General features: G+C 40.3%; 1 protein-coding gene and 1 pseudogene across 5 annotated transcripts; one reads left to right on the top strand and one right to left on the bottom strand.

The window, feature by feature from the left end:
• Positions 1-42724: 42724 nt before the first annotated feature.
• On the top strand, positions 42725-44783 carry LOC115042171 (piggyBac transposable element-derived protein 4-like; annotated as a pseudogene).
• A 4892-nt stretch (positions 44784-49675) lies between these two features.
• Positions 49676-213557, bottom strand: nos1apa (nitric oxide synthase 1 (neuronal) adaptor protein a). 5 transcript variants are annotated; one of them, XM_029499236.1, is made up of 13 exons: positions 213121-213557; positions 212738-212809; positions 151806-151898; positions 144951-145009; positions 121457-121565; positions 111932-112067; positions 105803-106020; positions 90696-90857; positions 75910-76075; positions 72761-72937; positions 50362-50558; positions 50046-50164; positions 49676-49694 (listed from the first exon to the last, which is right to left on the bottom strand). In XM_029499236.1, exons 1-13 carry the CDS (start codon positions 213223-213225, stop codon positions 49691-49693), a joined length of 1617 nt encoding a protein of 538 aa, XP_029355096.1. In that variant the 5' UTR covers positions 213226-213557; the 3' UTR covers positions 49676-49690. The 5 variants fall into 5 exon arrangements, with proteins under 5 accessions (XP_029355096.1, XP_029355100.1, XP_029355098.1 ...); XM_029499240.1 differs by lacking the exons at positions 49676-49694; positions 50046-50164; positions 50362-50558 and adding exons at positions 70338-72596; positions 147406-147418 and having other exon boundaries at positions 72687-72937; positions 90696-90848; positions 105791-105975; positions 111926-112067; positions 144951-145011; XM_029499238.1 differs by lacking the exons at positions 49676-49694; positions 50046-50164; positions 50362-50558 and adding an exon at positions 70338-72596 and having other exon boundaries at positions 72687-72937; positions 90696-90848; positions 105791-105975; positions 111926-112067.
• Positions 213558-236588: the final 23031 nt, after the last annotated feature.

The raw sequence follows: 236588 nt of genomic DNA, 5'->3' as shown, positions 1-236588 counted from the left end.
TCTTCCCAAAAAAAGTAACTCAGGACAACTTTTAAAAAACTCTGCTGTACGTGTTCTGACGAAGACCGGAATGTGGGCCCATATTATACTGGTTTTAAAATCACTGCATTGCATCCCCGTGTGTTTCAGGATTGATTTTAAGGTTCTTTTAATGGTTTTTAAATTTCTTAATGGTCTTGGGCCTTCTTATCTTACAGAATTGCTGGTACGCTATGAACCCTCACAGACCCTGAAGTCCTCCGACAATGGCCTCTTAATTATTCCAATTACTCCTTTGTGCTCAAGGGGAGGCATCTTTCCAAAATTATGGCCCCTGTCCTTGGAATGGCCTGCCAGAGGACCTGAGGGCTACAGAGAATATCAAGATTTTTAAAAGCAGACTCAAGACCTGCCTATTTAATCAGTCCTTTAACTAATATTTTGTGTTATGTTTTACTCAACACTTTTACCTAACATTATTATATATCTTTTATTGAAGTTTAAGTGTAATTTTTTAAATCCTTTTCACTCTTTTTTTTAACTCTTATTTTAATGCAGGTGTTTCCTCATTGGGGCCCCTCTGTGATTGGCCGTGCGCTGGCGCTGCCTCATTGGCTGCTTCAGCTGGGTTGTGGGACAGATCTGCACTCTGCCTTCTTGGCAGTGGTGTAGGCCCCTCTATCTGCCCATGTTGGGGTGGACTAAAGTTTGGTGTCCTGGTGGCCATGGGCTGTGATCAGTTGCCGGTGCAGACGGCTCCCTGAGATAATGTTCCACACATGGTCGCTCTGTGCTCTGTCACATGTTTTCATGTCTATATCATGATGGTGTATGTAGGTGGGTCGGTGGTTGGGTGAGCGTGTGTATGTCGGGGTGTGGGTGGGAGGGGCATCCCTTTTAACCTTGTAAAGCACTTTGTACTACACTTTATGCATGAAAAGTGCTCTATTAATAAATATTGATTGATTGATTATTATCCTCTTCATCTTGGTCCATATGTCTTGACAGTATTGCAAGAAAGGTGCCCAGATGTTTGTGAAATGTTGTTTGGTTTTCCTGAGTGGATGTTAATTTTCTCTAGTTTCAGAAGTACATAGTGTCCCTTATCCACCTTGTAAAGCTGGATGGAGATAGCTTCTTCCAGCAGAGTGGAATGATCTTTCTTGCAATCAGAGTTCTAAAAGCTATGACCTCCAGGCCTTACTAGTAATACTGTTGTAGCGGAAAAAGGTGGAAAAGAGGAATTCAGGTTGTTTTGACACAGGTGTCAGATGGGGAATCTCTTTAGTCACATCAGCCCTACTAACAAAGTAGTCAGAGACAGAACCAACCAGAAAAACATGTGACATGCTTCTTATACCTATGACAGATTACACGTGTGTTGTGTGGATAGCCTTCACCCTTATCTTGAACTTCAACCATAGTGATTGTGCAGCACTATGTGTGTGTGTGTGGTGTAGTTCTCTGTCCTGGCACCCAGATGTCTTCTACTTATTGTTTTGATTTGTAAGGCACCAGAGCAGGTCCTGATGACCTGACTCTCATATTGATGCATGAACAGAGACAAGGCGTCTGGACCCTGTCTTTCCCCTACAATACTGCAATTTTGTGGCAATGTACAGAATATGGCACAGATGGGTGGAGATTGGGGAAGAATATTGTTCCATAAATCTTTGAATAGGCTTCAAAAATTGGAGTCGTAGGCAAGACAAGAACATGAATATGGTTTGCAGGGTTAGGGTTAGGGTTTAAAATTGAGGACAAGGGCTCTGCGATGGAATATATGTTTGCCAATCTTTCACAAACCATGATGTGTGCATGGGGAGGATTTATGAATTAGTCTAAGAGATGTATTGTCACTTAATTCATCACCCAAGTCAATTTCCCTTTGACTCCTGATTTCGTTACACGAGGGTGGAAAGATGTTTGCAAATAACTTTCTATAAGTTTTATATTAAACTTTTGCTGAATATATTTAGGAGGAATATTGGTTGATATGAGTGCACCGGGCTTGCATGGGTTTCCTCTGGGTAATCCAGTTTCCTCCCAATGTCCAAAGACATGCATGTCTTGGTTGATTGGTGATTGGTGATTGAGGTCTGAGTGTGAGTATGAGTGGTTGTTTGTCTCTGTCGGTCTCTGTGGGTTGGCCCTGTGATGGACTGGCAACCTGTCCAGGTTGTACCCCACCCTCGCCCAGTGTGAGCTGGGATTGGCTCCAGCGCACAGCACCAAGCCATTGAAAAGAATGGTTGATGTCATACGATGTGCTATTACATTCATATTTGTAGAGTTTGATGTAGAGTTCTTTAAGTGTCATTAATTCCATTGTGGTCTGTCAACAGTTGGCCCAACTGTGCGTCCAAAAAAATAAAAAAAGTTACCACCTGGATTTAACCAAGCAAATAGGTAAGACCCTCCCATTAGATAACTACTGCATGGATGACTATGTTTCAGCTGGCAACAAGTTATTTAACCTTAACTGATGCAGTGAGTACTGTAGCTTCTCATTTCCATGTTGGAAGACACATTCTGGGGTCGTGGAAAAGATCTGTTTCAGAAGGGTCAAATTATTTGCATGCATCAAGCAAAGAAAACATTTCAGGAGATTGCTGAAACTAATAAAATTGGGTTCAGAACTGTTCAACGCAGTATTAAAAACTGTAAGGACAGTGGGGAACTATCATTTTTGAGGAAGAAAATGTGGTCAGAAAAAATCTTGAATAATTGTAATTGGGAGTCATTTACAGATTTGGTGAAATCAAGTCATAAAAAACAACAGTAGAACAGCTATGGTTAATAGTAAAGTTAAAAACATTTCCACACGCACAATGCGATGGGAACTCAACAGATGGGGACTAAACAGCTGTGTAGCCTTAAGAAAATCACTTTTCAGTGTGGGTAATTGGAAAAAAGTCATCAGTTTGCTAGGAAGCATAAAGATTGGACTCTGGAGCAAAAGAAGAAAGCAAAAGAAGAAAGTCATGTGGTCTGCTGAAAGTATCCACTGTGAAAAAATCTGAAAAATAAGGTTTTATTGATCTGATTCATCGGCTTTCTTTCTGCCTGTAGGCTAATGGTTGTTTACTCTCCTTAGCACTATTGAAAGTAATGAGCTAAATAGACACATTAACACCTCCATTTAACAGGTGTGCTTTGGCATATGTATTTAGATACTTCACTTAAGTACAGTAGCCTTCTGTATATTGTCAGACAAAAGCCCTGCCCCCTTATTTCACAACAGTTCAGCTTGGAGTCTGTTCTTTGTCTGTGGGAACAGGAAAAACTGGTTATCATTACCTTTCAGTTCACAGAATTGTTTTATAAAGTTGTAAAAACTGATGTTTAGAAATTTTTTCACTGAGCAAAAATCCTCTCTGAATTACGGAACTGATTAGAATAATTTCTTCTTTCTTCTTCAACAAATATGCCTGTATGGACTCACAACCTCAAGACGTCTTTATATATTAGGCTATAGGCTAATTATTAATACATCCATCTTCCACCGGTTTTTCCATTTCTACGTCATGGGGCTGCTGGAGCCAATCTCAGCTCACATTGGGTGAGGGGCAGGGCACACCCTGGACAGGTCGCCAACACACAAAGATGAACAACCACTCACACTCGCATTCACACCTATGGTCAATTTAGAGATGCCAGTTAACCTAGAAATGCATGTCTTTGGACGGTCGGAGGAAACCAGAATACCCGTAGGAAACCACGCAGACACAGGGAGAACATGCATACTCCACACAGAAAGGACCCAGGCTGGGAACCGAACCCATGACTTTCTGCCTAATTCTTCATTTCAGATGTTATTATATTCTTATATTTAAGCATCATTTTGTGATCACAGGGGTGGACTGGGACAATAATTCAAGCCGGCAATATTTATTTTACCAGTTAACAAAGCTATAAAAAACAACAACAACAACAAAAAAAAAAACCACGTGATTAGTCAAGGTCCTCTTGATATATTGTCAGACAAAAGGTGAGCCCTGCCCTCTTCTTTCAGAGCAGTTCAGCTTGGAGTCAGTTCTTTGTCTGTGCAAACAAGAGTGCCTGGAATATAAACTGTGCCACTCTTCATTGCAGCTGCATTGTGATCAAATGAAGAATTGTCCCAAAATCTTTTGAGCTGCATTTCTGTACTATGCTTCCACTTAGTGGCTACAGTTGTGACTTACATTTCACGCAATGCGTGAATCTCACCCCCTGTAAGTGCAGTGTCAATTTTAACTTGTACCCACAGTGCAATAATTTACTTCTTCCGTTTTCTAATTTTCCAACAAACATTTCTGATGGCTTACTAAAATAAGATTGAACCATGTCTTCTGCTAGTAAAGTCAGAAATAAGTTGTCGACATATGACTGACGTTAAAGACATGCGTAGTTAAGTTAGTTCGTTAATTTCTGCCCAAATTTCAGATTAAGTGTTTGCATGCACGCCAACCAGATCAACAATTAGCATAGCCCACTCATCTTGATCGGAAGGAAATTTTGATCCGAGTGAGTGTGATCAGGTCCAGGCCCTAAAACGGGCATCACACTCACTATAAACTGAAAATTTGTCAAAAGCATGATACTATGATCAGATATGATATTTGAAAATTCGCTGCCCTAAAGTATAAAAAATATTAAATAGATGAAAACTAATGAATAGACAAGACTTTTGTCAACATTTAAAATTTTGAATGAGGTCTGTAGCTAAAGGTTTAGGGAAGTAGTAGAGATTTGAAAAAGGGCGAAAATTTGCAAATCCAATTCCACACAAATACACAAACCTAATAGACACCCTGCCATGGTTTTGAGTTCTGTCTGGTCTCTGGTTTACTCTGTGTTGTCACGTCCTGTTTTATTTTGAAAGTCTTGTTCTGGTTCTGTTTTCCCTCCTGTGATTGCCTTCCCTGCCCTAATGTGGTTCACCAGTGTCTTGTTTCATTCACTGTGTATTTAAGCCCTGTTTTCTGTTTAGTCCTTGTCAGAACCTTGTCTGGCTGTCGCCTGCTCTGAGTCACCAGCCTTGTTGTTTGCTGTCTCTCATCCTGTTACTTTTCCAGTGTAACAGGATTTTGTCAGGCCAGGACCCAGAAAGGACTCAGATGCAGAGGTAGCGAGGCTCAGATATTTATTTGTGTGAGCAATGATCTTAGAACTGAGTGAAGAAACAAACAGTGCTATCAAACTTTAATATTTACAGGGAAGTCACCTTCAACCTCGAGGATGATTCCTGGGTACGGTTTGCCATCATAGGTCACAACGCACCACTGCCCAACATTTTCCTTTGTGATGGCCTTAGGTCACAATGTTTTTAAATCCTTCTGTAACCAATGCCATCAGAAAGTTCTTTGCTTTGACCCATCATCAGATGTTTTTTTTTTTTTTTTTGTGTGACACCTTTTTATAGGTCATCAGTTTGGACTGAACTAACTGATATTAATTTGCACTGAGAAGGGGCAGGATTGCTTTCTGATTACTGATAGATTTCAGCTGGTGTTTTGGCTTTTGGTGCCTTTTTGCGCTTCAATTTCTTCATGTGTTCAATACTTTTTTCCTGTGTCATTCCATTTTGTCGCACATAACTTAATTTATGGACATCGAAGGTTTCATTTCTTTGCATGGGTGGTAAATAACATCTGGTGAAAATTTCATGTTAGTAGCACTTTTAAAAATATATTTACTCAGAAAAATGGTGATGTGTTAAATACTTTACTAATACTAATTTTAGCCACTGTATGTGATTGTACAATGTTGTTTTAGAATGATACCAAGCAATTCAATAAGATTCAATTTGATTATTTATTAATCAAATCAGATTAAACTGACCTTTTTCATAAGTTCACACAGATTTTAATACAAACAAAAAACAATGTTCTTGGTTAGCACGTTTCAGCAATTTTTAGATGGGAAATATAAAACATTACTCATCCTCTTACAAGAAGGTCTTCCATAACTGTAATGGCAACAGGGATGTACTGATAACTCTCCTGCATTGTTTGTGAGGGCATTCCACAGAGCTCAGCTGTCAACTGCTTCTGGAAGACCTGGTGTGTCATTGGCTGCTGCTCCAGTCTCCCACACAGCTCTTGCGGAATAAATAGCTGTTTGTTACGGTGATGTCCACAAAATGATGCAGCACTGTAACGTACCACTTGCTGCTCTTTCTCCATGATAAGTAGGAGGCAATCAGCTGGCCCGATAGGTCAACTCCCCCCATAAAGCAGTTGTAGCTCTTCACAGCTGGAGGTACTGGCACCGTGACTGCTGTGTGTTTTTCCCCCAACCTTGCACAATCTTTTGACAGTGTCCCCTGAGAAGGCAGTATGCAGAATGTAGCTCACACTCAACCTCCTCGTGTCCATCCACTTGATGAAAATGAGTGGTCCTTCTCTGAGCCATCTAATTGTCTCTCGTGGAGACTTTTTTGTCATTGCATTAATTTTGGTTTTTAGAGTGCCAATTCTTGTGTCCCGATATTTCCCACAGGTCCAACCCTAGGTCATGCAGGTGGCTGAACAGTGCAGTACAAAGAAAATGACGGCAACAAAGGTCGAACCAAAATCCTCATCAAAAACAGAAAGGAGAGAGGGATCCTAGCATCACATGTTGAGAAGTACAACAAAATGGTTCCAAGCATGGAAAGTCTGTGCTTGGAAACCATTCTGCCAGAAGACACTGCATGGCCATGGCAGCTGCCACATAGTGGTAGGTACACTATTCTGTTGAATGCCTTCTGCAAATTTGACACATCTTCAGTGCTGCAAAAAAGTGTGCTAATCAACAAGACTTAAAACGCCCATCAAGGAGTTTTCTTTTGAGCTTCCCCACATGAATTGTTCTTTTGTCACAAACGTTTTCCAGCATCCAAGAAGGGCATTCGACCTTATCATGTATATAAGGAGGTAAAACTCTATATAAATTATGTTCAATTAAATTATATAAATTACAAATCCTTAGAGCCCCACCGTTCAGTGGCAAAATAGGGTTGTAAAAAGATATAGCTCATAAATATATAAAAAATATTGTAAAGCCAAAATAGTATTTATATTGCATATGTATGATCTATGTGAAGAAGAGGAACGAATATTTTTGTTGCTGTCTATTTTTGCGTTTTCTTTGAAGAGAGTTACGGGTTGCTGATTCTTCCGGCTTTCAGAATAAAATAAATATTAAAACAACTTTCTGGCTGGGTCAACCACAACCAGCCACGACCAACCACTAAAGATAGAAAGCCTCTGTAAAAACCGAAAAAGTGCACAATCGTTGAGCATAGACTATTCTTTCAAAATGTTGCAGTCCACTTTGCAATCAAAAAATACTTTGACTGTGGCTCTTATACTGAAGGGTCGGAGAAGGCCTACTTCCGTCATCACGTCACATAATTGGTGCAACACCTGCCGTTTTCCAGTCATGCCATCCATGCAATCTGTAAGGTAGGTAATTAGCTGTACCTGTGATGGGTTAGAAAGGTCAGTAGAAAGGTCAAAGTCAGTTTTTTTTTTATGTAAACAGACACCCCCTAAATTTTTGTTAATAGTTTGAACCAGTCTAACTTGTTTATACAATTTTGACATTAGGTCAATAGATGGCGCTCTAATGCCACATTGGATACAATGTGTAATAATATATATTATATAACAATATATAGGAGCATCAGCTCACTAGAGCAAGACGCTAGCTTTGGCTTGCTCCCTTATTAATCCACGGGTATGTAAATACATGCTTTTCTATGAGTAGCTTTGTTTATTAGCTAATGTAAATGCATTGTAAGTTGTTCTGTGGAGTTGTGACATTGTTAAGAGAAGTACTTGGAAAGTATTTTTGTAGCTGTGAGATTTCGTGGGCACCACCATTGAGAATACTTATGTCCGTGAATTTTGGTTTCCTACTATTTTGTTAGTGAAAGATACAGACCATAGCATGTGGTAACATATAAAAATGTGTTTAAAAGATTGTTTTAGTGTATAAGCTAGTCAGTCGTGAGTTAAGGGTAAACAGAGATGCTATATTCAAACCAGTTTTGCTTTGGTCGCTCGTTAACAGGGCTGTGTCACACCATTTTGTTTAGTGCAAGTGCAAGTGAGTGTTATGCTAATGCTGCTGAAAGGTTCTGTGTAGGTCATATCAGTGTAGGATGAGTGTAACTATGGTGTATGTGTTAAAATATGAGTGATTGTAGTAATGTCAGTAAAGTAAGTGTGTTTTGGGTAATATAATTTTTATATTTTTGTAATTGTATAGACACACACACACACACATATATATATATATATATATATATATATATATATATATATATATATATATATATATATATTTTTTTTTTTTTTTTTTTTTTTTTTTATACATATATTACCTTATAGCTATGTCTAATCTTATTTATTTAGAAATGTTAGTCATATCTTGAATTCATGTGTTATTTCTCTTTAGACAAAATGTTTTATATTTATTGTGAATTTGGTTTCATATTTCATTTCTGTCATGTTTTGGTGTGAATGTGAAATATGAACTTTGAAGCAGCAGGTTTCAGAAAACTGATGTAACTGAGAAATATGTACAGTTTTTATATTGTTCTGTTAAATATTAAATGAGCATCGGCTAGAGCAAGACTCTCTCCCTTATTTCTCCACAGTAATCCACAGGCCATGTTTTTTTTGGCTACACAGTGCACCCTTGCCTGTGTAACATTTGCTGCTGGTCCAGATTTCCCCTAGGTCTGGCACCGGTAACATACCATTAAAATATGAATGTACCTGGTTAATTTCAGACAGAAAGTAATTACGTAGCATACTATTGAGTGGTTGTTGAAATTGAAGATTTTATGAGGTTATATGAATTTATTTTTTTTCCCCCCCATCCTGCCTACTGAATAAGAAATTGGTGTCTTATCAAATTCAACTGTTGCTTATTCTGACATAGGTAATCACACAGGTACAATCATCGGGAAAAGTATGATTTGCAGTTATGATGTATTTCCAGTTACCTGTGTTACATTATCCCTCAACAACTGACAGCTATAGCCCCTGACTCTTGCTACAAATAGGCAACTTTATTTTGAAAAATTAATAATGGTGTAAAAATATCACGTGTCAGGTTCTGAACAGTGTATTTTCTTTTAGGCACTTTTTAGAGCCACGCCCCTTCCTGTACTCTTGTTTCTGCCCGTTTGTCCTTTGTTTTTGTTTTGTTTTGTTTGCATTTGTGTTCAAAGGATGACACCCCCAAAATTCCAACCATGTCCATCATGTCAAGCTGAAAATCGGGCCAGCAGAAAAATCTGCAGTGCCTGTTTTGAGTCTCTGTCAAAGAGCCAGAAGAAAAAAGAAAAAGAGACATCGCTGGACAAGGAGTCCTGAAGAATAGAAATCATGGCTGGGTACTTCATTCTGCCCATATCGCAGTAAGTGCTCATATTGCACTCTATGTTTAGCAGTAACAAATCATCCTGTATAGCATACACTTGGCACATCATGATCTGGCCTCTACAAACATAGTTTTGTCTACTGTCACTGTCACTGATCTTTTATCTTGATTTGACTTGATCAATGTTCCCAACATTTATTATTTTGTAATTAGGGGCTGGGCATCCTTAACTTTTCCTCCTGCAAATGAGCTCAGTGAAAGATGATTGTGCTTTTGTTGAGGATTGTTGTGATTCCAAGCTTCAACTTATGTCAAATTAACATTATGACTGCCACCTTTTTTCATATTCCTATGTACACTCACACGTACATACATGCCCCGACCTTAGCTGGCAGCCGTTATTGTAAATATTGGTTTATTCATCATTACATGAAAGTAACCACATAGAGGTATAAATAGCGCAAAAAAGAAACAATGTTTTGTATTTTGTTTTTTTTGTCAAAGAATAATAATAATAATAATAATAATACGTTTTTTGACATTTATTTAATAATGCAGTGGGGTATTTGTCTTATTTAACACGAAGCTGAGTTGAAGGACTGGTTTTGTGGGAGGTAAGGGGAATAATACTATGTTTGTGATTACAAATGATTAGGGCTAACTACAGTGTGTGTTCAAATAATGATCCTATGTCAAATATTTTTAATAACAAGGTAAAACAAAAAAAAAAATAACGATAATGCAGCTGGGTTAAATAATGTGTTCCAACTGCTTTTTTATTTTTGTTTCAGGTGAGGAAAATTGAGGCAATAGGCTGTAAGCCTATTCTATTTTCTGGTGGGCAAAATAAAACAATAATAATAAATAAATAATTAAATAACAATAAAAAAAAAAGAAAGAAAGAAAAAAAAAAGATGTGAGTGTCACAACGCTTTCGACCACCCCCGGCTTTCCCAGGGGGTCCTATCTGTTATTTATATTGCTCTGTTCGTTCTGCTGTTTGTCAACAATGGATTTGCTGCTCGCGTGTATGATCGGCAGACTCTCCTGTTCATCAGGGCATGGTGGATCATGGTGTTTCCACTCCTTGGAGTAGTTACCTGCAATCCTTGGTGCCTCCGTTCGTGTCAGTGGCCGCTAGCGTTCCCCGCCGTGGTTTGCAGCATCAAGACACTCACGAGTACCGAAGAAGGAGAGGGAGAAGGGCTGGAGTTCCGGTGAGGCTAAGATGGCTCTGGAGGCAAGGTTTCGCTGGAAAATGGCACCATTCTCTTCTGGTGAGCCTTGGCTTGATGTTTCCTGTTACTCCGTGGAATGATCTCCCTTTAATGAAGGCTTCGACTGTCAGAGTCTCCTTCCTCTGACCTGTGTTTCCTGACCCAGATGGGGATCTGATCTCAGCCTCTCCGGTGTGTGGAATACATCTGCACGGTGGAGGGAGTCTGTGTCATCTGCGCTCCCTGCCTCGGGTTTCCCCCACTGACTGCCAGGAGTCTTCACCTCTCAGATTTATCCATTTATTATTGCTGGTGATTTTAATATACATGTTGATGATGTTTCAGACAATTTTGCCTCTGTCTTTATTAACATCACTGCATGTATTAGGTCCTACACAGAGTAGAGGGCACACTCTGGATCTTGTTTTTACTTTGGGTTTAGATATTAATTCTTTATTCATTGAGGACCTTTTTGTGACTGATCACAATTGTATTTTATTTGATTTGTCTTTTCATCTAAATTCTTTACCTTGCCGACATATTATAAATTCTTGTATCCTTAACCACCTTTCTGCTGGAAAGTTCTCTGCTGCCTTCCAGTTAGACTTTGCCTTACTGTACTGGATGGAGTGGCCCCTATTAAAACTAGGCCCTCCCCCTGTATAAATGACAATATTCAGTCTCTGAAGAGAGACTGTCGAAGGATCGGGCGCCTATGGAAATGCACTAAATAAATGCCCACTATCTTTATTCGAAATAACTTCTAGCATCTTTTAATAATGTGTTGAAGGATACCAGAGCTGCTTATTTCTCCGAGTTTGTGTCTTAACAGTCGGTGTAATCCCAAAATGTTATTTGAGACTATTGGTAATAATTGTTACCCCTGCATCACCTGCTGTACCAATTTTCTCTGATGAGGAATGTAACAATTTTATCTCTTTCTTTGTGGGCAAGATTAATGACATTAGATCAAATATTCTCCCCTCTCCAGCCCCCTCTATCTCTTGCTACACTCTGTCTATACAGGAAAGATTTTCTCCTTTAACCCCGCAAAACCTCACTGACTTGGTTAACCGTATGAAACCTTCCTGTTGCTCTCTCAATATCCTACCAACATCTTTGTTTAAAGATGTCATTGGTTCTATTGGTTCTGCAGTGCTCTCTGTAATTAATAAATCTCTATTATCTGGTTGTGTCCCTGCTCAGTTCAAACATGCTGTTATTCAACCACTTCTCAAGAAATCAAGACTCTTCTCTACCTCAAAATTAGAGGCCCATCTCCAGGTTGACTTTTGTTGGTAAAATCTTCGAGAAAGTGGTTGAAAACCAACTCACAACTCCATAAGATGAGCACTGTATCTTTGATAAGTTTCAGTCTGGGTTTTGAAGGCTGCACTATCCAGAATCGGCCTTTCTTAGTCTCCAACGATATCCTGATGCACAGTGACGCAGAAGAATGTTCAGTGGTGGTACTGTTGGATCTCAGTGCAGCATTTGATACAGTGTACCACAGTATACTGCTTGAGACATTTGGGCAGTGGGTGGGTGTGACTGGCTCAGCCCTGCAGTGGTTTTCCCCCTACCTCTCTGACAGGAGCTTTGCTGTATCTGTTGGTGATTTTGTCTCCTCATCAGAAATGGTGTGCCCTAAGGTTCAGTCCTGGGTCCACTTCAGCCCTGTACATGCTTCCCCATGGGCAAATAATAAAACAGTTTAAAGGTATCATCTGCTATGCAGATGATATTCAGCTTTATGCCTCCTTTAAACCCCATAACTTTTCTATACTGTAAGCTCTAAATGACTGTGTGACAGCTATAAAACACTGGATAGCCAATAACTTTTTGCAGCTTGACTCTGACAAAACAGAAATCCTTATTTCTGCCCCTCCAAGTCTTGCCCCTAAGATCAAGGATGGCCTAGGGTTTTTTTTTTATCTTAATAGTTAAATCATCTGTAAAAATTCTTGGTGTCATTGTGGACCAAGCTTTTGCTCTGGACTAATATTGATTCGATCTTACTTTTTCCAGCTCAGGAACAGAGCCAAACTCAGGCCCATTGTGTCTCAAGCTGAGATGGAAATATTGATCCATGCGTTTGTTTTGTCATGTCTGGATTATTGCAACTCTCTTTTTACCTGCCTCAGCAAATCGTCTCTGGATCACTAACAAGTGGTCCAAAACGCTGCTGCCAGACTGTTGTCCCCAAAAAGGTCTCATGTGACTCAATTTTTAATTGCTCTCCACTGGCGCCCCATCAAATTTAGGATTCACTTTAAAGTTCTTGTGGTCACGTATAGACCTCTGCACGGTCAAGCACCGGCCCACATCAGAGATCTACTGCAGTAAATGTTTATTATTACTATTATTACTATCAATGTGAAGAAATTACTATTGAATCAATGTTATTGAAAGGAAAAATAACAGTCAACAGTATGGAACTTTTCCAACAGTTTATTCTTTGTTAATATTCTTTGGGAAGTGAATTATCAAATACATCTCTCCCCTCTTGTCTAATAACAAAACAGCAAAAGGTTGCTTAACATTGAACATTAGCACATGTGGGACAGTATGTGCAAACGTCAGCATGGGCTTTGCAGACGTATTTCTCACATGTGCAGCACACAACTTTCGTCTTGCAGTCCTTCTTCCAGCGGCTGAAATTGCATCTTTTTCTCTTTCTTGACCCAGCTGCAGCCTCAGGTGGCTCAGGACAAGATTAGGGTCCCTGAGCAGCTCTCACAATTGCTGCAGAGGCTTCTATGCAGGGGAAGCGCTCCCTTCTTGTGATGCCTGGGGTGACAAGAGCCTTTCCCACCTGCTCCAGGAAAATCCTCCTCCTGTTCTTCCTCTCAGCCATCCAGGTTGGGTGGATCATCTGCCATATCACAAGGCATTGTATGATGAGACATTAACGATGTTGTGGAAGATGACCAGGGGCCAGCGTGCAGTCATCCTTCTGCAGCTGTGCATTCCAATAAGGTAAGAAACAAGAGTGCTGGTGGGGGTTAAGGCAAACTTTGTTGAGAAGACCATTCTCCCTCTTGTTGGCTGCTGGCCGACTTCATAGGAGGTGAAAAAGTTTTCACATGTGACGTTGTGCCCTCTCAGTCCAACCGTCAAATCAAGTACAACACGAATCCCCTGCTTCTTCTCTGGTGCTCCACTGGGCAGCTTCCCAGTGTAGACATGCATATTCCATGCATAGCTGGATTTTGCGTCACAGGCCACCCATATTTTGATGCCATATTTTGCTGGCTTGCTTGGCATATACTGCTGGAAAGGACAGCGACCTGATTAAAAAAAAAAAAAAAAGACAAAGATTACAATCAGTAGTGAGTGTGAATGTCACAGAAAAAAAAATCACCTGCATCAACAAAGTAAAAATATAAATTTCAGGTAAGTAACATTACGAAAATAAAAATTACCTTTGAATGGAACCAACTACTCATCTACTGTGACTTCAGGTCCAGGGTTGTCTTTGCATCCCATAGGCTAGATGTAGCCTCACCACGAGACCTGCTAAGATCAAAAGCCCTATGTAGCCACGCAGGTCAGTCTGATCCTTATTTTTCCAGTTGTCGCCATATTTACGGGAACCCTCCAAATTTGTCATTTCCAGTATGATCTTTTCAGTGGCTGGTGTGATGAACAGGAGGAAAGTGGAGGAGATGTCCTTGGCATGGGCAGCTGAATATCTTGTTGGCTCTGTGGTCATCCTAATGATATTTTGTGCTGAAGCTCTTCCTGCGGTGCCATCCGTGTTTGATGAGGACCATGTTATTTTACTGTTCTGGGATAAAAATGTCTCTCTGTCAGCTTGGGTCATTTCTTTCTCTTCATCTGAAGAGGCTTCATGGTCTGTGTTGTATTCCTCCTCATCTTCTTCTTCAGATGCCTCTTCTTCCACATCATAGTGTTCTTGCTCAAGGTTGTCCACGCCCCCCTCTAGGTCCAGGACCTGCTGGACAGTGAAATTTCCACTCATGGCTTCAGCAAGGAACCAACTGGGGGTTCTTTGGTCAGGGGTATCTTTTTATCCTCTCCACTGAATTTGTTTTATATTACATTTTTTGTTTTGTCTGGGATCTTGTGTCATGTGAGGGGTTAGCTACAGGTCAGAGGTGCAGGTACAAATTCAAGTTCAATTCGTACATCAAAAGGAATCCAGTTGTGTGTGTGTGTGTGTGTGTGTGTGTGTGTTAGAGAGAGTTTGCGTATGTGGCCTTTGAACTTTTTTCTGTCATGTAAATGCTTTTATAACACACAGGTCAAAAATGACCCATAAGACAATTCTTGTGGTGTACAGCCCATATGGAAATGTAAACAAAACCAGAGTTGTACTTTTTTTAATGAAAAGTCATTAAATTTAAATTTGCAAAAAAGTGTTATATGGGTTTTTTTTGCAGCTAAACATGGTGGTGGTTAATTTTTGACCCGCAGGACAACACAAGGGTTAAAGTTTGAGAAGAAGTATTTAAATGAACAACATGTTTTGTAACATTGTAACATACCTTGTCTGCTCATAGTGAAGATGAGGAATTTCTTCAGCGATGTTCTTCTTGAGTTTCTCCCCCAGGATGGCTTTGTATTTCTTCTTCCGTCTGTGTTTATGGTAAATAGGATATATATGCCGCAGTGGCACCCCTCAGGGCCTATCAACCGGGGAGTTTGAAAAGGAACTAAAGAGTCTCAGCCCAAGATCATATTTTTTTCTTGTGTGAGCAATTGAATGTTTGGCTTGAGTGGGTGTGAAAACAGTCAAACTCTTATGTCACACGGCGAAAGCATGAGAGGTGGCAGCTCTGTATTTAAAACAAATCAATTAAGCACTTACAATGTTTTATTATGGGACCTTCCATGACACTTCCCATCAAATCAAATCAAATCAAATCAGATTTATTTGTATAGCGCCAAATCATAACAAAGTTACATCAAGGCACTTTACATACAGAGCAGGTCTAGACCAAACTCTTTATAAATTTATTTAAAGAGACCCAACAGATCCCCCGATGAGCAAGCACTTGGCGACAGTGGCAAGGAAAAACTTCTTTTAAGAGGCAGAAACCTCGAGCAGAACCAGGCTCAGGGGGGGCGGCCATCTGCCTCGACCGGTTGGGTTGAGAGAGAGAGAGAGAGAGAGAGAGAGAGAGAGAGAGACAGGCAGGCAGGCATTGGAGGGGGGGGGTGTAGGCAGGAACATGTTGTTGCATGAAGTTCATGGAGTTGAGCTGTAATACAGAATTCATGCTATATGGGACCAGCAGGTGTCCATCCAACTATGATTTTCATACATCGCAACATTTTGTAGCATTATATCTCTACTTATACATACTGTAAAAATTACAAAGAAAATATACATATTCAACCCCTTTTTATATCAGATTTTATCAGTACAAAACAACAAAGTCTTCAACTTTCTTTCCCCATTAAGAGACTTTGAGTCTGGCATAGGGAACTTGCATGGACAATTTAGTCAAATGTGATGGGTATTGTGTGTCCTGTCTATTTAGAAGGGGGATCTGTTGGTTCTCTTTAATAAATTTTACAGTTTGGTCTAGACCTGCTCTATATGTAAAGTGCCTTAAGGTACTTTGTTATGATTTGGCCCTATACAAATAAATGTGATTTGATAGAAGACTTCCTGAAACTATGTTAAACACTGCACTGCTGTTTAACATAGTTTTGAACCTCATAGTTTGAACCTCTCTTTAGTGTTTTTGTATTTTTTTATATTTTACGTCACTTTATAATCAGCAGTTCCCCTTTATATTTCTTGTACTTCTATTCCTTACATGTGGTTGCTGCAATAACGACCACGTTTCCGATAGGTGGATAAATATTATCTTAAATCTTAAATCTTATCTTAAAGCCAACACTGGCTTGGAATAAAAGCCGTGACTGGTCTCACTACAAGGACCCACAGGCTTACATACATCACCAGAAAAAGGCAATAGCATATTTTAAGAAAACAAAGTGTGTTTTTGGTCTTTTTTGTATCTGTTTTTATGTATTCCTTTTTCACTTGTTCCACTGCTTAGATTCAGAGGACATTAATGGAGTCCCATGTGGTTTTAATTCCTCTCCTCCTACACCCCTCCCTTCTTTCTGTCCACCTCCCTCTCTCGGCGCCAACAATAATTGCTCCCATCTCTCAAGGCCCAAATGTCCTGGTTGTGCCTGACTTTGACTTTTGTTTTTTTGTTCACGTGGCAGGTTGGGGGAAAAAAAAAACATAAAAAAAGAATAGCCATGCCCATCTTCTCAGTCTTCAGCTCATCTCTCCATCCATCTGTCATCCAAGGGACTATTGCAGCATCTCAAAACCCAGACAGGGCCTCTTTAATGAGTGGCTGTCAAAGATTGCCCTCCAACAGCAGATGGGAGTGCCGGGATGAGCAGACAGACAGACACACAAGAAGTTAACTGTGGCAACACCAGCTGTGTCTGTGCAGTGAAACAGGCCACTGGGGCTTGACAGAAAAATTGTTATTTTTACAAGCCAATAAATTGTCAGTTGAGCCTTTAAATTGTATTTTTATTCAGGAAAGAAAAGGAAACTTGTCAGTGTGATAAAATTGTTACATTTGTTTTCAATACAAATCAGCATTTTTTTTTTGGAGTGAAGCTCCCACATTTTTTGCCAGTTGTTTAAAGAAAAAATAAAGAAAGCTGAAAATGCCCAATTAGGATAAATACATTTTTACTTCAATCATGAGAGAACAAATTAAGTGGAAATGGTGAAAAAAATTAAGTGCTTCATAGATAAACAAATAGATACATTCATATTTTTCTGGAACAGCTTTCTGGGCTTTTTTTTTTCTGCACTTGGACAACTACAGGTCACACAAAATGCATTTGTAAAACTCCCCATGAATTGAAATGGGGAACAAAGAGATTGCAAGAATCACTTTTTTTACATGGTGCTGCTCCTTACTCAACACAGAAGTGGGATGAGGAGAAAACACAGTGCATATCCCCTTCAGAACTGTGCCAGACCAGTGCAATCGCTCACGAACCTGCTAGGAAAAACTAACTGAACACAGTAATGGATCACTGTTATCATTTTAGACAAACATAGTAGACCCAAAATAACTGTATGTGTAGCAGAATAAAAAATAAATAACCCAAGATTGCCCTTTTTACCAATATAAAATAAAATGGACACAACAATTAGATGCAATAGTAGCTTTTACAATATGCTATTTACCGTAAAAATATTTTTTATTTTCAATTTAAGCAATCAAATTTTCAACCCATTATATTAGCACATTGCGACAACTTGACTGCGTCTAGACATGATCATCAACACCTGATAATGCCGGAACTGAACATGCCTGGGAAGAGCACATTGAGGAAGCCAATGAAAGGATATGTGCCAAGTACCAGGAACAAGTGGAGGATTGCAGGGGCAGAAGCTGGAAAACATTCTACGAGCCCAAAGAAGTTGACTGTAGATGATTTACAGCAAGTTCTCTCTGCAAAGTCCTGACTTGGTTGTGTCACAGGAGTAGCCAAGAAGAGGGCATTCAATCTGCCAGTGAGGCCACAGAAAAAGCCACTAGGTGGCTTTGGTTGAAGAGGGCTGATCTGTGTAGCTGCTGAGACACAATTCAGGCTCTGATCATCCCTGGCTGGGTCACCTGGGCCAAGGTGTGGTGTGACCCCAGGCCGCAATATTGATGTGTTCCAGTGGTTCTTGTGTTTTGCAGCTCAACAGATAGATAGACTCCTTCTTTTTTGCTGGATGGACACTGCTTGACCTCCCTCATTCCTCTTATTGGGCCACGGATGAAATTTCTGCACCATTTAGCCACCTTGAGTTACAGTGTCAGAATGATAGGTTTCTGGTATTTGGATGTGAGTGACTTCCTCATTCAAGTCGCCATGAAGTCTGTTTAGTAAGTTTTCAAGATTCAAGTTATTGGATCAGCTAATTCATGAACAAATTTGAAATGGATCCAGACCGGATGAGCTGCTTTGTGAACAGATCTGGCTTAGCTCCACGATCCTTGTCCGTTCCGGATCCGTTTTGCCGTGTAAGTGAACTCTGATCCGGACCTGTTTTGCGGACCTGTTCTTGAGCCTATAGCAGATCCGGGACGGATCTGAGGTGGAGTCAGTTTGCTATCTCTGTGGGAACTTGACAGGACGAGGGAAGAGACAAGGACTTCAAAATGAAGGAGAATCGTCCTTCTTAGCACAGGATTAAAATCCCAAGGCAAGGCAGGTAACCAATTTCTCCCCACCTCCCAGAAAGAAAAAATATCATCCAAATTTTAAAGGTAACTTTAGATAACTAGTTAACTTTAAGTTTGGCAATTTTTTTGTCATTTTTTTGCCATTAATGCTAACGTGTTGTACCGTTAGCTAGCCTGACTTGCCGTAATTGCAAATTTCAGAAATAAAAACAGCAAAAACAAAAAAATTGGCCTTATCTTTGGTCTGTATTATTTTAACAGTAAGAAAAAATACATATTACATATATTTTTGAGTGTATACTACTACTACTTACAGTGTTTCGCTTCCTCTGTAGTGTCTTGACCCCACGTCAATGGGGGAGAAAAGGCGCGTACATAATGCAGATCCGCCCAGGCTCCGTAATGAGTCCACCTTCTGACGGTGTTTGTTTCCCTGCAGAGACAACCCGCAGCGACTCTTCTGTGTTCTGACAGTCGTCTGTAATAGTAACGGTGTAAATTTTGAAATGTAGAATTAGGTGCATCTGCTTTACTGGTGTCCGTACTGAGTCCACAGTTCGACAGCGCACTGCCCGCATCCGGCGCGCATCCCCGAAACGGATCAGACTGTAAGGTGGATCTACTGATGTGAGGGTGGATTTGTATATGGATAACGTATACATCTGCTTTTTGTATAATTTGGAAGGTCTTTTCCCACCAGTCTCTCCATAATGTCATCACCAGAAACTCTTGGAAACACTTGTTTGTTAGCATTGTGTACTGTGGCTGTTGTTGTTAGCTGCATCTTCAATGATTATAGTTTGCCTATGTACATGAAGCTGTTTCAACGCTCTGTGGTGACTGACTGGATCAGCAGACTCCTCTCAGGTTGTCTGTCACATACACACAAACGCATGAGGCTGTGATCTTTCCCCATGCTGATCAATAAACCTGATATGAACTCAGTCCTTCCAGCTGGCAGTGAGCGATGCCCTGGCAGTTGTGCTGCTTCTCCTGAGAGCAGACAATGCTGTTGAACTGAAAGAGGAAATGACAATCTGACAAAAAAGCAAGGGGTGCCAGTACCAGGCAAAAATAAAGACAACTGAAGACAAATATGATCCCAAGTCAGATATACTCTGTTTTATGTAAAATATCTCCTGCCCTTGATATCTTTTTCATTCTGGTGCTGTTATCACTGAAATTCAAACTAGACATACGGTGATTTGTTTGAAATTGATGTAGCATTTCTGAGGATCTCATGCTTTTTTTTGGCTTTCTTCATAAGTAATTGAAATCTCAGACAGCAGCAACAGAAGTGTTGAGACCCATCAGTTATCAAATATTCATATAACTTCCATCAGGATGTTTGGATGAAGATTTAATACGGTCGACTAGCTCAAAAAGCAGCCTTATCACAATATAAGCCTTTTGACATGGCGTCAGGTAGATCTATATCACCTATTGTATTTGGAATCAGTTCTAGTTTGATGAGCTATGTATGGCATTTTTGGACAGGAACAATTACCCTCTTTGAGTGGAACAAACCTACTATAATGTTTAAATCATAAACCCAGACACATTGGTTCCAATTTCAAGATGTAGGCATTATATTTGTAATTTGATAAGTTGATCATATTACATCTACAAACTAAATCAATGATGTTGGTCTAGTTAGCCACATCTCTAGCTAACACTGGCTAATGCCCTCCATTGGTACAGTGCTTTATTTCAGCACGGTTAGCTATATTAGCCAAGCCCCTGTTAACCCCTCCAGAGCTACAGCATGATCTTGAAAACTGTCTCAGCTTAGATATTTAGATCAAGAATGAAAGTTGCACTTACCTTTACCTTTGTCACTGCTTTGGAAAGGTTTTTGTAAGTTACTTTTTTAATAGAAAGAATATAATAATAATTGCAAAAGCAGATAAATTAAATCAAATTGAATATTTTTTTACAGCTGAGGCTCACATTTACAATCTTAATGTTGTTGAAATCTAAACTTAAAGTCTTCAGTGATAAAGATTGCATAAAAATCTCATCTGTATTTAGATGCAGATTTCGGTCTGGACTATCACATGTTCATGTTACAGTGACGTGACAGGAGAGACTCATTAGCAGCTTTCATTTTTTCTTCATGATTTAATGGTAGCTCACCTTCCAGCCACATATCTGTTTTTTTGAAGTTTGAATGAAGTGGAGTTTTAAACAAACAGACAGAATCAAAACAAACCAAATCTATTTATATAGCCCCAAATCATAACAACGTTACATCAAGGAACTTTACACATAGTGCAGGTCTAGACCAAACTATTTATGGTCTGTTAAAGAGACCCAGAATATCTCTCTTAGAGCGAGCACTTGGTGACGGTGGCAAAGACAAACTTCCTTTAAAAGCAAAAACCTTGGGCAGAACCAGGCAGGGCAGGCTGTTTTCATTGTAATCCCAGTAATTTTTTGTTTGAACTGGAAAAAATGATCAGCTCCTGATGATTTCAGGCTTTTAAATCACAGTCAATAGATTCAAGGCCACTGCTATAGACTGTCTTCGATAAAATTGCAATCTACATCTCCTGGTATACTTTGGGGGCCACTCAAGTCTGGTTGACCATTTTGGAACATCATTCAATTGGAGGACAATGGTTGTCCATCACGCATGTCCTCCTGGTATGATTGGCAAGTAGACAAAACCCGCTTGCGCATGCATGAAGGCCACAACTCCAAAACATTAACCAAAGTTTTTCAAGTCACATTTTATGATAAACCCATGGCATTTGTGTACAACGGGCTTACTAGCAGTGTTAGCCAAAGTTAGCTAAAAGAGTGCATGCTTTTGAGCTTGTGCTAACACTCGTTAGCATGCCCCTTTGTTTTCCAACTGTAAGTGCCTGGAGTCGTACAATCATATTCCCTTCAGCTCACCTGAAAACATACAGTGAATTCAAAAATATTTTACGGGCAAATTTTTGATAATTCATCCATCCACAATGAATTTCCCGCTGGCTACGCTGTAAACAAATGCATATGACTGAGAGAAGGATTAGCAAAGAGGAAAAGAAATCTTATACGATCGACAGTTTTATACGCCAATTGACACAATTTATAAATAAATATAAAGATAAAATTTTAAAAATATATAAAAGTGGTTTTTTCATCAACATTATGTCTCCAGTTACTCATTTCATATTTTTCAGGCCAGTGCTAATTAACTAGCACAAACCAAATTCTAAAGCTAGTAATGCCAGCACTAACTTAGTGTCACTGGGATGTTGTTAGCTTGCAAGCTAATGTAAGTCTGTAACTCCATGAACTGTATATTATTTGAAATAGCACAATTTTATGAAATAAATATTGGAAATACATGTTACTGACTTTAACTGTGATGCTTCACTTGAGCTGGCAGCTCCACATGGTCCACTGCTGTCAGCCAGCTTTGGCTTTGGCGCATGCGTGTTTGGAGGAGTTACTCTGCAAATAGTTTCTGTTACGTATGTGACGTCATTTCAAAACTCTTCTACTCATACCGACAAACTTGAATTTGTGTTCACAGCGAAGACTTTGTAGTTGTAGAAATTAGAGTGGTAGACTTTGCACAGCTTTTAGATTCATACTATTTATAAAAACAGTCCTAACCCAAACAAACATCATGGAACACACATAAAAAGGCTTGAAGCGCATCCTCAGTATTGCGCTTTGCATGCGCTGTGGGGCTAGCTGCCTCCGGCCGAGAAGAGAGGGCAGACTGGACACAGTTGGCTCAGGGGTATGTACTGGCGCTGGTATCCCTATAACAACAACAACAATAATAATAATAATAAGAAGAACAAGAATCGGCTAATTATAATAATAATAGTAATTGTGAAAGGGTCGTGGAGAAAAAGGCAGCACAGGACATAACAGCGGAGCAGCAGGAGAAAAACACAGGACAGCGGTACTCACCTGGCCCACGTCAGCCGTGAAGAGAACATCTGGATCCACAGTATCCAATGAAAGTCGACTCCTTTTCTTCAGTATAGACCTATTTTCATGTAGGTCGCTGTCCAAGTTTTGAAGCTTTTCTTTTGTGTTATTTATATAAAAAACATTTTAAATTAAAATACAGACACTTTTAGGGAAAGTCAAGTACCAGCAGGATTGTATCTTATTATTCAACAAAGAACATAGAAATTTCAAAATGGTCAAAATGGCCATCTTGGCCGTTCCAGTGTTAATCACAGTGACTATGGCCATAGAGAACGATTCAGGGAGAGATTGGGTTCTAGATGCCAAATTATTCACATCCATAATGAGTGGGATGAGTAAATCTTTGAATTCTTTGTAGAATTCAGATGGACAACCATGCTCCCCTGGTGATATACTGGATTGCAATGAGTTTAGAGCAGAGGTGTCCAAATCCGGTCCTGGAGGGCCACTGTCTTGCATGTTTTAGATCTCACCCTGCTCAAACACACCTGATTCAAATGATCAGCTGTCATCAAGTCTAATAAGGAGCCACTCGTTTGAATAAGGTGTGTTGGAGCAAGAAACATCTAAAACATGCAGGACAGAGGCCCTCCAGGACCGGATTTGGGCACCTCTCCCTAAGTCTTTTCAGTCTCCTTTGGAGTGAAAGGTAGATCGAGGTTCTTTTGGTCCTCTTGCCCAAGTTTGGGCAGTTCAATAGTGTACAGAAATTCATCAATCTAGGTTAGATCCTCTGGTGATTTTGATGTATCCAAGTCTGTATAGAATCGTTTAAATGTATTATTAATTATTAATTGTGTGAAACTGAACCAGTATTTGAATTGCATTAATAGTTTCCTCTCCCCTCAGCTGCCAAGACAAGACTTTGTGTGCCCTCTCACCCAATTCATAGTATCTTTGTTTCGTTTTCAAAATAGTTCTTTCAATATTGTATGTATCTAATGTATTATATTTGAGCTTTGTATTCACCAGTGAGTTGTATAGTTCCTTGGACCCAGACTGTTGGAACTCCTTCTCTTATATCAGAATATCCTTCTCCAATTTTTCTTGTTTTTTCTTGATACCCTTTGTATAAAAGATTATATGACCCCCTCAAACATATTTTAATGTGTCCCATAATATAAAACTATTGGGAGAGGAAGCACAGGTTGTCCCGCAGAATAGCTTTATCTGATCCCTAACAAACTTACAGAAATCTGGCCTCTGGAGGAGGTTAGGGTTCAAACACCATCTGTATGGAACGTTTGGTTTTTCTGGCATCAGTAAAGATAGCGTCAACCGTGAGTGATCCGATAAGGTTCAAGATAAGTATTCTGATACCAATGTTTGATAAATTAGCTGAGAAAAAGGTCAATCCTAGTATGAGAGTTGTGAGGGCAGGAATAGAAAGAGTAATCCCTGGTTTGGGGGTGTGTTTGTCTCCATATGTCTGTTAAATTTAAGTCTTTCATAAAAGCCAAGGTTGCTTTGGCTGCTTTGGTTTTAGTTATTGTTGAGGTTGACTTATCCAAGAAAGGATCTAAGCTCTAAGCTCTCTCTACTGTCTCTATCTTGTCTGTCTCTGTTTCAATTCTGACGAGCCATATCTTAACTCGGCTGTGAATCCTACAAACTCCAAACTTCAACATGGAATTGATCAACTGGTTTCTCAGCTATTGATACCATGATTTCAACAAGAAAATCGGGATCGGGGGAGCCTGCTTGCCCGGACGGAACCCATCCAGTGAGCTATGTCATTAGTTTCTGGGGAAGTTGGCATGTAACTTGCTTGGCGCCACTCTCCATGCTTTCCTTTCTACGGCCACCATGTTATGATCACTTCAACCAATATGCACTGAAAAAGTTGTGAGACGTTGAGACAAGCAGCATTTGCGAAAACATGGTTGATACAAGTTGAGCTCTTGGTGCCATTACTTCTAAGATATGTCCTAATAATTATATTTATGAGCTGGTGAAGACGACAGGCAGTAATATTAGTTAATATTTAGTTTTTTGGTGAACAGTTGTGAGCGAACCAATAAATATTAAAATCTGTTAAATATAACAGATGACCCATAACACTAATATAGTCTACCATCTGACATATTTTATCTAAGTACATAGTATTGGCACTTGGTGGTCTTTAGCAGCTGCCCACTAATAACGGTTTTAAATGAGGCAGATATATTTGTAGCCAATTTAATTTAAAGTCCATCAAGTCTAATTTTTGTAGGTATGCATTCTTGAATGAAGAATGCAACCCCACCACCAAATGCATTTCTATATGTCCTATATATGCTGTATCCCTTGATGTTGAAAGCGCTGTCTTCAAATTTGGCATCTCAGTGTTTTTCAGATATTGCTAGTATTTGTATATTATCATTTTAGAGAATTTCAGTTATTTCATGCAGTTTATTCCTGATGTTTTTTATATTACATGTGCAATTTTTAATCCTTTATTTGGTGATTTTTTTTTTTTTTTTTAAGAAATTTCAGTTATTCTGGGGTTGCCCCAAGCTAAATACTTATTGGAGTGGCAGCCACCAGACATTAAGTCCAATGTTCTAGACTCTAATACCACACTAAACTCTGAAAATCTTTACCTGGGTCAGGTCATGTCATGTCTGGTCCTGGCCTGTCCTGAAAATTTTTAAACTGGAAAAGTTTACCTATTCTTTGAGAATTCAAAAGGATAAATTTGACCAAATTTGGAATAAGTGGACCGAATTTATAATCCCATTCTGAGTAGACTTTGTATGACCGCAATGAATTTTCAGGTCTCCTTCCTTTTCATATTGGAAATGTTGAAAAAAACCTGAACAGGCTTGTAAAGTGCACGCATAAGGGCAGGAGAGGGATTTTAACTGCATTTATGTGTGAATGGGTTAGTGTACAAGAACAAATTCCCAGGACAATGTCTACAGATGTAAGGTTTTGAGGTCTGTTGTCTGGTTTTGAGTTTTGTCATTACTGTCATGGTTTGACTTTGCTCTGTTTGTTTGTGTCCACTTCCTGTTTTATTTTGAAGTTTTGGTTCTGTTGTGTTGCTATTTGATTTTCCTGAATTTCCTGATTGTTCCCTCCTGTTGATTGTGTTCCCTGCCCTAATGTACTTTACCTGTATCTTGTTAAGCTTGAATCAAATCAAATCAAATCAAATCAAATCAAATCAGATTTATTTGTATAGCGCCAAATCATAACAAAGTTACATCAAGGCACTTTACATATAGAGCAGGTCTAGACCAAACTCTTTATAAATTTATTTAAAGAGACCCAACAGATCCCCCGCTGAGCAAGCACTTGGCAACAGTGGCAAGGAAAAACTTCCTTTAAGAGGCAGAAACCTCGAGCACAACCAGGCTCAGGGGGGGCGGCCATCTGCCTCGACCGGTTGGGTTGAGAGAGAGAGAGAGAGAGAGAGAGAGAGAGAGCGAGAGAGAGTGAGACAGGCATTGGAGGGGGGGGGGGTGTAGGCAGGAACATGTTGCTGTATGAAGTTCATGGAGTTGAGCTGTAATGCAGAATTCATGCTATATGGGACCAGCAGGTGTTGCAGGAACATGGGATGGAGATGAGTCACCACCTGCAGGATGAGGACAGGGAGAGAGAGGAGAGGAACTGGGAGAGACAGAGACTTTGGCAGAACATGGTTAGTAAATGCAGTATAAATGCTTAGAACTGGGTGAAACTGTTTTGTTTTTTTTTTTGTTTTTTTTAAGAGGGATGGTTTTTATCAGCGCATGCAAGGAGGGAGTTAGAGAGAAAGAGGGAGAGAGGGTGACAGGGAGAGACAGAGAGCGAGAGAGAGAGAGAGAGAGAGAGAGAGAGAGAGAGAAGCTCAGTCCTTCCCCCAGTAGCCTAGGCCTATAGCAGCATACCTAAAGAGTAGAGGACTTTTTAACTGTACGCTCTGTCATACAGGAAAGTTTTAAGCCTGGTCTTGAAAGTTACTAAAGAGTCCGCCCCCCGGACCGATGCTGGGAGTTGGTTCCATAGAAGAGGAGCCTGATAACTGAACGATCTGCCTCCAGATTTACTCTTGGAGACTCTAGGAACCACAAGTAAACCTCCATCTAGAGAGCGGAGTGGCCTGCTAGGACAGTAAGGAACTATGAGCTCTCTGAGATACGATGGAGCTTGGCCATTAAGAGCTTTATACGTTAAAAGAAGGATTTTGAATTCTACTCTATATTTTACTGGCAGCCAATGAAGAGCAGCTAACACGGGAGAGATGTGATCTCTTTTCCTAGTTCCTGTTAATATTCGTGCAGCAGCGTTCTGAATTAACTGAAGGACTTTTAGAGATTTGTTTGGACATCCAGATAGTAATGAGTTACAGTAGTCCAGCCTAGAAGTTACAAATGCATGGACTAGTTTTTCTGCATCATCCTGAGAAAGGATGTTTCTGATTTTCCTAATGTTTCTCAGGTGGAAGAAAGCTGCCCGACTAACTTGTTTTATGTGAGGGACAAAGGACATGTCCTGGTCAAAAATTACTCCAAGGTTTCTTACAGTGGAGCTGGAGGCCAAAGTAATGCCGTCCAAACTGATGAGATGATTAGATAGTATTTTTCTGAGGTGCTTAGGACCGAGTACAATAACTTCTGTTTTGTCAGAGTTGAGAAGTAAAAAATTTCCAGTCATCCAGACTTTTATGTCTTCAAGACATGCCTGCAGTCTGACTATCTGACTGACTTCATTTGGCTTCATTGATAGGTACAGCTGAGTATCGTCTGCGTAGCAGTGGAAATTGATGCTGTGTTTCCTGATAATGTTGCCTAGAGGAAGCAGATAAAGCGTAAAGAGGATTGGTCCAAGTACCGAACCCTGTGGGACTCCATGACTGACTACAGTACATGAGGAGGAGCTGTTGTTTACATGAACAAACTGATGTCTATCTGATAAGTAGGATTTGAACCACTTTAGTGCAGTTCCTTTAATTCCAATTTCATGTTGCTTTCTACATCAACATGTATATTGAAATCTCCCAGAATAATGATTTTATCTGTACTAAGTACTAACTCTGATATAAACTCAGAAAACTCTGATAGGAATTCTGAGTACGGACCAGGTGGACGGTATACTGTAACTAACAGAACTGGTTTTTCACCTTTCCAGTCCGAGTGGGAGAGACTAAGAGTGAGGCTTTCAAAAGACCTGCAGCCAGATTTTGGTCTGGGGTTGATTAATAGGCTTGACTGAAATATTGGAGCCACCCCACCTCCTCGACCTGTGGTACGAGGGATATGAAAGTTAACATGAGTTGGGGGTGTAGCTTCATTAATGCTAACATACTCATCCTGCTGCAGCCACGTTTCAGTTATACAAAATAAATCAATATGGTGATCAGCTATGAGATCGTTAACTAGTAGAGATTTTGATGATAATGATCGAATGTTCAACAGTCCACATTTGATCGCAGTGTTATTTGAGACTAAATTTGTGGCTGTTTTAATTACAGTTAGGTTTTTGTTTTTAGCTCCTGTTCTGTTTAATTTGGGTTTTTTAACTTTTCTAAATTTAGGTGGTCGGGGGACAGACACAGTTTCTATAGACCTAAACGACTGTGTATTTAAGTCCTGGTTTCTGTTTTGTCGTTGTCAGATCCTTGTCGTCTGCTCTGTATCTCCAGCCTTGTTGTTTGTCATCTTCGCGTTGTTCTCAGCCTCAGTCGTTTTTGTAGTTTTTGGCTTGATCATTAAAAATTCATTTCCGCACCTCATACTCAGTCTGCAGCCCCTGCATTTGGGTCTTCATACCCACACTCCCGCATCCCAAACGTGACAACAGAAGGTTGTGAAGCTCCTGAAGGACTGAGATACGGCACACAGTCTCTGTGACTTTTACATACTTCTGTGTCCTGTGAGCATTTACACTCACAAAATATAAATAAATAATCTGGAAAATGGCTCCATGAAAGATGTACATTTTATTTTTCTTTTCTCTTGGATGTTGTTACATCTGTTGATTGCCTTCTCCAAACAAAATAAAAAAAAAGAAACATAAAAAAATTTATTTCAGTCATAGGGTATGAAAGAGATCTGAGCCAGAAACACTGATTAGTCATATTATGTGTACATTACACAATACTACAGAAACTTACCTCCACATATTCACACTGCAGAACTTCCACACTGCCTGAATTTATTTCAAATCGCACTCTATGCATTTGTTTCATCAGAACTGGGTTTGAATTTCTTTAAGTCTGATTGCATTATTGTCCAAAATCCTCTTGCTCCTGGGTGAGTATGGGGCTCCTCCCTCCTTGGTGTTTCATTCACATTCACATTCACATTCAATCCAAACAAAACAAACAAAATACATGTACAGTATCTTACCGTAAAATGATACAGGAATGAATACCAAAACTGTTCATATAGTATACGCAGTAAGCAATGGATTTTCTGTTGACAGAAGATAAGTTTCTCACCTGTGCTCTTGATGAAGCGGCCCAACAATTGATGCCACTGTGTATCTGCTTAGGTTAGACTGTACTCTCTTATTTCACAGTCCACAAGTACAGGGGAAACCAGGGATGGTTGCCACACTTTTTACTCATGTATGAATTGCTCATCTTAAAAAAATAACAAAAAAACTTTTAACAGTAATTCTTATATTAAATGAAAGCTTAAGGTCTTGTCTTGAAATTGGTGTCCTTTTTATTTTTAGAACTTATTCCAACAAGAAGTACACAAGTGCACTATGAAAGACACACTGTCACAGAGTATGCGGTTGGTTGTCTCTGTGGTGGTTCAATAGGGTTTCAGTGATAAATTTGGATCTTAAAAGAAGATGTGTAACTTTTTTGTTGAAGACACACCAAACAAATGTTGAAATGAATACCACTTGTATAATAGCTGTCATCAATGCCCCTTCTGTTTAAACAATAAGACTGATGCAGGTGAACAGTCTTCCAACTGACCTCTTAACAAACATGTTAAGACAGCTCCCACATAGCTTTAGCTTGCTAGCTAAAAGATTACTTATCTAAGCTACGTATCTTTGACTTTTTAAAAAGTGTTTTCTTTTCATAGACCAATAACGTACAAGCAGTTAATACAAAAACATCACAACACTTAAATTTTTTGTGTGTACTCCAAAAAATGGCTAGTGCAAAATTAACAGGTTGTCAGGGCTACAAGTTGATATCAACATCGTGTCACAGCGCCCTCTAATGTGGCTGTAGTAAGCACTGTGACATCCAACCCTGGTCTTCCCTAACATAAATTTAATTCGACAGATTTGGATGTCTTCTTCTTTGTGCACGTCCTACTCCTCCTCCAGGTTCTCCGCTCCCTCTATCTTGGCCTCTACCTCGGCCTTGTTGTCTCCAGATTCCCCCTCTCATCCACACTATTCCTCTTCCTCTGACATTGTCCAGTTTTGTTGTCAAAACCTTTTGCTTTGAAATTGCTGCAGGCTGTGCTGCAGGCTCATCCTGACGTGTGTTGCGTGTGCATATGTGGAGCGTCGGGCAGCAGCTGTAACCGGATAGTGTTGCACCAGTTGGCGGCGGGCTCAACACTGCAAAGTCAAATATCAGCAGGAACCTGTTTCTGATGGACATAAGAGACACTGTAGGGGCTGACGTGGTTGATGATGAATATCATGGACAGAGAGAAAATCCCCAAACTACGGCCAGGTCAGTTTGATGGAACTGGTGCATGGAAGGACTTTTTCTATCAGTTTAAAAATTGCGCTAGAGCTAATCACTGATCATAGAAGACTATGGCCGTGCAGTTAACGTTCAGTCAGGGGGTAGCTATCACAAAAATGACAATCACGATCACCTCCCATTTCACCCCGCCGTCCACAGGGTGAGCGAATCACCACAGGCTGAGCTGTTCAGTGGGTGGACCCATGAACAGGTAGGAGCTGCACAAACAGCTAATCTGGACCCGGCACATGTGTGGAAGCGTATTGAGGAAGGGTGAAGCCAAGCAACATGGACTGAAATAACACACTGCAGCCCTGCCACCAAGGCTTATTGGGCACAGTGGAAACAGCTCTATAAAAACTGGGACTTTAATGAGGAAGTTGTACTGCGGTGGATGGAATGTGTTCTATCAACAGAACCTGCTGTCACAGACTTATAGCACTGCTGTGATGAAGCAGATGCATGATAGTCCTATAGGTGGCCATTTTGGGGCAGAGAGGACCCTCACTTGCTTCAGGACCAGGTATTTCTGGTACAACATGAAAGCGGATGTCACACTGATGCCGTACCTGCACTAGCTGTGCTGCCAAAACTCACCCCAAGAAAATTCCTCAGGCAGCCATAAGGCACAGTTAAAGTGGGGGCCCCCATGGAGAGGATTGCAGTCGGCCTGATGGGCCCACTAAATTGGAGACATAATCGCTACGTACTAGTGGTAAGCGATTATTTCAGTAAGTGAGTGGAAACCTATGCAGTCCCCAACCAGGAAGCAACCACAGTGGCTGACAAAATTGCTTCTGAGTAGGTGTGTAGGTACGGGGCTCCACACTCGCTGCAGAGTGACCAGGGCCCAAATTTCGAGTCGGCTGTGTTCCAGGAGAGCTGCTGGGGTTCAAAACGACACACACCACCTCATTCCACCCTCAGTCCAACAGCTGGGTGGAGTGCTTTATGCTACTGGGATGTGATTACCCCAAATGCAGTCATGGCCTATCAAGCAACCAGACACAGCTCCCCAGGACTGTCCCCCAACATGATGCTTTTTAGATGGAAAGTCACTGAGCCCATTGACCTATTTGCTGGTTTGCCCCCAAACAGCATTGATGTCACCCCCGTTCATGCAGCTCCGGGAATGCTTATAGCTCTCTCACTAGCTGGCTCGAAAGACTCATCTGTCAAGTCCAATACAAGGTTGGAAATGCAGTATGGCACCTGATTAGAGGTGCCAAGGCAATGCAGAATAAAGTGAGAAAGCACATGCCTATGAGGGCCCCTACTTCACTGTGGGCCTGCTGGATGACTTGGTCTACCATTTCCAGAAAAAACAGAGATCAAAGGTCAAGGTTTTCCAGAACAACACTGGACAACAGCTCATCCAGAGTGCCGATGCATGGTCGCCAGTGGAGGTGCCACCGCCCGAAGCTGATGAGGGCTCTGCTGATCCAGACATCATTCCCCTCAATCTGTGGGACACCCTGTCAGAGACACAGGATGCAACTGTGGGGGCTATCAGGGTCCCTCCTTACCGGCACCAGCTTTGTCGTGCAGCAGCCAAGTGTGTTTTTTGTTTTGCAAATCACTGTGTGTAGTGCTTTGCAAAAAGTGTGAATCTAATAATGTGCTTTCAGTTGTGCACATCTGGGCAGGCGTTTTGATCCTTGAGTGTAAGGTTTTGCTAATTGTGGGTAAGTTTTAATTCTAGTGTGTAAGCAATTGTGAAAAAAATTTAAGATATGATGTTGGAAAGTTGAACTAAGTGACTTTGATTGTGCATTAATATGCTTTTCATTTATGTTCTAAATCAAATCATATTTATTTGTATAGCGCCAAATCATAACAAAGTTACATCAAGGCACTTTACATATAGAGCAGGTCTAGACCAAACTCTTTATAAAATTATTTAAAGAGACCCAACAACTGGCTTTGTTTTAAGGCATCATGTATCCTAACTCTGTACTTTTCCACTGAACCTAAGTTTCTGTCTTGCACCTGTCCACTGAGCTCATGTTACACAGTGTATGACTTTCAAGGTCCAGAATTATAAGATAACATGACTGGTTAGCTGCATACTAGGAGGAAGATGAAACTTTTCTATCTGTTCAACTACAGTAGGTCTGTTGCACGCCCACAACAACACTCACACACATTCTAAGAACAAGGCATGGACAGTGGTTGGCCTGTCCATGACCCTGGTAACTGGCCAATTATATTTGGTTGTGTGAAAGTCCAACCTCTGTACGGTGCAGTCCCAGCCCAAGAAGATAAATGTGAAACCTGTGGGAACTCTTTCGAGCTCAGCGCTGCATTTGAGCTCGTTCTTGGGCTTCCAATAAAAGTATCTGGCCAACATTTACTTTTGAATGTAGATCAAATCAAATCAAATCAAATCAGATTTATTTGTATAGTGCCAAATCATAACAAAGTTACATCAAGGCACTTTACATATAGAGCAGGTCTAGACCAAACTCTTTATAAATTTATTTAAAGAGACCCAACAGATCCCCCGATGAGCAAGCACTTGGCAACAGTGGCAAGGAAAAACTTCCTTTAAGAGGCAGAAACCTCGAGCAGAACCAGGCTCAGGGGGGGCGGCCATCTGCCTCGACCGGTTGGGTTGAGAGAGAGAGAGAGAGAGAGAGAGAGAGAGAGAGAGACAGGCAGGCAGGCATTGGAGGGGGGGGGGGGTGTAGGCAGGAACATGTTGTTGCATGTTGTTAGATATCAACTTGACTGTGATAATTGTTGGCTAAATACAAAATATAAATATTGCTAATTTACAAAAACATTTTCTGTTAACTACAAGCTCTGGATGCGGTGTCCAAAATAATTTTAAGTAGTGTCTAATGAATGCTCTGAGGTGAGGATATTTTTACTTGCTGTTTGTATGATCTGAACACATTGTTTGGTTTTGATAAATGCTTTTGAGGTGATATTTTGCTTAAAATTAAAGTTTGGGGTTTTGTGAATGTAGTTTGAATTTTTGGATTTGTGTTTAAAGTTTTGAGAAAATGGGTGGAGGTTTCAAGAAATCTGTTTTCATAATTGGGAAAGAAATATTCATCTTCCACTGCTTTTCTGTTTCCAGGTCACAGTGGGTGCTGGAGGCAATCCCAGCTCACACTGGGCGAGGGCAGGGTACACCCTGGACAGGTTGCCGGTCCATTGCAGGGCCAACATACAGAGACAGATGGAGAAGAACAACGACTCACACTCAACTCTACAGATTTTAAATTTCAAATTATGAAGTAACCTAGACATGCATATCTTTGGACAGTGGGGGGAAACCCGCACAGGCACAGGGAGAACGTGCAAACAACGCACAGAAAGGCCCCAGCCTTCAAAGTCTCATTGTTTCATTCCCCCCACTTTTGCCTGACTGTCTGATTGAAGTTTTGTTTTTTTTTTGTTGTTCTGGGCTCATCTCTTTCATCCAGCTCTGCATCAAACTTAACTTATTGGCCAATTTAGACTGATTGAACAGCCATCGAGCCAATCACAGCTATTTGGCCAACCCACCAGTTGAAGGATCCCAAGCCACTGGTTCAAGAAAGGGAAAGTATTCTTGCTCACTGGTGTGTGCTCCCCCCACCCTCAGCCAAAAAAATTAAATAAAACTTGAGGTCACCCCCCTCACTTTCTGAAGGACTGTGACGCCCCTGCTGTTACCGCTGAGGAAAGTCTCTCTGAAAATTTTTTCTTCCAGGTTTCTCTGTTTGAGACAAACAGTTGGACGTAAATAACAAAACACTGGAAATTAGTTTCACAAAGTATCAGAGTTTACTCTGCGTCTCTGTGCCTTCCATTTTTGGGTTACTTTACACCTTTACTATGAGATAGGAAGAGAGAGGCAGGAAATATGACATGACAAAAATGTGAGTCTGGCCACTCACCTCCTCTGGATTGGAAACGCAGTCCTTTAAACCATCAGCCCTGTGCTTTACAGTGCAAACTCAGTTGAAAGGAAGTGGAAGTAGGATTACTGGACTAAAAAGTGAAAGTAACACTGTTTTAGTTTTGTCATCCTGATGGAAAGTGCAAAGTAAAAAATATGAAAACCTTAGAGACTAAGTCCTTATGATATACCTCACTATTTCGTCAGCACAAATCATTTTTAATCTCTTTTTGCTAACCCAGGACTTTCAATGCTTCATTGAATGCTTCAAACTATGAAAGCAAAGAGAGCTTTAAATCCTCTGAAGTCTGTGATGTATGAGGGGCTGATTATCTTGTTTAAAGACACACTCCACTGATTTGTCACATCAAGCTCAGCCTGTGGAACCTGTTGAACCATTGCTTTCACCAACCTTTGACAAAAGTTGACAAAATAATGAACTAGCAACTAGCAAAATGAGCAAAAATTAAACCAACATTGAGACCTGAGCATTTACTGGTCAATAAGACATAAACAAAGATGTCACTTAGATTCATTATGAGTTAAGTAGGATTTATAGGAGCATCTCAGCCTCTGCTCCTTTATTTTTGACCTCTTTATTTAATTTGTCTCTTTCAAGCTTTTCAAATGAGTGGAGTTTTGTTGGGTTTGGGAAACTTTGGTAATTTGTCCTGAAACACTGATGTGTGTATACTGAGCAAAGGTTGAAAATTCCCATTGAATGTGTCTCACCATAAAACAAGAAACTAATATTATGACATGCAATAAAGAAATGTATTTAATCAGGCTGTGTAACTGTCCGGCACAGTATAGTTCATTATGCACGGAGGCCTCGATTCTTTTGTGGAACATTTATAAATGCATTAAGTTTCAATTATTGAATAGTGACAAAACCTATGTGTCTAAGCTGATTGGCTGTTTATACCATACACATACAACTTGGCTAAATAAGCTATCTTGCCAGGCAGTTTCTCTGTCCCTGTATTTTTCTTTTGTTGTATTCCTGTCGGGCTTCAACACAAAGCAAACAATCGTGGAGGTACAGTGACATGTGGAAATGGCGAGAGGAGGACCAGGACTTTCCCAGAAATGGGACAAACACAGTTGATTAAACATAAGAGCGAATTTGGCTGCTAAATTCCCACCACTGCCATCTCACCATGTTTGACATTCTATCAAACACAGGCAGGACAAACAGGGACCAGACTATGTTGAAGACTGAAACAGATTCAAAAGGAAAAAACTAAAGCTGCTAAGCTAAAAAGGAAGTAGGAGGCAGGCAAGAGGTGACGGAAACATATAAAAGGCCGGATGTGCCCAGAATAAATGAAAAGGCTTTTTTCTTTCAAAGACACACAAAGATAAAACAAAAATGTTATGATCAGATCTATTTCCAGTTTTTTTAAAGATTACAAAAGTTATTACATATCCACTTAAAAAAAGATACAATAGGAAAATAAAATGTAGTGATTATTTTGGTTTTTGTAGCATATTTTCACTACAAAAAAAAAAAAAAAATCAATTGAGAATTCAATTAATTTGCAATATTGTGAAGATATAAAGCATATAAAGTCCCAGGTTTGGTTTCCACCAGCCTTCATGTGCTGCATTTAGCCTTCTTCATTCATCACCATCACTCAAATTATATCAACTAGCTTTACAAATACAACATTCCATATAATAAAAATAGACAGCAAGATTGTTTCTTTAATCAGATTTGGTAGCAGCTACAGAACAAACTGTCCTAACTAGATTCTATGCCTGAATATTCAAATAAATCAATTCCCTTAATTAATTAGAGCAATATCCAATTTGAATATTCACAGATATTGTAAAGAAAAAAAAAAAAGAATATTTTAACAAAATATACACCATTGTTCCTTCATCAGATAAATCAAAAGAAATCTACATTAGTGGTTTTTGTAAAGTGAAATTCTAACTTCATAAACATGTTTTTTTTTTTTTTATAACAGTTTTTTCACAATTGCTAAAACAGTAAACCCCATTCTCTGAACCAAATTCTCAGTGGCCTAAACTCATTTTTTTAATCAAACACTCTTATGGCCAAACCTGAAACCCTATTCAGGTACTTAAGAGTCAATTTGTAAAACTTATTTGCTCTTTTTTGCTAAACCTTATACACACTCTCACATTTCACACAGTGAAACACATGATAACACAACTCTAACACAGATGTCATCTGGAGCAGACGACATCTGTCTGTCACCAATTTACTGCACTGGGCAGGATAAAAGTCAGTTCAGAGTGTGCAGATGGCACATGTGTAGCCATACACAAGGGACAGAAACATACAGAGAGGAAGAGGAAGAGGAGTTTGTGTGAGAGTTGGTGGAGAAGGAAGGGGCTCAGGAAGACCAGGAACAATCATTACTGATGAAATTCGGGCAACTACCATATACCATGTCCTTGTTCATGGACTGACAATGACAGAAGCAGGACAAAGAGTCCAACCCAATTTGAGCAGATTCTCTGGGGCCAGCATCATCAGGACATTCAGAGAAGAGAACAGCTAATTGTTTCTTGTTTTACATTTGACATACAGAACACCAAACTGTAAGTATTGTAAGTTTCATAAAATACTGTTTTAATTGGCTGTGTATGTTTGTAAGTGCATTTTCGACTTTGTAGAATAGAAAGAAGACCGAATGAGGGAGGAAGAACTGCTCCTTTCTCCCAACAACAAGAAGCACTCATTGTTTCAAAATAATGCCATCCGCCTCTGTGACATCCAGCAGAGTGGTTGAAGACAATGTCAAGTTTGATGGAAACAGTGTGTCTCCATCAACTATTGACCGTGTCCTCCAAAGCAACAGATTTAGCATGAAACAAGTGTACAGAGTGCCCTTTGAGCACAACTCTGAAAGAGTCAAAGATCTAAGTGTATATAAGTGTTTTAGCAATTGGGAAAAACTGTATTATTCAGCTCCATTAATTAAATTTTGTCAAGACAGTACAAAGCGATATCTTTTATTTCTCTTTCACTTTCTGGCTAAGTAGAAGTAGCTTCTCTTAGTCTGATAATCTAAAAGAAAAGTTACAATGCACTTCTAACTCTTATCTTTATGAACTTAATGTAAGTGAACACAGTATCTGGGAAAGATCAGACACTTGTGGTTGTGTCAGATTTGTTTCTCTGAGCTTCTCTTGCTGGTTTACAGTTTGTTTTGCTAATGTTGCTCAGGAGCTGTCTATCAAATATGATAAAACCATATTAACTAACCCCCAAAGAAACTTTAGGTTTGATTGTTGTACATTTGGAAAAAAAATGAACAGGTTTTTAAGAGAAATTGTGTGATTGAAACAGCATCAGAAGTTGATGCAGGGGAAACAATGACAATGAACCTGAAAAAGTGATTGACTATTGGTTTTCTGTCCAAAGAGATAGCGAAGTGAAATGAGACAAATTCTAAATAAAAGACAGTTATTTAGTTATAAAAGACTGTTATCTAGCCATAAGTAGTGCTTTTGGAAAAAAAATGCCTTAAAAAAAAAAAAAAAAAAAAGAAACCTCACACATATATGAAGAGGAATACATTGACATTAAAATTACATTTGGAAAAAAACACAATCCATAAATCAGTCTCTCTGAAGTGTTAGATAAATAAACAGGGTGAATTAATTAAATTTAACGTGGCTAAACTAACTGATTTAATGGTTTGGCATGTGAGCAACTCAGACATTAGTAATAGTTTTAAAAAAAATGGAAATCTTTATGTCAGAGAGATGGGAGACAGAGATAATGCATCCTTTCTCTCTTTCTCTCCAGCTCCACATTCCTCTCTTTCTGCCAGGCATGAGCTGACCACTCTGTGTCCACTCCACTTTCCCCTGGGAATATTTTTTGAATTTTTTTTTTGCCAAGGTTGCGAAAGAAGAGACAGTGGTGATTTTTGGAGGTAATTTTTCAGGTCTGGGATCAGGATCCTGATCCAGTCACAAATATATCAACAAATAATTTTCTGAATACTGAAAAATTTTGATTTTCACTTGTGCTGAAACATGAGCATCACAGCGGCTCATCACAAATGTAGATGATACTGGAGGAGCTGACTCTGTCTTTTATTTTATTATATTTTTTTAAGTAACGTGAATTTAAAAAGTTTCAAATGCTTGGACTTTGGTTTTCATTCTTTATTTAGAGTGGAAAAAAGGAAAAATTAAGTCTCTGTTAAAACTATATAATAAACACTACCTGTCAGACCGACCCACTAATTTGTGTCTTTGGTTTTTCACTTGATGATCTGAAAAAAAAAAAACAAACAAAAAAACAAAACACCTCACTGATCTTTTTCCAATGATAATTCATTATATTCCCTCTCTTTTTACCCACTAACAACTGACCACCAGTCTATACTAGTCTGACCTGACCTCTGCATACCAACTCTCCATGTGTTGACCCTGGTGCTCTGGAATTGTTGGGGATGGTGATAAAAATTGATCTTCACTTCAGCCAGTTAAATGATTTTCAAGAGCAGCCAACAACTGGAACGCTTAAGAACGCAATCAGCGATAAAATTGCAACACTTAGTTTCTGCTGTGTAATTGTTAATCAATTTACTTTGAAACTTACTATCGAGAGTTATTATTAAATCGTGACATAGAATATTTTGAATAAGAAGATATTGGCTATATTGACATATTAGGAAAAGTTGCCTAAAATCTTCTGTTGTTTCCAAAATATATTTTTTTCCCAGATTTATTCATTCATTCTTATACCACTTATCCATTTCAAGGTCGTGGGAACCAATTAACCCAAACATGATGTCTTTTGACGATGGAAGGAAACCTACACGAGCACGGGTAAAACATGCTAACTACGCACAGAACCTACACGACCCACGACCTTCTTGTTTTGAGGCAACAGTGGTAACCAATGTGCTGCCTTTTTGCCCCATGTTTTTCATTTAATTTTAACTGTGGAGGAAATGTAGACATCAAAAAAAGAAAAAGGATCTCATTTATTGTTGTTGATCTGTATTCTCAGAATTAACAACAAAAAGGTCAGTCTTAGGTCAGAGTAGGAGGAGACAGACTATGTTTATGGTGCAGCAGCTTCATACTGGGCAAAGCGGGATAAGAGATGATTAAGTATGAATGAGGTCAGAGGTCAAAAGGCTTCCAGTCTTGATCTAACTCAGAAAGGGCTGTTTAACACATTCTGCTCTGACCTAAATTAAAGTGAACTTCCCCCGGCTTCGACCTCTTCATTACATCCGCGCTCTTTGGCCTCTCACTCATTTCTTTTCTTCCTTTATCTGAGTCTGTTGTCAGCTTTTCTTACACACTGACATTTTTGGTAACTCCGAAGCAGCTTTTGTATAATGGGAATTTATGACTGACGTGCAACAAAATGTAAATTTGTGGACATTGGATTGGATTAAAAGTCCCATATTAAACAATGTGAGATCTTATTGTGGTCTTTGATTATAAAGCAGCGGGCAGCACATCCAGATCTTTGTGATGTCACAACAAAACAGTAACTGATCTGGCTCCAAGCCCACCAGTACTCGACAATCAGAAGAGACGCTCATATCATCTCTTCTGATTGGCTGATTGAGCTGATGTTTTCAGAACTTCAGAGGAAGGAGATATTACGCAAACACTTGAAAGGAAAAAACTGGAAAATTGTAAAATATGGGACTTCTCAAATGTGATGGTCTAATATTAATGCTTATAATTATGCCAATTTAAAGGATAATTTTAGAACAATCATTACATTTACTGTTACATTATCTGCAAATGCTTAATCAGAGATGAAATGCTACTAATGTGGTAAGAATATCTTAACTTTTGTTGTGCTAAATTTAATCCTCAACTTCAAACCATTTACTGCTGTCCTATGTATCTAAAATCCATTGTTGGTCAGTGTAGATTTTATTCATTAAGGAAACGTGTCGCGCCTGACTGACCATATATCAGCCAGGCTTGAGGGGCTGATTTTATTAACATGACTTTAACTTGTCCACACTTTACAAAAAGCTTAAAAAAAATTAAATAGCAACAGATTTGGGCCTCGCTCTGACCTCTGGAGTTAAATTCTCCCTTTTCTCACAGCAATGCCTGAAGTAGACTGAGGTTTAGATTTAAAAAGTGACAGTCACTATTTGATCTGCACTACTACTACATTTGAATCACTGCTGAAATTTAGAGAAAACGTTTCCAACTTTTTGAATTATACTGAAATTGTATCTGGATCGGGGCTGGTCACTCAAAGGACAGCAGGTCTGGGTGGGGCTCTGCGTCTTCGGCGCTTACTGCAGTGTCTTTACCGCTCAGGGAGCTGCTCCCCAGCAGAACTTCCTCGCCCAGGCTGAGGCAGCAGGGAGTCTTCCCTGAGCAAGGGGTGGAGGTGAGCTGGGAGTCAAGCCCAGAAGGCTTCTGCCAGATGTCGCATGGTTTGGCTTTTGACTCCAGCAGAGGGGGGTCCTTGTTGATGAGGTCTGGCACAGACAGCTGGAGTTGGATCTGATGCTCTTCCAGGTTTCCTTCAGTGCCCCCGTCTACTGTGTCATCCTTTTCTCCACTGATAACTCCATCCAACTTGCTGTTCCTCTCAGCATTATCAAGATCAGCAGCGTCTTTCTTCTCCATGTCGCTAAGTGCCAACGTGACTTCTGGCTTGTCGTTTGGCTGCTGCTCCTGGCCGTGTCTTGGTCCCTCCCTGGCAATAAATGGCGCCTTTTTGGGAGGGGAGAGTACTGAGGAGGGGTCTGCAGTATCCGGAGAGGAGACGACTGGGTTTGAGGAAATCATCATATCTTGGGTGGTCTTCAGTGCCCGAGGGAAGCGTTTCTTCCCGGATGGAGGCGGTGGGTCCAGCCGAGGGAAGGAGTCGAAGGAGGAGATGTGGCTGGATCAGAGGAGAAGACAGGAAGTCAATGATGTGGATGATGACAAGGAGAAAGAAAAATTAAAAGAAAGGGGGATGGAGTAATCGAAGAAGAAAAAGCTGTCAGGTGAAATTAATGTTCTATTTATGACTCTGCTTTCCATTGCTGTCTTCAGTATCTGGAGGGTAGATATACACATCAGTAGCAGTGTTTTTTTTTTCTCCTTAAGTTATTTTTCCCTCTATTATAGTCAAATTAGAGTCAAGAAGAAAGGAAGAGCGAGAGAGAGACGTGCAGTAAGGGGTCTCGGTCTGGAGTCAAACCAAAGCCTCTGGGGTGAGAAATAAACCTCGGAAGACCTATTATGAGGCATCATGAAGTAGACTGATAAAAGAAAGGATTTATGAAAGGGAGAAAAATAATGTAAAATATTTTAACTACATAAGCTCCATTCAGAAAATGTATTAGAATCTAAAGGAAAAAATGAAAGCTGATGAGATATATTGAATTTTTATTTGCGGGTGGACCAGTAAGGAAAATGATCAAACATTTACGCACAGTCTAGTGAATAGTGGCGAGAGGAAGCAGAGCAGCTGAAAATTTACCTTTTGCCTGACTGACAGTGGATCGATGCCTTTGTAGCAAAAACACACACACTCAGACACACACACACACACACACACACACACAACTTGAAAAGTTCAAGTGTGTGCGTGTATGCAAGCTTGTAATGAATGCAAAATTAAATAGGCTTTTTCAATTTTTTGAAAAGAATATAAGAAGTAAAAAAAAAAAAAAAAAAAAAAAAAAGACTAGTCATTTGCCGACCTCCCACAGCAGAATGATGTCTCATCATGAATTTAATAGCATATTTCACAGGGAAATCTTAAATTATTCAGCTTGAGAAACACTTAGTTCAGGGAAGGTAGTTTAATAATTTTGCCTATAATGAGACAATGTTTTTCAGGGGTTTTTATCATAAAAATCAATGCGCAGCTCATATTTTCATCCAAAACAGGACAAAATCACAAAAAAACATTAGATATAAATAGAAATATAGATTATGTTTGGATGAGCCCTTGTGTGGTGTTCGGGTTTGTGGGACCCGTTTTCATTTTTTATTAAAAGAAAAATGATACAATGAATTAATTTTTCAAACTGAGACTCACTGACTTTGGCTCATTTTCTGTGAAGAACATATATCAGAATACATATTTAATGACCACACACCATAAAGCCCCCCTACACATTTCTATTACATATAAGATGTCCGGGTCCACTGGACCCGGGGCTAATAGAAGTGTGGAAATTGATGTTCTGTGTACCACACACGCACACGCACACGCACGCACACACACACACACACACACACACAGCAGGCCTAGACAGGAGGAGGACAGAGTGTAGGTACACAGAACATCAGAGGGTCAAATGTGCTAGAAAATGAGAGCAGACAGTGTTGACAAACAATGTTGCAACCTTGTGTGGGAACCGCAGGTGCAGAAACAGTTCCCACACATTGTTTGTCAACACTGTCTGCTCAAATTTTCTCGCACATTTGATCCTCTGTCTATCTGCTACAAATTGGAGGCGGGACCCTATAATTATAGCTTTGCCAGTGTGGTTTCTTATCACAACCGATCAAGATGGCCAAAAGGTACTCTGCGCAGAAGGCCCTGGAATTGATTTTGGAAGAGAGACAAGTTTTTGATGATGCTGTAGAGGGAGAGGATTCAGAAGAAGAGGTTTCAGAATTTGAGGATCACATTTCTGAAAATTCAGAGTCTGACAGTGACTCTGAAGAAGATGATGAGATTGAGCATCAGCCAGTTCCAAAACAAAGACGAGCCACAGGACCAGGCCGTCAGCAGCCAGCCCCAGGACCAAGCAGTCAGCAGCCAGCCCCAGGCCCAGAACAAGCCAGTCAGCATGGAGCAAGTGAGGAAATATGGATGTCAAAAAATTCTGAAATTGAATGGTCTTCTCTCCCAAGAAAAGAGCCACCCCGCAAGGCTGCCAATGTGATAAGGATGCAACCAGGGCCAACACGGATGGCAGTTACTCACACACAGGACATCAAGTCTTCTTTTGAGCTTTTCATCCCAGATTCCATCCAGGAAATTATTCTTGACTGCACTAATTTAGAAGGAAGACGTGTTTTTGGAGAGAGGTGGAAGGAAATGGACCAAACCCAATTACATGCTTACTTCGGAGTTCTCATCCTTGCTGGAGTTTTCAGGTCCAAAGGGGAATCCGCAGAATCCCTGTGGGATGCAGAAACTGGCAGAGAAATTTTCCGTGCAACAATGTCTCTGGAAAACTTTCACATCATTTCCAGGATTATCTGCTTTGACAACCGAGATGACAGACCAGCTCGATGGCAGAGAGACAAACTAGCTGCCATCAGGACAGTGTGGGACAAGTGGGTGCGCCACCCTCCCCCTGCTGTACAACCCTGGGCCAAACGTCACCATTGATGAACAGCTGATGCCATTTAGGGGCCGCTGCCCCTTTCGGCAGTATATACCATCTAAACCTGCAAAGTATGGTATAAAGATCTGGGCTGCTTGTGATGCCACTTCCTCGTATGCTTGGAACTTACAAGTCTACACAGGGAAACCTGATGGAGGAGCCCCTGAGAAAAACCGAGGAATGAGAGTTGTCCTCGACATGTCTCAGGGACTCAGTGGACACAACATCACATGCGACAATTTTTTTACCTCGCACAAACTGGGACAAGAGCTCCTAAAGAGGAAGCTGACCATGGTGGGAACAATAAGGAAAAACAGGTCAGAGCTCCCACCTCAACTGCTGACTTCAAAGAACAGGCCTGTCAAATCTTCCAAGTTTCCATACACGGCTGACACATCCCTGGTATCCTGTGTGCCAAAGAAAGGCAAGAATGTGGTACTCATGAGTACACTGCACGGGGATGGAAGAATCTGTGACCAGGAACATCACAAACCAGAGATCATCATGGATTATAATGCCACAAAAGGAGGGGTAGACAACATGGACAAGCTGGTGACGGCCTACAGCTGCAAACGGAGGACTCTACGCTGGCCACTGGTGATATTCTTTGACATGTTGGACATCTCAGCGTACAATGCCTTTGTCATTTGGATGGCTCTGAACCCAGAGTGGAAACGAGTGAAGCTCCAGAAAAGACGGCTCTTTCTTGAGGATCTGGGAAAGGCATTGGTGAGACCACAAATTGAGAGAAGAAAACATATCCCCAGAACCCCAGCCTCTGCAGCCATGGTGAGGAGGATTCAGGAGGAGAATGCTAGTGCCCTGTCCACCCAACCGACAGAACCACAATCTGCAGAGCCTGAAGTGTGTGATGCTGTTGCAGTACTCACGTCTTGTGAGAGAGAGAGAGAGAGAGAGAGAGAGAGAGAGAGAGAGAGAGAGAGAGAGAGAGAGGTGTTCGTAAAATTCCTGATCTTTTCATTATTCTAGGTTGTGAACACCAGCAACAAGAAGAAGCGGTGCCAAGTGTGCAGACCCAAGATGGACAGGAAAACACGATATACATGCATCAAGTGCAAAAAGTATATCTGCAACACACACACAGTAAAGCTCTGCCCCTCATGTGTTGTATAGCCTAGTGGCTAAAGGCCATGTGTTCAATGGGGCTGATGTGTTGTCTTGACTGATATGTTTACTCTGTGTTCATGTGTTCAGCTTGTGTTGTGCACCTGAATGGGTTAAATTTCAAGTTCAAAGAAATAAAAGTCAGTAGTTTTGAAAAACCTTGCTTCACTTGTAAATTTGTTTCCACTCACATCTTGATTTTAATTGATTTTCTTTCTTATGTTTTAAATATTAAGTTATAAATGTGACCTAACAAAGGTAAATGGCAAATATTAACCATATATATTGTTTATACTGCTTGTAATTGGGATAAGGTAAACATCTGTTCAGTATTTTAACATAACAGATACTGGAACGGATAAGACTATGAGTTGGATATGTGACTCAGTGATGGATAGGGGCACGGACCTATTCTCTAGGACTAGAAGTGGGCAGAATAGTTTGAAGGGCATAGCAAGTGTGGCTGGAGGGAATAAAGGCAGTAGATTAGAGGAAAAGATGCTCCAGGTTTGTCCTTGTGGTTGGCAGAAAATAACATCAGTCAGAGGCCTTAGAGTGCATCAAGGAAGAATGAGATGTGTGGGAAAGGAAGGGCAGTGTGGCCGCATCGATCAGAACTTTGTAAGAAGTCAATTGAGTAAGTCAGATGAAATCTAGCGACAGGTAGAAAATCACAGTTCGAAGGATATCAACAACACAGCCACAGAGGTGGAAGAGGAGGTTATAAGAAGGGATGCAGCTGACATTGAGGTGAATAGGCCAGTTAGAGAGAGAAATATGGAGCAGAAAGCTAGATTTAGATGGCCACGGGCAAATAGTAGCAAGGGATGGGAGACAGTCAACAGGGACTTGTCAATAATTCTGAGTAGATTAGGAGACGCAAGTGATAGATTAGAAAAAATGGGAGACATAATTTACTCTTATGGTGTCGAAAGATTTGGGGTGCAAGATAGAAAGAGGGTTGAAAGAGTACAGGTAGCTAAGTCTAGACGGCAAAGAGAAATTGAGAAATTAGTTAAAGAAAGAAGACAATTAAGAAAGCAGTGGAAAATAGCTACAGAGGAAGAGAGAGAGGGAATTAATGTGTTGCAAAAGGGGTTGAGAAGTAGGCTAGCTGTGCTTAGAAGGGCTGAAAATCTTAGGAAAAAGAGAAAAAAGAAAGAATATGTAAGAACAGCATTTTACAGGGACCCGTTCAAGTTTGTTAAAGGATTGTTTAACCAGGAAAAGGGAGGGCAGCTTAAAGCAACAAAGATAGAAGTAGAAGAGTACCTGAGAAATACATATTCAGATTCTGAGCAGAATAGAGTAGTAGGACTTCCACCTGACATGCCACCATTAGGGGAGATAGATCAAGAAATGGATGTTAGACCACCTAGGCGGAAGGAGGTAGAGGAGGTAGTCAGGCGTGCGAAGGCTTCTTCGGCCCCAGGGCCAAATGGAGTCCCCTACCAGGTCTATAAAAGCGCACCTGATATCCTAAAGTTTTTGTGGAGGCAGTTAAGAATAGTTTGGAAGAAACAGTCTATTCCCAGAGCATGGCATAGGGCAGGAGGTGTTCTTATTACTAAGGAGAAAGAGTCCTCAGAGTTGAGTCAGTTTCGTATGATCTCTCTCCTGAATGTAGAGGGGAGGATTTTCTTTAATGTAGTTGCACAGAGACAGAGAATAATAGATACTTCAGTAATAATAGCTTAATAGATACTTCAGTACAGAAGGCAGGAATACCAAGTTTCGCAGGGTGTTTAGAGCACACTAGCATGATTTGGCATCAGATTCAGGCAGCCAAGAGTGAGAAAAGAGATTTGCATGTGATATTCTTGGACTTAGCAAATGCATTTGGGTCAGTGCCACATAGTCTTATTTGGGAGGCGTTTGATTATTTTAGAGTGCCTGGAGTAGTTGTCAATTTAGTAAAAAGCTATTTCCAAGATATCAGACTATGTTTAAGTACGGCAGGCTTTACAACAGGTTGGCAGAAGTTAGAAATAGGTATTATGGCAGGGTGTACGATTTCTCCATTAGCATTCACAATGGCAATGGAGGTAATTATTAGAGTCTCTAGGTGGGTTGTAGGTGGAGAGAGGCGGCAGGATGGGATGCGCCTTACACCAAGTAGGGCATATATGGACGACATGACGTTGATAACTACAACGGTGCCATGTATGAAAAGAATACTTGAGAGACTTAATAAAAACTTAAAGTGGGCTAGTATGAGAATCAAGCCTAGTAAGTCTAGATGTATTTCAATAAGTAGAGGAAGATTAAGTGATTGAAAGTTTGTAATAGATGAAGAAGCAATTCCAATAATTAGGGAAAAACCAGTAAAGAGTTTAGGTAGGTGGTACAAGGCAGATTTGAATGACAGAGAACAGGTAGTGCAGTTTAGGAAGGATGTTGCTGAGGGACTGGATAGAATAGATAAATCAGGACTTCCAGGAAAGTTGAAGTTGTGGTGTTTGCAGTTTGGATTGTTTCCTAGATTGATGTGGCCACTGTCAGTATATGAGATTCCAATATCTGTTGCAGAGAAAATGGAAAGACTTGTAAGCTTTTACATTAGGAAGTGGCTCTGGGTTCCGAGATGTTTAAGCACTGTGGCATTGTATGGGAAAGGCATACTTCAGCTTCCAGTATCTAGTCCAGTAGAGGAGTTTAAATGTACTAAGGTTAGGACAGAGCTCCTGTTATCTGGGAGTAAAGACGTGGTTGTTAGTAAAGTGGTTCCAAACCCAACCAAGGGGAGAAAATGGAATCCAAGAATGGCAGTGCAGGAAGCAGAAGCAGCTCTTAGGCATACCGAGATTGTGGGTAATGTACAGATAGGCCGGGGAGGCTTGGGGCTTGGCTCAGGCAAACCGGTGTGGAGTAGAGCAGGTCCCAAAGAGAAGAGGAAGCTAGTTGTGGAGCAGGTTCGTAGACAGGAGGAAATATTAAGAGGTGTGAGGGCAGTGGCTCAGGCTAAGCAGGGACAGTGGTTGAACTGGGAAGGTGTAGAGAAGAAAAAGCTTAGTTGGAAAGAGCTGTGGAGTATGGAGGAAAGTAGGACTAGATTTTTGATCGGGGCAACATATGATGTTTTGCCAACTCCCCAGAACCTAAAACTCTGGGTAAATGGAGACCCGGTATGTTCGTTGTGTTCAGGTACTGCAACTTTAAAGCACATCTTGTCCGGTTGTAAGGTTAGTCTCTCACAAGGCCAATATACGTGGCGACATAACCAGGTTTTAAAAAGCTTAGCTGCAGGCATTGAAGATATACGGAGGCAGGCAGTTTTAGGAGGGTCTAAGACAAAGAGAGTTGCAATACAGTTTGTGCAGGAAGGAAGGAAAGTTAATAAGATAATAAGGAAGCAAGGCAGTTTAGAGGATGCTAGTGACTGGGAGATGCAGGTAGCTTTAGGAGGAAAGCTTGTTGTTCCCCAGGAAATAGCCTGCACACATCTAAGGCCTGATATAGTTTTGTGGTCTAGGAGTAGAAAGAAAGTATATTTCATAGAGCTGACTGTGCCTTGGGAGGATTTAGTTGAAGAAGCATATGAAAGGAAAAAGCTCAGGTATGCAGATTTAGGTAAGGATGCTGAGCAGCGAGGATGGAAGGTTAGGATTTGTCCACTGGAAGTAGGATGTAGAGAGTTTGTAGCAAGATCTGCTGTTGCTTTGTTGAGGGAGTTAGGAGGAAGCGGACAGAGGTGAGGAAAATAGTGAAGGAAATGTCAGATGAGGCAGTAAGATCCAGTCAGTGGATTTGGGTTAGAAGAGGTAATAGTAGCTGGGGGCCCAGCAGGGGGAGCTCTTAAGATAGACAGACTCTAGGGAGAAGCAGAGGAAGAAATCCAGGAAGGGGAAGTGTATTTAAGTGGGGGTGTGGCCTGTTTGAGCCTCTTTGCCACAATGTGGTTAGTCCAGGTGAGTTGGCCTATGTTGGTGTGTTGATTTTACTTGAATATAGGATTGTTTAGATGAGGTTAGTCGCTGAACCTGCTAGTGTAGCTTGTACTTCCCCTCACCTCCTGCACCCTCTATACTCTCATGCCCCCTACCCGAACCAGGGTCTGTATCCCATCCCTACTTTTATCTCCACCTCTTCTATTTCTCCCCCCTCCCCGAACCAGGGTCTGTATCCCCACCCCGCTTTCACTGGTGCAATTGGTGAGAGGTTAGAGTAGTTGACAGTGGTGTTGCTTGAAATAGTTCTTTGTGTTTGTGCCTTTTCGACACCATGCGGTTAGCCTAGGAGAATTGGCCTTTGTTGGAGTGTTGGCTTTGGCTGTTCAGGTGAATTTAGTTGCTGAATCTGCTAGTGTGCTAGTGTAGCTTGTATTGCCTCCACTTCCTGCACGCTCTATACTTTCATGCCCCCTACCCAAACCAGGGTCTGTATCCCATCCCTACTTTTCTCTCTCCTCTATTTCTCCCCCCTACCCGAACCAGGGTCTGTATCCCCACCCCGCTTTCACTGGTGCAATAGGTGAGAGGTTAGAGTAGTTGACAGTGGTGCTTGAGATAGTTCCTTTTGTGTTTGTGCCTCTTTGACACCATGCAGTTAGTATAGGTGAGCTGGCCTGGGTTGGAGTGTTTGAGTATAGGACCATTCAGGTGAATTTAGTTGCTGAATCTGCTAGTGTGCTAGTGTAGCTTGTATTGCCTCCACCTCCTGCACCCTCTATACTTTCATGCTCCTACCCGAACCAGGGTCTGTATCCAATCCCTACTTTTATCTCCACCTCTTCTATTTCTCCCCCCTACCCGAGCCAGGGTCTGTAGCCCCACCCCGCTTTCACTGGTGCAGTTGGTGAGAGGTCAGAGTAGTTTACAGTAGTGCTGTTTGAGATGTCTTTGTGTGAGGAGTGGTGATGGCTGGCATTAGGGGGTGACTCTGGGACGCCAGTGTTCATGGTCTAGCCTTCTGGAGGTGTTGTGGGCCTAACTAGACGAAACACCGGTGAAAGGAGGTTCCCACCTGATGACACCAAAGACATGATAGCTATCACCGCTCACTGGCCTAGTTGGATATTATCTGTAGAGAACATAGAGCAGTGTGAAAGTTTGTTGCTAGGAAGGTGATCACTGAGTCTGGTCCATTTTTTGTCGCACAAGTTTCTTGTGTTTCTCTAAATAAAAGTGTTTGTGAGGCATTAAAGGCCACAAAATGCAACGGGTCCATCAGACCCATAAACGCTGGCTGAGTAAGAACAATATGAACATTACACAAGGGTTAAACTGGTTTTCCAACTTTGTGAGATGCTGCCCCTTAGCTCAGGCAGTGGTGAAAGTGTTAATGTGACCAGAACAAGTTTTTAATTGCGGCAGCTATAAGTTCGTTTACACACACATAGGCAGAGTGATGTTTAAACCACTGTCTTCCTACCTGTTAGTCTGGTTGAGTTGGTCCATGCAATTCCACACAACACTAACATTTTTATTGACCTCGGTGACCCCAATATCCCCGAGGTGGCTGGGCTCCTTTCGCCTTAACAAATCATTGACCTAGGAAGGAAGGAAGGAAGGAAGGAAGGACAGCTTATTCAGTCAGATATTTATCTAAATTGATGTGACAGTAGCATAAAAAACACTTCACCCTGGTTCTATATATCTGACTCAACTTATATCTCAGAGTTTAAAGGACAAATTTACATGAGGGCCTTCGAGCCTCAGTGGTCCATTTCTGTATGTGCCATACTGACCTTTGCCCCAACAGCCTTGCCCAGGTTAATGGCATTTTTCAGCCTCTGTTGGCCTCCAGAGGAGGGGGAGTCAACAGCACTGGACCCCAGGTTGTGATAAGCTGGTGCTGGGGAGCATCGGGCCGACAGATGGCCTGTCCTGGAGACCTGGGGGCTCTGCTCCTGGGCGACGGAGTTCTCAAACATACTTTGATCAACTGGGAAATAAAGAGGAGGTGGGTGAGAGAGAGACAGAGGGGTAAATACACACCACGATTTGGCAGTAGACGTGGATGTAGCCATGGTTGCAAAGTTGTAAGGTCTTCATGAATAAGATTTTATGGGACGTTTGCTGTAAGAATGAGATGTAAAAATTCAGTTCTTCAAGGGAAATGGAACCAAAATATTCCTAATGATCATGGTAGTCTCCCATTTTTCAGTATTTCAAATACACAGCTTCTGCCTAATCAAATTTTCTGCTCAGCTGAAGCTGCGTCTAACAATTTAAGGGAAAGCACACTAAACATACATCATAGCATGTAACATTTCACTGAAAGGTTTCTTTGAAGTTTTTGTGCCAAAATGTAAGAATTACTGGCTGTGCAGGGCACCTTTTGACCCTATACCCCACAGCTCAGGGTTAGGATGACTCAACATCAATATTAAGTCAAAATGGTTCAGTTTGGTTAAGGATCAGCAGGCAGAGGCAGGCAAGGGACAAAAGTCAAACGGTAAGCAAAATGAGGCACTATGCAGTAGTTGGTGACAAGCGGAGAGATCAGGGAGCAGGTTAAAGAGAAAATCAGGAAAATATTCTGCATGGACGGCACAACAGAAAATGTGTGTGGGGTGGGGAGGGGGGTTATCGGAATGAGTTGAGCTGGGCCAAGAGCATTATTAAGGGCTGATTAGGAAACTAAGAACAGGTGAGTATACGTAAGTGAGGAAGGAGGCTCAGAGGACGTGAGTATAAAATGATGAGAAAGTCAAATGGAAAAAGCAGAGAGAACTATTAAATTAACAAACAGCTTTTTACCACACAACCTGTTGGAGCATAGTCAGAGGAAGATTCAAAGGAATTTCATGACAATGCATTAAAAATGTGGTTAACATTGTGGAAAGGTCACACTGAAAAACACAAAAGTCGCAATACATGCACACAAATACTAATTAACAGTAAAACACAAATGGAAACATAGCAGAAATGAAGTAAAATGCAGGACAAATCCACTTAAGACAGACAGTCTTACCTCTCGGAGAGAAATGTTTCTCAGAAAGCATTTAATGAAACATAGAAGAATCAGATTTCAGTTCATTTTCAGATCAGATTCCTGACCTAAATTGCTTTGTCACGCAAACGTCATAATGAGTCAGCATTTATCTAACAGCCTATTACTCCATAAGTATGTCTAAAAGGTACACAGTCCTGGCCAGAAAAATCAACTGGAAAACATCACCATTCAAAATCTGATAGTCAAGGCAATCTTGACTTCACTTTTGTGCACACAGTATCTCACTTACTGTCACAATCATGAGACAAAGACACAAAAGCACATTAGCAGAGAGCCAGAGAAAACATGATCCAATATTATGAATCAACGTGGTACAAGAGTGCAGAGTAAATTCAAGACACCAGAGATATCAGGAGAACAGGGGGGACGAGGCACTTACATTTACTTTACAGCAAGCTGGCACTTATTCAGAGAAGTCATCAAAGCAATTACTACAGCAGAGCGCTGGATAGTGAAACCACGCAAAGACTCCCCAAAAATGCAATTATGAATGAAATACAGATTAACTTTGTGTGGATGTGTACAGCTGAGCAGTTACTGTATCTTCATTCAGGGCTGATATGTATCATGTTTGAGTCCGAATAAGACTATAATGGATAATAGGGATGAGTGAGCACACCACTAACCGTATCTATTAAACCATTTACATTACATTGAGTTTGGATCGCAATGTGGTTCAATGATGATCTTACCAAGAGACTCAATCAAGTAGTTGTAAATATCGATGTAGGTCACCACCATTCAGTGGGATCACTTCTCCATGAAAATGAAGGCAAACAGAAGGGACAATGAGAAAGACCCACAGATGGGAGTTTTTCATTGTACCATTTTTTTCTCCAGTACAGATACCGTGTTAAAATAATCATCTGACATGTTGAAATAATGTTTTAAGATTGGACTTTTAAATTGTGCCACCGATTGGTTTCCCCTCCAATGGGTGTGGACAGTACACCCTGCGCAGGATTTCCCTTCAGTCCAGCACGGATATTGACTTGTGTTACTTGTATGGTACTCGTACTCGTCAAAATTGCTATATCTGTACCGGATACTCATTTCAGCTGAGTATCTGGCTCAGCCCTAATGGTTAATAATAATTGAAATTTTAATACCACACATGTTCTTCTGGTTATGCTGAGGAGTCACTGACTATTCAGGTTAAACCAGGCCTGTGATAAAAATTAATGTGGTTGTCAATTATATACTTGCCAATAAACTAATCCAGAGGTCTTGCTACAATAAAAGGCCTTTAAAGGGCTTTCCTTTACACAACAGTCGAAACTGATTAAAATATCATGACACATTTAAATGCCAGGTAGCACTTGAGTCAATTTGAAGAGCTGTCATGATTTAGTGCATATGTTTTTGCAAAAATGTGCAATGAATTTTGCTGAAATGCCAGCTTTTTTTTTTTTTTTCACGATAAAGTTTTTGTTTGCTTAATGAGAATGAAGTCTTGCTCTTATTATCTTGTCTTGTTATTATCTTGGGTTGCTACACAGGAGTTTTACAGTCGTCAAAACTCAAGCTGTGGACAGGCAGAACTCATTGAGGACAGTATGAATCAATATACCCTTCCTAGCAGTGATAAAAAATGAAAGCTCATTTACATGCATTAAGCCCTTGCTCAGTATTTTGCCTCTCTGTCAAGGTCATTAATTTGAACTGACTATACATCAAGGTCATCAGGTGAGCTCATGATCAATAGTGTCACACTGCACTAGCTATAAAAACATCCTTATTGATCCCACCAGACAACGAACCCACACATTCCTCCCACTTTAACTCCTAATGGAGAGGTAATGGATGGTTTTTTAATGCAGTAGACCCTGAAGAGGGCTTTGTGAAAGGTGCTAAAAAGGGAAGCTGTTTGTGTGACTTTCAATGTGCTCAGGAAAATTTATGTAAAATTCAAACATTTTATGTTTTACAGACTCTCTCTTGCAATGTGTTTAGAAAGCCAAGCAGCTGAAAAGGTGAAACATTCTGCTTGGAAATGAGCCCAAGTGTCTCAGTATGGTTCATTAACACACAGATGTGACTTATCTTAATGATGAAGACCATTTATCGGCTGGACTGTCCCAGAGCCAACTCTGAACCTCTTTGCTCTCAGCTCTCCTGTATACTCTAAATGAGGGCCTAAGGTGGAGTGCAAATGCTACTACCAAAACAAATATTCCCAACATAAATAAATTGACAGAAACAGAAATGTAGCATTGGCCGAGATGTCAGTCACTATACAGTATACTAATCATGGATTGATTGTTGTGTCTCCTCAAGTTTCATTCATGTCTAATATCGTTGTGCACTTCCTGTTTTATGTTGTACTCATCACTTCCCTCTCCTTCCGGAGCCTGACTTCCTGCCTGTGTGTGATTTTCCCACCCAAGTGATTGTCAACCCTACCCCTGATTGGTTTCACCTGTGTTCCATACCTCATGTATAAATATCCTTGTTTCTCTTTGTCTTGGTCAGTCTTGTCAAACCTCCCAACCAGGGCTTGTGATTATTAGGTTTCTGTGTTACTATTTTTGATCCTCATTGGGTTTATCCTGTGTTGGACTTTGTATCCTCCTCATGAGCATATTTATTTTGTACTTTGTACGTGTGAGCTCGACACCTAGTGAGTGTCCGCATCAGCTCACATGCCATCCAGATGTTAAGCGGACCATGTATGTCATCAAGCAGCGATTTTGGTGGCTAGCCATGGAAAAGGCAAGCTGTGTTCTGTGAAATGAAGGAAATAAATCACAAGTCTGTCAGCTGTGAAGAGGGGCTAGTCTGGGCAACCCCCAAAAAAATCCTCTGCTTAGCCTTCTTAGTCTATGACAGGCATGCCTTCATAGCCTCTGTCAACTGAAAAGATGTTACTCTGCCTTCAGACAAAGCTGACTATCTGAACAAGCTCACATTTTCCCTCTGACAAGATGCTCATTAACTGCGGTTTAAGAAATGCTTCATTGAATTTGTTACCTCCTGTGCTCAGATTTTCCACAATATTCTGAATCTTGCAAAGAAAATCGCATTTAACCAAACAAGTAAATTTGTCTTCTAATTAAGAAATGGGACAATCTCTTGTGCTGCAGCCCACTGGGCTTTTATTATACAAATCTTGCCCACTGAAGAGCTACAGTTTGAAAAGTATGTTTCTGAACATCAATATTAAGCCAAATGTTTCAGTTTCTGAGGATATTCTGCTGCCATGTTTCAGAAAAAAACTCTTTGAAGAAGTTCCCCCAAGGCAGTCTGGTGCCATCACAAGCAAGAGGCTAAAATATATTTTGTGAGGTTAATCTTTCCAACTTTCAACCACCAAAATAAACTCATGTTCATGTTGGTGTCCAAATCAGCCTTCCCTCCAGGTGTTAATGAGTCATCGTATTTGTACAGAGAAGCTGCAATTAAATTTTGGTGGTCAAAGGGTAAGGTTATGGTGACCTTACATCCATGTGATTACAAATGGGACAGGCGTCACAATGGCCTTGAGCTTTTGACTGGTTTATTTTTATGTGTTTTGTGAGGTTACTACGACCTTAATCTTTCTCCTTTCGACCACCAAAATCCAATTTGTTCATGTTGGTGTCCAAGTGAACTTTCTTTCCTGGTGTTACTGAGTCATCGTGTTTGGACAAAAAAGCTTTAAACATAATGCCTATGGGCCACCGCTGTCAACAGCTCATATAAAAAAATAAAATAAAAAAAAAAGAAGCTTCAGTGATAGGGTACATAAAAGCTGCAGACTGTTTGTTTAGTTCAGCAGGACTGTGGAAGACTGGCAGATTAGAGCATGTTACCTTGTTTAATTACAAACAAGCCTGGAGAATTCCATCTGCAATACTTATTGTACGTTAATAGAGAATTGAGGATATTTTCTCTTTGTTTCTTCAGGAAAGGCAGCATGGCGGTGTAGCGGTTAGCGCTGTCGCCCCACAATAAAGTCGCGGGTTCAGTTCCCAGCCTGGGTCCTTTCTGTGCGGCGTGTGCATGTTTGCATGTTCTCCCCGTGTCTGCATGGGTTTCCTCCGGGTACTCCGGTTTCCTCCCACCGTCCAAAGACATGCATGTATAGGTTAACTAGAGACTCTAAATTGACCGTAGGTGTGAGTGGTTGTTTGTCTCTGTTTGTCTTTGTGTGTTGGCCCTGTGAGTGACTGGCGACCTGGCCAGGGTGTACCCCGCCCCTCGCCCGATGTGAGCTGGAATTGGCTCCAGCAGCCCTGCAACCCAGATATGGATAAAGTGGATGAAGATGACTGCGTGAGTGAGTGTTTCTTCAGGAGATGCTGTGGATTAATAGTATTAGTTAAATACCAGGCAATTTAGAAACAGAAACGGACACACAAGGCTGTTATGAAAGTGTTGTTGGGATTACTATTTTCAGGCAATAAATCAATTTGTAATGCCCACCATCACACATATTTATTGTTAAATTTAAATTTCACCACATGTAATTAGTCGTTTTCGAACCTTGTGGAATAAGATGAAAACAGAAGACAGTGAGAAAATGGACACAAAACAAAAGGAAAAAGCTCTACACTCACTCCCACTAACATCAGGCTGGCAGTGATTGTGCTATCAGTTTAAATGATAATGCAATCTTCTGTAACAAAATTGTAAAAGCTACCAAAGGATTCCCCAAAGAGAAAAGACTGTAGTTATAATTTAGCTGGTATATTTGAAACAAGTGACATTCCAGCCATTCCAGTGACAGGGAAATGTAAGATAGAAGTATTTTGGATCGGGGGGGTGACTCATAGAGATAAAGGAAAAATAACTTCATAACTTAAACTGGTAGGTCTGGAAACTACCCCGTTGTGTCAGTTGTGTCAAAGATGCTTTCAGACCTTAAAACAACTCTGTGAAATCAATGTTTGGTGTAATAAAATTCAATGATTTTCAGTGATTGTTTGATTAAAAAAATAAATCAGTAGTCAAAATAATATAAAACATTTTCTGGTTCCTGCTTCTTAAAAGTGAAAACGCTATTTCTTTCCTTCATTTAATATAAAAGTTGACTAATTTTGTTTACTTTTTGGCAGTTAAGGCAACTCAAAAATTATTAGATTACTAGATTATTGGATAGATGAATCTGTTATCTGTCAACTCCCTGGGTGATATTAATGCTTGGAATTCCCTCATGAAATCTAAACAGCAGGCTATGGGACCTCATGTACGGAAACAACCAATGAGAGTTACTTCATTAGTATTTAATGTTAGCATTAGTGAGTAATGTGAGTATTTCTTGCTCATTAATTCTGCGTGTATTGTATGCCATGCAGTGTGTGCCATGCAGACACTATGGCTTTGGAAGGACAATGAGCTTCAAATGCCTGTATTTATCATCTAATGTCTCCTGAAATTTCTAAACCTTCAAAAGGGACATTTCTTCATAAGTTTTAAAACTAAAATTTTTTTGTAGACAGTACAATTACATTAAAGATACTCACATATATCTCAAATCTATGTTTAATTAGAGTGGAATTACTTCCCTCACACTGTAGGTCGCCACTCCTCACACATTGCTACGTAAGTCTTTTTTTCTTTATCACCACAGGCTCACGTTTCACCAACATGAAAAAGAACAATTATGAATTATGCTTAAAATTTCCACATGGAGCCGGTAATTGGCCAAATCAGCTCGCACCTGCTCTCAGGCAGTGTCTATGTAGCTCAGCGTCAAAAAAGCAGCATGAACTTGTAATTAGCTTTGTTCACTTTAGCATCATCCATCAAAGTGTCAAAGTCTTAGCTTTGTGTTCGGCCCCAGTAGCCCACTTCTGTCACTGAAATACACACATACAAACATTTTTGCTTTTCTATGTAACTTTGGAGCACATAGCTAAGTCTCCCGCTCTTTTACATGAAAGACTAACTTAATCTTGCTTCACATGGATTTGAGTTCTGACAGGAAAAAAATATATCTCAAAACTCCAGTAAACACACATTTGACATTTTGTGAAAACAATAGGAAATGGTCAGAAAGTCGAGAAGATTAGGCAGAGATGTTTCTGCAAACACTATGATGTCACAGCGAAGCTGACCTTTGATTTCTGAAAATTTCAGCATTTTATCATTTTTAACATATGTGCTAAATTATGTCACAATCAGTGTAGGAATTCAGGAGTCATGGCCAATTAAGTGTTCTGTCCGTTCAAATCGACCTTGGATGTCTTTGACCACCAAAGTCTCATTAATTCATCACTGAGTCAAAGTGATCTGAAATCTCATTTTGCATGAAAACATGACGCCATGGCTCAGAAGTGGCTGTTGCGATATTGCGAAAAACCTAAAGGAGCGTGTGTTGATGTTATGGTGCAACAGCTCAGAGCTAAGCTGCATCAAACTGAGCTGCTGTGACAGCACTGAAAGTGTGAGAGATGACCGTCGAACAGAAAGGATAAGTGACCTGCAACACACTCCCTTGAACACGCCAACACACTAATCCTCAGGCCAGACAGGGTCATTATCACTCATGTATTAAATTAGACTGCCTCACTCAGTTGCGTGCATATGCGTGTGTCACTAGCGTACACACACATAAACATACACACATACAGCAGTAGAGCCATAAGTCACAAAAACTTTAATGATTTACAATTAAAGTTGGGGATGACGAGGGGCAAAGCTGGAGCAGGAGTTATCTGACTAAATTCTGACTGTCATTCTGTCATGACTGTTAATTATAATATAAATAATATTATCTCAGGAAAGATAACTGTAACTATGTTTTGTAGAGAATTCATGTACACATTTACTGTTTCTATAACAATACATTTTTATAAAAACATTTTAAGATCTTAACCCTAACCTGAACACAGTTTTTGATCCTGCCAATGTCTACCATATTATTCTGCTACAGACAGTAATTAATGGACATTGATATAAAATCTTTAACTCATTAACCTTGACTCAACGGTGAAGTCTGTGATTCATGCGATGGATTCAACCAGTTAAATTATTAATACAGTGATTTATGAAAAACTTTTTCATTTAGTGTTTTTACAGACCCCAATAATAGAGAAAGGTTCCACTCCAAACTGACTAACATAGAGAAAAATGACTGAAGAAAAATTAAAGAGCACAGAACCAATTCCTAGCAGGCTTTCAGCAACAAAGCAACAATGTTTTGGACTGGAGCCACACCCACTGGACTCTTCTGAAAATGTTTCCTGACATTTTACAAATAAGTAAATTAACTGAGCAAATATTTGACCATTAATAAGATGACATTATTCTGAAATATCTGCGCAGTACTCTGTAGAGTTAATTCAAAGTAAACTCCTGCATTATTCCCTGTCGACGTCATAAATTAAAACAAAGATGAGATTAGACTTACTTAAGCTGACAAAACATGTTTTGATTGTCTTATTTGTCATTTGATTATTGATTTTACGCAGTTGTAATTTGTTGGATCATGTTATCTATTCTGAAGTCAACGTTACTTGCTTTAATCTAATCAGCTACATTGCTCTAGGTGAAGCATCAGAAGGAAATGAAAGCGAGGCAGTAAACTTTGAAATCATCAGATGACTGAGGCCCCACATACAAAGCAGACCTTTCAATTTTTTATGTCGCAGCTGACGTAACTTATTTTAAACAGAGCAGAGCAGCAACCTTTAAATCCATCCCCAGAAAACATCAGTCCACATCTGTTTGGCTGTAACAGACTGAGCACCCTGGTCAGACACATAATAGGAAAACAGAAGCCCCATTAACAAAAACGGCTGGTCCTCTCCCGCTCCTTGTCTTCATCTTCAGCCTTTTCTTCTTCTACTTGAGGTAACCTCTCTGCATTACATGCTTCAGTGTATAATTTTATTGCCAGGAATCTCACTTAGTTTAAATAGCGCAAGTTGCCTGATGATAACTTAAAAGGGTTAGTGTTAGGGTAGAAAATAAAAAATAAAAAAATGCCAAGATGCTATACTAATGTGGAATTTATACCATTCAGTGAAAAAACCCAAATAGCCTCCACTCGATCCAACACTTACCACATCTTCATAATCAGCTGGCCCTATTTTGATCTATAAAGTAGACTGAAAAATCTGCAACAACAACAAACTAAATTTGTTCTTAATTCAGCTGGTTCAGGTTGAATAGTTTATCCTTCTGTTCTGAAAGCAAGATAGGGACTCACTCTCATGACCTCACAGACCCTTGTTAGATACTTGACTCATTCATTCATTCATTTATTCATCTACTACCATTTATTTTTTTCTGGGTCATGGGGGGCAGGGGATGCTGGAGCCAATCCCAGCTCACACTGGGTGAGGGTGGGGTACACCCTGGACAGGCCACCAGTCCATCACCAGGCCAACACACAGAGACAGACAGAGACCAATAACTACTGACACTCACACTCACACCAGTTAAACCAAACATGCATGTCTTTGGATGGCGGGAGGAAACCGGAGTATCTGGTGTAGGCAGAACATGCAAACAGAAAGGCCCCAGGCCTGGGAACCAAACCTGTGACCTTCTTGTTGTGAGGAAACAGAGCTAACCACTATGCCATCATGCTGCCCTCCTTGACTAATTCTTTCACTACCTATGAAAATGGTGTCAAGGTAAGGGCCAGACAAAGAATGATTCAAAAGACCCCATGAAAGAAAGGGGATCAGAAGGTGTTAGCCAATTACAGGGGCATCACACTACTCAGCTTCCTTGGAAAGGTCTACTTTATGGTACTGGAAAGTAGGGTTCGTCCGATTGTCGAACCCCAGATTGAAGAGGAACAATGTGGATTCCATCCTGGTCGTGGAACAACGTACCAGCTCCTCATAATCAAGTCAGTCCTGGTGCAAAACCATCAATGTTGATATTCTCTTCAAATTCACTGTCTTTCCAATATAATGGCACACATACTGTAGAGAAACCAACCATAACAGATGCAGAGATACAATGCCAGCTCCTCTTGCTGCAGCCTCTACAAAGCCATGCTGTACTGCAGCTGCTGCATGTTTTTATCAAATTAAAGGGAACAGATGTAAGTGTTTCTCAGCCGGGGAAGCTGGCTCTCTTCATCCCGCCGCTGTATTACAGTAATATGACATTCACCCTCTTAACATTCATGTAAAACCACAGCCACATGGACAGAGTTCACTCCATTTTACTGGCAATGGATTATAAGGATTCTGGGAAATTACGGAACAAACAAGATGCAGCCTTTATAGAAAATTACAAAACAATTCATGAAACTACCATGTAAATTGCTGAGCTTGAAAATAGCAGGTATTTCTGGTGATGGATTTAGGAGACCATTTAAAAGCTGGCAGAAAAATGAGAGGAGACAACAGCACTGCTGGTTGTTGTAAGATATGTTTGTGTGATCTGTCTCCTTTACATCAAAGTCATCAGATCAATAATTCATTCAGACATTTGCCACACACTGTCTGTCTGACCCTCAGAGCCTCTTGGAGTGTAAGTGAGCATCTGAGTGATTGAAGAATACGTGTAGATACAGCTCAAGCAGCGAGGGACACAAGGGTCTAGTAGAGAAATGTAGGTGTCAGCATTACTCTTTGCCTTCTTCCATCTCTGCTTCCATTCATGACGACCTGCTTTGTCCTTTCGACCTTCATCTCACATATGTGACATAAAACAATATAAATATGTTTTCATCCAGTTTACCAAAATACATATGGTGGCTGTGGCATATTCAAATCAAAATTAAACTGGAGATTAACTCAGAATTGAGAGAAATGTAACATTCAAGTGTCCTTTAATATCTATGAAGAGAGACAGCTGGCAGGAGCAGATAGACATGCTCAAAGACCACAGATCCAGTGTGTCTGAGAGAGAGGGCCACTGATGTTCAGCGAGAAGAATCGACACAGGAAAAAACAAACAAACAAACAAAAAAAAGAATCGACACAGCACACAGGCTCCCTTGTGTTGAAACAGGACTTTCGCCCCCCTAGGAAGTATATAAAACGTAGGTGGGACAATCTAATTAGCAGAGTAAATCTCATTTCCTGTATTCTGGTCTTCTGAGGGAACAGGTCTTATGACACTTCTATTTGACTATACTGTGAAAAAAATAATGGGTAAATTTTGTAATTACATCCAGAGGAAAGTTTAGTCCCCAGATCATATATTTGAAGATATTTAAAAGCTAAAAGTAAAGAAATTCATCTGATGGCAAATTCAGAGCCGTCTTTAGTAGCATTAGTCTACTAAGTTTTGATTTCAGCACATTAAAAATGTCCTAAACATTTTGTTGTCACAGAGGTTGAGACCTTAATTCAGCTACACGGTAACCATGCTTCCACAACAAGCCGTGTTTCTGTGTATATGTGTGTATCTGCATGATGTGTGTGAAGCTGCTAGTAGCATTGAAAATGTGGGCTGGAGTTTAATTGATTTGGGTTTACACTCAATAAACAAGTGGGACGAATTTAACGATGCAAACAGCACTGAGTGGACAAACTGATGGTCTGATTCTCAACATGGGAAAAGTGTGTATGTGTGTGGATCTATGGATCTACGGATAGATGTTTTGACTCCACACATCAATGATGCAGTTACTCAAAAACCTCACAACAGTGTTGTTTTTGCGTGTTTTTTTAGTCTGTGTTGGTTCTGATTAAGACACCACAAAAGGGTCCTTCTACATTTTTAAATGTGTCTCTTGCATTTGTCAGCTTTCTTTTTTAAGCCAATATAAGTAAGCTGCAGAAAAACTGGGAAGAGACAGGACAAAACAGATGGGCTGTAAGACAATTTTGGCACAGACAGGCCTTAAGCTGCGTTGTGATTCAAGATCAGTTTTGCTCTTTTAGCCCTTTACATCTGCAGCGCCACATGTTCCAGATTAAAGTCCACGCCCTGCTGCCGCTCAGCATGACTTTCATCTCTGCTTCATGGGGACATCAAAGAGGATTCTCACCACATTCATATGTCAGAGTGCAGCAGAAATCAAGTCAGAAAATGAACCTTGCTTCGCCTCCAAATGTGTATGGATTTTTGTGTGACTATAAGAAAACAAATTCTCACATTTAAGAGGCTAAATACAGCACGTTTGACATTCTTAGCTTTTATGCTGATAATTAATAGATCAAGGGACTCTGAAGCGTATTGAAAGTTCATACATAAAAGATACATATTGCTCACAGAGACAAACAAAAGGACACACACTTTTAAGTTGGCTTTAGAGCAGTCCATAAACAACAGATATGTTTGTGATAATGCGGAGTACAGCCCTGCTCTCATCATTAATGTTGAGGTCAAGAGGATTAATTTCTTGGCTTTTAAAGTTTTTTATTCCCTGCCCTCTGTGTCTGGTGCAGACATGGTTGTTAATTTTGGCACAGTGATGGCTCTGCTGTGAGGGTTTGTTTATACGTGACCAACTAACTCACACATCTCTGTCAGCACTACTTCACCATAACAAAACTTCAGGCTGGTTGTTACGACTGTCATGTTATGTTTGTGAATGTTTTTTGTGATGGTTGAATGCAGCCTGCAGGGTCAATGAGGACACCTGTTCTTCTCCATGCTGATTGGTCTGGCAATTTCCAGGTTGGCTGGGGATTTGTGCAACCATTTCTCATCCTCCTTTGTCATCCAACCAGCCACATCTGTAGCAAAGCTCGTTTTTGTGTAGGGGCGGACTGCCATTTACTTGTTCATCTGCTTTCTGCAGTGTTAGTTAGGGAGGTTAGCCTTTATTGTTTATCAGTTTCCTCCTCTGATAGATAGATTTCTTTTTCTTTTGCTGTTTTTGCGTGGGTACACCCAGAAGCCTATCTTAGTTTATTATCAATTTCGCATTGGAGACATAAAACATCTTTTCCTTATTTGATATATATTTATTAGGGCTGTCGACAACATTTTTTAATCAGATGCTCTTGTGGCCTTGTGGATTAATTGAATCACGATTAATATTCATTTGTTATTAATTGTGTTTCATTGTGTGGGGGCAAAAAAACTCATCAAAGAAGACAACATATAAATACTCAACATGTGTGTATTTAAACTAAAGAGCAGATGTGGCGTCCACACTGCAATATATTAAAATAGCAAACAAACAACCACATCATATTTAGAAACCATTCGTTTTTTTTTTTCCTTTCTTTCTTTTCTTTTTCTTAAATAAATAGCCATATTAAAGCACAACCCATTTGAGTACTGATTACTCTGATAAAGTATTGATACTAAATCATAAATGAGAAATAAAAGTGCATGCCTCACTTTTGAATCTTTTATTATTACTGCAGGGTTTCATACCCTCTCCAGGGGACAGTCCTTCATACTAATGTTTGGCTTTGCTCTTTCCTGCCAGCCGACATCTTGGACACCAACTTATGGCAACAACACTTGGACAAACCTTATTGGCGCACTGCCTGATATGCATCACCAGAGACCTTTTTTTGAAGGTTTTGGGATGTGTTAATTGTGTTTTAATTAATCATGCAAAATAATTCTTCTTGATTAACATGTTAATTTTGACAGCCCTAAGACTAATATACATATATATATATATATATATATATATATATTGTCTTTATCCTTGCAAATTTGACAGCATCCAGAGCTGGTTTGCATTTATTATATTGCATATTTGATGCACCAAACATATTTTGATTTGCTCTGATGTTTCAGCTTTCAAAGCCTGAAACTCTTAAATTACTTACTATTTTATTCCAACTATATACAGTTGGAATAAAAAACAAAAATTTCTCAGTTTTATTTGTGCAGTTCTTAAATGTGACACCAATATGTAGTGTAACTACAGAACACGACTTAACATTACACAAGAGCATTATCATGAACTATCTGTAAGATATGCTCTCTCATCGATTTCCTGTTAAGGTTGAAATATGTCAATGCAATGCATGCTTATAATTTCTCTAGTGTTATTTTTGTTATTAATAATATGATTATTATTATTAACAAGTAATCTAACTGGGGCAGCACGGCGGCGTAGTGGCTAATACCCAATAAGAAGGTTGCGGGTACGGTTCCCAGTTCCCTTTCTGTGCGTAGTTTGCATGTTCTCCCCATATCTGTGTGGGTTTCCTCCGGGTACTCCGGGTACTCCGGTTAACTTATGGTAAGCCAATCAGAGAGGTGGGCGGATGTTGTTTACAAAAATTTGAAAGCACGCATAGTCTGACACACAACAAACGACACCAGTGAGGCAGTCAATGTGAAACAGGAATGGTGAGCCCAAATAATCCAAAACTACCCTTCTCTAGATGGAGGTGTAACTACTTTAATAATTGAACAATTACTTTTCCCTCCAAGAAATGAAAAGAACGAATGGAATGGTGAAATGCACATTGTGCCCTGGACATTAGTGCCTCTCCACGTCAGTGTCAAGTAATTCAAACATCTTATATTTGAACATGCACATGTATTTTAAGTTCCTTTAAAGAGGGAGTGGGGTCCAAAGTCCGACACATTTGAGCATTTGGAAATTTACTTGAAAGTAACACAACAGTTTCTTTCCACAGTAACAAGTTACTTTTATAATGTGCAATTGAGTATTTCTGCTAAGAGGGCTAAAAGTCAGTATTTTAATTTCATTGTAAAATCCAGGGGGCAGTACAACGGCATAGTGGTTAGCGTTTGTCCCTCACAGCAAGAATGTTGTGGGTTCGATTCCTAGGCCAGGGGCTTTTCTGTGTGGAGTTGCATGTTATCCCTGTGCTTTTATAGGTTTCTCCAAACAGTCCAAAGACATGCATGTCTAGGTTGATTAGTGACTCTACATTGTCTGTAGGTCTGACTCTCAGTGGTTGTTCATCTTTGTCTCTCTCTGTATGTTGGCCCTGTGATGGACTGTTTATATGTCCAAGGTGTACCCCCCCCCCACCTCGCCTAATGTGAGCTGGGATTGGCTCCAGCACCCCCTACGAACCAAAAACAGATAAGCGGTAGGAGATGAATGATTAAAAGTGTGCTTGTGTGTCTGAGTGAGCAGGCAGGGCAGTGAAATCTACACATCTGCAGTCCATCATCCATTACCCCAGCACTGTTCCTGTCCAGCCACTGCCGGATCAGTTGCTAACCCAATGTGGTAATATGGGGAAACTTGGTCACTGGCAGCCCCCAAAAGAATCAGCTGCAAATCTGAGCTGCCTTGTTAGGGTTCCTCTAATAGCCCTTCCAGATTCTGGTGCAGATCGCCCTGAGAATTCACATAAAGGCCCTGGATCTACAACATTTTGCCAAGTTAACTCACTGCACCAACTTTGTCAAGTTCACTCTCTCTGGAAATCATCATGAGACCATCTCCTTCAACACAATCTCTGCCCCTCAAAATACTTTGCTGCAGGTTCATCCTTGGTTAAAATTGCTCAATCCACACATTGATATGGCCCTGTCTGCTGAATTTCAGTCCATACTGTTCTAAACTTAATACCAGAAGAAAGACTTTTGAGTTCAGACGTTGGTTGGCTGAGTCTGAGACTGTAAAATGTGTGTATTGGAGTGTGTCCTCATAGCTGAAACACTGGGTTCTCCAAGACCTGTATTGATCTTCACTGTTTGCTTCACGTTGCTGCAGTTAACCCCAGTTCAAAATGACATGCACTAGACAGGGATTTTGATACAGGTTGCAAAATTCTGCTCTGCTTGTTTGGCTTGGCTGCCAACACGGCTTTGAGAGGGCAACAGACCCCACCGAACTATTAATTAATAATGAGGGAATAAACCACAAGTGTGAGACAAACTGGGACAAACTAGACTCAACGATTAAGCAGTTTAAAGCATTATATCCAATGCCAGACCTTTTATAGGACAGTCAAAACAAGTTTTTTTTAAACACCACATCTAAGATTATTTGTTAAAAGAGGCTCTTTAGGCTCGAACTGAATGGCTTCAAAATCTGCTCAAATCATCCGACTCACAAAAACCATCAGTTATGTTTTGGTTAGCAAACCAAAACCACCTCAAAGAAAATACTGTTCAATATTGTTCAGCAGTTAGAAGCAAGTGTGATTGAAAGGTTACAATGGAAGCAAAGGAAACAAAGGAAAATAGTAAATGTTGCTAAAAATAAGACAACTGTTTGAGGACCATTAGCTACTGCTCATTGAACTTTATATTTAAGGAACTGAATGTTCTGACTTTAAAAGTTTCTTCACACAGAAATTTTATTTAAACTTAGACCAAAATTGAGGTGGCTGTCACACTTGAGTTGTTTGATTTAATTCAAACACAGCTTTGTAGTTTGAAAGTGAAGCACACAAAACACTGGACTGCAGATTTTAGTATGAATTCAAAAGTTGATCTACACTTTCAGTTTGTCTCTTGATTGTAAACTGTCAAAGAGGTTTGCAGGCATCTTCCTTACACAACCAAAGTTAAGATCAGGTAATAATGCAGTTTGTCTGGTGCTTTGGACCTTGGTAGGGATATGCAGTGGTCCCACGTCAACACGTAATGTTTGTGCATTAAGCTGGATTAAATGATGCTGATGCTTTCTGATTGTTTGTTTAAGACCAGGTATGAACATGACGTGGACCAGGATAAAGACAACTTGAGGAAAGAAAATTAAAGCACCTCCAAAAGCTTTGGAAACCCACTGAATTCCCTAAGCTTGAGGAATAAAAGCTACCTTGCCAACTGCCCTGGAGCCCTGGACCACAAATATGGCTTTTGGATGGCAATATCCAAAGACTCATTACCCAAGCTGTCTGCTGGGTGCGACTTCACGCTCACACACACACACGCTAGCAGCACCTCATAAAATAATTAGAAGCTGAATCAATAAATATTTACAAGTTTAAGAGTTCAAACTGTCAAACTTTCCTGAAACGTTAATTCATTCATTCAACTTCTACCATTGGGTGGGGGCCATGTACACCCTGGACAGGTCACCACTCCACTGCAGGGCCAAATTCAGATACACAGTAACTCAAATCAAGTGTGGGTAAGTCAAAACCCACAGCTCTGTCTCCACCACAGGTCTATCATGAGGGGATCGTGGACCTACAGCATCTCTGTCTGTTAAAAAGACTAAGGGCTGTAGTTATTATTACAACCACATGACATGAATAACCAATAGATAAATCTGCAACTAGAGGCCATTTGGAAATATGGTACTTCTGACATTCTGGAGAGATCAGAGTAAGGGCTGCATTCAAGAGACAGCAGCAGAATAAGCCTCGGTTAGAGTTGAGCACATGTGGGAGAAATATATCCAGAAAAGAGAGACTACATTTGGCCTGAAGGCTTATAGGCTGCCAACACATGAGAGAAAATATGTTTAAAATTTAGGAACACAACTATTAAATGTCAACTGTTTGCATGTGCTTGTTGTAGTTTAAACACTGGAGGAAATCCTGTGTATCAAAACTTTAATTTGACTGATTGAAATTTGCATTTATAAAGTTTGTCATTTAGTCAACAATACATTTTTGATTCATTATTATTAATAATATTTAATTTTCAAAATAAAACTAATTACTGAAAACATCTTTAAATGTCTTATCACAAGAAACATAAAAGATACTTTTGGCTTTTTTGCCATAAAAACTATTGTGGATAAAAGCCAAACACCATTTGTACTCCTGTGGTTTTATTTTTCCAAACTGGTCCAAAATAGTCTCTCAAGATAAAGTAGTGCTGAGGATGTTTTTCCTTTCACATCTCAAAAGAAAAGGAAAAGAATTTTTTCTCTCTCGAGGCAATGGGAGGACTAGCAGTGTGTTTGAGATGAGATAACAGTGGTTTTGTTTGTTTACAAAGCCACAAAATCTCAGTTATACTTTAAGTGAAATGAATACTACTGTCTGGATCTGTCATTGCCTTTTAGTCTTTGTGGAAGTGACTCAAGGTCATTGCCAGGAAAAGATTAGGATCGTGTGAATTTAGAAACAATGGCCAGAAGACCGCACTTATGCGGACACGTGGTTGCATATTTCTCGTGGCAGTTTTTCCATTGCATGAAATTACATCTATGGTGATGAAAAAGCAGCAGAAACAAAGATTTAAGCAGCATCCAATGAATAATTTTCCATCCTGCCTGGCTGATCAGGGTCCCAGTAGTTTCATGTAAAAGCATTCATTTTATGCAGATGAATTTTTTATGAATGCAACAAGCTCAAACTGAAAAGTTTTGATTTTGGAACTTGGCTGCAACTCATCCACTGAGTAAAAATAGCAAGGGTGAGGGAAGGGTGAGCCCTAATGCATAATCTGCTTCATAGTGTATTTTCCTCTAAATGGGAGCATCATTTGAGAAATGATCATGGTTCATTGAAGAAGCTTTTAAACTAGAGAATGAGACCATGAACTCATTGAGGAAAATATTGACTGCGCAAGTTCAGTAAAATTAGGGCCATTTTCACATAGTCTTGAAAACATGGTGCCTTCTTTTTACACCGAGTCTAGTTACTCCCTGATGGTCATTAGATATTTTTTTTCCAGTCCCTGTGACGTTGTCCATTTTTATATTCATATATTCTTTATATGGTGGCCAGAAGATGAACTCGTCCAATGTCAGCTGTGATTGGCACCCGTCCCCTCATGACCCTGTACAGGACTGATAAATGTTTTCACTGTCTTTAATGGATGGCAACACGAAAACCTATGGATAATTGACAGTGAGTTTCTGAAGTGCCAATAAAATAGACAGACCTATAAATAGTCACATTTGGGACATGCAAATCTTAACTGCAATAACTTATAGTCTCATTGCGCGTGTTCTCCAAAGAGTCCTTTGTCTCCAGGCTGGTGCGAAACCTCCCTCTATAGAAGTGAAAGAAGCTGATACCTCAGTAATTTTTTATACCTGATAATGTAATAGATGTGATTGAAAGTGATCAATCAATCATGAGATGGAATGATCTTTTTAAATAATCAGAGTGGAGATGAGTTAAGCATGGGATTTATTACAACAGGCCCGAATGTATTTCTTTGACGATGGCTGTTTTAACACATTCTAACTGATCACATTATCTGAAATTGAGTGCTGAACTGGCATTATTCAAAATTTATGAGGGCAGCACAGCAGCATAGTCATTAGCGCTGTTGCCCCACAGCAAGACAGTTATGGGTTTGGTTCTTGGGCCTGGGGCCTTTCTGTGCGGCGTGTGCTCTCCCTGTGCCTGTGGTACTCTGTCCAAAGACATCATTTTTGGGTTAAATGGTGACTCTAAATTGTCTGTAGGTGTGAGTGTAAATGGGAGTGGTTGTTTGTCTGTTTGTCTCTGTATGTTGGCCCTGTGATGGACGAGCATCCTGTCTAGGGTGTACCCCGCCCTCACCCACCTGCTCGTCACCTCATATTTACTCTCACCAACAGCAGGAACATACACTGTTCAAACTAATTAGCCTTAAATGACCAAGTAGAAATTCAGGGCAGCGTCAAAATTAATAGTAATTTGATCACTTTGTTCAGCTCAGGCTAAATTCCCCTTTTATTTATGCAGATTTCAGGTTTGTGCTTATATACCTCTATGTGGATCCATCTCTGACACATAGGGCTATACCATCATCATCATCATCCTCATCACAGTTGGTGAGATTGAGAGTGTGAAATTCCTCAACTTGCTTATTGGTGTTGCATTATTCTGATGCTGTTGCCCTAATTTTCGAGTCAGTTTGCCGCTAATCAGGTCAGACTCTGAGGGGGAAGTAGAAAATGAACATCCTTCTGGTGTTCCGTTTTTTCAACAGGTCCGTTTTGGATTGGGCCCAGTATTTGCACCAGTGAAGACCCATAATTGGGACCTGATGTTGATCCATTAACCTTGTCTGAATTGCTTGGAGGTGTGCACATTACACAGTAAAACACACTCTGGTTAGCTGTCATATCAGGTGATCTTGGCACAAAAACACACACACAACAGACTTTCAGGGAAACAATATCTCAGATACAATCTGTTCATCTTTAACTTAGCCACTTTAACCAGTTTCAGACAGTGAGGAGCTACCTGGGCGTTAGTTTTCTGGACTTTAACCATATCCAGATTGGTTTGGTTACATCACATCAGGCTAAAACTCTTTTGAAAACTAGCCCCTTTAAATCTGTCACGTATGAAACATCTGATAATACATGTATAAATAATGCTCTGTGGCACTTGTCATGAAACAAAATTAACACTTTAATACTGTATTGTTCCTGGAGTCCATACACAAAGATGGGTTTAAACAAACGGGGCTGCTCTTGGCTGTCATTACTGAGCCTCTCCCTGAGTGGGAGGAGTTTTTGTTTACAGAATGAATAAAAGAAATACACAGTGTTCCTTCAGTTCCAACTAATCCTGGCTTTACATAAATTACAAAGCAGAAGGGAAATGGTGTGGACCAGTGAAAAGAGTGCAAACATGTTCTGACTACCAAGTCAACAAATTAAGAGGAGACAAAAAAGAGATTTGCCTCCAGAAGAAAAGGACGGGACAGCTCAAAGGTTCTGCGTAGAGCGTTTACACACAGTACAGATTCAGATTTTGGTCTAAAAATAGTCTTTGATGGAGTAAGAGCAGAGCAAGAAAGGACTTTCTTTCCTGTGACAAAATTCCTCTCTAGATTTGGCTCAAGTGTTTGTCTGTTTTGTCTGTCAGTGTCAGAAGAGCTACTTTTCATGCCATCAGGGGCGGTGGTCCCGCTCCTGACAGCTATGCTCCCAATCCTCACAAATAAAAAACTTGCCCCTGAACTCACTTATGGTAGGTAATGTGTCTGTACATAAAAAAAAGGAAAAAATTCCAGACTAGCTTTTCTTTGATATTTTTTATATCCTGACATCAACATGATAATGACGAGCAAACAAAGGCTGATATTTTATTGAATTTCAATGTGTTGCAAGAAAGAAAGACACCCGTGCTGACACTGTTAAAGTAAATTCCTCCTTTTTTTTCATATACAGCTCCTGTATTAAAATCTGGAATTCAGCAACAGTGAGCTGGAGGGAAGTTGGGAGAGTTTGAGTTTGTGTAGATAACAAAAAGCTGGTAGAAAAAGAGAAAGAAAGGAAAGAAAGGGATTTTAAGGAAGACGAGCATATGCATGATTATGCATGTAGTTAGATATAATCCTTTGTTTGGAACTAATATCCTTAAAGTGAGCCCAGATTGAACGTGAAGCAAATCGCTTCCTTGTTTTATCCACAGGAACCTGACTGAAAGTAAACACTAGGGGTAAGCAAGGGCGTTTGGCTGAATGATATGTAAATGAGGCTGTAGCTCAGATCCAGAACTGCAGTGGGAAAAAAAGTCATTAACAAAGATTAACCTGGGTGCTCCAGTGTGTATGGGCACATGAGCATGTTGAACCCTGAGCAGGAGGTCGCAACTGGTGAAAGGCCTTGAAAGCCTTGAAAGACAATAAAACACTGCACACTCAGAGACCAGAGCATCTCATAGGCAACAATTCTATCGCTTGTTGCAAGATGAACGGTAAAACTTTGGTGTTGGGGTGGTAAATACACACTGAGGACATGGGCTGGATAATAACGCTGTGTTGCGACACAAGTTGATCCTGGTTCTACTTTTTTGTGTTGACAGGGAGGTAACATTTGCTTCATGTTCAAAGTGAAGGCACTTTAATGCTGTAATGCTATTATCTATATGTGATGTCAAATGCCAGTAAGAAAATATTAAATAATAAAATTAAATTAAATAAGAGTGTGATGAGTTGGCCTTCCATGTCTAATTGTGGCAAAGGCTGCTACATGTTTCTACCAAGGAAAACAGTTAAAGGCTATTGTGATGAATCTCGATAGTAGGATTCTTCTTCTGGGGGGGGTGGGGGGGGGGGGGGGTCGGGCTTAATGTGTCACACTGCTATTTCATCTCCCAGACAGTCAGGGGTTGCTTGTCTGTTGAGGACATTAAGCAGCCTTAACATTTCCTCATCTGTCCCCCAGCCAAAGTTCTCCATCTCCCCCTCCTCCTCCTCGTCTTCCCCTTCATCGTCATTGTCATCACTGTCTTCTGTGTTTGACTCGTACTCTGAGGCGATGCCTGACTCGCGAAACCTGGCAAAGTCCAGGCAGCTCAGAGCTTTGACGTCACAGGACAACACCTCTAACATGTCCTCAGAGACCTCAGGACTTTTGCTCTCTAAGCTGTTAGTCTTTAGTAGGGGGGGGGGTGTGGGAAATTGAGGAGGCGGAGGCCCTGGGGGTCCCGGGAGGAAACGGAAACACTCCAGTTTGAGAAGACACTGGTCCCTACCTAGGGGGCTTCCAAGGGTCCCGTTGGATGATGAGAAGGCATTATTACTCCCGTCACTGTTGCCCAATGCAGGAACATTGAGGGACGACACCTCAGGTTTAGGGGTTGTGGGGTCACAGATCACTGGAGGGACTGTAGACCGGAAGGTGATCTCAAACAAACTGTCCCGGGAGCCCACTGAAGAGAGGCAGAAATGGGGGGACAAAGGATGGAATAAGTTATATGCAGACGAGACAGATCAAATATTTCTTTCATGGTCAAAAATTCCACTGTGCCTTCACTTTAATTCCTCTACTCCTAATGCTGCTGCTGGATCACAGGAGAATAAAACACCAGAACTGTGGCAAAGCTGAATCGAATAACTACATTAAGAAATCAATGCATTTTTGAATTGAGAAAAAGATCTGAAGAAAAAAAAATCTGTTTTGTGTTAAAACCTTTCATAATCATCATTAGGGTTTGCATCCTTTTGTGGACACAGTGAGCTGACCACAAAGATATATTAAATGGGCAGACAACAGCTGTCATCCCTGGGGAAGGAGCAGGTAACTGTGCTGCCTTTCAAGCCTGTCAGTGGCTGAAGGCTTTTACCAGTTCTAAACCTCCTGCAAGGTGTCCCGGCCTCCTTCTGTCTACAGGTGTGTTTGATGTTGCTAAACACTGCAATACATGCTGTAAAATCAACCGTTCTTGAGGTGGACCTTCAAAATTGTAATCGCAGGAGAAGAACAGGTGCAAATAACAGCATTAACTAACTCCCATTCCCATTCAGGAGTGTCAGTTCTTGCTCTCACAGTGACACACTGCAGATTAATTGTCACTATTGTTACTATGACCGTAATTGCTCCTATGAGTAACACACTGACATTATTGTGTTGAAGCAGAGGCTGTTACTGCTGTAGAAGCCACCTTGAATAACACACCAAGCAGCTACTCAATAAGGAGAAGTGACAGAAGAAAGAAGATATGATTGTGTTACGCCTACAGTTGTGTCTGACAGTGTGAGAAGGCAGAGAGGACCGAAATAGATGACTTAGATAGATAACTTTATTGTCTTTTCAAGGACATATGTAAAATACAGTGCATTGAAATGACATTTTGTTGTATCTGGCTCAAAAATAGTTAAATGGCAGTTTCAAAAAATAAAAAAGTGCATTGTTTCAGACATAAAAGTGCTTTGCTTCAAGTATCAGGTGCTTTGTGTGCATATGGTTAAAAATTTTGTAGTAAATATTCATTCATTCATTAATCCATTTCCAGGTTGCAGGAGCTGGAGCCAATTCCAGCTCACTCTGGGTGAGGGCAGGGTACACCATGGACAGGTCACCAGTCCATCACAGGGCCACAGAGACAGACAACCACTAACACACAGACCATTTAGAGTCACCAATTAACCCAAACATGATGTCTTTGAATGAATGAATGAATGAATGAATGAACTCACATGAGGCACCATTTGTTGCATTGCAGTTTATCAAATGAGCCAGTAATTTTGTGCTCACCAACAGAGAGCTATGACTGGCCGGACAAATTTAGGCGTAACCCTGGGACTAGGGACTAAGGCCAATCAGGTCTCCATAGTCTCAAAAAGGGGCCTTGGCTTAAATAAGGAGAAGCCAAGCAGCCCAGTAACAAAAGGGGGGAAGGTGTGATTTCACGTGCTGACCCCAGTCAGTCAGCAATTAATGTACGATCATCGTAAGTGAACCACTTCGAATGTCGCTATTTGACAACATCAATAAACAATCAATGTTCCTGAAGAACAAACAGTGAAACTATCTTTAAATAACATATCATTGCTATATCTATCAAGGTTACCAGCGGGGAAGTGTAGGTGTGTGGGTATATGTGTGTGTGTGCGCAGCTGTGCGTGGAAGGAAATGAGACGGGACAGTGACATTGGTCTCGGGTTTTATGACCTGACCCCTATGATGTGTACCGCCGAGGTCCTCACGAGGTCCGGTTAAAAAGCCAGCAGTGTTATACATGTGTGCCAGCAATGTTGGTATGTAGGTTTACGTATATATGTGTGGGCATCAGAGTGACTGATGCTAAAGGAAAGAGAAGCTGCTTGATGTTTCTGTGGGCTAGGTCCAATGTATTTGCACCCCGTGTAGCAAAGTCCACATATTGATGGTTGAAGTCTCCAGCAACAATAATGACACCCTCCAGGTAGTTACTTTGCAGGCCACTGATGGAAGGATAGAGTAGAGCATTTTTGTGGTGGTGGTGGCAGGTGAAGTGATGCTCACCATAGTAAATTCTCTGGGCAGATAGAATGGCCTGCACTTCACAGTAAAAACTATATGTCAGCAGAGTGGCTGGAAGCAACAGTAGCATTATTACACCAGATGCTGATGTAGATGCTCACACCACAACCCCAGGATTCTCCAGTCAATACAGCGTCAATGTCAAAAGACATGCGTGTTGTATGAACTGGTGAGTAAATTTAACCCTAGATGTCAATGTGAGCATAACAGCAGTTTCTGTATGTTGTCTCTGTGAAAAAATGGGGAGTTGTACATGGTGAGCTGGGATTTGCTCCAGCCCCCTGCAGCTCTGAATAGACATTGAATTTCTGATCCTGAAGAATTTTGATGTTTTGGGAGTAGCACTGTGGTTGTATTGTGTGTCAGACTGAACAGGGTGAAGCTGCTTTTTGTCTCCTTGCTGTAAACACTTGGAACTAATTTCCTGCGGGTGTTAAACTCAAACTATTTACAAACATAAACGTGTCAAACGTGTTCTTGTCATTTCCCTAACAGTCCTATTTTATTATAGTTTGGTTGATTTTTGAAGCTTATCATTTATGAATGTTTTAATGGATTTCTTTACCTTATGTGATGAATAATGCCTATGTGCTATATAAGTGTTCATATTTTTCACTTTGAGAAAAAAGGTAGCAGATAGTTCAGCTCTGGATAAATAACTGCTGCTAAAGCTGTCCTGTCTGCCTGTTATTAAATTTCCTACTAACAGCCAAAAGAGGTTGATGTGGGTCACATTCTCAGTTTGTATAAAAACTTTCCTGTTGGCCAAAATGTCTGATTCACGTGCCTCTGTTTCTCTGCTGCTTTCCACACTGCAGATGCATGTTTGTGTAATTTTCCATGTGAGCGTGCAACATGTCTCATCTATGATCCACTCACTCGAGTTTGGTCCGGACATCTTTGTCTCCAGCTCCTGTATCTGTTTAACCAGCAGGGAGATGTGCTGCAGCAGGTCTTTGTTTTGCAACAGTAGCTGATGGACTCGAGCCTGGGCCTCCAACCGAGCAGTGGCCTCTGCACTGAGCTGGTCCTTCAACAGGTGGACCTAATAAGACAGACAGTATGGGGAGAATAAAAAAACAAAAACAAAAACACACAGAACAGGAGAGAACTACTGTCACAGTGTCACAGTGAGCTATTAGTCATCAATTTGACAAGAGCATTCTTGACGATGTTGATGTCGGCAATTGCAGGGCCAATAGCGAAGCTGGCGTCAGTTTTAATACTCAGGGCAATGCAGTATTTTCATCCATAGTGCCATTTTTGTAAAAGTATCACATCAAGTGGCGAGATGCATACAAATCTGTAAATATATGACTTAAACTATGTGAACTCAAAATACCAACAATATGTGTCATCTTTTGTCAAAATTACTCAGGGGTGTGTACGTGATTGAGCTCATGGCATAAGCTCAATTTCCACACCCATAATTAGCCATTACTGAAGGACACGTTCTTGATCCATCCGTTTGCTTAAAAAAAAAAAGAAAAATAATAAATAAAAAAACAACTTTCATCACCAAAGACATCTTCTGGAATAATATACAACAAAAACAAAACCAAATAAAAACCAAGGAAATGGAAAAGGAGCCACTGTAAGTGCAGCAATTATTCACACTTGTACTTTGTGACTAAAAGGCTTCAGGGCCTGGCTGAGTCAGCTCAGCAGGGGCGAACCGGTGATCAATCACACTGTATTTTGAATCAAACGGGAATAAACTGAATCTTCTACTGATAAATACTTTTTTCCATTCTGAGGTATAACCTGATCCATCAGATGATGTGACGAAAAACAAGAACAGAGCATCTTTTTGGTGCTCACAGGGCCTGACAAGTCATTAAAAGTTAAGATACAAAACAGACAACAAGTAGTCTGTTCACTTACTTTAACAGAAATTCATGGTCACTTTTATCTTGTTGCTACCCAACACCTGCAATTTAAAAAAAAAAAAAAAAAAAGAAGAAAACGTAGCCTTGAAAAAAAGAAAAAATCACATACTAAGTTATAATTATTAGATAAAAAGTCGTAATTATGAGATAAAAAGATGAAAATATGGGGTAAAAAATTATGAGATACTACTTTAACACAACAGTCAGAGTAGTAGTTCTTTGTGTGAATTCTCCTCTCGAGAAATGGATTGTGACTATATCAAGGACTACTTTAAATGTGGATTTACAACAAATGAAATACGCCATTTGTTTGTGGATTCCCATGGGATTGTAATAAGCAAACACACCCTTGAAAGAATCTTAAGCAAGAAGCAGCTTTGGGATTGGAAGAACAAAACGGATGTGGCTGAGGTGGCAACCTTTATTGAACAGCAATTGGAAACGTCTGGTCAGTGTCATGGTTACAGATGGATGCACCAAAAAAATTGTGGAATAGTGACTGACGTTGAAATATTGTTGCAATTATTGGATGATGAAGGTCTTGACCTGAGGTCAAGAAACAGACTGCGAAGGCGTGTGTATCACAGCTGTGGTCCAAACTATGTCTGGCACATTGATGGCTACGACAAACTAAAGCCATTTGGAGTTGGAATTAGTGGATGCATTGATAGGTTTTCCAGAAAGATGATACGGCTTGAGGCTTACAAAACAAACAATGACCCAAATCATAGCTGGCTACTTTGTGGATGCTGTGATCAGCACTGGCGGATGCCTTGCCAAGATCAGACTTCATTTAGGAACAGAAAATGGCCACATGGCTGAAATGCAGAGTTTTTTGCATTTTTTACAAAAACCATTGTGAAAAAGACAGGGTAACCTTTGGTCCAAGCACTGGAAACCAGCGGATTGAACGATGGTGGCTTATCTTGCGAAGTGAGTGTGTCCAATTTTGGATAGACATATTTGACAAACTGAGAGAAGATGGCTTCTTCTCAGACAACGTCTTGGAGAAGTCCCTGATCCAGTTTTACTTTCTTCAAACAATACAGGTAATTGACACAGTATGAAATAAAGGATTACCCATTCAGTAAATACATTTTTGTAGGTTTTGAGGTACTCAAAGTAAATCTCCATTGAATAAGAAGGCCTCATTTAAGAATTATCCTGTGTAATAAATGACATAACAATGATTGAGAGCACTTTTTTCGGCTCTTCCACCACATTTGATAGCTGTGAAAATATCTTTGCAACAATAGTTACACTGCACCATTTTAGCCTTATTAAAAATAGTGTCAACCCACCATGTTACTACCAGAAGACAAATCTCAAATATATATAATCAATATTTTAATATGCTCTGACTGAATATCATATGCCTCCTCGGAAGAACTTAATGAGGTTGTGTTGACCTGGAACAACCACAGAGTACGTCAGGTCCACAACTCATGAACACCTCATGGACGTCCCTCCATATTGCATGAAGTCCCTCATCTATACAGAGGCAGAAATTGTTTCCATCATGTGGACCTAGAGAAGGTTCAAGTTTGCCTTGAAGAGTGTGTATTCCATGTCTGTGTGGATTTAATGTCAGAGTATGATCTGAAACTAACAAACAATGTGTTTGAAACAGTTAACCTGTATATCGAACACAGACACATGATAAACAATCAACTGGATCTAGATAATCTGGTCCTGTGTCACATTTTAAATTTCAAAGGTTTCACTGCAGTACATTGAAACTTATACCAATTATGATTGTCAAAATATGTTTTAACCTGTGATGATAAAATATATGTAGCTTTTCAGACAAATCAAAGATGTACCAAATATGTTAATATCTTTCTAACGAAAAATATAGTGCACACACAAACAAAGTACTTTGTTATTCCTGTATTTACTATTTCTAAGAGCTGAGTAAAAAAGTAAACTTCACACACATATTAACTGTTGTTTGATTTCATTAAAACATTTAAAACATTAACAGCATATAAAACTACATGTGTTTCCCTTTCAGCTGTAATTTAATTCAACTTCCTACAGCAGGGATCCTTTAACAGTGACTCATCTACTGGTTTATAAAATGGTTGACAAACTGGCTCTTGATAAATAAAAAAAAGCAACCTAATGTTAGAAGTGCTTACAATGTGAAATTAAAAAAAGAAAAAACTGTAATAACATTGGACTGCTATGGAACATATACTTTTTACCACTGCCACTGCGAACCTAGCACAGGTCTCTTCTTCAAAACGTGGTCTCTAGGTTAACAGAGATCAGATTATGTTGTGACAAACAAAATGCTAAAGAAATTTCACCTTACTGAAACACTGCTGTGAGGAGCAGAGAGTGCATTAGCATTGATTCAACTCATTGCTTATGGTACAGTTAATTGTTTCCTTAAGATTTAAATGAGTCATTTTGCATTTATGGTATTTGTGTTGAACACTGTTTTTACATTTATGTGTGGTGAGTTTGGCTGCTCTCTTGGCCAAGTCTCTGCCGCGAAAGAGATTTTAAATGGTGCACTGCAGGAAGTGCAGGACAATGCTGGATTTGTTTCTCTGCATGCTATGTGATGTCATTTAAAATTGACAATATCTTTGCATACATTAATATATTCTATATGTTTGCTACTCAGGCTTAGCCTTTATTGTGTTTCAGGTGGTTCACTTGTCCTCCATTCTATTAATGTGTGCTGTCGCCAAAAGAAAAAGAATGAAATCCTTTCCATAAACTGATTGCCTCCCTTCCACTTTCACATAAATTTTGGTCTGAATAATTATAGATAAAAGATTCAAAATATAAGTTTGAGCTAGAAGTCAGTGACTGTTCCTGATTTGAAGCAGATCAGTGTTATACAGTGGTGAAAAACATCCATCATCACTTCTCAGATATCATGGTAATCATTCCTAATCTTTTCTACTCTGTGCCTCTCCATGTTTCCTGTCTTTCTCACCCCACTTTCATTGCCCCTTACTTTCTTCCTCTCCAACTCTGATAGAGGCATTATTTTCAGTCATTCTGTATGCCAAAGCCTCTTTCCACACAGAGAACACAGAGGAGGTGAAGCGGAGATACACATGATCAAGTCAAAAAAAAAAAAAAAAAAAAGCAAAACAAAAAAAATAAAACACACCCTCTGTCATGACCTCAATACCTCCTCTTCCTCCTCTTTCACAGACACTCACTCAGCAGACAGAAAAACATGTTTTTGAAGAAGGCAGTCATCTTCTTCCACTTATCAACAAATAGAGGGGATTCCAGATTGTGTTGGGGCCAGGCTGCCTTTGCAGACCTCATTGTGAAGAATGACACTGATTATGGCTTTGGTGGTGTAATTTACAGCTGACATGACCTCATCTTGGTTTATGGAAGACTGGAGCGCGACTCCAGCTCGTGCTGCCTTGCTGACAACTCTAATAGCGAATCAGCCACTTCTTAGGGTTTATAATGAGGCCTGGGAGTAACTGTCACATTTATGCTGATGCTGTCCATATTAAATGTCTCACTGAGCTGAAGTGCAGCGGTTGGTGAAAGGATGGTGGATAATTTGAAAAAGAAACAGGCAAGAACAAAACTGAACAAGAAAAAAAATAAAACATATTTTTTGTGAAAGTTGGATTCTGGCTTTTTCGTCTGGATATCTTTTTGAAAGCAGCCAGACAAAGTGCTGCTACATAGGAAACAGAACCAGTGCTGCAGATAAAAGGATGGGAAAAAATTTGAATGGCAAATGGATAAAAGGAGCAATGTTAACCTGGTTTGGTGTTGCAATATATATTTTTGTGTATTTGTATGCCTGTTTGTCTGATGACCTAGGGTATACTGAATATTTTTTCTATTGTCCCATGTACGTTACTGGCTTTGGACTATTCTTTTCTTATTAATTTTGAGTGTCTTATTTGCACTCTGTATTCCTTGCTCTGTGCTATATTGTTATTGCGAGGGTGAATCGATATTTCCCGCATAAAACTGAGTCCAGAGGAAATGTTGCTGGTTCACCATCAAATTTCATGACTCACTGTTATTATCATTACAATTACAAATAGTAGAAGAGCTTACATTGTGTCATATATGATGCATTTAAATATACATATATCAAACATGCCTGCACATGTAACAGGGCTGAATATGCAGTACAGAACTGACTCATATTGGTTTTAGTGTGCATTGGTATTATCACACAGCATCTGTAAATAGTTCACCTGACATGTTAACGCTCCAGATTAGAAATGTGGAACCTTTAAAACTGACCTCCTGTACCACTACGTCCATTTCCCTGGGCCCCCCACATAATAAGCGTCTTTGTTGTTGGGGAAGTTTTGGCATTTATGTCTGCTTTATACTGTATATTAAGCTGACATATTTGTCATTTAATTTGTGTTGGGGCTAAATCCATGCTACATTTTGTCAGGTATGTTTTCTCATGTATTGAGTGTAGTGTGATCTTGGTAATGTCTCGTGCCCTATTGTCATTACACTCCAGGGGAGAGAGGCTAACTCCATGCGACATATACTACACGGAGGGTTTGTTGTCACCTTATTTTGTCAGAATAAATGGAGAGCGCCTCCAAAAGAAAACTTGTGTCACAACGCGCATTTTAAAATCCAACACAACGCAGAAGTCAACCGGTTACACACACATAAGCACAAACACACACTGTAACTGTCTGCTACTGTCTGTTGGTCTGTCCATTATGTATCTTTTAAGTCACTCTATTAGTTTTAGTTCTTGTCATAACATTTTCAAGAATCTAATTTGATGTATATGTACCTAAGTCATGTCAGAACAACCACTTCTATTTCTATTAGCACGGCAACCAGCTAGTCAGTCATAGTCCAGTCTCTTTCCACCCTCTTGCTCAGACGTTCCTTGTGCTCCCTCACTTGCTTGCCAGAAGACTCACTGGTCTGAAGGTGTTTTATAAGCACACAACCATGGCTAAAGCTCTTGGCCAGACTGGTAAGTTAACAGCTACTTATGCCACCATTGGGAATGCAGCAGTGGCAAAAACTATAAACTGCTCCCTTACAGAGAATAAATAAAAATACAACACAGTTTCATATTTGCACATTGTCGATCGTTAAAACAGTCCCAGAAGATACTGTGACTCTTATTATGCCGCAAGACATATCAGCATCATCCATTATGCATCAAAATATCTCTGCTGCGCAAGAATATGAGCAAAGGAAAATAATTTTTTAGAACAACAATGGATTTCATTCATTTCTTGCGTGCTTTGAAGAATATATGTATAAATATATGGAATAAAGTGCATATGAGTTTGAGCCAATCTGTCTGAAGTCTGGAGGGTTCAGTCCAACTTGTGGAAAAAACCATGGTTGCCATTATACTAATGTGATATAATAGCCAAACTTTAAAGAGGGAGGGATCATCATAGTGAAAGACACATTACTAAGGATAATATTTTCCCCATTTCTATGGTAACTTAATTTATGCATGGAAATTTGTATCACAAATACACATCAGAAAGAAGCATGAACAAAATCAGGCAGACTGTCACAGTATGATAATCAATTTCTGGACCACAAGCCATCCGTTTGCAGCAATAATTTCTAAATTGAGGTGATAAAAACTGAAATCATATTGTAAATGTGGAACTGAGACAAAAGACCCAATTAAAAGGTGCTGGGTTGCGTTGTGTTTCACTGTGGTGATCCCATGGTAGTAAACCTGCTGCTACCAAATCTTTTCCTCCCTCTTATCTGAATATGATGAAATTGAAAAAGCTTCAAGCAACTGAAACGGCTCCTTCAAGCTCTAATTAGGCAGCAGCAACTCTCTGTCTTTTTTATTGCTTTGTTCAAAACTTTTCCTCAGAACAGAGAAGCGCCCAAGGCCAATTTTCATCTTTCATAGTTCTGCTCTCAAAATGACTATTTGGCATTTTTTTGTCATGACTTGGTCTCATTTCAAATCACATGATTTGATATGATACATCATGATATACATATCATGATGTATCATATATTTATATATATATATATATATATTTATATGTCTTTCTTCTCAATGTTTAAAATCAGGCATGACATGTCTATCACTGATCAAATCTGAATTTGCAACATAATAAAAATCGCAAACTTTAAAGTATATACAACATAGACAACATTTATCTCTCCTTGTTAAAACTCATATTTTTTATTCATATTACAAAATATTTCATATGATACTATTGATGTTAGCTATCTTTTATGACTTTTTCTTCAACATGAAAGGAAGGATGAGTATTTTTTTCTTGTCAAGGTTTAGGGTTAGGGTTAGGGTGTGTTCCCATATAATGTATATATGATAAACTGCAGCCTCACAAATTCTGCAGCCTACAAGTAAGTTTGATGACTACACAAATTTGACTACACAGGACTGCCAAACTGATTATTCCTAAATGTGAATCCTACAGTTAAAATTAAAAAACCTTAATGGTAGGAAACACTTTGAATTTTGTGCATTATCTCCTCATGCAGTTGCAAAAATTGTAGAAAATTGATATAAAAGACAGTTTACATGACACCTTTCTATCTCACTGAAAAACTGTGATTCTCCCATTGGTAGTGCAAGGGGAATAGGACTGTGGATCATGTGCTGAGACTCCACAGGGTTGTTGCCGAGAATGTACTCTTCACACAGGATTATCATCCGTGTGTTGACTGCCCACGTCATGTCTCTTTGATGTGGGAATGTTTCAAATCCCCAAATCCCCAATGAAATACAGACAATTAAAGTGAGATTTGCAAAAAAGAAAAAAAAAACAAAAAACTGGTGATAATCTATGAAGCTGTTGATTTTGATTAATAATTTAATTGTTGGTAAATTTCTTATTGCCATTATTCATTTTATGTGACATTTTGGACAATAAAATGAGCAGGTGTTTTGTCAGACATAGATATCCTCCCCATATATGTGTTTTCCACTCACGAGCAGGGCAAAGAACTAGGTATTCCCAGGCCTGTCGCCTGGAGCATTTCATCTAACAGCTCGCACTGGCTTATCTTTCTTCTTCCATTATACCATCTTAAAAAACATGTTTTAAATTTCACCAGCTAAAGCTTTTAATATGAAGCAGCAATGACAATCTAATACACAGCATTGAATGATAAGGGCAAAAACCACAAAAGTTTATCAATTCAATCCAATCCAATCCAGTAACATTTGCATCATTTCCTTTGTGAAGGCAGTGAACTGGCATTGTGAAGCCTTGCATTTGTAATTTGGCTTGGCATCTTGGCTTATTGGAAACAAGATGAAATTGCATTTGGTCAAGAAGGTGAAGCTGAGGTTGGTGGATCGATCCTGATCTATGGTTCCGGCAGCAGGTTGCTTTTCCTGGTACATTCTGTCAAACACACAGTAGCCACGCCCCCTTAATCCATTCCCTTCTTTATGGCCTGTTTTCCTACGAAAGTTGCCATCATGTAATAAATGAAGACCATGTTGTATTAATGACTTGAATCTAGAGATTGAGATCATAAACTCATTAGGGAAATATTTACTGAGGAAATAAAATAGAATGAGCTCACTGATGATCATTAGATGGAATGCAGGTTTCAGGCACTTCAGCACTGGCTTCACTTTTCATCCACATCCACTTCTACATACAGTCTATGATCTGATATTGCATCCACACTAATGTGTTTTCATTTTACCACACGTCACTTGCGTGTGGAGTCATTCTGCTCCAGAATTTCTGAGCCAGTGTGTGTGAATGATCTCGTCATGCCATTTTTATATATCCAAGCATAGAAATTATGGCCACTGACAATTAAAAGTCAAATGCAACAACAGTATAGTTATAAACTAACTATGTTAAAATGGCTCAATAGATGTCAAGTTTAAAGTACAAACGATTTGTCTGGCTGTATGTCTCTGTTTATCACAGGAGTCACAACACTGCTAAATTAGAAGGGAGCTTCTGAGGTAATCAAACCATAAATGGTAATATTATTAATGGTAATATATGCTTTTAAACAGAACCAAGCTACGCTTACAGAAAGAAAGTCTGTGTTTGTCTTGTTTATTGTCTGGTGTGAAACTGATGGAAAGATGCCCATGAGTGCTTTGGGACTCCTGTAACATGAAACTCCCTCACTTTTGTTTATGACAAACTGACATTAAATCATCATACTGATGCTGTGTGGAACAAAGCCCAACTGTGTCTGCACTTTCATCATACACTTTGCCTTCTTAAAGTTGATCACCCTTTTATGAGAACATTTTGTACGTATTATATTAAATATGTTCTGACATTTACCGGTATCAGTTTGTTATGGCTTTCTTATTCTAAAAAAATAAAAGTAGGTGTAGGTGTGCATTAAGGTGGTAGGCAAAACCACCAGCCAAAAAAAGTTAAAAAAATTCATTGGTTGCCTGTCAATGACTTCTTCCTCATACTTCCTGAAGATTAAAATCAACATCTATTCCATTCAAATTCACATTTATAAAACACATCTTAAGACAGATAAAGATTTTACTAATTGGACACCTGGCTCTCCATCTCAGGGATTGTTAGATAGCTCAGTTGCCATCCCTTCCAGACATCCTGTCTCAAACAAGGAGATGAATTGTTGATTTTCAAAGTGGAACTGCTTCATTTTGTGTTTCTACCTTTATTCATCCTGTGGACTACTTGTTATGGAGGAGAGATCTCAGTGGAGAATTCAGCCGCTAGTAAAATATCCTGGACATCTGATTAGTTTTGTGAAATTCTAAGAGTAAAAACCAAAACAAATTTCAAGGTATAAGGTACTTCAAGGTACAAGTTACTTCTATATGTCCGGTTTGATTTGGAAAGAGACCTCAGCTCCAGGTAAGAAACCACCTGAGCCACTGATTCTAAAGAAGTCCAAACATCAATGGTGGTGAAAACGACAACTCCCTATGACGGCCCTGCCTCGGCTGCTTAGGCTGCTTAGGCTGCTATGGGTTTTCCCTCTGCTTGATGGTGGTGAAATTGTGTTTGTTTTTTTTTTTGCGATCAGCTGATCCCATCAACCTGATTGGGAGCACGAGGGCGCGGTGCTCCCGATGGATAAAAGCTGCAAGCTGCTGCGTGCCAGAGCTCTCTCTTCCTCCTCACCAGCGCCCACACCTTTGATTACTTTGGCTTTCTTACTTACTTTCCACAACTCCAAACCTTACATGGTCAGTGCACCCACATGTACATGACTGATGCCACTGACTTACACACCTCATACCTGTGTTCCTTTAGTTTATTTTGCTTTATTTAAATAAACATATTTTTCTATTGGCTTTGCGCTGTGTCTCTCCCACTTTGTCATCTCCTTTGAGCTGAGTCATGACAATCCCTAGTTATTTCTTGCCATCAGGAATAACCTGTTATTTAGAATGAGAAAACGCCAGCATTTAAAAGCAGGAATAAACTAAAGGACCAGCAGCACACAAACTTCACACAAGTAATATAATACAGCTTAAAAGAAGCAGACCAAAAATATCAGTTGAAACTAATTTAGATATTGTTGGAGCAGCAACAGCTCAGGCAATTCAATTTGTTGGGGAAAGTCTCCTCGGAATGGCAGATACTTGCTGGAAACTTAAATTAAAACTGCAAAAAGCAGTTTTCACTGTAAAAAAAAAATATATATATAAAAAATCTACACTAGCTGACAGTGACCACTAGCTTCATTAAGCTATAATTGCTGGCATTCATTTCTAGGCATATTCTATCTGGATGTGTGCACAGCTGGAGTAGAAATCGAATCTTTCCTTTGCTGTTCAGGTCAGGACAAGGGAACAGCTTGGTTCAGCACAAACTGGGAGTTTAATCCGGACCTTAGCGTCTGTCTCTGGAAGAATATGAACTCCAGTATTTAACTGTCTTCGACACTTCGAGTGTGCGTGAGAAACAGAGTGCTGAGCTTAAAAACTACAGTTTATAGCCTCAAGGCCTTTTGCACTCAGACTGATAAACCATGTACGTGTTTTGTGTGTGTGTGTGTGTGAGGGCATGTCTTCATATGAGTCATGTGCTTGAAACCATATCTGTTACTGGTCACCTCTTTTATTTTTTTGTCTGTATTTGTCCTCATAGTTTAACACCACAGGATGTCAACATTATATGAGATTGAAGCCCTTAGTCTTGCAGCTAAATATTTTATTATAGTCTGTGCATGTGACCATCACCGGCCCTCTCTAGAAGCTAGTTGTTGATCTTTATTGAGTGAAATGGCCTTTGTGTGGCAGGGAGGGCAGTGCTACACCTCACTGAATACAGGGGGGAACAAAGTACAGAGAAGATGTAGAAGGATTGACAGGGGAAGGGAAGCAGGTGGTGCTGGTAGGAACTGGATTAAAGGATCCTGTGATTTTCCTGTCACCTCATTCAGGATTAAGAGAGTCCAGAGGGTTTATGTGTAGGTCTCTGGAGAGATGGGAATCCAGGTAGGTGAAGGTGTCCCAAAAGAAGAGCTGAGTCAAAAGATAGGGCATGTATTGAAGGAATGAAAGAACAGCTCAGCCGATTTTAGGCAGGATTCATCAATTCTTCATGATGTGGACCAACACGAGCTGGGAAGTGACACCACAGACACATGGGGACTTTCCTTAAATATGAGTGAGACCATCACCAGGGTCCAGAATCGGGTCAGGGACCCAGGCTCCCCATGTCCACCACCCTGTGTGCGGGAGCATATGAGGTACCAAGTCCAGGGAGCCACGAGGCACGCAGCAGTTCCCAGTGTTCCTGGCAGTTGACGGCGAATGCCACTGAACCGCCCAAGCAAGTACACACTGGAGCAGGACAGGAGGGCCCCACACCCATCAACACCCACCCATCCAACACCCAGCCATCCACATTGGCCACCAACACCTCGAAACCCACCCCACATCCCCCAGACGAGCCGGAGTAACTCCACTGACTGAAGAGACCCACCTGTGAGTCCCAGCAATGCCTGATGCACCCAAAGGGAGATAGGCTGTACCGGCGGGTGGCCATGGTGCTTGACCCATGCCCCCAACGCACACGGACCAAGGAGACCACAGGAGGAAACTTTCCAAGTAGAGCTCGGAGCTCTTGACCCCTGACAGAAGGGTGAGAGGAAGCAGTGAGCCATCTCACAACGGCCAGTGTCAGACCGACAGAGACCACCAGGGAGCCTGCACCGTGAACCTGTGACCCTGGATGTTGTGGGATGCATTAAGATTAGAAGAAAGGAGAGGAGGGTGGGGGGAGGTCAGAGGACTGCAGCACACCTCTGTCCTGCAGCCTGCCCCTAAACCCGTCTTAGTACGTCCTTCAAGGTGTCGTGCATTAAATTCTTGTGTAGGGTGTATGTGATGTATCTAACTGTGGCTGTGAGAAATGACAGAGTGGAAAGTGTGTGGTGGTGGGTGAAGCGTGATTTAGGTGCCAGGCAAGCGAGGGTCCAGTGCCCGGCTGGAGGGCCGCAGGTGTGGGGGACCCCAGGGAATCTGGAAGTCCCCAAATCAGACCCCGCCCCCCCCAGCAACAGAACAACAGGCACGACAGCCACCCTGGCAGCCACCAGGAAACAATACTGGCCAGTCATTAAAGGGCACCTCTGGCCTCAACTGTTAATTGTAGCCACTGATTGGTGATTGGTAATGTCTGAGGCCCAGTGGCTCTTCTGATTAAAACTAGATTATCTAATAATTTTTACATATTAGCTATAATCTGTTGGTGGGAAAAAAAAATCAAAGATTAATTTAATATTTATTTATTAATCTGTTTACTAGTCATAGGGGTGTTGGAGCCAATCCCAGCTCACATTGGGCAAGGGCAGGGTACACCCTGGACAGGTCACCAGTCCATCTCAGGGCCAATACACAGAGATTTACAACCACTCACACTCACGGACAATGTAGAGTCACCAAACCCGAAAACCCATGCCTTTGGACAGTGGGAGGAAACCCATGCAAACACGGAGGGAACAGGCAAACTCCGCACAGAAAGGCCCTAGTCCTGGGAATCAAACCTGCAATTGCACTGTTGCTCAACATAAATTCTTATTGTGGGGTAACAGCGCCTACCACTATGCCATCATGCTGCCCGACTACTAAAAGTAGTTTTCTGTTCACATGTGGCTCATATGTATGTCTAACATCATATGTTTGACTGATTGAACTTGTGTTGTTTCATACTACACATCGTGTCTGCTATCTCAGAGTCTGCCATGCAAATAACAATCGTAACTTTCTGTCAGTTTTCTCATAATAAAAGCTCACAATAGCATGAAATTAAGCATTGTTATAAAATAAAACAACACATTTCTCACATTGCTCAAGAAAAAGTGTTTTTGCAGCTTGTGTTATTCACTCACAACATGGATAGTATAGGACATTCCAACCTTTTCTATTAATTTGAATGAGAAGGTGTGTCCAAACTTTTGGCCTGTACTGTACAGTTAGGCCCAGAAATATTTGGACAGTGTTATTTTAGCTGTTTAGATACAGTTATATAATCAATATGGACTTAAAGTGCAGACTGTCAGCTTTAATTTGAGGGTATTCACATCCAAATTTGGGGAAAAGTTTAAGAATTACAGTACAGCTATTTAATATGTAGCAGCCTCTCTTTGAAGGGACCAAAAGTTATTGGACAATTAACTCAAAATACTTTGTTATGTTGTCATCAATTAAGCAGGTAAAACCTGGAGTTGATTCCAGGTGTAGCATTTGCATTTGGAAACTGTTGCTGTGAACTCACGACATGTGGTGAAAGGAACTCTCAATGGAGGTGAAGCAGACTGAAAAAAAAGAAGAAATCCAGGAGTGGCCAAATCAACAGTTTGGTACATGCTGTGAAAAAAGAGCACACTGGTGAGCTTCGGAACTCAAAAAGACCTGGACATCCACGGAACACAGTAGTGGTGGAGGACCGCAGGATCATTTCCACGGTGAAGAAAAACCCCTTCACAACATCCACCCAAGTGAAGAACACTCTCCAGGAAGTAGATGTGTCAGTATCTAAGTCTACCATAAAGAGAAGACTTCATGAGAGCAAATACAGAGGGCTCACTACAAGGTGCAAACCATTAATCAGCCTAAAAAATAGAAAGTCCAAATTAGACTTTGCCAAAAAACATCTGAAGAAGCCAGCCCAGTTCTGGAACAACATTCTTTGGACAGATGAAACTAAAATCAACCTGTACCAGAATGATGGAAAGAAGGAAGTATGGGGAAGCCTTGGAACGGTTCATGATCCAAAGCACACCACAGCTTTTGTAAAACATGGTGGAAGCAGTGTGATTGCAAGGGCATGCATGGCTTCCAGTGGCAGTGGGTCACTAGTGTTTACTGATGATGTGGCAGAAGGCAGAAACAGTCGGATAAATTCTGTATAGGGATATGCTTTCTGCTCAGATTCAGCCAAATGCAGCAAAGTGGATGCATACATACTGTAAAAGCGACCCAAGAGTTTATTAAGACAAAGAAGTGGAATATTCTACAATGGCCGCATCAACTACCAGATCTCAGCCCGATCAAGCATGTATTTCACTTTCTTAAGAAAAAACCTAAGGCAGAAAGACCCACAAACAAGCAACAACTGAAAAAGCTCACACCAATGGGATATAGCTGTTGTCTGAATTCTAATCTCACTGAAAAAGAAACGTGCAAATGATGAAAGAAGTCTCACTCTTAAATGAACATTCATCATGGCTAGTGTGTCACTTTACAGTGACACTTTAAGCCACTGCAAATAATACATGCTTAGGGGTTATAAGTTAAAGACAGGCAGTTTAAATACATAAAAGGGTCTGTTTCTAAATGTCTGAGAGACCAACCTGTGCCACAGCCACTTGTGTTTGCTGCTGTTGCTGCTGCAGCTGCTGCTGTAGCAGTTGAATCTGGTGGTGGACAGACAGGGGGGCACCTGGTGGCAGTGCGCCCGAAGCCGGGAGCAGCATCCTGGGGCTGGATATCAGTAGACAGGTCTCCTCTGAAGCCTGACACCAGGGGCAGAGAGGGAGAGATGAGGTCAGTATCGAACCTGAACACAGCACTGTACTGAACATTCACACAAGATGTCGCAACTTTGAATTACGCCACAGGTGAGAAACTCTTGAAAAATCAACATTTTGCACCATCAAATAATCAAAAATGGAAATGTTGAGCAGGGAGCTGTTTGTTGGCTTTATCAAAATAACACTTTGCAATCCAATATCTTCAAATTTATTTATAACCAAAAGCTTTTCAAATGCAGCTAGAAAGGTTTTTTACTGTTGATAAAGACAGCCAGTTTTATGGGTTTTCAAAATTTGAGTTCACAAACGTTTGCAAGACTGAGGATGCAGATACAGAAAATACAGAAATCACTAATGAATATATAATCAGGACAAGCAATAGCACCCAAAAAGTGCCCCAGAGAACAAGACATTATCAAAACAAGAATCTGAATTTGAAATGTAGAACTGCTACAGTGGTGCTGAGAATGCAGATCAGCAGAACTGAAATGTTTCACTTCAAAGATAATGAGCACTGTGACTCAGTTCTTCTTCTGACGCCAACAAGCATTCTAATGTTTACAAGGTCAATGGAACCGATGAAACTCTCTCTTCTACATTTTTTCTTTTTTGTTACGTAGACATGGTACATCAATGCTTAACTGTAGCATCAATGGACTATTTGGTATTTGAAGACAATGATGAGATCCAAATTCCAACATCTATGAATAAAAGTGAATAAAAGTAAATGATGTAAGCTTTAGAGTGTGGACACAAGTGGACACTATTATTGTTTCAGAGTTATGGCTAAAAACTTTAGTCTTTTCATCTGATTTAAAATGTGTGAACAGAGAAACATGAACCACAGCTCCGCCACTGAACACAGCTGGTTCCCCGAGGTGCTCCGAGCAGTTCTGGGGAACGGAGAGCAGATAGCTATTACAGGTGCAATATCCCGTTTATATCTGACATTTTAAGAGTTGGATAAAAAAATATATTAATGATAATTTGATTTTGTGATGGGTCCCTTACAGCAGTGCAGTGCACCAGCTGCACAGTTAATGATTGATGGTCATTGTTGATTGTACAGTATAATTGATGGAGCTTTACTGGTCTCCATAGACAGTGTCACCTATCAGCGAATGCACCAGCAAAACATCAAACACCTGCATTGCTGTCAAATCTAAACAACAGGGTGATTGAATCAAAACGTCACGTTGACCAGGGCACACAAATTTCTTCAAACTGGCTGTACTTTCTACACATGGTGGGGCTGGCAAACAGCATGAACACCTGATTAAATTGAACTGGAACCTGTCTTAAGGAACTCATGCCAAAACACTTAATCATTTGTCTCTCCTTCAAAACACTGTGGTGACACACTGACAATGGTTTATGTGCACAAACTGGCACATGCAGACACACACAATGAGAACCATTCTGCATGAGAGGGATATCTGACCGATAACCTGTTTGAGCTGGAACTTTTGGGTTAATGAGAAGAAATGATCCTGGTTGGCAGGTTGTTTGGTTCCATCAGCTAATAAAAGGTTGTGTGTGTGAGCATGAAATGAAAATGATGTACAGATGTGCTAGCAGAGATTACTCAGAAGCAGCATAGCGGCGTGGTGGCACTTTCACCTCACACCAAGAAGGTCTCACGTCTCATGAATGAGATTTCTCAGACATTAAATATTATATAAAATGACAAAAACAACCCTAACCCTTTCTCCTTTACTACCTCTTTATTTAATACAGAAACAACTGGCAAACAATGGAAATGAGATTCTCAGCTGTTAACTGTTAATGCAATCAATAAAAGTTCAATAAATGAAAGACGGGCTAAGGTGATAAAGCAGTTAGGCTAACAAAGAGGAAGAAAGTGACATTTGAATTTAAAGATCTGTACACACAGGAACTCTTCTCAATTATGCAGAAACTGAAGGTGGTCACGGATGAAAACAGCCAGCAGTGGGAGAGGGGATATGGGCGAAAAAAGAGATCCCATTTCAAATATATGTGGGCTGTCATCGTTTTAAGCATTATCTGCTCTCACTTTCACTATCCAAGATAAATCTATTACCCCTGAAAATACGAGAGCAGAACCAGTAATGATTTTTCTGATTTGCGAGTGTTTAATCACCAAAGATGGAGAAAAACTGGAAAAAAAAAGCTTTAATGTCAAAGTCACAAAGGGGTTATCATAGATGTCTTGCATGAAGAAGCATTAGGGATTAGCAGCATTGCAACTCTACACATCCTGAAGCCCATTTCAGCTCAGTGTTCTGGAGCAAAAAAAAAGAAAGAAAGAAAGAAAAAAGAAACCTGAAATAAGAACACCTCAATAGTTCTGAAAATATGCTACAAAAATCTGAATTTGCATTTGTCATTTGGACAAAACCAAAAAGTTAATGGTAAAATTTAATGGCTAATTTAGCTCTGTGTCTTAGATGTGATTCATTAGGTTTATTAAGAGTGTTTTTGAGGTTCACAGTGTTGCCATCTAACTCCTGGTTGAAAATGGGAAATGAGATGGGGTGTGCGTGGAGCCGAGACCAAATAATCACTCAAAGTAGTAATGCCTTCAATTATGTAGAACTCTAAGCTTTAATTAAATGTAAACAGGGAAGCTTTATAAATATTCAACCACCATACGAGATGACAGCTATTTGCTACGATTTTAGCCAAAAGAACAAAGTCACTTTAGGATTTGAGTGCATCAAGACTCCATTGCTGTGATATTGTTTCAGAATAATTCTGCCTCCTGGTGATCACAAGTCCTGTAATGCAACTTTAACAGCACATTAGTTGCCAAAATTACAAACATAAGTGATGAAACAACAAATGAAACGCAAATGTTTTCTCCTTCAGGACAAAACCAAATTAGCTTGTTGAAAAACATTACGTTGTCCTGACCAACTTAGCCACTTAGTATAATTTAAAAAATGCCTGTGCACAATGGTTCTGAACTGCTATGAAGATTGCATATCACATTTTTCTCAGGAGCCAATTCTGCCACAGAACCAAAAATACGTGAACGACCAAGGAGGGGTTATGACAATGAAAGAAAAATGCCAGGAAAGACACTTAATTGTGTATTTGCGGACTTTTATCAGACAAAGATTATTTGAATGATCCATTATCTGTCAACTCAAAGTTGGTTGACTCGGAGGTTTCATGTCATGTGACAATAAGACAAAATCAGAGGCAAACATTGGATCATCACGAATGATAATTTTCCACTATGTGTCCACAGAAACCCACATCCCAACACACACACACGTGTCTTTGTAATTTTACTGATTGAAAGCCGAAATGTTCAAACGTTTTTTTACTCTCTCTGTACTGTGTTTACTGCACACAATAAGAAACTGTAAACTGAAGCCATTTTACTGTGTAGCTCACTCACTCACTCATCTTCTACCGCTTATCTGTTTCCGGGTCGCGGGGCTTGCTTAGTCAATCCAAACCACGCTCTGGACAAGGGCACATCCTGGACAGGTCGCCAGTCCATTGCAGTGCCAACACAGAGACAGACAAAGAGCCACTCACACTCGCACTCTGCACTACCTATGAGCAATTCAGAGTTGCCAGTCAACCTAGATATGCATGTCTTTGGACTGTGGGAGGAAACTAATGCAAGCATGGGGGGAACATGCAAACTTCACACAGGAAGGCCCCAGGCCTGGGCAGTTAAAGCCAATTATACAAGACAGTAGAGTAAAGTGTTCAAATTGAGGTGGGAAGGGGGGTTAAGAGGAGGGAGGGGGAAAAAACAGTCCACTACTGAAAATCCTCATGAAAAACTGTTCCCCTGAGGTAAAGTTAGCTATTACCATCCAATTCCCACCCAAACATATACTTATACAGGTTGTTAGCAACCAGCTGGAGTCTGTCTTTATCTTTTAGCCTCTCGATGAAGAAGATAAAAAAGAAATGAAAAGGGAAAATGAGACAGAAATAAAACTAAAGATAGATGACATCGGATGAAAGAAGTCTTAGCCCCAACCACACACAGACGGACACAGGCAATAAAGTACTAACAGCTTTGTGAGCTTCTGGATTCCTTCACTGCTGACAGCCTCAGACAGAAATTTTTAACTTTATCTAGGGTTCCTGAGAAAAAAGGCGATAATATATATCACGCAATCAACTCTAACAGCCACTATAAAGTAGCTGTTAGAGGCCACGTCTGGACTGATAAGTTCCAATTTCAAAATGAAAATGAACACTGTATCAGAAATAACTTGAGTAAATAGTAACACACCTGAAATCTGCATACACTGGGCATGTGCTTGCTCAGTTATAATCCTAGTCATATGGTTATTGGAGCCATATACAGGGTGGTTCCCAAAAGTTCCTACTTGCCGACAAGCCTTGTGACTGTTTCCTTTACAGTGTTTTGACAAGCAGTGCTGTATATCCACGGAGAAGCAGTCCTTGACCAGAATTGGTCTTTAAATTCCCCCATTTCATTTGTGAACTCTTATAATTTTTCTGATTTACTTTTGACAGAACACAGACAACAGTCCAGACAGCTGTGTAAGATGCATTACCTAAGCAGAACTGAAGAGACGGTGCCCTTTAACATCACAAAATGTCTACTGGCAGCAGTTGATTCTGATCTCTCAAGGATATTATCGCTGGGAGCATAGCCATCAAAGTTATTGCATTTTCTGCTATGAAATATTGCCCTTCCTTTTGAAAATGTTACGGTGCGATTTGTCATCTTTGTGCAGTCATTTAGAGGAATAAAAGATCAATGCTCAAGAATGAAAACAAATCATAGGCATCACAGTGCAATTTAAATAATGTTTTATTTATGTTGTTGACTTTTTCATAGTTTATCTTTGTATCTATATGTTGGATTACTATTGCAGAAAGTAGGCAGCACAGCGGCATAGTGGGGAGCGCTGTTGTCTCACAACAAGAAGGTTGCAAGTTCAGTTCCTGGCCTGGTGCTTTTCTGTGCAGACTTTGTATGTTCTCCCCGAGCTTCATGTACTCTGGGTTCCTCCCACCATTTAAAGACATGCATGTCTAGGTTGATTGGTGACTGTACATTTCCTGTAGATGTGAGTGTGAGTGGTTGTTCATCTCTGTCTCTGTGTGTTGGCCCTGTGATAGTTCTGCGACCTGTCCAGAGTGTACCCGCCTTCGTCCAATGTCAGCTGGGATTGGCTCCAGAACCCCCCACGACCCAGAAACGGATGAGCGGTAGAAGACCTCTTTGCACCTCTAGGCACCTCTTGGACTTCGAGCTTCCAAGTCTGAGTAAACTTGACGGTCAAACTAAGCAGACTTTGTGTATAGAGATCCTGTTAAACTTCTGTATGATTATGCTGCATGTTTTCATGGAGTGCACACATGAGAATATAGCCACAGGGTGACAGCAGTCACTGATTGTCTGGTTAGGCTGTACTAAGGTGGAAGGCGGGGAGGGATGAGTGAATGGGGGGTGGAGAGTTTAAGTTTTCCTTTTTTTTTTGGTTATCCTATATTAGATCAGTATTTTTAGATTGTGTAAAGTGGAATCTTAAAATGTAAATGGCAATATGCATTTTCAGAGAGGTGATTTAGTGTCTGGGGGGCCCTTCACAGTGTAATGGTAGGATCCAGGTGTTAGATGTCTGAGGGTGGCAGGATGGTGAGGGAAGGAGTCAGACTGGGAACCTCTGTTGGGATCTGCTGCTGCTACATTCTGCCAACTGTTGGTGGACAGTTGTTCGTTGCCATAATTAAAGAAGAAAAAGAAAACAAAGCTCTGAAAACAAGGAAACCCATTGGTTGATGCTGCTTATTTCTCCACCACACTCCAGCCCTCGATCACTCTGGCTCTTGTGCTGTTTGTAGAGGTACATTAAAAACAAAAAAGTTTTTTAGCCCTTCAACTACTCATGGCCCCGTCTTACATAATTTTGTGACCCAGATTTATTAGACACTGTTTTGCAGAGAGGTAAACTTTTGTGCACCCAAGTGATGTGATCTATTATGGACCTCTACACAATACCTGACAATACCTGTGGCCCACTTTGGAAAAAAATATTAAATGTGATCAGTAAATGGAAGCTAATAGAGTGTGAAGCCAAGTGACAGAAACACAGGCAGAGAAAGAAAGAGGGGAGAAACAAAGCTTGTGTGTGGAAGTGAAAATATTCATGAACATTTGAGTTGGTGGAAACCTGAGACATTGTCTGATAATCCTATTCTGGACTGATTCTGCTCTGCTGAGGGTCAACAACAACAACTGAAGGTCAACAATTTACACTGCATGATACAGCACAGCTGACAAGTAAGGGGAAAACCATCCCATATAGGTAGAGAAAAATAAAATCATCAGACGGCAAAGCTATCACAACAAACAAACTAGAATTGGAAATCTTTTGTCTCCCTGTTATAAATGGGTCAACAGATAGATTGGATTTTTATCGCCTGCTTGTGTGGGAAGAATATTGAAAAGATAAATCTCTGTCCTGTTAGGCTGCTGACCAGCCAGGGAATACAGCCAAGTGTGACTATGTGTCCCTGCTTCACAAACATCACAAGTTTAGGCCTAAAGGGAAGTACATTTTTGTAATTCTTGGACCACCAAAAATGGCCCCTGGTTTGTTATTTAGTGGCTGTTACGTGTGGGATGTGGGCACAATACTGCAACACTGCCTGTGGGAGTGTTTTCTCTGTGTCTCCCTCTCTCTCTCTGTATGTGTTTCTTGGTAGGAATGAAGCACCAATTACTCCATGAGAGAAAAGGCGGACCTGAGAGGTGGCGTGGAGACACACCTGACAGCAGCAGTAGCTTCTTTCCCCTTCTTATTTTTGGTTTTCTTCTCAACATGACTTGGAGTGTTGGGTTTTGATAATTTAGTTTGGGATGGAGATTACCAGTCCGGTTTTCGGGTTTAGGGTTTGGTGAGGCTGTAACAGTGACAGACATACTTAAAATGTCCAGACACTGGTTTCTCTAGATAAAAGGAACAACAATGTATTAATTAAAATATTCTAATCTGATGTCAATTTGGCAATGGTCTCTGAAATGTCATTATTTAATTTTTATGGTTACATGTGAATTTAAGTTAAATAAGTTTATTTGCGTTACTTCAGTTCATATTTCTGCACATTTCAGCTTTAAAATATGTCCATTTGTCCTTCACTCACTTTACTTGATTGTTTGTACAAATTTGAAGATAACCTGTTTATCAGAATGGGATGGACCCGGAAATTTGAAATGCAGAAACACAATGTGTCCGGTTCTGACAATAAAATAAAAGGACATCTCTACATTAAACTGACCTCTGTCACTATGAACAGACTCTTCTTAATGAATGTCAAATTTGAAGAAAATCCCCTCAAGTCCTTACTGAGCATCATGGTCAAAAGAATGGCATGACACACACACACACACACACATACATAAAAAACCTAAACACAAAACATAATGCCACCTCCTGTAGCGCTACACTCAGTGTGCAGACCTGCTAGACAACATCTGAAAGTGGGCCCGAGGCAAAAACTCTATTGCAGCTTTTGTTACACAGCGTCACTTGAAAGTGCAGAAGTCCAGGTGAATGCACAAGCATATTCTACATATCTCCATGCACAGAAAAACAGCAGCTCTGACTTAAACTTCTTTGCAATCCTCTTTTTGTTTCTTTACTCAATCAATGGCTTTTAACTGAAGTCGTAGATTATCACTTGCCTTTTTGAAACAAGTAAAATTTAGTTGTCTTTCAAATGAGATTTTTGTCTTTCTAATTTGTCCCCTTTAAAAGTTAGCATCCTGGCTCTGGACCGACATCCCTGGTAGGATTGATGCTTGCTGCCCCCTGATTCCTTTGGGACCAGTGGAATGCAGGGCACCAAGGGATTTGTCAGCCTAACAGGAGCTGACAGGGAAAGAATGAACTTTGGCACTCATGCTTTCTCTTTCATTAGCTTCCAGGAAACCCCCATAGTTAGCTAGCGAACTGCTAGCGAACACACACATACACACATAGAAAAATACCCACGCACATCTTATTCAGTGTTATCTTTCCACTGCTCTTGTCCCTGCACATTCCCATTGAATCTGTCAAGCTTTTAAGAGTGACAAATCAGTCACATTCAGTATGTGTATGCACAAAAGCAGCGACACACACAGACACTTCCTCCAATGACCTGAGAATGGAGGTCACTGCTGAGAGCTCGTTGTTTCAGTGATTTCACGGCATGTTGCTTTCGATCAGGTGCTGTAATGAAAGGTTTCATAACGCTACGTGGGGACCCAGAGACTGTTAACCTCTTCATGCAGAGGCTGTTTTTGGCAATTTCCGCCTGTTTTTGTATCACTGCAAATAAAGCTTTATAACTACAGAAGTACTAATCCCCAAACTACTAAATGAAAGAAGACATCTGCACCTTTACATCTATTGAATTGAGTCATTCCCTAAAAAATAGGGCCATCGAAAAAACAATATTTTGGGAAAAGTAAAAAGAGTTTGAAATTTTGTGTGAAAACAGTGATATCTCAAAATCTTCATTATGAATTAGGTTGAATTTTACATAAATGGTTCATACACTCCCTGTCCACATGTGTACCAAATTTTAGGTTGATAGGTAAAAAATACTGAGGCACTATAGAGTTTTTACCAAACAGTGCCCCTTGGCGATCTCCAGTCTGCCAAATCTATCCAAAAGGGTCCAATTTGGCTAAAATGCACACTGCAGGATTTCAGTCAACAGACAACCTTTTGGGGCCAATCACAAACATGATTGCTTTTAGGAACACCAATTACAAAAGTAAAATTCCATTTGAAAATTGCATTGGGATTAACATATGGTGTCCAAAACCTATCCAAACACAAATTTGACCTATTTTTGCCTGTTTTATGTTGTTATTTTGAAGCTTTATAACTCCAGAAGTAAACCCGCAACTATCAGTGATGGATTAAAATTAACAAAGGCCTTGAAAATATGAATTTATGAAATTTCATGTATTGTCTTTTATTATTCATTTCATTACATTACATTAAAACTTGGAGCAGTAAAAACACACTTTTTGTCGAGATGTCTATTGTTTACTTATTGACACTGAGAGGAGAGCCAACAAAGGCACCAGCTGGCTCTAGGGTGGTGTCATCGACGTTGCTCTCCTTTTCGTCCTCACTGTACAACATTTGCAGCAGCTCCGTCGGTGTAAACACCCTATTCGCCATGTTGGTGTAAAAAAGTGTCAAAACTTCCCCACAACAGTAACAAAAACGACGGTAAAAACCAATTACACACTGAGTTAAAGGGAAATCCGGGCCAACTGTGTGCGTCACTGCGTGTATGACTCGTGTGGCTCAGCTCCGGTTATGCAGCCCTTATTTGGGGTGAAGGAATGGCCCAAATCAGGGATTGTTATACGTCAGAGAAAACCTCAGGGCCTCTGCTATTGGATGGAAATTTTGTTTTCAAAGTGCCTTTGATTGACAGGAGACGATGCATTACACTAGCTCTATGCATAGTTAGCTGTAATGCTGCTTCATGAGCTTCAAAGAAACTTCAAACAAACTCAGGTTGACAACACGGCAGCATAGTGATTAGCGCTGTTTCCCTGCAATAAGAAGGTCGCAGGTTTGGTTCCCAGCATGGGGCTTTATTGTGTGGAGTTTGCATGTTCTCCCTGTGTCTGTTTGGGTTTCCTCTAGGTACCATTGTCCAAAGACATGCATGTTTGGGTTAATGGGTCACTCTAAATTGTCTGAGCGTGAATGGTTGTTGGTCTCTCTCTGTGTGTTGGCCCTATGATGGACTCCCCACAACCTGGAAACAGTTAATTGTTTGAATTAATGTCTGTTCACTTGGGGTTGTATGAAAAAAACAAAACACTAGAGCGATGCTCAAGTGACCTCCACATACATGGACAATACCACTTAAACACTTTATTAAGGGTGGAGAAACATTATGGATTTGGTCTAACTGCATCTGGGATTGCCAATTTGCTATTGACTTTATGTATTTTATATCTTCATCGTTTATGTATGTTTTATTGTTTTATGTATGGAACGTATGTATGCTCTCTCGGTCAGGACTCCCTGGACGAAGAGATCTTTGTTTCTCAATGGGACATCTACTGGATAAATAAAGGTTAAATAAATAAATAAAATAAAATGGACTGCATTTTAACAGAGAAAAGCCCCAGGAAGTGGCTGAGTGCAGCATTCTGAGGGAGGAGGGCCGGTAAACTAGATACCTTCACAAAACAAAACAATTAGTCCTCAGATTGTTAACCCACAAGCAGACCAGGAAGAGCCTGCACTTAATGTAGACAGAAAAGTTAAATTAATTAAACTGTATTTTAAGCAATTTCACAAGGGGGAAAGACTTGTAAAGCCCACAGAGGTGCAAACGCTTCCAAAAATCCCATCATATTCGGAGCTTCATTGCACCGAGACATGCTGGGGTTTTTGTCCCTTTAAACTAGAGTGTCAGCTCTTTCTAGCAATGCTGATGTGTTTGTTTGTCAGTGACTTCAGTTGATCAACAAAGAAAAAAGTTAGTTCAGATTTAGATCACTCTGACTCTTTGACTGGAGCTTTGCTGTTTTACTTTTCTGTGTTTATCCATCGATTTTCATCCTCCATCTCTCCAGTGATGTCTCGAGTCACATTTCTACATTAGATGCTCCTTTTGGCTCTGGTGGGTGATGCCACAGCCAATCAGAGTGTGTCATTCCTTGCTGAGGCCTAGCTGTCAGCTGCTTAAATAATCAAAGTCTCTGGGATCAATCCTGTATTTTTCTGTTTTCAGAGTGAGAAGCTAGTCTGAATTTAGTGCAATGACAGATGTGGACAATAATGTTTAGTAATGTTTAGAGTATTAGAGGTTTTGGGGTGGATTTTTCAGCATTATTGTTCTCCTATATTTACTCAAAGCCACAGCCTTTTGTCTGCGTAAAAAAAAGTTGTCACCTTCAGTTATCTCAATTTTGTTGCTGGGAGCAGTTGTTGTGAAACATGTAAAAGAAATACACTTTTATGTGCTCTCAGCAATGTTTCATCTTGAAAATATAAAGGGCAGTAATTTTTCCAAATTGTTTTGAGACTATAAATGGCATTTCCCTGAATACAGTACAGTGAGGATAGAGGATATGGAGCTTGTCCAGCTGCTTGCTCTCTCTCAGCAGTGGCCATCAGTGGGAAGTGATAAAAAGAAAAACAAAAAGATCATAAAATGATTATGATTCAACATTGCTGCCAACTGGATGCAGAGCCAATGGTCTTGAGCCAAAGAGTTATGTAATAAACATCATCATGCACTGTCCCCCATTGTGCATTGCTGCATTGTGCAGCGTGTTTCTCCCAGTGCTGCTTCTATCAAAGACAAAATTACACCCCAGCTTGATGTTGGAAATCCCGGCTACTAGGCCACTCGTCCAGCTGAGCCACAAAACCATGCTCTCTCCACCGAGGGGGGCCAGAGGGCATTTCCCCAGTTTTTTAGAGAGCTGCCGCTCATATTTCCAACAACCTGGATGACTGCAGCAGTCTTAAAGCTCAGCTGCCAACATAAAGCGGACAGAGGTTGGTCTTAGTGCTGGTTATACAGACATGACATCAAAGCTAGAGCTGTTTTTTATTCATGGTCTCCAGGAAAGACATTAAAAGTAGACATTCGAGTGTAAACTTTGGATATCCAGAGTTACACTTTTGGGTCGGCCTGGCGGGTTGAGAGTGAACTTCTGATTTCCCGTCAGGTTTTCCAAAGATCAACTCAGACCATGTGTGTCCTACTCTTTGACAAGCCACAGTTGAAGTTCCGCTAGTATGGCTTGTTGTGGTACGGCTTACACATGGCACCATTTGTTGGGGCCTGATGTCGGGGCCTGGGCCAGTTGCATTGGCGATTTACTATCAAAAATGGATTAAACTATTCCAAGTCAGGAGAGCTAATCCAAGAGAGAAGAAGAAGAGAAGAAGAAAAACTATCAAATTCTGTTTCGTACATTATTCCTGGATGGCATGGCTCATTAGTTCAGAAGCTCTAAGGCTCCTCATAAACCCAGTACACACTGCCCATCTGCCCCAAATTTTGTACACATGCTGCAGGTCCTGCTCTATTTCATACTGCATGTTAAAAAATGACTCAATGGCGGCAACTTGAAAATTTAGAAAGCCAAGCCTCTCGCTCAGGAATGACATACATGAACCAAAATTGGTACACATATGTATCATGGCGAGCTGCACAAAATCATCCAAATTACTTCATATCAGTATCATCTCAAGACCATGAAGATGGGAAACTATCAAAATCTTTTTTGACTGATTGGTGCAGTGGTTTGGCGGGTTTTTGAGGCTCTACCATGTTTCACCATGAAAAAGAAAGTGCTGATAACTCCACATTGTCCAATCAGGTCCAAATTAATCACTCATGATCAGAGTCCCATCCTTAACAAGACCATTTATTAATAATGAGTCAATTTAGGACGCCACCTACTGGACACAGGAAGTTATTCTCAAGGACCACGTCTCACAGATGAATGAACTACATTTTTCATCAAAATGACTTCACATTCACTGAGTCTTCTCAAGAACTTGAAGATGAAAAACTATCAAAATCTTGGTGTATAGTGGAATTGTAATTAGTGCTGTTGCCCTGCAATAAGAAGGTCATCGTTTCGGTTCCTGGGGCTGGGGCCTTTTCTGTGTGGAATTTGCATGTTCTCCCTGTGCCTGTGTGGGTGGTTGTTAGTCTTTGTCTGTCTCTCTGTGTGTTGGCCCTGTGATAGACTGGTGACCTGTCCAGGATGTACCCCGCCCTCGCACAGTGTGAGCTGGGATTGGCTCCAGCACCCTCATTATGCAAGCATTATCTGATTTGTATATTTACAGGACATGTTCTCCACATTGTACACTTCCACATGACGTAAAACTGATGTGACGCACACCACTTACAACGAAAAGTTTCAGGTTTTGACAAGTTTGCATAGGGGCAATTCTAGGGTCAGTCTGAATTGAGCAGGCGTGTGAGGGCCTGTTCATCGCCTCTTGCAGCTTTAATTTTGTTTTGTTTTTTACACACCTTCTTTCCCTTTCCCTCAAGAGGCCCTGCCTGTCACACTGTAGTGAGGTTGTGTCGTCTTGGTTTTATTTTGTCTTGTCATTTCCTGTTTTATTTTGATATTCCTAACTCTTGCCCTTCCTCATGTATCCTGTGCATCTCCCTGATTACCATTGTTTCCACCTGTTTCCTATTTCCCCCCACATCTTAAATAGTCTGACTTCCCCTTGTCTTGTGCCAGTGTGTTGTCGATTCATGTCCCACACCAGTGCTACATCCATGCCGCAGTCCTTAGATTCTTTGTGTAAGTGTTTGTTCCTTGATTGAGTGAATTTTTGTTTGTAATTTCCATACCTGAGTTTAGCTCTTTTTCCATAGCCTTTTGTGTATCCTCTGTATGAGTGACTTTTTGTTTGTAGATTCTTTTTGGATAGATTTATGTTCATAGATTTTGTGTTTTCCTTGATAAGAGTGATTTTGAGTTCTAGTAACGTTTTATAGAACTACCTTTGATCCTCCGTTTAGTAGCGTGAGTGTATTTCTTTTGTTTTCTTAGTCAGTGATTTAGAACGTTGTGACATTCTTTTAAGTTAATGTTTCATACCCCTGTTTCCTTTTATCACTCGGTCCTGAGATCATTGCTGCAAAGAATAAAGTCTGTGTCTTGCAAAGCCTCTGCATCTGAGTCCTGGCCTGACACTGCCTTTTGTCAGGCTACAGTTGAAAATAAAAAAAAAAAAAAAAATTCTCAATCTGTTTTGCCTGATTAAATAAAGGTTAAATAGAATTTAAAAAAGACTTTAGATTTTCATGCGCTTTATAACTGAATCTGTATGGTGCATTTTCTTCATAAAATGTTTTAATTAATTTGTTCATCTTCCACAGCTCTTCTGTTTCTGGGTCATGGGGGTTGCTGGAGCCAATCCCAGCTCACACTGGGCGAGGGCAGGGTACACCCTGGACGGGTCACCAGTCTACTGCCAATTATGGAGTCCCACATGGTTCGGTACTTGGACCAGTCCTCTTCAATTTATATCTGCTTCCTTTAGGCAACATTATCAGGAAACAGAGCATTAATTTTCACTGTTATGCAGATGGGACTCAGCTGTATTTATCAATGCTTGCTGCTGTCACCAAGTGCTTGCTCATGTGGGATCTGTTGGGTCTCTTTAAATCATTTCATAAAGAGTTTGGTCTAGAACTGCTCTATATGTAAAGTGCCTTAATGTAACTTTGTTATGATTTGGCGCTATATCAATAAATCTGATTTGATTTAATTTGACCTATTGTAGGGCCAACATACAGAGACAGACAAACAACCATGCACACTCAGACCTATGGACAATTTAGAGTCACCATTTAACCCAAACATGCATGTCTTTGGATGGTAGGAGAAAACCAAAGTGCCTGGAGGCAACCCACCAGGCACAGGGAGAACATGCAGACTCCACACAGAAAGGCCCCAGGCCTGGGAACCGAACCCACAACCCTCTTATTGTGGGGCAACAGCACTAACCACTATGCAGCAGTGCTGCCCTCATAAAATTCTTCATAAATACATTTATGTTTGCTCTGACTATACTAAAAATGCAAGAGCATTTGACATTCACGTCAGTTTCTATGATATTTTTTAAAATTAAGTTTTTTTCCTAAAGAGCTGACAGCGAAGAAATGAGACAAATTGAAAGGAGAGAAGATCTTGGTGGTTGTGAGGCAGGTTGTGAGGCAGGTTGTGAGGCAGCTCCTTTACCACTTTAAAAGCAGTCAATGCCTCTTTTCATGATTGAAATGAAGTGCTTGTCTGGAGAAATATTAGGATACCCTTCCTACCTTATCTTCTGCTTTTTAGTGACAAGTCCGTTTCAAGTAGATCAAAACTCACATTTCTTGTCAAAAGATGTTTTAAATGTGGCCACAGTGGGAGTTACCTTGTGATCCATGTGGTTTGCATCAGGTGACTTGGATGTGGCGTCCAAGTCAGTCACTCCTCTGTTAAGGTTTAACTCCTCTGCATCCGGAACCTGACTCGCTTCCTCTGCATCGATGTCTGTCTCCTCTGCAATGACCACCGTCTTCTCCGTGCCTGTTAGTTCCTGAGCTGAGCCGAGGAAAGTACACACACACACAGGTGGATAAGCACGCATGCCTGCATGCACACATGTGGGCATGAGTATGTACACACGCACACATGATGTGGACACACAAACATGCAATCGTGTGAGAAACATTATACAGCCAGAGTGTCAAAGATATGCAACTGAATGCCTTGATATCCTGAAGGCTGGAAATATGTATTAGTTGTTCAGTAATACAACAAACAAGCACAAACAGAACGGAATTATAATCTCTTGCTTGCTGCAAGTTTCCATTTTGAATTTTGAGTTGTTCAACAATGTTCTAGATGTGGTTAATGAATAAATAATAGAACAAATTGGTCCAAATGCCTCACAGCAAGAAGGTTGTGGGTTCGATTCCTGGGCCTGGGTTTTTTTGTGTGGAGTTGGCATGCCCTTCCTGTGCTTGTGTGGGTTGGGCCTGGGCAGTCCAGTTTCTTCCCACAGTTCAAAGACATGCATGTCTATTGTTGACCGGTGACTCTAAAGCACCAATAGGTCTGACTGGCAGGTGTGTGTGTTGTTAGTTCATGTTTGTCTCTATGTGTTGGTCCTGCAGTGGACTAGCAACCTGTACAGGGTGTGCGCCGCTTTGGTCCAAATGGGATACAGTGTATCCTTCTACAGATATGATTAACAATGGAGATCATTGACTTTACCAGGATTAAATCAATGCAGCCAAACACCAGAATAATTAATTATCGTCCTGGGAAAGTCCCAGATATGTTTTGAAAACCTTCACAGAACTGAGGACAACTCCAACTTCATTCACATGAGCTGCTGAATATTTTACTATTTCAAGTGCATTTGATTTGTCTCACCAGACCACAATCCAACCAGCGTTTGTTGAAGTTGTTGGAACAATACCTTCTCTTCACATTTGTTAACTGCGTGTCACAACCTCACATGGTTCAGAGTAAACTGGAGAGGTAAGCCGGGGTCATTATTCATTTTCCTGTTTAAACCAAGTTAAAACCAACTGTCTGTGGCACAGAATTGCATTTCCTTTCTGCCAACTGAGAAATGACTGTGCTTGTCCCTACAAGGGATTGTGGTCACTGAAGTGGTAAAACTATTTCTCTGCACTAAATAGATGCCAGGAACTAAGAGACTGTTACCTTAAACAATCAATAAAAAACATAAATTAGTATTAAACAGAGTATTAAAATATAAAAACCACTCAAAAGGAGACTGTGCAAACAGCGACACATTTATGACAAATATAAATCTTTTGACCGGAAAGTTGGGGACGCCACCTGCCTTTGGTCGCTCCTTCCATCTAATTGGTCAATGAGCACAGTGGGGTTTATCCTAAACAAATTGATATGTTTCTATGAACGCCTTGCCAGCTTTCTCCTTTGGGGTGCGCAGGGAGAATGTTGCAGTCTAGTGGCTTAGCTCACTGGCCAATTACAGCCAAGTTTCATCCCTGAACATTATGCTGTTGCTTTTTATCTTGAGTAAATCCAGTTTCAACATAGTCTCTATCGAGGGCAATTCCTGCCCAAGCTGCCTTTACTAGGGGGGAATTATGTTTTCAACCCAGGTTTAACTTTTTTTCTGATTAGTTAAACAGTTGTTTTCGTTCTCAACAATGTCACACCTCATGACAATATGACATACCTCATATTTCCAACAAAATTTCAATGCCAATTTTCCACCGCTGGCAAATGATAGCAGTTTGCCGCTGTTTGATGGTTTTGCCAAATGTGGAAAAGGGGTTCCAGTCTTCCAAGTCTCATTGACCAGGGTGATGCAGTTAACAGACAAAGTAGCTGAAACACAATGCAAATAAAATCTTAGAGTCTCTCATGAGTTTTAAAATAGCATTCCAGTTGTAGGGAATCCATTTTTAATGGGAGGAATTGGTCCAAACAGTAGTCTTTGGTTTTTAATGAAGTAGATACAATTAATAATGGACTTCAACACTATTGAATCGACGCTGAAATGCTTGAATATAATAAGATATTCCTATAAAATAAATTTTCGGGGACAGGTGTTGATTTAAGCAGATGGGTTGTGCAAACCTCAAAAGTAAAGATCATTGTTTTCATTCACCTGAACCCTAAAGTAGATTCTATTTGCCACACCAGATCTAAAACCTAAAAACTGTTTGTCCATTCACTAAAAACAATAACACAAGAGTAAAGAAACATGACAGAGAACGGGTAAAGTAAAGGAGGAAAAGGAAGAGGAAGGGTGCTGCTACAAAACAGGATTAACATTTCCTACTTTTTTCATCCTCTCCTGAGGCCAGACTGGATGCTACAGTGACTCACTCTTTCCACACATTTTTCATTCATCCATTCATTTGTCTTCTACCGGTCATCCATTTCCAAGTCATGCAGGGTGCTGGAGCCTAAGTCAGCTAACACTGGGTGAGGGTGGGGTACAGCCTGGATAGGTTGCCATTTCATCATGGGGACAACACACAGAGACAGACAGAGACAAACAACCACTCACAGTCACACTCAGACCTACAGACAATTTATAGTCACCAGTTAACCGAAACTTGATGTCTTTGGACGGTGGGAGGAAGCCAGAGTACCTGGAGGAAACCCACACCGGGAGAACATGCAAACTCCACCCAGAAAGGCCCCAGGCTGGGAACCAAACCCACCACCTTCTTGCTGTGAGGCAACAGTGCTCAATACTATGCTGCCACAGAACAATTTTATCAAACTTTATCTCAGATTACTCACACGGCTTTAGATATGCTGACTTCAACATGTATTTTGGTGTTTATATTTTACTGCCCTCTCTCATCTTCATTTATACTCCTTCAAGCTCTTAGTTCTGGGGTGCATCCCATTGCCACCATCATCTTTGTATATTAATCCCGCCTGCCAGTGCACACAGCTATTAGACACATCTGGTCCCTCAATTTAAGCCTGATATCTGACAATCTGGTACAGGAAGCCTGTGTCCTCTCTTGAAAATGATCATCCTTTAAAAACCTGCTGCCAGCACCAGTCTCACTTCCCTCTCTTCCTCCTGCTCGCTGTCCAGATCAGTGCTTTGCTGTCATTCCTTGTTCTTTGTGCTGCTGTCACGCCATTTTCCTCTTCAACACTTCTCTTCTCAATTTGATCTGCTTGTTTTTTCTTTTATTATTGTGAATTTAACAGAAAAAAAAGAATACGTGTGGGAGACAATGTGTTTTACTATATCACCAAATGCCAATACAGAAAGTCAGCAACTTTGCGCTAGGTCTGTATAAACTGAAGATAAATTCTCAAATAGGGCATAGTGGAGGTGTGAGGATACCGAATCAAAGTAAATTGCGTTAGAGGTTCAACACACTGGCTTCAATCAGTACATTACTATGTTTTTTACACTCGAGTCATTGTGAGTGAATTTGAATTTGCTCCTCTTTCAGGGTTTTCCCCTGCTATATACTATTTGATACTCATAAAAATGACAATTGCGATTTAAAGTATAGAACAATTTAGCTTGCTACACTGAGGTGACATGATCTGCTTTATTTAAGTTACTCACTGCTAAAATTACTTGAAGTAGTGAGTTTGTATTGGAAATAGGTCGGATAAGCTTGTTCAGTTAAATATTTTTTGTTCTGTAGATTTATTCTACGTGCTATATTTACAACATTGAATATTGCTGACGAACCAATAAGAACTTCCACCAGGCAGGCTTTAGTTCAGTGTTCAACACAGTGCTCACTAAACTGCTGAATGAAACTGCCTGTGGCACTGTTACCCCCACGTCCTTTCACTAACCATGATGTCCAGATTTTCATTTCTCTAATCCACTATCTCCCCCTCTTCTATCCCATCTCTTTTCATTGCCATAATAATTAGTTCTCCTGATAAGCATATTGGAGATGCATGGCAGCTCCTGTGTTGCTAACAAAGCATGACAGCGAGTGTGCAAGTGTGTGAGAGCAGAACTCCATTTGCATTTGTGAGGTTGTTTCATTTCTGGTATGTGGGTGTACAGTTATAGAGTATGGATGATCTCATGGCTCATCAACATGTGAAAGTGCTGGAAGGGGGCTGCAGAAATAACATCTCCACCTTGATGCTCTCCCATCTAGGTGGGAAGAAAGCCAAAGGGGCTCTGGTAAGGAGGTGTGGGGGCAAATGAAATGAAAGAGCCAAGTCCATGTCTGCCTCCAACTACTGAATCTCCAGTCTGTCATCTCAGCCCCCACCCCACCCAACCCCACCGAAATTTGGAGCTAAGTTTTCCTCCTGGGCTGCAGTGCCATTCTGGCTGGGCATGAGGCAGGAGATAAAAGTAGCTCATCCCACCAGCGTGCTGTGCTGTCTTTCCTTAGGTTGACTCACCCACGACATTCAACCATTGCATTGCACACGAAGCTGCTTGCTAATGCAGGTAGGAATTAGCATGTCTGTGTGAGTTTATATGTGTGGATGTACAATGCAATCTGTTTGTGCTATCTAACTAGATGTGAGAATTATATTGGTGTAAGTGTACGTGTCGGAGGATGTCTCAACGAGGCTTCAAATTTTGCATCATTGTACATTGATTTTTTTTTGTTATTGTTTATTTTACTTTTATTTAATGGCCTAAAAATAACACTTTGCCCTGTTGTTTATCTATAAGCTCTGCACCTCTGCTGAACTGAAACCTCATTCATACAGGGGTGGACGGATTGTGGCTGCTGCTTCCTGGATTTCCATTTTCCATCCCGATCCACTTCTGTATAGTGTCTCCTTTCAGACGTCTTAAAGAGGCATAGAATTTTATTACACTTCAGGTGGTGTTGTCACAGCCAAGCCATCAGTTCTGTCAGCAATGACACGGCGACAAAAACATCACTGGTCAGAAAAACAGGCTGTAAATCTGTGGTTTTCAGCCGAGCCACCTTTGTTTGGATATGTATAGTATACATTATATGTGAACCTCCATGGAGAAGGGCCATACATTTATTAAGGCAACTTGTTAATGCTGTCATCTGACAAATCTATTCATTATGAAACAGCATGCATGGTGATCGTTCCCATTTACCTTGACAGTTGTAAGTCACTGAGTCATAGTGACATTAACTGGGTTCAAAAAAGAGGGTATATAAAAAGAATGAAGTACCTTTAAATGATCTACATTCATATATAAAATAAGCATTTTAAAGGGGCTCTTCGTATATAGGTTGATGTCCAAGTCTTGACCTCTTACAAAGGTCTAGTTTCAATGAGGTATTAACAGTGTGAAAGAGAAATCCTCACAGCCTGAATTCAGAAACCCTTAAAATGAGCTTTCAAGACTTCTGTAACTTTGACTGCCAGGTCCTAACATCCAAACCTGCAAGTTTTGGTTTCTTTGCTTATTGATGTGAAAACTGTTATATTTTTTGGTCACTCAGAAAACAGCACCTACACTTGCAGATTAGCAAGGTAGGACACCTTCTGTAAGAAGACAGAAGAAGACACTGCAAGAATTCTGCTCTGCACTTCTCAGACAGTTAATGAGGGGTTCTCAATTTCTGGACACTTTCAAACCTTTTTTCAGATCCTCTGTCTTTTCCATCAGACAGACTCATCTATCTGAATCCTGATCTGTCATGTCAACTCCACCCACATGTCTGACTGCCTCTGCATTTTCTCAACTGTCCAATAAAAACACATATGTTCTTTTGTTTTGACCTAAACCAATCAGCTGCTGTGTTTTGTTTAACCTCCAAAGTAATGTTCAATGAAGCTACAACTTAAGAATAACGCAAACTTCTTTCCAGTCAATTGCAAAAGATACTTATTTCCTTTGATTAAAAAGGTCGCACACACACCAAACATTGCACATTGCACTCTATATCCTGCTTGATGCCAACTTTTGCTTCCTCAAAGCTCCAATACTATCTCCAAGTGAACGGAGAGCAGCAGATTTGAAGGTTTATACACAATTCTGCCAGGATGAAAGAGATTATCATTGTGTTGGAGGTGCATGCAGGTCAGTTTGTTTGCGTACCTGTGACGTTGCTGCCATTCTTCTCGCTGTGGCAGCCCTCCTGTTCGTCAGCGCTCTGCTGTGTGTGCTGCAGACTCAGCTTGTGACAAACCTCGAAGGCCTGGCCGACTGTCCGGACAATACGCATGGCCTGACTCTGGGGAATGGACAAAGACAAAAACACAGCTGTGATTCTCAGAGTACAGTCAGTGACAATCATACATTTCATTTTTCGTTTTTTCTTTTGCCTCAGTTTGAGGTTCCTCTGTTAATTTGCCATAAAACAAAGTTGTTTTCTCACTCTCAGCAAACTAGAAGGTGAAACAAAGTTAATCACTGGTCATGCAACTGAATTAAATGCACAGCCCACAGCTATCTTACACCAGATACACACACAGATGTGACACACAACAGAACCTAACATAATTAAACAGAATAGACTAATAGAGCAGAATAGCAAGTAAGACAATTTTTAATAATAAAAATAGAATATAATATATCCAAGGTATCTTAGATGTCACAGTGTAATTTCTCTGGATTTTGTTTTTTTTTTGCTATCTTTGGACACTTCAACTCAGATGTGTCTGCTTGTGTTTTCTTCCTCATTCTGTCCCACTGTGAAAAGGCAGGTCAAGCCAAAAACAACTTTGCTGGCCCGTCACTGCTACCTGGCCTCTGATGTCTATCTTGCCAGACAGTGGAGAGGTGCGGAGGCGGAGGAGAATTCATTTTGAAGGACTGAGGTCTAGCCCAAAAACACAATCTACTTCAGCTAAATGAGCAGAACAGATACATGAAACAGTCCTGGGACCTGTAGCAGAACCAAGATTCAGCCAAAGACATAATCCTCCTGGCCCCCATGATCAACTCCAGAGCCGTCTGAAATCTTGTCCCATTACATTCTGATGCCAATCCAGATAAAGTGATCAGGGAATTATTTAATCACTTCCTTAAAATTGTGACATATTTTTTTTTACATTAAGTATTGATGCAAAAATTAGACAATAATTTTGACATCTATGATTTTGTTTGGTGCAGATCCAAGCAGGATTGTGCCCTGGTGGAGGTATGTGCTCCATTTGAGTTACAGCTAGTTCTTGATAAATTGTGAAAATGGAAGATGAACACAAAGAACATGTATAGTGTAACTGTGACAAAAAAAGGTGTCCCACCCGTTAAGTTTGTTTATGTTTTGTCTCGTGACTTCCTGGTTTATTTTGAAATTTAACTCTCCTCTTGTTTCAGGTCACTTGCCCTTCCACATGTATCCCGGTCATATTGTCTCCCCTGATTACCGATGACTCCCCCAGAGAGGGGGACCGTCACCTGATCGTGGTGGACAGGTTTGTGTGTCCCTGTGAACCTGGGAGCTTTGTTCTCCTGGTAGGGTCTCCCATGACAAATTGGTTTCAGGTGAGGGGCCATACAAAGAATGGTCAAAAAAGACCCCATGAACAACACAAGAGGGAACAAGATGATCCTGCCCAGAAGAAGCCCGTAGCCCTCGTCTGGAGCCAGGCCCAGATGGGGAGCCCGTATGCAAGCGTCTGGTGGTCTACCACAGGGCCCAACCAGGACAAGCCCAAAGAAGCCACATGGAATATGCTCCCCACCCTGTGGACCCACCACCCACAGGGAAGATCGATGGGGTCGGGTGTGCTGCCAAATGGGTGGTGGTGGAAGCAGCAAACCCGCGTGGCATAGACTAGCGCTGGGGATGTAGAACAGCTGGCGCTGGTGCAGGAGATAAAGCACTAATGGTTAGATTTGGTGGGGCTTGCCTCAATGCACAGCCAAGGTTCTGGAACTGTGCTCCTTGATAAGGGTTGGACTTTTTTCTTCTTGACGTGAGGCACCGGGCAGGTATGGGGATACTCACAAGCCCTCGGCTGAGAGCTGATGTGTTGGAGTTTACCCCAGTGGACAAGAGAGTCACCTCCCTGCACCTTAGGGTGACAGGGGGGAAAACTCTGACTGTTGACTGTGCGTATGCATCAAACAGCAGCTCGGAGTATTCGGCCTTCTTGGAGAACCTGAATGGTGTCCTGCATTGGGCCCCAGTAGGGGACTCCATAGTCCTACTAGGAGACTTCAATGTTCACGTGGGCAATGTTGGAGTAACTTGGAGAGGCGTAATTTGGAGGAACGGCCTGCCTGATCAAAACTCGAGTGGTGTTTTGCTGTTGGACTTCTGTGCTAGTCATGGACTGGTCATAATAAACACCGTGTTTGAGCATAAGGAGGCTCATAAGCGTACCTGGTACCACAGCACCCTAGGCCGAAGGTCGATTTTATTATTAAATCAGATCGTAGGCCACATGTTTTGGACACTCGGGTGAAGAGATGGGCTGAGCTGTCAACTGATCACCATCTAGAGCTTGGACCTTGGCGAGGGCAGTCACACTCCTCCTCTTCTCTCTACCCTCTCTATCTTGTCTGTCTCTGTCTCAATCGTGACAAGCCCTATCTTAACTTGGCTGTGAATCTTCCAAAATCCAAACTTCAACATGGAATTGATCTACTGGTCTCTCAGCGCTATTGACACTTTGATTTCGACAAGGAAATCAGAATCGGGGGGAGCCTACTTGCCCGGACGGAACACATACTGCGTCCTCAGTTATTGGGGAAGCTGGCATGCACCCGACAGAGGCTGCAGCTTACCATCCCTTACCTTTCCACGCTCAACCTGGTGCAACTCGTGTTGCCACAACACACACCCATAAGGCCTCTATTCAGGCAACGGACTGTTCAAGTTTAGTGTACATACACAATCAAATGTATATGTGCTGCTATATAAATTCTGAAGTATGCCATTATTACGTTCAACAAGTGATAATTGTGGTAAATTCATGTAGTTGTATGAGGGCAAATGGGCGTAAAAATTTCATTGTGCTTATGTGCAATGACAATAAAGGCTATTCTATTCAATTCTATTCTGGTGGTGAGTTTGGTCAAGTGGCGGAGGGAAGCCTCCAGACAGACCTGGTAAGCCCAAATGTAGTGTGGGTGAACTGGGAACGTTTGGAGGAACCCTCTGTCTGAGAGGCCTTCCACGGTATGTTATACCGGGGGAATCCAGAGACAGTTGCAGGGTACCGGTGGGCCCGAAAGGCTACAGCCTTGTTGTTCACTAAGGCAAAGCAGCAGGCGTGTGAGAGCCTTGGAGAGGACATGGAGAAGGACTTTCAGTTGGCATCAAACTGTTCTTGAAAACTGTCCGGCACCTCAGACTGGGAAAGCAGGGAACCATCTGAGCCGTGTACAGCAAGGATGGGATGTTGCTGACCTCAAATGAGGAGATAGTCAGCCGGTGGAAGGAACACTTTGATGACCTCCTGAACCCGACATACCCACCCACTGAAACAGAAACAGAGCTGGAGGATGAAGGGGGATCATCGGCAATTTCCCTGAGGGAAGTCACTGAGGTCGTTAAACAACTCCACAATGGCAAAGCCCCAGGGATTGATGCGATCCGTCCTGAAATGTTGAAGGCTCTGGGTGTTGAGGGGCTGTCGTGGATGACACACCTCTTCCACTTGCGCGGGGGTCGGGGACAGTGCCGAAGGAGTGGCAGACCGGGGTGGTGGTCCCACTTTTAAAAGAGGGGAGCAGAGGGTGTGTGCCAACTATAGAAGCATCACACTAAACAGCCTTCCCGGGAAAGTTTACTCCAAGGCGGGTAAGGCTGATCAGCGAACCTGATTGAAGAGGAACAATGTGGGTTCCATCCTGGTTGTGGAACAAAGGACCAGCTCTTCCCCCTTGCAAGGATCCTGGAGGGAGCCTGGGAGTATGCCCTGCCAGTCAACATGTGCTTTGGGGACCTGGAGAAGGCATACGACCGGGTCCCCTGGGAGATTTTGTGGGGGGAGCTGCGGGACTATGGGGTGAGGGGGTCACCTTTAAGGGCTATCCAATCTCTGTGCACCCAAAGCGAGAACTATGTGCAGGTATTCAGCAGTTAGTCGGACTTGCTCTGAGTGAGGGTTGGCCAGGGCTGCACCATATCAACGAACCTGTTCATGATTTTCATGGACAGGCTTTAAAGGCGTAGTTGAGTAGGAGAGGATCGCATCAGACTGTGGGCTGTCAGAGTTTTGAGTACCTTGGGGTCTTGTTCACGAGTGGAGGAGACTTTGAAACATGAAATTGGCCGGAGAATCGGAGCAGTGGGAGAGATACTGAAGTCACTGTATTGCACCGCTGTGATGAAAAGAGAGCCTAGCCAAGGTCAATCTTCGTTCCTATCCTCACGTATGGTTATGAGAACTGGATGATAACCGAAAGAATGAGATTGTGGGTACAAACGACCGGAAGGTGTTCCAGGCACATCCAGCTGGGGGGAGGCCCCATGGCAGACAGAGGACCAGGTGGAGAGATTATATCTGCACTCTGGCCTGGGAACGCCTCTGGATCCCCCAGTCAGAACTGGCAGGGGAAAGTAAAGTCTGGGGTTCCCTGCTGAAGTTGCTACCCCCACGACCCAACCTTAGATAAGTGGATGAAGATGGATGCATGAATTATCGATTGCCTCCACCTGTTCCCCTTTCCTGTGTGTGTGTATAAATAGTCTGCGTCTCTGCTCATCCTTCGTTCGTGCAGCCCAGCACTTTTCCTCAAGTCCTTGCATCCCACCACAGCTACGTCTGTTCGAGCCCTTGGTTTGTTTTCCTCATATGTGTGAATTTTTGTTCTTGCTTTGTTGTCCCGTTTGTTTTCCTCCAGTCAGAGCAATTTTGGGTTTCTGGTCTGTTCTTGTCCCTATGAGTTTTTGCTTATTCCTTTTTGTTCACTCATGTTTTTGGAGTGATCTTCAGTTATAAAATAAAGTTGGCATCTGCCTTTTACCCGATCTCTGCATCTGAGTCCTGGTTTGAGTCCTGGCCTGACAAAAGGGACAGATTTCTTTTCAACTGTCTTCTTTTCCAATTTTATGGCCACTAGTGTTAATACCATGAAACAGATACAGCAGATGGCTCTGACATCAGGGAGAAATAAGATCAGCTACTGTCAGCTGATGAGAAAATTGTTTTGGAGCAGAAAAGCCATTAAACTAATAGTCATATAAAAGTCATATAAAAACCACCATGTCAGGAGACCCGACTTATATGTTTAAGTCCTTTATGAAAAAAAAAAAACAACCTTTTGTTAAATGATGAGATCCTTCAAAGATGGAAATACACTGTTCATCTTCCCTACCCACCAGTCTCTCCCCTGTCCCCTGCCCCCTGTCGATTCATGTCTTTTTACCCCATGCTGCTTGTCATTTTGACAGTAAACACGTGTGTGTTTGTTTCTAGAGGTACCCATGCTGGGGACAAGAGCAGAAGCTGAAGCTCCCCTAATTCATATGCCATCTGTCTGGGAAATACATCATCAAACGCTGTGCACAGACTTTGTTTTGTCTTCACTTTCACGTTACACTCTTACTCTCTAACCGCAAACTTTAACTTTTCAGTGACCTCAAGACAAGTACCAACTTAATCCAGGGTTGATGTGTAGTAGGAGTAATAATAGTTTCTAGGTAAGAAATTGTAATTTTTTTAGTTATTTATTATAATTTTTTTGCAGGAACTTTGCATCCAAAACTGCAGCCTGCAGCTTGACTCTACTCTTAAATCTTTGGAACAGTAAGCTGCACAGATTCTGTGTCTCTACGAGGATACATAGTCAAGCGCTAGTGTGGAAATATATTTATATTAAAATAAATATAAGCTAGTGCAGCAAGAGCCATTGGAATTGTTTTATGAATATTTTAGGGAAAATGACGAGAAATGTATTTGAGTTGTTCTTCCAAGATGTAAAACAAGCTTTTCTGTATCCTTCTTAAAAAACGAGCCCACAACTAAGGCTACATCCACAATAGTACATTCAGTGGGGACGAATAACTTAGGACACAATTGCAAGTGATCTATGTTCATATCAACAAATCTGAAATACAAACATTAGCATTCTTAGGACTTGCGAAACCTCATCAGTCAAATCCTGTTCCACTTCACATGAACTTGTGACATTTAAATTGTGAAGTACTCTGTAATGACAAAAGAGGTATAGAAAATTATTATTCATGGACACTGATTATATGTGAGTAAATACTTATATTATTGTCTAAGTAAACTTATATTTAAGAGATGTGATTTATACAGATTCCAATTTAAACCCCCTGGCAGGGGGTATGTGAAACCCTATCTAGCATCCATGATGTTACGTTTCCATTGGACCCTGAAATTTGTCTACTAGGGAACTTTCCTCATTCTAATCTCGAGACAAACTGTGCAAAGAAAATTACAGAAATCCTTTTGGCGATTGCTAAGAAATGTATTGCGATAAGGTGGAAATCACATTAAAATGTGGCTTTGTGTAATCAATAGCTGTGTGCCCCCAGAGAAAATTACTTGAAAAAAAGAAGTTGAACGTTTTACAAAATATGGCAACAATTTTTAATATATATGGAAAATCTACCAGCACACCAGGTTGACTAATTCCCCTGTATTCGAGCTTGGCTTGGCAGGAACTATGATCAGTGATGCTACCCTCTGTCTCTCTTAGTATTTTTTATTACTTACTTAATGTATTTTATTCATTAATTCATTAACATTAACCATGTAGTGACCACTGAAGGGTCTGTGCAGCTTTGGGACCTATAACACAGGAAAGATATGGGCAGTCTTACCCATTGTAGATCGGACTACATTTATTTCCTGCAAAAGGGTGCAGTGTTTTTTCTGCCATGAAGACCTGGGTCAAACCTGATCTGAGTGGCCTGCTAAAAGAGAGCCTTCATGTCAGGGGACAAGGAAGGGGTATGAGTCCAAAGAAAGCTCAAGTGGAGGACTGATGAGGTAAAGGAGGAAGATGGAGACTTACACTCAGTGTCAGCAACATCTGAAGAGCCGTGAGGTGTATCTCTGAACACCAAGAATTCAGCAGCAGCTGAGGGTGGAGTGGGGCAACCAGGGACCACTTCTAAAGTATTTCTATAACTCAGAGGTTATAGCTGTCTGCTGCTGATTTGGAAAAAGAGGCTCAACAAACTGACGCGCAGGGCAGCATGTTGTCTTTAATTCAGGTCAGCTCCTGGCCACTGTGGAGGTGGAATGACCGGCCCCTGTGTGTCCCAGACCACCTTGCCTCAACAACAGATCAACTGTTTAACAGCAGACCCTTATATCTGGAGCACAGAGACATCATCGGCCTCGCCGCAATTATTCAGAATATTAATCAGTGCAACGTGTCAGATAATTTTCTATCTGCCTGCTCAAACCCATGCTCTGCGTTTATATGGTAATGCACTTGAAAAACACAAAAAACAGTTCAGGGCTTAATCTTTAGTTTGTTTTGTATGTAATACATTGCGCGTTTTTTTCAGTGTTTGTATTTGCTGCTGTAAAGGTGAATTTTTCATCTCTGAGACCAATAAAGTTTCATTTCAGTTTCAAGTTGCATTCTGATGAAAACTCCATGGTCTCTGGTCATGACCACTTTAGTTTTATATAACTGAGACCAAGCACTTCATTAGTTTCCTTTCAAATGTCAAATCAAGGTAGAGTGAGAGAGGATGTGTGTGAATCGGGGAGAGAGAAAGAGAGAGGAGGCCATCCAGCATGTCTGAGTGGGAAGTGATAGGCCACTAAAGTCTTTTCATGCTGCTGTGATTTAGAGGACGGCCATTATTTTAGTGCTGGTATTTAAGAGGGAAATAAAGCCTGCTTAATCTTCTACTCAATCTTAAACTCGCAACCTTTCACATGTCAAAACACACTCACACCAAACCACACACTAGCTCTGATGACATTTTCAGTGCATATTTGATATGAATATCTCCTTTTCACTATGGCAGAGTATTTCATTCTCTTTTTGTCCTGCTCAGTCAGCTCTCTGAAACTTCATCCTCTTTCTTTGTGCTACTTTTTAATGCTTTTTTCCACTCCTCCGCTTCAGCATGGCACATGCTTAATTGAAAATGCTATGTAGTAATCATGACATGCGGTATGATTTATGGACTGCAGACAAGTGATCTTTAAGATTTTAACCTTGTTAGGATGTTAATGTGTTGTTTTCTGGTTAATACATGCTTTTCACTTTGAATCAGGCTGTTGCATAAAAGCCGATTCAGACAGTCAGAAATTAATTTGTCCTTAAAATTGAGAAGCTAATCCCTGTCATTTGTTTGGACAAGGGGAGGGGCTTAAACCCCTAAACTTGAATCCTTTTTAATACACAGAATCATATTGGCAGAACCACTAACACCGTGCAAGCCACTGCTAACTAGAAGCTATATGATATTGGTCAACACACAAGCCGAATTTGGTGCTTGTATTCAGGATACAAACATTTAATGTTTATCAATGGCCAAATTAGAGAATGTGCACAGTGTACTGGGAGTCTACAGCTTGGTGTGATTGCCAACACATTTGAACCTAATGAACTGTTGCTTTTCCTTGTCAACTTTCCACACCTAATAAAAAAACTGCTGTGTTTTATCACACCAACACACACATGCACACTAATACAGTAAGTGCTACTGCTCCAGAGATCCTGCTCCATAGAATTTTGGTTTGTGTCATTTTCCATTTGTCATCTGAACAGGATGTGTGTGTGTCTGTTATACATAATGAGGCAGTGCATGTTTGACCTCGCTAACCCCTGAATTTAAGCATCCAGTTCTCTAAGCTTGTAGCTAAATAAAACCAAATCATCCAGCTAATTGTGCCATACAACTGGAATGTTTTCACTTAATTTCTTCTTTGCAGCAACATAACCTCCTGAAACAAACTCACAACTCCTTCAGACCTCAGCATTGGCAAGGCTGCAGTGCTGGGAGGTATTGCTGCTGCCTTACTGCCATGTGTCTTTTTATTGAGGCTTGTCAGGATGTGACTCATACAGTGTCATGAGTTAAGAGAGGAGGAAGGAGTGCATGAAACAACTACACATAGACTGGAAAAACTAAGACTGAGACCCTTTTTCTATTTTGCTATAACAAAGAACTTAATTTTTTGTATTTTTCAACTTCTTACAAGAAATTCCATCAAAAAAACTACACAGATAAAGTTGGTAACCCAACTGCTATGTGATTTCATAATCATGTTAAAAGAAGAGCTCAGACACAGTGACACATTTTTAGATGCAGGTGATGTATGTCGATTGTTAGGAAAACTGGACGTGTGGCTGTTTTTCTTGTCTAGGCGTTGTTGTTTTTCTTTTTAATTATTATTCAAATGAAAATCCTGAATTCAATGCTTCAATAGTTTTAAAATACACCATGATATTTTCATTTTCAAGCAGAGTGCTGCACCTCTGTTTGGTTGTAGGACAAATTTATAACAACCAAATCTTTGAATGGATTATGGGAAATCTAGGGGTTGAATGCCTATTTTCCAGCATTTTGAATTTGTGTGTAAATCAGACAAGATGCAATGAATACACATTCAGAGTGAGGACACATTTCTGAGGAATAGCTACAGCCCTAAGACCAGATTTGGGCTCTGCATTTTTCTGGGCAAAAGAGAAAAAGCATAAAAGTGGCCTTCCTGTCTGACCTACCTTCTTCTTGGACTTGAAGACGTTACAGCGAAAGACATTGCTTTGTCCATCTCTGGCAATGTAGCTGAAGATCTTCAGATCCTGGGAGTCATGAGACACATAAAATATCCTGAAATAGAGAATACAATACGTCAGACAGTACAAATGAAAAAAAAAAAAAGAAAAGAAAAAATTAGTATGATCCAAAACAAATTCAGATCCTGCCAGCGTTTCTAGGATGCAAAATTAGCACCCAGCCTGTTTCTCTGTGGTTTCTATATTACAAGATAAATAAAGGTTTAGAAAGTTTCAACTCTTTTTCAACTCTTTTTATCACTAATTTAAGTAGGTTAGCAAGTACAGAGTTCCACATAGACTTCTTTGCTGTTTAGATGGGAATATGGGACAAGGAGCTCAGACACATATTGAATGCGAGGTGAACGTATAACCCCCATAAATATATTACTTGCCAAATATTTCCTTGTGTGAATTGAAGATGCAGGGGAACAAGTCAAAGAAAAAAATAGAGGCTCTCCTAATAGGGAGAGATTGGGTGGCACTGACAGTGAAAAGATTTACAATATCCTGTAGAGCAGGTAAATGGGCGGAAAAAGTTTGGGAGCAAAAGGGAGAGAGAAAGTGATAATACACAATAACCTTAAAGAAGGAAAACAAGCGTATGAGCTAATCTCCACGCTCCTCAGTTGTTTCCGTTTAAATAAAGCTTTTAAATTGTAATTGTAAAGAAAATTGTCATGTAGTGAACTTGAAATATCAAGTGGCTAAAGAATTCCCTGGCAGGGCAGATTCCTAAAAAGACAATTATTGGATGGAAATTAGAAGTAACTCAATGGGGAGCAAGAGCGAGAAATAAATTGAGGATTGTGCTTTGTTTTGGCCTCTTCTCTACGAGCCAGATTAGCTGAGGTCTCATGGGTTAGATCAGAGGTCTCAAACTCCGGTCCTGGAGAGCTACTGTCCAGCATGTTTTAGATATTTCCTGCTCCAACACACCTGATTCAAATGGTTAACTCGTCATCGAGCTCTGCTGAGATCTGATAAGTAGCCACTCATTTGAATGCAAATCTGTGTCGGAGCAAGAAAGATCTAATACATGCAGGACAGCAGTTCTCCAGGACTGTAGTTGGAGACCTCTAGTAGAGATGGTGTCTTTGTCAGTCCTCCTTAGTAGACTGTCAAAATACCAGACAAAGAAATCTGCAGTGACACACACACACACACACACCACATTTTCTGTCTGATATCTGATTGTGTGCGTTGCTACAGATATCTGAGGTCCAAGCAGTCTTCTTATTAGGTACGCGTTAAATCTGGTTTCATCACCCAGAGATTCCTAAATGATATAACGGTATCAAACAATGTATCATCTGTGATTCCTCTTGCTTCCAATTACTTGAAATACTCATCAAACCCCTTAGTAAATGCCAAGTGTCTGCATATGTGGGATTTCACCAGTACAAAAGTAGCATAATGGGGATGATGATGAGGCTGATGATGGGATAGCAGGTCAACTGAACCAGTTCTCGATCTTTTCTGGCCTGTTGTTCTTGGTCCTGTCTGGAGGAGGAAAACTACAGCGTTTCGTATCTGTTAGGATAATACAATTGCACCAGTGTTTCTGCTGGCACTGCGTGGTGTGTGCCTGGAGTATTATCTGCATGTAACAGAGAATATCAATAAATGATAAGATTGTCTTTTCATGTTGGTTAAATCTACATTTATCCCTCGTTTGTTTCTGTTCTTTCCTTCACCCCCTCTTGCCTCAGCTTGGTGTCGCTGATATTTCGCTATCATTTCAAATTAAAAGCCCTCTGGAGACATGGTGTAGTTGGAACTAAATGCCATTCTAAAATTTAGATGTACTCGCCACAGTAATCGCTCAGAACATGATTTAATCACTAGGCACATGTCAGGTAATCAGTAAGTAAACAAACCATTTGTTCAACTAGATTCAGCACTACTAATTAATAAAGTGATTAAATGCCAAGGAAGACAACAAATACAGAGCTACTGTACATTTTAACGCGTGAGGCTTACTTTCCCTTCCAAATTACCCTTAACAAACCAGTTGGTGTGTTTACAACCTATGTACCATATTTTTCACATTATAAGGCGCACTTAAAATCCTTAAATTTTCACAAATATCGGCAGTGCAACTTATGTATGAATTCTTGTTGTGCTTACTGACCTCGGACCAATTTTATGTGGTACACTGCACACAAAAATATGTCAAATGTTTTAGTGCGACTTTAATAACGAAGCCTTGATGGATTGTCGGGGCATTCCCAGCTGGCACAGGCATGTTGTATTAACGGTGGTCCTTGCTTGGATATGGTTTTGCTACGTCAGACAATGTTAGATAACTAATTGTGTAGTGCTGGCAAGCAACCATCATCCAACGTTTAGTCAAAGTTACCTTGCTATAATTAGATGTCAAGCCAACGTTAGCTTTTTAACGTAAACCCAATTTTCAAATCCATATCAGGAATTTGATGGATTTGTGGAAGATGAATGATTTAAAATGTGAGTGTACTATTCTGCATTTGGCACAACTGAACAATATTCTGACTTATTGTGAATGAGTTGAATAAAGTTTGACTTATCTGACTGTTTTGTTTCGCTTTATATATGTTTTATCACGCACCTTATGTATAAAAATAGACCCGTTCATTGATATTGTGCCTTATAATGCGGTGCGCCTTATGGTCCACAAAATATGGTAACTGCTTGACTGCTTGTGTTGTTTTTTGTTTTGTTTTGTTTTTTTTTGTTTTTCTGAAAAGTGCATTACAGCATTTGTTTCATTCTTACAAAGTATATTTTTAAAGTTAGAGTTGTTATATTCTCTAGCTTCACTATAAAAGCAACCCACTGTCCATACATATAGCATTGACTCTGAAGCAGACCCAGTCATGCGTTTTCATTGGAACCAGCTTTGTGTGCCCCCGTTGGGACAGATAATGATGTGGACCATGCTGTGAGAACACAGTTTGACAGAAGAACCAGGCTTGCTAGAAAATGTTCTGAAATAAGGCAACAGGATGCACTAAGGGGAAACAGTCACACTGAAAAGGCAGGCAGGGCGAGCAGCCATGACTTAATGAGGAAAGCAGAAACATTTCTGTATATATGTCTTTGTCAACAAACTGAGTCACTATTATCAACATGAGTCATCTACTGCAAGAAAACTGCCCTTTACCAACTGACTGATCTTTGCAGGAACTCTTAAGTTGCCTCCTCTTTCAACGCCTTGTTTACAACCTCCCAAACAAACATCCAGCTATTGTGACAAATATAACTCAGATTTCATGTTTTGATGTCTAAGGGAAAGGGAAAAGGGCCTGTGCTTAGTGAAGCTGTTGGCTGCAGGGAACTGAACTACTAAAAATGAAAAAAATTGTAAGCAGTGATAGAAGAATTGTGATATACTGCCAGAGAAAAGACGCTCAACTAAGAGTGACTGAAAGTGAGCCCAGCTGGCTTAGCTTGAGCTGACTAATCTCCGAGCAGCGATTAAATGACAGCTCAGATACACCTCTATCAAGCATTTCCAACAGGAGCAGCTGCGTCAGATAGATCAGATCTCAGACTAAGAGCGCTAAACTTGATATGAGAGCAGTCAATGATGGCTTACAGCAAAATAAATCCTACTACAAACACCTCCTGGAGAAAAGCCACTCTTATCTCATTTTTTTGTTGAGGGGCTATTGTGATGTGACAATCCACAGCCCTTTGCAACCTAGAGGTGGGTCTGTGACAACAGCTGTGATGCAGCTGGAAAAAAAAGTGTTTTGTTCAACAATATATTTTATAAAAACAAGCAGATCTAAATGAAAGAATCGAACATAAAGCACAACTTTTCAAAAAAAGAGTCACTCACTATGCTTTTTGGGGGTTAACTTTAATCAATTGTTTGGAGGATAAAACGTATAAAAATGGCTACACAAATTTAATTAACTGAATGGATTTTGCTATTTGGTGAAAAACCAACAGTGAATGACTTTCCATCAGCGCGTCAGCATGGAAAAGCTTGTGTCACTGAAAAAGGACAAAGGCGTTGAAAACGAAGGTCCAGAGATCATGATCCAACACCAGAAGCTGACTCAATGGACCATCCTGTAACAGTGCTGTATCCATTCTGCTATTCATGCTGCCACATAATGCACAAACTTGGAGAAGCTTTTTGTCACTCTGTACATTGAGACCAATGAAGACACCAAGGATTTGTCCTTTGTCCTATTAAAATCTGACTTTGTTTCTGCCAACAAACAAGGTCAGGCCAAAACAAAAACAAAAAAGCATATACCTCACTGTAGTGTACTACTACACATCTGAAAAACTAACAGGACTCCTAATGTTGTGCTGGACTTTTATGAAAAAGTGCAGTAGAGAAACATTTTTACTTTACTTTTTACTACATTTTACTACATCTTACTGCTTACAGCATTTTGATGTAAGCAGTGCAAGATAGGAAGTGAATAATTAATAATTCCAAATAATTTTTGGAAGTGTGACAACCAACAGGAAAATTCCAATACTCAGCCAGCTGACCAAACTTGATTACTTAGTCAGTCAGACAGTGATCCTGGTGTGCAGCGGTCCTGGTTCAGCCCATGAATGAATAAAATAAAATCAAAAAATGACAGAGAAGTTTCCTATGGATATGGATTTTCAATCATAGACTTAGTCTGTTGTAATCACCTACGATAGGGTGACCAGACGACAGTCCCCAATTTGGGTGACTTGTCCCTGCTTAAAGCTGTCCCTTGAAAATATCCCTGATTTGAATGGGCGAGGAAACAAAGTTGCGCACAGACTTACCTCCAGCTATTACGGTTAAACTAACATGCTGACATGCTGAGAAAGTATGCGTGGCACCTGGGTGGGTGTGAGGGGAAGGTAGGCTGGATGGATGGAAAACATGCATGAATAAGGAGCTGAAAAGACATGGAGACAACAGTAGATGATTCATGACTCACCTGCTAAATTCAAGTTTGACAAATACACATTTAACCTCTGACAACCTTGTCTCCATCGGCAAAACACAAAGCAAGAGGGGAGCTGGTGCTGCACAAATAAAATGCATGAAGAGATCGGCCCTGAGATTCATAGTCGCTGTGAGTGGCGGGGCGATAACAAGATTCTCAATAACCGCACTCACTCACTCGCTCTCATCCAATCTCTCTAATAAACTCATGATGTTAACAGGCTGAGTCTATTACGTAGGGGGCAGTGATGTGATTTCTGAGTAATGAGATAGGCTTGTTTTCAAATACCTCTGTCTTTTTTTTTTTCTTTTTTTTTTTTTTTTTTGATAAATCGCTGCCTCTGTGACATAGCTGCTATAAATCAGAAGGCAAGAGGCAAAGCGCTGCACATACAGCGTTGACAACTACACACTAGCATGTCATATCTGTACCAGGTTGGGCTGTAGGTGTGTAGGCGTGTGTATGTGTGTGTGTGTGTGGGGGGGGTGTTTGAGCATAGCATCATGCCAGGAAGAGAAGCCAACTACATCTGGATAAATATCATCTCTTAGAATTTAACATTCTGTCAAGGGGAATCTACAAAGGCTCCAGTGTCAGCACCCTAGAACAGCCAAGTCCTCCTCAAACCACCAAGCAGATCCACAAACATCCTGGATGTGCTTCATTTCCATCTGATTCTGGATGAAAGAAATTTGGCCCTTTTACAGCAAATGGATGAAATGAAGCAGAGACATGTACACAAACTCTGCCTCTTTAGTTAATTATGTTGCACAAACTAATGCGTAATTAATAACTCCTATCTTCCCTGCAGCTTTGGTCTGAAAATTACTAATAACAATAACAATGAGCAGCCGTGTGTGAGATAAAAACCTACATACACCTCGTCGGATTAAGCTTTAAGATGATTCAGGATGTTAGAGGTCTGATCTCTAATTAGACTGATATAATCAGTATGATTACTCGTGGCTGTATGAATGTCTGGATTTCACAACCAAGTTTAGCGTCAGCTGGCATCACAGCAGAGATACTGTGATTACAGTCTCCTTAAAACGCTGTAATTAAATCACATTCTGCCCATTTGGCTAATTCATGGTCCAGTGCCAGAGGACAAAACCAGGGATGTGACATCTCTGCAAGTCTAGTGTTGTTTTTTTATTTTATTGCAAAGGTCTGACTTTCAAACAGTGCAAATCAGAGAGCAAATCTGAGTGTGATGATCATAACTGGATGATCAGATGATGTTTTTTAGCTTTAAACCATCAACTGTATTTAAAAGCATACTGATTCATACTGAAAAGTGAAAGCAATGTTGAAGAGCCTTAAACTTAGGCTAACCCTTGAGTTAGCCTAAAAAAAAAAAAGTTCTGGGTGGCATAGTGGTTAGCACTGTTGCCTCACAGCAAGAAGATTATGGGTTCTGCTCGCGGCCTGGGGCCTTTCTGTGTGGCGTTTGCATATTCTCTTCATGCCTGCTTGGGTTTCCTCCAGGTACCATAGTCCAAAGACATGGATATTTGGCTTGATTGGTGACTCTAAATTGCCTGTAGGTCTGAGTGTGAGTGCGAGAGTGAGTAGTTGTTGGTCTCTGTCTGTCTGTGTGCTAGCACTGTGATGGACTGACAATCTGTCCAGTGTACGCCGCCCTCACCCAATGTGAGGTGGGTTTGGCTCCAGCACCCAGCAACCCAGAAAACAGAAAAGGGGTGATGGATGAATGAATGAAAGACACGGCCATCCGAACTGAGCCAGCTGAGCTAATAAATAATTTCAACTGCCCAGGGATGAAAAGACGACAAAGCGACTGAAGAGGAAGAGATAGAAAGCTGATGCTGAGATCACACATATAAGATCAAAACAAGTAACATTTTTTGACACACACAAACTTTGACTAAGGCTACATCGCCATTTTAAACCTTTTTTTTTTTTGTTTATTTTTAATCTTTTTTTTTTTTTTTTTTTTGCCAAAATCTGGAGTTTTGGGGAAAATAAAATGGAGAGTTTTGCAAAAGACTGCTGAGTTTGCTTTTTAGTCTGGACTGGCAGACACACGCATCTTTGTAAAAAATTGTGTTTTGATCACAGCTGATCACTACATTGGAGTGATGCTGGAGCCAATCCTAGCCAATCTAACCTTTCATTATTTTTAATAGCATAAATATATTGAATAATAATGTCAAAATTGTCATCACAGTAGTTTTGGTTCAAATATTTTTTGAACTGGGTTTGAAAGTTTATTGTTGACATCTGTGACAAAATAATCTCAATTTAAAAGCTCCACTCATTCATTTCCACCTTCATCTTGACATGATTCAGCTTTGGTTTAGTGAACACTCACTCATGAATATGTAGAGCTAATTAAATACATTACATCAAAAATACCAATACAGCATTTGCTCATTTAATAAGAAGAACCTACAGAGAGTAATAGACTAAACATGTCACAACAGATCCCGCCTTAGTTTAATGTTTATTCCAATGTGTGTGAATAAATAGAAATAACTGTGTGTGGTAGTTAGTGCTACCATGACTATTTCCAAAATTTTGTCACTTGGTTGAGTGGGAGGGTAATTCCTGTCAACCTCAGTTGGAATGGAGGTGGCACACACGCCTTATGTAAGGATGTCAAAAGGCAAGACACTGACATAAAGAAGACATAGGATGTTTGCACTTGGCAACAATACTACATAATCTTAATAGCTTTTGCATTCATCCATACTGTATATGTGTTATTTGGAAGTGCATGCACTGCTGCTATCACCAACAATGCCATAAGACAATGCACAGTTGAGAAAGGTGAAGGCAGATATCAGAAAATCAATATTTAAGCGCAAATGAATCTTGATACAGGCAACAGAGAGACTTCTGTAGCACACCTGAGAAAACAACCTGTGAAAGTCTAATTAAGATGACCAACCTATTTTAAATTTATAACAAAGAAAATTATCAGAAATGACAATAGTATAAGTTAAAGAAAAATTTAAGCCATACAGTGCAGGAAAGTTTTGCAAAGATGAGGACAAACTGAAAGACCCAAGACACCCGCAGACAAATCCTGCTGTCCTGTCCTGTGTGCTGATGATTGTGTGTGTCATATTCAGTCTCCACACCCAAACTCAACCAGGAGAATGTGGTCTGTCTGCTAAGACAATCACAACCACCAAGGTCATACTCACATACCAAAACACACACACAGTCTAACAGTCACATACATATACGTACACACTCAAACAGTCACAATGCCTGAGGCCATGGATATCAACTAGTGGATAGGGAGTAGTAACAACAAGAACTAAACCATCTTGGATCCTCATTTACATTCAACTGAGAGTATAAACATACAGCAGCAGGGAAGCACAGGAGACTCTGGAAGGAGTAAATAAATGTAAACCAACAATCAGAGCCACTTGTGTTCCCATGAAATTCAATTTCTTTAAGTTTTATCAGCAATATAGTACTGTGCTGTCCCTTCTGAACCCCTTATATTCTAGGTAAGGGCTCAATGATCAGTTTATTGAATGATCTGAAAATATTCAGTTGTACATGGACAATCAGAGGAAGTCACTCTAAAATGCCTGTTGTGTATCATAAGATGGTGATTAAAAAGACTTGCGACACCTTTCCCGATATGTGTGTTTTATTTTGAATAGATACAGTAAATACAATGACCCTGGCAGAAGATCAGCCATTTTCACCAGTAATTGCACAGTTACATCTAACAGCCCAAGGTCATTTAATGCACAATAATGGGCCTGTGGAACTAATGTGCTGCCATTCCTGCTGCTGCTTTCCAAAACAGTTAATTTAGTGCAAGAGTTTGTTTTCAGTGATGATCAGCTTGCAGTAAAGGTTCAGTGAATCTCAGGGAGACCACGGAGTAAAAGCAACAATGACACTTCTGCCCTGGCTGGAACTTAAATGCCTTATTGGCTGAAAAACAAAAAGTTCTTCAAAATGTCAGCACCAAACTGCAAATTAAAATACAGCTTTACTGTGTTCCTCTTCATGGATTCAGGTAAATTGACTAAATCAAATTAACTGTCGGACTAAAACCGAACTAAAAAGTATTTAATCAGTTAAAAATACGTTTAAATGTTTGCGGTGCAGATTTGGAGTACTTTATCACTCACTTTACATGAAAGAGAAGCAGTTTGCCTTTAAGGGAAAGTGAAATTTGTGGTGAAATTTTACAGCTGCCCTGCTCTACCTGGCATCATCCACTGATGAGCCTCCTCCTCCTCAGATAAGCAATAAAAACTCAAAAATGGCAGAAAAAGGCATAAAACTCAAACCATGATGAGTCGAAAACTGTAAGAGTACTGTAAATCAAGCAGATTAGCTGGTAGGCCCTGAGAGTCAAAACAAAGTCTCATAGCTAATTGAGCAGTTGGGGTATAAAGTTAAGTGTGTTAGGATGTTTTGAAGGATTTGATTCCATTTTATGGGGGAAAAAAACCTTAACAAAATGCTTAACACTTTAATATGTCGCTGAAACTGATTTCGAAGACAGGACTAGATCCAGGTCAAAATATTGGTAGGAGGAAAAACAATAGGGAGAAAATTCTTCAACCAGATAACAACACAAAGTTGTTCAAAGTTGTATAACTATAATGTTAAAGAGCTACAAAAATCATACATGGATGCAGCACATCCACATCCATATCATGAGGGACACAGTTTCATTTTGCAAGCAGCAAATTATTTCCAGATGTGAAAGTAGAACTTTTCTCGATCGCAAAGATTTGTTCAACAAATCTCTGGTCTTTGAGGCAGGTGTCCATTTGTTCCCTTGAGTGCACAATGCTTCACTAGATCTAGTAATACAATGAGTAGTTTCATTGAAAGAAAGGTTTTTATTTTATTTCTTTCTTAACCTCTCCTTTATGAGGGTAGCCATGGGAAGGTCGGAAGCTGTGAGGAAGGCTGTTATGTGTTTGGACTGTTAATGATTAAATCTTACTCATGCTGTTTTGCCCAGATTTGGATACAGCCTAGTGCAGTAATACTGTAAACTGCAGCATCCCTCTGATCCGACATGTAAGCATGACCATCAAAATGTTCATATCTACCAGTTCTGTGAAGATCTTGACTCTTTTTATCTCTTTTTTAAGTTATTCCCTTTTGGTGAGAAAGCTTTTTACATTTGACTGTACAGTCCACTAGGTCAGACATCACAGGATGCTGATGAGACAGAGATGGCGCATGATTGAATAAGGTTATTAGAATCTTTAAGGGCTTTGATATGTGTGTGTGTGTAATTGCTGTGCGGTATTTAATCAGCATGGCATGACCATGCTTAAATATCAAAGCAAAATGTGCGTGTGCTCTCGATATCACAACTTGTTTTCCATATCTCATGATCAGGGTGTTTCTAGAACACACAAGCATCAGATGGACTTTAATTGGATGGGTGTGAATGTATTACTGGAGGGTTTTTAACTTCCTGTTACTGTGAAGTGTGAGGTGGGAGTTCACACAGACAGGCTACTTTTCACATAGTGTGACAACAATTACCACCGCCGAAGCCCTGAGAAGTTTTAACCTGTGTAGGTACAAACACGTGTGCAACAAAGTCTCACTGCTGTCTAACTACCAATAAGTTACCAAAAAGACCACGTTGCAGTCACGTTTAGTCAAGTTACTTCAAAACTGCTATGCACTATTTATTACTTGTTACTGTAATTGCCAAGTAATATTATATTATTGTATTTGGAATTAACCCATTACACTACTTTCAAGTTACTCTCACCAAAGTAACTGGAAATATAGTTTTGGCATTCTAAATGTAGCTAATTTAATCAATTAGCTCATTACACATCCAGTGGAAGGTGATGTGGTATCTTACTGAGCTAGACTTAAGGATAAAAACTAATAACAATATAATATGTATAGTATGATAACAATATAATAGCCACAATAATTTAAAATTACTGGTGCTATTTCTGGAAGTGGACAGTTCTTGAGGTTTTGCACACAAAGTGCATTGAACTACGATATTTCTCATGCCCTTATTTCTGGCGAACTGAAAGTAATGGGCATATGCCCATCTCACAAACGTACTGCCCAACTGCTTCTGCTGCTCATCTCTTCTGTTCTGTATAGATTAGAAGGGAAGTGAAAAATTGTGCACTGACTTTTCTCCTCTTACTGTGATTTTGGCGATTTTGTGTAGAAAAAAACCCACCACTTCAGTCCAGCTTAGAATGCATTATAACACGCGTTCCTGACACTTCAACCGTGTAAAATATTATCAGCTTTTTTTTTTTAATACCTTACATTACCACGTTACAGCAAAAAGCAATGCATTACGGTAATGAATTACTTTTGTAAGGCATTACTCCCAACACTGGCTTTAGTGTCAGTGAGACACAAACTTTGTGTAGCATTGGCAAGGAAATACCAAGCATCTGACACAGAGACTCTCACACACACACAAGCAGCTATAGTCCAAATTAATCAGAATCTGAATTCATTTTTGGCCCAATACTGGAAAACACCATCTAAAATCACAGTGTGTGCCAAAATAACTGATGACATACATACATAAAGTTTTTTTCTTTTTTTTCATATCTCACACAAAATAGGTTTCGGCAAATTAAATCATAAACATTGAACATATGAGACCTGTTAATTTCATCAGTCTCATTATTATCATTTCCATCTGTGCCATCTGTTCACTGTGTGGGAGCAAATAGGAAGTAACTTTACAAAAAGATTTCCCGATTCACTAACCATCTGAACCAGTTCAAACCAGTCTACTTGTTCAAAGTTGTATAACTATAATGTTATATAACCCTAACCCTTTTGCATATCAATGTATGCATTTGTGTGCCTTGTGTGTATGTGTGTCTGTGTGTGTGTGACAGTGACCAAATGGCATACGACAAAAACTACAAACAAGATGGCTACTGTGGACACATCTCATGTGGTCCTTTGTTAAGGCCAGCAGAAATAGTTCCAAAGTGCCAGGGTAAAAATGGGGGAAGGTTTATGAGGAATATCAATACTTGTATTCTTAAATTTATGTATACCACACATTGAAAATAAATGTTTGGAATATATGGAGCGTGTTTTTGACAGAACAGGTAAACGTAGATGTTGGCATTTGGTCACCATATGTAATAAGATAAGATCCTAAGGTATGCTCAACCACTGCCATCTTTTTGTCTTCAAAGCAAAAAATGCTGATCATTCTTTGACACATGGGAAAAAAAACCTTTATGGAGGTTTGTTCTACCCTGAACCAAACAGATGCTTATCCAACCCAGACAGCAGCTCAAACCATTTATAATGTTCCTTCAGACTGAAATCAACAACAGTGAAAAAACATCTTCTGTGCCCTGACAGTGCTGTCTAAGTTAATCCGATTGCATTCTCTAGTGTTCCCTAGAATGAATCTCTTCTACATTTAGATGAGAAACAGACCATTTACAGTGGGGATGGGAATGTATTCAGACCCCCTTAATTTTTTCACTCTTTATAACAGCTAAAATCATTTGTTGATTTTTTTTTCCCCTCAATATACACACAGCACCCTATTTTGACAGAAAAACACAGAAATGTAGACATTTTTGCAAACTCATTAAAGAAAATAAGCTGAAATATCACATTGCCAAAAGTTTTCAGACTCTTTACACTGTACTGAGTAGAAGCACCCTTTTGAGATAATACAGCCATGAGTCTTCTTTGGAAGGATGCATTAAGTTTTTCCACACCTGGACTTGGGGACCCCATGACACTCCACCTTGCAGATCCTCTCCAGTTCTGTCAGCTGGGATGGTGAACGTTGGTTGACAGCCATTTTCAGGTCATTGTTCTGAAGCCACTCATTCATTATTTTAGCCGTATGCTTAGGGTCATTGTCTTATTGGAAGGTGAACCTTCGGCCCAGTCTGAGGTCCTGGTTTTGGTCCAGTACATATGTGGACTTGGCCACATTCATCTTTCCTTCAGTTGCAACCAGTTGTCCTTTCCCTGCAGCTGAAAAACACCCCCACAGTATGATGCTGTCACTGCCATGCTTCACTGTTGGGATTGTTTTGGGCAGGTGATGAGCAGTGCCTGGTTTTCTCCACATATACCATTTAGGATTAAGGCCAAAAAGTTCAATCTTGGTTTCATCAGACCAGAAAACCTTATTTCTAATGGTCATGTGTTTTTTGCCAAACTATGTGTGCTTTCATGTGTCTTGCACTGAGGTGAGGCTTCCATCGAGCCACTCTGCCATAAAGCCCCAACTGGTGGAGGTCTGCAGTGATCTTTAACGTTCTAGAACTTTCTCCCATCTCCCCATTGCAACCTCTCGCTGGTTGCAGTACCTCACTGCACTGGAAGGTCTTATATAGACAGGTGTGTGCCTTTCCTAATCAGGTCCAATCAATTTAATTAACCACAGCTGGACTCTAAAGAACGTGAAGAACCATCTCAAGGATGATCAGAAGGAATGGACAGCACCTGAGATAAATACAGCAAAGAGTCTGAAAACTTATGACCATGTGATATTTCAGTTTTTGTTATTTAATAAATTTGCAAAATGTCTAAATTTCTGTGTTTTTCTGTCAAAATTGGGTGCTGTGTGTACATTAATAAAGAAAACAATCAACTCAAATCATTTTAGCAAATGGCTGTAATGTAACAAAGAGTGGAAAATGTAAGGGTTTTTGAATACTTTCCATCCCCACTGCATGTCAGTGTTCAACTTTGTGAACATGGCTAAACAAAGGCATTCTGTCTGCCATTATGAGTGGTTATGTGTGTGTGTGTGTGTTTGTGTGTGCTTGGTCTGGGTGATTGTGATACACTTCTGGCTAAGTTGGTCTGCTGGTTTTTCCCTCAGGCTTAAAACTCTCTGGGAGGCAGTGAGCAAAACACACGTATATACAAACACAACATCTATCTGTGTGTGTTAAGAGAGCAGAAAGGGGAGCTTGACACCTGCAAAATGCCAAGTGACAAACACAACAGCAAAGGGCCGGTAACTCCCCACCCCCTGCGAACATCCTCTGCTGTTGTGAGAATGGACAAGATCTGTGTTTACAGTGAATCCTCCTACAGCTGCTGGCATTTGGTAAGTGTTCATATTTCAGTGTTCATGTTTTCCTACAGGCTGTTTATCATTATGGGCAAAAGATCAACATCGTTAAAAACAGCCAGCTTCAACATATTTTATAATGAATTTGTTGTTGCCCAGCCATTGTCACTGAACCACAAAAGAAATATTAATGGTTGTGTTTGGCAGTGGGATATTAGACATAGCAAACAATTTTGTGTCAATGCAGGTGGAGAAATGTTTTTTGACAGTGCATGCAAACTACATATTTTTACATCTATCTAAGGCAGAGATCGTCAACATTTTCCAGGCCGAGGACCCCAAACTAATGAAGAGATAGAGCCAGGTACAGTGAGTCGGGTGACCATGCCACTGCCATTTATAAATATACCTCAAACTGATGCCTGGCAAGATCAACAATGTCTGTCAATTGCATGTAATCATGCATTAACGCTATTCAAATTGACATTTTAATTTTAAACATAAATGTGGAAACGAAAATAAGTGATGCTTGTTAGTGCTACTGGCATGCATAAACATATCTGTCATCTTGCATACAACACTGTACTATTAACAAAATTGACAGATTCATGTTTTAAATTTAAACATATGTAGTATGGGCAGTGAATCTTCAACTCATCTATGGATGGCACGCATACTGGGTGGAGGGTAACGTTAGGCCTACCTCTCCTGTGCTTTTGGTTTTTTGTCGTGTTACAAATCAGACAGGGACAGATGTTGTTCATGGACCTGTGCTCCTGAGCCGCTGAGTGTATGACTGTCTTCTGCCTCCATTTATCTGTTCACTACAATGTATTAGATTCATGTTGATGTGCATTAAAGACATTTAAATTTGTGGGGGAAAAAAATGTAGAGGTAAATATAAAGAAAACGTCTCATCAACCAAAAATTTTGCAACTCCCCTGCAGTACCTCAGCAAACCCCCTGTTGAAGACTTCTGATCAAAAGCATTATTAAGAACTTTTTATGTTGCCACATACATTGCACTAGCATTACAAGCTGTTAAGCTAACCCTTATACTAATAGCTTATTTCATTGCTGCATGTACAAGATAGGCAGCCATAATAAAAAAAAGTGCTACTTCTTTGGGCTGCATGTAGGCAACAGTGACTCAGTATTGGAATGTGGCTAACTGGTTAGTATGCTAACAAAATCAGCTCAGGGTGGGTAAAGGAAAAGCATTTAATGCTGAATTTAAAACACTTCTAGACAGTTAATTTAACATTTGCTATGTAGCAACAGCAAAACCTACAAATGGCTCCTCTGAAGTTGTGAAAAAAGTTCACTGTCTGAAATTCACTGCCACAGTTATTCTTTCCACCTGGCTATAACTCAGCTCAAGCTGCTTCAGTCCCTAGATCATTCATCAAGGTCCTGTAGTGTGCTATCGGGGATCAGATGGCATCAAATGGGGATCGAGTAAATGAACATGTTTCTCATTAAACAGTCCTTGTCTCTGTGGATGATTAAAAAGCCTGGTTTCTCCAAATACTCATGAGGCTCAGGTATTTCAGGAGCAGCCACACCTCCTCATTGTCTGGCTTTGTTTATCATGAAATGAGGCGACAGCCAAAAGATTGTGTATCTGACTGCCCATGTGATATAGGGGTTAGGGCTAGGGTTAGGTAATTCAAAATGTGTGATGAGAGGAAAAAAACAGACGTCAACACTGGATTAAAACATCTTTTGCATATATCCATGAAATACAAATTTATTATGCAAGTGCTTGTGCTCATCGGGGTGTTTCTGAAGATGCATAGATGAACTGTAAAAAACCAATGGTGTGTGCAGCCAAGGAGTAAAGGAATTGTTTCCTATGGTATAATGGAAACTTTATGGCAACATAAGCCCTTACAGATAGCAGCTACGCTTTTTAATTTAAGTGTCTTGCTCCATTGCTCCAACACAAGAATTTTACACAAGGATGACACTGAAAGATAGAAGGGTAGAAGGCGTGATTTCGAACACTGACCCCATTCAACCAGCCAGTAATGCAAGATCATCCACATTAAGATAAATAAATAAACCAACCACTTCAAATGCCACAATTTGCTTGACAACAACATCAATAAACAACCAATATTCCTGAAGAATAAACAGTGAAACTATCTTTAACGGACAAATCATTGCTAAACGCTAAAGATGCTAAAATAAAGAGGGGGAAGCAATAGAGGAGGTGGGAGAAAAGGGGTAGCATGACCCTACAAGAATCTAGATCCTTGGTAACACTTGGAGACGTGGACCTGATTCTTATCACCACGCAGCACTAGATACAGGCTCAGTGAGCCAAGTGAGTGTGTGCCGTTTTACCGGCAAAATTACAGTTCACTCCCTGGAGTTACAGCAAAGAGATCCGGAGAACCAAAGTTATAATAAAATGTAACAACTGATATTGGACACTCTCAGTCGCCAAGTGAGAACTGGTTTAGATGCCGCTAGAGCAGGCACCCTGGCATGCGCTGACCTTGCTTACTGGGGAAGAAGCGAGGATTCCCTCGCGTTTACGCGAGTTTATGCTGCCTCTGACCAATGGTGGCGCTGTGTCCACCCCACCTGGGCTTAGCCACGCCTTTACCTGCTGAGCATATTGGCACTTTCAAAGAATCCTTTCTCAGCTCAACTCTTATCAGGCTTTGGATGTGGCTCTAGGCCTCTCTTTGTTAGCACATGGTCAGTACCATAACAGTGGTAAGGTCATGTAAGTCCTATTAGTGGAACAGAGCATAAGAGTTTTGATAATCTCATCCAGGGCCTTTCCAAAACTCCCCCTTCCAAACTGTTTATATGTGTTTAGATGTGAGTGTTTGTCACTGAATACCTCCAATGCCATTACTTCTCATTAGCCTTTTGCAGACACCTGACAATTAAGTCATGTCAGACTCATGATTACACTAAAATTTAAAAATGTTTTCCCTCTTTAAAAATGAGAACCTCGCTGACCGATTACTTGGGCTGATGTCGGTAACAGCTGAAAGCAGCTTTGAAACACTTTGCAGTGCTGAAAATTCAGTGTGGGCACAAAGCAGACGGTAGTTTGCAATTCAGCAATGATCTAGTAAACAGCAGTGAAGCATGCACGTCACAAAAGGAGCATTTGTCACTTCTAAAATATTCTTGTTGCCTTCACCAGTTTTCTCGCTATTCTATTTGAAATGTTTTGATGGAAGTGAGTATTCTGCTTGTAATTGGATTGTTTCTTTTATTTAAACTGGATCTACACTGTAAATGGTACCCCTCCAGCAGTTATTGACACTTCTGCTTGTTTAGGTGTTTAAATTACCTGACTAATATATTGTGGCATAGTTTATTGCTAACTTGGCTTGACTGAGACTCTGCTCTAATTTCATTGAAGCCCAAATCCACCAAAAACACAAACATATTTTATCTTCAAAGTAGAACAGCCCATTCCACTTCTGACTTTATTGTTTAATCTATTCTCGTATTCTATTCTTCTATTCTGGAGGTAACATTTCTCAAATCAATTCAGCCCTATTAATCACGTAAGCCAAGCCTTGAGTACAAGAGATATAAAATCCTATTTAATATTGAAATCCAAAAGTGCATGAGGAGGACCTTCAGAGATGCTGTTCTCTGTAATCACAAACAGACCAGTCAGGGAGCAGCTGACATGATTAAATGATCTCACCTCATATGCTCCAATGGTTAAATGGATGCAAACAAGGCACAGACTGGTAACACATCTTGTTCAAACAAACAAGTCTGGATGAGAAAATGTTTGGGGAGACGACATATATTCTTCAGAGGTGAGATTTCAAATGTCAGTTTTAGTATCTGTCAACAGTGGGATGATGAAGGTTGTCAGCTGGTTAGAGATGGATAATCAAAGTCACAAATAGCACAATTTTAACTTCCCAACAACCTGATGCAGGGTTTAGATTGGATCTGTGACCCCGCTGTGTTGGCAGACCCTTGCTTTTGTGTAACAGAAGGATTGCTTGGTCACAGAGGGGTTTGTTTGAGTCCTTTATGCATGATTTATATGTAAAGTCCCTCCCTCGAAGAAACGAAAAGATTTGGTGTTATAAAAATTTTATTTGATTTGATTTGATTGGACGCCTGAGCAACTGGTGGTGACAGAGTGGAGGGTGTTACAGCATGGGTCTGCAAATAATGTCCAAGATACCACCTGGGTTCTTGTCTATGTCTAAATCTCTGTGGTTTGTTCTGCAAAAATCATTCAAGGGTTTTTGCGTGCTAGACTATGCTAGACCATCATAGACTGAACCCTGTAAAGGTTCCATGGATTCAGTCCCATGAAACCCTGGTTATTCCAATCCAAAACACAAACTGTTGTCATGGTTTATGTTTTGGCTTGCTGTTTTGTTTTACCTGTCTTGTTGCTCTCTATGCTCCTGCTTCCATGGCCCTCCTCTCTGTGTTTTCTCCCAGTGGGCGTTTCTGCTCGCCTCCTCCCGTGGCTGACCTGCACACTCCTGATTTGCATTTACTGGCAATCGACCCACTATATATACCCACCTTGGACTTCCTGCCTGTTTGGTGATCTCTTGTGTACTTTCCTGTTATTCCCAGTTCTTTTGTGATTTTTTTTTTTTTTTTTTTTGGGGTGTTTTCTTTGTTCTCCTTCAGGTTATGTGCTGTGCATCGTCTGTCTGTCTGTTACTTTATCTGTTACAGTTTTTTAAAACTTTTTATTTTAAGCAAACAAGAAGAAAAATTAGAGGAGAAAGACTGGAGGGGCCCGCTCCAGCAGATTACACGTCCTCAGAGGAGCTGGCCGTTGCAAACGATGAAAGGCGGCCAATCATGGAGGGGATACAAGGGGGTTTTCAATCAGACCCTGGTGCTGGCAGCTCCCAGCAGCAAGTCTTCATCCAGGGTATATATAAGTGCTTTGGTGGTAAAATACTAAATGCATATTTATTGTTTCTCAGATGAGAAAAGTCTATTTTACAGTTGAAGGAGACACATTTGTGTTGCTCAAGCCGCCAGCACACACCTTTGCTGGCCCCCACACAGAGGTAACTGTCAAAGTTGCCATGTACTCTTACATGAACAGCTTAATGACCTATTAATACAGGTTGGAGCAGACAATGTGAGGGCCCTCTATAAAAGTAATCTAGAGCTGGATGATCAGAAAAAAGAGCTGTTAATCAAGAAACTAAAATTTGAGATCGAGCAGCTGGAATAAGGGGAAAAGGGCACTGCAGTAAAGGCTACTTTAAAATATTTTGTTAAGCATGATTGACATTGTATACTTCAGACTGTTCCTTTTCCAGAATTTTAATAAATAATAAAGCACATCCTGTGATTGGTGCTTGTTTTTTTGGGGGGGGCTGCTGCGCGATCGCTGCGTTACTGTAAATGCAAGGCTTCATTTGGTCCCCTTACTTACATATGGTCAACAAGATTACATATGTAACATATTCCCTCAGCTGAGAATCTGTATCGCTCATAGAGAATAACGTCTGAAAATGCCAATAGACCACTCCGGTCTTGAAAAACTCTCTCCCTCTGAAGAGTACATCTAACAATTCTTGCACCTAAATCCACTGGATTTTCCAGAAACTGTGAGGTCATGTTCAAGGAGGATGATCGGTGAAGGGGCAGCGCTTTTTATAGCCGACTTTAAGCCAAAAGTTGGAACAAAAACTGGTCCGGATCAGGTTATGTTCGCAGCATAAGTTACCCCGGTGATATAGCCCGTTTAAAAGAGCCACCTGCGTGACACAGGAAAGCCTGGCTTTAGACTCAAGATAGCTCGCTAAGGCACTAATCTCACTTCGTAGTACACCCCTCTTATCTGCTTCTGCATCGGGGTCCTATAACTGTGCTGTCACAACTCAAGGGACCAAAATTAACTAAACAGAGCACATTGAGTTTATACTGAACCAGAAAAATTAAAAGAAAATGTATTCTTCCCCTGAATCCCCTTCCAAATGTCCAACTCAATATAAACGCCAACTAAAATCCACCTCAGATTTTCAGTTCAGAGCAATCTCCTGATATACAACCCTCAATGGATTTTTCTGGAAGCAAGAAACAAATGTCAAATAAGGAAGTCCAATTTATTTGTGTTTAAAGGAAAATTCATCAAACACACCACAGTCACAAAAATAAAAAATCATGAAAATAACTAGCTGACTGAAAAGTTATGAACTTCCTGAATTAATATATGTAAGCTTGTTGTTGTGTCTCTCTTTGTGTGCATATTTCTCCTTGCCTATGTCATTGTTAGTTGTATGGACACTCGGTGGTTTGATCCTGATGAGAATCAGAATCAGAATCAGAGGGACATCACTACTAGTGTCCTTTGACATGTTATACATGTGAATGCACCATGCCTAGCCTGCATGTGGTGGACAGCCTCAGTGTGAGTAAGCCAGCAGTTCCAGCTGCACATCTGCTGAAGATGAAAAGGAATGGATAGAAATGCTCAACTCTCAGCTAAATCTTCCCAAATGATTTAGACACACACCATCTGGCCTACAGTATGTGCAACAGAAAAACCTCCCATAGGACCATTTAAAAACAGTCCGGGGCTTTTGATGTGCATTTTCCTGTGCATTTCAAAAGTAAGATGTGAATGTGAATTGCATTAGCTTCAATTTTAACGTAAGACCAAAAGGTTACATCCACATGCGTGTTCTTACAAGGTGGATTTCCTCTGGCCCGGGATTCCTTCTAATTTAAATGATATGATGATGATGAAAAATCAAAAGCTACGAGGATCTGTCAGAATAAGTGCATCAGACAATAGCGACTAATGGATGACCCATCATACGCTCTCCTGTTGGGAAACTTTGCGACTGCAATATTAAAAAGTGAGCACGAAGTTCAAATGTGCAGGCCAAGATAAGGCATCTCCAACCAAACAAAATCTTTCTAAATTCCCTTGCTCATAGATACTTAGATAAACACCCAGCCAGAATCCATCTTTCTGACAGAATCATTTCCAAAGCCAGAACCTCCCTGATTGTGCTCCTGGATGCACTTCTGAGCTGTAGTCGCCTGGAACAGAGTATGTTAGTGTGTGTATGAAGAGAAAGTGAGAATAGATAAAGTATGTGTCAGTAGAGATTCAGAATTTGACCAGTGTGTGGCTGTGGTGGGGTGTGTGTGTCTGTCTTCAGCTTCTTTATTTGTTAAGTCCAGGGGTTGGCATCCTGTGGCTCTTTCATCCGTCTGCTGTGGCTCCCTGTGGCTTTGAAAAAATAATGGCTATTTAATTAAATCATTTTTCTTTCAATTTAATAATTCTGTAATAATTCTGATTCTGGAGATTTAGGTGATCTAGTTACACTGAAATAAAATTTTCACCCACCTTCACCCGCTTATCTGTGGTTGGGTCGCAGGGTAAAACAAAAACAAAAAAGGTGTGGTGCGAGTTCAAATTATATATATATATATTTCATCAATCAAAATCAATCAATCATCAATCAAAATATGCGTCCCACCATGTTCGGCAACAGGTGACGCGATATTGTGATACTGAAAACAGGTGAGCTCTCGCCCCCCCATAAATACAACAAACTGCAGTTCTTATTTGTATAGTGTAACTGTAATCAAACTATCTTCATTATAGTGGTCAAATAGGATTTGTGGCTGCAGGTGGGTTTTATTTGCTGGGAATCACGCCCCAAATGGCTCTTTAAAAGCTGAAGGTTGCCGACCCCTGATTTAGTCACACACCCTCCACACATCTGGCCAAGCTTCTGTATGACTGCATGTGTGTGAAAGAGAGATTAATGCTCCAGACTCTAAATGTACTCCTCTTGAGTTTCTGAGTGAATCTTTCTAAGCCACTGAGTTCATGCAGGCTGCCTCGCAAGTGTTGAATGACTGTGTGTGCGAATGAACTGGGACTGAACAGCAGCACAAGCCTGGTCAATCCTAATTCTTGTCTTCCAGCTAATCGGGTTTCCTCAGCCTACTGAAACCTGATATTCACGCTGTACTAGTGCACTATTAGCAGGTGTGACTGTGTGGCTAGAGTTCTTGGATCAGAACGTCAGCATGTTGGCATAATCCCATAACAAGGTGCCATAATGGCATATGATGGCAACTGCATGTCCCCAAGTAATTTGTGAGCTCACCCTTCTGAAGCCTCCAAATGTAATTTGGCTGTTGCAACCTCATATTTTTGAAAGTAGAAGAAACCATATTCAGTAGAGAAGGTGGTGCTGGGGAAGAATTGGGGCTGGATCGTTATGGTACAGTTTGTCAATCGCAGGGCAGCCATGCCTCTATGCATCCCCTGCTTTATGGTCTATTTTTTTCTCATTGGCATCCTGATTTAAAATATTTACATAATGTAATATTAGAGTGGGCAGTACAGCAGCATAGTATGTAGCACTGTTGCCTCAATAAGAAGATTGTGGCTTAAATTCCCAGGCCTGGGTCCTTTCTGTGTGGAGTTTGCATGTTCTCCCTAAGCCTGCGTGGATTTCCTCCCACCGTCCAAAGACATGCATTTCTAGGTTAACTGGTGACTTTAAATTTCCTGTAGGTCTTTTGAGTGTAGGAGTTAGGGTTAGTGTGAGTGTTGTTCATCTCAGTCTGTCTCTGTATGTTGGCCCTCCAACAGACTGAATAATTTACTATATTGAAGACTGCCAGTTTAACCAGCTTGACCAAAAATCCTCCAGCTCAGTTTAAATGAACAGTTCAACATTTAAAAAAAAAAAATGTCTAATTGTGGGACAAGAAAATGCTCACTAAAAAGTATAGAGATGCACTTTGGATGTGACTATAGCATAGCTTAGCATAAAGACTGGAAGCATGGAGTCAGTATAAATGGATACATTCAAAACATAACTCATAAAAATATCACTTAAAACCAAGTGTTGATCTCACACTGAATATTACTGCCTGCAATCAGTTCAATCTTCCTCAATGAAACTACTCAGTTACTGCAAGATGTGCGACGTGAGTGTGATTTCATTAGAACCATGTTACTACAAGCAAATACAAATGGTGATAACATCAAAAAATGACTGGCAGTAATAAATATTCTTCAGTGTCAATATTGCATTTCCTTCTCTCGTTTAATACATGCAATTTTAGAATGGATTTTTATGAACCCTTCTGCCAAATTACGTTCTCTAAACACACTCTTCATAATAACAAAATAAATTTTTCAAAAACCAGATTTGTGTGCATGTTATCAATGTTCTTCTAGTCTCTTATATTGCAAAGTTATTAATCAATGCTTCTGCTTCAATACTTAATAACTAATCTCTTTGTGCCACTCTTTTCTGAAGTCAGTAAACCTTATCATGAATGAGCTACAATATCATTCTTTCTCCAAAATGTAAGCGCTTGCACCAAAGATTTGAATTTCTGAAGCCAACAACAGTGCTTTCATCATGCTTGGATGAAGTGCTGAAGTCATTACAATAAGAATGAAAACAAATAAAATTGCATTTTCAAGTTGAGCTGGCAAGTGGAATTTTATTACCTGTAAATGGGATCCTGCATCACCATCATCTTGCTCTCATCCCATGTCCACTCCTTCTTCTGTGGAAACGATATGAAAGTTGTTCATACCCGCCAAATGAAAAAAATATTTAAAAGTTCAAATTTCACAAAGAAGTCCTGATGGCTGGTTTTGAAGCTCAGTTTCTGAATTCAGGCTGTGAGCTGTTCTCTGTGGAATGACAGCTTTGATATTTTCACTGTATTAATACAGAATCAAGACCTAATTTTTTACTTAAAAAAACGTGAACATCTATCTTTGGACTATATAGGACTTTTAAACCAGGCTAAGACAATGTCCAAGCTTTTATTTGTCAACAGTACAGGTCAAATGTTGCGATATATGTCATATAGATATGTCATTTATTGCATTCAGGTAAATATCACATGCTGAGAAATATTATGGAATATTGAAATAAAAAAGCAAGAAAATACACAATATAAAAAAATACCTAAAAATTATATACAGTAATGACACCAAATCAAAAGTGTTGATATTATTCCAACATTTCCATTTTTAAGACACTGATTTTCATTTCTGCCCTTGTGCGTCCATTTTAATGTCACAATCAAAATGTCAAGCCAGAAGTTCACAGGATTTATTCATATTGATTTCTATCTCCAGAGCGTGGCTGAGTCAATCATTCACCACCAACATAAGCAGAGATGTAAATAGATTGCTGCCCATCACACTTGACATTTCAGCTTCCTGGCTGGAGGAGTCAAACAAGACAGCAAAACATCCTTTGATTGACCACCTATTCAATACAGCTAGCCAGTTGCCTTGATATTGAACTTTTGATTGTGGCTGAAGTTTCATATTGAATCAGCCAGTGCAGCACATTTGAATTAGGGCACTGAGTTTAACTTTCTTCATTACATCCTCTCTCAGACAATCAAAAGCAAACTTCTGGAAAACTAAACCAGACCAAAAATGCACATTAATTTTTGACAAAAAATAAAATAAAATAAAAGGAAAAAGAAAGCAAAAAGCAAAGTACTAGTCACATCTCAAACCTAAAAGCAATAGACTTCCTTCAGCTACACTGATTCAAGGTCTTGTCGCTGCAGAAAACCACATATAGCTGCAGACATATAATTTTCCCTCCTCTTCACATCTTGCACACTTCATTACACCTAGATGAATAGGAAGTAGGGGTGTAATGATTCACTTTAACGATTCGATTCAAATCACAACTCATGGTTGCCGATTCAATTCAAGGATGATCCTGGTTCATTTCAACAATTTCCAACGATTCAATAGTCGATCCACACAGTGACTTGAAATTGATTCAGTAACTTTTTAGCCAAAAGTTCAACGAGTCTGACTATGAAATAAATACCTGGATACTGGACAGTGCAGACGTAGTTTCAGAGATCCCTGTTGTATCTTGTACAGAAATCAGGTTTAAATTAATTATGGATATTATAAACAAGCAAACAACAATTAATGGCAAATACATTAACCTTTTATTTGAATGAAGTGCAACCAGAAGGTTAACCTTCTGCTCTCATTTTCAATATAAACTACAGTGTTCATTTTAGGATAGGGTTAGAGTTTTTCTCAGACTTTATGACTTTTAGCTTACTCCGATGCCTTTTCGCCTGAGACCTGATGCTTTTTTGTCTGATGTCGGACACCTGAGTCTGATATCAGAGGATGTCCTAAAACGAACACCGTAATGAACAGTACACAATAAAGTGCAACCAACATTTCTTGAGGTTGAATTAACAGCAAGTTTACCTGCTACTTCTACTGTTGTTTTCAACATAAAAAGAGTACAATATTGATATCAAAAATAAAGTTACATCAAAATTTCTTCAGGAGATGGGCCTGGACTGTCGGTGTTTTGTTTAATCCCATGGCCCCTTATTAGATGGTTGGAAAGATTCATTGTGTTTTTTATTTGGCTTCCACATATTCTACTGGCTTGCAAATTTCTTTCTCGCTGTCACGTCTGCCATCCGCCATGCTGCATTTTGCTCTCATTCTGAGTTTTGCGCTGCTGTCGGCATGTACCTTTGACGTCACAGACAGGCAGACTGAATCGAGTAACGTTTAATGTGTCTAAAGTGCTAAAACAAAAAAAAAACATGCATCCATACAGTTTTTGTGCTTGCATGTGCTGCTTCCAAATATCGATGAAAATTGATTCTTTACTATTCAAACAATTTTTAATCGATATATGTCCTCTGGAATGCCAATTAGCCTAGCACAGATCGATGCATTTGGATCAGAGGAATATAAATTGATTAATCGATTTAGTGGATGAATCGTTACACCCCTAATAGCAAGGGATGAAGACATGAAATAATTAATTAATTAATAAATGAATGAATGGAGTTGGACCACACTGACATTTCAGTTCTCAGGAACCAATCAGATTTTAGCCAACTTGTCTCCATCTCTCTCCAAACATACAGACCAGTAAAACAATTCAACAAGAGCAACTGGCCCTGCAAACATACTTTGTTGAACTAAAGCCACAGTTTGAACATCAGAGGATGGCTGACAGTCACCGGTGTAATTTTGAACATTCAGTGCATTTGAGATGAGCTTTAAAAGGTTTCAGTTCTAGTTTAATTAATTAAGATGGAAACTTAAATCCTGGTAAAGACAATTGATGGCATGACTAAGTGAGCCTCTCTTTGTTTGGAGTCACTGGTTTTTCCACATGGCAGACACTCTGCAATTCTGGGCAGGTGAAGTCCATGTTGGTCAGTCTCTATGGATTAAAGCTCTCAGCCTCACTGCACTGAGAAACTCACTTTTCTCTCCCTCCTCTCACTACTCTTCAGGATCTGCCACTTCTTTTGCTCTCCATCAAACTTTGGATTGCTCTCAGGCCCTTTGTCCCGCCTTACAGTCTCATCACTCACCTTTATCTGACAAAAATAAGGACGAGGATCGAACTCCTTCCTCTACAAGAGAACTGGAAATTGATTTGAACTTGCACCTTAACATGACTAACCCATCATTTATCAATTTGGCACAAATTCATCATTATTACCTATTTGACTTTCATAGGGGTTTGTTTCATGTGCAACTAAAATACACTGTAGATGTGTTCAGGGGCCACAACCTTCCCATGATCAAAAAGAGACTGTCTGGTTAACAGAGGATTTTTACATTTGTCCAGAATCATATTAACCATTTGAGTCAAAGTTTGTCATAAACATTTAGATCTGAGGTGAAAAAAAAAAAAACACCCTGTCATCAGGGCTGCTCAGAACAACCTATTGAAACCTGAAGCTTTCTGAAAAACTCCCAGATAGCTTATTAACAGCCTCACAAGTTGTGTATTTTAATCTCTAAATGTAACTTTTTGGTTGCCATTGTCTGAATTAAGACTTTAAAAACCATTAGAAAAAAAAAAATTAAAAATTAAATTTTCACAATATATTTAACATCCCTAATGATTGAGTCACCCATATTTACTGCTCATGTGGTCTTAATCAGTTAGATATGTCTGCCTGTGGCTTTAATTTGTGTGGCTGCTCTGTTTCTGCAGGTACTGGAGGTGGGTGTGGCAGCATCATCAGGAACACTGGCAACACCTGGGGCTCTGGATGCCAGTGCCTCTTCAAAAACCCTTCGTAGTGCAGTTGCTGCTGTCTCTCCTCCCTGAGACACCTTTTTGGCTGTTGGGTTGACATTTTTGATTTGCTTTTCTGCACCCTACAACATTATATTCATACACTGTTCCACTCATGCATTCACCTACACTACTGATTTCACTGATTACACATGCCACTGTTAGGTTAGGTTTTTCTCATAGGTTACATCCTTTTATTAAATAAATTGGTTATTAATTGGCTCTGTTGTGTGCACCTCACTTCTTTGTCATGACCGTGCAGCCCGGTTCGTGACAGATACATGTTGTGCCATCACAGTAATCTTTACTCTAAATCCTTCATTCAAAACGTAACAGGAAGCCCTTCAGGAGTTCCCCATTATATTAAGTATACTTGGCCACAAATATGTTTGGTGTGGTCACTCTGACCTTTGACCTTTAACTACTAAAATGGTTAAAGGCCAAAGGTTCTCCCAATCTGGTACAACCCAGACTTTGTGAATAACAAAGTCCATCTTTATCTTGGCACATGGGACCCCATGGGGCTCCATTACCTCCATTAGACAAATTAATTATATTATATGAAATTAATTATTAATTATTAATTCACATCCATTGCAATACGAAATGGAGAAAATTGTGTGGTTAGCACTGTTGCCCCACAATAAGAAGGTCATGTGTTTGGTTCCCGGCCTGGGGCCTTTCTGTGTGGAGCTTGCATGTTCTCCCCGTGCCTGGGTGGGTTTATTCAGGTTTCCTCCCATCGTCCAAAGACATCATGTTTGGGTTAATTGGTGACTCTAAATTGTCCATAGGTCTGAGCCTGAGTGGTTTTGGTCTCTATTAGTCGGCCTTGTGATGGACTGGTGACCCTGCCTTCGCCCAGTATGAGCTCTGATTGGCTCCAGCACGCCCCACAACCCGGAAAAAGATAAGCAGTTGAAGATGAATTAATGAATTTTCTCCATTACCTACATGTGATAAAGACGAGTAAGACGTAACACTCCAGAACACTATACTGCCACCAGAATTTGTCAATAAAGCTCTCTCCAAAAGCAAAGAAAAACCTTTCTATGGTATATAAATCACTCACCAATTATATGCATCTACAAGTATTAAAATGGGAAACAGATTTATCTTTGTCTGCTGACTTTGACTTCTGGACCCAGATCTGCCAAAATAGATTTAAAATGACAAAAAAAATTCTAATTTACAACTGACCAGTCAGAACACAATGGGCGCTTATTTTATACTGTCATGCACCAGACAGCCCTGGTTCCCACGCTCCTGCCCGGCAATCACCAGGAGAAGATCCAGATCCACATCCTAAACTCCACATATCACCTTCTTCCCCAACTGTGAGTCCTGCCTGTGTATCTCCAACTCTCCTAGGAGGAATTGCCTGCTACCTCGTTTGACACTATGCACCTGCTGCCACCACAACCAGCCTGTCCTGCAGCTGAGTGGTATTATCACTGTCTGTCATTCTAAAGACCTGGGAGGTATCCCAGGTAGGAGGTTCAACAAACTCTGAGGTTATCCCTGAACTCTGAGTATCTGGTTCCAGAACAGCTGGTCTGAGTTGGTTCAATCAACTCTGAGTGTGTTTACTTTGAGTTGCGCGCGTGCACAACCTCTATAAAAAGCCATCATCAATGGAGCCCTGATACCACGAGTCACCATGACAACCGAAAAAAAAAAAAAAAAAAAAAAAGATCCAGTTATTTCAACCCAATGGAGTTGGAGGTCTTAATGCAGGCCCATGGAGAGGATGAGCACATGTTTCGCCATAAATGTAACACCACTGCAGCAGCGAAGGAGGAACAGCATGAGAAGAAAATACTACCCGAGCCAACGCGTAAGTTTGGATGTACTCTTCGATTGATCTTACATTTAACCGTAAGAGATTGTAGCTGGCAGTTATAAATATAAATGGGAATAAAATCAGATTTTCATTTAGGTGTAGTCCATCAAGAGAGAAGCATACTTGGAAGCAGTAAAAAATTAAATATCAAAACATAATTAAAATTAATTAAAAACTTTGATTTTAATTTTATTTTTTTTACTTAAGCTATTAAACAAAGTAAATATTAACTTAAATAACAAAATGTTTTAACGTCATCTCATTTAATAGCCCACTGAGTAGATGAACACATCATACAATGTTTACCCATTTTTATTGAATGTAATTCAAAAAGTGATGATGTGTACACGAACAAAATAAAATCTACTAATTTAAAAAAAGAGATTAACATTTGAATTCTGCTTAGCCAGCAGAAAGAAGGCAAAGGCCCGAAAAATGAGTGGAGCCGCCACGACCACCAGAACACAAGTATCAGATGTAAGTATAAACTTGTGTCTTTTAAAAAATAAAACTTATATATATAACACTTCTTGTATCTTATATCTTTGCTGTGATGTGAGCGCACGTCCACAGTGTGTGAGGTTGGTGATGTATGGCTGGAGAATGTTATTGAGATAAATGACAGATACTCCTCTGGAAACGCCAGGACATCTAATCTCTCGCCACGTAAAGCATTTCGAATTAGTTGGCCTTCGATATCAATCGGCTTGGGAATGAATGAGCTATCCATGTCTAACAGCTGTCTTTGTGTGGGAGGAGACAGGTCGAAACTCTGGGTTTCTTAAAGAAAACCTGCCATCGAGCAGGTTATGTTCACAGAGTCTGTTACAATGGTGATGGACTCGGAGTTTCAGATACCCCTCTTTCTGGAACTGATAACTCAGTTTCCTCATCTCAGGGTTAACATACTCAGAGTTTCCACATAACCTGCTTTCTGGAATACACACCCCAGCCGAAACACTAACTAAAATTCTTGTGCATTGTTACTGAATTGCTGCAAGGTTTTGAATAAAGACTCTTTATACGTATGCTACTGCTGTTGCGCTGCTCGTGGGTCCTGCCTAAACCTGGGACAACTGTAACATTAAGCAACCCTTTCCATTTTAACAAGAAGCCTTTTCTCATTACAAAACATATCAGCTCATTGAATCAAAGCAAGTTTGTACATCATTGGAAAGATGAATGGATAGAAAGAGAAATCCATAGTGTCATAATGAGTAGGAGTTCCAGTCCCTGTCGCTGCAGCCTGGAAACCACGTAACATGAAATATTCACTTTTATCTTCGCAGCGAAATTGACAACTACTGCTTGTGCTATGAAATTAGATGATTGGATCACATCAAAAACAGCTGGAGAGAACAACACACCAAGTTTACATAAGATGCTTAGAGTTACTCACTTTTTTCTTTTTCCTCAAGGTGACCTTCACACCATCCACTGACACCACAATGTGCACCTTTTTCTTCTTGATGTTTTTCACCTTGAATTCATACTGCAGACAGAAGACAGATGGATATATTAATTGAGTAGATAAAAGTGGACAATGATTTTATAACATCTTGTAACATCACATGTAACATCAATATTTGTCACGACAGGTCAGCCTGATGGTTCTGGAGGTAAAAAAGAGATAAGTGAGATAAAGGGTAGAATGAGAATATAAAGACATAATCTTCATACAGTTCCCTTTTATTGTATCAATGGGTTGAAGAGAAACTGAGCAGCATCCATCCTGACATGCAGTTCAAATCATGGTTCTGGTTCAGCTGCCTGAAATATTTACACCAATAGAGCTTAACTCTCGTGTTCCCACCAGGAAGTGAGCTGAGCTTCAGTCAGAATTACACAACTGCTGCCTGAGATTCAAAACATGAAAGCATGGACAACCTTTAATATCCAACATATACACAAAAATACACTGGCCCTTGTGCCCACCATTTTTACATTAGTTCACACAGCTGTAAGTTCACATTTTCAACACCTAAATAGTTTTAATATGGGACATAATTTGCACAGTTTAATATTAAAAAGCCATACAAGAATTATTAAAAACAGTATTTGCCAAGTCAGATGTATTGACATCACGCCTTTGCACTGCATATAGCATTCAGTAATGTCACTGTCAATCTACAGATGTTGATGTTTTCAGACAGAAACCTGAAACCACCCCTCTCCTTACAATTTTGCTTCAAGATAGAAAATGTACTGACACTAACTAATGTACAAACTGAGTGTGTTTTCATAAATTCATGAATTGATAAGTGATATAATTTGAATGACTATCAAAGATTTTCAAGGGAAAAAAAAATGAAACAAAGTTTTGTGTTTGTTAGTTTTTGTTGTTATTTTTTAACAAAATTAGTTTTAGTTCCTTCCTGCCAAGAGCAAACTCACATCACCTCCCACCGCACCACACTCGCTTTTCTCTGTCTACACTTTGTGTTGCTGTGTAAAGACAAAGAATCATGGTCCAGTTCCGTCACTGAGTAATCAAAGAAAAAAAAAAGCTGCTGTTTAGCATGTAACACTGGAAGCACTGAAAAAAGAACAAAGCTTGCTGTAAAATCTGAGCTGCCATCACATTTCTTTGTACCAGGAACTTACACTTGACTGAGTGCTGCTTTGAGAACTGCTTTGAGGCCACAAGTCAAGCAGCAACCCCCAAGGACAAAATATCAAGCTTTAGTGCTTTACTTCCATCCATCCATCCATCTCTTACTGCTTTTCCATTTCTGGGTCATGGAGGGTGCTGGAGCCAATCTCAGCCAACATTCCGGGCGAGCGCGAGGCACACCATGGACAGGTCACCAGTCCATCACAGGGCCAACACACAGAGACAGACAACCACTCACACTTGCATTCAGACCTACGGACAACTTAAGAGTCCCCAGTTAACTAATACATACATGTCTTTGGACGGTGGGAGGAAACCCACGCAGGCACGGGGAGAACATGCCAAAGTCTGGGTTGCTGGATGTTGGAAGCAGAAATTCAAATTCATGGCTAACATCCTTTTCACTAAGATTGCTGAGCGTATCCTCATGGGTTAAGCATAGATTGGACACTCATTTAATGCAGCAGTAGGTAGTGAACTTATGTGGAAAGGCGGCTACGTTGTGAGCCACGTGCATCCAATCCTGAAATTCAGCAAAATCCAGCCTGCTAGCTTAAATTAAACTTTATGATGCTCAATGGAAAAATGGTTCAGTGCAAGGAAGTGAGAAATAGGAAGTTAGGGGTAAGAAAAATAGCAATTCACACACAACTGAACTCAGCCATGATATTCAACTGCCCTCACCACCTCCAGCAGACACTAAAATGATGACTTAATAACATCCTTTAGCATCTCAGAAGTGACTTTGTGCTGTCAAAAAAAGTAAAAGAAAACATGAATTCTGTTAACATTTGAAATAATCTGCGACGTCATATTAGTCATATTACGGAAAATGTCTTTAAATGTGAAAAGCAGCTGCTGAACATAATCTGTCACCTCTAAATCAAATGTGACTGTATGTGAATGTGTCTTTGTTGAAGATCATCCGCCATGTTTTCCCACCTGCCTGCTCCCATTTCCTATCAATCATTCAGTTCATGCGCTTGCCATTGGAGCCATCAGTTGCCGTGTCCATCAGGAGACAGTTGTCTTGGATTTAAAATACGTATAATTGAGGAGGTGTTCCAGATTCAGCCACCTTTTGTGGTCTGGGTCACATGTGGACTCAACAGCCTTGATCAGACCTGTATTACCATATATTCAGTGATCTGATCCTGTGGCCAGCTCTAAGCACAAAGCAGAAGGCTGCAAAGTGAAAGCGACATTCCAGTTTGCAGACACTTTGCTGCAAAATGCATTTGTGACCACTTGTGACCAGATCTCACTTCCCCAATTAATATGGATATACCCCAGTTATAATCTGTTGCTTGGAGCCAATCAGACAGTGAGGTCTCTTGTACTTGTGCATATGTGAGCGGGAGAGCGAGAGAGCAGTAAAGAGTGAGGACTGTGGTGTCAAAGCTCAGCTCTGGCAGATTGGCAGAAAATTTGGCTTTTCTTGTCATATTGGCAAAAGTTTTTTGCATCACATACCTCCATTCACATGTTCATACAGTGCTTTTCTTCACAATGGGTGCATTTCCATTGCATGCATTTTTTTGACTTGTACCAAGCAGTACAAAATAACAGCAATATAGCAAATACGCTTAACCCTGCCTGCTGACAAAGTGACTGCATGTGGATGAAAGGTTGCAGCATAATGGAAACAGAGCTCAGGGCTTTGTCAGCATGAGAGAGAGAAAGAGCAAGGTTGGACCAGAAGTCAATCAGCACCTCTGGGTTACAACCGATGCTGACTACAACACACATCATGCCGTTTATAAAGTGTGCCGTGGCAAAAATTTTAAATTGCCATAACTTTAAAAATATGCAACCCCATTTATCCATAATATCAATTTAATGACAACCCTCACCGCCTCAGGTCAGGTCAGTAAACCTGGACTACATTTTGCATTACATTCAGATTCAACACCATGAATGACAGACACAGTGAAGCCCAATGAAGACAATGACATTTCTCATGGTCCTGCCAAGGCCAATCCATCCATCCAGCAATTTAGAGGAAAATGGTCCATGAATCAGGCTATGTATTAGATGGTGGGCTGCCCAGTGATTGACATGACCATCTAGCCCTTACTTCTCCTCAGCTCCACCATCTCCTCCAAATATTGATAAAAAAAAAAACAAAAACAAAACAATAGTCTGGCAGACCAATTGCAAATTTGATGCCAGCTGGGCAAAAAAAAAAGTAATTCAAAGAATCATAATCTTTAGAGAAGAGAATTTGCGTAGTTTCCTAATGGGAAAAAGATGAAAAACTATGATACACTGTGGTACCTTCAATTACAGAGAGAAAACCCACCCCTATACACAGTTTTCTCCAGATACAGGGTAAAACAGGAAAAGCTGGACTGTAATTGGCACCTCTCAACATGCCTGAATCTTTATTTGTGAGCGATTTATGAGAGGTTTTATAGCCGTATTGTAATCTGCTGTATTTTTGCCTGCTGTACATGCAAGATTTAAATGTTGGTGTGCCTGATGTAATCACCGTGATGAAGATGATTACAGCTACAATTCAACACATTTCACAGAGGCTTCTACTTCCATCAATGAGTCCACATTGGCCAGCACAGCTTGTGCTTTAAAACTTCCATTTCAAGTTACAATGTTAAAATGATTTATGATATCACTGCTGCATCTATCCGCATATGAGAAAATTAATTCATGTAATTAAAACACCTGTACCACAGAAATGGCAGCAGTGTAGAAATAAATGCCCAAATGAAGGTAATTTTACACCACTGGAAATTTATTCAGTCTGACTTCCAAAAAATGTAGCACCACTGCTCCAATACGAGATGTTTGGCACAGATATTGGCTCACAACACAATTCGGGACATTTAGCGTAGTCCTTATCGTCTCTGCTAGATGAACTGCCTCGATTCCTGCAGCACGAAGCAAGCAGGAAAAAAAGTAAATTAGTGACATTTTTATGAATGAAGCACTGCTTCCGACACTGCAAGTGATTTAATTGCCATAAAAAAAGTCAGGCATTAAAAATAAATACTTACTTACTTACTTACTTTAGACAAATCTAAAACTGTGTTCCAGAAAAGTCTGCATTTTCTTGGCCTGTTAAAGAACCCCCTTTTTTGGTAGTCTGTAAAAGTTTATCTGTTCCTGTTTCTTTTCTAAAGGCTAAACCTTGACTTCCAGAAGCTCTTTGGAAAACTTCAGAGGACCTTTCCAGAGAGGAAATTGTCGTTTATCAAATATGGACATGTCCAGTTTAATTGCCATAAGCGTAAAATGTCCATACTGTAAGTCAATATACAGAGATTTTATAAATCACAGTGAACACCCCCCCCACCTTGTATGCGCTGACAATAACCATGCTTCTCTGAAATCCCTGTTTCTCCCAGTTCTAACCATGTGTACTGCATTCATTAACCACATTTTCCCAAAGTCCCAGTTCCTCTCCTCTCTCTCCCTGTCCTCATCCTGCAGGTGATGACTCATCACCATCCCATGTTCCTCCAACGCCTGCTGCTTCCTATCCTCATGAATTCCGTACTAAAGCATCATCTCCTTGAACTTCATGCAGTATCATATCCCCCCTGCCGCCTCTCTCTCTCAATCCAATCGGTCATCAGGTAGGGGATATTGGCATGCTTGTACACAAAGTAAAATGAAAAAAATCAGTCAGTCTCAAGAATATTCATCCATTAAGCAAAAAGGTTAGCCTTGACATTTGCAGCCAACATTTCCTGATAAACACGTCATTATTTCCTAAATGTCCCTTCCTCTTCTTTGCAGTATAATCCATCATTTTTGCCGTTGCACACTCAAACAATTGTATCCTCAGCCAGCTGTTCCAACATTCACTCACTGGTATATCAGCTGCCAGCTGGGAAAGCACAATAACAGCTGAATGTACTGTGGAGGGGAAATTGAAAATTCTGAAAAATAAGCACACAGACACACATTGACACAGTTTTCCACCCCATCGGGTCAAATGACAGTAATCAAAGGGAGTGATCAATGTGCTCAGCAGGGCAACAGGCACAGTGATAGAGCTGCTAAAAGCCTACTGTTGTACAGGGTTTTTATATAGCTCAATTTGTTGTGTGTTTAGTACCTATCCTTATAGTAAAAAGGTTCTGGGCTCGAACCCAGGGCCTGTTGGGATTTTCTGAGTTTATTCTCCAGCTTCCTCCTACGTTAAACATGTTGTTGTTGTTTTTCTTCCCCCCTGTTTTGGCTTTTCCCTGTTCAGGATTGCCACAGCAAGCAAGCACTTCCTGTGACTTACTTAATTGATTTGGCTAAGGTTTTACAGCAGCTGCCCTCCCCCATTTATAGTGTTGGTTGGGACTGGCACAACAGTAACACTAGTGGGCGTCTTGTGGCTGGGGTTCCTCATCACAGAATCGAACCACAGTCTCCCGTATACCAACATGCAGCGTCAATAAACTGGGGACTCCAAGTTGTTGATGCAATTGTGTGTGTTTGTCTCTATATGTCAGCCCTGTGATGGACTGGCGACTCATTCAGGGTGTATACTGCTTTCTCACAGCATCAGCCGTGATTTGCTCCAGCCGCAGCGTGACCCCACCCACGAGGATCAGTAGGATTGATGATAGATGAATGTTTCCAATTTCTGGTCAGTCTTTTATATTCAAAGAAGTTGTTTTTCAGTTTTTTGTGGTGTTCAACCATGTGAAGAGAGCCAGCCCTCCTCTGTATGCATGTGAACTTACACACATACTTGCTGCCAAGACACTCTGCGATGCCACATGCCAATTTGTTAGAGACCAGAGCATTTTGAGCAGTGGGTTCCCTCAGTGGCCAACCATGAGTACAGATTCAAATCAACAACACAACTCCTTTGCAGAGAGGAATAAAGGGAAAAAGAGCCGTAAAGAATAATAGAGAGGAAAAATATATGATACAGATAGAGTGTGGGAAGTTAGAAAGAATAACATAGTGAGTGTGTGAAGTTCAATTTAAAGCCCAGTTTATTAAGCTCATAATTAGACTGAGGAGTCAAGGTTTCTCGGATTTTTGAACTGCCGTGTTGCCATTCTGTGCTTGATAAACTGAGAGGTTAAATCCTTCATGGAGCACCTGGAGCTGCCGATCACAGTTTGACTGCAGAGGCACTGGAGTGAGGCTGAACATTAATCCTGAGTTCCATCGTCACTTAATGTTCATCAACTGATTAATGAATGTGGCACTGCCCATACGGCTGAGTTACTGATGTGAACAAGTCACCGGTCTGACTTTATATCTTAATATCTGTTGTTTAATTAGGTCACATTAACTTCCTTAAACTGTTCTTGCTGAAGCTTTTCCAAAACAGAGAACTAGTCAGAGATTTGGACACAACTTCTTATGTATTTCATCTGACCTTTGCGTTTTCACAATTGATGGTCTTAAATGCATTAAAACGCCATAAACTGACAATTAGCCCTCTGTTAATTGAAAAGACTGAGCAAGTTTAAGAGCCGTAAGCCAATGCAACTATATACACTCTAAATATCATACCATCTCAGGAGGCCTATATATCTCTGTTTGCAACTCTTTAACAAAGTTAGTTCAGATTTGGATCAGCTTGAACTTTTGACATTGTTGCTTGAATTCTGTGTGTTTATCCATCAATTTTTGTCTTCCACTTTTGATAGTGAGATATATGTGTCAGCTACTTTTATTGTTGCGTTTGTTTTGTATTGTAACAATTCCTGACAGCACATTGTAATATTCAGCGCTGCAGGCTCAGGTGATGCTGTAATCACCACCTGCTCGACTACAAAGCAAATTCAAAACGCATGTATCGATGTTTGGATGTCACTTACTCAGGGGAAAAAAAAAAGATCAAATGGAATGACAAGCTTGGACTGCAACGGAAGTAAAAGCCACGATGGTTGCATTTCCACTCATGTGTGATCGAATTCCTTCACTTCTGCTCCCTCTACTGTGTCTGTCTCTCCCTCTTTAGCCACTGTCATTTTTTTAGCCCATTCACACAGCCACAATCATCAAGCATTGCCCTGTTCTTTTTCTTTCTCACTTTGTAGCTTTTCTCTTTTAAGCTATTTTAGTTATTTAGGCTATTTTCTTAATCCCCGCCCACAAATTCTACATCAATCTCAGGACCGCAGCACTGTTTTTCAATCAAAGCCAAATTTCTTCAATTGAAGGGTTGTTGGCATATGCCCCTCAGCAGAAATAAATACACACACACACATACGTGTGTGTGTGTGTGTGTGTGTGTGTGTGTAGCGAGTAAAAACAAAATATATGACATACCTCCTCAGGAATGCCAATTTAAAATTGCATCACACTGATGTGAAAAAAATAATGTCCTTTCAGACAATGAATTCTGACAGGACTTTACTGAATTGTAGTGAGTGGCCAAGTAATTTCACCACTAGTTCCACTCAGTAGCTGCATTCGAGCTTTCAAATGTATCTAATGGCCTTCTTCAGGAGATGGAGTCATGCAATGTTGGCTTCATGTTGCCACCGAGTTGTCATAAAAACACAAAAGGCAATCAGAATGCGCTCAGGAGTTTGTAATCAAGCCGTCTGCTATCAACTTTCTCAGAAAAATGGAAAGTTGGACACACACAACTGTGACGATAGTTGAGTATGGTGGTTGGTTGGCCAACTGCTCTTACCAATGTCAAGAAAAATCAGTGCACCAAGATCAGTGAGTAAGACAGCTTTTTTTAAAAAGTGAACCTGAAAAAGGGCCTCTTGGACATTGCAAGTGGAAATCCTTTTCTTTTCTGGCAGGATACACAACTGCAGGAGAGAGAGAAAGAGCTGCCCTCTGCTATGCACTCGCATCCTCAGGTCGGAGCTCCATGTCAGTCACATTCAAATCGTCTGTGCTTAAAAAGATAGAAGAGTTGCGAAAAGTTTAGTTAGATGCTATAGTTTCCTTAATGCTTAAAGCTGATAAATATGAATCTACAGGCCTTGTCCACTGCAGAAATAGGCAGATGTTATCAGGTTTTTTGACCAATGGAAAAAGTTTGATTCTCAAAAGAAAAATGCATGGTGCGTGTTATTATGCACAGTAAATGTAGAATTTTTGTGTGTTTGCAGTTTGATCTGTCTGATATTTCACAAATAAATCCATAGTATAGAATTGATCTATAACAGTATATATCAGAAATATGTGGAAAAACTTGACTAGTCTGTGTAGAGAACTCTGAGTTGATCTACTCTGACATAGAAAACTCAGAGTTTTCAGTTGCAGAACAGCAGATCGGAGTTAGTTTGATCAACTCCGAGTAGTTTCACCTGGAGTTAAGCGGGTGTGTCACAACTCTAAAAAGACAGCATCAATGGAGCCCCAATTTGACGAGTCACTGTGGCAACCCCGATAGAATTGGACATCTTAATGCACTCATAGTTTCAGCATGTTTCTAGAAAGAAGTGCTGCAAAAGAAAGGGAGACGGCGTGGGAGAACATTGCTGCTCGGGACGATGCGTAAGTTTAAATGAGGTCCTTTGCAGTCACAATGAATGGTAGCTTATTATTTTATTTCATTCAGGTACAATCTCGTGGGGGAGAGGCGTACTTGGCAGCAGCTTAAGATGAAATATAAAAACATGTAAGACCTCGAGTAATAATCTCATCGGGGTACCTAATTTTGATCATGTTTCTATCTGCCTGGTGGAGCCCCCTCACGCCACAAAAGACCTTCTAACTGTAAGTAGGCAATACTCCAAAGATTTTGTATATACTTTGTGAGTTTGTAAGTATACGGAAAGATATCACTTATATAGGAGGAAGAGCACAAGGAAACTGTGTCCGCTGCCTTTACAGAGGGGGATCCGGAAAGGCCTACAGAGATAACTTCTTGATATGTTAGTGATAGCTCTCTTCCCATTCAAATTTCTTTACATCGTGGTGGAATATAGAGTGACATTTAGCCTACACTTAAATATGAACACATTCTCATCCTTGGGCATGGCTGGGCATGGCTGGGCAGCAGCAGGAGGGTTCCTAAACTTCTACTACACAAATTGACACATTGAGATGGATGTTCAGTAAACACCAGAGGGTCATTCTATGGAATTCATGTGGAATTCAACTGCATCATTTTAATGTCCTCCTTACGTGTTACCAGTAAAAGAGATTTACAAAATTCACTTGCTGAAAAAAATCCAAAAAACCAACAAAGGAATGCAAAACTTGGACGGCCAGATTAGGAGAGCAGCTCTAAAAATTTAAATAGTGGAGTATAAGTTAGAGGTGGGTGCGTGGTCACAGGTGATTTATGTTAACAATTGGAACATTAACTATATCAGGTCTTGTATTTGTAGGAAATAAAGACCAAATAAAATGTATATGATGTCTTTATTTGACTGCTGTGGTAGTGGTGATGATGGTGACTTAATCTCTGAAGTGATTATGGCATACAGTCACCTTACTCAGGTGCTCTGCATCTCCAATGTTGTACCAAAAACTCTATTTGCAAAGAAATGCTGTGCAACACACAATTTCTGCTGGGATGTGAGCGCATGACTACAGCTGGTAGGATTAGGTTGTGTATGTAGATGACAGACCTTTAAAATAGGCCTACTGACTATTTTTTCTTTTTTTTATGATTTTTTTAAATAACAGACGGCAGAATTATGCTACGCCAAAACTCGCCTTCTGACTGAATGAATGAGGAAATCAAATACCGTGTGTGGCTAAAAGAGGGCGGAGTCAGGAAGAAACTCAAGGTTTACTGAGAGAAACCAGGTCCGGACCAGGTTAAGTTACTATTCTTTGTGAAACAGGCTTGAGTTACCTCTCTTTCTGTGGCATGGGTTACCTCCCTTTGTGAAATGGAAAACTCAGAGTTTCCCTCATTTCAGTGTTAACAAATTTCCACTAAACCTGCTTTGTGAAACAGACCTCAGACCTTAACTTGAACCCAAACAAACAAAGTCACAAATGGATTCATTTTAATGCTTTTTGTGCTGCTGGAGGCATGAATGTCTGAAAACCACAGGAAACTGTTACTGTGAGCCAACTCAAATCAGCTACCAACTATTGTCTACAGTTGTCAGTCACACCTGTTCCGCACATTCATGAGCATATTTTGCTGCAGCAAACACTGGTAGCCAGTTTTCGCTCTACCAGGAAGAGAAGCTGGTTTATTTCCACATGCATTTCTTATGCATCACGCATTTTTCTGGGTGGCGTCTAATTAAAGACATTTCAACACCTGGACTGTCTCCACAGTGAAAATTTAACATTGTCATGTTTTGATGAATGACACTTGTTGGCTGAATTATTCCTATCGTGTCCTGCATGAAACAAGAAAAATACATTTTTCTGTTGACTGTCACCGTATGAATACATAGTTAAAGACGAAGAGACTCTGTCGCTTTGTCACTGTCTCCTCATCTTGGGTTCTGTTGTCTGCTTTCTGGCTGACCGATGCTTTTTCTTTTCTTTTCACTCCATGTGTTTCCTGATGCCTGTTGCCTGATTTCTGTGCCTGTGCTGGATGGATTTGCACGGAAGGACAGACTCAAGATGTTTATCTTGACACCTGATGTATAAAATTTACCACTTAATATCTGCCATGAGAGCAAGAGCCATATCAAAACCCATAAAGGCACAGCAGCGTCTGTACTTTTTAAGGTCACTGAGAAGGGTCAACGTGTCGCAGGACCTGCGGTTGTCTTTCTACAGGTGGTCTGTAGAGAGCATCCTCGCCCACAACATCTTGGTGTGGGTCAGGAGCAGCTCTCAGGCTGCCAGACATCTACATCACCAGACATCTGTGCAGGGCCACAAGCATTGCCTGTGACAGTTCACACCCTGGGCACAGCCTGTTCTCATTGCTGCCCTCAGGGAAGAGGTACAAGTCCATCCAGGCCCGCACACCCAGACTCATTAACACCTTCTACCCAAGTGCAATAAGAGTACTGAACACACAGTCATTTTCAATATGCTGTTTAAGTGTCATCCACAGTCCATAGTGCAATATATTTATTTACACCTGTAATTTGTGTAATTCTCTGTACATACAGTACAAAGTTTGGACACACCTTCTCATTCAAATGAATAGGGAAGTGTATCTAAACGTTTGGCCTGTACTGTATATTCTTACTTGCTCCATTTTTATATATATATTCATACACTCTATTTTTTTACTTTATCTATTATCTTTCTTTTCTTTTCTTGCTTCTATTTTATAAATGTATTTTGCAGTACAGAGTTGTCTCTAAATTTTGTTGTACATTGTCATGATGATGACAATAAAAGCATTATAATTCTAATAAGATGAGTGAATATCTGATTCTTTCATTAAAAGCCTTGTCAGCCAGTCTGTTATAAATCTTTATCACTTCTGGTGTACTGCTGTTCAGTTAGGTCATTATGGGATCATGACTAAAGAGGTAACATCTCTATAATGAGGAATTTCTGAGTAAATGAACTGTCAGAGAAGAAATCTCTCACTTCCCTGAAAGAATAGCGAGACAAACTCATTTCAGAGGCATAACATTCTGCCGCACTTTGATTTTCACTGTCTTGTAGTATAAAAGCCGAAGTGGCTAATGGCCCATGTTGTCTGTAGTGATAATGGCATTTTTTCAGTTGCAATAGCGTGTATTTGATGTTGAACATGTTGGAGGATTGTGGAATCACTGATTATGCCAAAATGAAACTAGTTTTGTTGTCTTTATTGTGCTCCTCTCCTTAATGCGGGAACAACAGGCAGAGATGGCTGTTTGCTTTACTGGAAAATGGGGTAATCAGAGCCAGTTGATCATTTGCTGAGTCCCGGCTCCATCAGGTGGTGTTTCTATGTCCGTCAAAATGTTGCTTCTAAGCATGAAAGGTTCTATATAAATACTGTGAAAGAATAAAAGGTCTCAGTCCAGAGAAATGCTTGCACCCTGTATTCATACACCGAGCCTTGAAACCCGCCATCAGGCTTGTTGATGATGGCATTGACTTGTGATGTCAGAAGATAGACATAACCACCCTCAGCCCTGACATCAAGCCCCGCTTTGACCCACCATTTAACTTGATTCGGTTTCTCTCAAAAGTTTACCGGAAATCTATGATATGTTTTAGATCAGTCAGAAAACATTTAGCCAATCAGAGGAGAGCATCATATCCTCTCCCCTGACTTAGTTACCAGACTTTTCTTCCTAAACCTCCAGAGAGAAGCCTGAGAAAAGAGAAGTGAAACTACACTTAATTTTTAGTTCATAAAACCACAAATATACTTTCTGATGGATATTAAGGACACTTAATATTAAAGAGGGAAAACATAAATTATAGGAACATTAAACTTGGAATGGATCGGTCTCCTTAATACATGTTATATCGAACTTAAAGTAAAATTTCCAAACTGCAAAGAAACTCATTTATTCCTGCTGCAGATATTATAGCAGACAGCTGTAGGAAATGAATACGAAAGCCAAAGCTGTACTGCAGGAAAAGAAAATGATAGTGCCAAACATCACTGTTATGTCAGTACCACAGAGATTTTAATGCAAGGGTGATGCATACTTGAATATCAAAATTTTGAATTAATAGAACCTGTTGAATGAGCACAGCAGGGTGAAAAGCAAGGAGATCCAGAAAGTAGGTTATGAAAACCTTTTTCTTTACCTTTTGCTTGGTTGAGCTGTACACAGTGTGTCAAGAGGGAAGGATAATACATTCTGTGTTGTTTATTGCCTGTAAATATGCCAGATCTGAAATCAACACAGTCTTCTTTTTATCTCATTGGACATTTGAGACAAACTGGTCCCAAGTAAAACAAAACTTCAATAGGAAAATATTTTAGAAGTTTGCAGAGCCTGTTTTGGAACCAGACATGATAGTATGCTCGAACAACTTCATAAACTTGAAAAAACCAAACAGCTTCCAGGTCATTCACATAAAGAGAGAGTATATAATTATCAAAACCAATGTATAAATCCAGGCAGTTTTAAATGTAGTATATTAACATGAATTATGCCATGTCCAGTAAAATTTGTGACAGAAAAGTCAACTCCTCCGACTGCAGCTGAATATGGGCTGTAATTAGGTCTGATGGTAGATATTTAAATAGATATACACCAAACTTTTCCCTGTAAAGTGAGTGTCTGGTCCAATGAAATACACTCATTACCATGTCAAAGGCTGCCTGCCAGTCATACACGAAGCTCCGAAATGATACATGCGTATTCACAGACTACAGTAGCTTAAATATAGGGTGCCTGCTTTCCTCCACAGACATCATCCATTTTATTTATGTCTGCAGTTTGGCAGGGAGGTTATATGCTTTCACCACTCGGCTAATAAAAGCCTTTTATTCTAGCATTGGGTCCATTTATAACTCCAACTCTGATGGACTCAAAGTGCCAACTGTATTCTGAATAAATCTGTGAGGCAGACAATGCCTAAAGAAAAAGAGGAGGCACAGGGGAATGGAAATGGACGTAGGCGAGGTTTACCTTTCAAAAACACTTCTGTAGTTTCTGCTGTTTGTTGTACCTACCAAAAAGGTTTAACCTCAAAACGACACAACTCTCAATTTCAGGGACCTTTAATTTGTCACTTATGCAACACATTGTGAACCACACTAGACCCAGCTGGATACCAAAACACTATTATTCATGGAAAATAGTGTAGTTCTTTGAAGGCCTTGCAATGATTGTTTTTATACATTTAATGAAATGGTCCTTTAAGGAAAAAGACAGATTTGAAACTTTTCCGCTCTGTATATGGAGGTTATGTTTAAGGAAGGCTTATAATAATCATGTAATGTCGAGGGGGGCGTGATATAAGTCATAAGTAAGTTGAATCTCTTTCCCTCAGAAGAAAACATGGGGGCAGAAAAGGCAACAACACTAGGAAACCAAAAGCAAGGAGGAACCCTGGCTACTGACAAAGTGGTTGGCTGGAGATTAAGTATGGCGTAGGCAGAGTGTACCGGTTGACTATCATAATGAAGCCCTTCAGAAGACACTAGTAAATGATTATCAACGCTTTCAGCTTTAATTGGCAGGTTAATGAAGTCATCACAAATTTATCTGACAGGCATGAAAGGCAATCGTGCTGTTGGTCCACATGAAATACACCTCGGGATGAAATATGAACTGGAGCGGGGATTGAAAAGAGCATCATTAGCAGAGTCAACACATCTCTTCAAGTGGTAGAGGGGGAATCTTGGTTGTGGATTATCTACATCGACATACTCCAACGTGGAAGGCTTGAGCAGTTCCTAGATGTAGATTTATGGGAGGTCATACACTTTAATGGTCCAGCAGTTGTTAAAGCTCTTGAAGGATTTCAATCATGTTATATTAATACAATTTTCCATTTGAAAGATGGAGTGCCTTGAGTGTGAAGCTGTAGCCTGAATTCTAATCTTTCTAAAACACATGGCGATGAAGATGAAGTATCTTCTCTAATATGTATTTAATCAAATTAGTCAGTACACTGAGAGAGGATTTACTGTATTTACAGCATCCAGCTCAAGTTCCAATGCATCCATCTGCAGCAGCATGGCACATCTGGATTTGGGGGTTTTGGCACCTTCCTACTTAGGGGACTTAGTCAAACTGTGAGTGTCTGTGGGGGGATATCTTCGAAGGGGATATCTTCTTCTGAGGAGCGTTGAGGTTCTGGTTATTTCTACTGATTTCCCAGATTGATATTGATATTATATTATTGATATTCATTTCAGATATGATTCTATAACAATTCAGTTAGAGACATTTCAATTTTAAGATACATGTTTGTTGGATGTAAACTACAAGGGGGATTAGCAGGTGTACCTTTGTGTTCCTCACTAAATATAAGCCTATTGTTCCCAAACTCTAGCCAGTGGAATTTGCCTCTCTGGCCAGACTGTGGATAGACAACTCACACATACACACACTCAGACATGCAAGGGAGGGGAAGGGCAGACATTGCGTATACTGATAAAAATGGATCTGTCCAATCTCTGGGTTGGTGCGCCCCTAAAAGTTTCGGGGGCCTCCCTTGACAGACATTAGGTTGTGGTTAAATCTGCACACTTTCAAATCCAGGTTAAAAACAACACTCTTATGCTCTAACCTGCAGTGTTTTTTCTTTTACTTGTCTAGACTGCTAAATATCCTTTAAATAATTTTAACTTGGTTATTTTATTTGATTTTAAATATTGTATTACACTTTATGCATGTCCTTTTAATTAAGTTTTACATTATCTTTTATTATTTCAGCAATTTTCTTAATTCTCTCTGTATGTTCTCTTTTTTATGTAAAGCAAATTGAATTGCCTATGTGTATGAAATGCAGGATATATATTAATTTGCCGTGCCGTGCCGTGCCGTGCCTAGGCACTTCAATCGGTGGTTGTGTTTTATGAAGTTATTTTCGAGCCTTAGCTCATTCTCAGAGGAAAGCATAGCTGCGGTGTCCCTGGTTTATTGGAGGTGTGCTGAACAGATGTCAGTCCTACGATTGTGCACCGAAATATGTCACAACAGGAAACCAGGCAAAAATTAACATGCACTTAGGTAACATATGGGTGATGTCATTCACTGTACCAGTGCAGGTAGAATACTGATCAGAAATGAATAATATATCAATGAGTCAGATGTTGCCAAAGTGTGTGGTCGAGTATGTTTCCTCCAGAAACATGAGGGTGACAAAGAAAATTGCATTTGTATCATTCTTCTCTTGCTGCCCTGAGCTTGCTGAGTAAGCAGGACAAGATGGGAAAACAGTATAATCAGCCATTGTTTGTCCTGGCAAAAGACCAGTGGCTCATTATTTGCCATTAGGGCTGTTTGGATGTGACTGGCTATTATTTACCTCCAGACTACAAGTCTGAAAATGTGGGAATGCCTGTTATGTAACCAGCTATCCCTCCTCCTCAACCACTCACATTGTCTTACAGTTTTGCAGTATCATCTGCTGCAATTTATGAGCAGCACTGTTACATTCTGGGTAGATCATGGTGACGCTGCTTTCAGTCTTTCAGAGTTTTACTCCCACCAGGAACATTTTCCCTTCAAATGTTATTCAACCTTGGGCAGCACGGTGGCATGTTGCCCCACAATAAGAAGGATGTGGGTTCGGTTCCAGGCCTGAGATTGCATGTTCTCCCCGTGCCTGTGTGGGTTCCCTTCCACCGTCCAAAGACATTCGATGTTTGGGTTAATTGGTGACTCTAAATTGTCCGTAGATCTGAGTGTGAATGGGTGTTCCTCTGTCTGTCTCTGTATGTTGGCCCTGTGATGGACTGTTGGCCTGTCCAAGGTGTACCCCCCCCTTGCCCAGTGTGAACAGGGATTGGCTCCAGCACCCCCGCAACGGAAACAGATAAGGAGTAGAAGATGAATGAATGAATTAATGCTATTCATCCAGGTTAATGTAATGCACTTTGGATGAGAGCCTTCACAGAGTGGTTATACATCCAGACCAGAGATCTCAAACTTCTAGACATCTGTTTCAGAGAAAATGTCTCTGCGAACAAAAGAACTCTTTACTTATTGACTAGGATCCCCTGTAAACAGAGAAAGCAGCAGTCTGCTACATCCATCAGGGTCCTGTTAAAGGCTGCAAGGTAACATGGGCATCAGACTGATGGCCACACCATAGACACACATACACACACACCTGCACATCTGCATGCCAGAAAATTTTAATAAATACACAATGCACATGGTCACGAGTGCAAGCAGGCATACACACACACAGGCAGACAAATTCAAAACAACACACAGAACCAGGATCCCCATAGACAAATGCCACGGCTGGCAGAGAACACAAAAACAGACACACAAATAAATAGGCAGGCCACTCCAGGTCATACTTTTCCCAGCAGATTTTCCTTTTCCACCCAAATCCAAACAAAGCCAGAAACAACCTAACAAGGAAGGAAGTTCATAGAATCAGGGGGAGCTGTAGTAACTGTCACACACACACACACACAAACACACATGCACACAAAAAAATTGGATTGTCTGTGCACAATAGCCAGAAGCTTCCTAGTCAACTCGCAAGGAGAGAGAGAGATGCATCCCTCACTTCTAACACATTGTCACTAGAATATTTTCAAAAAATACAACTAGATAAAGATCAGAAAATTATACAATAATTTTTATTTTGCCTAACAGTGTCCAACTAATGACTGTATGATAAAACACAGGGAACTATCCCTAAGGTTGAGGCAGCTCTGGGCACATTTTAGTCTCTTTCAACTCAGAGTTTGCAACATAAGGTGACCAATCAACATAAGGTGGTGGAGACCAGAACTGAGCTAGAAGAAGAGCTAGACAGTTAATGAGGGTTTTACTGTATATAAAACAATACACAAGGTGATGTAGAGACAGAAAAATCATTCATTCATTCATCTTCTACCGCTTATCTGCTTCCAGGTCTTGGGGGTTGCTGGAGCAATCCCAGCTCACTCTGGGTGATGGTACACCCTGGACAGGTCATCAGTCCATCACAGGGCCAACACACAGAGACCAACAACCACTCACACTAAGACCTACAGATAATTTAGAGTCACCAGTTAACCCAAACGTGATATCTTTAGGCAGTGGAAGGAAACCAGAGCACCTGGAGGAAACCCACACGGGGAGAACATGCAAACTCCGCACAGAAAGGGTCCAGGCCTGGAAGTCAATCCCTAGACTTTCCTGCTGTGAGGTGAAAGTGCTAACAACTATGCTGAAATGCTGCACAGAAAAATAACTTTACTTTATTTACAATTGTATGTATTTGTTAATAGTGTTACATTCTGTGAACCTATTTTGATACTTTGATACAAATAACTTTATTTTCCTGTTTTAAGGCTATTAATAATATATATAAAAAATGTCAGTAGTTGATAGAAGTTAAGTATTGATATTTTTAAGAGCAATGGTTTCTCGGAGTAACAAACTAATTATACATCCGCTTTAGGGGTTTACCTGCAGAATTTTACATTTGGATAACAACACCATGAAAGAAAAAGTTAGCCCACCACTCATTCACTAACAACCTGAGTGCAGCTCAAAAATATACACCTAAATAAGGACCTCCATCTGTTTGGTTGTATTGGTTTATTGGCCATTCCCTTTGTAAGCAAATTGACCAAAAGACATCCCCCCTGTTAATCTAGAATTTGTGTGTACAAGTGGAGCTGTGCTGCTGGCAAAATCCCCCAACTTGGTTGATTTTATTATCTTCGAAGACCTGCAGTCGTAGCAGGAAGTTAAAGTTCGAACTGCTGTCACTTGGTGGAAACTAAAAACACGTGCACATCATGCTGCCATCTTGCATGCTCCTGTCTTACACGCTCCCATTGCGCCCGAGTAAGTATTATTTTATTAGTTATGTTTAACGTGTCCTGCAATAATTTCCCTTTGGGAGGTGTGCATTTTGGGAAAGTCGACATGGGCATAATGTGTGCAAGCAAAATAAATAAACAAATAAATAAATAAATCAAAAATCAAAAGCTACAGTGTACAGGGAATAATCACAGTTTTTGGAGTTTTGCATTTGGAGAAATCTCTGTAGCATGCAACCACCAATTCAGAGCCCTGGAAAATTTCTAAGTTCAAGATGTCTTCAAACCTTATCCACCATCACACTCCAAACCACTTAGAGGCCAACAGAAGCTTTTCCTGTCCTGTTCAGGTCAGTAAAACGAATATATATCATCTCATTGCCATCTAATTACCCTCCTTTTTTAAACATTCATTGGTTTATTCAGCCAATTTCTGCTTGGGTGTCCTTCTTCTACATTGCACTTCTGCACCTGTTCAATATCTGGATCTGTAAAGCAATCAGGGTAATTCTCAGTGTCATCTCCCTTACACCCTATTTCCTGTGTGCTCGAGGCAAATACACCACCTCTTCCCCACTCTTGTTCTACATTCATTGGTGGGAAACACTGCCTTTCCCCAGCAGCGCTTGCTGGTTTTAATTGATTTAGAGGATGAAGGAAAATCCCCTGTCCGATTAAAATTACAAGAAACCCCAGAAGGAAGGACCCAGGCAGTTGTTCAGAAGTTTGACACTCAACAGTGAGATTCTTCAAGACATACAGGAAAGAAGTTTGATGCTAAGAGAAAAATAGCCAGAAATGTGGGTATTTGAATTAGACCATGTGAAGACAGTAATTGGTGGAAAGAGAAAACAAAGCCGTAAGATTACAACTCAGAAAATCTCAGTCAGCAAGCAATTTGAGTTTGCTGTCAGCCTGTTCTGTTTTTTTCTTTCATATCAGAGAGACAGCTTTCTCTTTTCACCACCGACAGATAATGTTACACATAGAGCAGAGAATATTTCATTCGTGATAATTATCCTCCACCATACCTTCCATTAGAGCAGACATTGGCTCAAGAGAAAGCCATGGTCATACAATATAGAGAAATTAAAACTAAATTCTCAGCTAGGCATATAGCTTATACTAATAAAAAAAATCTTAAAAGCAGTTTCTGATGTAATTCAGTCAGGCATTTTTCTCTGAATAGTCACCAATAAGTTAATATGGTTATGATTTCCTCACAAGCATACATCATATTCCCATACAGGCATTTCCATGAGTAAAGGAAAATATATATTTCCCCATCAATGTTTCTCCTGATAAAACAGGCCATGATTAAGGGAATTATATCAAAGTACCTTTTTGCATATTAAAAATCCCTTTAATGCTGCAACATTATTATTTTACTGCTCCACAGAGCATGAAGTAATGAAATTTTCTGTTATTCCAAAGTGTTTCAGGTCTCTAACGATCTCCGCTCATCTCTGGTTTTCATCAGAGGGTTTTCACATTCCCCCACATCTGGCGATGGCAGTGAACAACGAGGCAACGCTAGTGCCATTAGGATTGGAGACATTAAATTCTAGTTAACTTCTAGTTGGGTCGCCGAGTTCTGGGGACAAGTCTGCAGGTATATACCTGGCAATCTTTGTTTGTCCAGTGGAGTGGTTGACTTCCCTGCAAGCAACACCTTTATCTGTATGGAATTGGTTTTGCCATAGACTGGCAACATGTCCATGGTGTACGTCGTCTAGAACATTGGCCAGGATTGCTCCAGCACCCAATGTCACTCTTACTTGTGAGCATTAAAAAGAGAGTGAGAGAGAGTATTTGTATTCCAGCTTCAGGAAAACTGAAAAGATCCCTCAGCAGGGAAGAGGAAAGGGACAACCCCCTCACATACCTATATGACTTACTGCAACTACACCCTATTCAGCTGTGTCAATAAGAGCAGTATCACCAAGCGGCCAACCAAAGGTTCATCCGACATCTTAAATTCATGTTGGTTCATGTTGGTTTCACTGACCAGTTTAAAAGATAGGATACCACTAAGAGTGACAACAGTATTATCATATATAATATTTATTCATATTTACATGATGCTCAATCATAAAAACACAGCTTTCATGCACCAAACCGCACATAAAGCCACTTCAAGCTACAGCAAAGACCCACCACAGGCATCTGTAAATCCCTTGTTTGAAATGACTTTTTTCAACAATTATGCATGCTTGTTGTTAATTCTCTGTTCCACTATGCTACCTGCTTCCTTTCCCTCCATCTACTGGGCGATGGGAAACAGAGGCTTCCCTTTGCAGCACTCCCTGCTGACAGTAAGCGGTTTGACACGCCACCAAAGTTAGGCTGGGCCTCATTTGTCCTCATGACACACATTTTCATTTATGCATGCAGTTACGCAGGTAGAAGCAAGTTCAGACAGCTGTCTCACATATGCAGCATGAAAACAGGGCATGAAGGAAGGCTTATGCAGCGATACATGCTCTGCTTTAGCGAGGCAAGGTAACTATAATTGGAGTGCCTTTCAAAGCCTCAGCTCGGTATCAAGGCTGACAGCGTTTGCTGGATTTCTCTTTGCCAAGCTCACAGGCCACTGCTTCACTCTAAGCTACACAGCTAAAGACTCTGGTTTCAGGGCGGCGCCTGAACACAGAAATTGCCTCTTTATCTCTAATTCCAGCAAGAATAGAAGTTGGTCAGAGATGGTGAAAAAGTGTGTGGAAGCTGACTTTGGTGTTCTAGTGTATCTGAGAAATTTGCATAAATTTACACTTTAGTTTTCTGACACTTTAAAGCCAACCAATCACAGATTTTTGGTTCCTCTGAGTGTTTTCCTGATAATAGCTTTTTGATTGGCGACTCAGATCCTCTCTTTTGATTTGCTGGCTGACCTGTTATTATTGTTCTAGAGAGAGGCCCGAGATAGAAAGTATAAAACTACACTGAGATGGCTTTCAAAACCACAATCATATCTTCTTATGGATATACATCTGCATGAAAAGGTAAATTGCGACTGAATCTTTTATTTTGTTGACTTTTAAGACCTAAAATGTCTTGAAGAAGACTCCCAAAGGAAAACCCTTCTTTCCTAACTTTCAGTTCATAGGTGATGTTGGATAAGATTCATGTAACAGTGGAACAAGTAGTAAGCTGAATTAGCTGAAAAGGAGGCATAACATTCAACATTTGGCATCATGGTGGCTTAACCTAGTCAATTTACTGAGAGGAATATTAATTCACAACTGGTCACATTAACACAAACGACAGTCAGACAAACAATACAGTGACTCATTAGGTAAATCTGTGCTCCAGTACATGCCCTTACAGCACCAGGGGCCAAAACTCTGCTGTGCCACAATGACAGGATCACTAATATGTAGTAATGAGCTCAACTGTCTTCACTCACTCCACTTGTTTTTTGCTGTGAGACATAAAAAATCTATTTCTTTGGGGAAAATTCATAGCCACCAAAGGGCAACCTGGAACACAGAATAATATGATTTCTGACAGGAATAATAAATCAATAGTGGTAAGAACACTTTTCATATTGCTCAATTACTTCTCAGCTGTCCTGCTGGAGAAAGAAATATTGACTTGATAAACTTGGCGCAAAGGGCTCAAACTCAAGGATATTCTTCATACATACATACATGGTAAGATACATCACCAACACACTGGACTTTTGCTGTCTCCACCCTTATAATTGTCATTGCCACCATTGTAGACTGTGTAGCCTATCCCTGGCTATTCATTCCCTGAATTGCTTAACGTCAAGAGTGGTACTGATACTCAGCGGAGGGAAGCCGGATGCAGAATCATCAGCGAATGTTAAGCTCTGTAAGGGCAGTAAAAAGTAAACACAGTCAAAGGAACGGTGAGAATATGTGGCTTTGACTTAGTCTTGATTGTGACAAGGATGTTTTGGATGACTGGTATGGAGGTATGCCGGTATGCCTCTGTGTGTCTGCCCTCAATGACCCGCTGAGGTATTTCCTATGGACTTCCTGCTTCATACATGACTGTTTCCCAGGGCAATGTTTTTGGCAGCAAGGACCAGAGGGAACAATTGAACTTAAGGGAGATTGTACACTGAGCCCTAAATTTCCAATCTTTGTGCTTAGATTGGAAACACTGGCCTTGCACAGTCCAAGGTGACTTTATTTTCTCTTCATTCGCTGACATTGGCTCTGCAGGAAAATGTCTAAGAATGCTGCTGAAAGATTTCTTTGGGAGAATGTATGCAAACTAATTATGGCAGGGAAACAATTGAGACCAAAACAGTCTCAGCTTTCCCTTTGGGACCAACAATTCATCACATGTAACTCATAGTAGGAGACTGGGATACATGAGGAGATGCTTGGCATGCTGGTCTATATACAGCACACAGCTAATATACTCAGTCTGATCTTCCACATACTCTAAATAGCCTATAGTCCAATGCCCGTGTGATAAATTAAACCCCAAAGCAACACTGCCAGCTTCTATTTAAAACTCTTTCCCCTGGTGGCTATTGACATTACATTGGCTTGACAGCGTAGTCTCATTTCATACAAGTCAAAATGTTAAACACTAGCCCAGGTAAAGTGTAATATAGGCCAGTTCTCTACTAATCTAACGACAGACAATTCTGATTTAAAATCTCAGAAAGGCGAGGAATGTGCACCTCTTCCACCTTGTTTTTTCACATTCAGTTCACCCGACGCCCAGCAGGTACTACTGTACATTATCAGGACTTTTGGGTAAGACAGTAAGCATGGAACCTGTTTAGTCCATTTTAGATGGACTTTACAACAACAATAAAAACCAAGCTTTACAACACTTTCCTACAGCCAAGCACAGGAAAAATTTTGAAGCAAACAGCAGAGGAAAAAAACATAAAGCTTTCAAATAAGAATGCACTAAAAAGAGCTGATAAGCTTGCTGTTGCTTACTGTTGCTCTATCAGTCATTGGGTGTATTGGAGAGTTGTCAGCAATACTGAGCTTTGGGAAAAGGTCACACTGAAAGGTTTGTTTGTGTTGAGCATGAGAATGAGCACCAAAAATATTATGCCTTTATAACCGACCTATAGGGATTACCCAGGACAATAGTCTTATTTGCCTAATCAAACCTTTCCTGAAGCGGTGGGAAAAAAAGATCAACAAAAGTTAACCTTTTTATGCAGAGAGAATAAAAGTATCACAATGAATTTGCTCCACTTGAAATCTACTTTAGTGTTATTTCCTAATGTTCTCATCTGAACGGGCGGGCTGATTGTCAAACTGCAGAAAAGGCTGTGGGGTGCCCTCAGGTCTGTTAGCAGCATGATTCTTTTCTTTGGTGGTGGAAGTGAACGTGCATTTTACGACAATCAGCGTAGAAAGGGGACCTGGCTTGAAACTGTGCACTTGCCAAATGCTCATTATCAGAGTACATCCGAGCCGATGCCCTTGGAAAACAATCTTCTCATTCTGTCTGTTTCCACAACACAGAAACTATTATCTGCTTGTTATCCAAACTCTAACAGAGGACACACTTCTCTGAGCTTTCTTGTGGTGTTGGTTCACCTGGCTTCATAGTACGGGAGCAGCCAGCATCCCCATTTGTGCTGCGGTGCAACCTCGCTCAGCCATGTGGAAAAAGTGTGTTGTGCTTCCTTGAGATACAGGATATCATGTTTTTAAAATGAAGCTCCTCATAGCTCCTGTTTTAGAGGACTTTCGAACACACCAAGGAGCGTATCTGAGGCAGGGAACTCTGTTTCCACCCTCTGTGTTTGACACCAATTGCTTATATCCTCACTTGATTTTTTCTCTTCACATTCACCCTCATTAAAAAAATTTCCCCACCCCATCTCTCTCCAAATTTTCCCTCATATATTTAAACATGCCATGCAGTTAATGTCCACGAGACAAACTTTGAAACAACTCTACCTTTAATTAACCCTCATGAGGAACCCAAGCACTCGCTCTTCTTTATTTTCCCATTAGTTCACTGCAGTTATCTATCTCCACCTTCCCAGAGGTGCCCTCAGTCAAAATAGTCTTCAGTTCCTGTAGCGCAAGTGATGTATGAACTCACTTAATAGCCCAATCTATGATGGACATTGTAGCCATCCTATTTCTAAGAGCCTCTCGTTTCTGATAAGACTGCCTGGCTTGCCCTAATGAAGCTTCTTCTGACGGTAGGCTCTGGCCTACTGAAGGTTTTAGCAATGGGACAGGAGGTGACATATTGCATTAACTCTGGACTTAGGTCCTTCAGTAACAGATAAAAGCATGTTTCAAATTAAATGAGCGCTGAGTGGCATGACAGTAAGAGACTCATTATTGATGGGTGTTTGAAGGGTCCAAGTGGTTTTTCTGTCTGGCTTCAGATCAGTAGTCTGGTCTCCTGCATAACGAGAGGTAATGTATACAAGGCTGCTTGAAAGCCAGCGCATTTTCCACAACTATTTAAAGAGTGCCATAATTTGATACCCATCAGCTGATAAAACTATAGTAGATTTCAAAGAAGCACTGAGAGAAGTGAAATCTTGTGGAGTTCAATGGCAGTTCCAAGTGGGCAGGGTTACGAAACACGTCCAAGAGCGGTGACTGCTTCGTTGTGATATCACAAAGTTACAGGCGTCCTGACAGATGAGTTTAAGGCTCAGTTTCTGAATACATTTCTCCTTTTGATAGTCTAATTGATTTAATATGTAATTAATTTACACAAATATTTATAAGGCTGACCTGCATTTATGCAAACTGGACCATTTGTATACGCTATATAGCCTCACTTTTTTTTGTTCATCCAGAGTTAACTTTGCCAAAGTTAGCTGGAGTGTTTTTATCTGTCATTAAAAACAACACAAGTTTTTCATGTTACACAAAGAAACTCACAATGAACAGCAAAAAAATTTTGCTGTCGGTAAATTGAAAACAACTGGAGCAATATAAGATTGAATTACTTCAAAATACTAACAGCTCCATCATCTGCCCATTGGGTGATTAATAATTCAAGTTCTCATCAGACTGGGACCCATTTAATTTTTTCGAGAAAGAAAAATTATATGATTAATTATTTTTTTCAACTCATGGCTCATTTTCTGTGTTGAACATATATTAGAACACATTTCAGTGACCAAAACTGTACACCTCCACATTACATACATGCTATCTGGGTCCACTGGACCCAGCCCAATAAAAGAGCAGAAATTGTGTACCTTCACTCTGTCCTCCTGTCTGAGCCTGTTGTTAGCGTGTGTATACGAGTGTGAGAGTTTGAGAGTGTCAGTCTGAGTTTGGTGCTTCTGCCCTTGCTGTTTCCACTTGTGATTGCAACATTGTTGCAAAATTCAAGTGCCAACACTGTCTGTTGTCATGTTCCTGCACATTTTACCCGCTGTCAAGTGGGAGCTTTATTTCTCCTCTCTTTATTTGCTCATGCTCTATCCCAGATGCAAATTGGGGGGGGGGCAATAAATATATCTTCGCTAGAGTGGTTCCTTATCAAAACTCATCAAGATGGCACTAACACTCTTTACTGAGAGGGCCTTGCAATTGACTTTGGAAGTGAGTGAAGGTTTCAGTAAGTAAGGATCACATTTCTGCAGAGTCTGACAGTGAATTTAAAAAGGAGGATGAGATTGAGCATCAGCTAGTTCCAAAACAAAGAGGAAGAAGAGGACATAAGCCAACCTCCAAGACCCAAACAAGCCTGTCAGCAGCTAGTAAGTAAAATGGGTGTCAAAAAATGCTGAAATTTAATTGTCTTTTTGCCCAAAAAGTGTGCCACCCTGCACGGCTGCCTGATCAGGATTCAACCAGGGCCAACACGGATGGCATTTACTCATGTGGAGAACATCAAGTCTTTTGTTCAGCTTTTCATCTCAGATTCCACCCAAAAAAGAGTTTCTTGATTGCACTCATTTAGAAGCAAGGTGTGTTTTTGGAGAAAGGTAGGATCAAATCTATTTACATGCCCATTTTGTGGTTCTTATCCTTGCTGGAACTTTCAGGTCCAAAAGGGAATCCACAGAATCTCTGAGGGGTGCCAAAACTTTCAGAAAACCTTTCCGTACAATGTCTCTGGATATCTTCCACAAAATTTGCATGTTTATCTGCTTTTATAAGATGACAGGCTAATTTCACAGCAGAGACAAGCTCACTGCCAACTGATGCCATTTAGGGGTTGCTGCCTCTTTGCACAGTATATACCACCTCAACATGCAAAATATGGTATAAAGATTCACCTGTGGCACCACTTACTCATGTACTTGGAAGTCACAAGTCTACAACAACAAAAAAACAAGTAGTTAGTTCATAAATGTGATCTTACAAAGGTGAAATTGCAACACTGACCATATGTGCTGTTTATATTGCTTGTAACTGGGATGAGGTAAACATCTGTTGAGCATTTTGATGTAAAATAGTTTGTATTATTAAAAAACTATACACCTAAGCTATAAATACAGTGAGTCCAACGGACCAACAAAATTGGCAAAATAACAAAAACATGAACATTACACAAGGGTTAATAACAAAATAAAAAAATAAAAAATCCCACATCAGATAAAAATTTAATTTTCACATGTTCAGGATTGCCTTGTCAACCTCACAGTTTCATAAGCTCTGTTACAACAACTCACATATTTGGTTGCCTGGATTGAAGTCTCATTAAAAAAAAACTACAATTTTCTAAAAAAAAAGGAGCGTTCCTTGAGTCTTTTTTTTTTTAAGGATTTTTTAAGGATCTGATCCAGCAACAAACCACAACCAAACTAATATTTCAATCTCCTTGTAAGGTTGGCCTGAGCAAAAGGGTGGTTACAGTTTTATTCTAATTTAATTAGCAATGCAAATAGAGCCACATCTTTAATTCGATAAATGTTATATGATAAACACAAGGGACAAAACTGATTCAAATTAAAAAAACACAAAAAACCTTTTTTTGAAAACCTTTTAATTCTTTCAGCATGACTGGTGATATCTACTTTAATTTGGAGGATTAGAAGCTGTATCAAGTATCAGTGTAGATGGGGGGGCAGAGATACAAATGATTTATTTTGTGGCAAAGACTGAGACATTTTTTTATTTATCTGGCCTCATTAGGACACACGAAGCATCTTGACTCACCGATTAACAGAAAATCTGAGCAGTCGAGGAGAGAGAATGAAATATGCGTAAGAGAGAATAAAAGAGAAGGTGAAAACTTGAAATTGGGCTGAGAGTTTGAGTTAGATTGAAGTGAGGTGGAGGGATATTGCTACCAAATAATTATACTTTACAAAGCACTTAAAAGTCTCTTAACTGAGTTGGCCCTTTTCAATTTCTCTAACAAAAGAAAGAAACCCGCATCCAGCAGTATGAGTTCCACTTAAAGCCTTGAGGCTTTGAGAATTGTGTTGTTGCCTTCAGCACAAGGCAGACTGGAGGGATCTATCATAAGTGTTCAAATGTTCAAGTGGATGTAGGTATCCTGCTGTCAATTCTCTCAGCACGACACTCACCTGGAGGGGCATACATTCCAGGTTGGACACTTACTTTCACTCTTACAATTGGGGTTCATTTAGCCTGCTGTTGAGATAGCATGAAGCTGAGATGAGTGAGGATGGGCTCTGTCAGACAGAGGGAAGCAAATCAGGAGTATCGCTACATTAAAGACATTGGCAGATGGAAAAAAACTCCTCCAAAAACTGTTAATAACGTAAAATAAACTATATAATCAAACTATGCCACTATTCACACCTTTTAAAGATGGGCGAAGATCAGATACCAAGCTTGTAGAGATAATATACATTGTAGAGTTTGTACCAAGCGGCTGAAAAATTAAGCCATTGTGAAAGCACCACTTGAGTCTGGCACGTCTCAAGTATACCTCATAGTCTCAGATGTTAAAATGTCCAACTAGACAGCAGACATAAACAGGGCTGGTTTTGGTCTTACATTGACTCTTACATTGGCACAAACCATCATGAAAACTAATAATAGTAATGCATATTTAAAGCAGTCTGTGACATATTTCATGGCTTTGATGACATCTGGGTTTCATTTTCATGCTTATAAGAATGGGATGGAATGAAGTTTGTTGTTGCAGCAGAGGCTATTTCAGGATGGGGAATTAAAACAGTGATATGTGCTGAATAAAAATGCTTCTCTGCTGTTGCAAGTTGGAGATTTGAAAGTTTTCAGCAATATCAAAATAACAAGGTTTTAATTTGATCTTAGTTTTGAAGAAACAACACACTAATGGTGTTCTGCTCTGCTTACGGTAAGGATGACTCACGTCATCATTCAAATGAATCGTGGGTGAGGATAAGTTGCTTGTTGCCTGAGCATTCAGACCTGTAATTTTTCCTGTGCTCTTTGGATTGCTACTTGTTCTCCTGTCATGATATTCACCTCATAATCCATTCAGGAGTTGTAATTATTTTGATCATGCTGATTGAAACACCTTTAAGTCTATTAATTTGGGCACATTAGAAATTAGCAGCTCTTGCATAAGAATCACATTAATCAGATTGCCTCATGCTGTAACGCACAATTATTAGCTATACAGCACTATATACCGCCTTGAGTGAATTATGATAGTCAGATTCTAAAATATGATTCATATTCATGTGGTAGTTTCACTGGACTTCATTTTATATGGAAAAGATGTGTTGATGCTCTGAGGCACTTGATTAGGGTGTTAAATGTGAAAATGATCTCGTCCCTTGGGGGGAAACTGAATTACAGGTTCATTCAAAATCAGTATGGAGCAGAACATTAGGCACTTCAGAAACAGTATTGTTATTTGTAATCTTCACAAAAGGTTGCAGCTGTGATTATTAACTTATTAATTATGATTAAGTGAAAATTTTAAAAAGACACGTCTGAAAACAACTTTATTCCGGAACCAGGTGAAGCAACCACAAAAAGTATAAAAGTAGAAGGATATATAAAAAATATATATGTAGAAATCAAAACAATAACAACAGTGTAGAAGTCTAAAAGCACATACAATAATATCTATATTGGAGTAATGCCGACTGAGTGTTTCCGCTGGAAATGCTGCACCATTGAAGTCGAGCTCCGTAACACAATGGATACATTGTACTGTATTTATTTACTTATTTATTTTTTGTCCTCATCGCTCCTAATTTTTTCCATAGATGCTGGCGTCATATGTATCACAATAAGCGTCTGTGCAAACACAACAGCAGAACTTATGTTGAGCGGCAGCGATTATTTGATTAATCATATCAGCTCTAGTCACAACAAAACAGTCACCACCCGAACACTCATGTACACCCCGAGCCCCCATCCATCTGGATCCACCATCCAACATCACAGTAATTGGTTTCTCTTAGCATTAACATGACACTTATCATTTTTGCTTCCTTGATGACTCATGAAACATTAGCCAATCAGCAAAGAGCATCACAGCTTCTTTCTGGCTCATCAACTTATTTTACTAGAGCTAAACAGCACACCCTTTACATCTTGTGTTTGATATTAATACGGGAAAAAAAATTATATGTTCATGAAGACTTTATTTACGTTCTGAGGACAGGAAGCACATTTTTATTATCCTTACTTGATGTTTTGTTTAAGCAGATACATAAAACGAGGGACAAGAAAAATCAAAGGGAGCTCTATGTCACATAAAATTCTGGAGGAACTTATCATCCTCAAAATTTATGCAGCGAGCACCTTCAACCTACAGCTCATGCTGCTGTCTCCTCTTATATCAGAGCAGACTTCATCAATCATTTCAAAGCAAACACTCTGATGAGAATCTAAAATTTATTTCATGCCATTCATCAGCACAGAACCAACCGACCAGAGAGCCAGACTTAAATGAAACAAACAAAAACAAAAGTTGAAAGAAGTCAACAGCCACACTGCTTGAATGTACATTAGAAACATAGATTATCCCAATTTACATTTTCAGTCCTTGGCTGGTTAAAATGAATAAAAGGATACAGGTGTGCTGGAGTGAGTAATCATGGTATCGTAGTTCACTGTGTTGGTCAATTTATCATCACAGCAGGATAGTAGAGGGGGGAGCCAGTAGTCCACATCTCATCACCTTTGATTAACACATGATTGGCGTTTAGCAGCACAGCTGAAGAAGAGGTATGGTATGTTTAAGGAACAGCAAGGCCTTCACCACAAGTGCAGCTGCAGTCATCCTACATCTGCATGTGTTAGCTGATACAACTGTATTTCACACTCAGGTACAGACAGACTTTCTTGAAGGTGGGTTAAAAATTCTGCCCACTGTTTGAGGTAACTAACACAAAACCTGGTTTCCTGTTGTGTGGGAGAAGCATGGCATTGCAGACTGAGCAGATTTTGCAAGACGTGGAGACATGGACAAGGCAACAGGCTGACCAGGTAGGAGCTGATACTGAGTTCAGCACTTTTTTTTTTGGGGGGGGGACAATGTCTGACAATGTTATGGGATAGCCAATTCAAGAAAGGGACAACATGCTCCTGAGTTCCACAGACAAAGGAGGGCTGTTTGAACTCAGCTCCCCCACAGTGCTCATCTTTTCACACCTCTGTAAAAAGACAACCACAGAGTCTAAGTCCAGCTGCTATTGGTCACTATATGACATGTAGCCCGGTCTACAAAAACCTCAGTTTGTTCCTCCTGTGGCTCTATTCTCTCAAGGCTCTCGCACCCACTTGGGCCCCTCTGTCTTGGTTCCTGGATATTCTCTTGGCTTGGGTCCTCCAGGTCTTGGGTCTTTTCGACAGAATTCTGAATCCTTCTACTTCAATATGGTAACTTGGCTGTAGTTGTTAAGCTGACTATAGTCAGAGATCCAAGTTAATAGTATTTTATGAGAGTACTTTATGAGATTTGGCTATTGTTGCCCTTTTTAAGGTGGTGCCCGAAGGTTAACTTTTCTCGTTTTTTTTTTTTTTTGGTCTGCATTTGTCCTCATAGTTTAACACCACAGGGTGTCAACATTATATGAGATTGATGCAGTTAGAGTCTTTCAGCTAAATATTTTATTATTACAGTCTGTGTGTGTGACCATCACCAGCCCTCCCTAGAAGCTAGTTGTTGATCTTTATTGAGTGAAATGGCCTTTGTGTGGCAGGGAGGGCAGTGGTACACCTCACTGAATACAGGGGGGAACAAAGGACAGAGAAGATGCGGAAGCATGGACAGGGGAATGGAAGCAGATGGTGCTGGTAGGAACTGGTGGAGTGAAGGATGCTGTGCTTTCCCAGTCACCTCACTCAGGATTAAAAGAGTCCAGAGGGTTTATGTGGAGAACTGTGGAGAGATGGGAGACCAGATAGGTGAAGGTGTCCCAAAAGCCAAATCACAGATAGGAAAACTCAAGGTGATAGATTGAAAGAACAGCTCAGCCCATTTTAGGCAGGATTCATCAATTCTTCGTGATGTGACCCAACATGAACTGGAAAGTGACACCACACATACATGTGGGCATTCTCTAAATATGAATGAGACCATCACCAGTGTCCAGAGTTGGGTCAGGCGCCCTGGCTCCCCATGTCCACCACCCTGTGTGCGGGAGTGCATGAGGTACCAAGCCCAGGGAGCCACGTGGCACACCGCAGCCTCCAGTGTTCCAAGCAGGCGACGGCGAGCACCACTGAATCGCCCAAGTAAGTGCACGGTGGAGCAGGACAGGAGGGCCCCACACCTGTCAACACTCCCCATCCATCACCCAGCCGTCCATATCCACCACCGACATCTTACACCCCGAACCCCACCTCCCATCCGGAGGCACCCAACCAACTAAAGAAACACCCACAGGAGCTGCAGCAATGGCCGAAGTGCCAGCAGGGGGATAGGCTGCAGAGCCACAGTCCTGGACCTGCGTTCCCCATGCACACGGACCAAGGAGACCGCAGGAGGAGGAAACCTTCCAAGCAGAGGGAAGAGCCCATAACCCCCACACAAGGGAGAGAGGAAGAGGCGAGCCATCTCACATCGGCAGTGTCAGACTGACAGAGGCCACCAGGGAGCCGCCACACACCCAGCATCACACAGCACCAGGAGACAAAGCCTAGCCACGAGGACATAGAAGAGCCCCGGTAGCTGACCAAACCATCCGCCATAAGGCCCCCAGGCCACCTCATGCCTCATGCGCCACCCAACCAAGGAGGAGCAGGCCCCCCAGAGCCATGCCATGACTTTTCCTGTGTTTCTTCAATCCCCCTCTAGAAAGCACTGCCCTGCACCATGATCCTGTGACCCTGGATGTGGTGGGATGTATTAAGATTGGGGGAAAGGAGAGGAGAGTCGGGGGAAGTCAGAGAACTGCAGCATACCTCTGTCCTGCAGCCTGCCCTGGTGGTGTGCCCCTTAAACCTGCCTTGGTACGTCCCCCAAGATGTAGTGCATTCAATTCTTGTGTAGGGTGTATGTGGTGCATCTAACTGCAGTTGTGAGAAATAACAAACTGGAAAGTGTGTGGTGGTGGGTGAAGCATGATTTAAGTGCAATTTAGGAGGCAGGCAAGTGAGGTGCGGCGGCCCAGGAAGACTCAAACTAACATTGTTGGTGGTGAAACAGGGAGCATGATATGCAGCCTTACTCCATAGGAAATTCTGTCACAGGTGCGAGCACACATCAAAACTCTTTGATAGAAGGGCTTATGAATATTTTAATAACAGGTGAAAATGAAAAGAAAGAGGACTTATTTATGCAGTGCCGAATCATAACAAAGTTACATCCAGGCACTTAGAGCAGGTCAGACCAAACTATTTATGGAGTTGTTAAAGAGACCCAACATATCCCTCCAAGAGAGAGTGCTTAAAAAAAAAAGAATCTTTTATTGTCATTGTTGTGCACACACTGAAGTCAATACACACACAACAAAATTACATTTTTAGTCTGAGATACGTATATATACATATATATATACGAGATACGTATATATACACATGTGGCCTGGATGTGAACTGACACCCCTCCATCCACCAGTCCACACTGCACATTTCACTGTCTGAGAATTGTTAAAAGAGACTGTGCAGTGTGGGTCTGCTATTCCCATCAGTGTCCCAGCTCCTCATTCACTTCCTCACTGCTTCCTTTCTTTCAAGGCCTAAAGGGTTGTTATGTATTGGTCCTTAATTTGGAGCAACCAGGACTGAAACACTATAAAAGAACTACAGCTATCCATTGTAATAGTCATCCAATATTCCTCCTAATTATTCCAATCACTGATTGATTGAATCTAGTGTCTTAAAATGAACAACTAATTTGTTTCCTTCTGTGGAAATGTCATATATTTGTTGCTTAAATTGATGCAATAATATCTCTCAAAGCACCCTCTTTCCTCAAAACAGCTATTTAATAGAATATACTTGCATTAAAATAAAACAGACAATTACTGGATGAAGCTACATATCTTGTAAGAGTTACGTCAACCACAGTGATGGACCACTGATGTGTATGGAGTCAGAACTGTCTCATAATTAATGAATTCTCGTGGGGCTTTTCACAAATGCAAATGTTCTGTTTCGTAGTTGTATTTTGGCCTTCACAAATGTAATTTTGAGGCACACTCCATGAATACAAATTCATGGAGCTAAGTATTACTGAATGTGCATTTACGAAATTTTGAGAGTGATCTGACACCTGATTGTCTGATGAATATGTAAATCGGAAACATACATTTGATTGACAGCTTTATCAGCCAATGGTGACGCTGGTTGACCTGCACGTCATGTCAGTCTTAAAATTCAATTCAACATAGATGTGACACTGATGTCATTGTGATTTAGCATAAGAAATGATGGGTGGGAGGTGAGATTCACTTTTTGGTCTCTACCCAATAAGATGTAATTTCTCTTGTTAACTGTGTAATTTCTTACAGTGCAGTTTGCCAGCTCAGAGCCCAGCTGAGTAGACTGTGCAACTCTGAGGTCAGAGGTATTGTTCTCCTATTTCCCCTCTATAAAACATCCTTCCTGAAACCGACGCATACATCCAGTACACACACAAAGAGACTTTAACCAACAGGTATAATATATTAAAGCTATTCCAGAATTCCCAGAAAAGGAGGGCAAATGGAAATAATGACTCTATCCAATCATTTTAAACAAGTCTACTGCACTACTATCCTCTCAATTGACCCCTTCACACACACACACAATATGTGGATACCAAAATAGAGCAAAGTGTGCTCAGTTTTGCTGATTTGTTGAGTGTGAGGCAGTGCTGGCTTAAATTAATAAACTGCAAAAATATAGCTTGTTAACCTCAGCAACTTTGTAACTGGATTCAGCAGGATATAAAAAAAAAATAGGGAAGGACTTATTTTCTGTGCTGGGCTTCATATTCAGCATCTGACTGTTAACCACTGGCAGCTGCCCAGCACAACCAGAATTTTATCAGTGACCAGTAAGCATATCCTGGCAAAATGTCCTTATGCTAGTATAAACTCAGAAAGTAACCAGACCCCTTTTGTTGTAATCTCATATTCACTTTATTGTTTTTATACATTTCAAATCAAGCAGATAACATTTTTCTAATCAGTCTACACACAATTACCACCAATAACTAATGTCTAATTGCTCCAAAAAAACTAATAGTATGCAGAGGGTGGAGAGTCAGCCCCAGTCAAGCCCCGCACCACAGGATGAGGAACCCGCTCTTCATCTCAGAGCCTGAAGAGAATTAATGGGTAGGAAAGGGGTTCAAGCAGTAGTTCCAAAACTGCAGTATCTAACCAATTTCAAGCGCTTTGCTACAGCATATCAGTGGCCAGTGGTTGACTGGGCAGGAGGGAAGGACCAGGGAGCAAGCCAGGGCACCAGAGGACACCTTTGACTATAAAATGGTGAAAGAGGCCATCCTTGCCAGATATGAAATCAATGACAATGTCTATTGACAGAGGTTCAGATGACTGTCCCAAGATAACGGTCCCAAGCCAAGAGTCAGCAGAGGGAGATGTTAATGTCCTCTCTGAGCTACCTTACTTCGATGATGTTTCCAGAGAGTCCAGACAGAGTGAGAAAAATGAGAAGGCAGAAAAGGCAAGAAAGAATGATAGGGACAGTGAGGAGAAATTCAGCAATCTCAGAGTCAGAGGCCTGCGATGCTGACAGTAGCTGTGACTTTTTACAGCGTCAAAGGCAGTGGAAACATCACACCCCTCTCAGGATCTATGGGACCCCAGTGGAGAGAGTGCAGAAGTACAGATACCTCAGCATCCACATCTCAGAGGACCTGACATGGGCCACCCACATCTCCACCCTGGTGAAGAAGGCGAGACAGCACCTGTACCACCTCAAAGAGCTGAAGAAATTTCAGATCTCTACAGCGCTGCAGAGGACCTGAGTCTGTGCTCACCAGGAGCATCACCACCTGGTACAGCAGTTGTACAGCCACGGACAGGAAAGCTCTGCACAGACTGATTCACTGTACTGAACGCACCACCAGGACAGCACTGCCCACCCTGCAAGAGATCTACACCAGACAATGCACCACCAGAGCCTGAAAGATTCTAGAAGACTCTCACCACCCACAAACCTTTTCAGTGGCTGCCATCTGGCAAACACTCCGCTCCTGGATGGCCAAAACAGAGAGGGAAAGCTTCTTCCCCCAGGCCATCAGGACATGGAACTTTCAAGCCACACACACCATTCTCACTCCTCCTTTATGTAAACTGTATGTATATTTTATATTTTATTGTATTTTATGTATACTTTATTTTATTTCATTTTTTTAAAGTATTTTTTTCCTACTGTAAGTCTTCTTTTGTTTTATATTATTCTTTTTACTATGTACACTTTGCACAGGGGTGCTTGTTCAAAAGTACATTTAACCAAGGGTGTACCTGTACATCCACATGTGACAAGTAAAGACTCTTGATCTCTTGAGAGACATCACTGCTAATCAAATAGCCTATACATTGCTGCAGCTGTTTTCCAGAGTTGGAGAGACCAATTACATGGAAAGAGGTAAAATCATTTCTGGGTTCTGTGGGCTGTAACCAGTGGTTTACACGGGCCTTCTCTGTCAGAGCAGTACTCCTAACTGATTTCAACAGTACAGCCAAGGCAAAGATTGAGTGTGGTGAGGAGTAGAAAAAGGCATTTCAGGACCTCAAGGAGGCACTGTGTCAGGAGCCAGTGCTTCAATGCCCAAACTTCAACTTAGACTTCACAGTCCAGACGAATGCTTCTCGCAAAGGGATAGGTCCTCCTACAGGAAGAGGGAGATGAAAGGAAACCAGTGGCATACATCAGCCAGAAGCTGTTTCCCAAGAAGACAAGATACTGAGCAGTGGAGATGGAGTGTCTGACCACAAAATAAGCTGTCGACACCTTATACCTTATCGAGTGTAATCTGCTTGGAGGGAGTGTGTGATGGCCCGAAAAACATGCACCAGCACCACAGCCCCCACTACCTCAGCTGCACGCTGTGCGAAGGAGGCCCTCCCACTAGAGCCCACAGCCAGTGCCCTTCCTGGCTAGCACTAACATTAAAAACTTGTTTGTGTTAACTACTAACTGGAACTTTAATGTCCATTTCTGTAGGCCCATTTTCTTATGTACAACAGTTGTGTAGTGTTGTGTTACTGTGATTACTAGATTAGCAATGGCACAACGTCTCGATGCAACTAACGGTACTATGCAAACTGAAATGTGTCTGTTTAAGACGTTTTGAAAAGCACTTTAGGTGCCTGTCTAATTGGTAGAATTGATTTATACATTACGAAGTTGGCTCTAAATCAGTTGTTCATGAATATAAACGTTAAGTGTCACAATGTTTTTCTATCAGGAGAGGACACAGCCAAGAAAAAGCCAGCAAAAGCCAGAAGGTAATTCCCTTCACAGTGGCAAAAGCTGGGAGGATGGCTTCTGAAAAAGTTGAAGAGTGTCATCGTGCTGTGGCCAAATTTTTTGTGAAAGATGCCCATGCATTCTCCACCATTTCTGAATACATGTAATTGTTTTAATATTAGATTGTTGTGGTTAAGTTGAGATAATACAGTAGTTATGTCACTGTCACCTTACATTATGTGTATGAAGACAGTCACCATCAAAAAGTCCATCCTAAAAGAATTTTGTAAAAGAATTTGTACTTGAAGTGTATTGTTGGAGTCATTGTGGACAATGCCTCCAATATGGACATGGCAGTGAAAAGGCCAAAAAAAACTTGGATGCTTCGTACACACATTAAACCTTGGAGCACAAAAGGTCTACAGTGAGCAGTTCTGTCAGTGAGCAAATGGGAAGCAAAGATACGATTGATCATTGTTAGGATGAGAAAGAGCAGCTTGACCAATGCCATCATGAAAGAAAAGTGTGTGTGTGTGTGTGTGTGTGTGTGTGTGTGTGTGTGTGTGTGTGTGTGTTATAGCCTGACAGCCTCTAGCTAGTTCTTGATGTCAAAACTTGCTGGAACTCCAAAGATTTGATAATTGAAAGCTTCGTGGAGCAATACCCAGCCATTCAAGCAATGCTTTTGACTCAAAAGTTAGGAAGGGGCATAAGGACAAGTGAGTAAAGTATTAAAATAATCTTTTGATAAAATAAATAGCAATCTTTCAATGAAATAATGAATAATTTAACGAAATAACTGAATAATAGTTGAATAATAATCTTTTGATAAAATTCATTTAATAAAATTAAGTCAACTTTTTTTACAGCATTTAATAGTACATACTGTATTTTTGGTTGGCTTGAAGAGAATGAGCAATGATGACATAAAGAAAGCAAACGAGTTCATCAAGCTTATGTGAATCCTCTACACAAGCAACCTGGCTGTATCGAGCGAGAAAACGTGGGCAAATTCTTCCAATCTTGAAGAGGCTGGACTTCATAACACTGATGACAACTCAAACTTTGCTGCCTCCATAAAGGGCAAGATATGGAGTGACCTGTCCAGGCGCTATCAGGTATTAATTATGCATCTACAGCAACCTGTGTATTAGCTGTCAGGTGTTTTTCTTTTTTTTTTTCTTTTCCTTTTTTATTTAGGCAACTTTTTCCACATTGCTGTCTTATAGTCTTAAAATGGATCAAATGAAATACAATTTGGAATCTTGTAAATGAGTCTGAAACGGAATACTTTACAACACCACTGCACATTTGTCTCATGCCGGGTGCTGTAGGATGGTAAGATAGCAGCATTTCTGGAGGAAGCCACTATAATGGATCCTAGATTTAAGACGAAAGTGGACAACAATGCAGCCTTGGACCAGCTGAAGGATGCTGCAGTGAAGATGGCAGGTCCAGAAGAGTCACAGCACCAGCTTAACACATTGGCCATCTACAATGTGAATGTAAACTGTGAATTACTGGCTGCCTGTAAAGATGCATTATTGGTAGTTTTTAGCTGCCATTTGGGCTCAACTGTAAAGACGGTGAGCCTGAGACTACTCAGGGCCAGGAGGAGGACATCAGTGTGGCTGATCAGGGGGAAGAGAACGTGGAGGTGAGGACGTTGTGAAGATTTTCATTTTCTTGGGTATAGTGTCTTACACTGGTCATCTTTGAATGATTTAAATGAGGATTTGTTCTCCATTTCACACTCAGAGTCCTCCTAACAAGAAAATGAAATTAACACCCATTGAGGAGCTCTTTGACGAGGAAGAGAAAATTTTGCACCTTTGTCACTCTTAGCCATTTCAGATCAAGCTAATTTAAATATAAGTTTATAAGATAACTCACAAGTAAACACAAAATGCAGTTTTAGGTGCTGATTTTATTTATTAAGGGAAAAAAAGCCATCCGAACCTACATGGCCCATGTGAAAAAGTAATTGCCCCCGAAACCTAATAGCTGTTTACACATATCTTAGCAACAGCAACTGCAGTCAAGCGTTTGCGATATCTTGCAATAACTGAAATTTTGGTCCACTCTTCTCTGCAGAATTCTTTTAAATCAGCTACATTGGAGGGTTTCTGAGCATGAACTGCCGTCATGCCACAGCATCTCAATTGGGTTCAGGTCTGGACTTTGACTAGGCCACTCCAAAACCCTCATTTTGTTTTTTTAAGCCATTCAGAAGAGGACTTGCGGGTGTGCTTTAGATCATCGTCCTGCTACAGAACCCAAATGCGCTTCAGCTTGAGGTCTAGAACTGATGGCCAGACATTCTCTTTCAGGATGTGTTGGTAGAGAGCAGAGTTCATGCTCTCTACCATGACACTACCACCACCATGTTTCACTGTTGGCATGATGTTCTTTTTTATCAAATGCTGTGTGCATATGCCAGATATAATGGGATGCACTCCTTCCAAAAAGTTCAACTTCAATATTTTCCCAAAAGCTTTGGGGGTCATCAAGATGTTTTTTGGCAAAAGTGAGACGAGCCTTTATCTTCTTTTTTGTTAGCAGTGGCTATCGCCTTGGAACTCAGCCATGCATGCCATTTTTGCCTAGTCTCTTTCTTATGGTTGAGTCATGAACACTGACCTTTACTGAGGCAAGTGAGGCATGCAGTTGTTTAGATGTTGTTCTGGGTTATTTTGTGACCTCTTGGATCAGTCATTGCTGTGCTCTTGGGGTAATTTTTGTAGGCCGGCCACTCCTACTAAGGTTCACCACTGTACCACGCTTTCTCATTTTTGTGGATAATGGCTCTTACCATGGTTCGCTGGAGTCCCAAAGATTTAGAAATGGCTTTGTAATCTTTTCCAGACTGAGACATGTCCATTACTTTTCTTTTTAGCTGTTCCTGCATTTCTTTGGATCGCGGCATGATGTCTTGTGTTCAATATGGCCTACTTCACCTTGTCAGACAGGTTCTATTTAAGTGATCTCTTTATTTGAAAGCTCTGGCAGCAATCAGGCCTGGGTGTGGCTATGAAATAGAACTCAGCTTTCCACAATAATGTGATTATCACAGTTACTTCATCATTTAACAAGGGGGGCAATTACTTTTTCACACAGGATCATGTAGGTTTGGATAGTGTTTTTCTCTTAACAAATAAAATCATAGAAAAACTGTTTTAGGCTTACTTGAGTTATCACTCACTCAGCTTCATCCACTTTATCAGTATCGCGGGGCTGCTGGAGCCAATCCCAGCACACATCGGGCGAGGGGCGGGGTACACCCTGGACTGGTCGCCAGTCCATCGCAGGACCAACACACAAGGAAAAAAAGAGACAAACAATCGGTTCTCCATCTGGAAAGCAGAACACGGTGGCTGACGTCTTGTCTCACCACATGGTTGGGGTGAGAATGCACCCACAGGGTGACAGCAGTCTGTGATTACCTGGTTAGGCTGTACTAAGGTGGACAGCAGGTAGAGGTGAGAGAATGGGGGGTGGAGAGTTTAAGTTTTCCTTCTTTTTTTTTTGGTTATCTTGTATTAGATCAGTATTTTTAGATTGTTTAAAGTGGAACCTTAAAATGTAAATGGCAGCATGCATTTTCAGAGAGGTGATTTAGTGTCTGGGGGGCCCTTCACAGTGTAATGGTAGGATCCAGGTGTTAGATGTCTGAGGGTGGCAGGATGGTGAGGGAAGGAGTCAGACTGGGAACCTCTGTTGGGATCTGCTGCTGCTACATTCTGCCAACTGTTGGTGGACAGTTGTTCGTTGCCATAATTAAAGAAGAAAAAGAAAACAAAGCTCTGAAAACAAGGAAACCCATTGGTTGATGCTGCTTATTTCTCCACCACACTCCAGCCCTCGATCACTCTGGCTCTTGTGCTGTTATTAGAGGTACATTAACAACAAAAAACCCTGCAAGCAGCAAAAAATATTCTGCAGTTTACATGCTTGGCCATTTACAGGTTCTTCTTGCCCTCATTACAGTCTCTCTCCGGCTGCTTGTTTTATTTTTCTTTGTTTTCAGTAAGAGCTGTGTAGTCATGATCAGCACTGTACCTGGGTTTATTTTTCACAAAAAAATCAAGTAAAGGCAAGTCAGACACTGAGCACAACCACTGCAGCCATGTGGTTGAGTGAATTATGCATCATGCATGTGAATCATGCCCACTGCAATGCCTGCTCTCTGATGCTGCCTTATCAACACAGCAGCTGGCTCTATTCTATAGACACAGTTCAGCAAGCTTTGCTGAAATTAACCAAACACAGCCAAGGTCAGAAGCTGCCCCCAAACTTATTCTGGTTCAATGGCAGAAAGCAGAGGGGGAAGAAAAAAAGAAAAGCCTGGTGAAATTTCATCACGCTGCTTCTTAAGGGGAATTTTTGTGACAGCTCTGAGCTGGAAGTAAGAGTGGACCCAGGAAATGATTTCCACTCAGAGTTTATTTTATGAAAACCCTGTGGTGTGTGAGTGGCTGGATTTATTCTTCAAACTGCATAACTTGGTGCACAACAAAGAGTCTCAAATTTCAAACTGCCTGCATCAGGTCCAGAAGCTCATTTGTCTTTAACACTCATTTGAAATATTTGAAAAGACTATTTTTTCCATGTACCATGTTTGTCTAGCTTCTACGTAACTTGCAAATAATTTCTAACTTTTTCGTTTTCCACTAGTGATTTGAGTGAACACTGAGTATAGAACAATAGCAGGATTAATTAAACATTTCCAAATCTGCTGAAAATGAATAGCACCATGCAGAATGAGGTTTGTTATTGATTCCGAAGACTTCAGCTCCAGACATTGCAGGAGCTCGTTAACAGGAAGTGAAGCTGACCTCTTGACCTCACTTGAGGATAGCTGAAGGCAATGCTCTGCAGTGAAGCAGAAAAGGTGGACAATGTGAAAGGAATATTCACCCAAGTAGGGTTAGGATAATCAGAGACAGGACACTGAGTGAAATTAAAAAAACAAGGAATATAAACAGCATTTGAGTCTCAGATTTAAGTGGGACTGTGTAGTTTTGTTACAACCAAACCCACAAGGGAAAAAAGAAGTAAGACAAAGTAAACAGTTGTTGAAGGTAAAGCACTTTATTGTTATTTACATTTTTGAATAATGGCTAATGATGACTTGGAATAAACCAAGGAAGAGAGTCGGTGGGTGCTGTTCAAATTAAAAACAGTATATAACAAAAAGGAGGACTCTCTAAGAGCTGAAAATTTAGTTTAACTAATTCAAATTAAAATGAAAACGAATGCTGACTACCTACGCCAACTAAAAAGCAAAATACAAGTGGTTGTGAAGATACTAATGAGGGTGATCCATTAATCATTGCTTAGTTCTTGGTCAACAGACATGTTTTTGTGCAGGTAGATGGATAAAGGGCTTTTCCTTGTCTGCAGAAAATCACCTTTTCCTCATTAATAAGAAAAGTGAAACAGCAAATGTTGGACTATATAAATTATGGCTGAACCGATTAATCGAATAAATTGATTAGAATGCGATTTGAAAAATGCATCGATTACATTTAGTCTGCCATGATTCGTTTATTTAACCCGGAACTATGTGTGGAGCATGTTTCCATGCGGCCGCTGAATTTCCGTATGGCCACTGCACTTTAACTTCAGCGCACAGCGCGTAATCAACAGGACATGTCCAGGCAGCATGCAGTCTTAGGTGGCGAAAATGTCGAAACCCTCAAACAAAGAACGGGCGGACAACGACGGAAAGATGGAACAAGATGGACAAAGAAAAAGACCGAAACTCTCTAAAGTATGGGACCATTTCAGATTAAAAAAAGAGAGCAAAGTTAGATGTTTGCACTGCCACACGGAGCTCGCATTTCACAACAGCACCAATGATGCAGCACCTCACAAGAAAGCACCCGGCATATTTTCTGAGTGCAAAAGAATCCACGGAGGTGATGTAAGTCAAACTTAGCGGCTAGCACTTTTTTGCAAGTAAATAAAACACTCTTGATTATATGTTGAAAAATGTCATAATATACAAAGTTGGACTAATAAAATTTCTCTTTTTGGAAGATCCCAAACCAGTATGGAAACCTATCTCTGAATGGCCCCACCTCACCACAGCAAGCAGCCCAAGCTCATGTGAAAAGCTTTTACAGTGTTGCTGGTTGTGCAGTGAAAATAAATGCTTTTACAAAATCTTGAAAAATGTCTTCATTTTCAAAAAAAAAACCAACAAAAACATGTTTTATCTCGATTACTCGATTAATCGAAGTAAATAATCGCTACATTACTTGAATACTAAAGTAATGGTTAGTAGCAGCCCTAATATAAATCTCCCACACGTTCCAATTGATGAATTTGATCACAGTGTTTGCACTACATGGAATTTAATCAAGTGGCCCACCAGATGAGGTTTTGGCACACTCCAAAAAACCCTTTTCCTTAGTTGAGTGGTTTATTTTAACATTTGGAAAACACATTACTCTGACTCACCAATTGCTGGTTGCAGTTACAACTCTGCAGTTATTTCTCTGAAACAGCAACAATATGTCACCCACCTCATATTAGAAAGGCGAAAATTTTGACTCAAATGAGCCAAATGTGACACAGTGAAAAGATGGCAGCACTGACAGACTGTACCTGTATTGCTACCAGCATAACAGGTTCCTGTATCTATCACTTCTAGCAGAGTCCCTGACAGCTCCTAGTCTCTGTAGCTCAATGCTCATCCCTGAGCAAACAGGCACTGAAGAGGAAGGCCAATACATTTACTCCATGCATATCTGAAATGCTAATTTAAGTCTTGGGCTGCCACACGCATCACACATGTCACTTTTAATGATTAAGCTAAAACTCTGAGTGATTCTCCAAAAGACTAGGTGAAGTGGCAGTAAAAAAATGTATGTGGCACAATGAGTAGAGGTATTTGATGGACAGGACAGACTGAACCACCACGGTGAAGATAAAGCTATAACTAGAGTTCAAGATCCAGCATGAGTCATGGTGTACAAACAAAAACAGAGATACATAATTCAAATGTTAACTACTGGGTTCATGGAAGAAGTCAGAGTAACTGGAAGTTTCAGATGATTTATACCCGATGGAATTGATATTAGAAAATCTGAGAAATCCTTTGCAGAGCCTCGAACACCCCAACCCACTTAGCTATAAGCAACCAACAGGACCAGTTAATGTAAGGAGGCTGCAGGAATAATACATAAAAATACCAGACAATCTCCCGTGCAGACTGTTTCAGTCAGGTCACATCAGAAGTGAATACCTGAGTTTCTTGCTTCCTTGCTTTCTGTTTTCCAGCTCTTCTACCTGTAGCACCAGGGAGGTGATTGATGACGTGATGGTGATAGATGGCCTCTGTGTTACATCATCAGCAGGAAAACAGTGTTACAGAGGTAAGTGAGAAGGGCCAACAGAATTACACCAAACCACCCCTCTCTGCAATGGAGCTAGGTCTGAATATTTTCTATATTCAGCGGATCACTGTTTCTTGACTAAACTGATTTATAGTTTGACTGACAGAGTGTCAAAAATTGCAAAAATACCAAAAATACCAGCAAGGGTTCATGTGATTTTTTTTTCTTTGACAAATTAAAGGGAAACAGATACTTGGGTGAAGTTGTTTGTTTTATCGTCAGGATTCATTAAAAGGTCCTATTGTGTTTTATGTCAAGTGCTGGCATCCATAAGAAGATATATTTGTAAAAACCATATCAGTGTCAGTTTTTCATTTTTATATCACATCTCTCAAGCTTCTCTCTGGAGTTCTGATAGCAAAAACTTGGCGAGCCAATCAGGAGAAATTATGAAGATGAATGAATGAATTAAAAGTACAGCAGATTTCAGTTCAACACTCAAAGAAACCAAACCCTGCAAGGGTGAATGGTGTGTCCTGGTGGACAAGGCTTGGGGCCAGGGCCAAGGGCCATGACTGCTTTGTTGTGACATCACAAAGTTATAAAAGGTCTGACAGCTATATAACACAATATTGGAGCTTGACAGAACCTATAAAAGAACTGATAAATATCATAGGTTGGAATCGCTTAGAAAGATTCCTCCTGATGTGCAAACACACTAATCTTAACAGTAACAGTAGCCGTAGCGGTAAGTTACATGTGAGATGCAGTGACTGTATGATTACCTCTAATTTTTATTACAACATTTTTTAATAGAGGTATAATAATCTCAATATACAAAAACCGAAAATTGTGTTTTTGTTCATATCATTGTAGGTCTTCTGTCAGTTGCTGTGGCCAATTAAATTGCGTTAACTGTTCCAAGTTTGGGTTGAGCAACAGAGAGAGATGGAAACAGAGAAAGATAAAACAAGCCAGACAAACGACAGAGAAAAGTAATTCAGGAAAAGAGAGTTGTTTGTGGGTTGAGGGGCTTCCTGATGAGGAGTTTATCAATATGGTGCCTGTGAATAAAGCAGGCCTGACAGAAGCAGCCTGCAGCTTTAATGAAAATGTCTGAAGAGGAGAAAAGGTTTCATCATAACCATACTGAAGGGCAACTTCTTTTTATGCTTGCAGCGCACACACACAGGCAGGCACAAGTACACAGAGCCACTCTCTTGCTGAACAGCTAACAACCTCCATAACCTCTCTATCGTCCACTTTCCTCAACTCTCTTTCATTTTTGCTAATCTTAAAGGCAGGAAAATCATTTAAAGCAATAAGTGGATGAGCTTCGATGTGCTGCTCAGCTTGTCCAATTTGATATTTTTTGTCCATTGAAAATATTGCAGCCTGCGTGGTGGCAGTTTCAGCTGGAGGAGGAAATGCAGAAACAGAGCCAGTGAAGAATTCAAGGGAGCAGGAGAGCATTTAATATTAGCTTTGTGCCACAGATGCATGATGGAGATGATGGTTTGAAACACTAGTTTAGAATTGGTTGTCAAACAACAATTGTATTTCCAATCATGTAGAAAAGCCTCTGGCACAATGGACATTTTAAAAGCCTTAATGGATATGGGGATCAGTATTTCTCAAACTTGAAACTGACAATAGGAAATGCAAAGTACTACAGGAGCAAAGCCAAAGCAGAAGGCAGAGGGGTCAGGAGAGGTGTTTCAATGAGGCTACTAACAGCATTAAGATACAGCAGAGAGAGGCAGAAAAGGACAGGAGGACCAAGACTAGGATTGTGATGCAGCTACAGAGAGCAGATAGGAAGAGGGATGGTTGCAGATAATATGGAGGCTCCAGGGCTGATAGATCAGGGCAGCTCTAAGGTCAGCAGATGACTCCAAAACATTATAATTCAGCGCTGTGCACCTGAGTGTGTGGTTTCATGTCCACACCTGTGAGTTTTTACAGGATGAACATGCATTTATCTATGAATAGTGACTGAAAACTGTCTTTCTAAGCATGCAAGATAACGATGGATATATTGATCACATATCATCACTGGACATCACAACATTTTCAACATTTTAGCTCATTTTAGGTCTTACCCGCTACATTTAGCAAGTATCATTATACATATGTGAAAATGGTAAATACTAATAATAAATGCCCTCGTGTTTAAACCAGTACATTTAGTGCAAATAAAGCTTCATTGTTGGAACTGTATTGTACTCTTATTTTTTGATTATTGTTTTTTTTTTTGTTTGTTTGTTTGTTTTGCCTACGGTCTATGTTGATGTAAAAAGGTATACAGGTATTTGTTCATTTCTATTTTTTTCCATTATAGTTAGTGAACTAGGGCTGCTTTATGCACAAAAAAATTATTTAGCAATTACTTTGACCATTTCACTGAAATATGTTAAGGGTAGCACGGCAGCAGCGCCCCACAATAAGGTTGTGGATTCGGTTCCCGGCCTGGGGCCATTCTGTGTGGAGATGTTCTCCCCGTCCCTGTATGGGTTTCCTCCTACCATCCAAAGACATGCATGTTCAGGCTAACTGGTGACTCTAAATTGTCCTTAGTTCTGAATATGAATGTGAGTGGTTGTTCATCTGTCTGTCTCTGTATGTTGGGCCTGCGATGGACTGGCGACCTGTCCAGGGTGTACCCCGCCCTCACCCTATGTGAGCTGGGATTGGCTCTACCACCCCCCGTGATAAGAAACAGATAAGAGGTAGAAGATGAATGAATGAATGAATGTTATTCAACTAGGTTAATGTAATGCAATTTGGACGAGAGCCTTCACAGAGTGGTTATACATCGAGACCAGAGATCTCAAACTTGTCTCTACTTACTAGGATCCCCTAATAAGGGATAAAAGAAGAAAATGAGTGAGTGAAATATACTGATGATACATTTTTTGGGGGGGTCTTTTACCAAATTAGCATTTCTTCATGTCTGGAGAATATGATCTGTAGCATCACAAAAATGGTGACACATGATACCTTTACACAGAAAATTGCAGCTCCTGTGACTGCTCTCTTGAGATTAAATAACAACTGGTTTACAGTAATGCTGCACAAACATCTCTGGATTCTGGACTGCTGTGAAAATGTTCCAGTGACTTGTTCAAGTAAATTCATTAATGTTAAACCCAAATTATCATTACTCTCCAGTTTGGGTCAGCCATTGCTTTTAGGCGTCAATTAAGTAATGACTGTACCTTAGGTTAAGATGGACTACACGAACAGTCTCTGTGTAAATGAGGGGGAAGAGTCGCTCTGCCTGAGAGCTGAGCTATGAAAATCATACTAAGCATGCAGGTGGTATGCAGCAACAGTAGACTGTCCACCAATGATTGAAACTACACTGAGGGGGAAGGAGAAGGGTTGGCTGGGGCACATAATGGAGGAATGAAGAGGGAGGAAGGACTAGAGAAGAATGAAGAGGATGGGGAAAAATACAAAGAGGAGTAAAGGGGGAAGGGGAGCATAGAAAATGAAGAGGAAGATGAAAAGAGCGAGGAAGTGGAGGGATTATGGTTAAAAGAGGAGACAGAGCAGATAAAGTAAAGGGACTGAAAATCGAGATGGGAAGTGTAACAAAGGAGATGAGGGTAAGTCAGTCAACATTCAACATTGTGAAACTCTACGTAACACAGTACGTTTACATGCACAGTTAAGTTGAGCTATGGTTATAGCTCGATAAAGCCATCTCATCGGACTTCTGTCCCCTTGTCCCTATATACATGCACGGGAAAGGAATCAATTTACTAATTGAAATCATGTTGCCTCCACTACAATAGGTGGTGATACACTCTTTCAGCTTGTGGATAATGGGCCACTACCGATTGACCCATGATGTCACAGACCACAATAGAGGTGGAAAGAAAAAAAGACCAGTGAGCTAGCAAGTTAGCGGGTTTGTATGCGTCTAAAGTGAGCTTTTCCTGCAGACTTTGCTATGTTCAACGCGTTAGCAGTTAGCCGGCTTCTTTTGTCTGACCTCCTACATTTACATTTACGTTTTAAATGCCGTTCGACTTCCGGGTCATAGCTTGGCACAAATCTTAAGCACATGCACAGATCACCATCCAGTCCAACTGTCTTTATACATGCAGCAGTAGATTGACTTTCCATCGCATTATCTGGGTGTGTTAGACCAACTCTTATAAATTCAATTTCAGTCAAGCTAACATGTTTACATGTACTTCAAAAGTCCAGTTTTAGTCGGAGTAACGCAATAATTTGTTTTTTTTTTTAGGTGTCATGTAAATGTAGTGACTGACTGAAGTGTATTTCTATTCAGTGTTTCACTTGGGTACTGGTGGGTGACACTGGTATTGTACAAATAAATCTTTAATGACCTTGTCACACTGGACCTGGGTAGCTTTTCAATCAGCAAACAGCCCAGCCCAGCCCAAATATGATGATAAAAAAATATCCCTCCAGCAGCACGGCAGCATAGTGGTTAGCGCTGGTGCCTCACAATAAGAAGTTGGCAGGTTCGGCTCCCAGGTCTGGGGCTTTTCTGTGATGTTGTTCATCTTTGTCTGTCTCTGTGTGTTGGTCCTGTGATGGACTGGTGACTTGTCCAGGGTGTACCCTGCCCTTGCCCAGTGTGAGCTGGGATTGGCTCCTCCACCCCCCATGACCTGGAAATGAATAAGTGGTTCAAGATGAATGAAAAAATTAAAAATGTCCAAACATCTATCATCTAACTATTTATCCATGGAAGTTTCTCGATGGCCTGAAGTTAATCCCAGTTGACATTCAAGTTGTACAAGGGACTTAAAACCAGTCACACTCAGGAATGCTGGCAATTTAGAGTCTCTAAATATCCTGTCTTATGTCTTTGTGTGGGAGGAAGCTGTAGTACAAACTCTGCATAAGACAGCCTCAGGAATGGGGTCAAACCAATAACACTGCTGCTCTGAGGCAACAGGGTGGACATGTCTCCCTCTCTCTCTCTCTCCCCAACCAGTCAAGGCAGACGCCCCCCCCCTACCGAGCCTGGTTCTTCCCGAAGTTTCTGCCTCTTAAAGGAAGTTCTTACAAGTGCTTGCTCATCGGGGGATCTGTTGGGTCTCTTTAAACAAATTTATAAAGAGTTTGGTCTAGACCTGCTCTACATGTAAAGAGCCAGGATGCATCTTTGTTATGATTTGGCACTATATAAATAAATCTGATTTGATTTTTGTGATTTGTATCTTTTGGTTCAATCTTGAAAAGTTATATATTGATCCATCCATATTGAAATAAAGGCTCGAATGAAGAGGTTTGAAATCTTAGCTAGGCAAAGATTCTGATCAATCATTGGGTTGCCTGCACACTTAAGACAGCTGGTCTGTGCTGAATTTCTGCAAAAGCAGCTCTATGGTCTATTTTGTTTGCTCTTGAAGTCAAGATAATGTTTTCTGTTCCATGCAGTTAAAAACATCTCTGCTGACAAATTCCTGTTACTATTACCTGTAAGAACCTCCTACCTACTCTCTGTGAAAAATTACAAAAGATTGAAAAAAAAGATTGAAGTAAATGAACCCTCAAGTAATATCTAATATCTAATGGACTGATGTTACATTTACATTTGACAGCAAATGGACACTGAACAGGCTTTCCTCTTTCCTCCACTTCTTAAAGGGTTAGGTTAGCGTCTTCGCATATTAACGCTCGAGGGCAACCATTTCAAAGTTTTTACCTACTCAGCACTTTAATGTGCTCGTTCTCAGGGCACGAGCTGGACTAATTTCACCAATTTGTTGCTGAAATTTAAGGTGGCGGGTGTTGCTGTGTGCAATGTTGTATACAGGGCAGGTTAAAGGGTGCAAGCGAAACACTGGGAGAGGAGCTTGCAGCTTCTGCTTGCTATTACATGAAATTATCATGTTGGAGGAAGAAGATGAGCAAGTGGGATGTGAACAGCAGGATATGAGAAATACAAGCCCATGAAAAAACTGAACAGAGGGATCAAAGGAAGTTAAGATGTAATTGAAATGCAGTTAATTCTGCTGACGGCTCAATTTGAGGCCGATTGCCTAATTTGTCATTTGCAGCTTGGAAGCTGCAGAGGGAGGTGTGTGCCCTCCTCAAACAGGAGGATATCTGCATAGTACATAAACACTCAAACTCCCTGGATCAGGATTAATTCCCCAACTAAACCAACAGCAAATACACAGTGTATATTTCATACACTGATTCAAAAGCCCCTCTAAAATTATTTAAGAGATAAAATATCCTATAGAGTTATGAGATTTGCTGTCATTTATCGGTTAGATATCCTCACAAGGTTGAAATTAAAAAAGAAAAAGGAAATTTCAACCTCCTTCTTTCATCTATCAACATTGTCTGAAGCTCAATCATTCCTCCTGAGACGAGGAGCAAATGAGAAGGGTCAGGCTCATTTGATGTTTCCAGAATTAAAATGTTATTAAAAATTCTCCAAGATGAAATATATTTCAGCAGACATTAATTTTTAGGAAGGACAGATAAAATTAAGTCGGTATCTCCATTAGTTAAAGCAGGGGCTCACAAAGGCCCAGCAGTTTCTGAGAAAAGAACTCGTAAATCAGCCAAAGTATCACTAGGCTTCTGATGAAGGGCAGGACAAGTTGACAGGCTTAACAGATTACTCAGAGAAAAGGACAGGAAGAGAGGCCCCAATGGATGACACCAAGAGAGGGGGTGGGGATAAAAAACATTGAGGGTGGAACAGAACAAAGACACATTGGCAAGAGAAAATGTTTAAGCAGACCCAAAAGGAGAAAAATGTCTTTGCGGTCAAATTATAGTCCTGAGTTTCACTGGGGAAACAGTGAGTGAGAGTGTGTGTGTGTGTGTATATATATATATATATATATATATATATATATATATATATATAGTATACAGTATGTGTGTATATATGCAAATGAATGAAAAGAGGCTCTCTATTTCAGTTGCAATTAAAGTTAGCACTGTGTGTGTCAAAAATCATTACAGACAACAGGAAGAGCTAAGAGCTAATGAGCTCTTGTTAGTGATCTTACATCACAGGGAAAGAGCTATGAGCTCAAACCTCCAGAATCATTGTGCCTTCATGTTAAGACGTGCTTCAGGCATGTGATTATGGAGGGCAAGGAACTTGGGGTATTCTAGGCTGGCTCAGCTGGTTGGAGATCCCAGAGCAAACACAGAACACAGCATTGAGATCACCTTCTCATTCAAATGAATAGGAAAGTGTGTCCAAACATTTGGGCTGTACTGTATGGGGAATAACAATAAAAAAGTCTTGAAAATTGAATCATGAATGCAACATTTCCTGGATAAAAGCAATAACGTGGGGCTGCATGATGGCCAAAATGATAATGATTATTTTAATTAATATTGAGATCACGATTATTTGTTAAATTTCAACCAAAACAAATGCTGCTGTCACATACAGCAGGCTCGTTATAACTGCTTTCACATCCATATGGTGCTACATTCCTGCTAATGTACAAATATGTGCATCAAAATAAAATAGGTCTTCTTATTCACCAAAATTCAGTGCTTCTCCTTAAAGAATAAACAAAAATAAATAAAACAAAGAAAACTGCATATGACCTCTTCTTATTTTGTGTCACCGAGAAGCCCCTCGGCCTCACCCTCTGCTACGTTACACATTTTTTTGTTTTCTTTGTTAAGATTTTTCGCCTCCTGACCAGCGACTGCTATCTACTGTGGAGCTTTCCCCACATTTGCTGTTACTCTGTCCTGTGTGATTATCAACTAGTAACACATCTAGAAACTAAGCTTCGCAGTGAAGGGAACAACTCTGATTGGCTCATTGAGGCACATGATCAGACAGTGGTTTACAGAGCTCCAAAGGCTTAAAGAGAGAGTTTTCTCTATCACTCTGAGTAGCACTAGATAGGCACATTTTAAATATCACTCGATCACACAAATTTGATTGTGGGAAGCCAAAATCATGATTGTGATTAAAATTCGATTAATTGTGCAACCCTAAAATAATGCACAATAAAGACAACAGGGAAGGAGAAAAGGGAAGAAAGAAACGAAACAACATAAAACACTTCTGGTCACCCTGGTCACATTGCAGACACCTGATGTAAGAATCATTAAATCCCTGACAAAGATTAATACTTGACTAATGCATCATCACATTATTATATTGGATGTGCATGACACATGCATGAATTGTTTCATCTTATTTCCCTTTTTTATTCCCTTCCCTTTTTTATTGTTCTCCTTTGAGTTGTTGTCACAACTGGGGGACTGAACACTTTTAATTAGGCCGTTCATAACTGCAGCTTTTGCTATGAGCATAAACAATTACAGTGAACACGTTTTCAGTGCCTGACATGTTCCGCTTTCATTCGCAATCTGTCAGCCTGTGCGCATTTCATCTGCCAGCGTTCAGCACAAACCTGCTCACTATGTGGTGAACAATAAAGCTAGTTAAGCATTAGCTACTTTTCAAATAACACTCAGTTTATACGCGATTCAGAGCCTGCTTCACAAGCACTTAATTAACAGCCAGCCAGGACAGAGAGAAAATCGCAGGGACAACTTTTCAGATAACATGACATCAAGCAAGTGGTGGCTAACAAATTGGTAAATACCTATAGTCCTCAAAAAGATCCCAATCAATTGAATCACATCCAGTGCAGGAAAACCACAAGTGGAGAAGTAGCAGGAACAAATGGAGGGAGGGGGTACTGAACCTTGCATGGGTCATTAGCTCACTTTTTGACCTTTAAACTCTGACCTTGGGTCAAAAAAGAGGAGCTCTGTACAATGTTTCCGAGCTCAGGGACAGAAAAGAAAAAGAGCTTGAAGGACACAATGAGATACTCAAAAATCTTAAGTCATCTTCAAGGATGTTTCAACAGTAAAAGTATGCAACAACCATGCGGACAAACTGCAGATACATTTGTAAGCCTCCCTTCAGACAAAGCCTATATTTAGCATTTTCCTGAATTTAAGTTATGAATTGCTATTTAAAAGAAAGACTTTATTGTTTAATGGTGTAATGCGCAGGACCGGGAATAGCAGGCCTCAAAATATGTTGATTTGCCAGTGACTGCTGAGTTTCCAATTGGCCCCTGACTGGTGTCTAAAAAAAGTCAAACAATTAACTTTTCAGCTTTACAGCAGATGCTGCTGCTCTGAGGTTTATAACGAGAAGTAAATGGAACCACCGCAATTCATGTTTAAATTTTCTGGAGAAGACACACTTCTGAATGGGGCAGAGATGACTCAGAAATCAGACAAAGGGCAGTGAATATGCCACAACTGAAAACATTCAGTTTGGTCTAACATTCGGGAACTTTCCACAAAGTGGTAAATGACAGACCATTTAAAACATTTATCTAGCCTTTTTTTTTTACTTTTATTTTTGTTTCATGTCGTTTTCAAATGAAAGTCAAACAGGTGAAGTAATCCCTTTTTGTCTAGTTTTCTTCTGTTCCTTCTAACACTATAAATGCCCAATGAGCCTGGATTTCTGAAAAGAAAAAAAAAACAACACCTCTGTTTCTACATCGACAGCATTTTGCAAGGTGTTTTGTTTTTTTTCAACCCACCGACAGAGAGCATGCCAGGCTCATTATTACATTTTTTGCTTAATTTGCTTGTTAGATTGTTGAAGGTTAAGTTGTAAGATTTGACAGTACTTCATTAAATTTTCCATGTTTTTCCTCACGTCTTTCATCATAATGTACCTTATCATTGCAATGACACAAGACTTTTGCTTACATAAGACAAATAATGATATATCCATCCTCAGGGCAAATATGCAGAGATTATCACACAGTATATTTCATATTTCTATTAAGTATGCTCTACTGATGGAGGGATGTGGAGGTGCTCAGAGCTATAGATCAAATCAAATCAAATCAAATCAAATCAGATTTATTTGTATAGCGCCAAATCATAACAAAGTTACATCAAGGCACTTTACATATAGAGCAGGTCTAGACCAAACTCTTTATAAATTTATTTAAAGAGACCCAACAGATCCCCCGATGAGCAAGCACTTGGCAACAGTGGCAAGGAAAAACTTCCTTTAAGAGGCAGAAACCTCGAGCAGAACCAGGCTCAGGGGGGGCGGCCATCTGCCTCGACCGGTTGGGTTGACATCTGATACAGATGTCTGCCCCAGGTCTATGGCCTTTCTGTGTTCAGTTTGCATGTTTTCCCTGTGCTTGCATGGGTTTCCTCTGGGCACTCCCCACAGTCTGAAGACATGCATGTTTAGGTTGATTGGAGACTCTAAATTGCCCGTACGTCTGCGTGTGAGTGGTAATTTGTCTCTGTCTGTCTCTTTGGGTTGGCCCGGCAATGGACTGGCGACCTGTTCAGGGTGTACCCACCCCTCACCTGGAGCATTGGCTGGGATTGGCTCCAACACCTCCCATGACCGGGAAAAGGATAAGCATTAGAAGATGAATGAGTGAGTGACAACTTGCTTACTGATTAGTCAGTCTGAGCTGTATTCTTGTTATGTGGATCATTTAGACACTATCATGGGAGATGTGAATAAAAACACTTGTTGTATAAATAAGCTTGAGCTGGACACAATGATAGCTAATATCAAGGAACTGCAAAGAATGCACGCCTAATGACAAAAAACAGTCTGAACCACTCATTGGGTTTCTTTTGGCAAGCTGCCTCATTTCATTATCATCCTCTAGACAAAGATTCTCACTAATCATGTTGTTGCCTGTTTTAGTCTAACATGAAAATCAGAACCAGTTATTCAGAGATATTTTAGAAAAATCATGACAAATTGCATGCATGTACCACTGCCAGGGGTACATGGGATCAGTGAGCAGGTTCTAATCCAAGGAACAAATCAGTAAAGGGTACCTTAATTTTAAGTTCAGAAAGGAAACGGCAAAGAGCAGCTTTAGTCAAAAGCCAAAATGATGATTTGAACACCGAAGACACTGGTTCCAATCTGGATTTTGGTAAAACAAGAACTTGTGAGGCAGGTTGCAGGTTCAGGGAGAAGCATGAGAGGCCCATGGGGCCAGGCCTATCTGCTACTCAGATGTGTTTCAAAACACTGAGATGCTACTCTGCTATTGCTGGGGTTAGAAGTACTTTGTACCTTTGTACTTTGGGGAATGGCAGCTAAGTTAGAGTTGGCTCTATTCCATTTTGGTTTTTGGACACATGGATGGATTTCACAATAAACATTGACCCTATCAAAGACAACTTTTTTCAGTGTCTTTTTAAGAAGAATGCAACCACCTTCAATTGACTTTTCAAGTAAAAATTACCACATTCTGTACAAGTACCTATTTTTTCCTTTTCAGATGCATTCTAAACTTGTTAAAAATACTCTGCTGTGATTAATATGTTGTGGCAGGAGTTAAACAGAACTGTTCTGTATCGGACACAAATATGTTACTGGAACTATTAAAAGAACTCAAAATTGTTGAAGCACAAGCAAAAAGTATGGCCTGAAGAAAATCTATTTCAAAATGATAGACGAAGTGGGGTTTGTTCTGCTTGGAAAATTCTGCGCATGTCTAAATCATGTATTCTGATGCACTTCTGAGATGCAAACAAACAAACATGTAAACAAACATCATGATCAGATCAATTTTTTAGGGTCCATGTAAACAGTAAAGTTCAAATCCAAATAGTATCAGCCTGAATAAATTTTGCGCATGTAAACATAGCTAATGAGACTTCATTTTAACTAATCATGAGGTCATTGGTTCATTTCAAGGTGGAAATGCCCAATGATGGTGTTAAAAGCTTATTAAATGTATTTTTATTATCTAAAAAGATCATAATTAACAAGGTTAAAAAATAATCTCCATGATTTAAAATAAGATCTAATATCTGACTTTTAAGAATAAATTCTTGTCATTTTCAAAATCCTGGCTGTAGTTAATAACTACACAGCAACTGATGCTACAGAGAAGAACTAATAAAACAAATTATTAGCACAAAGTGAAGGAGGAAAAGTCCTGCATTCATCAGGTGCACATAACTGAAGAGGGAGAGTGTCTGATATCTTTCAATTTAAGACAGCTCTGGTGAAAGTAACTTCCATTAACACCAGTGAATTCCATGGGCAGATGCAGAGCTCCTGTGTCTTATTATCATCAATCAAAGTCAGGCAGGTCCACTACAGCTGCCACAATTAGAATCTGAGAGGCCAAAATAAACAACCATCCCTAACCCAAACTCAAGGCCCTAAATGACCATATAATTACTTTACTGGGTCATTCATCTTAGCTTAAGTAACAGTAATAGTACTGCCTCACCACAGTGATTATATCTTGTTCATTCTAATGTGATACTTTATACTTTATTGATCCCTGGAGGGACACTTTAGAAAGATGCATAAATTCAATCACTGTTCGGGCACATTCATTCACTAGAATTGTAACAAATTATCTTTTCAGCATCTAATTGGTCAATTGAGAAAATACAAAGCGGGTGCTTGCAAATTGATTTTCTGAAAAACTTAACTGCTCAAGAAAGCAGTTGGCAGATTAATTAATTAAAAATGGAAATAACACCCCTGCTACTAATATAAAATGGGCTGTTGAGTATGTCAACATTTACAGTATTATGACACTTTCACATAACCTTGTTGTATATGCCAGCGGGTAGATGGGTGTAGGTCTTTGGAGCCATTAGAGGCAAGTGTTAGATGTCAATCCCAGGAGCCCAACATGTCAGTCAACGCTGCAGAGATCCTGCTTACCACTCACCTGGGGAGAAACTGTCTTCAAAGACTTTTCTTGTGTTATCACTCTCCAATGACAAATCATTAAACTGATATAAAGCATGATCAGACTCCTTCTGTACATTCCTGCACACCAGAGCTCAACTAGTTAAACGCAAAGATTGAATAGGGGGCAAAAAATTTAAATGAAATCAAAACAAATGAGCCTCCACTGTGTTGTTTAATTGCCATTTAATTTGCATTAAAAAGATTTGTGTTAGGTGCACAGTGGACGCACAAAAGAATCCTGGTCCACCTCATTCAGCCCAGCAGCATGAGGCAATTGACAATCATACCCGCCAACACACTCCACCTGCTCAGCTGTGCTTTCCCAGTCTCCACAGACGTCTCCAGAGACTCATCTAATTTTCTCATCCCAAGCTGTTCAATCTATCTACAGTCAGTTAACCCAGCAGAGGAAGATTAATGATAAATAAATCCTTTTAATTCACTGCAAAGGTCTTCTCCTTTTAACCAGATAAGCTGCTACCAGACTTCACCAAGCGACAAGAATTATAAATTTAATTTATAAAAGGCCCTTATATTCCAGGGTAAAGCAAATTCCCCTCTGAGTGGATGCCAGCTGACAGAGAGAACAAAGCAAGAGAAGACACCTGGGGTGTCTACGAAGCTCTTTCAATCGCTATCAGATCACTTCCATCCTTCGCCTGCAAAACTTTTATAGATGAAAGAAAAAGGCTTTAAAACGATTAGTCCATTGAGCATTACAACCGAAAATGAATTTAGACAAGAAAATTTTGCAGATAAGATTCAGTGTACCTTTTATTATTTTTTTTAACACTTGTTTTTTTCCTGATTTGGGGTCACCACAGCAAGTCAGCTCTGTGATTTGCATGATTGATTTGGCCACAGTTTTTACACCAGATGCCCTTCCTGTTGTAACCAACCCCATTTATGTAGGCATAGGACCAGCACAAACCTAGCACTGGTTTTGCCTTGTGGTTGGGGTTTGAAACAAAGGCTTCTGTAGGCAAAGCATGCACTCTGCCACTGAGCTATATCTCCAGAGAGGTTACAGTGTCATTTATTCTTCAAAATAAATTTGTTAGTTACAGAAACAAAAAACTAACTAATTTTACCTTTTTTTACTATATTGTGACATTTTTAAGATAAACCACATATGATTTAATCAATAATCTAATCTTAATTCATTTATTTATAGCGTGTTTCCTCACTTATTTACACTTAAGGAAACAGTAAGAAAAACATTCAAAAACAATATGTAGAACAAAAGGTGTGCATGTCTGTGTGTGTGCGTGTGACTACATACATGTGAGAATAGTAAAATGTAAAACAGATTGTGTAGCAGCCCGCACAGTGCTTCGCTGTATGTTCCTATTTCCTGCTTTGTCAGGTCATCAGGTTGTAATCAGCTACCAGCTCACAGGTGACTCATGCACACAATGAACAATGACACCATGCATCAACCTGGTTGCTACGCAACCGGCTTGGCTCTGACTGACTCTGCAGAAAGGTGCTGATAGCAATCTTGGAGAAGACCAGACACTGCACTGAGCATAATTTTACAAAACCTTCTCTCAGAAACTTCACCAGGTGTCAAAAGTTACATAAAAGCGCAAACTCAGCTCAACTTCATTTGAAACTCCCCAGAAACTCCCACCCTTCATTTGAAGGGTGGGAGTTTCTGGGGTGACATTAAGCTTCTTCCAGACTACATGATTAAATTAAGTCTTAACCTACTTCTTGTAGGTGAAGTGGGGTGTAGAAAGGCTCCCCAGTCATCTGATTATGAGAACATGTATGGAAAAAGAAACTGATGTTTTTCTGCTTGTGAAAAGGGTAGTTTATGATCTTTCGCTGTTTTGATGTGTGTTTCTGTGAGGCAGCAGTGCTAACCACATGCCACCATGCTGCCATATTGAAACCAGCAAAACCTAACCCTAACCCCTAACCCTTTTTACGGACAAATAATAATTTCTTTTCTCTGTTGCTCAAATCCTGTTTAATTTAAGGCCATGATATTGATTCACATAATTTGCTTTAACATAATCCTCAAATGGGAACAAACCATAAGCAATAAAACTGTAACTGAATGGAGCAATGTCGAGAAGTAACCAACAAACATCCAAATTTTGCGCAGGAAACGCGAACCCATTTGTATCTATTGTTTATTTTGTCTGTAATGATCAGAAAATGTCTCCTCACACTTGATGAATGCCCATTTCTTAGCCTCATTTAAAAAGGGGGTTTTGGTTTCTTTTCTCCCCTAAGGAGTATTCAAAGTGTGAGTATAATCCATAAACTGTGCCCAGTGTTGAATGGGAATCAATCAGCAACTCATACCTGCCAAAACATGTTATTTAAAAGCATTAAGGTTTTAATTTTGCTTTTCAAATCATCAAGTCATAATTTTCTTCAGCTTGAGACCAAAGCAAAACAAATGTTTGCAAAGATCCTCCACTAGTCCCACACTTTCCAGCGTGACCACCTTTCCAAATTGGATACCTGTAGTTTAGGGAAGCCAAGCCACTGGCTTGTTGTCAAGTCAGTGTCAAACCATTTTCACACTGAAGGAGCCAAACCAAAGCCTGGTTTCCTGCCAACGACAACTGCTGCCATGGCAGCACGGTGGGAGGTCCACTTTAGAGAAGCAGGTCACTCTTCTGAAAAGGGCAGTGAGAACATTTTGCACCTTTTTTCGCAACTGTGCAGTGCACCCAAAAGTATCTGAGAGCGAGTGTCCAGGTGGGATGGCCTTTAGCTCATTGTCAGTTAAATTAAAAAAAAAAGAAAAAAGAAAAATGCACAGTCATTCCTTAAAACCTGCATTGTGATCTATTTATTGTCTTAGATATTATATGTATTGCATGTAATATTTATCTTGAAAATGTCATGAAATGCACATGCTGCCTGTGAAGCCAAAAAGGTTCTGTGAGCTCTTGAGGGGATGATTCATTTAATACAGCACAGTTACCAGTTCATCAGCAAAATTCTTAAACATTTCTACATCACTGGCACAACCCATTATTAGGTTGTTAGACTAACTGATGCCAAGCTGGAAGACATATTTATTAAGATTAACTCTACTCTAAGTAGCAGAAAAAGCTGCACATATTTTTTTACAGTTTACACAGCAGAAGAGAGGGACCAAGGGGGAGCTAACACTCCAGTGCATTGCTTCAAAAGAAACTTCAAAACACTGATGGAGCCCAAGGGAAAGCAAAACCGCCCAGCAGGGAAAAAGAGTTTGACAGTGCAAAATCTGCACATCTCAACTCCAAGATGCTTTTAGACCTGCCACTCACACCACATCTAAATCTCAGTTATGACGCTGTAGTTTGTTTCCACACAACTCTTCACCAAGATCACCAAGTGGTCCAACCTCTGATTAAATCACTCCACAATACAACATTAAGACTTTTAGACTTTTCGAATTTTCCAGAGGGAATAGTTCGCTTTGCTGACAGCAATGCTCCACTTAAATACACTCACAATTAACTTAGTCAGACAACCGAGTTAGTAGATTTACTCTATCCTAGTGTGAATTACCGTTGAATGAAGTGCACATGAGTGCCGAATATAACAGTGAGCTTCACTTCATCCAGAGACACCTCGGGATTCGTTCTACCTTCTGTGCTCATTGGCTGGTAAACGGATATATGTCAAATTGCTTGATTTTAAAATGGAATTCGGTTCGGGCGTCCACTCACCCGGATTCTTCTCATCGCAGCCACGATCTCCACTCGGCTGCTCGGCCGCGCCACATCCAGGCTGCCGATGTACTGTTGTCATAAATGAAACATGGCAGGTGCGACATATTAATTCAACTGTAATGCTCCTTGACTTTATTTATTCTGTGATTTTTTTTTTTATGTATATAGATAAACTTTACAAAACACTGGAATTGTTCACTTGAGGTTAATGATTAACTCGGCGAAATTTCTACCTCTGGACTAGGAATTAACTTTGTTTATTTATTATCCATTTAGTTCCTTGTTTTGTTTTTGCTTGGCAGTTGCCATTAAGTTTTTGTTTTGTTTTGTTTTGTTTGAATGAGGGGGCATCGACTCTCAGAAGTTTCTGGTGAACCCACCTTTGCTTCGAAGTTGATCCCATGCTGGAACGCTTCCTCGTTGTGCAGCGGGATCCGCAGATCGTGTCCATCATCAACGAGGTTGTATTTGGTTTTTGCGGGCATTTTTCAGTGTTCACTATCTCCACACAAGCAGAAAAACCGGTCAACACAGCTGTGTTTACTGACCGGGTAGGAGGAGAAAGCAAATTCAACAGAAAACAGTTCCAAATCTGGGTCAGCGTAGGTTCTCCATCGCAGCGAACCGTCCCAGGCTACTACGCCGCCCGATAATGACCAAGCGACGGACACTTCTCCAGCGAATTGCGGTCCGACAGGAAGCTTTAAAAACACACACAGCCCACTGGAGACACGCCGCGGATGGGTGAGAGGAGGAGAGGGGGGCGGGGGTGCAGATGTGGTTTCCCTAATTTTCCTGTGGTGCGTGTTGAAGTTGGCCGTGCCCCGGACCCCACCCCCCGTGCCCTCCTCCGCCGCCATGCCCCTCCCTCCTTCTCCGCCTCCCCCTCTGCATGCTGGGAGGGAGGGTGTGATTGGAGCACTGCGGGGATCCCACCTGTTTCCATTGGAACACAGGCGCACCCAGGGGGAGGGGCTGAAAGTGTGGTACACCCCCCCCCCCCAAAAAAAAAACTTAGTAGTAGTGTATTACGCTACAGTGTGCCATTCCTTTGAAGTTAACGTTGTTATCAACTGAGTGAATGCATTCGTTTGTAGGCACAGGAGAAATCACATGTTGGCTCAATGCGCAAGGAAGGAAAAACTACACTGTGGTAGAAAGTACGTGTTTTATACATCATTAATGATTTTTCCTGGAGCTAGAGGTTGTTACCTGCTCACCAGGAAGTCATTGAGAATAATAAATATGACTTTTGCTTTACAGGTGGAGTGGATGTAGCCTATATTAATCACAAATCAGTAAGGCTACTGACTACTGGTAGTCGTACCTACCTTTGATGCCAGATACCATAAAAGGTGAATGTGTGAGAATAAAAATTCAGCTGGCTAATCAGCTCTCCAGGTATCTTTTTGTTTTGAACAAAAAGACATGAACATGACATGAACATGAACCCACTGACTTTTCAAAATTCAATTTGAAATTTTCAACCTTAATTCTATTGAGAAAAGTAGCTCAGAGTTAAAGGGCTCCGATTCAGTGGTGAATGCAAAGGAAAATCGAAAGATTGGCTAAGGCCATATAAATTAAAAACAAGGATGCTCGCAAAACAATCATATAGGTTAATACTGTTTGTGTCTGTGGATCAAAAGTGGATTTAGGAAACAAAACAGATCAGAGTTATGTTTTGAAGGAATAGTACTACAAAGAAACAGGCTTTCATCTTAAAGGATAAAAAATTACCAACATTAACGCATTCACACAATTATAAAAGCTCCTCCAGTTCAAGGGACCTCCCTTGAACCGCAGCAGTACTTGGTATGTTGACAAAGTGGAGCTGTATTAATGTTTAATGCAGTTATTATGTTGTATAATGCACAGACCATCTGCATCACCCTGCGAGTAAAGATGCTGCACTCCCCTCAAGGTGGTCCAAGACAAGGAGGGAAGGGGAAGTGGGGCAGCAGTAATTCACATTCTCACACCCTCTGTGAAAGGGGACCTGAGGGTTAATAGGTCAGGGTGCCACATATGATTTTACTCTCTGTGGGTTCCAAACTGGGTTAGGGTTAGGGTTAGTCCTAACCTTCCCAGATTTTATCTTTCAGCCTTATCTTTTTCTGCTTAGCTTTACTGTATCTGCTCTACTGTCAAATTAATCACCAATATCATCATTCAACAACATTCCCCATTAAGAAACTGAAGACAAAGCTTTAGACAAAATAACTTCAGATAGTACGAGACAGCTTTCAAGCTTTAAATTAATAAGCATCAAGATTTTACCACATGTCGAGGCCCAGACAACATTTGCATCATTGCCATTGCTTTATTTAACATTTATTAACAATTGTATTTCCACTGATATCTCTGTATCACTGCTCCTTTGTGCTATTTGTCTTGCCCTTGTGACAGCAAAGAAGCTAGATGGCAGACAAGACCAGCTGCTGTCTCTCTGTATGAGGAATTATTGCTCAATACAACTGGTTCCCCTCTCCGGCACCCCAAGTGCTCTTCAGGCTGCTAAAACGGAGAGAGAGCAACCTAATCCTTGCCTCCTCTTCAAACATGTGTGATGTTTTGATTAGGGGTTTTTAGGAATTTTAAAGCAAAACTTCATGAAGTTTGGACATTAGCATGCAAAAGGGCAAAATGCAGCTTGCAAGACTTTCAGACAGCTCCTCCAAAGTAAATTAAACATATCGGTCATTTGTCCCTTCTCTCATAGGCTTGCAACCATTAGAGGAACAGATCATTGATGCAATGATAACAGTAATTAATACACAGTTCACAAACCTTAATGTTCAAGCATATGGGGAAATTGTCACTGACCGAGGTCACCTGTCTTGACCTGTGCACTGCCTCTTGTCCAATCCATGCTGGGATGGCCTTAAACCACCTAAAACACTGAAAACAATAATTGGCTTGGAAAACAAATGCATTAAAGCTGATATTCTGTTATGTCTGTGTTCCAAGTTGATGTGTAATCCCAAAAGTTGCATACTCAAATCTTTTTATGTTGTAACTCCCAAGTGCATTTTTTTCTGCCATTTAACCAAGAATTTTTAGCAACTATCCAAGTATTAAAATGGCATAAAAGAGCACAAAAAGCAACTGTTAGGATAAGTATGGTTAAAAAAAAAAAAAAAAAAAAAAAAAGCAAGTTTGAAAAGTCAATTTGGTAGATGTTTATGAGGAAATGAGTGCATTTTTTGGGCCTGGGAGATACAGGAAATCGGTTTAGGAGTGAACAAGAACATATTCAGCCTCCAAATTATGATGAGACATAGTAAAGAGAACGTTAATGTCATTGTGTTGGCCTTGTGATGGATAAGCAATCTGTCCAAAGCCCTCACCTGGAGCTTTGGCTGAGATTGGCTCCAGAACCCCCTTGCAACCTGGAAATATATAGATAGATATCTTCATTGATCTCCAAAGTCAGGAGCTCATCAAAATAAAAATGCTAATGAAAAATATAAAAAACAAAAAACAAAACATTATCCATTCAAAATATAAAAAACAAAACATTATCCAGTCAGCATGGGTTTAAATCTCCATATATTAATACAAGTACCTCAGAATGTTTAGTCAGTAACCTGGCAACAGCTTCATGGAGAACTTCATATGGAACTTCAGCAGTTGTCTTGGGTGTAATGTATATAAGTATTGTTATGATATGACTGAATTCTCTTGGTACATAGTGTGGTCTCATACCAACTGCCATTAATTCAATGTCTGAACAGCATATCTTCTCCTTGAAAGTAATAAAGCCAGTCCTCCTCCTTTCTTCTTTCCACTAGCTTTAGTGTCTCTGTCCATCCATATGAGAGTGAAGCCAGGTAGTTCCACACAGGAATCAGAGGTGTTTCGATTCAACCAGGTTTCAGTAAAACACATGAGGCTGCACTCACAATCTACTTTCTGAGTCTTCACCAATATCTCCATCTCATCATGTTTGTTGAATGGATAAATGGATAAGCATCAGAAGATGAGCATGTGATCTTTATCTATTCTCATCCAAAAACTGGACTTTTCTGAAATAAACACTTGTATTTCATGTTTCAATTTGAAACTGACTTAATATAACGCCATTCAACAAGTCGCAGGAGAGCTGACCCTTGACTACCCTCCCTTCATCTGGCAACCTTCCTGAGCAAGCACACACTAACAGCCGTGTGTGTACAGTACACAAGACAGTCTATGCCCAAATTTGCAGACACTAGTGTATGCACATATATTAGGTTTTACACATCTTGAAGGATTCTGCGACAGTTAGTGATGGTGATTCTGAAAGAACGTGGGACACACTACATAAGGTCTCAATTGAGCTCTCCACTTGAGAGTGGCAGAGAAAAAAGATAAGAGAGAGTACATACAAGTCAGATGCAACCCAGTTAGATGGTACAGCATGTTCAGACTGCTGCTAAATTATTCCCTTCTTGTTTGTGGTGGCACAAATGAGGATGCAGTCAAAAGGAAGCATGCTCTAGTAAATCCGCATGATGTTTATAAAGATTCCAACCAACACACAATAGAACATTAGCCATTGTATATTTGAAAAACAGTCCTGAGATGGACTGGCGACCTGTCCAGGGTGAGCTCCCTGCAACTGCAATGGATGAGTGGTTGAAGATGAACGAATGAATGAATGAACACTCAAATAATAATAAGCCTGTTTATATTTGTCCTTAAGAGAAACAAGACAGACAAAGAACAGCTGAGTTCTGCAGGTTTGTGTTTGTTTAGATATATTCATCTAACTGAAAATCATTTAAATTCCAAGAGTTATTACAGTTCATCCTTAAACGGTCATGAATGCCACTTTAATCAGTGGCGAAAGGAAAAACTGCCAGTTAAAATTTTGAGTACCTAGTATTTCTCAGAATTTATCACTTAAAAATTGTCCTTTGAATTTCTAGCATTACCGCGTGTATATTTGTATGAAATTCTGAAGAAAAAAATTCCACAGACGTACTGTCCAGCTAAGTAAGCTCCGGCTACGGCTCAGGGAAGTGAAAGCAAAGCTAAGAGTGACACTGTGTGGAAACTTGATGAAGTTCAGAATTACTCACAATCAGCTGCTCCGACAAAATGGACAATATGTCAACTTGTAAAAAAAAAAAAAAAAAAAAAAAAAATATACAAAGGAAAAACTTACTTCTAAAAGCAATTATTACAGTTTTAGTTGTGCCTTGGTGAAACTGTTTGACAGTAAAGTGCCTGCACATTTCACTTGACAGCATGAAAAAAATGTACATTGTTGCAGTTACAGTTGTCTGTAGTGACAATACACATTTGGCCAATAAATGTTTTGACAAAACCCTTTTGAAATATGGTGACATAATTTTATTTGTACTTACTTGAAATTCTTTACTTTACTTTTTCAATGAAATGAGAAAAATTTGAAATAATTGATCTTTTGACCTGACAAGAAATTAAAAGCAGAAATGTATTTTTAAAGTTGTTTTCTGGTGACTGTGAGCCTTGAAGTTGAAGTTGACCCTCAGTGGTCCCAACCCAAGCATGGAAACTAGGGGTGGGAATTGTTGATGTTCTCATGATTCGATTCAATTAAAATTTTTTTGGGCTACAATTCCATTCAAAATTGATTTTCAATTCAAAACGATTTTCGATTCAAAACAATTCAATTCATAATGATTTCTGCTTCAATGTAAGGGTGTGCAATGGATCTTCATGATCTACTCCACTCTGCTTTACAAGACAGAATGACAAACGGAGAAATTAAAGTGTCTTTTTCACATTTATTAAGTTTTAACCATTTATCCATGCTTACATGGAATCAACAACATGAACATGGAATTACATGGAATATTGCAACAAAAATAAAAGTTTCTCTTTATTAAAAAAAGAAAAAAGTGCAGTTACACATGCTGCCTTTTAAATTATAAGGAAAGTGCCTTTTCCAATGTGTGTGGACAACAACTGCTGCTCGAAGTAGCTAGCTATAAAATAAGTCACGTCAAGCTCGGCATTTCATAAAAATCGAAATTAGTCCAAATCTTTTCCTGCAACGAGGACAGAGCCAGTTGAATCTCTCTTGCCTCCATTATTGTAGTTTCCTCCTTGTTTTGGTGCTCAACGAGCATGCGTATGTTCCAGAACCCGCTGCGTCATCAGGACGTCCCACATACAAAATGGATTTGTTTTATTTTTTTTTTATTAATTTTGGGACATTTTAAATTGGTTCTGAATCGTATTAAATGCCAATCACATTTCTGATATGAACTGATTTTTTGAGACACCACTAATGAAAAGTCATTAGGGGTGATATTCTACCAGAAGGAGCCAGAGTGATGTATCGTGATTTTCAAATTTTGAGGTTAAGTGAAGGTGCATATTGGTAGGTCAGTGTAATTCTTACATTCCTGAATATGACATACTATGAATGTGCTACTATAAATACATATAAATATGCAAAAACTTTGGGTCAATCCATTGTTAGCATTGCCCTGAGAATGGCAACAATTCTCCCTCCAACTTCTCGATGGTATGCCCGCCTCAGTCTCCCAACACCCTCCATCTCTGAGGTGCTCTGTTCATGTGGTTGACATTGGCATTTCCATTAGCAGCAGCATGTTTGCAGGCTGTTGACACTGTCCATCATCACAGGGCCTCGATCATCTTCCATGCTTATCAGTCTTTCCGTTTTAAGAGTGGAGGGGCTAACAAAGTCTTCTCAGCTACAGATAAGGCTGTGCACTGACTTGTTGTTTGTATCAAACACCTTTTCATTTTAGAGTTACATTTTTATATTAGGTGAGCATTCAGTTTCTTTTTGGAAAACAGGGCATGTTTTTAACTGATTTTAGAATTTGATGGGGGCACATTTTTCTATTCAGTATGTTTAATGTATTCCACTGAGCAAGAATCTAGATGGCCACTTGGCAGAGCACCTGACCTTTCATAAATCTCAGTATTGTTAATCCAACTTTTACAACCGGTCATCTTGACACCAGCTGTGCAGGAAAAAGGCAGGGGTGGATGAGTCCATTTGAGTGTGTGTGTGTGTGTGTGTATCTTAGTGGGGCCTTCACATAGTTGAACTTACTTTATCTTTGTCCTTCAGCAGACCCTCTGCTGACACTTTCGTGCCTCTACCAAAAGTTAAATAGAAACAAACTCTCAGGGACCGCAACTTAAACTGTCTGTTTTTCCCAGAGTACAAGCAAATAAATGCCTGTATTGCCAAAATCCTGCTTGCTGAGTTATGGGTGTCACAGCTTCTGGTGTGATGTTGTGAAAAAAAAAAGAATGAGAGTAAACACATGCAAGTTGATGCACTGCTTGTTCTACTACAAAGCTGAAAGTCCGCGTAAAGGCAAAGCCTATCAAACATAATCCCAACCAGTAACCCTAATCTTACTGAGGGCCAAATGGAGCACCGGAAATGATTTGAAGTGCAATATACAAGTTTATATCTGAATATATGAGAGGTATGTGTTTGCAATAGTAATGTTTAGCAGTACTCAGGGAGGTCAAGAAAGTTAGTTAAATGGCAAAGTTCAGTTAAAATATTCAAACTTAATGCCGTAAGTGTGAAAGATTCAGAATAAACAGTGGGTCCAATAAAATCACTATTCTTGAACATTAATTCCAAAAAAGCCTGAAATGCTTTTGAAAAAAACTTATGAGGTAATTGTGTATTTGACTATTTTCATATGAACTGTTCAAATTAAATCAGATTTATTGATACAATGCCAAATCATAATAAAGTTACATCCAGGCACTTTACATATAGAGCAGGTCTATCCCCCAGATGAGCAAGCACAGTGGAAAGGAAGAACCTCCTTTAAGAGGCAGAAACCTCGGGCAGAACACAGCTTGGGGGGGCAGCCATCTGCCTCGACCAATCGGGTTGAGAGAGAGAGAGAGAGAAGGAGGGAGGGAGTGAGACAGTAAGAGAGAGAGAGAGGAGAGAGACTGGGGGGGGCAGAGTTGGGTAGAATAGAGAGAGAATTTGTGTTGTTGTAGATGTTGTTGTTAAATTGTGTCATTTAATGTAAATTCATTAAGGCTACTGACTATATAAAAATCGACTTAGCGTCTTCAGCCACTGCTGAAGAGCCTTAAACTACGCTGGCTAGAAAAAGAGTTCATATCATAATGGAATCCATGTGAGGAAAGCCCTACTTTTCACTGCTAATTTGCTCATTATTTTCCTGATGACCTCATGCAATCAAGCTATACTGATTGGTTTTTCTCCTGGGAGCAACATGACATGCTGTCTATCACATAAAAAAAAAATAAAGTCAAGCTTGAATTTTGCTAATATTGGTCATTTTAGGGTGTTTTCTATACGTTATGAATGATTATTATTGTTCAATTTCTATTTTAATTTAATTTTGAACTGCATATCCACCAAGTACACAGGGGTTGCTGGCACTGGCCAAGGGCAGGCTACAATGGTCTCCGATATCTCTGTCAGCTACTTGACAGAGATATTGGAGACCATTGTATCGACACACCCAGACGGCATGAGGAGTATTATCCACACAAGGTGTTTTGACATTCTTCATAGGAAAACTTTCTCTGAGATCCTTAAGAAAGACCTTTCCCTCCTACCGGAGGGATTATATCATAGTGAAGCACATCATGTGTCCATCTCAGGCCCCATGCCTATGCTGGGTTAAACTTTTCAGCAGACTTCTTGGCCTGAACATATTGTTGTCGACTGTGTGCATCGCCCATGGGATAATTGTAATATCTTTTGAAACTGTAGAGAATATTTCAGACCTGACAGGGCACATCCAAACTGATGCAGATTACTTGGTGCAGATTTATGCCATTCTTTGGGATAGCAAACCCACACATGACTGCGCAGATAAGAGTGAAGGACGCGGTGGGGAGGCAAACAGCTTGCAGTTATCTCTCCTCACATGACCCTCTGCTTCACGTCACCTATGCTCTCCAAAGGATGTCTTTATCTCAGTCAGGAATCCAGTAATCACCAACTCCCAGAAAGCACAGGGTACCCTTAGTGTTGGTCCCCATCCTCCTCCTCTGTGATCTCTCCTAGCAGCACAGGGCACAGGAGGATGTACAGGATGTTCAGGCAGCAGCAGCAGAGTTCAAAACAAAGATTACATGTTGTGATGTGTTCAGGGTCCCCACTATAGTAATGTTAGTACTGACAGGCTGGGACCAAGTACAATTCCTGTTAGTAAAAGAAGGAATCAATCATTCAACTTTAGGTGTGAATCAATCTAATCTGTAAAGCTCAGAATGTCACAGACAACATAACATTTGTGTTATCTCTACAAAGCTAGCTTTACTTAATATTAGGTCTCTCTCCAACAAATCACTTGGTGATTTAATGAGTTCCCACAATTTAAATTTCCTTTTTCTGAAAGAAATATGGTTAACAGAAGACACAATGGCTACTGTTCTTAATGAAGAAGTCCCCCCATGAACAAAGGTAGAAATAGCAGGAAATGAGGAGGAGAAGCAGCCTTATGTAAAGATACAGTCCACTGTAAAGAGCTTTCACTTGGTGATTTTAGTTCTTATCTTATCTCAGTTATAATTTAAAGGATGTTCCAAAAATTCTATTTTTAATCATTTACAGACCTTCAAAATACAGTGCAAATTGTGTTGATGAATTTGCTGAATTATTGATTTCAACTACTTCATTTCAACTGTGGAGTTTAACATTCACATAGATGGTAAGCTTGATGGTGAGGCTAAAGAATTTTATTCTGTCTTAAAGATGTTTGGTCCGGTCCACCCTGCACACATTCGAGGCCACATTCTGGACGTGGTTATTTCCTCTGGTGTTGACATTTCCTTTGTTGTGGTGACTGACTTGGCCTTGTCTGACCCTTTTTTTGTTCATTTCAAATTCAGCATGAGCTGTATAAACACAACATGTGTAACAACAATGAGCACATAGCTCTGTGAGGCCAGACAACTACATTTATCTAATATGAGTAACTATTCTTGCACTCTGATTGCTATGTTGACAAACCCCCCAAAAAGGATAAGCACAGAACTTACATTTAACAACAGATCTTATTTTGTTTATTTTATCTTTGCTGTTATTATTATTATTATTATTATTATTATTGTTATAATTCAAATTAGATTTTTTAATTGTCTGTCATTGACTGTTGTTTTTGTTGATTGCCTATATTGTTTAGAAAAGATATTTGACTTTTTCAAATTTGGGGATCTAATCGCTGAATCGTACAATCATAGTAGTTTGGATTCATACTGCACATAGCAGTCAGGATACCCACAATGGTGATGCCAATTTGGCAACCAAATGCCAGAAGATGGGTAGCGTAGTGTCTCCATGGGGAATTTGCAGCAAGATGCTCTTCCTATTGATGCTACTCAACAGTAACCTCTGCTTGTTGAACTTCTGTAGAAGCATTGATGGTTTACACCAAACACTTGAGTTCTTACCCTCCTGCACGTTTGCCAGCAGGTTTTGTTGTCTCTCTGCAAGTGTTTCAGTTTCACATACTTCTGCAGTTGCTTGTCTTTATCCGCATTGTCTTGTCGAGCCTCCTCTACTAGTTGTTCAAGGTCAAAGAATGTTGTTGCCAGACTTTGATTTTCAGTTTTTAAATTCTCCGTCAGGGACTTGAACTGGCCCATCTCAGCAATCACATCCAAATGTTCAGCAACAAGCTTACGTTCCTCAAATGTCAGGCTGAAGTTTACTAACACAAGACTCTCAGTAGGAGAGTCAAGCTCAAGCTCCTCCAAAGGAGACTCAAGCTGAGGTTCTTCTTCTTCCGCAGCAGAATTGATGATGTTCCAGTGATCATCCAGAGAGTTCTTACTGTCCTGTAGTTTTGCCAGCAGATTTTCAGTCTGCAGCTGATGTGTTGAATGTTCAAGCACCATGAATCTTTATATTTCTTTATCTTTCTCAGCTTCCTCTACACTGATTTTTTTTTTTTTTGTGGTGTAGTAATAATTATTAGGTTAACACAATATCACAATATTTACTTTCTAATTGTAAGTATCAGTGATAACTGGAATTAATCAAGTAAACAAACAACAAATAAAATGCTCGGTTTGCTTGTGGATTCCCATGAGATTGTAATAAGCAAACTCACCCTTTTATCTCATATCTATGACTTTTTATCCCATAATTTCGACTTATCTCATAATTATGACTTGGTATGTGATTTTTTTTATTTACTTATCAAGGCTAAGTTTACATCCTTTTTTAATGGCAGAAATTGGCTTTCATACATAGTCATTGCACATGAACATAGAAATACCAAGTACCGCATTTTTTGCACTATAAGACTCACTTAAAATCCGTGAATTTTCTCAAAAATCGGCAGTGAGCCTTATGTATGAATTCTCGCTGTGTCTACTGACCTCGAACCAATTTTATGTGGTACACTACGCTCAAAAATCTGTCTGTTGTGTTGTTTTGTTGTTTTAGTGTTTTGGTGCGACTTTGGTAAGTGACGAAGCCACTCTGCTTGATGGATTGTCGGAGAATTCCCAGCTGGCACAGAGACGTTGTATTAACATTACTCCTTGGTTGGATATGGGTTGCAACGTCAGACAACGTTAGATAATTTTCAAATTTTCAATTTTCCAATTTTCAAATCCATATCATAATCCAATTATAATCACATGTTGGGATACATGTTGTTCCAACGTCACGCTAACTTCAGCTGTTTGCTATCGTTAGCAATGATAAACCAATCAGAGTTGCATGTTTTGAATCCGCACATGCGCTTCATTGACCGCCAAAACCCTAGTTGGCAAAATCATCTTTAAGGCAAGACATTCAGGGTTTTCCCCGCATAGAAGAAAACTTAAGTGTCTGGTTTAGCAATAGGCCAGAAAGCTAACGTTATATGAGCAAGATTCTGAGTCAATAACAGAATGTATGGTCAGACTAAAAAAAAATAAAAAATAAAGTTAGAGTCAAGACCTGACTTACTGCCACAGTCTGCCAGTCAATCTTGTTAACCGTATAGCCGATATCAAATGCAGTTACACTTACATTATACATTTGCATGATCTGGAAATGTATATCCCCCATATTTTTTGATGTGTGCACCACAGACATCACCACCAAAGCACCTTTCTGAGCCATAAAAAAATCCTGAAGCTAATTATTATAAAAGGAGCTTGTGACGTGCCAGGCAAGGAAACCAGGACTCAGAATGCAGAGTTTGATCAAACAGCAAAAGTTTATTCACAAAGTAACAACAGAAGATCAGTATGCTCAGTATGATGAAAAACAAAGTCACTAAAATAGTAGCTAAAACTAAAATCCTCTCTTACAGTAACCGCCGGTATGGCAAACAGAAGATCACCAGAAAACTGGGAACAGGCAAAAATCCAAGTACAACGGAAAATAGTTTTTCGTACCAAAAACTCACTATACAGGAGAAAACGATCGCAGAAAGAGGGGCAAGAGATCTCTGGAAACACTTGCGCAAGCACTGGAGGAATCAAAGAGGATATTTTGACACCGGGCACAGAGAGAGCGTGGCTTAAGAAGCCGGCATGAGTAGGCAGAACGAGCTGCAGGTGTGCTGAGAGCCCAGTGCTCCTGGAGATTGGCCCACCCTGTGACACTTGCTCTGCAGGGAGGGGGAGAGAGAGGAGTTAACAGGGGAACAGAAGATCAGGACCATAACAGAGCTATCATTGTTGTAATTGTGCAATGTACTCTGTACAAACATAAAATCTTACTGAAACAGGCAGTCTATGCCTCTGCAGGCAAACTGGACAGGAGAGAGGTTCATTCCTGCAAAATTTCACTCAGGTTATCATGTTAAATATGATTTAATTTATTGGCATTACAGACTTTTGTTTCTTACTGTAGCTGTATTATTCCATATATGAAAAGCTGTATATGTCAAATTTCTAAAAGAATCAGCAGAATGCATGTTGTGCACTAGTAGGAGCAATTTGGAGATTGGCGATTAATATAAATAATTATGGACAATGATCATTGATATGTAAGACTGTTTACGATAAGCAGTAAATTTCGGGGCACCACCCTGTTACCATGGGCCGATGTCCAAATTAGCATACTGAATATAAAGTCTCAGAAGGGTAACAAAAGGAGTGAAATCGAGGACTGACTGCTGTGAATCCAGCAATTATCACAATTATTGCCACAATAATCACAAACGATGACGGATTAAATTATAACAGAATTTATTCCCAGCAAAAATAACATCACTCTGGATAAATGGCTGTTATAGTTTGATTATCCGCTGACACACATCAGCTACTAATCTACAACAGGTAACACACATGTAATAAGAATAAAGATGGATTAGTAAAAATGGCTGGAGAGTCACATGATTTGAAGTCTTCAATGACCCAGATGGTGACGGAGTGACGTCGACTACGCACCCGTCGGAGCCAAGATGGCAACTGATCACTGCGTGTATGTGTGTGTGAGGGGAAGAAAAGAGAAGGAGAAAGAGATCACAGACAACGTCATCACAGTTGATTATTACAATATCACTACACCATAGCGGAGCCAGCGAATGGAGTTCACGGGTTGCATTGGTCCTTTAACTACTGATATTGCTCACTGATCACGGTGACAGCCAACACAAGATCTGTACAACCGATCAATTTGTAGGCCTCTCTATTGTTCATTTCAGAACACATGTGAGGCAATCCCAACAATGCACCAAGGTTCAAACGATGCACTTTTTGAGTTGTTACAAGAGCTATTGGTTAGCCTCAAGTATTTATGGGAATTTGAAAAAACAAAAATGATCTATCCAAAACATTCGCTATTATAATTTGCTTCCACATGCTTCCTAAGGACCATCACCTTATTTATTTCCAATTCCCTCGTCTATATTTTTCTCATAATTTTTGCTCATTTTATTTTGCTCATAGGCTTTATAAAGCCTCATTGTTCTCTATTTTTATTCAGTTTACACTGTTTAAATTTTGATCCTGCATTATTCTTTATACATATGACACAGTTCTCTCAACGACGTGAAATCTAGACCAGCAAAGCTCTACTGCTTTTGTGAGGAGAACAGAATCAAAGCGGCAAACATGCAGGATTTTCTTAATTTAAGATTTAAACTATGTGGGAGCAGCTCCAATTCTGTATGAAATTTGTGTCATTTTTTAGATCTGAGCAATATTTTAAAATGTTTTGGCAGCATGTTATGAAAAATATATTGGTTTGACAGTGGTATGGTTTATTTTGGTTACATGATTTTGTAGTTTTAATGTATTGCTTTGTCTTTGTGTTTTTGTTTGCAGGAACTTTGACACAGTGCCCTTTCAAGCAGCAACTACAGCAAGCTGTGTCACAAGCAAAGCCTTCTGGCTATTCAGGTAAAAACAATTTGTGTAGTGCTTTGCACTTCATAAGTTGTAAGCAGTTTAACTTTTTCACAGAACGTACATACTATTCCAAATTAAAATGAAGCAGAATATATTTTGAATTGTGAAGTTATGTGTTGTGCTGCATAAAAAGTAATGTATAGAAAAGTTGAAAGGACAATCTGATGTTATATCTATTCTAGTGATGTAATGAATATAGCTCTGAACAGATTTTTTGTCACTAAAGAAAAGTAAGGTGAAAAATAGGTGTTGTTAAATTAAACAGTTGCCTCATTTTTTTAAAAGTCATTGTTTCGATAAACAAAAACATTAAAAACAAATGTAGGCAATTAAAACTGCAGAAAAATTATGTAAAATGTCGTGTAAATGTTAAATATAGTTCATAAATAAAACTTAGAAAAAGTATTTACAAATTACTTTGAAAAGCTATTGGTTGTAGCTGAGTTTTTTCAGTTTGACGCAGTCAGTCTAAGTAAAACTTACTTGACGATTGCCCTTGTAGAATTTACTTCAAATTTCTAAGTGCAAAAAACTTTCCAAAAAATGTTTTCCTAAGTAAATAACACTCCAAATTTTTTTCAGTATACTAGTTGTTCAAGGTCGACAAGTGTTGTTGTCAGACTCAGATTTTCAGTACTTCATTTCTTTGTGATGGTTTTAGGATGGGACAGCTCAGCAGTCATATTCAGTTTTTCATTTTCTACTTCTGTCATGTAAATGTAATTTTTTTTTTGTCTATGGATTACAGTAGTTGCTCAGACCAAAATTTAATTAGCACTGCCTCCAGGTCTGACATTTTGGAGACTGAATCCGCCAGTTTGATGTTCAGACTGTCCAGCTCAGCTGTATCTAGCTGTTGAGCTACTGAGACAGAAGAAGCTGGAGGTTCTCAACAGGAAACTGGATCTGTTGAACTTCTGCAGTTGCAATGATGACCTTACATTGATTATCCACAGAGTTATTACTCTCCTGCAGTTTTGCCAGCAGGTTTTCCTTTTCTGTCTGCAGCTGTCTGCAGCTGCTGTGTACGATGTTGAAGCTCCACAAACTTCTCTATTTGTCTTTCTCAGCATTGCCTTATCCTACCTATTATTGAGGTTAACAAGTGTTACTGTCAAACTTTGATTTTTAATTCTTAGTTCATCTGTGAGGGATTTAAGATAGGACAGTTTTTCTTTTTCCACGTCTAGTGGTAGTCCTGCCTCGAGAATAAATTGTCCCAAATCTCTTTTGGTGGCATTGGACAATGCCATGCTTCCAACTTTGTGGGAACAGTTAGGGGATGGCCCCTTCCTGTTCCAACATGAGTGTGCACCAGTGCACAAAGCAAGGCCTATAAAGACATGGCTGTGTCATAGTCCCCTCTACCAACCCGCTCTACCTGTCTGCCTACCTCTCCCCATTTGATCATTATACTCACCTGATCCTCCCAGCTGTCTCAGTTCCTCCAAACTCTCTCTCTGCCAGAGTGTCTTTGCGTTTTGCTCAACTTTCCAGCACTTTTTTCCAGACAGACCTCCTGATGCCTGACCTGCCTTCTGCCCCTGACCACGTATTCTCGTCTCTGTTTCTGTACCCTGGACTGCCCTCTGTCTCTGGACTTTGCATTTCCCCGCTCCCCCTGCTCACCGATCAGGCATCTTGATTATTGGTTATTTGGACATGTGAACTTATTCAGTAAAGTTCTGAATGCTCTGGTCCGCTCTCATACCCGTTACAGGATGAGAGAGTTTGGTGTGGATGAACTTTACTGGCCTGCACAGAGTCCTGACCTCAACCCAATGGAACACCTTCGAGATGAATTAGAGTGGAGACCGAGAGCCAGGCCTTCTCATCCAACATCAGTGAGTGACCTCACAAATACGCTTCTGGAAGAATGGTCAAAAATTCCCATAAACACACTAAACCTTGTGGAGCGCTAAATGTCACATTAAACCCAATGGAGACCTTGCATTAAGAATAGGATGTCACTTAAATTCATATGTGAGCAAATACTTTTTGGCAATAGTGTGTTACTATTAATTTGAATCTCTGACTAATTAACTACAACCAAGTTACAAGTTATAAGTAAGAAGAGGAGCAACATCAAATATCAACGTTTGTGTCTAATAACATATATAGTGAAGTAACAAACACACAGGTACGATTCCAATATGGGCTATACACATGTATGTGTGGGTATGTGACGATGACCAAATGTCAGACAAAGAATACAAACAACATGGCTGCTGCAGCCACATGTCTCATGCGGTCCTGCAGGGCGAGTGATGTGCTAAAGCAACAAACCAATAACCTAAACACATACAAGGAAGGCTAACTGAGAAAGTAGCCAAACCTGCATTTGCATGTACAAAGGTTAACAGTCCTGTTCTTAGCTGTGCTTGTTTTGTTAGGTTGGCCCAGTGAACATTATCCAACTCTTGGACAAGCAACTGCCCTTCCTTGTGCTTTGTCCAGAGCTGCAGTGTGAGTGGTTGAATTCCTCCTTAGTTCCTTAAGTTTGTTGCGTTGCAGTTAAGTTAGCAGCTGATGCTACCTTGAGGCTCGTTGCTTGCAATTGCTACTATGGGAAGAGTGAAGAGTTGCAAAGGAGGTCAGGGCTGACCTCTGAGTCAGGAGAGCTAATCCAAGAGAGGCCTCTGAGGACCCAAGGCAAGAGAAGATCCAGGAACCAAGAGAGAGGGGCCCAAGAGGGTGCGAAAGCATTGAGAGAATAGAGACAGGAGGAACAAACTGCAGATGAATTTACAGTTTGTGGTTGTCTTCTCCCAAAGGTCTGAAAAGATGAGCATTGTGAGTGGCCAAGTTCAGTGGCCTATGTGGAACACACGAGCATGCTGTTTTGTCCCTTTCTTGAATGGGTTGTCACCCAACAATATCTACTGAATATACGTGGTTGCAAATATAGGTACATCTCAAAAAATGTAAATATTGTGGTAAAGGTCAATATTTTGTGTCAGTCATTTCAGAAAGTGAAACTCGTATTATATAGATTCTTTACACATAGTGAAATATTTCAAGCCTTTGTTTCTTGTAATTTGGATGATTATGGCTTACAGATAATGAAAACCCAAAAATCAGTGTCTCATATCACATAAGACCAATCAAAAAAAGATGTTTTAAGCACAAAGGTCAGGCTTCTGAAACTTATGCTAATTTAAATGCGTTCAATACTTGGTTGGGCCTCCTTTTGCATCAATTACTGTATCAATGCACCGTGGCATGGAGGCAATCACCCTGTGGCACTACATAGGTGTAATGGAAGCCCAGGTTGCTTTGATAGCTGCCTTCAGGTCATCGGCATTATTGGTTATGGTGTCTCTCATCTTCCTCTTGACAGCAGCCCATATATTTTCTATGGGGTTAAGGTCAGGGGAGTTTGCTGGCCAATCAAGCGCAGTAACACCATGGTCATTGAACCAACACTTGGGTACCTTTGGCAGTGTGGACACAGGGACCTTGATTTCCAAATGAAATGCAAAATATACTTTCATCTGAAAAGAGGACTTTGTACCATTGAGCAAGATGAGACGCTTCTGACGTTGTCTCTGGTTCAGGAGTGGCTTGACACAAGGAATGTGACATTTGTAGCCCATGTCTAGTAGTCATCTGTGTGTGGTGGCTCGTGACACACCGGCTCCACCCTCAGTCCACTCTTTATGAAACTTGTGAACCCCAACTCTTGAATGGATTTCGCTTAACAATCCTCTCAAGGATGTGGTTATCTTGCTTGTGCACCTTCTCCTAACACACTTTTTCCTTCCACTCAATTTTCTGTTAATATGCTTGAATACAGTACTCTGTGAACAACCAGCTTCTTCAGCAATGACCTTTTGTGGCTTACCCTCCTGGTGAAGGGTGTCGATGACTGTCTTCTGGACATCTGTCAAGTCAGAAGTCTGAGAGACTGTTTAAGGTGCAGGAAACTTTTGCAGATGTTTTGAGTTAATTAGCTGATTAGGGTGTGACACCCACAGTTTCCAATATTTAACTTTTTCACAAAGTTACAAGAAGCAAAGGCTTGAAATATTTTACTCTTTGTGTAATGAATCTGTATAAAAACTGTTTCACTTTCTGAAATGACTGACAAAAAAACTTTTTGCTATGTTCAAATCTTTTGTGTATCTGTATAAAATGAGTATTTCATTTTGTTGTAATTACAGAAATTCCAACTGCAAGAATGCCAATGATAAACATACATGTTCAGTGTTATCTTGATTGTTTTTTTTTTTTTACATTAATTCAAGTCTTCTTACATGTCTTATAAATTAAAGTACTGTAGACCTCCATGGAGATTTGAACCCAGCACAGGAGTTTAAGAATAAACCTGAATAAATGCACTTCCGAAGTCAAGCAAAAATACAAGTTTATAGTTCATTTTTTTCATATGTCTCTCAGGACCACATCCTTGTCTACTGCTGTTGAGTGGATGTGAACACTTTCTTTTCTGCTGTGCTTTGTTTGAACATCCCCTACCTCTGAATCAAAAGAGAGATGCGGCTTGATTGTCTTTCAGTCTATCATTCTGTTGTGCATTCATTTCATGATTATGAAATGAAATGAAATGTTTGTGCATGGCGAGTTCAACTCTGTGCCTCTGTGCTATATATAAAATATAGTCTGACCTCTCTGTATCCAAGTACAACCTGAACACATGGTGTAATGGTCAATAGTACAACATATCACTGGCACCATCATTCACCGCAAGTTCACAATACAGACCTTATCCTCATGCATAACTCTTGAGTTAATGCTCCTTTTTAGATGTAATCAAATGAGGTGTTGGCATTTGATAATGATTCTGGAATGATTCATCCATCCAGTTTGGACACTGTGTGCCTGCTATTTGCTCAGATTTCCCCAGCTGTTTAGCTAAGCTCTTACACATCCCTCAAAGAGCTTGTTTGTAATTACACTCTCTTATGTGCAGTCACATTCACTCTTGCAGCTACAGAATATATACCTTAGTCGGTAACTTTGCTGCCAGCAGTCAGCGCCAACATGTTACATGTGCTTAATATCTATTGATGACTTCTTGGGCAGGCTTGTGCAAAGCACAGTAAACATTTGTGTTGTGCAGTAGGTGTCTGTCTTTTGAAAACTTTAGAATCATTAATATGGCATCAAAATGACCAAACTAAGTACAGAAATTAAAAGTAGGCTATAAAGGTAAAGTTATACTGAAATAGCGGACAAGGTTGAGCCATAGAGCATGACAGCAGCATATATACACACTGTCACAGTTTGTTCTAATGGGCAATTTAGGTTTGAACTTTTTCAGTTAGTTTGGAGAGCTATTTTTTTGTTTTGGACTTTTGAGCTTGACTTTTGGGTTTTTTCACTGGGTCATTTTACTTCCTGTCTTTCTCCTGGTTCACCTGTGTTCAGTGACCCTTTTGCTCTGGTGCACCTGAGTGTTCTTCCAGTGTTGTATTTGTAGACTTCTCCTGTTTGCCCTTGAGTTTCAACTCAGTGATGCTCCTGTGTAGTCCTCCTGAGTTGTAATTTTTGTTCATGTCTGGGTTCTTTGGATTTTTTCCTTTTAAGTTTAAATATTTTTAAGTCCTTCTGATTCCTGTTTTGTTGCACACGTGGGTTACAATCTTTCAAATCTTAATAACTAATGACAAATGTGTATTTTGCCATTATTAAGTTTTTGTTCTTTTATTTAGAGATGCATCCTTTAAGAGATTCTAACAAACAATCATGTACTTAAAAACAGAAGCTAAAAGATCTTTTATTTGATAATTTAAATATAATTATCATAAATATAAATTATGTCAGCGAAGAGAGTTATTGTGTTTTGCACTAAACTAACCAATAATGACTACGTTTGGGAAGCGGTGATCTTAATAAAATTATGAAATAATAAAAATAAAATTATGTTCCACCCACCACCCTTTTCCCAAAATCTAGAAATAAAATGTCAAAAAAAAATGCATTCCTGATCTTAAGTGGTAGCTAAATAAAATAACCTAAACTTTCAATGAGTAGCTTAATGTACAGCTAAAAATTTAATCTTGCCATCTCAGTTAAATCAGGGGAGGCTAATAGAGGAACGCGCACTAAACAGTGAAGTGAATTCTGGTTAGTGCGATCCACAGGTGTCAAGTTCCTTCCAATTAGAGGACTCATCACCCAGAGCCTGGGCGTTGGTAGTGGTGAAGATGAACAGAACTCGGAGACTGGCGCCTGGGGACAGTGAAGCATTCACACTTGAGGGGATGAATGTGGGTCACAGAACAAACAGAGAACTAAAAAGACAGCAAACAATGACAAAGGCTGTTAAAAGGTTTGACAGTTTACAGTGAATGGCTGAAGGCCACTTTGTCATATTGTGATTGGTGGAAGATGGGTAAGTAATTCAGTAAATCTTAAATTTTTTGATTCATCTTGTACAGATTTCACCTGTGTTGTGTTTTTCCTACCTCAGAGTGCTTTTGCAGATCTGGAGAAACAAGCGTCTCTGTTCTGTTTATTTCCATCATCCATTTGGCTGTAACTGGGCAGCAGACTCATAAATGTGCTGCAGATTTCTACACATGAGATCATGTTGTTGCACTGCACCGACCATCTTCAGTGAATGCAGTAAAGGTCAAGGCAAATGCATATAGCCTCAGTTCTGTTGGTCGTGGGGAAGAAGCCTCTGCGCCCGGCCGGATGTGATCAGCTGGAGCTCTGGTCTCATTGTGTGCCCATGCAGCTGTGACCTTTCTCAGGGATTGTCAGGGAATCCTCCCTTTTGACAGAGTTTCCAGGTAAGATTAAAAATGGCTCTTGCAAATGTGTGTCAAGTGTGTAGTGTGTCAGTCCTCTAAAATGTGCATCTGTTTTTGTCTTGTGTCAAGTCAGCCTCTTAGAGATTTACACTTGGTGCAAAGTTAGTGGCCCTCAGTGAAATTGTGATATGGTATATCTTTCAAACTCCACCACAATCTTAATTAGGCTGGAAATACCTCACAGTTAACACAGCTCAGCGCCCAACGTCATTCACAGTGTTTTTTCCGACTTCCTATGTGAAGAACTGTGTTGTGCTTTTTATTGATATTTTCATATTTTTTCATGTTGACTATGTTTTCACTTTATGTTGGTCTTGTTTCTCCCCTCAGAGATGTTTTTAATGTTATTTTCTCTATACATCATCATAATGACACAGATCCATTTGTTTCTCTTCAGAAATGTTCTGACTTTTGCTTTGAACTCAATTGAATGAGATCCCCTAACCCTAACCCTAACCCTAACCCATCATTAAAAACTACTTTAAACATAACAGGGTACCTGTTAAATCATGCGCCAACCTAATTTTTGCTCTTCACATTCCACAAAATGTGCATCTAACATTATTTTAAACTCATTCACAGTTTGTGTGGTTGTAAGAGCTGACATAGTGGTTCTTAAGAGTTTAAATCAGACTGTCGGGTGGTTAGGGCAGCCACCAGCTGTGCATGTAACTGGGTTATCTTCTGCTTTCTTTTTGTTATAGAGATCACAGACACTGTACAGTTTGCTGCTATTCAGATCTTAATAATTGTGCATGTAACATTTTATCTTATCTCACAGTGAGTTATGAGACTGTTCATGGAAACTGTTCCACCAACTGAATTCCTGTTCAAAGAATTTTTCACATACAAAATTCTTGAAATGCACAGGACATCAATCCATGTTGATATTTCCATGGACAAACACTCCAATTGTGCCAAGTTAATCTAATTGTGAGCTAAATATAGCACATGTGGAACACAAACATTTGGCCCACGATGAATTTCAAGCCGTTGTAAATCATCATTAAACCCGACAACAACAGGCACCAGTGTAGCCAATTAGCACTGAAGGAGAAGGTAGAGGGACAGGAGGGCAACACAGAAGGATGAGGGAGGATTCAATATCAAGACCGAGCTCACGAGAGGGAAGGTCAGGAGACACACGTGACTATGACCAGTACAAAAAAAGATAATGAGTAGCGGGGGAAACCTGTGCTGACCCAAAGTCAGCTTGGTTTTTAGACAGAACGTTTTTTTTTTCTTTAACTTTTTTTATATGTACATGTACCCTGTATATATCTGTCAAAAAACAATATGTGTAGTTTGTCTATATTTTCTGGATATCTGTTTTGTAGCCTTCAGTTTGGAATTTGGCAGTCACCTTAATTTTTTTTTTTTTTTGAAAGAAAAACATTTTTATGGAATTTCCCAACAAATTGGGAAAAATGCAGTTTGGAAATTATAAAAACAAAATATAATTTGGTTTGTGAAGAAAGACATCCTGGTTTCAACATTTGCTTTATATTTTCTTTCCACGTTCTTGTACTTTTCAATCTATATATGATGTTAACTTATTTTAATCAAATAACTAATGATTCTTTAATTGAGTTTGTTTAATTGTAGCACAGGAGAACCTGAGCTAATAATTTACTGCCTGGTTGTGCTGTTCCTTTTGAGAGCACCCTGGTTAATCCAGGTTAAAGAAAAAAAGTAAACAGCATGCGAGGCAAATATTTCTAAAAGCCTAATCTCTGTGTCTGTGCCTTCCTCATGTCGGCCCCCTGTTTCCTCCCCCACTGTATCTCTCCTCGCTGTCTATCATCCCTCCTCCTCCACATGGCACTCAGGCATTCCACTTGTTCCATTATAACAAGCCACATTCCCTGGAACACTTCCTCTGCTCTGTCCCACTTGTGTCCCAGAGCAGACAACCCCCCCCCCCACCCCCATCATCACCACCACACTCACCCCCTCCTCCCCATTGCACCTCTCCTACTCTCACCCTCCCTCCCTCTGGTGCTTATCTCTGGAAATTTGTGGCTCCCAGTGCAGAGAGCCACAAGCAGCCAGAGCTTTGTGACCCGACTCACTCAGGCTGAATAAATCAGCCTTAGTCACCCGTTTAATACAGGGAGGAAGACAGGCATCCAGAAGCGGGACCTAACACAACACAAAGCATAGGACAAAGAAGAGAGACCTGCAAAGACAGTCTTCATCACGCCCATGAGAGACATGGGAGGAAAAGAAAAGAAGATTTTGGTAATTACAAATGCTCCCAACTACCAAGGGTGAGTATCCTGGGGTTCCGGTGTTATGATGGACTCAGTTAAATACTCTGGCATGTGTTATGGTCCAAAGGGGCTCAGACCTGCCAACGTTTCATATTTCTGCTGTTTTCTTTTCTACAGAAATGCAAAGCTATCTTGAACCTTCATAATGGCCGTGTTTTGAATTCTAACACCTTTCTCCTGTGGTATCACTTACATCCAGTGCAAGGTGTTTTTTGTCAGGTTTCCCACCACGCTCATTAATGTGGAGCCCAAATTGTCTTTGCCTCTAAAGTTTCATCAACAAAACAAAATCCTCTTGTGTATTTTGTATGTGTATAAAACTATAAAATATGTTGAATCTAGAAATTAAGAAACCCACCTTACACTTTTGAATTCATACTGTAGCTTTGCGACAGAGGCCACCTGTTATCGAATTGTTGCAAATTAAATTTATGTGAAACAGCGAAACTGAGGGGGAAAAGACAAGTGATT

Source organism: Echeneis naucrates, chromosome 4, assembly GCF_900963305.1.
Source record: "Echeneis naucrates chromosome 4, fEcheNa1.1, whole genome shotgun sequence".
Lineage (NCBI taxonomy): Eukaryota > Metazoa > Chordata > Actinopteri > Carangiformes > Echeneidae > Echeneis > Echeneis naucrates.
Note: the sequence above shows the minus strand (reverse complement) of the source record. Positions and strands in the feature narration are given on the sequence as shown.

Excerpts from the sequence above, each read along its gene's own strand:
- nos1apa (XM_029499235.1), bottom strand. The coding sequence starts at position 213,225 with ATGCCCGCAAAAACCAAATACAACCTCGTTGATGATGGACACGATCTG. Across the intron at positions 112,068-121,456 it reads TCTTCAAGTCCAAGAAGAAG|AGTCAGGCCATGCGTATTGT; the intron begins GTAGGTCAGACA and ends TCCATTCCCCAG. Across the intron at positions 106,021-111,931 it reads GAATGGCAGCAACGTCACAG|GCATGCGTGCTTATCCACCT; the intron begins GTACGCAAACAA and ends GTGTGCATGCAG.